We start from the raw sequence: 288,358 nt of genomic DNA on the forward strand, positions 1-288,358 counted from the left end.
CATGTTTTCTCATTGTATTTTACCAGGCCTTCATATACAGCCTCTCAAATCTATGCCTATTGAAATGGAGGCTACCTGCCAAGACCAATGCACATATATAGGTATAATTATGCAACACTTTTTACATAAAAACAGATCCAAATAATTGGAGAAATATTAATTGTTCATGAGTAGACAAAGTCAATATAATGAAAGTCACTATACTACCTAAATTTGTTTACTTATGTAGTATCATGCCAATCAAAGGATCACTTTGTTATAGATCAGGAAACAAATAATAACAAAATTTATCTGGAGAAACAAAGGGTCAAGAATCTCAAGACATTTAATGGGAACAAAGTAGAGAGTAAGGCAACCTAGCAATACCAGATCTCAAACTGCACTACAAACTGTAACAAATCAAAGGAGAACTCGATCGGGTACACGACATATCGAAGTAAATGAGCATAGAAACTTAGTGTTTGATCAACTCCAAAATCCCAGCCCAGGCAAGAACTCACTGTTCTGGAAAAACTATTGGGAAAACTGGAGAACAGTTTGGCAGAAACTAGATACAATTCAACATCATACACAATATACTAAGGTAAGCTCCAAATGGGTACGTGGCTTAGACAGTAAGGATGACATTATAAATAGACTAGAGAAGCAAGGAAGAAATTACCCATCAGATCTACGGATAGGGAAAGAGTGTTCTTGACCAATAAGAGACAGAAAATGTCATATAAGGCAAAATGGATAATTTTGATTAGGTAAAATTAAAAAAGATTTTTGCAAAGTAAAATCAATATAGCTAAAATTAGAAACAGGTAAATGGGGGAAAAATAATTGGAACAAGTTTCTCTGAAAAAAAGTCTTATTTCTAAAATATATGGGAAACTGATTCAAATATGTAAGAATAAGAGCTATTTACCAACTGATAAATGGTCAACGGCTATGCAGGGCAGCTACGTGGTACAGGTGATAGAGTACGGGGCCTGGGGTTGGGAAGAATCATCTTTCTGAGTTCAAATCTGGCCTTAGACATTTATTAGCTGTGTGACCCTGGGCAAGTCACTTAATCGTTTGCCTTAATTTCCTTATCTGTAAAATGAACTGGAGAAAGAAATAGCAAACCCACCAGGATCTTTGCTAAGAAAACTCCAAAAGGGGTCACATGACTGAACAGTAACAGCAAAGGATACAAACAGGCAGTTTTCAGAGGAAGAAATCTAAACTATAATAGCCATATATATTTTTTAATGCTCCAAATCACTAATAATTGCTGTTGTTCAGTCATGTCAGACTCTTTGTGATCCTATGGACCATAGCACACCAACACTGTCCATGAAGTTTTCTTGGCAAAGGTACTGTCATTTCCTTCTCCAGTGGATTAAGGCAAACAGAGGTTAAATGACTTGTCCAGGGTCACACAGGTAGTAAGAATTGGAGGCTGAATCTGAACTCAGGTCTTCCTGATAGCAGGCCTAGAACTCTATCTACTGAGCCATCTAGCTGCCTCCTACTAAAACTTAGAGAAATGCAAATTAAAGCAGCAACTCCGAAGTTCTATCACATACACTCCCATTGCACTGGCAAAAGTTACAAACAAAGGAAAATGATAAATGCTGTAGGGGCTATGGGAAAACAGGTACACTTTTGCATTGTTGGTGGAGCTGTGAATTAGTCTAGCCGTTCTGGGCAGCAGTTCGTTCCTACTATACTACTAGGTCTATGCCCCAAAGAGATCAAAGAAAGAGAGAAAGGATCCAAATGTAAAAAAATATTTATACAAAAAATATCTTTTTTTGTGCTGGAAAAGAACTGAAAACTCAGAGTGATGACCATCAATTGGAGAATTACTGGATAAGTTAAGGCATATAAATGTGATGGAACACTGTTGTACTGAAAGAAATGATGAAGGGGTGGTTTTAGAGAAACCTGGGAAGACTTGCATGGACTCATGCAAAGCAAAGGAAAACAATTTATAGAGAAACACCAATATGGTAAAGATAATCAATCTTGATAGTTCAATTCTTCAGATGTCATCTGATTGTCATCTATGCTGCCTAGTTCATTCAATCATCAAAGTACTTGGGAGAATTTGAGAGTTTAGAGAAACAGAGAAAGTGATAGAGATATTCTTGGCTGGCAGAATGAAGCTGGAAAGGTGAAGCAACTCTTCAAGTATTAGGCAGAGAGCAGGGACAGAGACAACCCAGAACCTTAATCAAGGGATTCTCAAGGGGGACAGAAAACCATCCAGTGCCCTGAGGAGGAGCAGCCAACAAAAGAGTTCTGACACCACTGAAACCTACCAGTGCTCTACACAGACAAGTGGAAGGTGAACAGAAGGAACCTGGGAAAACAGACCCAAACAAAGCCTGACCACCCCATCCATATGGGAGCTGGCAGGGGCTGACCCTGGCACTAAGTCCTAATTTAAGAAGTAACCTTGGAAAAATGAATAAATACTGGTGATGGAGAAATATAATGGAACCAATGATGCTCATGCAGAAACCCAGAAAATGAAAATAATTCCATATCATCTACATGTGAAAGTCTCAAAACAAATCACAAATATGCCACAAACTTTCTGGGAATTCCTGGAAGAAGTAAAGTAAGAGTTGAAATATAATCATATAAATTAAATGACAGCTGTAAAGGAAAGAAGGAGAAAGGAAATGAGAGCTTCAGAGGAATGAATTGGAATGAGAACAAACAGCTTAGTACAAGAGGCTTATAGTAAAAGATAAATGTACTTTTATCTACAGAACAAGAGTACTTACCTAAAGTAAAATACACTTTGAAAATTAGAAATACTTGAATTGAATCAAAAGATTATGAAAATATCAAAATATGTAAAGCATCTCATCAAATACAGCTGGTTTTCTAAACAAGTTAAGGAGAGAGAACGTAAGAATCACAGGACTACCTTAAAATCCCAAGCATTAGGTGGGTCTTAAAGGTCAGTTCCTGATCTTCCAACAGGTCTAGAATCCTGGGTATTATGCTCAACAGACATCTATGCAACAGTGGTTACTTCGGAATACAGGTAAATGACGATTCAACAAAAATTGTCAGATATTGGTTGTCACTTGCCAAAGTTCACACAAATGGTACATGGCAGAGCTCAGGATGTGAATCCTGGTCCTCAGACCTGGGATCCAACTCTTTTCCCTCTACTTTTATAACAACTGTGCATAGAATTTGGTCTTTTAATGGAGACATTTAACTAAATATATCTCTATTGAGGCAGCTAGGTAGAGTGGTGGCTACGATACTAGACTTGGAGTCGGGAAGTCCTGATTTCAAATCGTGGCCTGTACTAGCTGTATTACCATTATCAAGTCACTTAACTGCTCTTAGCTTTAGTTTCCTCATCTGTAATATTGTGCTAATAATAGTACTTACCTCACAGGTATATTGGGAGCATCAAATGATATATCATGTAAAAGATTTTGCAAACCTTAGAGGATACACAAATGCTGGCTATTATTATTATTAATTATCCATTGGTTTGAGAGTTAGGAAACAAGAAATTGCCATTGAATTCTATCATAGTCATATAAGTAGCATTTGGTTTGGATTTCATTTGTGCTCTCTACAGGCAGTCCCCAAGTTATAAATTATGTATATTGCAAAAGTTAATTTCTTATATTTATACATATTTCCCCTCCCCTAGTTTAGTGAGTATAGAAATGAGGCTTAGGGACTTGTGATTTCATTGATGTAGGGAACTCCTGAGTGGAGGAAACAGCCAGTATGTAGCAGAGGCATGGTGTTCCTGGCTTCTAGACTGGCTCTCTACCCACTACAAAAATTCAAAAATGTAAGATATATGTTGGACTAGATGACTCCTGTGGCTCTATAAAATGCAAAGGTAGGAGAGAGAACCAAGAGAAAACCATGTCAGGAAAACCCATTAAGTAGATAATATCTTGGAGGAGAGAGTGGCTGAGTGACAAATGCTGCAGAGACATCTAGGACAAGTGGCTCCTCTCCTGTTGGAGGATATCTAGGGGTGTACTGGAGCTAAAAAGGTTAGAGAGAGCTGATGGCTAAATTTTCAGTGTTAGCATTTACTCTTTGGAAGTTGGCAAAGGCTGCAAATCAGACTTGGCCTATTGTGTTGTTAATTCTCTCCTGGGGTTCCCCACCCCAGGTCTAGACTTAAGAAAAGGTTGGAGAAAATGTGAATAATGCAGATTAAACTTAAAATGTGCATACATTCTTTCCACCTGGAGAGCTAGTTGTTAAACATTTAGCAGGATACTCCTGGGAACATCTTTTCCCCCAGGTAGCCCATTCTACTTTTTTATAACAGTTGGTTTTTCTTATACAATTATATGAATATATATTGTTATATTATCTAAAATTAGATGAAAAGCTACATCTTCTCCTCAAGGTTCTAGTTTACTTTGAGGAGTTTGTAAGTGTTCCTTCCCCCCCCCCAATATCTTAAGGCCCCATTGGCTGTGCTTCCCCTGTTTTCAGGGGGCCAATAACGACCACCCCAGTTTCATTTAACTACTTAACACCAGGTAGCTTTTACAAAGGCATATTTGGTTCACAGATATAGTAAGAACAATGTGCAAACATTTTTCCTCAATACCCCAGGGGCATAGTCCTTAATTAGGGTCAATTTAGCTCAGTTCCTAGATAGCATTGGTCCCACCAAGTTCAAGTCCAAATGCAGCTTTTGCTGGGCTAGAATCTCAAAGATAACTCCAGATTATCACTCTGTGTTCCTTAAAATCTCAATGCTGTGCTGGCTGCAACACTCACCTTAGTTTCCTGGATTCCCAGGGCTCCTAGCCCTTGAAAGTCTCCCACTTCCTGCATCTATTATGGAAAAGAAAGAATGAAAAGGCCAAGGAGGTCCTGTTTATTGGGGAAAGGGATGAGGAATATGACTTCCTTAGGGAGGGAGAAGATACCTCATCTGTAAAATAAAAGTGTTCCTCCCTAAATCTTCTAAGATCCCTTCCAGTTCTAACGTGATGATTTTATGACTTGATGAACCTCCCGCATAAGAATTTTCCTCATCCCTACAGTTATCATTGCTCTCCCCATAGATCTGTATAGATTTTTGCATTGACATTTGCATATATATTATTCCACCCTCTCCCCATAGGATGTAAGTTTCTTGAAGAAAGGAACTGTTTCATTTTTGTCTTTGTATTGTTGAATTTTTTTTTAAAAAAACTGTCTTTTGAGTTAAGTTAAATATTAAGAAATGCTATTCCTGCAGCCCCAAACCCTTTTCAAGACTTTTCCCCTTTGGAAAGTAGGAAGAACAACAGCTAAGATCTTCCTTTGACACGGAGTAAAGGTGATAACCAAACTTAGCTCTGGTCTAGATAAGATCATTGCATCCTCACCTAGCAAGTGATAGAAGCCATGATCCACCTGGGAAAAAAAGTCTTCCCCTTTGAAAGTCAAGGTTAAGATACTGATAGCAGAAAGAAACTCTGAAGGGGAAGTGGCCTAGGAAGAAACTGAGTGATAACAGCTCTGGAATATTAACATATTATGATATTTTCCTTGAATCTTGTTCAAGATTTCCTATAAATGTTACCTTAAATTGTCTTGCCGCAGAGGATCATTCTAGAGGGCATGGGGAATGATGCCAGTTTGTACAGCTCTCTCTCCAAACTAGAAATGGCTTAGATATAGATTGATGGTATATTAAATGAAATTGTTTCAGGGAGCCTAAATCAGAGATACCCTTTTCTTGTTCAGCAGTATCCAGAGTGTCAGAAAGGCAGCATAGAATAGAGGGCGCAGTTGGTATTGGGGCTAGGAAGACCTGGATTCGAGTCCTGCCTTTGACTCAAACTGACTATGTAATTCTGGTAAGTGATTTTATAAATTACAGAGAAGGGGCTAACCTGCCTTGGGAGAGGATGCTTCCTTACCAGGAAGTTCCCTATTCCAGTGAAATCATGGGACTCTTCCCTTTTTCCTAGTGCCTAGCATATAGGTCCTGCTTAATAAAATGTTTATTGAATGTTTCAAAGACTATATGGAGACTGTGCAGTCTCTTCATCTTATTCTCTCCCTTACATTCGCCTCCCAGATTGCTATCTAGGACCAACCCCACTGCAAATGTATTGGCTCCTACCAGAAGCAAGCAGGTGGAGCACTAGTTCACATTTTCTTTAGAGTAGTTAGGTAATTCTTTGTTTTTTCAAAAGCCTTCTCTGGATCTGAATCTATATTTTAATCCCATTGTATAACGTAGTATTTTTCATACTATGAAGTCTTTAAGGGTGGGAGAGTTAGTGTACATGATGCAAAGTTTCATAATTTAAAAACATAATTGCTACGTAAAGGTGTGGAATACAGGCAATACACTGTTTAACATGTTATCTATTGTCTCAACTTTAGTATCTTTTCCTGGAGATCTCATCAGAGCAATAGAAAGTTCTATTTCAAATACAAACTTGCTGCTGAAAAACTTTGTTTCCATTATGGGTTACTCCAAAATCAAATTAAATTTTATGTCTGTGAAGCTAAATTATGTACCAATGTACCAGTGGAGTACAAGCTACTAGATATTAAATGACCAAATTTTAAAGTGTGAGGGAAGAAGGGGGAAACACAGTCATTAAAAATTTAGGGGAAAAAAGCATTAATTAAGCCAGTCTTGTGCCAGGCACTATTCTGAGACAACTAACTACAGTAAGAGAATTCAGTTTAATTGAAACATTTAGTATTTACTATGTGCAAAGTTTTGTGCAGTGAAGGAAGGAAAGAAGGAAGGAAAAAGGGAGCGAAGGAAGGATGATGTTTTGACTTACATGTGCATTAGGTTGAGGTGAGATAGAGTTGCACAAAGTCATTAGCCTCATTCTCTCTTCCGGAGTCATCAGAGCCCATTGGCAGGACAAACTTCAGCATGACTGTAAATGGCCTGGGATGCAAGGGATGACCTTGGATTCTGTAACAGAATTTACATTACAACTACATGTAATCATTACAATGTGGAGTCATTGTTTAAAGCATGGGTTCTTACCCTGGGGTCCGCAGATGTCCCATATTGTGAATAGATTTCAGGGGCTTAATGAAATTGGATGGGAAAAAATTACATCTTTTCACTAACCTCTAACTGAAATTTAGCATTTCCTTCAATTATGAATGTAGGCAACAGATATTATTCTGAGGAATCCATAGGCTTTCCTAGACTGCCAAAGTGGTTCATTACACATACAAAAAAAATTAAGATCCCCTTGTACAAATTGTGATTCTGTTGACTTTCCTTTATATCAGTTCACATAAGCCCTTCTAAAGTTTTTTTAAAAAGTTTGTCCCTTTCATAATTTATTTTTTTTCCTCTTATTTTTTTTTAATCAGCAAGCATTTGTTTTCTCTCTCCTCCCTTCCCCCACTGGAAAAAATAAGATTAAAAACTTATGACAAATATGCATACCTGAGTGAAAACAAATTCCCACATTGGCCACATCAAAAAAAAATGCATTTGCTTTGCATTTTAATTCTGTCACTTCTCTGTCAGGTTGTGAATAGTATTCTTCATCATCAATTCTCTAGAATCATGTTTTGTCATTAAATTGACAGAATTCTTAAGTCTTTCAAAGTTGCTTGTGTTTTTCAGTATTTTTGTACTATATAAATTGCTTTTCTATTTCTGCTCACTTCACTCTGCATTAATTCATAAATTTCCCCCCCATGTTTCTCTGAAATCATCCCTTGCAAAGTTTCCTCTGGTGTAATAATATTCCATTACATTCATATGCAATAATTTTTTCAACCATTCCTCAGATGATGTCATCCCTTTAGTTTCTAGCTCTTGGATACAAGAAGTGCCACTATAAATATTTTTTGTGTGTATAAATCCTTTCTTATTTAAATTTTATTTTCAAATGAACATCTACCTTTTCTCCTCCCCCAAAAACAAATTAACAAACCAAAACCTCTATACATGTATAGTCAAGCAAAAAATTTCTGCATTGACCATGTCCAAAAAATATGTCTCAATCTGTGCTCTGAGCCCATCACCTCTCTCTCGAGAGGTGGGCAGTGTGTTTCATCATGACTCCTCTGGAATTGTGGTTGGTCACTGTGTTGATCAGCGTTCTCAAGTCTTTCAAAGTTGTTTGTTTTTACAACATTGTTGTTAATATAGAAATTGTTCTCTGGATTCTGTTCACTTTGTATCAGTTCCCATCAATTGGATGATTAAACAACAAGTATGTTTTCCCAGGTTTCTCTGAAATCCTCCTCCTCATTATTTCATACAGCATGATAGCATTCCATCACACGTATCATAACTTGTTTAACCAATTTCCAGTTGATGGGTACTCCTTCAGTTTCCAGTTATTTGCCACCATTGAAAAGAGCTCTTCTGAATATTTTTGTACATATATGTCTTTTTCCTCTTTTTTGATCTCTTTGGAGTATAGACCACAAGTTAGTGGTATGGCTCCCTCCTTAGATCACTGCCTTGTGGCAGAGGGGCTTGTATAGCTCAATGAAACTATGAGCTATGCCATGCAGGGTTACCCAGGATGGACAGGTCATAGAACAGAATTTTGACAAAAGATGTCCACCAGAGAAGGAAATGGCAAATTACTCCAATATCTTTGCCAAGAAAACCCCATGGATGGTATTAAAATGCTAAAAGATATGACATCAGAAGAAGAGCCCCTCAGGTCTAAAGGACCTGAAGTTCTGTGGTCTGTAGAGTCAAGAAGAGTTGGATGTAATTGAACAACAAAAAGTGGTATGATGGGATCAAAGGTTATGTGCAGTTTAGCAACTCTCTGAATACAATTCTAAATTGTTTCCCAAGATCTGAACAATTTATGGCTCTACCAACCACTGTTGGTGTTCAGTGTACCTATCCTTCCACATTCCCTCCAACAATTTTTATTTTCCTTTTTTTTGGTTATCTTTGCCAATTTTATCAATGGGAGGTAGAACCTCAGAGTTGTTATTAAGCTTATTAAAGTTTAAAACTGCACCAAGACTTTTTTGAGGCACCCTGTATATACTTCATCACAACAAATAATTGATCCACCAATGAAGGTGCAAAAAGTTTAATTTTACATAATTATTCCTTGTAAAAGCATCTAGTATAATAGGGTTTTTGTTTATGTGTTTATTTTCAATCTGGCACAGATATCTTCATCTTGCTTAATCGGTCCAGTGAATTAGCTCCTAAAATAAGGGGATTGGACTATGATCTCTAAGAATCTCTTTCAACAAGAAAGTTCTTTATCTCTATTTATTCTATAAGAATTATTAATTTAAAGAATTGATAAGAAGGGGAACGAATTCATTTTTTTGAAACAGAAGAGTAAAATAATAGAGGGACATTTTCACACACACACACACACACACACACACACACACACACACGAATACATTATGTGTTAAATACTGACACCATCTGGTGAAGCATGGTACTGCAGCCTAGAGTCTTGCATAAGTAGAGTACAACTGCACAGTTAAAAGGAAGAGAAAGTCTGTGAAGTAGAAATGCAGTTAGTGTCTAAAGGAAATTGCTATGTATTAAGTAGAATCTGAAAGAGAAGAGAAAGCCTAGGGAAAATGAACTATTCAGTAGAACCCTTGCTATTGCTTGTAGATTACCAATGGACAACATGCCATCAGGTTGTTACTCTCTTCTTCTTTCCTTTATTATATTTTTGTCATTGCAGACTTATTATTTTTTTTTAGGCAATTGGGGTTAAGTGACTTGCCCAGGGTCACACAGCTAGTAAGTGTCAAGTGTTTGGTCCGAGGCTGGATTTGAAGTCAGGTCCTCCTGACTTCAGGGCCTGTGCTCTATCCACTGTGCCACCTAGCTGCCCCCAAGACTTATTTCTAATTAACATCCAGAGGAAAATAGGATTCATTTTATAGCCAATTCAGTGGAAATACATCTATTCTAGAAAGCAAGTAATAGTTGTATTTATGCCTGGATAGACCAAAGGCTGCTTTTTCTCTATCCCTGGTTAGAATACCAATGCTGAAAGATGTAGAAAGGAGCTGCTATAAGTACCTAGGTGGCTCAGTGGGTAGAGTGCTAAACCTTGAGTGAAGAAGCCTTGAGTTCAAATCTAATCTCAGATACTTATTAACTGTATGATCCTGGGCAAGTCTCTTAACATGTCTGCCTTAGCTTTTCCATCTACAAAATGGGATAATAACAGCACCTACACCTTAGTTGTTGTGAGGATAATATTGTAAACTGGTTTGAAAACCTTTAAAGCACTATATAAATGCTAATTATTATTAGCTACTTTCTTATTTCTAATGGAAATGAACCAATACAGAAAAGCATTAACTATGGACAGCCCTTGAGATGTAAAGAATAATGGCTAAACCTTTAGGACATTTTGCCCATCCCCTTCTCCTGTGCAAGTACTCACCTTAACAAGGCAGCATTGTGCAGCCTTTATTTTATCCCTCAGAGAATGTAGAAAATACACAAATAGCCCATAGCAGCCCGCTGATAAAATTATCCTTCTTCTCTAGCTGAGTTTCATCTATTTCTTAGCCTCAAAGCTCTGTATTTCTTAGCTTTGCATTTCTTGGTCTCTCTCTAGCATTTTTTACAATTAATTATCCCCCTCATCCTAGAAAACTTCTTTTCTCCGGGTTTTCAGGCACTACTCTTTCCTGGTTCTTCTCCTACCTCTATAGTCAAGCCTTCTCTCCTTAGCAAGAACATTACCCTTATGCTACCCACCATATGTATATATATACATATCTGAAGACTCTGGCCTGGGCCTTGTTCTCTTCTTTCTAGGTGATTTCATCATCTCCCTTGGGTTCAACTTTTAGCTCTAAGTAGATAACTGCCAGATCTATATTTCCAGTCCCTATAACTCTCCTGAATACCAGTCCTATCTCTCCAACTTTATGTACCTTATGCACCTCAAACTCAACATGTTTAAAATAGATACATTACCTTTCTTCTTCTGAACTTCCCTGTTTTTCTAAAGGATACCACCATCTTTCCGGTCATCAAGTTCACAATCTTAGTCATGTATCTTCACTCCATGGATCCTAGAAGATGCCAAGTTGATTCAATCACTACTACATCCCTTGAATCTGTCCCCTTCTCTTTACTTGTATAGCCCCATACTGTAAGTCACTCAGGCCCTCATCACCCCATCACTTATACTTTTGCAGTAGCCTTTAGTTGTTTTCCCTTTCTCATGCTGCTACCCCTTCCAGTCCATCCTCCATACAACTACCAAAGTGATATTCTTAAAACTAACCATATCATTCCCCTTCTCAAGAAATGCTAGTGGCTCTCTCTTGGCTCTAGGATAAAATGCAAAGATCTTTTGAGTTTTAAAACTTATCATGATCTGACGACAGTCTTCCTTTCCAGGCTTACTACATATCATTTTTCCTTCACTGCACTCTCTTAAAATACCAGATGATATCTATTCTCTTCCAAACCTGGAATATACTCCCAATCCTCACCTAGTTTCCTCCAAGGCTTAGCTCAAGTGCCAAATGCTACAGGAAGCCTGTCCTGATTTTCCCCACCCAGTAGTTAGTGTCTGTAATGCAAAGTTAACTGACATATAGTAAATGAATAGATAAATAATGATGATGGTGATGCTAATAATAACAATTAAGCAAAAGAGAAAGAACTCAACCATAGATAGATACTGTGGTGATGGGAAAGATCTGGGTTCAAACTCAGAAGAAGATAGTAAAGTTAAAATAGCTACTTCTATATCAAAGAAAAAAGCAAAATGGCCATAAGCCCCCAAAGAGTTTTTTGAATAGCTTAAAAATGACTCCAAAAATCAAACAAGAGGGGTTGAGGAAAAATTGGGGAAAAAATAAGAATGCAAGAAAATCAAGAAAATTATGAAAAGAAAATCAAACAATTGGAAAAAGAGATCCAAAAACTTTCAAAACAAAATTACTCTTTGGAAATTAGAATTGGGCAAGGGGAAGCTAATGACTTTATAAGATACCTAGAGATAATAAAACAAAATCAAGGGGCAGCAAGGTGGCGCTGTGAATAGAAGCACTGGCGCCTGGAGTCAGGAGGACCTGCGTTCAAATCTGGCCTCATACATATAACACTTACCAGCTATGTGACCCTGGGCAAGTCACTTAACCCCATTACCTAGGCCCCCCCCAAAAAGAATGAAAAAAATAGAAGAGAATGTGAAATATCTCATTAGAAAAACAACTGACCTAGAGAATGGATCGAGGAGAGGCAATATAAGAATTGTTGGAGTACCTGAAATTCATGATTAAAAAAAGAATCTAGATACTATACTTCATGAGATTATTAAGGAAAATTGTCCTGAAATTGTAGAACAAGAGGAGAAAATATAAATAGAAAAAAAATCCCCTAATCACCACCTGAAAGATTTTTTTTAAAAGGCAGTTGGGGTTAAGTGACTTGCCCAGGGTCACACAGCTAGTAAGTGTCAAGTGTTTGGTCCGAGGCCGGATTTGAAGTCAGGTCCTCCTGACTTCAGGGCCTGTGCTCTATCCACTATGCCACCTAGCTGCCCCTGAAAGACATCTTCAGATGAAAATTCACAGGAACATCATAGCTAAGTTTGGAAGTTCCCAGGTCAAAAAGAAAATAGTACAAGCAACTAGAAAAAAATTTAAATACTGTGGAACTACAGTTAGGATAACACAGGAACAATATATTCTGAAGAGCAAAGGATCTGGGCTTGCAACCAATAGTAACTTCCCCAGCAAAGCTATGTACGAATGGGGGAAAAATGTATATTTAATGAACTAAAGGACTTTCAGGCATTTGTGAAGAAAAGACCAGAACTAAATGGAAAATTTGACCTACTAGACTAAGGAGAAACATAAGAAAGTAAACATTAAAAACCAACTACAACCAGACTTAATAAGTTCAAAATTCTTACTTCTTATATGGGAAAATGTTATCTTCAACTCTTAAGAATTTATCATTACTTGGGCAGTTTGAAAGAGCATGTATAGATATAAGGCTTGGGGTTGAGTTGAGAATGATGGGATGATCCTTAAAAATAAAATTGGGTAGGTAAAGGTGAAATGGAGCAATTATCTCCTGCAGATGAGGTGTGAATGGAAGAACTACTACAGTGGAGGCAGGAGGGGGTGAAGTACAGGTAGTGGTAGGACCTTATTCTCATCAGAACTGGGTTAAAGAGGGAATAATATATACATCTAGAAAGGTATAAAAATTCTCTTCACTTACAGATAAATAGGAGGGTGAGGGAATAGATAAGATAAGGGAGGAACTCTTAGAAGGGTAAATTAAGGAATAGTATGGCAAGGGGAGAGGATAAGTGAGGAATTCTTAGAAGGGGTGCAGATTAAGGAAGCAGTGGTTAGAAGTCAATTAGACATTTGAGGGGGGATAGGGTAAAAAGAGGGAAAGAAGGATAAACAGGGATGAAAAATAGGAGAGAGGGAAATGCACAACTAATGATTATGACTTTGAATGTGAATGGGATGCACTCACCTATAAAATGGAAATAAAAGAATGGATTAAAAACCAGAAGCTGACAAATGTTGTTTATAAGAAACAACATATGAAAAAATGTTCTAAATCATTATTGATTAGAGAAATGTGAATTAAAACAATTTCGAGATATCATCTCACACCTATTAGATTGACTAAAATGATAAAAAGGGAAAATGACAAATGGAGAAAATATGGAAAAAATGGGACGTAAATACTCTGTTAGTGGAATTGTGAAGTGATCCAAACATTTTGGAGAGCAATCTGGAATTATGCCCAAAGAGTTCTAAAAATATGACCTAGCAATATCACTATTAGGTCTGTTTTCCAAGGTGATCACAGAAAAAAGAAAAGGACCTATATGTTCTAAAATATTTATAGCATCTCTCTTTGTGTTGGCAAAGAACTGGTAACTGAGATGTCAGTCAATCAGGGAATGGCTAAACAAATTGTGGTATATGATCATGATGGAATGCTACTGAGCTGTAAGAAATGATAAGCTGGTTGGTTTTAGAAAACCATGGGAAGACTTGCATGAAATAATGATAAGTGAAATGAGCAGAACAGAGAGTCGTAGCAACTATAAATATCCAAATCAACTATAAATAACCTGTGAAGGAAGATGCTATCCACCTCCAGAGAAAGAAAGGAAAAATAGATGTATTGTATGGTTTTACTTATATTTATCAATCTGTGTCAAATGGTGGCCTTCTCTAGTACAGGGTGAGGAGGGAGGGAAGAAGGGAGACAGTTCAGAACTTTAAATGTAACAAATAAAAAATTTTGAAGGTCAAAATTATTTAACTGATTTCTATTTAATACCAGAAAATGCCCTATTTTCAGTTTTTCTGTATTTTTCCTCCCATGTAGATTTTGTTTCCTTCTTACTCCTTTTTGTATCATAGGAATTGATATTTTTTTAATCAAGTAAGTGGGGCAGCTAGGTGGCACAGTGGATAGACTGCCTGGTCTGGAGTCAGGAAGACCTAAGTTGAAATCTGGCTTCAAACACGTAGTAGCTGTGTGACCCTAGGGAAGTTATTTAACCCTGTTTGCATCAGTTTCCTCATTTGTAAAATGAGCTGAAGAAGGAAATGGCAAAGTACTCCAGTATCTTTGCCAAGAAAACCAGAAATGGGGTCACAAGGAGGCAGACATAACTGAACAACATCAGATCAAATGAACTCTGGACATGATTATATTTGGATATTCTAACCTTTAGGCATTTTGAGAACAATTTTCCAAAGGTAAAAGGTAATTTTAATTCAATTCAACAGACATTTGTTGAAAATCTATTTTGTGCTGAGGCGTTGGAATAGGTGCTAGAGATACAAAGTCAAAAACAAAACAGTCCCTACTCTCAAGGAGTTTATATTGTCTTGGAGGAATACATGTAAACAGTTAGCAAATACAAAGTTTATTCAAAGCAATGTGTACCAGGGTTTAAGCATTCCCAGATCACATATATATATATATATCTATATCTATATATCTATATCTATATCTATATATATATATATATATATATATATCTATATATCTATATATCTATATCTATCTATCTATCTATATATATATATATATATATGGACAATTTCTCTAGGATCTCTGAAATTTAGAGTATCTAAAATAAAAACTCCCAGGTGGAGAATCTCTCTAAGGGTCCTTACAAATGTGAAAGCCCAATTTTATCCCAGACAAGGTCCCACATATCACAATGACTACCCTGACTCCTATTGCTTGAACCCCACCAATTATATTTCCTCAATTTTGGAGGGGCCTCTGTACCCCAGTTCCTTTTAGCCACTTAACAAATTAGCTTTTACAAAGGAGTATTTACTTCAAAGGTATGGCAAGTACAAATTTACAACTTTCCCCCTAACATGTGGCGGGCGTAATCCTTCCATTGCCCTCCTGCCTTATACCACCTCAGCCTTTGAGGAGGAGAAAGTGATTAGGTTCCCAACTTAACTCAGTTCCTCTGTAATACAGTCCTATCAAGTTCTAGATCCAAAGCTCCCTGGGCTTGCATCCCAGCGGACTGGTTTCTCAGGGCTTCCCTGCTGAGCTGACTGCAACACCCACCCTGATTCTCTGTTTCCAAGACCACCATGGCTTGAGTCTGGGTCCAGGGACTCTACTGCCTGAATCTAGCACTAAAAAGGACAAACAAAATGGATCAAAAGCCCAAGCCTGTTTCTTGGGGCCACATGTACTAAACCAATACAGGAATTGGAATCAGAAATTGAAGCTTTGCCCATGCCCTGTTCAAGCCACATTTAAAAAAACCAAATCTACATTTTGGTCTGATGCTTTTCAATTCAGCTAATAAAACATTAAGCTCCTGCTATCCATAAAGTACTCTGCCTAGGGATAATGAGTCAGGAAACATATGTATATTGAAGAGGACAGATATATCCCAGACGTTAGAATAATTGACTGAATTGGAAGGCACCATAGAGGTAGGATATGTAGGCCAACTTCTCATTTTTCATAGGAACCTCATTACAGTATTCCTGACAGATGGTAATCCTGAATCCAGTTTATGACCTATAGTGACAAAGTGTTTATTCCCATTTGAGCCAGGCTCTTCCACTGCTCTACTTAGAAAATTTTCCTATCTGGAGCAAAGATTGGGCCAGCAATCTCTTTAGAGGTTAGGGGTCACTGTCATTAACAACAATTTACATTTACAAATTTTTTTAAGGTTGAACAAATGTTTTTAAGCTTCTTGATGGCAAGGGAAGTTTTATTTTAGGAATTGTAGCTCCAGAATCAACACAGTGCCTTGCAGTCAATAACATTTATGAAGAGCCTACTATGTTTCAGACACCTTACTAAGAACTGGGAATACAAAGACAGACAGAAGAAAGACAATGTATGAAAAGACATGTGGGGCATGATGAAATCCAGAGGAGTGCTCCTTTGTAGATGTATGTGGGTCCATAGATATGAAACTTCATATAAGTCAGATTTTGTATACATACACACACACAAATACATACACACATATGTATACATATACAAATACACATACACATGTACACACATACACACATATGTATATGTGTATATATACACATATGTTGGTTTTGCTGATTTTTTTCCTCTTTAAAATTTTCTTTTTGATTATAAGAAATAGTTTCAAGAGAAGGATGCAGGGGGAAGTGTAGGTATTATAAAAATAAATACATCAAAATCAATTATTTTAAAAAGAGAAATAGTCCTTAAATCATCCCTAAGTCTTCTCAGGTACTCCAAACCAGGCCATCTTCGCTTGCCAGGCTGAATCAGAGGTCAAGCCCTAATGACTTAGTCCTTTCTGTTGAAGGAATCCTGCCCTGGGAAAGTTGCTTTTCTGATTGATGTGTGCTTCATTTGGGGTACTACTTCGCCCAAGTCCCAGTCATACTTCACTTTAACCATCTTCTCCCCATCTTCTTGCCAGCCGACTTGTTATTGCTTGGGTGTCAAATCCCTTCTTTTCTTTTCTCTCCCCGACTCCCTTTCTAATCTGGAGCTATTATTATTACTTTTTTTTTAACGACTTTTACTATTTATAATTTACTATGGCTATTACTAATAGTAACTAATACTATTACTATCTTACTACTTTGAAGGGTATGTCACTCTATTTTTCTGTGGCTCCACTGATCGTTCCTTTAACTTTCCAAATGAAAATATTCCTCTTTAGCTACCTTTCCCTTTATATATGTCATCTCCCTCTGTTAGATGCTAGATTCTGTAATGTAAACTGCTTGGGAGCTGGGCCTGTCTACATTTAGTATTTGTGTCTCCAGTGCTTGACCTAGAGTAAGAGCTTAATAACGTTTTCACATTCATGCATTAGTTGGTCCAGAATGAGAGAGTTTCCATATCTTTCACCATCCTGGTGATGACTTCTGGGCATTCTTCAGTATGTTCTCCTTTCTTCAGAGCATGGGCCATGATCTAATCCTTCCAACTGAAAATGAAAGGGGAAAAGAGATGAGCCCATTCCCATCATCTGGGGAGAAGGGTAAATAGAGGGGTCACTTTGCAGTTTGCTCTCGTTCCAGTGGTCGGTTCAGTGAGTGATTCCCAGTTTCCCCAAAGGCTGCCCCCTCATTAGCAGAACGGGGGTGAAATGTGAGGGAGGAAAGCAAAGGCTGAAAGCTCAGCTTTAGAGGCTGCCAAAGTGGTCTTCACAATGCCATCAGAGAGAGCTTTCTGGCTTCTCTGTCTGCTCATTGTATCATCCTCAGAAACCCCAGTGACAGAGAGAAAAGGTAAGAAGGGTGAAATGCAGAGAACTCTTGAGACAGAGGGAGAGAGAAGCAAGGAATTGGGAGGAGGTGAAGGAAGGGCAGGCTCACTTCAGGCTTGTGTTCCCCTGAGAATTAAGCCCAGCCTGTGTCCAGAGTGTGTTTTCCCCTGGCAGCCTCTTAGGAGAGAGATGCTCATTCTAGGCTTGCCACTACAATGATCTGAAGAGAGAGCAGTGGGGAGAGCTAGAGGAAAGGCTGCATGTTAAGTAGCTGCTCCATCAGCAGAGAGCCAGCAGCCTGATGTATCAAAAGGGATTGCTGAGTGCCTGCCTCTCGGGACCTTTGCACAGGCTAGGCGCACAGAATGCAAACCGCAGGACTGGCATTCCAGGCGGGTCTCGGTGGCCCTGTGGGAGCTGTTCGGAATTGTCTCTCCGCTAAGCTCCCAGGCTCTGACTTTGGTGGGGAGTGTTTTAATGTGCCTGGAGAAGGGGATTCTATGCCTGAACCTTCAAGGAAGCCTCCTGAGAAGTGTCTGCAGTTGCAGGCTGAAGCTGGTGCACCCTACCAAGGGAAAGTGGAGAGTAATCCCTCTAAAAGTCTGCAGAAGGCAGGAGCAGGGGTTAAGTAGGGTGGAAGGGGAGCAGAGTCAGGAGAGATCTGAAAACATCTTCACTCTTCCTGTTGGTCTCAGAGAAGACCCGAGGCACAAAGAGATGGGTCCATCTCTCCTTAAAATCACATTTCATGGATGAGATGAAAATATGGGATGGAGGCAATAAAGGCAGACAGAGGCAGTCTCTGGGGGGAAGGTGTTTTTGTTTTCCTTTGGATGTTTCCTTTGATTCGCTGTCTCCTGGAAAAATAGCTCCTGTAACTGCACAGAGTAATTTACTTTAGATTATTTTTCCACATGGAAATTGAATGAGTTCAGGGGCATTTAACCCAAATATCAATCTTTCTCATGACAACAGATGTTGATAGTTGATAGTAAGGAATTGGATACAGACCAAAGCTTTATTCAGCTGTGCCTGGCACAATATTTAACATACTGAGTCAAAATCGACACTTTTGGAAAACAGGAACTAGAACCAGCTGTTATTCCTGGGAAAGATTGTTTTAAGGAGATGATCAAGGTTGCAGAGGGGCCCTGTGGCACTGAATACTTAAAACTAAAGGGAAAAGAATGCAAAAGAAAAGCCCAAAATATTAGTTAAAAGGAAAGTTAAAGAGAAAAAAAGAAAGGAAAAAGACACGGCCTGTTAGGCCCACCTAGTCTTTCAGGTTAATGCGAAGACAAGATTGAGTAATCAAGAAGAAGGACAAGTTGACTAACTTCAGAGCTGGCCTATTGTCTGTTTGGCAACTCATCTACAAGATTTGGTGAAAATCATTACTTTTTGGTGTTTACTCCACACCATTGGAGGCCTTTATCTCAATCAATAAAGAAAGAGGAAAAAAATAAAGGGAGAGGATAACTCAGGATAGCCAAGACAAGATCTGCAGGTCTATGGTTTATTAATAAGAGAGAGGCAAAAATTCCACTAAAGGTTCTTTTGCTACTGCTCAAAGTGCATGGGACACTGTGGAGTCCCAGATGACCTTGTCATCAGGGACGGGAAAACCAAATAGCTCTGTTGTCAGGGGTGTTTAAACAATGTTTGCTGCTCCTCTAGGAGACTTCCCTATTCCCATTCCCATTCCATGGCATTTATTATTTGGACATTCTGGACAAACTGTCAATAAGTAAGGGCAGATGTTCTAGATGGATAAAAGAAGGGGCCCAAGGCAGTGAGATTTTTTTTCTTATCAAAAGGATCAGAAAAGCAGCTCTCAGAGATGGAGACTGGAATAGCCTGATGTTCCTTGTTAAGACAGGCTACAGGGTTGGAAAGGTTTATTCAGTGATTAAAAAATAAATTATGTTAGGCACTGAAGGAGATATGCCTTTTAGATAAGATGGGATCCCTGCCCTCACGGAACTTAAGTTATAGGAATAAGGAATGAAAATTAAAGACAGATAAAGGAATAATACACAAAGCAGACCACAGTACACAATATTGTATCTGATAACCACATCGGAAGGTTGAATCAATCAGTAGGCACTTATTAATTGCAATGAGGAATGAAACGATAAAAACCTCAGTGAAACAGATGTCAGGATGCCCATGCCAAGACCACCCCTCTCTTTTTACTCCTCTCTTTTTTACAATTAGGAGACATCCTGTTTTCCAGAGCTAAGGCCCAGCAAACAAGCTGTGCCTGTCACCCTCTGTATGAACTCAACCACGGCAAAATCCCAGAATGGTTTCACACCAGCACCAGGTGGTCTCTGAGCTTGGACAAGCACTTGGTCATGAAGTCCTGCTATGAATCAAACTGTTCTCATTGTTGCTTTTACCCCTCAGCGTCAAGGCTACAGCTCACCGAGTAGCCACTAGTATAAAAATATTTATACTAGAGATTTGTCCACACTAAAGGGGGTCTCCTACTGGCAGTGGGGTGGCACGTTTCCCTCCTCCAGTGGAACAAGGAGAGCTTCTTGCTTATAACCACTGTTAGCTCTTTGGTTTTCTTCTGTTCCATTTTATTTTTAGAGTTAACTGTGGTTTTGATAACCCGTGTGAACTCTCTGGCTTTTTTCAAGTTAGCAGCAGTTGCAGAGCTGCCGTGGCCCTTTGGTTATTTGGTCAGGGTTGACACAGTCTCTATTCTGACATTCTGTAGGAAGCTGGGGTGATGGAGGAGAAACAATACCATTTGAGGTCAGAGGGAGAAAATGTCATTTTTGACCTGTAGGCACTGAGGGAAGAGAGTTTCAGGGAAGGTTTCTTGGAGAATGTCCCTTTTACTTTGGCTTTTAATTGGAATGTACTATTTAACAGATTAAGAGGTGAAGGGAGAAAATTGCAGGCATTGATTCATAGGTCTAGAGCTACAAGGATCCTTAGAGATCATCTAGCGCAACCCCTCATTTTATAGGGGAGGAAAGTTAAGTGACTTATTCAAGGTCACACAGCAATTAAGCATCAGAGGTAGTTCTTGAACCAAGATCCTCTGACTAGAGCCAGTGCTCTATCTGCTGTACCATGCTGCTTCTTCACAGGGTACAGTATAAGCCATGGGGGGGGGAGGGCCAGCAGCCTCGAGGCCACGTGTGGCTCTCTAGGTTCTCAAGTGCTCAAGTCTTTTATTGACTGAATCCAAACCTCATAGAACAGATCCCTGGTTCCCCCACCCCTGCTATAAGCAAAGCTAAGGAAGTGGGAGAGCAAGTCTTTGTTTTGGGTTAGAGTGAAGCCTGGGTCAGATGGAGCAGTAATATACCATCAGGCTGGAAAGGTAGGGTGTTGTCAGTCTGTGGAAGGTTCTCAGTGCCCTTATTTCTTGACTAATAAGCTGGCTGGCCCTCTATTTGTCTCTTCACAGCTTGTTATGATTCCTATTTCTCTCCTTACCGACTCTTAGTGTTCTTATTTCTCTTGGCACAGTCTGGATTCTCTTCCCTCTCCCCTCTCAAAACCTTGGATCTCTCTTTTCTCTCCAACTAACCAGCGGTTCTCTTTTTCTTTGTATAGACACCCGGTCGTCATTCCTCTCCCTCAGACCTTCAATTGTCTCTTCTCCAGCCTCAGAATAATGGCTGTTTCTCCTCTCTGGCACCTTTCTCTGTTTCAGCAGATTCTCTGGTCTCTCTCTTCTCCCTGCAGAGACTTCATGTTTTCCTACTGCAGCCTATTCCACTTTTCTTGTTAGGCAGTTTAAAACAAATAGACAAACAAAAATCAAGCCTAAATTTGCCTCTCTGCAATTTTGTTCCCCCTTACTTCTAATTCTGCTCTCAGGAGCCACTGAGGACAACGGTAAACCCTCTTCCGTCTTAACCAGTCCTTTTTTTTTTTTTTTTGAGTGAAGCATTTGGGGCTAAGTGACTTGCCCGAGTCACACAGCTAGGAAGTATCTGAAGCCACATTTGAACTCAGGTCCTCCTGACTTCAGGGCTGGTGCTCTATCCACTGCACCACCTAGCTGCCCTTAACCAGTACTTCTTAAACTGTGATTTGTGACCCCATATGAGGTCACCAAAAAATTGGCAACAGTAAAAAGTTTCTGAACATACAATGACCAAAAATTAATTAAAAATCAAACATGTAATGAATCCAAAGTGTTTCTGGCAGTGCTTGTGCGTGTTGCATTGTGTGACTTCCCTGCAGCCTTGGTTCTGAACACACAGCATGCACACTTTGCACTGCACATGCCTTCAGGCCACTCAAAGCCAATGAATGCTACTCAAACAAAAGAGGGGTCATGAGTGGAAGGAAGGTTTGATCTAATAACCCTTCAAATATTGGAAGAAAGCTCTCTGAATCTTCCCTTCTCCAGCCTACACTTCTTCATTATCCTTTCATCCTTCAGACATCATTGCCACTTTGAAAGTTCCACCCAACTGTTTTTTGTCCCTGTCACTCAAGACAGTAAAAGTAATTAACTTGTTGGGACAGAGTCCATTAACAATGTTGTCTTTGTGTCCTCAGGGCCTATCACAGTGCCTGGTTCTTGGTAGGAGCTAACTAAATGCTTGTTGCTTAATTGATAGATTTATAGGTCATATTTGAACTGATTCCAGGGCCTGTGCTCTATCCTCTGCACCACCATGCATACTTTGTACCGTGCGTGCCCTCACACGCCACAGTGCCAACAAATGCTGCCAGAAACACCTCGGCTCAGATTCGAGACTCTTGTATATTACAAATTCTAGTGTTTTTAATGTACATACAGAGTTTTTTGCTCTTACAGAAACGTAGTAGTTTAATTATGAAAAATAAAGACTTTTAATACTTTCCTACCATCATTCCTCAGCATGTAAGTATCAAATTAGTGTATCTTTGGATTGTATTGTGTTAGAATGTTTGTTCAAATTGCTGTTATCTTCTTTTACAGAAACATAATTGCAGCAAGTAAAGACAAAAGCCCTTTAAAAATATTTCTCCACCATCACCACTGTATGTATATGTAAGTGTGAACATCAATTTTAAAAAATTAAACACAAACAAGTGTAAGTTCATAAATTAAAGCTAGTATTTATTTGAGAAATTATTAGCACTATTTATGTTTTAGGGCAAACATTTTTTGGTCAAAGTGGCTAAATTTAGACAGAAGAAGGTAAAAATACCGATAACAATGCGGCAGAGGCTTCGCTACCAGGTTGTAGTACACCTAAATTGACAAGAAAAAGAAAATATGTTGAATCATTTTTGCAATATGGATTTACTTCTAATAGTGATGATGGTGTGGAAAAACCTCTTTGCTTAATTCGTAATGAAGTTTTGGCTGTAGAGAGCAAGAAACTAGCCAAACTAAAATGACGTCTTAATACCAACCATGCAGTATACTACAATAAACCAAAGGAATATTTTGAATGACTTCTAAAATCTTCAAATAAAAAAAACCAATGTTTTGAGAAATTTGTTACTGTCAACAAAAAGTATTTACTTGAATCTTCAGAAACTTCTTATTTAATTGAAAAAACTAAAAATCCCTGTGTGATAGGAGAAGATCTGGTGTTACCTGCTACTATTAAAATCTCAGAAATAGTTCACGGGAAAAAGTATGGGGATGAAATTCACAAAATTGCTTTATCAAATGATATTGTTTCCAAAAGAATTTCCGAAATTAGTAATGACCAATTCCAGCAGCTTATTACCAGGCTTAAGGATAGCCCAAAGTTTGCAATTCAGTCAGATGAAACAACTGATGTTTCTAACATGGCACAGTTGTTACTTAATGTAAGACATATTTATGAAAGAAGCATACGTGAGGAATTATTCTTTTGTTGCCCTTTGGAAGGGCACACGTGAGGGGAAGATATATATCTTAAAGTTGATGAATTTTTCACAAATGAAGGTTTACAGTGGAAGAATTACATTGGACTCTGTATAGATGGAGCTGGAGCAACGATGGGTGAGAATGTTGGCTTTGTAGCAAAAGTTAGTTAAAAACGTATCACTTTTATCCTCTGCATGGTCCATCGGGAGGCATTCATACCCCCAAAAAACCCCCACAGTTAGGTGTATTTCGCCATTCTATCAAAATCATTCACTTCATTAAAAACCATGCCCTTAATAGTCATTTGTTTCCAAACCTTTGAAAAGACATGGACTCCAATTACAAAAGCTTATTATTACATGCAGAGGTAAGGTGGCTCTCAAGAGGGTGAAGTTTAAATAGATTATTGAAATTTAAAGATGAAGTTGTTATATTTTTACTGAGCAGAAATCCTATTTTGTTAATTTTTTTCATAACAACTTATGGCTTTCAAAATTGTGTTATTTGTTGGATGTTTTCAAACTCAATGATTGAAACATGTCACTTCAAGAAAAAAAGTAACATATTTATGTTAAAAGATAAAATTGAAAGTTTTACTAAAAAATTAACGTATGGAAGAATAGGGTGGAAAACGGTTCTTTAGAAATGTTTACAGTTACAGATGATTTTTATTGAAAATAACCTTTCCAAAGATTTAATTGTAAGAGTTATAGTTTATTATCTGAAGTGCTTGGAAACACAGTTCCCAGAAATACTTCCCTTCAAATTTTGATTCTAAAACACTAAGTTGGGTTTATAAACCATACTCAACTGAAATAAAAAAATGTCAATCATCTGCCATTAAAAGTTCAAGAAGAATTTGCCAAGTTATCAGGCGACACAGGTTTAAAACGTGAGTTTCTTAAAAAGTCATCAAATGAATTTTGGCTTGGGATTAGGACAGAATTTCCAACAATTTCTGAAATGGTCCTAAACACACTTTTGCTATTTTGTACTACACATTTATGTGAAGCAGTGTCCTCAGCATTGATGATTATAAAATCAAAGTACTGATCAACTCTGAAAAAAGTTGAAGATGGTCTACATCTTGCAGTATCAAATATTCTATCAAAATTTAATTCTTTATGTAAAAAGAAACATGCACATCCATCTCATTAGTATGCAAACTTGCTTTCATCTTTAATTAATGTTAAGGTTATATGTATACCAAAGAATTGTTTTAAAATAAATTTCTTTATGATTTATTTTCAGTTAATATTTGATTTGTACACCTAACTTGTATACTCATATACCCAGGGTCATGTAAAAATTTCTCAGGGAAGAAGGGCCACAAGTAGAAAAAGTTTAAGAAGCCCTGCAAAAAATCAGTAGATCTTCTAGTCTCCCCCATTAGATTGTAAGCTTCTTGAGCTCATGAATTGTCTTTTGCTTCTTTTTGTATCCCCCAGCACCTAGCACAGTGCCCGGCACATAGCAGGGGCTTAATAAATGTTTATTTATTGATTGATCAATTAGCTATGTGACCTTGGTTAAGTCACTTTCATCTCCAAGCTTCAGTTCAATAAGATGAGGGGAATGGACTAGATGGGCTTATGGGTCCCATCCAGCTTTTAGGTTAAGCTCAGGCCACATGGCTAGTAAATGGCAAAGTTCTGTCTCATTTCCAGTACCTAGTTGTTTTCTGTACCTTGCTGCCCTTCTTTGGTCTATAAGGATAATTTTTTCCCAGGCTTATCTACTGTCAAAGAACCAATCGATAAAATCTTCCCCCTTTTCTTCCAAACACAGATGCATTACCAGCATTTGTGATGATCTGTGAACCTAGAGATGCTTAAAAGCCCACGTTTTCACTACTGTAGTGACCCCCCAGCTCTCATCCCTCTATGGTGATCTAAATGCAGTTAAAACCATAGGAATCTGGCAGGATTTGCTTTTGAAGCATTCTCTTAAATCTAGTTGTGACTCAAATGGTCACTTTTCAGAATAAAACGCAAACAGAATGGCAGTTTTAAAAATAGAAGGATGATAATAATGAGTTTTGCATGGTGCTTTATATGTATTATCTTTACATCACAAGAACTTTGTGAGGTAGATGGTATTATTAGCAGTATTTGACAGATGAAGAAACCGAGGTTAAGGGACTTGCCCCAGGTCACAAAGCAAATGGAATGTCTGGGGTGAGATTCGAACTCAAGGCTTTCTGACTCTAGGTCTAACACTTCATATAATTCACTACCCAGCTGCCTAGAATTTCATCCACCTTTGTTTCTATAATCCTTCTCTTCTCTCCTTTTAGATATTGGCCACATGGAGAAAACCTGTGAGACTGGGTGCAAATGGAATATGTATGAAAAGGAATTCTATTGCATGAGTAAATTTGGTAACTTGGTTACTACCACTCAAATCCTGGTCACCCTTAAGGCTATTACAAACATCTAGAATTTCAGTGCAGAGCCCTACTAAATTGGCATTTGATAGAAGTCTATTATCTTGCTTTTAGGAATTACAGTAATTGGCATTTACATTGTGTGTGAAGTGTGGAGGCAGCATAGTTAAATGGAAAGAACATTGATGTGAGAGTCAGAGAACCTGGGTTCAAATATGGCTCTGATGTATAGCTACCTTTATGACCTTGGGCAAGTCACTTAAATTCCCTGGGCCTCAGTTTCCTCATTTGTAAAATGAGGGGGTTGAAGTAGAGGGCCTCAGAGATCCCTTCCAGCTCTATAGCTGGAGTATACATAATCTGTTTTGAGTCTTACACCAACCCTGTGATACTACTGGGCATTTACCTCTTGTGCAGAATAAGAAACTGGGGCATAGGGAAGTGAAATAGCTTGCCCAGGGTAACAGAGCTAATTAAACAGTGTTAGAGGAAGTATTCAAACCTGAGTCTTCTTGACTCCAAGTTCAGCCCCATGCTCCTCCAAGGATGGGAAAGTGCATGCTTAAGTGAAGATAGGCCAAGATAGGCCAGTCTTCCAGCAGAACCAAGGGGAGAAGAGAGGCAACTATCAGATAGCTCAGGTCAGCTGAGGCCATTGAAAAATCTGGGATTGCAGAAAGAAATCAGTTTTGTGCTTTTTCCCCCCTTCAAACCTTTTATTTTTTTAAATCTTGAAAATAGAAATGAATGGAATCGTCTGTGATTAAGAAGTGCTTGGTGAAGGCAATGAGCTGGTCTCTCTGCTGGTCAACAGTCACGGGCTGTACAAGACACACTGCCTCTATGTCACCCCAGATGACTTCTTCCGAGTTCACGAGCTGGTATTGGATTCTTCCAGCTGCAATAAGCCATATGCAGACTTAAAAATTGGTAATTAAGCTCCCCAAAGGTAACCTTGTATGTATGCATATCTTACTTCATACCAGATTTTAATATTCTGAAAGGGAGAAACTTCAGAATCTTCTTTCTGTCGTGTCCACTGAGAAAACATGGTTGATGCAGGAATTCCTTTCCCCTAAACCCACTTGTAGAACTTAGAGGGTCGCCACAGAGAGACTCAGTGACTTTCCAGGGATCACACAGCTTCTAAGTTGTCAAGAATTGGATTTGAACAGCCACATCCAAATACTACAGGCTATTGACAACTCCACGTTTTCTCCTCTACTTTTTGGTTACTAAAAAATGGCCAGGATCTTTATAAAATACAATATACTTGAGAGTACATTCCATTTAAAGCCCATCCACACAGATGTTTCTTTTTCACTTCAGGGATGGGCAATCTAGAAACAACCCCACCATTAAAAAAAACTTTTTATTTTTTTGAATAACATTTCCCCCAATTATATGTGTAACATTTTTTGTCATTCATTTTTTTTTTAAATTTTAAGTTCTAAATTCTCTCCTTTCCTCCCTTCCCTCACCCTTCCCTGAGATGGTAAGCAGTTCAATATAGGTTATATATCTACAATCAAGCAAAACATATTTCCATGTTAGTCATGTTGTGAAAGAAGACACAGACCAGAAGAAAAAAAAACATGAAAAAAAAAAAGTGGAAAATAGCATGTTTTGATGTGCATTGAGATTACATCCGTTTTTCCTTTGGAGGTGGATAGCATTTTTTCATCACAAGTCCTTTGGAATCATCTTGTATCAGAGTATTGCTGAGAATAGCTAAGTCATTCACAGTTGATCATTGCAAAATATTGTACATCTTACTGTGTACAATAGTCTCCTGGTTCTTCTCACTTCACTTTGCATCAGTTCATGTAAGTCTTTCCAGAAAAAAACAACATTGTTAGCAAAAGGAAAATATATTGGGATGGGTTCAGAAGAGAATCTGACTGACAGAGTAGAAATCAATCACGTCATCAGCTTCTTCTACAACATTCTCTTCTCTTTCCCACCATCTTTCACTCGGCTGACATCCGGCCTGACTCATTTATATTCTAGTTCTTTTTTAGGCAGCAGGTAATGGGTCACATCTACCACAAGAGAAGGCAGCTCTCCACAGCTCTGCTGCAGGTGTTACAAGGACGTCTAAGGCCTGGAGATGGATTGCTCAGGAGCAGTAGCAGTTACGTGAAAAGATTTAACCGCAAAAGAGATGAGAAAATCCAAAGGGCAGCTCATACCAAGTGCATCTGAATCCCCTTCCAGAGCTTTTTGGAGACCTTGGCTCTGCTGGGATTCAGTGACTTGAAGAGCATCTGCCTTCATTCAGCCTAGCCTTTCACTAGACTGGGCCCCCAGTGCTTCCTTGGGAACCCTTTGAGCTCAGCCCTCATAAGCCAATCAAGGATTCCTTCCAGCCCTGCTAATACTGAGGATGTTGTTGGTTCTGAATAAATGCTTCTAAATTTTTCTAAGTCCAATTGCAGGTATTCAAATATAGTACAAAGCTGTGATTCATAGATCTGTGATAATTGGCCTGTTTGATCCACAAGTTACTGTTTCATATTCACTTTATTTTTTTAGGGTTAATTATTTTTTACTCTGTGTTCTGCTGCTTTAAATTAAACATTATGATTTTCTAGGAAAGATAATTCACAGAAAACATTTTCTTTTTATTGAACTAAAAAAGCTCATCTATTTTATGGCATAATTTATCTACATCATTAACATCATTTAACAATATATTTTTTGGAGAGTGGGCATTCCCCAATATTTTCATCTGTATGGGAAGCTCCCAATGCAGGGAAACTTCTGCTAGTTTTGACTGATGGGCAGTTCTATTGTCTTAGAGAGTTTTCTGGGGTATTGAGAGGTTAAGTAATTTAGTCACGGTCACAAAGCAAATTTTTCAGAAGCAGGACTGGATTCTAGTTCTTTTTGACTCCAAGGGTGACCCTCTTCACCATCCTGCCTCTTTAGCATTAAATATACTAGGCAAAAAATTAAATGTGAAACTTCTTTTATATTTTGCAGGTCCCCAAATCAATCAGTCAAATATATGTTAATGGCCCACCATATGCCATGTACTGTGCTAGGCTCTGGGGAGATAAGTATACACAATTCATTGCTTAGGATAAGTATTTAAACTTTTTTTTTTCTTTTGCTACCTACAAACATGCCATCTCATCCCAAACTCCATCCTAAATTCTGTCATCTCTTACAAGCTAACATCCCATATCATGCTTCCCTTTCTCACTTTCATAGCAAAACACCTAGAAAAAGCCATCTACATTCATTACCTTCACTTCCTCTTCTCCTACTCACTTTTCAGACCTTAAAATTTGGCTTCTGATCCTGCCTGAAACAGCCTTCTTCAAGGTAACTAACACTCTAAATTGCTAAATCCAATTTTTTTTTCCTGAGTCCATATCCTTGACGAATCATCTGTAGCTTTTGACACTGTTGATCATTTCTTTTTCTCTTGCCTTTCGTAACACTGGTCTCTCCCAGTATTTTTCCTGTCTGAATAATCTTTCCTCAGTCTCCTTTGCGGAATTATTTGTAGGGTCCCTTAAAATATATGCTGCAATTTATTTCATAGCACCTATGCATATCTATTGGGATACATACATAACATACATATGTACTTACATAAAAATATATTGCTTCCCCCACAGAATGGAAGCTCCTTGAGGGCAGGGACTGGTTTCACTTTTGTCTTCATATCCTACCAGCTCCTAACGCAGTACTTGGTACATGGTAGGTACTTAGTAAAGGCTTATTGATGGATTGATTGTCTGGTTTGTGGCTTCTATGACCTTTCTTATGACGTGTATAAGGATATGTTTGGGTCTTAGGACCTGGTGACTGCATGTGCCATCTTTCCTATGGGGAATATAAATCAATTGATATTGCTGGCTAGGGTAAAAAAAAAATATATATATATATATATATATATATATATATATACACACACACACACACACATATATATATACACACACACACCAACACCCATCCCCATATGTATATGTATATATACACCAGTACCCACAATTACTCCCCCCCCACATTTATACATATCTTAGTCATCAATAAACATTTATTAAGCACCAAGTATATACGAGGCAATGTGCTAAGTACTGGGGATATAAAAAGAGGCTCCTCAAGGAGCTCACAGTCTGATGGGGAAGACAAAAAACAAACACATATGTAGGAAGACGCTATACATAAGACAAATAGGAAATAATGAACAGAGAGAAGGCACTAGAATTAAGAGGTATTGGGAACTGAGACTTTTCCTCTTGTGTTAGGATTTTGTGTTTTTGAAGGTTATTCCCCTCTGCCTTATAGAATCTGAGTTAGATTTCACATGTGGAACCTCAAACGGAAAAAGCCACTAGCCCCAACATCAGGGACACTTTGATTCTCACTTGAGCGGCTCAAGGCCACTCTCATAGCACTCCTACTGGACTTCCTAGAAAGGGGAAAGAAGGGAAGGCAATAAAGCATTTACATAACACCTGTGAGGGGCCAGGCACTGTGCAAAGCATTTTATAAATATTATCTCATTTTAACCTCACAACAACCCTGCAAGGCAGGGGAAACTGAAGGAAAACTTCTGAATTATTGAGGAAACTGAAGAAACAGAGGTTAAGTGACTTGCCTAGGGCCACACTGCTAGTAAGTGTTTGAGGCTGGATTTGAACTTAGGTCTTTCTGACTGAAGTCCCAGCCCTCTATGCCATTTAATTTCTTCCTTGATTATAACCCTAGACCCAGCAGAGGTTTCCCCCTGTTTTCCCTGTTATGTAACTTCATAGATGTGTCCATCTGGGCTCAAACACACCCATGACACCTGAGACCATAGATAAGAGCCTCCATATCCCTCTTGAAGTTGACCTAGAGCAGCATGGGAAACATTCCATTCTCATGCTCTCATCCTCCTCAACCAGTAACTGTGCTCAATGATCCCAAAACACAGATAGGAAACTAGAGGTAATAGATAATACTTTGCTTCCCATCAATCACCATCACAGGTTGGACTTTTTCCATCAAAAGCAGAAAGCTGGAAAACTGTCTTGGCAGCCACCATTCTACCATCTCAGTATGGGTAGAGATTTGGAAGACCTCCTGAGGCCTATAGTAGAGCTCGCCACACGGTACATTCTTTAATAAATCTCATTTGGACACAAAAGTATTGTGTGGAATCTTTTCCCTATTCCCTTCACTAGTGCTAATGCACTGCATAATCAGTCATCAAGATAGGTCTTTGGTGCCAAATATAGAAAATTAAATGAGGAAAGTCCCAGACTGCTTCAGTGAATGGTTCTAATTCAGATAGTCATCCATGTCTGCACCACAGTATGAATGAAACCAGGTCCAGGCCTCTCTTCTCTTTTGTCTTGGTGAGCTAAGCTTCTAGGCTTCATTCATACTGATGACTCCCAAATGTGTGTGTGTGTATATATATATATACACACACATACATATACATACATATATATAATGTACCCAAAATCTTAGCATAGCAGTACTCTTTAATAACTTTATGAGTATAAATACATATTTGTTTTTCAGTTGTATCTGACTCTTCATTATCCCATTTATGGCTTTCTTGGGCAAAAATACTGGAGTGGTTTGCCATTTTCTTCTCCAGCTCATTTTACAGATGAGGAAAATGAGGCCAAATTTGAACTCAGCAACAGGATTCATCCTGACTCCAGGCCCACCTAGGTGCCCTAACTATGATACAAACTTACAGAAAACATTTGAAAGGTTATTTTAAAATATCAATGTTTCTTGTCATGTTCAACTTGTGCTCCACAGCACTACTGTCAATTTTCGAATTTGGTAAAACTCTGATCACTTGCTCAGTGACTCAAAGGATTGCATTTGTTAACTTAGTCTTAAGGCCATTTAAAGAAAAAGGTTTTGTTGCATACGTGACAGTTTTGATGTGAATCCGCAAGAAAATGTCTACTGGAGACAGATGAGATAAACAAGTTGGCCAAGCAAAAAGACTTCCTCTAATGATCTACTGGTCTGAGAAAACATCATCCAGAAATTGTTCCATGTGCTCGACAATTCCACATAACGACAAGGTGCTCTGTCTTAAGAATTAAAAAAAAATTATTCAAAATTCGCAGAAGTATATAAATGTAAACAAATTTTAAATATTCTTTTGGAAAGTTTGTTGCATTTATGTTTCTGAAGTTTAAATATTAAAACTGCACTAGGACTTTTGGGACAACACACACACACACACACACACACACACACACACACACACACACACACACACACACACACACACACACAACACACAACACACACCCCACCCTGAGTCCCTGTTTCGCATCACTAATTACCTACAAGTCCCACTGAGATTTCAAACTCTACATTTCTAAACCAGAATTCATTACCTTTGCCCCATATCAGTGTCTTCCAAACTCTCTTATTTTTGTTGAAAAAGTGCCACCATCCTTCCAATTACCCAGATTCACCACTTAGGAGTCATCTTTGACAATTTCCTCTTCCTCACACTCCATGTCTAATTAGTTGACAAGTCTTATTTTACTTCTTCAACATCTCTTTCTTCTGTCTCCATAGTCAACACCCTAATTTAGGCCCTCTTCACCTTGTCTGGACCTTCCAACTTGCTTTCCAACTCCCAGTCTTTGCTAATCCATTCTCTGAACAGCTGCTAAAATTATCTCCCTAAAGCACAACTCTGACTACACTATTTCCTTCCTTACTCAAGAATCTTCAGTGGCTTATTACTACCTCTGGGATAAAATGCAAACTCCTCAGCCTGGGATTTTAAAGCCTCCATCATAGGTACTTTAAAACTTCCTTATCTCACATAACTCTCTATTGGAAACACCATGCTTCAGTCAAACTTGTGTAACTTGATGGACCCAGAACTTGGCATTCCATCTGCCATGGTTATAGCTTTGCACAGAGAATCTCCCTTACTGTGGGCCACAGCTGAGTGGAACAGACTCATCTAGAGGTCATCTAGTCCAACCCTTGGTAGTGCGGATGAAGAATTGAGAGGCCCAAGACGGTTGTGACTAGTCCAAGGTTGGGATTTGAACCCAGGTTCTCCAGCAGCAAATCTACTGCATCTCATTTGGAATATACTCCCTGTTCATCTTCTCTTAGAATTCTGATGTTCTTTTAAGGATAAACTTAGGAGCTTCTTCCTCCTGAGGGCCTTTCCTAATCCCCCTGGATGTTAGCTTGATCTGCCTCTATAAATGATCTTCCTTTTCCATGTCTGTATATTGAATCTCTCAGAAGAATGTAAACCCCTTGAAGGCAGGACCCATTTTCCTGCTTTTTTTTGTATCCGCAATGTTTCTCACCATGCCTTGCACATGTGCAGTGCTTCTTGAATTGGACTGAACCTCTCTCGGTCTGCTTTCTGTAAAATGATCTGTAAGGTCACTATGAGCTCTGAGCATTGAGTCAGGCATCGAGTCTAAACTGCCTGGATCCAAACATTGTTAAGGACTATGCCTTAAGAGTGAGAGGATCTCAAAATATGGAGGACAATAAATACTGACACCATGATTTGGTCTCATGTAAGATGGCAGAGGTTAATTGTACAACAACAGGGTTCTGCTAACCTTTTATTCTAAGTTGGTCTTAACTCATTTTAACCAGTGCTTAAGCCTTATAGTCTCTCAACCCTCCTTCAACCTAGCACACAAAGGATGTGGAAAAGGATGACTAAATTTATTGGGAAAAGGATTACTAAATTTATTCCTATTCTCAATCTTTTGTTTTTTATTTCCATATTCTTTGAAGGATGTGCTTATATTCCAAAAACTAAAAAGCACTTTATATCCGTCACCAATGAAACACTCAATAGCCTTCATGTTATATTCAATAGTACTGTCTCGATATATTGATTGAGGAAAATCTTTACAGGATCATGGATGTAGGAAAGAGCTCCAGAAGTCATCCAGTCTGACCCCTCACTTTAAGATGAGGAAGCTGAGGCCTAGGGGGGCTCTGACTTGCCCAAGATCTCACAGCCAATTTCAGGGGTGCAATTTGAACCCAAATCTTCTGACTTCAGAGCCAGGACTCTTTCCACTATAATTTCTTAACAGTTTCCTATCCTAACATAGCATTTTACTGGAATTAATGATTCATATTCACCTTGAAGTCACTTTCCAATGTGAAATAGAGCAATCAACTATGATGAAGCAACATAGGTAAAAAAGTGATTCCCATAGCTACATGTATATATGTGGTGTACATATACACACAAACTACAAATTGCATAAAAGTAATTTAGAATTTTCTCTTCACCTTTTTAATTTCAGAGACAGACAAAACGAGAGCTTATTCTTTTTGCATATTGCATTTTATTTCCCATTGGAATGATGACGAATGGTGTAAGGTTTTCTGTCAGAGGACCAGCCTAGTTGGGTTCAGAGAGTCTCATTTCCAGCCACAGAACCTGTCAAAAGATCATCCATCTATTAAATGATAGCTGCTGTCAGTATTAGCGGAAGGCATTGACAAAATTAAAGATGATCTAAGTATTTCCTCTTCAACAGAACACTCAAAATTTCATTCAAATGATATATATTTGGATATGGATTCAATTTCTGTTCATCTCTGGCAAAATTTAGACTCTCCTGTATTATCCTTCTAGCTTATTTACAAGATAAGAATGTCTTTTGTTTGGATTATGACATCAGATGGACAATCTGTAGAACTTATCCATTATAAGTAGGATGATGTTGGGCAGATACTACAAGTGACCAGAAAACTGGGCCCCAAAACTGAACTGCTTGGATTGCCTTTGGTAAACTGCAATGTTCTTCCACTGATTCTACACTTCTCCTTGAAATAAAGGTCAAAACAAACCAAAAAAATCCTTGCCAAGCCCCAAATGATATCAGTCCAGCATGTCTTCCAAATTATGGCCCCTCAAAGGTTCCACGATATTCAGACCACCGAAAACTCTCATATAGGATGCTTTTCATTAAAATACTTAAAATAGCCTTGCCTTTATATACTTGCCCTCCTATTTTAAAGATTGTAAACTCAATGTTCACAGACAATAGCTTTGCAAACATCTTAATGGGCACACAATGGACTCCAACTCCGGAGTACTAACTTTATTAATGCCCAGAAAAATTTAAATTATGGCTGTGTTGATTCTGGCACCACAAAACATATCAAGACCTTGGACTTACCAAATGGAAAAGGAGAGAAAGTCAGGGAAAGAAATTTTATTTTTATATTCTAGGAGGGCAATACAATGAAAAAACCCCACAAAACCCAGTGAGTCTCTAAGTATCAACCCCAGTCCATTTCAAATATAGGTAGTTTTTTTTATCTTTAGAAAAACATTTTTTGAAAACTCATAACCAACTCTTCTTCCCTTCCCCCTGCCCCACTTTTTGCCTGTAGGACAATCAACTAAATACAAATCTTGCAAATTTGGGCTTGCAGAAGAAACCTTATCAAAACTATGAAAACTGTATTTATGAAATGCTTTGAAGGATTTTGAACTTGAAAGCTGAGGAAGAAAAACATTTACCAGAAGTATTTAATTAAGGAATTGTAATCATACAAATTGAATATTCACAACTCCCAAAGTCATAAGTAGAAATAGGTCTCACAAGCGTGGATTTCTGAGTGTACATTACATTATACTACATCAAAGACTGAAAGCAAATTATCTACAGGACATCTTGCTGGATGGAAGGATACATCCCAAAGTACAATAAGAAAAGCAGTTTTTGAAAGAAGTTACTTGTGATTCTTTAGGTAAGCATGTTTTTCAAAAATTTGGAATGACTAAAATTCTATATATAGTTGATAAATTCCATATTCTACAAAATGCCCATGTATTCTATGATGATATAAAAAATAGAAAAAAGGCGTTTACACCATTAAATACAGATTTATCAGTAATATACTCCTAGTCCGAGGACTCCTATGAAAATTTGTTATGTACAATTTGGCATTATTGCCAACATCTACAGAAACTACATCAGCAATCAACCAACAGTGTTTCATTAGAAACTGCACCAAATCCAATGTCAAAAACATTACTTTATTTGTCTAGGATGAAATGTCCTATTAAGTACAAAAAATTACTCTTTAGAGTTTGCCACAATTGTTAAAAACATAGCAATCTATTGCCTACGGGTAGGAAAGTTCTTTCCGCAACAAGTTTTAAATGATTAAATCCATATATTTTTATATATATATATATATGTATATATATGAATAAATAGTACAGAAATACTGTGATGTGATGAGATGCAAAATAATTTCATAACATTAAAAACGTAGGGTTCTTGCATCAGCAAATGCATACAATATGTAGCATTAAAAAAGTCAGACAACATAACTTTAATGCAACTACTTTTATCTTAATTATTTTAAGAAGCATAAACGTTGTTTTCACATTGAACAGTTTTCTTTAAGTGACATCTGTTATAAACAAACAAAAAACTGGTCTAATAATTATTAGATAAAATGAACCCCAGAATAACCTGTACACCTGAGCCTGTAATAAGAAAGAGTTGTGATCCATAGCTATGTCTTACACTTAGTTTCAGGAAACTAAGAACTGGAAAGGGGCTTGCATAGCGGGGGTGATATTAAACCTGGGGAAAGGCTTTTAAAAAAATTCTCAGGCAAACTCCAGATCTTAGGAGGACAAAGCTAATGTGAATTAGTGCAAAACCTAGTAATATTTTTGCAAGGCTACATAAGCCAAGCAGCAGATTTCATAACAGCTGTTAATATAATGCAGAAAAATGCAGTGTAAGCACAGATCATTAAAAGCAAGAGAAACTTGCATGGAGAACTTCAGTTGATTTCACTTTCATACTACCTTTCCTTCTCTGAAGAACACAAACACAAGCTATTCTAGACTTAAGTAAGCAGTCTTTCATTCCTGTGGGATACTCTGCTTCCCACTATATGGACCTCAAGCATTCATTGATGCAGCAGGTGTGGCACCCCTGTTGACTATTTTGAAGTAATAAGGAATTGGGAATGACAAAAGACAGGGCCACCTTCTTGGGGAAAACAGTCATATTTAGTTTCTTCTGTTCTTTATTGCCCTTTTGGAGTCCCTTTCCACCCCACCAAAGCTTACAATCAGTACCACACATTCAAAGACACTTCCATCTGTGGGAGAAAAATTATCTCCATTTATTTTGTTTCATATACATCCATATTTTGAATTTTAATACAAAAAGAAAAAAATTAGAATCTGACAAATGTTTACAAACAAGATACCTTCAAATAGATTTTACTCATTTCAGTCTGGTGCAGAGTAAATGACATATTGTACTGTTTTATTCAAGGCAACAGAGTCTGTAGTCCATGACCACTTAGCCCAACCTTTATGCAAGCTTAATTTTTATCTAGCATGAACAATAAACTCATTGTTGATTCCCAGTTTTTTTGTGTGTATGTGTGTGTGTGTGTGTGTGTGTGTGTGTGTGTGTGTGCACATGTGTACATAGCAGCTCCTTTCATAGAAAGAAAAGACATCTAGAGGTCTCTTGTACTTTTACCTACAGGAATCATGATAAGATACAGAATGGATTACATGTAACCGGGGCTGGATTTTTTTTTTTAAGAAAAAATAATTAGCTGACAAATGAGGGCAGCAATAAAAAAAGCGTCTTTTTTGCAACAATAAATAAATACAGTCAAAGTTTTCTGTGTGACTTTAAACCAGCTTCTTCACTGAAGAGCAGACGTGGCATTTCCATGGAGTTAAAACTTGACCCCATTTATCCTTATTCTTGCTTTCTTTTTCTCTCTTTCAATAAACAAAGTTTTCTCGCTTCTGCCACAATAGTAAAACAATTTGATCTTGACAAGAATATGGTGTTGATTTTGTTTTCCTTTGTCCGCTGGACAAAACAGGCCAAGAATATAATTTGACTTTTGTGACCAATAAAAACGAAGTTTAGGTCAAGTCTTGTCAGGAGAACCTGACTAAAAACATCCTGGCTTCTTAATTTTAAACTTTTCAGATAACCAGATTCTTGCTGTGTTTTGCATTAGGTTAACACGCTGAACTCTAAGAAGCTGTAGACTGCAGTTTGTTGTTATGAGACCTGCAGAATACAGAAAAAAGGGAACAATTAAGCACCCTTCATTTTGGAGAACAATGAGGCTCTAAGCCTATGCCAACCAAGGTTAATCAGTCGGAGGGGAAGCAGCCAATACTATGGAGACAATTATTTTTGACATTCAGAAATTTTTTTTTTAGCCTACTGAATTAAAATTTTTTACTGTACACTAAACATGATTTTTTTTTCTGGAAAATTCCAAGACTTAAAAATATATTTTACTAATAAAGGTTACAAAATTTTTAGCCATAGGGAAAAAGACATTTACAAGAAGTATCATCATTGTGGTTAAAAAATATGTACAAACTAATTTACATTGATATGGGTTGTTGGGGGTAGGGGAAATCTGAGATGTAAAAAAAGAGCACATTTAACAGTAATTAAAATCACATTTTTCTAATAAAAATTCAGACAATCTCCTTTCTAAACTTCACAGTTTTATTCACAACTGTAGTTAGTATGATGAAAATACTGTACAGAGTTTCCAGGACTAACTAAGCCAACAGACTTTATGTTGCAAGACTTTTTTAATACAGTATTCCCAGAATTTACAATAATTTTTTTTAATACATTGTTCAACATGGCTGCTAGGAAATGATTGCTTACTGCGATACATCTTAAAACATTTAAAAACTCTGTTAACTAATCTGAACTTTCTGGAGGCAGGGTTTGAATTAAGTATATGACATGGTACAATGAAAGAATGAGTGACCCCCAACATCCAGCTCTGATTCCAGTTAAAAAGTTCAGACTAAAGATATCACAATCTGTAAGAAAAGAAAAAACACGGGTGGTGTAAATGAAGAAGCATAACAAATAAAATGCAGTAATGAAAATAATGTGCAAACACTTAATGCTGGATACCATAAATGAAAAGAGGGGAGGTTGAGGAATGGCAGCAGATGGCAGTTTGGTAAAATCACTGAAATCTACAATTAGAGCAAGAGTTTCAACAAAATGACCCCTAAGGTCCTGGTCTTTCCAATTCTAAAATCCTATAATTCTAAATATTGGTCATTCACTTCCAATTTAATTTTGCTCATTCTCATAGAAATTAGAATAGCTGTCTGTAAGATGAAATTAAGTAGTGCTTGCAACAGGCTTCCACATTTAGGTTTTTTATTTCTGTTACCAATTCAAAATTTCCCCAATTCTGCTACTAAAGGGTAGTTTTAGATACTAGAAAGCACAACTGCTTTCTAATAGAAATTACTAAAACTGAACTGTAAAAAATAGGAATTAAAAATAGTATGATTGAAGTAATATAATTTTATTTATTTAGTATATTGGACACGGTCAATACTAAATGTTGGATTATGCTCTTACCGAGGGTTTGGAAACTCTTTACAGTCTATTTTCCCATTCAGAAAAGAACTGCTAGAAAAATTTCCCCAAAATATTTACCAACTCCAAATTTCCCGTGAGGTTTTCAATTCTTAAAAGACAATGCAATGCTAAACAGAATCAAAATTATAAAGTAAAAAAGAAGGAACATTTAGGGGTGAATGCACCCCTGATTTAAAAATAGCTCAAACTGAAGCTTTGTAATTTCCTAGCACTAAACTTGTTGGTCTACTAAAATTTGGTAGTTACCTGCATATCTTTATAAAATTCTTTAAAATCCATATTCAATAAAAAGTGCCCTAGGAACCAATTCCTTTGGGAGGCTAGCTCCTGGTATTTAAAAGAGCTGATTAAATTCTGAGCACGAACAAATTAAAGAGTGCAAAAACTAGCTTTTTTTTTTTTAACTTACCTGCTTGCCTTGAATCCTTTTAATTTCTGTACAAAGAATGATTCAAGAACTTCTGCACACTGGTAAAATGGGGAGTCACTTGGATTGTAGTAACGACAGTTATCAAAAATTTTGGTCATATCTGCCACAAATTCTGTCAGCTTTTTGTAATACCGTTTCTGTATTCTTTCTTCCATAGTGGCAAGATCTTAAAAACATAAAAATATGAAATATTATTTTAAGAGAACTGAATATGAAAGCTTTTAATGTATTACCAAATATGGTCCTGAACATTCCTTCCAGGTTTAATGTGACACATTTATTGCCCAAGTAGCATGAGAAAATATAAAGGGAAAGGGGACTTCTTTTCTTCAAAAAATCAACTCCAATCATTTTCTTGTAGTCGTCTTTTGTAAAAGCGCCTTTGCAATATTGTTGAATTGTATTTTATCTCCCATTCCTAAAAACCACCACCTTGATGGCTACTTCCACATCTTCTTCCAACATTCTGAGCTGAAGATAAATTTTTGTATCAACACTAATTTCAGACACTTAGATTTTTTTCTCTTAAATCTGTGCTCTGGAACATGAACAGAGATGTTCAGGGGTTGCTCCAGCTGTGGTGGTGGGAGTAGAAGAACCTACTCCTCGCCATCACCAAACCTGCCTGTACTCCTAGGGGCTTCTTTTCTCAAGATAGCTTGTCTTTCAGAAATTTGTGTATTGGGGTCTAGAATTTAAATTTATTAGATTGCAGAGAAGGTTCCTCTAAAATCAATGAGCCACAGACATAGGCTTTCCTCCCCTTTCCACAAAGCTCAATGTTAATCACACTGACCTGAAAACTGTATTCTTGATTTCTATAGCCACAGAGAGAAAACAAAGTGTTCAAAATTCATGTTGTGGGACATGTGGGAGGAAAAGTAAAATTAGGGGGAGAAAAATCAGGTTGTTTGTTTCATGATCTTTATTCTGGTCTAACTACAAGATTATAAGAGAAAACAATTATTTATAACACAAAAACCCCAAACCAAAAGTATTTGGATGCTGAAGTATACATTCAAAAGATGTGAAGAAAGTCAGAAATCGGGAAAAGCAAGTGTCCTGCAATTAACCTCACTCTTCAGATATACTTCTACAAAGTCTGATTCCGACACCTCATCAAGGTGGGAACTTGGGGCTCTTGAAGGCTAAGCATGTAGAGGGCAAGCTCTAATCCATTTTATGATACAGGAAGGTTTATAATTCTTAGCAAAAGATGATGCCTGTTTTCCAGGGAGTAGCCTAGCTAAGCATGGAATGGCTCATCACCAGGAGGCAGGTGATTTGGTGAATGAATGAATTCTACGTCTGATGGGTTGCCACGGCCAAAGAAGAATACAGGGTTGTTTCCATGTTTGTCCATCTTCCTTCTACTTCTGCAATGAGGATGACAGAGTGGCAGAAAATGGGGGCAAAAAGTGCTAAAAATCACATTTGTTAGACTTAAGATTTCAACATTCATATGTTGGTGCTGTTCAGTTGTTTTAAGTTGAGTCCGACTCTTCGTGACCCCATCTGGGGTTTCCATGGAAGAGATACTAGAGTGGTTTGCCATTTCCTTCTCCAGCTGATTTTATAGATGAGGAACTGAGGCAAATAGGGCTAAATGGCTTGCCCAAGGTCACACAGCTGTCTGAGGCCAGATTTGAACTCAGGAAGATCAGTCTTCCTGATATCAGGCCCAGCACTCTATCCATTGTGCCATCTGGCTGCCACTGTCAATATTCATATATTGGTTTATATTCAGCTATTTTAAATACTAAGCAAGAGCCAGAGAATTTTAGTGTCCGAATTAGCTGAGAAGATTAAAATCATCTAAGGAAAAAGTCCATTTTTCCACTTCTCAGAACTTCTCTGTCAAACTTTTTTTAAAAAATGTGTCTATACATAGTCTTTCCTTAATCTCTTGCATCCTGGCTTCCACGCTCATCTTTTTATTGAAATAGGTCCCTAATGACCAAACTGACAAATACAACAGAATTCTGCCAGCATTTAACACTGTTTTCTCCTTACTTTCTGTGTTCTGTCTGTCCTTAAGCTTCATGAACACTTCGTTCTCTGGGTTTTATGATTACAGTGTTAAATTCCTTTCCTTCTCCTTTTGATGACTGCTTGTAATCTTTAACACTCCTTAAAGGGGTTCTGTCCTTGCCCCTCTTCTCTCCCACAGCTTGCTTGGCACTCTCATGCAATCAACCATCACATGTGCATGGAAGACTTTATAAAAATCTTCATCTGCAGCTAAACTGAACAAGTCTCCTTTATAAAATTAATGTTTAATTTTAACTGCCATTGACAAATATAAGCATTTAAAAATATTAAAAAGAAAGGTACCAAAAGCTCCGCAAACACAAGAATTATGAATCATTATACATGAAACCATACGCTTGTTTACTCATTTTTTAAAATCCAATTTTATTTTCAGTTCTGAATTCTCCCTTCCTCTTCCCTTCTCTTATCTACCAAGAAAATAAGAAAGACAAAGCCCATTACAAATATGTGAAGTGGAAAACAAACTCCCGCATTATTCATTGTTTAAAGAAATAAATGCCATACATATTAACTTTAATGATGCAGTAATAGAGTTATCCTATACATTCAATATGAAATTTATTGCTGTTTAATGCTATCTTTATGTTCATTTCAGTAAACATACTGTTGTTTTGAAGCTCTTTGGTTCACTCTCAATGACTTCATGTATCCCCCCATATTTCTCTGAATTCTTCAATTCATCATTTATTCATGTATGATAACATTCTATTTTTTTAATACGCTTTACTTTATTCAATTATTCCCTAAATGTTGGGCACATAAATTATTCCCAGGTTTGTTTTTTTGCCATTACAAATAAAAATATTTTTGTTCAGTTGAGTCTCCCCCTTGCCCTGTAAATAATGTGCTACAGGTATACATCTAATAGTGGGATCACAGGGTTGAAGGGCACAGACATTTTTGTAACTTTTATCATTTAGTTCCACGTTGTTTTCCAAAAAGATTAAACTAAGTCACTGCTAAATTAATAGTGTATTAGCCTGTCATTTTTTCCAGAGGTATGTCAGCATTTAATTTTGTTATATTTTATTACCTTTGCCAATTTGCTAGGTTCAAAGTGATATTTTTTTTCCTTAGAAATGTTCATCCAATCTTTATCTTTCCTCTTATATGCTGAATACACTTGAATTCATATTTTTTTTCTCTTATCGTTTCTCCTAAGTTAGAGCTGGTTAAGAACTTTTCCCCCTGCTCACAACTATCAAAGATATTCTATTCTCTTCTATTAAACAAACAAAAAAACCTCATCTTTCACCTTGCTTCTGCTGCATCTTCAAATATCTGCCAGAGAATTTCTCTTGGATTCTCCATTAGTACCTCAAATTTTACATAATCAAAACTGAGTTTAGCATCTTTCTTCTCCAACCTATTCCTCCTATGACTTTATTATTTTATTAGTGGTATCATCACCCACACAAGCTCTCACGTGAAAAATTGTAGTTATCACGTCCAAATGGTTACTAAATCCCATCCTATCTACCTTTGTAATATCTTTTGCATCTGCTCAGCATAAACCATTCTCCTCTTTCCCTCTTTTCCCAGGGGGTGCTGGCATATAAGCAGGGTGCTACTGATGCAAGTGCCTACATAGAAAAGATGGAAAAATTTCCTGATGATTTTTGATGGAAATGCCTTGGACAGACTTTGGAGCATGTGCAGACATTCTGTAATTGTTTGCAGTCTTCTAGCCAGGTGGTGGACATCAGTCTCTTTGCTTGGCTGCAGTGGTAGAACCAGAACTAGGGGTGCTTTCAAAAAGCCATTTGTTGACCTCAGCCTCTCTCTTGGCTTGACTCCTTTAGTGATGGTATCCCAGTGAGAGGTATTACTGTAATAGGAGAGACCTTGGGCACCATGTGGCCCTATACATATGGTCTTCTGTTCTTTGCCTGACTCAGTGTGTCTTCTTTCATTTTAGGGGAAGGGATGGTAGACTGGCCATGTGACCTTGAGAGTTCCAAATGGTCAGAAGAATGAGTGACTAGGAGTGAGGTCCAGCAGTCCTATTCCTTCCTCTCTGTTGCAACCCTGGCACTGTCTTTTAATACTATCCCCACAATTAATGCCATCTTAATTGGTCTTTTCACCTCCTCTCTCCCTTCTATCTATCCTTCACAGCGTGGCCAAATTCATCTTTTTTATATGAGTCACCCTTGTATTAAAACCAAAACAAAACACTTCAGCAGTTCCACACTGCTTGAATAAAGTCCAGCCTCTCTGTCTGGTATTCAGGGCACTCTGCAATCTGCCACCACCTCACCTTCCCAACCTTTTCTTAGACTCTTCTCCACATCTACTACAGGCCAGCAAAAGTGGAGTTCTCTCTTCCCCGCAAAATACCTTGGAATTTTTCTGCCTTCATGTTTTGGCTCATGCTGGTCCCTGTCTTTGGAACGTCTTCTGCCTCACCCTAATTTAGACTGCTAAATATTTACCCATCCTTTAAAGTTCAACTGAAATACCACTGCCTCCCTGAGGAGAGGAGAGGAATCTATTCAAGAGACTTTATGGAAGTTTTTATTTTATGACAGAGCCTGGCAACAGATTGTATATGAGGGATGAGAGAATGAGGAGCAGAGGAAGACACCTAGGTTGCCAGCCTGGGCAAACAGGAAAATGGTGGTGCCCTCAAAGAGTAAAAGGGAAAGGGGTATGAGGGAAAAGATAATGAATTCAGTTACAGACATGTTGAGTTTAAGATGTCTTTGGGACATCCAATTCAAGTCAGTTGGATGCAAACCTGCAGGTTAGCACAAAGGTGTTAGGGTTAGATAAATACATCTGAGAAATATTAGTACAGAGATGATAACGGAATCCATGGGAACTGGTAAGACAACCAAGTGAAGCACAACAGAGGGAAAAGAGAAGAGGGCTCCTGATAGAGCCCTGTGGGACACCCATCTATAGCAAAATATGACCTGGATGAAGATCCAGCGCAAGAGACTGAGAAATGCTCAGATAGGAGGATAATCAGAAGAGAGAGCTGTGACAAAAACCTAGAGAGAAGAAAGTATTTCAAAGAGAAGAGGGTGACTAATGTTGTCGAATGCTGAGGAATAACAAACAGAATAAGCACCGAGAAAAGGCCATTAAATCTGGCAATTAAGAGACTGTTAGTAGTAGCTTTGGAGAAAACGGTTTCAGTTGAACGGTGAGGGCAGAAGCCAAGAAGAAAATGGGAAGAAAAAAAGTGGAGGCACCTTCTCAAGGGAGTTTAACGACAAAAGCAAAGAGAAACATGGGATGCTATTTTGTGGGGACAGGGATCAAGTAAGGGTTTTCTGAGGATAGGGCAGACATATGCACATTTGTAGCCATTAGGGAGGGGAGTAGACAGGGAGAGATTGAAGATATGTGTCTAGGGTTGATGAGGTGGACAATCTGCTGGAGAATACAAGATGGACTGGGCATACTTGTGCACATAGAGAGGCTTGACTTGGCAAGGAGAAGGGCCACCTCATTATCTGAGACAGGTGAGGAGGAGATAGGGGCAGGAAACATCTAGGTAGCATGAGATGAGGAGAAAGGAAGAAAAGATATATTTCTTGTTGAATGACCTCAATTTTTTCATTGAAATATACGGCAAATTTCAGCTGAGAGAATGGGTGGGTGGGGAGAAGGAAGGCTCTGGGAGGTTTGATGAGGGATAAAAAAGTTTGGAAGGGCTGGAGAGCAGGATAGTGAGCTGATATGGGAGGTATAGTAGAGTCGTACTGCCTAACAGCAGGAAGGACCAAGTGAGGCTATGTAAGATAAATTTAGGGTGGACCCAGTCAGTCTTCATCTTAAAACACAAGCACCTTTGACAGGGTCTTGTAAATGCATTGACATATTGTGAACTTTTTTGTTTTACCTTGGCCAAGAAAATAAAGGCATCCTCACCAATAAGAATTCCTTCTGAATGTTTATTTTGTAATTCTATCAACTGTCATGATATCTGTAAACATTAAATGAAACTCTATTTTGCAGGGAAGTAATGTTTTGCTTTGGTAAAAGGAGTTTCCTCATTGGGAGTTCCTCACATACTGATGAAATCACAGATTTTGTCCAAAGAAATATTGTACTGTAATAACCAACTATCTATCTCTTCTTTTAAGGTGAGAAAATGTGAAAGCCGTCTCTTTCATTATACAGAAACTATTATAATGCTGATCATTATGAATATTATCTGCTGGTGAGAATAAGTCCCAGGACTTTTGTTGACTTAGAAATTCACTGTGCTCTTTACTTCATCGAATTTCCCAAATCTATCTGAAATGTCTAATTCAACTACAGATAATCCAATTCCATTATTTAAATTTAAGAGTGAATATCTCATCCATAATGCTAAATAAGACATATCTTCAGAAAGGTCTTATTTGAAGGAGTTCTGTACAATTATTTTACACAGCAAGTCTGAGGTCTTTTTTTTTTAATACCAATTTAAAAAAGACAGTGGGAAGAAACTGCCTTGGATTCCATTGGCATTATGCTGTTTTATCTGAAAACAGATATAGCTACAGAACCACTGCCATTTAAAAATAAGGAAAGCTACAATCTATTCTATGTAGACAGTATTGCATTTATTTAAGTACTTAAGTACAACTCAGGAGAAATGCTTCAGTTACAAGGAATGCATGTGACTGATCACTTTTTACAAATCTGAAAACCTCTCTCGCAGAGAGTAAGGAAAATGTTCACCATCTGACTGAAGCACTTACCCATTGGTTCCTTGATAACACCATAATAATCTGGTGCATCATTAGGATCCACTGGCTCTAGGAAAGGCCATGCCATCTTGTGAGCCTGGGAGGAAAAAGAGACAACATTATCAGATGTAAATACTGGCCCTCAGCTAAGCCAGAGCACTTAGTGACCCAGTGAACTTTCTAGATTGGATTTAAACTCTCATTTTGGCCAGAACAGAAATGGATTTGATCTGCCTAATTCTTATGATGAAGGATGCTTGTTTTCATCCTGACCTTGCTGCACCTCGCCCCTTTCTCAGTCCCCACATTACACAGTTACTACATAAACGGGATATGAAATATAAATAACCCACATTTTCAAAGTAAAGAGTTAAAATTAGATATAATGGTGAAAATGATCCCATAGCTTGAAATATGTTAATCCACACTCTGTAATATATTTACAAACATGCAGGTAAATCTTCATTTTATGATACTCAAATCAGAAAAAGTCAATAAAAATATTTCTCAAAAAACAAAAATGATAATTCTAATAAAGATGTATTAGGTAAAGAATTAGTACATGTTTGTTTTTGGGGAAAATGTTTTATTTTTGGTGTTATTTTCTGTTAATTTCTTGTGTTTGCTAAAGGATTTAGAAATGACATTCAATTACTTATTATTTGGTTGTCCTAATAAGAATGATCTTGCAAAGAAATTAAAAACTTTAATAAGTGTGTATAAAATCAGCTTTGTAGGTACCACCTAGCCATAGTGTGGAAATCTATTTTCTATTTCTAAATATCTAACTTACTTCTCACGACCATTCAAAGTCATGAAATGATTCCAACTGGTCATTTGAAGCAGGCCTCGAAAAGAAAAATACTTAACAAAGAGTCTAGTAGGCCCAGAGATGTAGGAAACAAGAGATCCTTAGGCCTTCTGGCCAGTGATCCTATCTAAAGAAGCACTGAATTAAAAGGTTTCCTTCCCTAGGGGGATTAATTTAGTTTTTGACCTCTCCCTTTGGGCTGAGCTGTCTTCAGCGGTTTGTAAGTATAAACTTACCTACCCTATTACAACTAGCCTGCTCCACAGTATGCTTCACCTATCACCCACCCTGGACAACTTTCCATTTTGGGGCACATAACTGCATTCCCCTCCCTGTATCTAGTCCCCTTAGAAGAGTAGTGGAATCAAATCAATACTGCCACTACCTCCAGGAAAGGCAAGGCAATCAACTGTTCTATTCATTGTCCTAGAGATTCTTCAGACTAAAACTTTTCCCTAACTACCATTCCCTATAATATGTATGGTCTACTCCCAATTAGGACGTGAGGTTGAAGGCAGAGAATTTTTCCTTTTGTATTTTTATCCCAAGTGCCTAGTAAGTCATAGCTGCTTGATAAATGCTTCCCTTAATTCACTTTCACTAATTCTATCACTGGTATCTGTCTTTAGCTGGATTTATTTATAGGGCAGTTTGCAAAAAAGCAGAGTTAAACAAACTAAGAGCTAAACAACAGCCTCCTTTCAAATTGTAATGTCTGTAGAATGGGAGACCTATTCTGAAGTAAATACTCCCTCTTTTTTACTGCGCTTTTGTTCCTCACCTGTAAGGAACGTAGCACTCGTTTTAGTCCTTCATAATCTTTATCTGTCAATGGACTGAGTACTGTCATGGCATCCTCAGTTGACTGGCATTGTGGACAGACATACTCATCAATGAGATCTGCTTCACTTTGCAAAATACCAACACAGCGCCCATGATACCAATTTTGACATCGGTCACAACCAATGTAAAATCTGTAAGATGCAAAACAGAAATGTAAGTTCTAAGATGAAAAGACAACTCTTTTCACAATTCACTTATATGAGTATTAAATATCTGGAGATATACTAAACATTAGGATATAACAGTTCTAATATGGTTTTCATATTACTTGAAGACTGACATTTATTTAAGAGCTTATCAATTTAGTATATCCCATAGTAAAATAAAATCAAGTATCCAAATTGTCAGAAAACAGTATTAGTAACATTGCCTTATGTTGCAGAATAGATTTAGAGAAACAAATTTGAATTTAATTGATTTTAAAGCTCAAAGTACAAAAGGAAGCTCAAATCTCTCAATGAATAAGATATTGAATGGGAAGCTATTGCTGGCCACCCAGCTGGCAGTCAGAAGCCTATAGTCTAATAACAGTCTCAAAGGCTATGCTCAAATTTTAATTTTTCTAATCTAAAATAAAACACCATTTCAAACACTAACAAAATCCAAACTAAATATTCTTTTTTAATCTAGTTAATTTATATTTAGAAAAATCAAATCTACCTTTTAAACCGCATATTCCCAATACATCTCAAACATTCACTATAAAGCAACATCAATTTTGAAAGGGGAAGGGGAAGGGAAGAGAAAAAAAAATTGGGAAGGAACTTGTAATAGGTGTATAATATATGCAAAAATACCCCTCTTTTACATTGAAAAATAAACAAATAACCAGTCAGAGCAGTTTGTCTTCCTAAATTATTAAATAAGATGCTCTTATCAGAACTCACTGTGACTCATCATAAGGTGTTCTGCAGATACAGTACAATTCCTCACTGCTGCCCTCTTGTGCCCGTTTACAATCATTACAGATGTACACATCCATTTTCTTAGCCTCCTTTTCTGTGATGCCAACACATTCTCCATGATACCAGTTAGTACAAAGATCACAGCCAATATAGAACCTAAAAGTATTCACAATGAAAATGACAATGTAATTGTCATTTTGAACTGCATGGCACTTTTATCCCTGTCTTCCCTGTTACTGATGCACTTTCTGCTTGATGGCTTTCTATAATAGGTCAGAGTGAACTTCCTGAATCCAACCATTCTACCCATGGAGAGAAAGCTACAGCATCTTACCCTGTATCTAATGTGAAAGTATTCACTCACAACAATTTCAACAAATGCATGCTTTTCAGTAAAATGTAGGTCTTAAAAAATGTACTGGAATTTTGGAGAAAACAAAAACAAAAACACAACAACACACTGATGGTAACGTCTCCACTAATGAATGTGCATGAAACTGTAAATAGGCACAAAACCCAAAGCCAAAGAATCAAACTTACATCTATCAAACCTATGCCACAGAAGCCATCACAATGTCAGGGCTATTTTTTAGATAGGTTTGAAAATGTATCTCAAAGTTAAGTTTAAAAAACAGCAAAGCGCAAACACCACGTAGAAGTTATGCTACTATAGAGAACATGCAGGGCAGCCAGCCAGCTGTGTGTATGACACATATAGACAAAACATGATAGGATGGAGAAAAGTGGTAAAGAGAGACAGCAGGTAAATTTCTGCCAAATATTCTAAATATGCAAAAGGAGTTTCATCTAGATAAAATCACAGGCTCCTTAAAATAAACTAAGAAAAGGACCATTCTTTGGAGAATATTTTTAGATAATATGTGGCAATAAATGTAGGCAATGTGCAACAAATGTGCAATGAAAATGAAGATAACATAACAAAGTAACAGACTCAATTTAAAAAACAGATGTCGCATTTGCATGGAATGGTGTGAAAACAGTTAATCTATTATTATAAGACGTTTAATATTTGTTATAGGTGTAGAATATATTTATGACTAACAGATGGTTACTATCCATAACTTTTTAATACCCCGATCTTAATAAACTAATGTATTGATTAACACTGGTGACTGGCAGGGTGTAGAAAATAATCACAGCCAAAGAGGTAATCATAATTACGGTGAGAAAGAGCACTGCACACACTGGCTGAGACACTGGATGGGAAAGGGGAAAACCTTGGTTAAAACCAGTTACTGAGTTTCCTCAGCTGTAAAACAGGGCTAATAATCTCCATTGCTAACCACCTCACAGGGCTGTTGCAAGAACTGAATAAGAGACTACATGGAAAAGTGCTTTGCAAATCTTCAAGAGCTACATACACATTAGCCAGGATGAGGTAACTAGTATCCTTGGGCACCCTGTACCACATGCCTTGGACAATGTAACTAGAGGAAAGGAATTAGGCGTCAAACTCCCAAATATGCTGCTTTTATGAACTGAAGACAAAAATAAAGGTTAATTCTCATCTCTCCTTTTTCGCACTGCTCTTTTCTTTCATTTGTAAAAAGACTAACACAGAATCTTTTGGGAATTACTGCACAGGCTCTCCAGGAGCTAAATGTGTTGCTTCTATGGCACTTTGAGAAAATTATGTTGGAAGCCAAGTTTACTGCTCAAACTTTTAATATAATTTTGCATTAAAATCCTCAATAAGCCTTTTGTCAAAGCAATAACAAAAAACGCAAAACTTAACAGATAATTTTAGCCTTACTGAATAAACAGATTAACTCAGTCTAACTAAAAAATGGCATGAGTAAACTTGGCATAATTCAATGATCTTAATGTCAAAGAAAAATGTGAAGTATCCACACAAAATAAATGCAAAATGCCCTTAAGGAAAAGTCATCATTCAGGTGTACCTCATTTTATGCATCGCATTTCTGAAATTTTAAATTTAAATTGAGTGTTAAATAAAATATTTAAAATGTAAAAATTACTTTTCATTTACTTTTCTAAAGGTACAAAAAGCTCTTCATTTTATATTTTGGAAATCTTTATTCATGGACTCCACGGGAATTTTTACAGAAGACACAGACAAGAGCCACATAGGATGAAAAGGCATGAAGGGGTTCCATGTGCATGAGTATAGAAAGTATTGACAGAGGCAAATCATAAATGTATCAAAAAAAAATCAAAACTTCATAGTTAATTTTAATAGACTGGATTTGCTTAAAATGAAGCACACCCGTACTAGACCAAAGGGATAAATTCAAACTTTTTACATTGTATACCATATGTCTAACGAATGAAGATAATAAACAATGAAGATGCCCACCTAGTCTTGTCTAAACAGAAAGGGTTTAAAATCCAAACATGCCTAGCCCATTCTTGTGGGCTGTTCTACTGGGAAGAATGGCAGAGGGAAAGAAAAGTGATATAAAAAAAAGTATTTGCAATACAGAATTTGTACCTACTGGAGTAAAATCATTAGAAAGCATTACAAAAGCAGTTTTTGTTTGCCATTTAAACATAACATGGACAAACAAGTTTAGAAATTATTTAGATACAGAAAGTCTACTAGTGTAGAGACTATCAATGTTAACTTGATTCTTAAAACCTAAAATGATAAAATTTCTCAGCATAACCAGATGGATTTGGAATGAGTATGTTAATAAATGTTTGCTTAATCAGATTTGCTTGACATAATAAATTATTGCAAACTTAAAAAAAATCTGGTCTACACACTTGCAATTCAAGAAGAAAATTAAGATACTCTCCTAAATGATGACAATTCATCATATCACTACAACTGTGCAGGACCTCTTTTAAACTCATTCTACATACCTCAAATTATAAGTTATACCTGTCCCTCTCCCCTCCACCAAAAAACCCCCAAACACCTCATTGACATCTTCCCAGTTAGAAATGAGAAATATTCTGGAGTCTTTCATATTTTTGGGAATATAAAAAGGAATAATTTTAGACTACACTTGATAAACAGAAATTTTATAACAATAAAATAAAATTAAGCTACTAATATTAATAAATGGTACCACTCCCCCACAGAACAGTATCATCTTTCAACAAGTATAGTCTGATAGTAAATAAAATGCACTTTAATCTTAAATGTAAGAAAAGATTATAGACACAGTGCTCTCTATTTTGGATTGCTCTCTAGAAGGACCTATTGATTAATTCTGGAATTAAAAATTTACTTCAAAGGCAGAGACTTAATTGTTCTCTAAAGGAGAAAAACTGATAAGGAGAGAAAAGCAAGAGAATAACAGAAAGTCTGGTTTTGGTGGGTTTTTTTTTTTGGACAATGGAATATGATGAAAAGGCAAACAGGCTAAAAATAATCACAACATAAAATTATGAATTTGCTTTTTCTTGTATGAGGTTTTGATTACCAGGTTAAAAAAAAACCACACTGAGAATTTCACTCTTGTAAACTGCTTTCAAATATACACTAATATTACTACCCCCAGTCTTTAATTAACAAGTTAAACAGATATTGAAAAAAGAGAATTCAAAGAACTGGATCTACTCACTTAGACTCATCATAAGGCGTTTTACAGATACAGTAAAGCTTTGTGTCCTTCTTAGTTTCCTTTGAGGTAGTGGAAATCATTTTCTTTTTCTTGGATTTGGAAGCTGAAGACTCCTTCTCCTCCTCTCTTTTTCTTTTCTGGGAAGATATAGGTATGGGCAATATCGGAGTTGATGTGACATTGACTGAATGCTGTGGTGGTGGTGGTGGCGGTGGAGGTGGTGGGGTTGGTGGGGTTGGTGGTGGTGGCGGTGGTGGTGGGGTTGCTACTGCAGTTGCAGCAGCTGCAGCCTGTGCTTTCTCCTTTTCTTTCCTAATTTTATTGAGGTCTTTCTTTAGCTCTTCCTGTAGAAAATGAAATAGAACAAAAACGGTTATTAGAATCATTTAAATAGGATCAGAGAAGACTCTATCCGTAATCTCCTTTGATTCTAATGTTCAAATGTTTTAGTCCAGGAGGAAGAGAAGTCCTTTTACAGCCTCCCGCTTGCTGCAACTCAAACCCCTTTAAAACTATCATACGATTGTGAAATCATTAGAAAGAGAAAAATAATATTAAAGAACAAAAATTTATAAAGGCAACTGGCAACATCTAAGACCACATGCTCATAAACTGCATTCACAGTTTTGGCTTCCCAAAGACTTGACACAGAAATTTCTGTGAGAAAAATTTTGTGTAAACTTAAAGCTCCATGCAGCTAGGTCCTGATTATGATTAGTGAGAATAATGAATCTCCTGAAACAGTCACATTATTCTGATTCAAACAGCATATTTTCATTGAGTTGGAACCAATGACCATATTTTACATAATTACAGCTTCAAAAAGTGTAAATTATAATACAAGTAACTACTTCAGGGGATTCATTATTTGTGTCAATTGGGCCCTAGCTTTCTTTACAAACATGAGTTACTTATTTATGGCTTAGGAAAAAGGACAATGTATCTTGGCAGTATTTTTTCCACTGACATGGTCTTTAGGCAAATATGGGCAGGATGTGCTTTCTGTTTGGATGCAATTCTGAAAATTACCTTGTAAAGTAGATAGTGCCTCCTTCCCAAAATTACTTTGTATTTATTTGGTATACCCTTCTATGTATACATGTTGTCTCTTCCGACAGAATGTAAGCTCCTTAAGGAGAGGGACTGTTTAATTTTTGTCTTACTATCTAACAGGGTCCCATGTGGTAACTGGCAAAGGGTAAGCACTTAATAAATGCTTGATCGGTTGCAAACCAGGATTCATTAATGGATTCCAGAGGAACAAGATTATAAATGAAGGTTGCATTCTTGACTAGGACTTAGTATCAAATACAGGGATATGACCAGCCATGTCATAAAAGCCAAGATATAACTTTAAAATTTTATAATTAAATGTGTAATTACTCCAAATCCTAATAAAATAGACATAAAATACTACACTCATTGATTACATAAGTGGCTTCAAGGTATAATAAAGCACATCAATAGTATGAGACCAAAACAAGTCAAATGTATCATAAATTTGACCCGTTCAAAATAAATATGCATCCTCAAACCACTATTATCCTTTGGTCGGGACCTGTGATTTCCTCAGGGTGGTTGTTCCCTCTACCTCTGTAGATTAGTAACTTGTTGGTAATTTAAGAGTCTTCGCAAGCTGCTTTAGAGCACTGAAAAGGTCAAATCACCAGTTCATGGTTTCCTTGAAACTAGGTCTCTATAATTCTAAAGCTGGTTCTCTATCCATTACCTCATGCTGCCTCTCACTTAGTTAACTAAGATATTTAAACAAAAATTTTGCTAGTCTTCTCTGAATTTAGGGAAATTATCTGGATACCACTTATCTTTTATAAAATAACCACATAGCAAAGTTTGAACTGATCCTTTATTTTTCTCTAAGTAAATGTGAAAGGTAGAAGGAGAAAACTGAGACAGTAAAGGAGACTGAGGACTAGTCAGATAGGTAGAAGGAGATCCAGGAAAAACAGTGCCAGGGAGTGCTAAGGGAGAGGACATTATCCAGAAGAGAGAGTTAAATAACACCAAGTGCTGCTGAAAGGTCAAGAAGGAATATAATTCAGAAAAAGCCACCTGCTTTGCAAATAAAAAATTAAAATTCTGGAGAGAGGGATTCCCTTAGAGAGACAGGGATGGAATCCACAGTGGAGGAGGCTGAATAAGTGGGTAGCAAGCAACTGTACACTCTTTCTAGACATTTAGCAATGAAAGTGATGAAAGATATAGGATAAATGATAGCTTGAGGGGATGGTAACATCAAGAAAAAAAACCTGTTTTTAGGATAGTTGAAAATGTTTGTAGGTTAATTTTCCCTCTAATCTAGCTTGGTAAGATGAAAATGCCCCTTACATAAGTGTTATTTTTAGTATATTCTATGTATCCTCCACGAAAATCTTACTCTGTACCTTATTGTTTTGGGGAGATGACTCAGGGATAGCAAAGTTTATGCCAGTAAAACACAAGTTTTGTAGGTTCTACCAAAGCTGTAAGGCCTTTAAAAGTTTGGGCCTGGTGAGTGTGTGAATGAATGAGGACCAGCCTACATGAACTAGATTGGCTATAGAGTGAAGACTTTTTTTTTTTTGCCACAGTAATTCTCAAAGACCTACCTAAGTTATAGAAAAGTTGTAATCTGTATTGGTGGATGGAAGATCCACAGTGATAAAATTACAGAACCTTCAAGTAATGATATAAGTATGCCAATAAATATAAATTTTTACTTTTAAATATCTCATAATAGGGATGTGATTTAATTTGTAGGAGGTCAAAATTTGAACTGATATGGTAGCTACTTACAGCACCAGATGGCAGAGTGAATAGAATGCTGGACCTGGAGCCAGGAATATCTGAATTCAAGTCTGCCTTCAGCTTTTCATTAGCTTTGCGCTCCTGAGCAAATCAATTAATCTTCATTATCATCCTGGATTTTCCAATCCATTAAATGGGGATAATAGCACCTACCTTTCATCAACTGTTATGAGATTAAAATTAGATACTTGCAAAGTGCTTTGCAAACCTTAAAAAAGCACTACATAATGCTAGCTTATTATTAATATTATGCCTAAGTATAGAAGGTTGACAGAATAGCCATCTCTTTAATCTACCCATTATGTTCCTCTCCTCTTTGCTGTCTCCTTACCTAGATTAAGAATTCCTGATAGATGTATGTTGAAAGCAAGAGGGACATTCTTTTGCCTTGGTGACTGCGAGGGTACTTATGGGCCAACTGTATTGTGTCAAGTGGCATCCATAACTCCTCTCTCATAGTCCCCTCTCCCCATCACTATCCAATCTGTTGCTAAGGACTGTTACCTTTACCTTTATAACATCTCTCATATTACACCCCTTTCTCTCCTCTGACACTGCCCTGGTGCAGGCCCTCATCACTTCATACTTGGGCTACTGTAATAGCCTGGTGATGGGTTCTGCCTGCCTCAAATCTTTCCTCACTATAGTCTATCCTCTACTCAGCTGTCAAAGTAGGGCATGTCTGACAATAAAAGATGGATATCTTGCTCAAAAAACTCCAATGACTCACTATTACTTCTAACATCAAATGTAAAATCCTCAGGTTGGTATTCATAAACCACATCTTACACCTTATTCACCCCTTTGACACTGGTCTCCTGGCTGTTCCTTGCACTATACTGTGCATTTCCCAATTCTGGGCACTGTCTCCTAGGTCTGGAATTCTCTCTCTCCCTCATCTCTACTTCCTGGCTTCTTCAAGTCCCAGCTAAAGTCTTACTTTCTCCAAGAAGCCTTTCCTGATCTCTTTTAATGCTGATGCCTTCCCTCTGTTGATCAGCTCCCATTTATCCTTTCTATAGCTTGTTTGTATATAGAGGTTTTCATGTTATTTTCCCCATTAGACTTTGAGGTCCTGGAGAGCAGAGACTGACTTCTGCCTTTCTTTGCATCCCCCAGCCAGTGTGCCTAGCACATACGAGGCATTTAATAAATGTTTGTTGACTGACACTTCAACTTTCTCTTTCTACCTACTAAGTGTGGGTGTCCCTAAGGTTCTGGCCTTCTGCCCTTTTTTCCTTCCCTATCCCTGGGTGATCTTTTTAGTTCCCATGAGTTCAGTTATAATCTCTGAGTCTCATATTTCTATTTCCAGCATTATTCTTTCCCCTGAGTTTTGTAAACTATCTGTTAGAAATCCCTACCTACATGTTCCATCCACAGTTCAAATTCAAAACGATCAAAAGAGAATTCGTTATCTTACCCTCTAAACCTTCTCTTCTTCCTAAATTCCCTATTTCTATTGCTGGCCTCACTATCACAATCCTCTAGATCTGAAACCACAGAGTCATCTTTTGAGTTTTCTTTCTCCCTCACTCCCCACATTCAATGCATTACAAAGTCCTATGATTCTATCTCCACAGTATCTCATATCAATTCTCTTTCTCTACCATTCTAGTTCATCACCTCTTGTATGGACTACTGTAGTAGCCATCTAACTGGTCTCTCTGCTTTTAGTCTTTTAATGCTTTATGTGATCTGTCATACAACTGCCAAAATAATCTTCCTCATGTACCAGTTTGATTATGTCAGTTCTTTGTTCAAAGTCCTTAAATATCCACAAGATAAAATATACACACTCCTTATCTAAGTACTTAAGGTCTCTGCAGTTTGGTTTCAATCTACCTTTCCAGCTTCTTTTTAATGTATTTTAATTTCCAGTATGTATTACTAACTGATCCCTGAATTTCTTTTTACACTGTGCATATTTATGCATACAACGCATTTTTTCCTTATCTTTACCTTTACCTTTTCTTCCTTGAAGGCCCTGCTTAAGTAACACCTCTTCCATGAAGCCTGTGCTCATCCTCACAGATAAAATTGATCTTTCTTCCCTAATTTCTTACAGTACTTTGTTTATACTTCTGTTGTTATCATGTTCTATCTTGTATCATATCTGTGTACATGTCACCCCTCCCATTAGACTGTAAGGTTCTTAAAGGCAAGGATCAAGAGGTTGTTCATTTTACAACAGGCTCTTAATATCTGCTGACTTAGTAAGAGGAAAGATTCATTCAAGTTCAAAGTAGCAGGGTCAATTTACTTTATTCTAAATTGTCTCTAGACCTGCAGAAGCCAAGAATATTTTGGAGGTCACAGCACACAGACCTGATGAATATGAGGCAAAGCTCTTCGAAAAGAAAGAAAAATGAATTTCAAAGATTTGTCAAAAATTAAGGAAGATACTTGGCTGGTAGATCTGAGTAATGACCAAAGACAAAGTGGCAAGTTCTGTCCTAGATATTTTCACCTGGACCTTTTAAGACGAAAAATTCACTGATGGATGAGCTCTTAGAATTATCATGACAAAGATAAAATCTCAGAAACTGCAGATGTGTAATCATTTAAGATGCAAGGCAAACAATCCTATTTCTTTTCTTTCCTAAGGCTAGGAAGCATAAAGATGAATGATTAACAGTAACCTATAATGTAACTAGGCCATTTAGGAGTTTTTATAAGTTTAGAAGATAGTCTGATTTTTCCCCACAGACCAAAGGAAAAAAAAAAGTCATATGTACTTGGAAGGTATAAGGTTTAAATGATAGTTAAGGTAAAAGATTATTCTTCACGTTTGTGGCTACAACAGGCCAAGACATCCCTAAGACAGGAAAAGAAAGTTTTATTAGAATCAGTTCAATTTTCACGATGTATAAGCTGTTGATATACTGTATTTTGAACACATCGCCACTTACACATTTAAGTGAATGTTGCCCCTCAAATTAGTTACCTTGACAGGATATATACTTATTCCAATAACACTGCCACTGGTTAAAACATTTTGGGAATGCTTTCAACGTTGATACAGTAATGATGTAAGAAGAGCCAACTTGTTACTTTATAGTCATGGATTTTCTTCTTTTGACATTTAATGCTGTTACTTAATTTGACAGCCAATCTAATTTTGATTTCTCTTGGAACTGCTTTTGTCTATATTAAAAAAATCAAATCCATCACCAAAGAGCAAAGATTTGCCACCAAAAAGGATACTCAAAAGAATGTGTCAAAGGCTCTCAAAGGAATTCAGAATGTCTTGACCACTTCAAATAGAATAAACTAGATAATTTTGAAGTGAGTGGCTGAAAATCAATGGAATGTACAAATTCTGGTATGTTGGCTAAAAACATAAAATTATTTTATAATTATACTATTTACAGACTTAAAAAGTTAATTTAAGGAAACAAGTGTTAACTAAAAATTCAAGGTAATAGTTTACAAGATGGATGGATATCTGACATAAAAGGAAAATGAAAGAAATCTCTTCCTACCTGCACTTCTATTTGAAGATCTTTGTCTAGTAGTGCTCTCTTTTTCAATATTTCAGCTTTGAGTTGTTCTTTATGTTTGAAGAGCAGAGCTGATAGCTTGGTAGCGTTTTGCTTGCTACGCTTCTGTTCCACACTCTCTTCCCGTTTTCGTTTCTTAGCTGCCTGTTTTTCTTCTTTATCTATCTTATCCAAAATAAACTTCATCACCTGGTTACAGACTATCATTCTAAGAAAAAACATACAAGGTACATAATGCTGAACTGATGGGCTATTATAGCAAAAATGTCTAAACTATTTTAGGCACCAATGACTTTTCTAGGTGCTTACAGACAATACTATCTAACAGAAACTATGTCTGGAAATATTTTAACATGTCTAGAACAGTACTTTAAAAGAGCAAAGTTTATATGAACTCCAATTATGTAGTCATCTATTTTTATTATCTCAACATTCAATATCTTCTGCCCAGTAGCAGGGGCAATAATAAATAGTTCATTAGTTTATTGTAAAATAAAAAAATTCACAGAATATACCAAGAAGAACAGAATGAATTTTAGTCCAAACACAGAAAATATATGAAAGCTATGTAATAATTAGAATTCGTTTCTTGGTGTGCTAGTCAAAGGGGAAGAAAGATGAACACTTTGACAGAGTAACCTTTTCTAACATTTAAAAACATTTTTCCTACCTCTGATTTTCTTCTCTTTCAGCGGGAGTCATAGTCTTTTTTTGTTTTAAGTGTTCTATCACAGCATTATGTTTCATCACCACCTTGAAGACAGCAAAATTCAAAGAAATATTACATAATTAAGCACACAGAAGGGGTTCTTTTAAAAAGCACAAATTTTTATATAGGTATATTTTATTTAAACATTAATTTTTAAAATTTCAGCTTCTTCTTACATAAAGATTAAGGGTTAAAATTTTCCTGCTGAATAAAACTAAAAAAGTAAACTGCAGAAAATTTGATATTGATACTACTCCTTTTGAAGATCCAGTCTCCATTTTTATAAAAAATAGTTAACAATAAATTATAGATTTGACATGTGCCTTTGCAATAAGAAAAAATGTTTTTCATATTAAAAAGATCTAACTACATCGAATTAAATTAAGCAAATAAATACTATCCTTCTTCCCCCTCAAATGCCTGAAAAATTTAAGAAAAAGTTTCAAAAATACAATGGAAAATGATGTATTTGATTTGTCCAGGCACAGGCTGTACTTTGTACTCAAAGATTCAAAGTGAGAGGCAATGTGGCATTGTAGTTTAGGCACTGAACTTGCAGTAAAGAAGACCTGGGTTCCAATCTTCCTTCAGACACTTAGTAGCTCTGTGACTCTGGGAAAATCACGTGCCTTCTTAGTGTCTCTGTAAAATGAGGACTGGACTCAATGGTTTATCCTCAAGATCTCTCTCAACTCTAAATCTATGATCTCCAATCTAGTATGAATAAATCTTAGTACCAGACCCTGCTTCGTCTTAATGATCTACCTCCCATGGAGCTTCTTCGAAGGCTGGAGGAGCCTTAGTTATTACATCTGCCTTTGGGGCTGGAAAGCAAGGAGGCCAATCCTTCCAGACTGAAGCTCCAGCAAATGCCCAAAGGTGTTCCCTTGCCTGTCTAATCACTCAGAAAGAGGGATCTCATTGCAAAACCCATCATTTCTCTCTTCTTCCCCTTAGATGTCTAGGACCCACTGGTTGTTGCCAAGAGGAAATTCCTGGGGAGCTCCCTCCCCAAGAGTCTGTGTTGTGCTTCTTAGGTTCTGATTATGCCTGAAGAGAGAAGACTTTGGGGTTGGTGTGGGCAGTTAGGGTTCCCAAGAGTTCAACGGAAGAGAGGGAGTATTAGAAAGGAGGCACATGGTGGTGGTGGTGAATCTTTCTAAATAGCAGGGTTTTTCAAATTTTACTAATCATGTGGCTGCCTTAAGTGAGGAATGAGAAAACAGGTGTGTGATAGGGTTTGTGGTGAGAGAAAGAGGACAACTGAGAATGACCCATACATGTTTAGCCTGCTCAGTCACAAAATACTCAACTTCTCTATGTCTGCTATTCTACATCTCCCCACATCCCCAAGATTCCCATTAACTTCTGATGCTTTGCATTTTTGTAGGGCAGAAACCTTCTTCACAACAACCCTGTGAAGAAGGTAGTATAAGCATTATTATCCCTATTTTACAGATGAGACAGTGTACTTTAGTGGACAGAATGCTGGTCTTGGAGTCAGGGAGATCTTTGCTCATATCTGACTTCTAACACTAGCTGTGTGGTTGTGGGCAAAAGCAAATCATGGAACTTCCTCCAAGACTCAGGTAGCTCTAAAACTTGTCTACTAAGACAACCTAAGAGTGATGAGGAAACTAAGCGCCTCACCTTTAGCCACACAGTCCTCAGGTGGTAGAGGCAGGATGTGAGTCCGGCTTTCATAGCTACAAGTCCAGGTCTCTTCCCAGTGAACCATGCTGCCTATTTCTCCCGAACAGGTCAATAGGGATTTTAAAATGCTAATTTGATTAATTATTTTGCAGAATATAGCTGTAATTGTATTTCTTCTTTTTAAAGAGGTCTCATTTTTGGAGTACGTAATTTTTTAGCAGCACTCTTGGCTTGATTCATACTATAAACTGCCTGTTTATAGGAGATGATAGTGTTTATATCTTACTAAGTTTTAAAAGATTCAGAAATTCTTCTGTGCCACTTTTATAAGTGGTATGTCATTGAAAAAAATGGGCTTATTTATTCTTACTTCAACTAATCTTTTTTTTTTGGGGGGGCGAGGCAACTGGGGTTAAGTGACTTGCTGAGGGTCACAAAGCTAGTTAAGTGTCAAGTGTCTGGTCTGAGACCATATTTGAACTCGGGTACTCTTGACTCCAGGGCCGGTGCCCTATCCATTGGGCCACCTAGCTGCCCCTTCAACTAATCTTTTAAAGATTCATTTAATGTTACTGTTCAAAAGCAAAAAACAAAGAAAAAAACCATAAAATTTTTAACCTTAGACATCTCTTAAAGGTAACTGGTATAAATGGATAGATACCTAATGTAACAAAAGAATGATATAACTTCCACCTCAGCCCAAGGTCTTCATCCTGAATCTGCTTACCTCCTTCCATTATAACCTCCAGAGGCTAAATTTTATCCTCTGGAATCCTTGTTAACCAACTTCATCTTAGACCTCTCTTCCTTATGTGATTCTTCAATCTTCTGGCACTCATACAGACCTGGCTTCTCTCAGAAGAATCTGCCTCTCTGTCCACCCCTTCCAGTAGTGATTTCACATTCTCTCCTGTTATACTCTCTCAGGTACTTCATCTGCTCCCATGGGTTCAATTTATCATATCTAAACAGACAACTCCCAGATCTATATATCCTGTCTCCTCCTTTCTCTTTAGCGCCAGTTCTGTATCATCAATTTCCTGCAGAGAGCACGGAGTGTTTCATTCTAGCACTGTGCTTGTCACAGAGTTGGTATTTAATAAATCCTTGTTGATTGACTGGATATTTCTCAAACTCAACCAGTCTAAAAAAAGAGAGCTCATTAATTATCTTTCTTTTTAAAAAAAAAGTTAAGCAAAAACATTATAGCCCCTCACCTATCTGTTTTTAGAGAGGAGGTATATTTCATTATTTCTTTTCCTGTCTTCATTGGTTTTTCCATTACTCGGAGAACTCGTTATCTTTTCCCCAAACCCATTCTCTTACAAACTTCTCTATAGCTGTTGAGAACACTTTCCACCTTCTAGTCAGGTCTGCAAGGTCAATTTTGATCAGTCAGCCAAAATATCCAAGCAGTTGTCAAGTTTTGTTGATTCTACCTCCACTAAATCTCTCATCTCTGTCTCCTTCCTTCCAATAACAGCCACCACTCTAGTTCAGGTACTCACTATTTCTTGCTTAGACTATTGCAATAGCTTCCTAACTGCTGTTTCTGCCTCAAGTCTCTTCCCCTCTCTAAACTACTCTCCACATGGCTGCTAAAGGGATATTCCTCAAGCAGAGGACTGATACATCACTTCCCTCCAATGGCTTCCTATTACTTCTAGGATTAAATACAAACTCCTTCATAGCCTGGCTCCTCTCTCTCTCTCGACACAAATGTCCCCTCCAGTCATACTAGCCTGCCTGCCACATCTCCTCTGTTTCTTTGCACAAACTATTCTCTTGCTCTATCTACTTCTTAGAATTCCTGGCTTTCTTCACTCAATTTAAGTGTCACCTGCTTTCCACATGAGGCATTTTCCTGATCATCCAGCTGATGATGTCTTGTCCCCAAACTTACCTTGTATGTATTTTGAATGTACTTTTATGTATACATATTTCCCCAACAGAATGTAAGCTCCTTGAGGGCAGGAAACATTTCCTTTCTGCATCTGTATCCCCAGCACGGAGATAAGAGGTATTTAATAAATGCTTATCAATTAATTGAAAATTAGGCCAAGGAAGAAAAAGAAAAACTGGAGTACACGCTCCAGAACTACTGATGTGTCATGAACAAAATGCACAAAATAATGTATGCAATGAATGTACAAAAGGAATGAATTATCTAGAAATATGTTTAAGTGAAGGTTATTTATAAAGGTTTATTTACCTATCATTTTATATTTAGAATATTATTTATAAAGGAAGGGGGTTGGACTTGGAGAGTTCTAAGTCTCTTTTAGGGCTAAATCCTATGACATGATTATTCAGTGATCAAAAGCAGGCAACAAAGATCTATACGGCTAAACAGAAACCTCATGCATTGAACAGAATGTTGTATAAGATGGGGAAAAATTCCCTTGTTTTCTGTGACAATGTATATTTGTTAGAAGGGCTCTGTTATCCCCTCTCCACCCTCTACCCCAGAGAAAATAAATGCCTGTTAATTTTTTTTTAAATCCCTGTATTCCTAAAAAGTAAAAAAAAAAAAAGAACCCACGAGACTGACTGTTCAATGACACAAATCAGGGCTTTCCAATAATTGATGCTATGCAAAAAGCAAATACGCCTAAGGATGAACATGGCAAGGGATTAAGATTAACAAAATTCTTCTGATTAGGGAAGATCTTTGATCTTGTGGGTAAGTCTCCCTAGTAGATGTGTAGTATATGGAGAGCAGGCCCTGAAGCCAGGAAGACCTGAGTTCTAGCCCTACCTCTGTCATATAATTGTTCTATGACCCTGGGTAAGTCACTCAACCTTCCAGTCTAATACTAAAAGTTGCACAGGACGTGCTGATCTTTGTTGGCAGAGGAAATTTCTTTCCTTGGAAGTTCTCTATATGATGAAATCACAGATCCAGTACCTGTCTCCATCCATTACTCTAAGTGAAACATTTAAAAACTTATGATTAAACCTTTGGCATTATAAACATTATTCCAAACACTCTCATGTAACCAGGATAAGCTGTATGAGCCAAAATAGCAATAATCTGTCAAATAAAATAGCTTAAGAAATAAGGACAGATAATCTCAATTTTTTTTAAAGTAGTCATACGTATAGCTATGATATTACTAGGTAAAAGAATAACAGGCAACATACATTTCCAAGTTTATGTAAAGGAAAACTCAACAGAAATTCTTGCCTAAGAAACGCAGGACTTATAATCAAGAAAACTATGAAACTCATCCATTTATTCCCCTATGTAAAGTGGTCTATTCACAAAGAAAACTCTCACCCCTTCCCCTCCCATGCCCCACTCTAGTTCTGCAGAGACTTGGCTTCTTAAAGATGACACTGAATGTCAGGCTACCTTCTACAGTACCGGGTGCACCTTCTTTCATATCTCTCAACTCCCCTCCCCCAAACACACGCGCGCGCGCGCGCACGCGCGCACGCGCACACACACACACACACACACACACACACACACACACCCCTAGAAGGAGAGTAGGGACCCTTGTACTCCATTGCTACTTCCAGAATTGCCCTTTGTACTGTCACTCAGCCACCTCTCTTCCTTTGACATTGGCTTACTCAATACAGATTCTCTCTCTCTCTGTCTCTCTCTCTCTCCTTTTTTAAAGTATTTACTACCTCTCCCACCTTTCTTAAGGAATTCAATACCCTTCTTTTCCACCTCAACTCCTGTCCTTTTAATTATGGGACTTCAACATACTTGTTTGTTTTTTTCAAACACCTTAATCTTCCAATTCTTCAGTTTCCTCAACTCCCACAACCTACTCCTCCCACCTTTGCTAGTAGACATAGTAGGGGTAGTCACACCCCGATCTTATTATTATCCACAAGGGATCCACTTCTAGGAACAAAGCCTCCCAAATTCCTTTATACACCATAATATTATAATCCCATCTCTATATCTTATCATTGTTCTAAACCTAGTCTTCTCCCTCATTTCTATATCTCAGTACTTTCCTAGATCACCACACCTCTGCTTTAATTTCATTTTACTCCATTCCCTATGTTGCTTGGAGAATTAACCAATTTTGATTGACATTGTCCTCTACTCTCAAATTCCCTGCCCCTTTATCCTTGCTCAAGCCTTGCTAAAGCTTAATTTTGAATTACACCCACCATCAATGTCTTTCCTTTGTTTCTACAGATGTATTATGAATGAAGCTGGAGGAAATGATGCAACTAAGACGATTTGGTCTACTATAAATTTATGTTATCTATTCTCAACTAGATCTTCATTATAAAAAAGCAATTTTAAAAAGCCTCCCCAACTGATTCCCTCTATTGCAGTCCCCACAGAAGCTGCTACAAATCTGCTCTCCTCACAATCCTCCCATGCAATGCCTCCACCTATCCTCTAAGCTGAGGACTTCACTAAAAGAATCCATTTGTCTTGTTTCCTCTTTTCCCTACATCTCAAAACCTTTTAACATCAACCTCTATTCTCTCCTCCTTTCTACCTGGGGCCTTCACCTTAATCATCACACTCTGATAAAGAGGTGAACTGTTTCTTTACTAACACCAACCTTGATCTCATCCCATCTTCTCTGGTAGATTGCCTCCCCCAATCACCACTCCTCTTTCCTCCTAACTCCTTCCTGTCTTCAAACTCTGCTGATTCCTTCCTTGCTGTCTACAAACAGGCTCAAGTCTCCCCCATCCTAAAACAAAAAGACACCATTATTTTATCCTATCATTTCCCCAAACTATTGTTTTATGACTTTCCTCCCTTTCACAGCCAAATTCCTAGAAAAAGTCACGTCCGCTTTCTTCTCTCTTCATTTCTCAATCCTCTGACCTCATCACTCAACTCAAATTTCTGTCTCCCAAGTATGAAGTCTTAAAGGTTAAGCCAGATGATCTTTTCTCAATTCGTATCCTCAACATCTAGATTATGAACACTCTCCTCTGGGATACTCTTTGCTTTTTCTTGGTTCTTTTAGCTGTTAAGCTTGCTCCTTCTCTTTTTGCTGATTTATCATCCATATCCTACTTGCTCACTATGGGTATACCCCAAGGCTTTATCTTGGGCCCTATTCTCTTTTCCCCTCTCTACACTCACTTGGTGACTTCATCAACTCTCAAGGTTTTAATTATCAACACTATGCAGATGACTATTAGATCTATATATCCAGTCCTAGTCTCTCTCCTGAGCTTGTCCCACATCTCCAAATGTCTACTACACAGAATTCACCATCTTTTCTCCTAAACCCACTCCTTTAATGGGTTTACTTACTTCTGTCAAGGGCACCTTCATCCTTCCAGTCACCTAAACTCTGAATCTCAACATTATCCTCAACTCCTTGCCCTCCCTCACTCCACCAATCTGATCATAACTGCCCTTTTTACTGATCCTCAAACACAATGCTCCAACAATCTCCATCTCTATGTTAGCGATTCCCCATGCCCCCTTCCCACCCTCCCACCTTCATTTCTTGAAACTCCTTATTTCCCTTAAAACTGAACTCAAGCATCACCTTCCATATATCAAGCCTTTCCTGCTTCTCCCCAGCTGCTGGTTTAATCTCCCCTGACCCCAGTTACCCTATTTGTTTTGTATGAAAAGGTATAGAGACTGGATTCCAGGTGAAGAAATCCTTCTATTAATGAAAGTTGGCAACTTCTCTGCAACTTAGTTTCAGAGAATTGTCCAGAGTAAATCATCCACGGCACCATGTGCTAGAGGTGGGATTTGAATGCAGGTTTTTTTTAGGCTTCTGTTCTGGGTCTCTATCCACTATGCCACATTTCCTCTTAGTTACTTAGTATACTTTTTTTTACCTACTTCTATACATACATATTATGTCCTTTAATAGAATATAAGTTTCTTGAGGGCAGGGACTATCTCATTTTTGTCTCTGTCTTCCCATGATGGGAATACAAACAGTAAGTCTAAATTTCCATTTTACTTTTGCCTCCAATCTTTGGAACTTTGCCCTCACTTCTGAGGTCAGGAAAACTCCATTAAAGTTTGGTTAGTTTTAAGTTAATTGAACTGAGTTAAATTTTATAAGTACTTATAACATGCCTACTAGGTTTCTGAGTATTGTGAGAACAGAAAAACACTGAGCAGTATTGCAATTCAGTTTGCATTTAGGCAAAGCTACTACTAACTAATCCCCTGAAGAAGGAAATGGCAGGGGCAGCTAGGTGGCAGAGTGTCAGGAGGACCTGAGTTCAAATCCAGCCTCAGACACTTGACACTTACTAGCTGTGTGACTCTGGGCAAGTCACTTAACTCCATTGCCTCAACAAAAAAAGAAAAAAAGAAGGAATTGGCAAATGACTCTGGTATCTTTGCCAAGAAAACCCCATAGACAGTATGGTCCATAGGATAATGAACCATAAAAGTGATTTGGGGGAGGGGAGGGAGAAGGGAAGATGGGTCTCCTTAATTCACTCAGTCTGGAAGTACAGTGGCCACTCATGGGCTCAATCCCACTGCTGACTGGTATGGAAACTGTGATTTGCTGTTTCTTATGAATTTATCCCTCTCTCTTTTGGCAGCCTGGTGGCCCCCACTCCTCACTCTTGGGGGATTCACCATATTGGTGCTGGACTAAGTGCAGACTCCTGATTGACTCTAGAACTATTTTAGCTCAGAACTCCCAAGCTCATGTAATCCTCAAGCTTCTGCTTCCCTTAACAGCAAAATGATATACATGTGCCACTGTGTCTGGCAATGAATTTTGGGTTCTTAGGAGCAGATTTCTCAGAGAACAAAATATTTCTAGAGTATGTAGAATTACTTCTCAGTTCTCTAGGTTTTAATGATCACAAGATTAACAAGATAAGCCAAGCAGAGGAATGAACTTGAAAATGCTCTAGTAATTTGAGAAGTCATAAATAGATTGTAAAGTGTACCACTGCATCAATCCTATTGAGATCCATTAAAGAAATGAAGTAATGGGGGTTTACAGGTAAAATGATATTCTCCTGTGTTTCCCAAAAATTCTGTTGGATCCCACCCATCTTTTTTCTTTCCTAATTTTAGCCTTTTTAAAAAAAGCTTAGTTTAATTCTTTGCATCTTTCTACTTATTATCTTCTTAGGGTAAACGGTACAGAGATGAAAATCACATGGTAAAAAAAAATCTGGTCTTGTGAAATGGACAGTTTCAGTAAATTATATGCGGTTTTACATGTAAACAAAAAAATTCTCTCTATAAGTGCTTTAGGATCAGTTAGCTAAGTTATTAAGATGATTTCATGGCATTTAAATGGACTAACCTTATTCAGAAGACATTCCAGTGAGATTTCTTTGTATTTGCAAAAATTCTATTCCAATGTTTCACTGAAGTATATAGGTGATCTCTGATTCTTGAAAGCTAAATTAATGGAGCACAAGTTCTGGTAGTCCCTGATAATCTAGAAAGCGTTTTTGTTTTGTTTTGATTTTTTGCATATGGGCTTAGCAATAAACTATGCAGCTGGTAGCCAATCAACTAAATTTATTAAGACTCAGAAGTTTGGCTGCTAGGTGATGAGTGATTTTGGGCCACAACAACTCATGAAGACCAAACAAAACACAACGAAGAGAACTTCCATATATATGTTTATATCTCGCTATGCACACATACACATCACAATAATGTATGAAAACAACTGTAAAAGACCTTAGAACTCAGACTGAATGCAAAGCCTATTTAGGCTCCAGAAGACAATGTTATACCCTCAGTAGGGAGGAAGTAGACTAGAGGTCTACTACTAATGGAATAATGCAAACATTTATCGTCTATGGTTGGTAGAACTGTTTTATTTTTGTTACAAGGGAGAGTTCTATGATGGTGGTGGAGTTTTTGGGAAATAAGAGTGATATAAAAACAAGTATCAATAAAATATTTTTTAAGAATATGACTAAAAAAAAAAGAATATGACTAAAAATCTAAGTAACATTAACTTCCTTATGGTTGGGATACACGCTTCAGTAAGACAAATTCAAACTATCTCAAAATGAAATGAGATTGGATGTGGACTTGTTTCTAGGTACCTAAGTAGCTAGGTGGTACACTAGATAAGAGTGTTGCACCTGGAGTCAGAAAGACCTGAGTTGAAATCCTACTTCGGATACTAACTAGCTGTATGGCATCAAGCAAGTCACTTAACCTCTGTCTACCTCAGTTTCCTTGTCTGTAAAATGGGTTAATAATAGCATCTACTTCTTAGGGTTGTTGTGAGAATAAAATATTTGTAAAGAACTTTAAAAACCGTAAAGTGCTACCTAAATGCTATTATTATCATACTTCTATCTCTTAAAACCAAAATTCAACCTTAAAGTTCTTTATTAATACTAATCAACTAAAAGTTACAAATATTGTGCAAGTCTCTTCTTTATAATCATCCATCTTCTTGATCTCTTAAAAACGAAGCAATCACTTCCCAATTACACTGAATGCATGTGTCTGGGCACGGTTGCAAATAGTAACAGGCATTTGTTCACTATTTTTAGGCACCTCAGGAGCTCACCCAAGGTTAAAGCATTTTGTTATTCAAAGTGTTATAGGAAAAGTTGACACCAATAAATTTCACACGTTTAATCTCATGAATAAAATATTACAGAATTATAATTCATGTTACTGTTTCTTTTTAAAATAAAAAACAAGCAAACACTTGTGACTCTACCTGTTTTTGGATGATTTCACTTTGATTAGAAGCTTGGAGGGTGTGTTCACGTTTAATTTCTATCTGCTGCTGTTTCTTCTTTTGCTGTTGTTCCCTGAGTTGTTGAACCCTTTGTAATTGTTCTTGTACGCTGGCTGCTTGCACAGTGACCACATTCTGGATCTGGTGAGCCTGTACAGGGCTGGTTTGCTGAATCTGAATAGGTAACTGAAGTTTGATTTGCCCAGGAACAACACCCTGCTGAGCCTGTATCTGAGCCACGACGTGTGACTGAATCTGAGAGAGAACCTGAACTTGCTGTTGTAGCTGAGGCACAGTAATGACTTGTGTCTGCGGCTGCTGGATCTGGAGCTGAGGACGGGACGGGGAGGTTACAGTAACTTGATTCAAAGTTTGTGTTGTTGGGAGAGTTTGTATGGAAGATTGGAGCTGGGGCTGCGATGGCTGTTGTACTTGGGACTGAATCTGAATCGACGTATGTGGCTGAATTTGAACTGGTTGTGAAGCTGTTGTCTGCACCAAGGCTTGACACACAGTGGGTCCGTTGGATGAAGCTGGTGGAAGCACTCGAGCCTGCGGTGGGCTCTGGACTCGAACCGGAGACTGTCCTTGGACCTGGCTTTGAGACTGACATTGTATTGTGACTGCAGTCTTGTCTGAATGTGTTGGGACGGGCTGTGCTTCAGAAGTGACGGGGGACAAAGCCGATGCTTGGGTTTGGACTTGAGCGTGAGTCTGGGCCTCGGGCTGGGCTTGTGGCTGGGGCTGAGCTTGGCTCGGGGACTGGGGCTGGGGCTGAGCTGGAGGCTGAACAGTAGGAGGTGGGGCTTGTGGCTGACTCTGACCTGATTGCTGAGCTGATGGCAGGGTTTGGATGGGCTGAGCCTGAGTCTGTGTGGTTTGTTTCTGCTCACTTGTAGCTGTGAAAAATAAACCAAGCATTCTCATTATTCTAGACCATAAACCGACAGACATTAACTTTAAAAAGATATTTCCAAGGTAGAGAACTCTCTCTTTTGGTTTCTAACAGCTATCTTAGAAACTTTTTTTTTTTTTACTTAGCTTGATAACGTGCAAGTAGAAATTTTAAACATTTTGGATAAGCCTAAATCCTACCTGACGTTGAGGTGGAAACTGTTGTTGTAGTGCTGGCCGCTGCAGCTGTCGTAGGTAAAGGGGTGAAAAGAAATCGCTGAATGGTACCATTTGGCATTGCAGCTTGCATTAATTGTTGGCCTGGCCCTGGAATCACTGTTACCCCTTGAGGAATCAGCTGCAGTTGTCCAGTAGTTTGCCCCTGTCCTTGAATTACAACAGTCAAACCCTGACTGCCACCCTATGGAAAAAAAAGCCACCATATAAATGCACATTGCTCAAAGAACAGGCTTACATACACATTGCTCACTTAGATTAACGATATTTTTGGTTAGCAGAAATACAAATTGAGGGTACAGGGGTAGTTGCTGTGGGTACTGGTTAGGAACTTTAAGAGGAAAGCAGGATGAACACAAAATGCTTAAAACTACCCCTCACACCTCTACATATATTTAAAAAAAGTGTTCATACTGGAAGAGCTCAAACTAAGATATGTTATCATATGGTTCAGATTATAGACACAGAATTCAAAAACCCAAATCCACAAAGAAGGTAAATGTACTATCTCCAGGAAGTATTTAATAATGACTATATATCAAGGAGCATGGACTAAATAACTTCATATCATAACCATCTATTTATCCTAAAATTTAGTAATTCTACAACTGCACCTCATTTTACATAGCAGAAAAATTGAAAAAGAAGCAAAAAGGGCTACACACAATATAGATAATTAAATCTATAGATCTTACTTGTAGGAGAGCCAACCAAGCTCTCATTCGGAATCAATTTAGAGGAATTTCACATACAGTTTTTATTAAATTTTCTTAGGTTTTCAAGACCATGATAAATTATAACCTACAAAAGCATCGTGAAAAGTAGATATTCTGATAGCAACAGAAAGTGGCAGCTGACAACAAGAGAAGCAAAAAAACTACAAAAAGTAGACATAAGAAACTAAAAATCACAGAAGCTTTGGGGACATTTAATGTAGGGACAAACAGCCCAGCCCTATGCACCTCACTAGCACATCACTATTTCAGCAGAGCACAACACTAATAATGACCCAGTATCACTAAGAAAGTGTTCATGTTTAAGCAGATGGCAAAGTGTGCAATGCATTTCAGAAAATTTTATCCCAGAGACATCATGAGACATTACTGCTTCAACTCAACCATCTTCTGTCACAGTATATGGCTACTACTACCAAAACTTCTACCCTGGGGCTTTATCTTCTTTACTGAAGAGAGCTTACTTTATCCACCCAGCCTTGGGGAGTAGAGAGCCAATATTCTTCCCTTTGAGAAGTCCTGGACAAGCCATCACTCCTTTCTAGGTGTTGTTTTCCCCTCCATAAGAATGTAAAATCATTGAAGGCAGGGACCAACTCTCTTTTGTTTTATCATACCTAGCAGCACTTAGCATTGTTAATAAATATCTCTTCAATCATTATATAAAGTGATGAAAGATCACTAAAATTTAGCTAAAATGTATACATTTTGGAATGTTTAGAACACATGCAGAAAAGTCTATTCTGATGACAAAATTTTGGTGTACCTTTCAAATTAATTATCTGAAGAAACAAACAACTCTATTATTTCTATTCTAGAACTAAAAGAATCAAGAAGTTGTGGGGGGAGGGAATGACTTTTTTGAGGGATGTTCCACAAACATTTATTTAGCTTCTACATACAAAATTCCTTGGTCTTAAGGGATATACTGTTGCTGTTATCTTCATCAGCATTTTAACTGTTATACTGTGTTATGCTACTACTGCTGCTGCAGTTACTACTACTATTACTACTACTACTACTACTACTACTACTACTACTACTACTACTACTACTATAACATGTAGTGCAATTCTGTCTATACCACTCTGAGGTCCACAAAGTCCACACACACCTCTCCCCCTCAGACCTGTGTGGCAGACAAGGCAAACCCTATTTATTTTTTGCTACTCTACAAATGAGTAGAGAAGGGTGTGGTGGTGCAATAAGCACACAACCTGAAGCCAAGAGCCACTGGGCCCTAATGGTATTCTCTAGAGCAGTAACATACAAGGTTACATTTAAAGATTTCAAAAAGTAGTTGACATTATTTACCTGGCCTTGTGTTAACTGGGTGAGCTGAGCCATTGTAAGTTTCACTTGTCCTTGCTGTGGCCGAGGAGGCTGTGGGGTGGAGGATGGAGGCTGTATATGTGGTACAGGTGCTCCTGATGTTACTACCTTTTGTCCAGAGCTTGAAGATGCTGCACTAGGACTAGACACTGCAGTGGAAACAGGCTGCCCCCTGATGATCTGAGTTACTACCTGTTGAGTCTGACCTGTAAAAACAACACAACATTAAGGTTGCTAGAAATACACTCTGAGCATTTTGTTGTTGTTGTTGAGAGACAGTACGACAAAGATTATTATATAGTCATTTCAATCTTCAAGTAAGACTAATATATATTATTCACTACGTAATGCAAATAGTGACTCAACTGGATTCCACCATGCCAACTTCCCACTTAACTACCTAATCTATTTATAGTCTCTCTCCCCAGCAATTACTGTGTCCAACCAGTGTCTAAATATCTAGGAGTGAGGAGACGTTCTCCATGGGTACTATTAAGCCAATCTGGACACATTTTCCATCTAACTTTCTTATGGTATCCGAGGCTCCCAATTCTTATTTTTCTTAAAAAACAAACAAAACAACAAAAAAACCCAAACCTTTTTACTGACCTTGTTTGTTTTATATTCTACCTTCACATTCCTCCTTTCCCAGTTAACCATCCTTTCTAACAAAGAGTAAGACAAAAAAGCAGTTCCACAAAACTAATCAATATATCAAATGTACCTGAAATTCCATCTGCCATTAGGTCATCCACTTAGGCCCTTTTGCCATGTACCCTGCCATTAACACTGCCGTGATGCTTCAGAACCAGCAATGGTACTGGGGAGTGGACCTCCAGAATTCCTACTCTATGGTTCAAATCTCTCCAGTGGGTGTAAACTTGCATGACTTCAGACCAGAGTAGATTATGCTTCCTCTCCCATTCAGATGTCCAGTCATTTCCCCTACCTCTCTTTCTACCATTTACTCTGGAAACAGTCATCAACCAGTAACAACACTTTTGGAAAGTGAGCATGAGCTAACTGATAGATCAGATCACCATCTGTAACACTCCAGACCAAGACTCTATATACACTGTCTTCTCACATAAGAATGCCTCTGCTTCTCAAGGGCAGATCGCCTCACTTTTTGTATTAATCTTTTCAGTGGCTGACACCCAGGCAGTGCTTAAACGCTTTCATATATGATGTTCCTCTAACATTCCACATCCACAAACCCAAATTTCTGTGAAGGGGGCTGACTTTCCCAACTTTTTTCTGAAGCGGTTGTTCATTATTAAGGCACACAGTTTCTATTTTTTTGTTCTTTTCTTTTACATTGTTACAGTAATTGTGTACATGGTTTTACTGGTTCTGCTCATGAGTCTTCCTGTGCTTCTCTGAATCCTTCATATATTATTTCTTGTGGTGCAGCTACTTTGCTGCATTCATGTGCCACAATTTGTTTCCTATTCCTCAATCAATGGGCAATTAATTTATTTCTAGTTCTTCACTATCACAAAAAGGGACACTATCAATATGTGGGTGTATATGGGACTTTCATTTCTATCACTGACCTTCTTGGGATTTAGGCTTAATAATGAGATCTCTAGATAAAAGTATTGGGCCATTTTAACAACTCTTCTTTTAAAGCAAAATTTCAAATTGCTTTCTAGACTGGATGGACCAATTCACAAGTATACCAATAGTAATACCAGTGTGCCTGTCTTTCCACAGCCTTTCCAACTTTAATTATTTTCATCTTTGGTCTTTTCTGTCACATCCCCATTTCTATCTCTATATCCACTTCTAGAATAGAAGCAAGAGATCAAATAGAAGCATGCCATTCAAAAAGTCTGGATTTAAAACACTTCATCTGTACTTTGTTGCTATTATTTAGTCATTTTCAATTATATCTGACTCTTGTTGACCCCATTTGGAGTTTTCTTGGCAAAGATACTGGAGTGGTTTGCCATTTCCTTCTCCAGCTCATTTTATAGATAAGGAAACTGAAGTGAACAGGGTTAAGTAACTTGCCCAGGGTCACATAACTAGTGTCTGAGGCCAAATTTGAACTCAGTTCTTCCTGAGTCTAGGTCTGCCATTCTGTCCACTGTGCCACCTAGCTGCCTGTTCAGTTGTATTTAATACAGAACAAATCTGTGACTTCAAACCACAAGCATTTATTAACTACCCAGAGTGTGCCAGTGCATCAGGGATACAAAGGCTAAAGTGAAAGTGACCTCAAGGAACTTACATTCTCCTGGCGGAGACAATACCTATATAAATAAGTATATACTACACACACACACTCTCTCTCTCTCATACACACGGTAATTTTTTTGGAGGGGCAAGGACACTAGCTACTTGTAAGAATCTGGAAAAGTTTCACACAGCAAGTTCTTAATAAATGATTATTGATTGATTGATGTTAGAAAATGGTGCTTGATTAGAGTTTTGAAGGGAATAACTTGAGATGAAGTGGGGAACTCATTTCAGGCATAGGGCAGAATCAGGTGAAGGCATGAACATGGGAGATGGAAGGTCCTATGTGGAAAATGGCAAGAAGGTCAGTTTGGCTAGACTACTGAATACAAGAGAGGGAATAATATTTAAGTCTGAAAAAGTAAGTTGTGGCCACATTATGAAAGGTTTTAAAAACTGAAAAGAGAAACTTATCTTAGTGTCACTGGAATTTACTGAATAACATGGTCAGACTTACATACTTTAGGAAAAGCATTTTGGCAACAGAATAGTAATGGGAGATATCATATGGGTACTTCCTTCAATGGTAAAGACTACAAAGTCTTCTAATAACAACTATAATTAACATTCATAATCTTTGTAGTTTGTAAAGTGATTATCTCAAGTCAACCCAGTAAATAGTACATTGGAAGCTAAAACTTTTTAAGGTTAACTGACTTACTTATGATGACAGAGCTACTAAGTAGTTTGTTTTTATTTATGAATTTGACAAAAATCAACATTTTCCTAAAGCATTCTACTTCCTCCTCCCCAAGAAAAACAACTCAGAAGAGAAATGCCTATGAAATCATGACCCTTCTCCAAATATACAAGTTGGTTTTATTCATTGCGTAGATTTCAAATTTAACACATAGTATTTCCAAGACTGCTACGCTTACCTTTGTTCCCTTCTGAACTTCCTTGTGCTAGCTTATTTTTTCTAACGATGCACTGGTGGTCTTTTCCTTTTTGGGATCATCGATACTAACCTAACAACCCTGACTCCTACCATTGATGAAAAAAAAAGCCCTCTCTTGTCAAATAAGTAGCCACCATGCAAAACAAATTCACACATTGGCCTTGTACCGTTCTGCATCTATCAGTCCATTATCTCTTGGCTGAGAGATGAGAAGTCAAGACTGATCATCAGTTTTTCATGTTTCTTTCCCTTTACAATGTTGTACCCATTATATAAATTGTTCTCCTGGCTTTGTTCAATTCACTCTTCATCTGTTCAGACAAATACTCCTAGGCTTCTCTATATCTGTCCTCTTTGTCATTTCTTATGGAGCAAGAATATTCAATTATATTCATACACTATAATTTGTCCACCCATTCCCCAAAAGATAGGCACTCACTTGGTTTCTAATTCTTTGCTAAAACAAAAATGCTGTAATATTTTTGTACATATAAATACTTTTCCTTTCTTTGATATCTTTATGTTTAGTAATGATATTGGCAGGTCAAGTGGTATAAACAGTTTAATGATTTGAGTACTGCTTTTCAGAATGGCTGAATTAATTCAAAGTTCTACCAACAGTGCATTAGTGTGCCTGTTCTTTCACATGTCCCCTACACTTGTCACTTTTCTTTTTTATCACCTTTGCCAATCAGACAGATGTGAGGCAGACACTCAGATTTGTTTGAATTTGCATTGTGTTTACTATTAGTAATATGGAACATTTTTTCATGATTACTGAAAGCTTGCCCTTCATCTTTGGAGAATTACCAGTTCATATTCTCTCATCTTTTTATCTACAGGGGACTAACACTCTGGTTCTTTCTTATTAGTATCAATTTCTTCCATATCTTGGGTATAAGACCTTTTTTAGGGAAAGTTAACCAAAAATTCTTTAATTAACTCCTCTCCTTTTTAAAATTTATTTTATTTTTAATCTATGGAATAAAATAAGCACTTTCATAACATAGTATAATAAAAAAAAGATTGCACATAACACTTCAAATTTATCATATACAACTTGCTATTCCTTTTAAATATATAACTTTGTTATATAAATTTCTTTTATTTTCTTTTTTTTCCCCCTCCCCATCCCTCCTCCCAGCCTGGCCCTACAGATTACTACCACTAGTCACAAATATATATCTATCTATATCTATATCTATCTATAGATAGATAGATATAGATATAGATATATGCATACATATATAAACAAAGTTATTCTATACCTACTTCTATTTATCAGTTCTTTCTCTGGCTACAGATAGCATCTTTCTTCATATGTCTTTTAATGACTCAGTCACTCAAAGTCATTCTTAAAACAATATTGCTCTAACTGTATGCAATGTTCTCTTGGCTCTGCTCACTTTGCTCTTCAAGGCCTGATTTCATCTCTGCAACATCTCTCAAATATTCCCCCTTCTCTCCTCTGACACCGTCACCATTCTAGTGCAGACCTTCATTACCACATCTTGATTACCAAATAGCCTGTTGGTAGGTCTGCCTACCGCAAGTCTCTCCCCCTTCCAATTCATCTTCCACTAAAGTGATTTTCTTAAAGTGCAGGTCTGATCATGTTTACTTGGCCCCTCCCCCGCAATAAACTCCAGTGGCTGCTCTGTTTGGCATTCAAAGCCCTTCATAACCTACATTTCCAGTCTTCTTACACCTAACTCCCTAATACACAGTGTTTGATGCAGTGACACTTGTCTCTTGGCTGTTCCACAAACAAGACACTCCATCTCCTGGCACTAGGTATTTTCACTGGCTGTCTCCCATGACCTCTCCTTCCACTTTAAGAACTCCTAGGCTTCCTTTAAATCCCAAGTAAAAATCCTATCTTCTACAGGAAGCCTTCTCTCAACCCTTTTAATTTCAGTGGCCTCCCTCAGCTAATTATTGCCTTGTATAAAAATCCTGCATAAAATCCCTAGCCTTGTACAGCATTTGTTTGCATCTTGTCTCCCCCATTAAATTGTAAGCTTCTTGCTGGCAAGGACTGTCTTTTGTCTCTCTGTGTATTCCCAGCACTTAACAAAATGCCTAGTACATAGCAGGTGATTAGTGTTTACCGACTGACTGAAATAGTGGGGAATTCTCGAGTTTCTCAAACATTATCCTAGTGTGTTCAACGGCTTCCGGAGCGTGTGTATCTAATCTCTTCTACTGAACTGCTTTTCTATTATTTTTTTCTGTTGTTGCTGTGCAGTCGTCTCTGACTCTTTGTGACCCCATATGGGGTTTTCTTGGCAAAAATACTAGAGTAGTTTGCCATTTCCTTCTCCAGTTCATTTGACAAATGAGGAAACTGAGACAAACAGAGTTAAGTGACTTACCCAGGAGCACACTACTATTAAGTGTCTGAAGCCCCATTTGAACTCAGTCTTCCTGACTCCTAGCTGTCACCTAGCTGCTCCTTTCCTATTTTTAAACTAATATTTTGAAGTAATAATTTAAACTAGCACTTTTTGTTCTCATGATTACTGCTTTGTAATATAGTTTGAGATATAGTAGTACTGTTAAGTCCCCTTAATTCCCAAATTTTAAAGTGGGACTCTACCCTTGAGAGAGGAGAAACCTCTTAGTCTTCTATATGAACATCATAATTTTTCTAGTCCTATATAGTAACCTCCTTGGCAGTTTGAATGGCATGGCACTGAATGTGTAAATTAATTTGGGTATTATTTTCATTTTTATTGTATTAGCACGGTCCAACCAAGAGCAAACACCATATCTCTAATTACTTATGTCATTTTAACAGTGTTTTGCAGTTGTATTCATACAGTTCCTGTGTGTGTCTTGGAAGCTTGATTCCCAAATACTGTATACATTTTACAGATAAAGTGAATGAAATTTCTTTTTCTCTTCCTGTTGGTTTTGCTGGTAATATACGGAAAAGCTGATTTTTTTTTTGGGAGGGGGGAACGAGTATTATATATCCTGCTGTTTTACTCAATTGCTGTTTCAGTTAATTTTTTATTATTTTCTCTAGGGTTCCCTAAGTAAACATTCGCATCATCCGCAAACATTGGAAATTCTGTTAACTCTCTGCCTTTGCATAGTTCCTAAATTTCTTTTTGTTTTCTTAAGGCTATAGCTAGCATTTCTAGAGTCATGTTAAGTAACTTGCTTTACCCATACGCTTACTGCAAAGGTCTCTAGTATTTTTCCATTACAAATAATGCTAACTTGTGGTTTTAGCGAAATCTATTCACCATATTAATGGACAATCTATATAATCTTCTGATTTAAAAAATTTTATTTTCAACACATACAGGTATTGTACTTTGTCAAAATGTTTTTTTCTCTATATATTCACATGATTTTTATGGTTTTTATTTGTCTTAGAACAACATTTCCTTGTTGTGCAAAAATATTTATCTACTACTAGAATTAGTTCTGTAAATTTTGATAGAACTGACTTGCAAATCTACTTGGTCCTGGTTTCTTTTCACTTTTAGAGGTCTTTTATGGTTTGTTTGATTTCTTTTCCAAGACTGGGTTAAGTTCTCTCTTTCTCTGTTATCCTAAATATTTTATACATTGATAAACATTTATTTTCATTTCTTATCAGCATGTGCATATAATTTTATAAAATTTTGGAATAATTTCCATTATTTGTTCTTTATTATGAACTTTTTTCATTTTAAATAATAGCAATTTGGATTTCCTTGCTTAAAAAACAGATTAATGGGGCAGCTAGGTGGTGCCAGCCTTGGAATCAGGAGGACCCAAGTTCTAATTCAGCCTTAGACACTTGACACCAGCTGTGTGACCCTGGGAAAAAATATATTAACTAACAATTTATAAATTTCATTAACTAAGAAAATCCCAGGCCCTAGTATTTTAAAATCAATTTGGCTTTTATTTTTTCTTTGATTTTTTAAAGAATGTCTATTTTGTGGGAATAGACATTTAGAGTTATAAATTCCTTTGCCTTTTCCCTACTCCTGGACTACTCTGGTTGGATCCCAAGGGTTTTGTTATGTGGTCGCACTGATGTTATTTAATGACATTACGTTGTTTCTATGATTTGTTCTTTAACTCATCGTGTTTTAGGATTACTCAGTTTCCATTCAAATTTCAAAGGCCCTTTGCTGGTTCAAATTTTTATTGTTCAGTGGTCAGGAAAAATATTTTTAATATTTCTCCCTTTCTGTGTTTATGAGGTTTTTATGCCCTACTACATGGTCAGATTTTGTAGATGTACTGTGAACAACTGAGAAATATGTATATTTCATTTAGCAATTACCAAAGAGTGTCATTTCTAACTTTTCTAAAATTCTATCAGGTCTCTAATTTGCTTCTGATTAGATCAAAGTCTAAAAAAGGCAAATCAAGGTCACCTTATTATAGCTTTGCTGTCTATTTCTTCCTGTTACTTGATTATTTCTCCCTTTCAGTACTTAAGTATTATAGCACTTTGGTACATATATGTATTTGTAATATTTCATAATCTATGATGCCTTTAAGCATAATGCAATTTCCCTATTTATGTCTCTTAAGGAAATCTGTTTTTACTCTTTGCTTCTCTGAGATAATGGCTTCCTTTGCTTTTTAAATTTTGCCTGAGGCATAATAAATTCTGCTCCAGCCTCTTATTTTAATAGTGAATCTTTATGTTTCAAGTTTATTTCTTGTAAACAAAACATTATCAGATTCTCCTTTCTAATACACTGCTCTCTTCCTCTGCTTTTTAGGTGAGTTTATCACCTTCATGATTAATTATGACTGCTAGTTGTGTGTTCCCTTCCCCTCCCCCATCATAAAACTCTTACATGTTTTCCACTTTTCCTCCTACCTTTTACATGGTCTGTTTTTAATCCTCCTCTTTTATCAAAGCTAAACCCTGATCTGATCATTTACTTTCTGTTTTAATCTCCCTGTTTATGACCAACCCTAAATCGAAGGTTGATTTGCTTGTAACTATCGCCCCCAATATACTTTCTCTCTTATACCACCCCCTTCTCTTTCTGCTGACTGTTTCCTTCTAGTTTAAGGTATTTCTAAACCAACGTGTGTGTGTGTGTGTGTGTGTGTGTGTGTGTGTGTGTAATTCTCCTTACCTGATTCAGCAAAGAGTGAGATTATAAGACGCCTGCTCCCCTGCCCATTCTTCCATGTTTGTCTACTTTTTCTCAGGCACCCCATTTATTATTATTAATTTTTTTTTTTTTGGCGAGGCAACTGGGGTTAAGTGACTTGCCTAGGGTCACACAGCTAGTGTCAAGTATCTGAGGTCACATTTGAACTCAAGTCCTTCTGACTCCAGGGCTGGTTCTCCATTCACTGCACCACCTAGCTGGCCCCTAGGAACCCCATTTATATTAAATGGAAAATTTCTCCCCCTCCTTTCTCATTTTTTCCTTTTTCTTTCCTTTCTTAAAACCACAAAATAGAACAAAACCACACACAAGCCCTCTGATGATGTTATTTAACTTCTGTGACCCTTGAAAATAATAGGACTTCAAAGAGACACTTTTTCTGTTTTCTCTCATTAGAATGGAAGCATTTCCTCATTTAACCCCTTGTAATTGCCAAATGTATTTACTACCTAAGTTTCTTTTGAACTTTATGTTTACAGTTCAGAATTGTACTTTTCATCAAGAATGCTTTAAAGACCTGTTTCACTAAAGGTCTATCTCCACCCCCACCCCCCAACAGAATTATATTGAATTTTGCAAGTAAGTGATTCTTGGCTGTAAAACTTTCATCTTTGTGGAATGTTGTATTTCAAGATGTTTTTCTCCTTTATTATGCTTGCTACAAAGTGCTGGACAATACAATCTGTGATTCTTTTGCACTTGGAACTGCAAGTTCCATGGGGCAGCTAGGTGGTGCAGTGTATACAGCATCGGCCCTGAAGTCAGGAGGACCTCAGTTCAAATCTGGCCTCAGACCAAACACTTGACACTTAATAGCTGTGTGACCCTGGGCAAGTCATTTAGCCCCAGTTGCCTTAAAAACAAAACAAAACAAAACAAAAAAAAAACCACCACCACCACCACCCAACGGCAAGTTCTGGATTTTGGCTATGAAACTCCTGGGTGTTTTCAGTTTGATTCTTTTTTTTTTCAAGAGGTAATTCGTAGATTCTATTTTCGATTTTTCCTCTACTTCTTATAAATTGGAGAAGTTTTCTTTTGTGATTTCTTGAAATATCACATCCAAGTTTTATTTTTTTTTGTCACGGTTTCAAATAATACAATGGTTCTTAAATGCTCTCTTCTTGATGTGGTGGATTTCTAGGTCACTTGCTTTTGATGGTAGATATCTGACATTTTCTATTATTTTTTGAATGTTTTGACTTTGTTCTAAGATTGCTTTCTGTCCCACAGTCACTGAGTTCTGTTTTCTCCATTCTATTTTTCAGTATATACTTCTTGAGTAAAGTTTTTCTACCTCCTAAGTTATTTACTCTTTCAGTTCTCTCCCAGCCCCAAACTCTAATCTCATGCTTTATCTCTTGATTCATTTCTCCAAGCTGCTTTTATACTTTTATAGTCCTTGTGGCCAAGTCATTTGTTTCTATCTGAGATTCTGCTTTTAATTGCTGAATTATTTTCTTTTCTAGGTATACCTCTTGGGCTCATCTTAACTCAAAGTTTCCTTCACTGTATTTAGTGTTTAATCATTTTTAGCCTCAGATCTTGGATAAGGATTTTTGTTTTGGGGACCGTTACTTCTGGTAACCCACCATCAGATGGGTTGAGAAGCCCTTATTTGATCCTTTCCCCTCTGCAGTCTGGATGCTGCTGCTTATCTGCATGGGCTAGTAATTAGGCCCCAACCTATGCTCCAATTCCTGGATTGTCTCAAATCTCCTAGTGACCATTTAGAGATAATGGCCTTGGACAGTCTGTCTTCTTGTTGTATGATCCCTAATCAAGTTGATTTTATCCCTTTCTGTGGTTCTCAGAGGGGCAAGTAGAATGCTGGAGATCACAATGATTATTGGTCTCTTGCACAACTTTCCTGGCATTGGTTCTTAGTTGCTGAGTTAGCCTTGCCTCCTATTGTGGTTCTCAACACTCTGACAGGTGGATAGTTGGGCTCTGTCTTCCTGTGTGGTGACCCAGGGGTACATTTTGGCTGCTTGTCACCCATTACTGGGTCTTGCTGGCTTTCGACTTTCCTTTAGAGCACAAACTAAGTTCAGGTCCATATATGAAAGCTTGTTCCAGATGCTCTGGTGCAATCACCCTATTTCAGGCTCGATGTTTGCTTTGCCTGAGCTTGTGATGCCTTTCCTGGCACCACTCCTCTACTGCCAGCGTCAACTTATGGCTGCCTTTTGGGGCACTTCAGGACAGGAGAGAGGACCTTATTTTAACTTGTTTCTTTTCTGTGGTTACCAATGTAACACTCAGACTCTCTATCCATTATCCCATACATTATCAATCAATAAACATTTATTCAGTGCCTACTATGTGCCTGGCCCTAGGCTAAGTGCTGGGGATACAAATATAAATGAAAACAAACAGTCCTTGCCCTGGAAGAGTTTACAATCTAATGGGGAATTACAATACACAAAAGGAAGCTGAAAGATGAGGGGAAGAGACACCAATGCAGGGAGGATGGAGAGTTTGGAAGAAGTCCAAAAACAGCACAAGTAACACAAAAGGGGAAGAAAAACTATGCTGAGCCCCCTCTCAAAACTGAGGCTCTGAAGCTCATGTTCCTGCCCTCCAGTCAAAGAAGCAGAGAGTATTGATGAGCTGGTCACAGTATCACTGGCCCATCTACTCTTCCCACCTCTACTTCCCAGCTAACATCTTTTATACCACTTCACTGTAAAAGTAGTATATGCATGTCATCAATGGTACTTAGCTCTCTTCTGTTTTCTTTGGCTGTCTCCATTCCTGGAATGCTCTCCCTCTTCAACTCCACCCACTGACCTCCCTGAATTCCTTTTTAAGTACCAACTAAAATCCCACCTTCTACAGGAAGCCTTCCCTTTCCAGTGCTTTCCTTCTGTTAATTATTTCCTACTGATCCTGTATCCTTTGATATATGTATCTGTTTGTATGTTGTTTTCTCCATTAGATCGCATGTTCCTTGAGGTCATGGACTGCCTTCTGCTTCTTTTTAGCACAGTGTCTGGCAAGTTAAAGGCATTTTATAAATGTTTATTGATTGATTTTCTGTAGCATGCTTACGTCCATGCACTGCCTTTTTGGTCACTGACAATTTTAATTTCTAGATTACGCGATTCTCAGCCTATTAAGAATTACCAGGAGAATACTGGAGTTACATTTCTAAAATATATAGAGAACTGAGTCAAATTTATAAGAATACAAGTCATCCCCCAATTGATAAATGGTCAAAGGTTATGAATAGGCAGTTTTCAGAGGAAGAAATTAAAGCTATCTACAGTCATATGAAAAAATGCTCTAAATCACTATTGATTAGAGAAATGCAAATCAAAATGATCACACCTAGATTGGCTAACATGACAAAATAGGAAAGTGATAAATGTTGGAGAACATGTGGGAAAATTGGAACACTAATGCATTGTTGGTGGAATCATGAACTGATCCAGCCATTCTGGAGAGCAATTTAGAACTCGGCCCAAAGGACTATAAAAATTTGCATACCCTTTGACCCCAGCAATAGTACTTCTAGGTCTGTATCCCAAAGAGATCATAAAAATGGAAAAATGACACACATGTACAAAAATATTTATAGCAGCTCTTTTTGTGGTGGCAAAGAAATGAAATTGAGGGGATGCCCATCAACTGGGGAATGGCTGAACAAATTGTGATAAAAGAATATAATGGAATACTATTATGTTATAAGAAATGATGAGCAAGGGGCAGCTAAGTGGCGCAGTGGATAGGGCACCGGTGCTGGAGTCAGGAGGACCTGAGTTCAAATCCGGCCTCAGACACTTGATACTTAACTAGCTGTGTGACCCTGGGGAAGTCACTTAACCCCAATTGCCTCACCAAAAAAACAAAACAAAACAAAAAAAAGAAATGATGAGCAAGAGGACTTCAGAAAAATCTGGAAAAGACTTATATGAACTGATGTTGAGTGAAATGAGCAGAACCAGGAGAATATTGTACACATAGCCACACTGTGCAATGACTGACTTTGATAGACCTAGCCCTTCTCAGCAATGCAAGGATCTAAGACCTCCCAAAGTCTCATGATAGAAAATGCTATCCACATCCAGAAAAAGAGCCATGGAGTCTGAATGTAGATGGAAGCATACTATTTGCTCTCCTTTTCTTTTGTTGTTTTGTTTTTTTTTCTTCTTTCTCATGGTTCCTCCCTTTAGTTCTAATGCTTCTGTACATCATGACTAATGTGAAAATATGCTTAATATGAATGTATAAGTACAGCCTATATCAGATTACATGCTGTCTTGGGGAGGGGGGAGGAGAGTGAGGGAGAGAAAATTTAAAACTCAAAATCTTATGGAAGTGAATGTTGAAAACTAAAAATAAATAAATAACTTATTGGGGAAAAAAGAAAGAATACTGGAGTTAAAAGGATGGGGCTCTGAATCAGGAAGCAGCTTGGTATCTTTGAAAGAGCAGTGAAATTTCCCAAACAATCCAGACACTATCATCGTCTTTTAAATTCTGAGCCTAAAGTTACCCTACAACTGCCTGTCACCATCTGGACAATAGGCATTCTCCATCCAATTGGTCCTGTGTGTGTTAGGTTCTACCTTTCAAGTGGTGAAGGATTTCACTGAGGAAGCCTTTTAACATTCTTGGGCTTGATGCAATCATGACTATGTCATTTGCAAATGGGAACATTTGAAAGACCTTACCAGCTAAAGGAAATCCACTTTCCATGTGGAATCTGTTCAGAACATGACAATGGTGAACATCTTTGGTGAATATTTGTCTTCCTGTTTTATGTTTTGCTTGACATGGAGTAGCAGGGGATCAATGAACAAAACTTTGGGCTTGCACCTATCAAGGCATCTTATATTAATATATGCATGGGGGATATTTCTTGCTGGAAGAGACCCTTTAAGGTTGAATTTTGCTGTAATGAGTCAAACAGTACAAAAAGAAACCAACAGATACAGCAGGATATTGTATTTTCTATTCCTTTCAAGTCAATTGTATGGTTGTAAAAAAGACCTGCTCTAGAAAAACTGTGAATATTTCTTCTCATGTTTTTATCAAAATCAGGAAGATCTAAGCTTTGAATGTAACTTTGTACACTTACAAGCTACATGACCTTACAAGCTATGTCATTTGAACTCCTGTCAGCTTTAATATCCTCATTTATAAAACAGAAATAATAATAGCACCTACCTCACACAAGTTATGAGCATCAAATGAAGTAATATATGTTAAGTGATTTGCAAACCTTAATGAGTGTTATGTAAATGTTAGTCATTACTATGGTTTTTTTTTTCATTTTGGCCTGATACTCTCAAAATCTTTTAGGTATGAGCAAGTTGCTACAAAGGTCCTTTTCATCATTTCTGGGGTAAATGACAAAGTATGTGATTTTTCCCCATTCTCTCTCCTCATCTGGGTATCCTTCTCCTTCATAAGGTAGTTTGAAAATCAGTCTGGATCTCAATGAGGTCCTAAGGGTCCAGAAGGAACAGGCTATAGGCAGCCCTTCCCTTTCCATGCCCCAACCGCTTCCCAGTTCTTACTAGGTGCTGAATTATCCTTCCCTGGTAGATGCTGTCACAACCTGACTCTACCCCACACCCAAGCCTTTGCCAACATCCCACTCCCGCTTGAGGTAACCCAGAACTCTGCTTCACTGCAACTCCTGGGCCTACCTCACACTTCTTAATAATCACTGGTTGTTCACAATACTTTGATGATATAAAATTAGAATCCTTTCAGTAATATGTTGAACAGTGGGCCTTACCATTTGTCCCACTGCTGTGCCTTCTAAGCCACCGGGCACTGCCATATGCCCTGCAGCTGAATCTTTCTACATCTCCTCCAATTAGTATATAAAGGCAGAAACTGCCTTATTTTTTTATTTATATTTTCAGCTTTTTGAACACTGCTTGGCACAATAGCAAATGTGCTTACATGCCATCCCCTCTTTTAGATATCCTGAAAATCAGTCTCTCAATGCTTTAAGAACTATGTTTCCCTCAGGATGAACTTCTTTTATGTGTACCTGGTCTAGTCCACCTACAATTTCTGATTCCATTTCAGATGCTCTCTCCTCACTGTTAGAATGTAAGCTACCTAAGAGGTCAGATTGTATCTTTCTTTATATTTATATAACTAGCAGTTAACAGTACCTACAATAGTGCATGTTTAATAAATACTTGTTGAAAGATAAGATCACATAGTAATAGGGTACTGAGGTAATAATAATCTACTAAACAGGGTAATTCTGCTACCATAAAGATGAAAAGTGTTCATGATACAGAACTAATCCATTTTTCATTTATTTCAACTCCTCCTTACAGTTTTATCTACATTCTTACAATGATCTCATTTAATTGGGTCTCATACCAGGCTTTTTATAGATTTATTTTCCCTTGCATCATCCTTTGCTGATCTGCCAGATGATACTGCTTATACTCTTCCATCTATTATAATCTATTCCTCAGATATACTAATATATAGTATATACTAATATTTTGCAAGTAATTTTATATTCTAAACCCATGTTTCCTTTTAATTTCCAAGTCTTGCTTGTTCGATGATTTTGCAAGTCAAGTTGTGTGCTCTTTTGGTCTCTTTGTAGTAGTGATTATTTTATGTCAGTAAACTTTTATAGGAAATGGTTATAACTGGTTTCAATGGCTTTTCTTTTTAATTCAGTACCCATGTTTTCATCATCAATGTCAGGTTGCAGTTGTAATTACATGTATCATCTTTTCATCTTTACTCTTTCTTTTATCTGGGTGATGATAACTTGCAATATAACAAGCGTATGATATGAGCACATACAGACACTTGATTCAGAAATGAAGTGTTAACCAACTGTTTCCTGTTTATTATTATTATATAGCCAATTTCATCATTATGTGATGTTTGGTGTTGAAACTTCATGTGTGTAAAGCCTCAAACCTTTGACTTCTTTCCTAATTCCAAACCATCTTTTTCAACATATTTCTCACGGTCCTCTCTTGTGACCTTTGCTTTAAAGTTACCAACTATCACTGTATATGTATATCTGGTTTGGAGCATCCTGTCAAGTTAACAGAATTTCTCTACCTCTTTATCCTCTTCACCAGATCACAGAATCATATTTCTAACATTGGAAGGGACTGGCCAGAAGAACCTAGGAGTTACCCTTCTACCTAGTGGCAACTTCCTTATGTTTTCTGGTTTTAGATACAGCAAAAATGTCATATTGTTATGTTTCAGTTCCTTCAGTTATATATCAGTTTGCTGGCCAATGGCTCTCATTTAAAGTACCAACAGTTAAATTAATACATATAGATGATTTAAGAACCATGAACCCCTCCTGGCCTTTTTCCTGCCACTTACTCTGCCAACATCACTTTGAAAAGGCTACACAGCTTTTTTGCATCATTTTGCCTTTTTCTGTATTTCATGAGTTTCCATGACTTATTTACTTATTACCCAGTGGTCAATGAACTGATAACAAAACTCTCTGTACTGCCCTAATCTGACCCTCATATCACAGATACAGTTATAGAGGGCTTTAGAGACCAAAGATTGGAGGTGATGCAATCTGAACCACCCCCACCCCACCCATTTTATAGATGAGGGAATGGAGGCCCAGACACTCAGGTTAAATGACTTGCCCAAGGTGATATAAGGCAGTGAAAGACAATCTGTCACTGAGAATGTACATGAATTGAAGTCTTTCTAGTTTAGTAAAACCTGCCACAGCATGACCTTTGCTAGCACAGCTTTCAAGAATCAAGGGTGGCCAATGACAACTACAGAGTAAAGAATGCTAGAGAGGTGGTGAACCAGTGCTAGAGAACAGGGTATACATTTGTAGACATGGCCAATAGTGTTGCTTTGTTTTGTTTGACTGTACTTATTTGTTACAAGGGAGGGCCCTATCCCAGGAGATGGGAAGGGGAAGCACTGGGAAATGAGAAATGATAATATAAAAACGGAAAAGAGCAAATATACAACATTTAAAAAGAAAAAAAAGAGAGGACAGCAAAAATAAAACAACAATAAAAATAATCTAGATTCAGTGCCCATGCTTCCATAACAAAATAAAGCACTGGAACAGGACTGTTGTAGAGGCCTCAGGAATAGCTGACTAAACAGATGATTTGACTTTTACAATCAGTTCACACAAACTTTAAGGTTTAGACAGAATTAAATTTAGCCAGGGTGAGATATACTAGATTAACTAAATTTAACTGGAGATTTCTTCTAGTTCTCTTGCTATTTTAGCAAACATGAGTTCAATAGGAATAGCTGCTCAGTATCCTTTCACATACCACTGTTGCCCCGTTCTTTCACTTTAGCTAGAAGAGATGGCAAGCAGGTAATTTTTTTCCAGCATTATAGTAAATTCTGAAACTATTTTATATTTGTAGATAGTTTATAAATCTTTTAATTCATTACAATTTACAAATTACTAATTATCATTTAACAGTACTTCACTCAATATCAAAATTTTGAAATTTAATAATCCAGCTTTTTTTTGAAGATCACAGTAGAAGCACTTAATAGAGAAATATTAATTCTAACTTGTAATTTTCTATTATGGAGAATGATCAGTAGTACAGAATATGACGGACTTCATATACTTAAAAATAAAAATGAACCTACTGGCTGGAAGAATACCTTGCTGTACCATCAGAGGTGTTCGAATAATTGTCTTTCCTAGGGTTGATTGTTGGAGTGGTGTTCTAATCACTGTCATACCAGGACGGATCTGAGTCCCTGTGATTACCTATCAATGACACAAAGGGGACATGAATTCAAATGTTTTTCAAGACTCAGGTATGTTGATTTTTGAACTCAAGATCTTCTAAGTATACTATGCTTGGTAAAATGTGAGAAACCTCTGGAGAAATGTCAGATGTCCCCAGATATTACATTAATTCTTATTGAATGCATTTGAATAATGTTTATATTTTTGAAACACACAAAAAAAGAACCCCCACAAATTTTTTTACTCTTCTTCTTGATAATGTGTTTGATTCTGTTGAGGATAATCACAAATTTCCCAATTAAAACTATTTCATCTAAAGTTCTTTTGCCACCAAGACACACAATAGTCTAAAAGAAAGTTACAAGACCCAATGAAGGCCCTGCTCAAAACTATCCTTAGCTTCGGTACTCTGGAAAAGCAGTATGTGGCTCCCGTTTTTCCTCTGAGCAAATTACAGCTACTACTTGAAGGAGTAAGAGACTAAATTAAGAAATCAGATGTTCCTTTACAGTATGAAAGAAGAAACTACAGAACGAATTAATTCAGTTTTGTAGTTAGGTTGAGAGAATGTTCAGACAAATCTCCTTGATTAGCCTTCCTGATAGTTATTAGTGTCACAAAACATGATGCATCTGATATATATGTGTGTATATATATATATATGTGTGTGTGTGTGTGTGTGTGTGTGTATATATGCACACACACATCTATATGTATACATCAACTGCTTAATGAAATGTAGACATAATGTTGTGGGTTTTAATTTAAATGTTTATTTTTCAAATTCTTACTTGCCCACAGTATATTTTAAGCACAGATGATCCAGTGCAAATTTGTGAGGCTAAAATAAAAGGAAAATTTTCTTTTAAAAATTCCTTATTTAACACTTACTATTCAGAGGAACATACTTACTGATACTAAATGAAAGTCCATCTGGTCAATGGCTAGTGTTTAACTGTTTAATGATTAATGTCTCACATTTTAGAAATCTAACAAATAGAAGAACAGATTTTTCAGAACAAGGATTTTTCATAGATTAAGTAGTAATAGGTAAGGGAAAATGAGAGCCTGGGTTAGGCTACTCTGAAAAACCCAACCCACTGTGCTTGACCACATTTCACAATGAGGTAACCTCAGAAAAGAAGTCTTACCTGTGAGTTACTTGTGGTACCTACAGTGCCTGGGGTGTTTGGTCTAATAGTGACTGTAGCTGTTCTTGGTTGGAATGAAGTAAAGGTTTGCTGACTTGCACCTGTACTTGATGGAATGATACCCAGGACTTTCTGTTGAACCTGAACAACACCTTGAAAAAAATTAAGAATCCATTAACAATGCACTGGTGCTGCTAGGTTTCTCTGGAATAATTACAAATTGGGAAGGTTACAGTGGGATACACAGACTATGAGACCCAACGACACAGAACAGAGGGAAGAAAATAAAGGCAAAACTATTTTACAAACACGAATTAAAGGTCTTCATGACTCTTCTTCCTTACCTCCTTGTGTTGTTGGCACATTTACAGCAACAATCTTGCTATTTGCAGGAAGCGGTAGTTTGGTAATTACTTTTCCTGCCATAGTAACTGGACTGCCTGTAATTTGGAACGTCTGACCTGTGCTGGCAATGGTTGTAGCAGATGTAGCAGCTGTGCTGGTGGCTATTAGGGTATAAGACATTCAATAAGTTTTAGATTTAAGACAACCAGCAATATAGTCACTTCTAGGAAGAAGTTCCAAGGCATAAAATGATGTATTTATATACTTACAAGAAACTCCTACCCTTTCATTTTTTAAAATATACCTTCTATTTCAATTTTAAATTTCATCTATTTAAATATTCCTTCTACTAAAGTAAGTCTAGGATTTCAAAGGTTATGCCAGTCAAGCATAAACTTTAGTAGATCCCACCAAGAGAGAAAAGCCCAATTATGAATGTCCCTGCCTTTAAGTACCAGGTCTACTAAATCTGGAGAAGCTCATCCCTAGTGATAATTAAAAAAGCAAACTAATGAAACTGATAAAATATGGTATGGGTTTTGAAAATATCCTTTTATCATTCAGGACTCAGGGCCATTTTTCTTACAGATTTTGGTTAACTAAAAGTCTGTCTCCTAATTAATATTAACCTTTCCTGACCAAAATCTAACTCATGAAATAAGGGAAGATGGTTTGACATTCCTCAGATAGAAGCCAAAGTAATTTATTTATTTCTTAGCCCTGCTAGTTAACTGCTGAAAGAACAATTTCCCTGACACCAAGTCTTCTTGGTTATCTTAGTGACATGTAAATATTCTCCCTTTATCAGCCTATTTGTGAAACCTCTAAATGTAGTTTAATCTGTAACCTTAGTTTATCTACAAAGTTTGTTTGATGAGGTTTGCTTCCTTAGGGGACACATGAGATTATAACTCCATTTCACAAAGTTTATCCAACTTTTATGACATTGAAGGAAGTATGGAATTACAGATCTATCTTCTCTTTAACTTTTAGGGCCTAAAAGGCGTACGAGATTGCAATATGTAAAAGAATTATTTCTCTATCCCTCTGACATGATTTTGCCTATAAGAGGGCTTGTGAAACTCCTAATAAGGGTTTAGGTTATCTCTGAGGCCTGAACCTATGCTAGAACATTATAATAAAATGTAGGTTTTTACCTCTATAATTTCTGTGTTGTGGTAAATACATTTGACAGCAGTTACTGACCACATGAACTTAAAGAGGAAATATTTCTCCCATAACAAATACAAGGCTCCAAATCCCACCCGGCTTCTTTTATTATTGCAATGGGGGTAACAGGAAAAGCTTGCTAAAGATCATACTTTTTAGACAGTTTACAAACATTAATTCAGTTGGTGGTATTCTCAATTTGTAATATTGTCTAACAATGAAAAAACTCACATTCTACTAGAGAAACCAAATCACATTAGTAACAACATTCTCACCATATATAATATGATTAGAAGCTACAAAAAGTTGCAATTAAATGAAAAGATCTTCTCCTAAGAGAAGAGATTAAAATAAATCATATAGGTGTTTTCATCATATGACCAAAGAAACAAAAAACATTATTTCTTAAGAAACTCAGTCATCTCACTCTGCATCTACAATGTTCATGACTGCAAATGACCAGTCACTATGAAGATTACTGCAACTTACATACCAACATCTGTGCTGAGGATAAAATGTCAGAGAAGTTCTAAGAAGAACCTGACAAGCTCCTTCCAATTAAGTCAACACAAAATTCAATACTCAGCAACCACACTTTGAAAAAGGGTAAAGAGGATGCTGGTGAAAATATGTTGGAAAATATGGTTCAGACTAAGAAATGTGAATGGCCAAAACCTTGCATACTTCTTGGAAGTGTGCTCTCACACTCTCTCTACACACACACACACACACACACACGCTTTCTGAATATTCTTTTAAAAAGTATTGAAATGTATTGCATGAAGAGAATACATCCCTCATGAAAATGTGAGAAGGGAAGGAGCGAGCTTTCACAGGAAATTTTCTACAAAGGAACACATTTTTACAATCACACTAATAATGACTGAGGTATAGAAAACATCCCAGTGCTATTTACTGATTTTAAGAAAGCTTCTAATTAGGTAGAACAAGGTATTTCATATATAAGAAACCATAAAAGATGTGATAACAGAGACTGCTTTTTTCCAACAGCACAACAGTATCAACACCAAATCAGTTCTGCTTGATAGAGACCTGAATGTTCAATAGCCAGAAAACCGTTCTCTAAAAAAGTCCAACAAAAGGTTCTCTTATTGATGTGTTCTAATATTCTTATTTGTATGAATTAGACTGAATCTAGAACACTACAGCTCCTCCCCCCAATGAAATCCACAGTGATATGAAAGACTATGGTCAAACCAAAGGCAAGCCCTGCTGAGTAAATGGACAGAAGGCTGACTGGATTGCTAGGATGTGAATTCACATCTCAATTCTGCCATTTACTACCTGTGTAACCTTGGGCAAGTCACTTAACCTCTGTGGGCTTCAGTATCCTTGTTTGTAAAATGACAAGTTCAGACAGGATGACCTCTTGTGTTTCTTCTAATTCTAGATCCATGATATTATGAATCATCCCAATAAAAAAAAGAAAGTGGTTAAAAACAAAAACACCTTTTTATCCAGACTTTATATGTAACTGGATGGGCAGAGAATTAATGTATACCTTGGAAAAGTACTACAGCAATGATGAGCTGGAAGTGACTGGACTAGTTCTCATCTGGGAAATAAGTATAGCTTAATGCTGCAAAAGCCAATCCCCTTCCTCACTGATATTGATATAATTTCAATGATTCCAGATGATTGTGAACCATGGAATGGCACAATCTCAGAAGCATCAAGGCTTCAAATTTTAAAACGCAATGTACAATGTCACAGTGTATGCAGGCAGACTACATTTTGCCAACGAGGCCCTGCATGACAAAACTGGCTTAAAACACAGTATCAAGAATATGTATGGGAAGAAAAAGCAGCGAGCTGATGCACAGAGAATGAGAAACAGCTGGTAGAGAGCTTGAGTGGTATGTTAACCCTGATATATCAAAAGAATAAGAGCAAGGCTTCCAGAATACTGGCAGATTCTCATGGAAGGTTACAGGCAAGCATGAGCAGAAAAGACAGGGATAGATTGGGCAAAAGATATAGTGCTGCAGACAGGACCCAGACTTTTGAAATCTAAGCTCCTTCAAAGTATCAAAGTGAAAACTATGTTGGTAACATAGTCAAGAAGAAAGACCAATGAGCTGAAAGTCTGCAGACCAGGGGCAGGGGTGATGTCTTATCTCAGTTCTGTCATTAATTAGCAGTACAATCTCAGGTATTACCACTTATCCTGAATTCTGATCATGCTCTATTTGAAATTGTGTATATATAGACATGGACTCAGTCTGAGCTAGCTGAAAGAGGACAATTAAGACAGAGCTCTGGATTAGAAGATTAAAAAAATTGCTTCTCACTTAGGTTTTTTGACTACACGCACAGAGAGGTGATCCTGAGTAAGTTAATTCTCTTTCACTTTCAGAATTCCTCCCAGATCTAACATTAAATGATTCATTGTATTATAAATGAAATAGTTAAAGGGCAAGAGAAGGCATTAGCTAATATTTGGGGGATTACTTATAATGGTAGGATATAAGCTTTAGTTGAGATGAGAAGTTTAGATGAGAAGACACTGAATATAGGCCAGGCACAGAATGTGTCTGACATTAGGTACCAGCTTACCTAAATTTAAAGAGGCTCATCTATTCAAACAGTGCCTAGAGAAATGCTAACTTCCAAACAATCTTTGATTTCAGTAGATGGAGGTGGAACATGTTTTTCTGAACTAAAATCAATCCCTCATTTAATGACTATTGTTTACCTGAACTTGACTGGCCTTGTTTAACCCAGGTAGCAAATGTCTGATGGAAGTTCTTGTTCTGCTGGAATGTCACTGTGGCTGGAGATCCAACCTTAGTTGTGAGTACCACTTTGGTTCCAGTAGTAACTGGGCCACTTATAGGGGCTACCACAACTTTCTGCGGGGTGGAGACTGTGCTGGTGGTACTGTTTGTTGTAGTAGTGGTAGAGGCTGCAATTACTGCTGGTAGCTGTTTCTGCTGCTCCAATCGTTTCTACAAAGTAAGTTAGCAAAGGAAATAAAAATTAATAAGTCAAAGATGGGCTCACAGGTCCCCAAACTAGTTTCCTTCTTAAGTTAAGAAACTCAGTCCAAATACTCCTTTTGTAAAGCATCAAACACCTGAAAATGCGACCCATTTCCTATTTGATTCTGGCTAAATAGGTTATTTTTCAAAAGCCAAGGTCTACTTCAAATAACAGGAAACTCAAATGGTAGAAATTTTCTCCACATGAATAAACTCTTCAAATTCTCAGTCTGAAAATAAACATTTAAAATTACAACAGGCGTTAGTAATCTTATAGTTGACTGGGACACTCTGCTATTCACTGATGGAATTTACAGCAGGTGCCAGATGAAACTGCAAATCATATTCATTTAATTTCCATACTAATTTATCCAATCAAAAAATGCCTGTCAATATCTACAGCTGTTATTGTAGGGAGTAAATCTGCATTCAACCAAGCTGAAACATAAAGAATTTTTCTAGACTTCTTACACTACTGTGTTCAAAAATCACTTTTAGAAACAAATAAATGTCAATTTGCACTTAGTCAGGTTCTTCTTACATTCTGCTCTTTCAGACTGTTGGATCAACCAAAACAGATACTTATCAGATCTTAGTCACAATAAAATGCTCAAAGTTTCCAATAGCTTATTGTTACTAGTTTGTGAATTCTTTCCTTGTACTATGTTAAATACAAATGTGTCCATTTTTCAAGGTAACGATTGTACATACAGCTATTTATATCAAGGTAATTACTTTCCAAGGAGATGCTAAAGATATACAAAACCAAAAAGAAATAAAGTAATGCAAGTTGGAAGAATACTGTTTTTACTTTGAAAGACAAATTTCCAAGAGGCCAACACATCCTACTGGGATGGGAATTTATATCATTCCTGCTAGCAAACTATTTGAACTATGACAGCCTCATAGTATTACAATCTGAATAACTAAGTGTTGGCCAAACAGTGGTGTTGTAGTGAGAAATAACTGATTTAGTGAGATTTTTATAAGCCATTTGGCTTATTTATTTAGATCTTCAACAGACTACAGAATTTTTCTGGTATGATAGTTTTTTGTATGTTTTTCTTAACAGTTAGAGAAACTGCATCTTAGAAAGGTACTCAAATAACCTTTATAAAACTAGCAAGTTAAAAAAGAAAAAAAATTCTACTTTTGTACATTATTCAAATAGATGTACATTAGTAAACCAAGGACTGTTTTCAGACAGTGAATTTGAGTGTTTCATTTATATAAACAAATGGGATAATATGTATGCTGCTTCAAACCAAACACCACAGTCCCAGTACTCAATGCTGTAGTTTGTATGCATGCATTTTAGGTAATGATGCAAATTTGTTGACAGGTGGGACTAGTAACAGCTCCCCCACCTGCTGGGCAGCCAATCGTTGCTGTTTTAGTTGAGCCTCCATTTGGGCCTTGAACTCCTCGGCCTTCTTCTGTTCACTAACCTTAGCCTGCTGCTCAACTGCCTGCGCCTTTTCCTTCTCCACTCTGAAAAAAAAAAAAGGAAAAATATATCAGATCATTATACTTGTAGGCTTTTAACATTAAGTGCTATTTGGATGATCATGGAACAAAACTGCCAAACATTAAGGATTTTAAAAATGCTACACAAATTGAAAATAAGATTATAATCAAAATAGAAAATTTAAGACAAGTGGATAACTTGAAAGTACAAGCTCTTAAAGAACTAAATATGAGTAAATATTCACCATTTTTTAAACAAATGGAATAAATTAACAACTGCATGCTTAATAAGTTAAAATTATATTTTTTATTGCAAAGTGATAGATTCTTTACATTTTATACATTTTGTGATCAACAATTAGTTGTATAGTTACCTTTCCGCAAATGCCCGGATCTCCCATAACTCCAATTCCTCTTCTGCTACCCAGGTTTCAATTATAACAGGGCCTGTTTGCTTAGGTGTTTCTGGCCTCTTTGGCCTCAATGCACTTGATCGAAGCCCTTTCCTCTGAGGTGTAGGCGTTTCTTTGGATGGAAAAGGAATCAAGACAAGTCAAACCATATAACTTTAAACATTGTTAGTGGATCTTTTTTTTTGTTAATACCTTACATTCCCACTCTAGCACCTTTGGTCATTTTATTTTAGGTTTTCTCCTGGAATGCCCTCCCAAAATATTTTCAGCTACTGAAATCATCTCCATACTTCAAGGGCTGCCATTTCTGAAGCCTTCACTAATTACCTCCAAACAGATGTAATTTTGCCCTAGCATTCTATATCACTTTTATGTTATTTTAGTAAGTATTTCTGTAATGTGACTCTCACCTCTTCTGTCATCCCTAAATATATTCCTGTTTCTTACAGGTCTTAACATCTGATAAAATTTGCCAACGACACATATCAATGTGATATCTCTTCTTTGTTGACTTATTACTATAGTATAATTCTGTAAGTATTTGTACACAAGTGCTCAAAAATTTTGTTGTCTGGTGATATTCTTCTGCCCTGTTAGGCTATAGATAACAATGGGAATTCACTGTAAGAATTAAAGCATTTATGTGCACATAAAACCATTTCTCTTTGTGTAAAGTCCTCGTAAGAGTCACTTCTAAATGAACAAATTATACAGAAATATTCACATGAGAGCCAATGGAGAAAGTAAAAAAGTTGAGGGAAGTTAGGCCAATTAAATATTTATGTACATTTGTTTTAAAAAATTCCTTACCCTTTGGAGCCTCTGGAACACCAATGGGACAGATGATTTTCCTGATGCAATATTCTGATCGAATGCCATATGGACCAACATCTCTTCGCTTAATTATTTCAGTTGTTGTAATTTCTGTGTCTGATGTTTCTATGGAGATTGAATGAAGATTAATTACAATTTAAAATATAAAGAAAATATTGCTTACTAAAAAGTCACCTCTGTGGTGTCTAGGGGTGTGGAATATTGCATTAACTGTCAGGGCTTTTGTGTTAAGTTATTTTTGCTGAGCTCTCTCAGTCTTTGTTACAAGGGAAAGTTCACTAGAGAGAGAAGGAATACATACGGAAATAAATATGATGTAAAAACAAAAGGTCTACATTTTCAAAAGGAGGAAAACCACTGCAAAGTCCAAAGAAAAGCCAGCTAGAGTGGAAGGGAAGAACTGAAGATCAGTGAGAAATGGGGTATGCTAAATTTGTATAAAATACCTGACAGACTCTATAGACGTTGGCCGATGCCAGTATAGGGGACTTCACGGGCCCAGATGAAATACATTATTTCTGTGAAACGGAACTATCACGTATCAGGGGACCCACCAGGTATTCAAGTTTTCCTATATATTGAATTCACACTCAGTACCCTGTCAACTCTACTATACCAATCAATAAAAAGCATTTATTAAGTGCTTACTTGGAGAGAAAAGTGACAAAAACTGTCTCTGACTTCCAAGAGATCAATATCTAATAGTGGAGACAACATGTAAATAACTAGGTCTACACAAACGATATACAGAATACATGGGAGCTCATTTTAGAGGGGAAGGTACTAGCAGGTGGGAGAATGGGAGAGCTTGAGGGAATGGAGTGTTGTGTTTGAAGGAGAGCATTAGATAAAGTTCCTCAGGATATGGAACGGTCAGGGGAAGCCCCTTGTGGAGTAGTCATATAGGACATTATTGTTCAAAAGCATGTGCATCATGAGCTACGTGATCACTGATGAAATGCTACATGCAGCCAGCTTCCATCTCCTCTTTAACTGTGGACTTGTTTCTAAATTGAGGGATGTTACCAGAAGGTAACTGGTAGCACTGAGGGAAGGAACAGAAGACTTTTGGCAAAGTGAGGCAGAAGGTGAGGTATGAGTATCCTAGTTACAAACAAGTCTGATTCCTAGTAACAAGCAACTTTTCTATCCACATTGTTTTGTACATCATAAACGACTCACACAACACTTAGGATTAGATGACACAATGCAAACTTCAGTTTATAAAACTCAAATATTTTTAAAACGAATAAGCATTTTAATTTTTAAAGCAAACATAAGACATGCTTAAAATCAAATCCCACTGTCATTTAACTCTGATACTAATGTTTAAACAAACAAAAATGTATAAATATACTACCTGTTCGAGTAGTCCCTCCCCCAGGAGGAGTTTTGGCTGCCATATCATCCCACCTTAAACTCGCCCAGAGCAACCGCAACATAAGACTTACTCCAGCCAATGACTTTACTGTCTGAAGTCTATATCTGAAATAAATGCCAAAGAAACCACAACATGTAAATTTCATGAAACTAAAGAGTCTTCCACTTCTTCCTCATCCTATTTAAGTAACTATTTAAGTAAGCTTCTCAAACATTTTGGGCAGTAAGCTACCCTAGAAAACCAGGGGACTGACTTCTCTTTCCTTTGAACTCTAAGATTTAGTACACTGTGAAACATTTTCATATTCTACTTGGCATTATATCTGTGTTCTTGTCAAATTCTTTCCTATTACAAAGATTGTAAGTCCTTAAGGGCTGGGACTGTTTTATCTAAAAAAATAATCCATCTCAGTGACTCATATAAATTAGATGATCAATAAATGTTATTGGATGAATCATAGTGATTGGGAATAGGCAAAAGGGTTCATAAGTATACCTTTACACAGACAATTCAAAATGTTTAACATCCAATGCCAGAGGGACTTATGGCCCACATGAATTGATAAATCTGTTGCACAGCTGGCACAACAACACAATTCTATGTTAAGATTTTACATATTTAAAATGGATTACAAAATACCAAAACTATGAAACAGGAAGACAGAAAAATTTAGAAGAGCAAACCCAGGAGAAATAAATGAGTTTAGATCAGACCAAAGGTAACTAGAGTGGTAGTGACAGGAGAATAAAATTGTCTGAAATACTACTTTTGAGTGAAAAAAGTTGTCCTATACAAATTTTCTGAACCCAATGAACTTCAAAGATCTACAGACATAATTTGTAGCCCTCTAAAACCTATGAACTATTAGATACCAGATAATCCTAATGTAGAAACATCCATGAAACATTAATGTCTTGGAAGTCCTCAAAGAGAGTCATTAGAGAAATATTAAATTAGTTACTAATGGTGATACAAATAATTACTTGCGTGCAAAATTGCTAAACATTTAAGGAAATTTTAATACAAATGTGAATTAAAGTATGTCCTAAAACATTTATTTCAAAACAAATTACATTACTACAATGAGCTTCATGACATTAAGATAAGAGAGTTTAAAAGCTCTAAAAATTGAACTTATAATGTCAACTCCTGTTCACTTCCTCCTTTTAATTAAGAAAACACTGGAGGGAAAAAAACCCACATTGTTTCTATTCCCACTAGGAAAAGGGTAAATCAGTAAAACTTAGAATGAGAACAGCTCTGCAGTAGCCTGGCTTGTTGGGAACAGGAAAAAGTTAGGCAGTAGTAATCAATCAACCAACCAACATTTATTATGTGTCTTCTATCCTGTAGGTATTGAGGACACCAAGAAAAAACGAAACAGTCGCTGACCTAAAGGAACTTACTTTCTATTAAAGGAAACAATAAGTACTTCTATAAGTGTATGTAAAATAAATAAAAGGCATGGGGGGGGGAAGGAGGGAGGGAGATTAGTAAAGGCCTTATGTAGGATGCGGCATTTGTGAGCTGAGCGTTGAAGAAGACCAGAAGTTCTAAGAGGCAGATCACTTAGCAGAGTGTCTGGCAGATAGTCTGCACTAAAATGCTTATTCACTAAGATGCTGAGGAAGTGCATTTCAGGCATGGGAGACAGCCTGTGCAAAGGCACAGAGAAGAGAATAAACTGGAAAAACTGCAAGCTTCTCCAGCTTAATTAAAGTCAGGTCTGCCTGCTCTAGCTCCCTTTTTTAATAGGAAGAACTAGACTAGAAGAATTAATAGCCTTTCAGAGATGGCATATCAGCTTCATTTATTCTCTCTTTATGAAGGTGAAGATGTGGCTGGGAAATTTCTTTATATGGTGTTAAAGGGTGGAACTGACCACCTGTAAGTGACACTTTCTTTTCTTCCCCATTAAGAAGCTGTTTCCATGTAAAGCTAACAAAGCTGATTAGTAAAAATGGCTGTTGATGATTACGGGGGAAAAAAGGGGTGGGGGAGTTATTCTTCCTATGTACTTTCTACAACCTCAGTATTACCTCCTCTAAATAGGCCCTTTTAAAATAGAAATACTCCTGCAACCTTAACATCCAGCACTTTAGTGAGTGGGAGATCAGTTGTTGACAGAAAAAAAGGGACACTGGAAAGGGAGGCAAAGGATTGAACCTGATGAAGGAAAAGGGCATTGATAGGAAGCTGACAAGGCACTGAAGTTTCATCTGCTGTACCGTTGTGTACAGGCCAATCTTGATTATGCCAATCAGGATTACTTTATGTGCCAGTACAGATGCTAGAGGCTGGTGATTCTTGACCTAGAACTTCAGACATACATATATTTATATATCAACATAAGAATGAATTCCAAAACCATCTCTAACTTCTAGATTACACTAGATTCTGTTTCACCTCTTCAGTACAGATAAATAAGAACTGACATCTCTTTTAACTTTGATAAATGAAGTAGTATTCACAGATTTCATTTATCACAGAACTTGGGGTAGAAAGAGACCTCATGGCCACTCAATACACTCCATTCTCCAAAGGAATCCTCACTAAAACCTATCATACAGCCTCTGCTGCAAGATCTCCAAGGAAGGTCATTATCTCTTCAAGTAGCCCATTCTACTTTTGGACAGCTTTAATCACTAGCAAGTTTCTTCTTGACATCAAATCCAAATGTGCCTTTTTACAACTTCTTTGCAACCCACTGCTTCTAATTCTGCCCTATGGTGCCCAAACCAGCATGTCCAATTCCCCTTCAACATGATAAACCTTCAAATATTTGAAGATAGCTATCATGCTCTCCCGGTAAGTCTTCTCTTCACCAAGCTAAATAACTGTTATTCCTTCTACCACGCTTGATATGAAATGGACATTAATCCCTTCACTATACCAAATGCTCTTCTGAAAAGTCTCCAGTTTATTTATATCCTTTTCAAATCTTTGACAATATTCCAGAGGCAGTCCAACTGGGATAGAACACAGTCATCCTTATTCATGAAAGTTATGTCTTTACTACTATAGTATAAGATCTCATTAGCTTTCTTGGCTGCCACATCTCAGGGCCACTTACTGATAACTGAACCTTCACACTACTGAAATGCAGAGATGTTTTTCAGACAAATTGCTATCTCTATCACCTTGTACTGGTGAAGTTGATTTTTTGAATCCAGGTGTACCTTACACCTAATGGATTTCATATTATTAGATTTATCCCAATATTCTAGCCTGTTAAGATTTTTTTGGATCCTGATGTTGTCATCCAGTGTTTTAGTTATCCCTCCCAACTTTGTGACATTTACATATCTGAAAGCATAAGAATTACCCCCTTATCCAAGTAACTTGATGAAAATGTTAAGTGGCACGAGGCCAAGCACAAATCTCACAGTACATCACTGGAGTCCTTCTGCTAAGATGACACCAACCCATAAGGATACTATTTGAGTCCTGACCATTCAGCTGGCTCTGAATCCATCTAATTCAATAGACTGGACCAAAAGCTCTACTATTTTTCTACAAGAATAGCACAAAAAACCTTAATCAAATACTTTCCATTAAAATCTAAGTAAACTTTACTATAGATTCCCCTGATCTACTAAGCTGATCAAATAAGGAAAAATTAGTCTTGTGTGACCTATTCTGAATTTAGGATGTATTTAAAGATCTACATGCCACCTAATCAGTTGGACAGAGAATGTGGAAAACAGTTTTAAAAAGTGACAGAAATTACATAAACAAATACCAATTATCCCCACAATTTGTATTTTAACACAATATAAAATAAGGCTCTCAAAATCTGGCACCTAACAGTACTAAATTTGGGCAACTAGGAGAAATAGCATTCCAGCAGATCTTAATATTCACCTACGAGATTAGTAAGAACAAAGTTTTGCCTCAACAATTGCCAGGTGGTCATTAAAAAAAATTAAAATATTTGTACATTGTAACTTTTCCAGTGGGAAAGAGGTTACCTGCTGGACAGTCAAGGATACATTTTTGAGACCGTTCTCAATGAAGACAGCTGAAAAGTGCAGAGTAATCCTACAAATCCATGAATTGTAATGAAGCTTTCCTTGATTCCCTGCAGGATTCTGCAAATCCTTCACTGCAGGCCCTGCAGAGAAATTGTACTTTTCAGCTGTCTCTATTGAATGTGTAATGGAGTGATGATATTTTAATCCAAATCAAAAGGCAAGCTATAAAAAATTTGGTTAATTATTATCAATTAATAAAAGATGACATTATTAACTGAAATAAATTATAATTGCATTACATAGAGCTCTGATATGCACTTGTTTTATGGTATCGCATTTCAAGGACTAGTCAAGTTCCAATGGGAAAGGAAAGAATTAAAACTTAATTTATGAAGGAGTTTTTTACAGATAGGAGGCCTATCTAATAACTTACTCAAGTGACATTTGTGATTAATGGAAGCACAGAGAATTATGTACAAAAGCTTCCTAATGGCAACTAATATGTACCCTGGCACCCCAGCATGTCTAACTGAATAGTCAAAACTACATGAGAGTTCCCATTATTTAGACTCTTTACCCTTCCGAGTTTTAAAGATAAGGGAAAGAAAGAGCTCAAGGGCACAGCATTTGACAAAGGGAAAAAGCACAGCAGCCAAGTGAGAGGGAAGAGCAGATGAAAAGTGTAACAGAGAGCCCTGGACTGGGAGTTGGAAGAAAGGGTAGTTCCAGCTCTGACACTTAGTACACATCTAACTTTGGGTAAATCACCCAAACTGGCCTTAGTTTTCTCATCTTCAAAATGAGAGTATTGAGCTAACTGAGGTCATTTAAGATCCCTTCCAGCTTTAACATATGATGAGTTTATAAACTTAAAAATGATGTGTGACAATTTGTCCCTAGAAACAATGTCTAGCGTAAGAAATTCCTAAATAAGGAGTACTTCTGGAAATAAACTCCAAAGGAATCTAAAAGGGTAAGGAAAATCTTAAGAGTTGTTTTTGAAATATATATATATATATTGCAGAACCTGAAGGAGTGTTTACTGTGCACAAATCTGGATGTTACCATCTCAGCAGTGATTTCCTTTTAATGATTCAAAAACATTTCAACTTACTTTTATCATTGTTTATGCATTACTTAATGGAAATAAAGTAGCAATATTTCAGAAACATACAATAATTTGATTCCATAAGAATAATCTCATCACTGTACAAAATAAATGGCAGCAACTTGGGAAATTAAACTATGGAAGCAACCTAGCTTGACATTTCTCTTTTGTTCTCTTAAAAGCAAAGCTGAGATTAATCTCCAAAGTTCCAAATATCCTGACCCTTCAGCAATTCTTTTCTGTTTGTGAATGCTAGCTTTTTGGGTCTGAATTCTTTTAGATTACATTACATTAATATTTCTGTGTTTGTCAATTAAAATGTAGTTCTGTAGTCTAATTTTAGTAACTCATTTATTCAAATGCATTTTTAAAATTCCCATAATTACCCATTTCTCCAAATGGTCTTTAAAACACCTACCTCCATGTGATACCAAAAGTAGGTCTTGGAGATGGATATGGCCATATATCCAAGGCAGGTTTCGCATTGTAATTAAAACAAGGTACCTCTCGGATGCCACCTTTTCTGGCCAACTTTTTCAAGTCATCATTAGGCAAAACAAATATGCTCTTTTTGCTGCTCTTTGTAACAAATTTCCTATAGGATGGCAGAGCTGTGCCAGAACGAGTCTTCTTAGGTCTGGAAAATTTCATTAGTTTTACTTTGTCTTTTGTAGAATACTCTTTGCTCACAGTCATTGATGTTACTAATGTGCCCCCTGGAGTGGTCAGTGAATCAGTGACTGTTGTTGTAACAACAGTTTTACTGTGCTCCTTCACAGAGATGACATCTACATTACTGCCAGTAGTGGGTGTGCTCAGTTTTGTAACAGTAGTAGTGGTGGTGGTTACAGTGGACATGGCACAATTTTCAGTAGAGGAGACCACCGATTGCTGATCACCTTGGGAGGCCACTACTTCTGCAACTTTAAACACAGTTTTTGATTCTGTGGCCACAGTTGATGTTGTTGTGGTGACTTCTGTGATCACTGTTTTTCTTGTAGCATTTCCATTGCCATTTTCCATTTTGTTAGCAGGCACACCATTCTGATCATTAAAATCACTACTTAGGTTAGACTCTTCACCAGAAGTAACAGGTGACGGAGGAACTTTTTTAATTTCTGAGGTTTCAACCTCCATATTTTCTACTTGATTAACTGAGCTGCTCTCTTTACACGATGGTGAAGATGCTATGGAAGGACCATCAACAGAAGCAGCTTTTTCATTAGAATGGTGTTTTTCAACCAAATGTTGCATACTCTTGGGCCCTTTGATTGAGGTTAGATTTTCCACGTTACCTTGGTATTTACCATCAATATCTGAAGAACTAAGTAAACATGATTTTGTGTTCAAGTTACTTTTTTCGTTGAAATCTTCCATGATGACATCTCCATTCATGAATGGCTTTACAGGAGCTTCCTTAACAATTAATGGCTTGATCTCATGTTCAGGAATTGTTTTAATACTATTAACCTTTGGTTCAACATTACCGGTTCCTACCTTACTATCAGAGATCTCTTTCACGTATTCATCTTTTGAAAATACCTTAAATTCGTTATCTTTCCCATTAATTTGAAATGTAGTTGCTATTTCTTTCTCTCCCTTTTTCTCAGTATCTCCATTTTCGCTATTCTTTTTGTCTATTATGTTCTTTAGATTTATTTGATGATGACATTTATTCACTGAGCTCTCTAATTTCTGCTCTTGACTTGGTTTTTCACCATTAGCTTCAGTTATTTTACAGTGCAACATATCACCACTGGCTTTTTCTCTGGGTTCAAGAGTCTGCTTTTCAGAAGACATGTCTGAAACTAATTTTAGACCTTCAAGAACTTGTTCCTGGTTCCCTATGGAGCATTTTAAATTACTTTTATGGCTGTTCTGTGCAAGCACATCCTCTTCGTTACTGTCCTGAGTGAATAAAGATTCAGAGCTCTTTTCCAAAGTGCTATTATTTTCAGAGTCACATGCCTGTTTTCCATATTTTTCTCCCAAAGCTGCTGCTTCAGAGGTAGCTGGAACATCTGTGTCACAGGTACTTTCATGAACCACTGGTTCTGAAACACTTTCAGAAAGAGAAACAGTGGTATTTACCGGCAGGAAATCATTTTCCTTTTTAGTGGCCAACATACTTTTTTCATCTTGACTGACTGGTTGGTCATCCACATTGAGGGCATCATGTTCTTTTGCTTTAAGCCTGTCTTGTTTCTGACATTTATCAGCAATTGCAGGTTCTGATACATCACTGATGACAGAATTTTGTTTCTGGAAGTCTGGTTCTGGGCTCTGAATGGAGACTTTTTCTAGTGCCTGACCTTTTGTGGAATGTTTACCTGTATAAGTTACATCAGAGCCACTGATCCTAATAGTAGAGTTTTCATTATTTTGTGAACATTCTTGAATTAGATCTTCTGTTCTGTTACTATCTGAACCCTGTGTTTTCTCCTGATCAGTAATGTTGGCTTGACCCCCCTCTTTTGCTTTCACTAATACACATGATTCAGCCATGCTTTTCAGGGGACCTACAGAAGTCTTTCCTTCCAGCTTCATTTTTTCAAGGCGCTGTTTTTCTTCCAATGTAAACTGCTTCACTCTCCTTTCAAGTAGTCCATCTAATTTGGATGATTTTACTTTCTTTTTGTAACTAGTCCTTAGATGAAAACCCTCACTGACATTAATTACATCTGCTTTAAAAGAATTTTCCTCACATCTTGTGGATGAATCTGTTTTTACTTCATCTATCTCCATAGGTTCTTCCTTGATAGGCTTATTACTTTCAGAATTAAGCATTCCTTTCTCATCTGTGAACCAAAAACATTTCTATTAATACAATTTCAGTATTAAAATGTATAAATAATAGTGTTATTTCATGGATATAGTTTTATTTTTATATTGCCTTGTTTTCTTTATTTTCATTCTAGTGTGAAATAGGTAATATAAAAAATAAAACTATACATTTTCAAAATATATATTTCCAGTCTCTGGCATATGAATACAATATAGAATTTGGAAAAGCAAATTTTTCAGAAACTTTACTGATAAATTACTACATACAAAGAAATATTTTCACATAAGATTTACAAACCTATAAAGATTTATAAGCTTTTATTAATAATCTACAATGCAGGGGCAGCTAGATGGTACAGTGGATAGAGCACCAGCCCTGAAGTCAGGAGGACCTGAGTTCAAATCCAGCCTCAGACCAAACACTTGCCACTTACTAGCTGTGTGACCCTGGGCAAGTCACTTAACCCCAATGTATTAGGCATTGTGTCAGGAGATCTTGTTAAAAAGAAGATTTTTTTTATCTTAAATTATCTTCAAGTTCACATATATTTTAAGAAAAACAATACTTTATATATACATATCTATTGATGTATATATGTGCTTGTGTGTATATTTTCGTGTAATCACAGACACAAACATGATACGGAGACAGTCATGCGGATATTGCTACAAGGCTGGCTTCAGGATAATAAACATTTGGCCAAAGCTACTGAAGACCACCTACTAAATAACAGAGAAGATGGAATCTGCAGTGGTGCAGGGAGCACTTGAGAAGTGAAATAATAGATCCTTGAAATGTATTTATGTATGCATATATACACACACATACACATATTCACACATCTGTATTAAAAATACAAATCATCATTGCCGTACCTTTTTCTTTTGTAGCAACTACATCTGAAGAGGTCATATCAACTTCAGGTTTTTCTTTAAGCACTGTACTTTCTTCCTTAGTTTGGTCTTTCTTCTCAGAAATTTTTGTAGTTTCCATTTCAGTTTGGTCTATTTCTTGTAGCATTTCTGAATCACTTGCTTTACTTTTCTGAGAACTGGTCTCCAATTTTACTTTTGTTGGACTTCGCGTTAGACTTCTTCTTTTATCAAGTTCACACTCATTTTCACCAGCGTCAAGATTTTTGGCTAGAAAGAACCAAATATTAAAATAATCAGATACTACCAGTATTCTAATAATTCTACACATTTTTTTTGTATATCTGGTATAGTGGAATGTTTCTTATTCGCTGTGAATCAAAACCATTTACATACTAGGATCTCTGTATTCAATAACATTAAAATATAATTTAATCTTAGTATTAAATACTCATGGACATAATGAATTTACCTTTATTTTTTTAATTTTGAAAATTTATAGCATTTTATACTGATTAACTTATTTTGCTCAAAAAAGCACATGGTTTTTTATCATTTCCTCCCCAAAATCTATAACACAAGCCTAGCCTTACCACAAGCAGAAGAGTAGTGACTGACTACTTGGTATGATTTTAGAGATGACAAAAAATCTTCTCTGTGTACTAAGGGCTGAAACTATAAATATTTTCTAGATTTCAATCCCCTATTTAAACGCAAACACACAGTGGAAGAGGTACTCTATCATATATTCCACAGTATAAGAATGCTACGATGCTGTTCAAAGAATAGCATCTTTAGGGTTGGCTTTTTTTTGGTGGGTGGGCAGGGTGGAAGGCACTAGAAACAGAAGGGAAAGGAGATACCATAAGGACACTTAGGAGAGAGGGCTAGGCACCAGTGAAGGGAAGAAGGGGGAAAGGGAGATGGGGTAACAATCTTCAGGTAACCTACTGTGTAGGCCCTGTTTAACTACTGAATGCAAGGCAAATACAACAGACCTGCACCAATAAGTCACACTAAAGTTGACATGTTCCTCACTTTAAACATTTTCATTTAAAAAATAACGTGGTCCCACTAAATAATCTTAAATTACTGAAAAACCCAAGAATTTTGTTATGTTGTTGGCCACTTTTGTATTGATGATGAATCAGACTATTAAAAAAATGTTTATTCTGTCAAATGAAATGGTTGGTTGATCAGAATATATAAACTTTTTAAAAAAGTCTTTTCCTAAAGTCTAAAAATGAAAGCATATCCTCTTTTTTCCTTGTGTACTATACACTTAAAAATTATTGATACATTTGCTTTGGCCATAAGAGGTAACTTCCCAAATACAGAATACAATAAATACTAAGTGCTGTATCATCCTTAGTAAATCTCTTAATATTTACATCATATAATAAGTGACTATCCACCGTGATAGAAGTTTACTAACACATGACAGAAAAAGTGTATTCCACCATTGCCACCACTACAGCAGCTCAGCCTAGCTTGTCCCTCTGAAAAGCTTCCATATGATTGCTTCATCCACTGCTGCCACCATGGAGAAGTGGTGCTGGCTCAAGGCATGAGTGAAAAGCATGCCAAAATCCAACTAGGTAGCACTACCCTACTACTGGGAATTAGGTTATGGGAAGTGAAGGGCAGGGGGAGGTGGGATATCCTGGACAACCTTGAATACATAATCAGTTTATTATATAAAACAAATACATTCATAATAAACATCTCTTCATGACAAAAAAGAACATTTCCATGTGCTGAGTGATTTACTGGAATAGCTCATATAACAAATTCCTATATAATAAAAGAATTTGGATTGTCCCTTAGATTGTAATGGATCATGAATAACAAATACTGCACACTCACTACTTATAAGAGTCTGTGCCATAAAGTAAATTATAGCTCTATTAAAAGACAAACAGATTATGATGTTTTCAGCACTGCTGTATACAAAAATCAAACTGTCTCCACAATTCCACCAAGGCAATCCCTCTTGGGGCCAATTTAGTAACTAGAGAACACAACACTGAACTGACACCAATCCACCTGCTAACACAAGCCAAAAAGAGGTGAACATCTTATAAAATACTCTTTATACAAAAACGTTAGCTAATTACATTACAAAGCTAATGGTTTACTATAAAATCACATTATATTGTTTACCAGGCTGCCATAAAATATAGTAACACTTCATTTATTCAGGATCTTTAGGGGAAGAACAGTGATATATGTCAGCTAGGTGTCAGAGGGCTAGATTTTAATCAGGGGGATTTGAACTCAAATTCTGTTCAGACATTTAGCTGTGTGACGCTGAGTAAGCCATTTACAATCTCTCAGATCCTCAGTTTCTTTATCTGTATAATGCATACAATAACAGTACCTACCACAGAGTGTTATTTTGAGAATCAAATAAATTAACATATATAAAGTACTTTGCAATCCTTAAAGCTTTAGTTTTAGGTTAAATGTTTAATGCTTAATCCTTAAATGCTAGCTATTATTATTAGCCACATATAATTCTTATTCCTCTATATTCTACAACTTCACAATTAACTACTTAGATGGAAATTTTCCTAAAACGTTTTATATACTTACCTCTCACATAAACATCACTTAATTTTTTCTTGATAGCGTCATTACAAATATTTATTATTGTACCATGCTAGTAACATTGGACTAATGAGGTATATAGGCATGCTGGCTCCTGTCTACTTAAATGAATCTCAGGCTACTTCACTGTCTGAGTTGTCTCTTCTATTTCATTGTCAGATGTCACTTCTTGCCCATTTCAAGCATTCTTCTGTAAATATGTTACAGGTCCACAAACTAAGTAGCTTTTGTTTTGTTCAGAAACTAACAAGCTTGTTTGAAGTAAATGGGGTCAGTGTCTCTGAGGGGCTCTGCTATGAGTGAAATAAATAAATGAACTCATCATTCTGCCTGTTCTTAATTCTTATTGGGCCACTTGCTGATTCTCGACTGTTGAGAGAAACAGCATCAGAATAAATGAAGTGTCACTGGTATTTATAAAACCAAACAAATTTTGTTTAGGTGACCTGATCTTTAGGACACCTACTTATTTATGAAGCTCTACTATTCTCTGACTTTCCTTATTTCTCACTTACTAATTTTTTATACTATATGAATAAAATAAAACACATCATTTAAAACATGTTCTATTTATAAAGTAGAAGAAAAACAATTTTACCCAGGACATGGCTAATGTGGTTTCAATAAACAAGAAATTAAAAGTATAGAAAAAATAATCTGAGGTACTTACTGTCTAATATTTTTCTGTAATTCACATTAGTATTTCCAGGCAATTTAGGGACAAACCTATGAACATGTGTTTTACTAATCCAACTCCAACCACCGTAGCCCGTTACTCTATACTCTTCTCCTTTTTGTTTCCAAACCTGTTAAAAAGGGAATTATTTTGATCAAGCAACACAAATGACACATTTTATAAGGTATTTGTATGTTTTATCTAAATAATATCATATTCAGTTAGGCATTTCAATAGAGATCAGAAAGGAAGAATATCACTTAAAAGCCACAGGGAGATGAAAAGGAAAGGATTGGCTCCTTCTCAAAGACAGAAAAATAAATATAGATACAAGGAAAACAAATAGAAAGTAATCTGCTTTGGTCTTTGCCATAGATAACTAAGTAACTATCTCTATCTATATATTAAATGCTATACTTACAGTTATCCCAACAAGTTAAACAAAGAATTAACTTATAATGTAGTTTATATTTTGTTAGGATGAAAATTTTTTTAAATTATCAAATATAGCTATTTATAAGATAAATAAAAATGACTACAAACGACTTAAATTATAAACCAGAAGACTCCAAAACAACTAAAAATACTTTTAAGAAATTAAACTTTAATAATTCAACTGATTCTCTTTCATACTCCAAAGAGACTATTCCAAACCTTTTTTTCTTAAGTATTCTTCCCATTTCAACAAAAGACCTCATTCGTGACTGAGAAAATGAAGGCAATTTTGCCATGAGCTCTTCGACCCTACTCTACATCTCAAAACCTTTTTGCATACTATCCCTTATTCTATTTCACCTGTCTGATGAACTGTGTTTGCACTTTCTTTTTACCTCTGCCTCTTAGAATTCCTAGTTTCTTTGAAAGTTCAGCTCAAGTGACGACTCTCACACAGAGCTATTTCATTCCTGATCTCTCTTCATTGCTAATGCAACCTCTCACCCTTGGTCTACCTTGTATTTATTTTGTATAGATTTAAAGGTGTACATGTTATTCCCCTGGATATAATGTAAGGTTCTTGAAGGTAGCGTCTGGTTTTGTTTTTTCTTCTTTGTATCCCTGGTGCTTAACTTGGGGCCTTACACATAGTAGGCATTTAATAAATGTTTGCTGATGACTGTTAAAAGATTTTAGTGACGATTACCTGATGTTTGATTGGAAATGTATATTTCACCCATGTGGCTTGTTGCATTGTTTCTTCCTCCTCCTGTTTTCTCTCTTTTTTTTTCACTTTCTCCTTTTCTTCTCTTTCAATGGATGTCATTCTGTGTAATCTAAAAAGCAGCATTTTATTACAAAATACCTTTTGAAAGACTTTGGTAGTTTATATATTTGAATAATAAGAGCTTAAAATTAATAATTTATCAGGAATATTATCCCATTACAAGGGATTCTTGAAGTATTAGAAATGTTCAATTAAAATGTTTTTGTAGGTTAGAAATTGTAGATAGGCACAATTATTATTACAGCCATTTTAGAGATGAGGAAATTGAGGCTGAGTGGTTAAGTTACTTGCTCAGGGACACACAGCCAGAAGGTGATGAAGGTAATATTTGAACCTAGGTCTCTCCCAACTCCAAGTCATTCTACACTTTTCCAGACCATTATGATCTCTACATTTCACGCTGTGGGCAGGCTTAGTGGTGACTTTGGGGGCCTGACACTGAATGAAGAGGAGATGGCATCTAGCTGATGCTTACATATATGCACATATTTAATCCTTCACATACCACCTTACAGTGAGCAAAGTACATCATTATTACATATTCTCCTTTCTAATCTCTGAGGAAAAGTCATCCCTAATTCCTTGCTAATGCTAATTCTTCTACCTGTGCCCTTGATCCCATCCTTTCCCAAGATGTTACTGTAGCAATCACCCTTTCTTTTACTCTCTGCTACCTCACTAGTTCCTTCCCATCTCTCTACAAACACACTCAGGTTTTCCTTATTCTAAAAAGTTCTTTCCTAGATGCTACTACTTTATTTAGCTATATCTCATTAACCAATTCCCGTTCTTTCTTTTTTTTAAGGAAATCAGGGCTTAAGTGACTTGCCCAGAGTCACACAGCTAGTGTTAAGTGTTTGGTCGGAGGCCAGATTTGAACTCAGGTCCTCCTGACTTCAGGGCCAACGCTCTATCCACTGCACCACCTAGCTGCCACTCATCCATTCCCTTTAAAAGACAAACTTCTTAGTTGCCTTTAATGAACTCATTTTCCTACTGAACATTTCACTGACTCCTCGAAATCTGGTTTCCATCCCTACCATATAATCTCAAAGACTACCAATGACTGCATTTGCCACCTTTTCCAGGCTTTATTTCCTTGATCTTTCTGCAGTATTTGACACACTGATTATCCTCTTGTTCTGGATATGCTGAACCATCTCTGTAGCCATTCCTTTAATGTTTCTTCTGTTGTCCTCTTCCCAACTCCTCATGATAGGTGTTCCACATGGTTTTGTCCTTGAATCTCTGAAATTTCTTTTGTTACCCTACTCTTTTCCCTTAATAATCTCATTCACTCCCAAGGCTTCAACTATCACTGCTTACATCTAATGACTCACTAATTTAAATCACCACTCCTTATTTTTCTTTTCTTGTTTTTAAAATAATTGTCTTTATTATGAATCTAATAACCATTAGATTCTAATCTAATATGAATCTAATAACCAAACATGGACATTTTGATGTACAAACAAAATAATCATCAATGAAATCATAAAGTTCTTTTAAATAGTTTGTTTTTAAAGGAATATATTAAATTTAATGGGGCAGCTGAGTGGTGCAGTGGATAGAGTGCTAGGCCTTGAGTCAAGAAGACCTGAGGTTCAAATGCTGCCTCAGAAACTTATTTGCTGTGTGACTTAACCCATTTACCTCATTTTCCTCATCTGTAAAATAAGCTGGAGAAGGAAATGGCAAACCACTTCAGTATCTCTGCCAAGAAAATCCCAAATGGGATCATTAAGAGTAGTACATAACTAAAAAACAACAAAATTAAATTTAACACAATGGTAACAAAACTGCACTGTTTGTGTTTTCTTCTAAACTTTTTGTTTTCCTCTATATTTGCATCTCTATCATTACTGACTAACTCATGCTTTTTTCTCTCCACCCTCACCCTCCACTCCCCAAAACAGAAGATTTTCCTTGTAACAAATAAGCATATTCAAGTAAAACCTTTACCTGTCTTCTAAGTTCCAAACCTGCATGCCCAACTGCTATAGGAAATCTCCATCTGGACAGACCACAGTACCTCAAACTCAGTGTGTCCAAATTTAAGCACAACTTTTCCCCTAAATAACTGTCTTCTTCTGATTTTACTCTTCTACCAGGGGAATCTCCATTTGTCCAATCCACATCTGAAAATTTAGTAGTAATTTTGATTCCTTTCTCTCATAGCCAACCAATAATGAAATCCTAAAGATTCTATCTCTGCAGTATTTCTTGGATTCATCCCCTCCTTTTCCTTTTTTAGCACCATCATCCTAGCAGTGAAACATTCCCTAGGCTACTGCAATCTTGTCTTAGTAAGTCTTCTCCTTTTTACTTTCTCCTCACCTTCTGCTACAATTCTTTACAAGGCTATGTGTATTTGGTCATATTATTCCTCTGCTCAACATCTCTCAATGAGTTTTGTACTCACCAGGCACTAAACTTTATACTTCTTAGTCTGATATTAAAAGCTCCCCAAAAGCTGGCACCACTCTACTTTTCTAGTCTAATAATAATGACTTCGTATTTAATAACTAGTAATACTTTAAAATGCATTAAATGCTTACAAAGTGTCTTCTTCACCTTTCCTTGAGAAAGGTAATGTAATCTCCTTTATCTTCATTTCACAGTTGAGAAGATTGAGGCTAAAAGGATGGGGGAACTGCCTAAGGCGACCTAGCTAATAAATAATGAATGGACAAACTCAAATTTGTGAATCCAAGTTCAGTGATCTTTTCATTATACTACTCTACTCCTTCTTTCATTTTTCTCAAGCCAAACTGGCTCTTTACAGATCTGTCTTTGGCCCATTTCTCTCCATCTTTATGTCCTTTCACTAATTTCATCCATCTCAAAAGATGTAACTATAATTTCTATGTACATGACTCTTAATTCTATATTAAACAATTCATTATATCGTCATATACTCTAGGATTTTCTGCCTTGTTTAAGCTATGCTTATAATATCTTGCCCTGACTGTTAAATTCTTAACCATCCTTTAAATTTATGGACATACTGTTAAGGAAGTTTGTTTGATCTCATTTGGTAAAAGACCTTTCCTCACTTCAGATTAAAAAAAAACCACACAAATTCTTTTAGGGGGAGGGGAGAGTTTGAGGAGGGAACAATTAATAAATGCATGTTAAAGTATAATGTGACCCTCACCAGTCTTAAGCTCCACCAGGACAGATACCATATTTTAAAAAAACTTTTAACCATCCCCAGGGCCTAGTGCAGTGTCTCTAGACACAAGATATTTAATAACTGTTGAATAAGGTTTCCAGAACCACAAATTAAGTGGAAAGGTTTTTAACAAAAATAAGGTTCAAGTGAGTCTAGATGATACAAATTGAAATTCAGTTCTTAAAATACAGATAAATATCTCAAGAAATAATATACATGATAATCTTTGTTATTTCCCCACAAGTCTGTAGAAGTTTCCTAAGCTCCTCCAAAAGAATATAAGTTCCTTCAGGGAAAGAGCTCTTTTTCATTTTCTCCTTATATACCCAAAACATAGCAAACAACAGGCATTAAGTAACTGCTTACTGGATTAGATTAGTGGAGAGGAAAAAATGCAAAATTTGGGGTCACAGGACTTGAGTTTGGATTCTAGCTCTGTCACTTTCTATCTGAGTAAGTCAATTAACTTCTATGAACCTCAGTTTCATCATTTGTAAAATGAAGAGCTTAGACTAGAGACTCTAAAGTCCCTTCTAGCACTATCTCAATCCATGATCCTATGAGACAGAATGCATTAGGCATACAAATCACCTCTACAAGTAAAGTTTCAATAAGGCAAATGAGACACAGAATGTTGGTGATAGAGTAATATGGGCAGGAAGTCTAGTAAATATATATATATATATATATATATATATATATATATATATATATAAATAGAGAAAAATAATAGGATCACAGGATAATTTTTTTTAGAAGAAACTTTTTTGCTCAGATTTTCCCACCCCTCCCTCCATGTACATTAGTAACTATTCTATAAATTTGTGGTCTTGTAAAGTTCCTGGGACACTGAGAAAGTAAGTGACTTGCTCAGGCAGAGTCACAGAGCTGGCATGTCAAACTTGAACCCAAATCTCCTGACTCCAACGTCAACTACCTAATAGAACATGCTGCCCCCTCTCAAGAATAAATCATATTTATTCCCAAGTTGTTCTGTTTTTCACCAACACTTTCATTCTAAAATAAGTGAGGGTAGAGTCTATACCTTTGTCTAAAAAATGAGATGGAAAAACTGAGGAAATCATAGGAAAACAGAGAACACTGTCTAACTCTTTAATTCTCCAACCGCATCAGGCCATTAGACCCTTTAACATAAATCTGTCTTCTTTTCCAAAACCAAAGCCCATTTTCATTTAGGGAAGTGTCTGGTGGCCACAGTCCCTGCTATTTCAAAACAGAAAAGAGGATGTCCATATGTAGGATTTTTGTGGGGGGGAAAAAATCCCAAAATATGGAAGGAGAAATATGTTACATGTTATGTCACAGATCTCAGTTAGACTGGGGGTGGGGGAGAGTGTGTCAGAGACGATCTGATTTAATCTGTATGTCAGCAAGATTACCTTCTACACAATGTCTAAATAAGTGGTGACCCAGTCAGTGAAGGCCTCCAGTGGCAGGATACCTCCTAAGGCAACTCCATTCCACTTTTGGAAAATTCTAACTTTCAGTAAGTTTTTCCTAACATCAAGTTTAAATTTGCTTCTCACCAACTTCTACCCATCACTCCTATTCCTGTCCTCTGGTACCAAGAAAAATAAGTGTAATTCCTCTTTCATACGATACAATGCTTCAAATGTAATATTGTATCTCCTCTTCCCTACCAGCCTTTCCAATGAAAGTTAAGCATGCTGATTTGGCAACCAAATTGTACATATGTTTTTGTATTATTTTTAGTCTTTAAATTTAAAAAAAAAATAATAAATTTGGTTCATATAATATACCCAATTATAACAATCACACAAATAACACATTTAAAATCCCATATACATTTAAAATATATAAAAATATCTGAATATTTCATACCACAATAATTTAAACATTTAAAGAGTGCAAAATGTTCTGGCTGCTACTGCTACTTCCTAAGTAAATTTAGATTAACAAACAATTTCCATGGAGAGAGGGGGTGAGTAGGTAGGGGAATGCAAATCTGCTAATAATTTGTTGGTCTTAGGTAACTAGCATGATTTAAGAAACAACATAAAAAAGAATGTATTTTACTTTATTTTTTTCTCCTGTCACTCACGTTAATTTCCATAACTGACTAATTAGGATTACAACAGAGAATAAATTACAATTCACGTATCAAACAGGATTCCTTTCCCTTACCTGGTATGTCCTAAAGATTCTCGCCAGATTGGCAGCATGACAACTGGCTTAATGGCACATTCCAAAATGGCCAAAGCCAAAGCAAATTCTCTAGGTTTGCTACACATCTGAACCGCTTTGATCCAATTTGACCTACATTTTATAAAGAAGACAAACAGCTGCAATCAGTTGAAATTTTAAATACTGTATTCATAATTTTATATAATAAGTATACCTCCATTTAAACATTTCTATTAAGCAGTGTAAAAACAACCTTAATGGAATTTTCTGCTATGACACATTATCTAAAAATTACACTCTGTTGGCAAACAGACACAATTAAAACTTGGGTAACATTTCTAAGTTCATTCACTAACTCAACAATCATTAAAGATGGGGCTTCATAAACTTTTTGCGTGCCATGGACCCCTTTGGAAGGCCATGGAATGTCTGTTGTCTACATTTCATAACTGATGGAAATGTTAAATTTTAATCAGAGGTTAGCAAAAATACAGATGTGACCTTTTTCTTTCCAGTCCAAGTTTAAAAGATCCCCTGAAATCTATTTAAATCCCAGGCTCAGTATGGCAGCCATCAGTTGACTTGAGTCTCTGTTACCTGTGAGAGGCCCAATTGGGATGCAGGAATGGTGCAGGGATGTTGTTTTCCAGCTGGATGATGGTTAACCTCAGGGTGGATATTGTAAGTACTTTGGACCCATGTACAGAACCATTCCATTTGAACTCCCCCGCTGGAGTCAAGCAAAATTTATGTGAAAGATGCCTTCTCTTATCATGGTCCTCTCTGTGCTGGTGTTTGTTCAGTGCAAAAGAATTGGTGGTGTACTGATTGTGGTAGACACGATATTTCCCTTCTTGACCTAGCTTGAAAAAGTTGTTGATATTTCCTTTCATAATGATTTCCTTCTTGGTGCTCAATCGTGAAATTTCTCCTTGAGAGTTAACTACCAGGACCTACTCGAGGAAACAGATATATAAAAAGATTTTATTAAAGCATACAAAATATGCAAATTGATTTGACAAACTTTTTTCCCTTCAATAACCTGTAGTCATCAAGTCCAAGCAAACATTAGGTAATAACCTATATTAAACTAAATAAATTTAAATTAAGCAAATTAAATAAATACATGTAAAACATGAATAACCACATGGCAAATTATGACTACATAAGGATAGCACTTCAAGCTATTACTGTGTACTTAAAGCTACCTAAAGAGATTTCTATTCAGTAAATACTACCTGTAATACTTTCTTGGTCTGCTACTTTACTATATCTACACCTGAGAATTACAAAATCTTAAGAGCTAGAAAGAACCGTGGAGGTCATTTAATACAAATTTTTCATTTTATAATAAAGAAACAAAGGCCCAGAGGACTAGGCTACTAACTTTAGCTTGTTAGCAGCATGGCTGGATCTAGAATACAAGCCTCTTAACTCTTTAATCTGTGTACCTTCCAAGAGTTCACAGGTTTTAAGAATACTTTAGAGCAATCCCATAAAACTGTCACCTAGGAAGGATTTTTTAAAATGTGCTAGATCAAATATAATGTTGGCCAGGTAGGGTGGGCCTAGCTTGAGCGGCTGAGGCAGGTGGATCACTTAATTTCAAGAATTGTAAGCCACAAAATGATCCAACCATTTTGGAGAACAATTTGGAACTATGCCCAAAGGGCTACAAAAATGTGCATACCCTTTGATACAGCAATAGCACTTCTAGGGCTATATCCCAAAGAGATCAAACAAATGGGAAAAGGACCCACATGTACAAAAATATACACAGCAGTTCTTTTTGTGGTGGCAAAGAATTGGAAATTGAGAGGATGCCCATCAATTGGGGAATGGCTGAGCAAGTTGTGGTATATGAATGTAATGGAATACTATTGTGCTATAAGAAATGATGAACAGGCTGACTTCAGAAAAACCTGGAAAGACTTACACGGTCTGATGCTGAGTGAAGTGAGCAGAACCAAGAGGACTTTGTACACAATAACAGCCACGTTATGCAATGAATAAGATTGTTAAACTGAACCTTTCTCAGCATTATGAGGATCTAAGACATTTCCAGAGGCCTCGGGATGGATAATGCTGTCCACATCCAAAGAAAGAACTATGGAAGTCGAATCGCTATCACTTATTTTAATCTTCTGTTGAGTTTTGTTTCATCTTTCTGATGGTTCCTCCTATTGGTTTTAATTTTTACTTAGAACTTCACTAATGTGAAAATATGTTTAATGGGTATGTAAATGTAAAGCCTATATCAGATTGTGTGCCGTCTTGGGGAGGATGGGGGGGAGGAAAAGGGAGAAAAATTTTCAACTCAAAAGCATATGGAAAAAATAAAAAAATTTAAATTAAATAAAAAGAATTGTAAGCTACAGTAGGGCTAAAGCTAATCAGATGTCTGCACTAATTCCACCACCAATATGGTGAGCCCCAGGAACAGGGGGCCACTAGGCTGCTTAAGGATGAGTAAACCCACTAAAGTCAGAAATGGAGCAGATTAATGCTTCTGTGCTCATCAGCACTTAGGTCGGGCTGTGAGCGAGTGCTGCACTTCTTGCCTGGATGAGATACAGAAATGAATCTCAAAAAAGAAAACAACTACACACACCTCTATACGTGTGTGTGTGTGTGTGTGTGTGTGTGTGTGTGTGTGTGTGTGTGTGTGTGACTACAAAATTTGGCTGCGATGACTTCTAGGAGTCACAAGTTTTTATCAAAATAGATCTTACTGCACCCTCTAAGTAGAGAATGCTTGCTCTTAATGCTATGCTGACATCATAGAATGTCATAGCATACACTACTCGAGTGGCATGCTGGTAAATATCTCAAAAAAAAAATTGTGTGACACACTTTTAAGTTTAACCTGCATTACTAACATTTTCTCCATCATTTTAAGTCTAGACAATGAACAAAGCAAAATACCCAAGCCCTGATTTATAGCATTTGCTGATTTTTGAGGTGTAAATACTCACACTCAAAATTTAACAATTGGCTTTAATTCCAGTTAAAGCTGGATCAAGCATACCCCTGCCCTATTCTCCAACCATATCTAAGCTACTATTCTGTCAATTCCCACAACTGCTTCTGAAAGACTAGCATTTCCCATCCTCTACCCATGTGGATCAGAATCCTTAATGGTTCAGCCATAATTCATCTCCTGTGAAACCAGCACATTATTTCAGTTTTTCAGGTGCCACACTTAATGGCCTTATTGTATGAAAAACCTAGGGCTGATTATGTTTAACATATGAAGGTTCTGAACACCATTACCATCCCAACCTGTTACATCGATGTTTTGTGGCAACTTAAGTCATGAGAAAACCAAAGTAAATTCAAACCATAAACATTTGAAAAGTGGGAGTTCTTATGCTGAATGAGGTTATGAAAAATTGAACCGATTTGTAAGTGGGATGGAATAAGGATATGTAATAGGGACAGGGACCAGAACCGTATTTTCATTGAACTATGGAAGTTGGAAGCAAGGAAATCCTTCTTTACATCTTTCTGTCACATGGGCAGGATGTGCCAGAAGAAGGACTTGAACCCAGGTCTTCCTGGTTTCAAAGTTAGCTCTTTATCCATCTTGCCACTCTGCCTCTTGCGTACAACAAGACTTCCTGTAAATAGCACTTTTAATTTCATAGAAACCGAATCTATTTAAAGGTGGAAAAAGCAATTCAACAGCAAATCCCCACAATCTACAGAGAATTTTATTATCCTTCCACTTTTAAAAAATGATAGCATAAATGAGAATTACTTTAAACCATAAAAATAATATTTTAAAAAGATACACACCTCTCTGCCTTCCTTAAATAATTTATTTGCTTCATGTGCTGCTGCAGCAACCTGTTGGCTCTTTAGCTGACTCAGCTTGCTGTCTGGATTTCGTAATCTTGTGACCATTCGTGTTGAGCCAGGTGTACCTTTCCCTGTTCCAGGGGAATCACTTCTTTCTCCATTAGACTTCTCCGATTTGAAATCTGATAACAAAAAGTTGGTAAAAAGCTAAAGGTGGTTGATATATCATAATTAATATAGTAAAACCTCACCTGTCTGGCATACAACTAAGAACAAGAAAGCAAGTAAAAAAGAAAAGTAGCCAAGAGAGGGCACCAAGTACATGCACAAAAGTTCAGGCAATTTACTCATAGGCAAGACCCTTAATCAAAGGCTCTTTTTTTTGGGGGGGGTGCTAAGCAGTGGGGTTAAGTGACTTACCCAGGGTCACACAGCTAGCAAGTGTTATGTGTCTGAGGCCATTTGAATTCAGGTCCTCCTGATTCCAGGGCCTGTGTTCTATCCACTTCGCCACCTAGCTGCCCTGAAGATTCTTATTTTACATACAATACTAAGAAGCCTGAAGACCTGGTTTCCAACCTGAACGCAGACTAGAAATACCAATTAGAAAAGGGGGCAGGGGAAGATATATTCTGAGCAAGCACAACTACAGAAGTAAGAAGTGGCAGCTCCAATCAAGGAATACATAGGAAAATCTATAAAGAGATAAGAGATGGCAGAGTAGGAGAGAGCAGCACACTGCCAGCATTCCTCACAATTTTTCCAAAAAGATGTAGAAAAATGCACCAGACCAAGTCCTGACTGAGAAATCCAAGAAAAAAAATTAAATAAGTCATTTTCACAGGGCAGGTCTGCATTGGGAGACAGGCAGGTCAGTGGAGACTGCCAAAGAATGGGCAGGTAAAACAAACAAACCAAAAAATCAAGCAATCAACAGGTAACTTCATTAAAGATAACCACAACAATGAGACAATGATGACAACATACTAAAAGTTTTGGGATGCTGCCCAAGTAGGGGAAATTTTATATCTCTAACCCTTTTATCATCAAAGAGAGAAAAAAAAAATCAATGAATTGCGGGGAAAATCTTTAGAAAACCAATAAATTAAAAAACCACTGTTAAATACCAAAATAGAAGTCCTTAAAAATCAGAAATTTTTAAAAATGGAAGGAAAAAGTATTGAATTAAATAATTTGATTTTTAAAAAGGTAAACCCAATTACTAGTATCAAAAAATGCAAAAGGTAAATTCACAACATATGAAGAAATAAAGGAAATTAATAAACTATTTTGCCCAATTATATGCCAATAGAATCAACGATACAAATTAAATGGATAAATTCTTACAAAGATGTAAAATGCCTAGAATTATAGAACGAGAAACTGAAGAGAACACAAATAACCCAATGTTAGGGGGGAAAAAATTGAACAAGCCATTAATGACCTCCCAAAGAAAAAAAACTTTAGAACTAGACGGAGTTATAAAAAATATTATACAAAAAAATTTAAAGAAAAATTCATTCCAATATTACACAAGCTGTTTGAAAAAACAGGAAAAGAAAAAACCAACCAAATTTCTTCTATGATACAAATAATGGTCTTGATACCTAATCTAGAGAGAGTCAAAACAGAAAGAAAACTACAAATCAGTACTGCTAATGAATACTGATGCAAAAATTTTAAATAAAATATTAGCAAAACAGCTAATGTAACGATATCACAAAGATTATATATATGTATATATATATGTGTGTGTGTGTGTGTGTGTATACACACACACACACACACACATATATACTACAAGCAGGATGTTTTTATACCAGGAATACAGGATTGATTCAATATTAGGAATGCTATAAACATAATAGTATATAGCAATAACAAGAACAACAAAGACACATGATTATTTCAAAAGATGCAGGAAAAAAGTTTTGGTAAAATGAAACACCCACTCCTGTTAAAAACACTGGTAAGCATAAGAATAAGAATTTTTCATTAACATGATAAGTAGTATTTATCTAAACCCAAGAACCAGCATTATATATAATAGGGACCTTTCCAATTAAGATCAAGGGTAAATAAGGAATATTCATTATCACTACTAAATCTGATAGTGCTAGAAACGTTAGATATAGAGATAAGGCAAGAAAAATTAACTCATGGTCAAAGAGGAAACAAAATTATTGCTTTTCATAGATGATGAAATGATTTAATTCAGAGAACTCTAGAAAGTGAATTAAAAATTAACTGAAACAATTAACTTCAGCAAGGTTGCAGTATACATGCTGAAACCCATATAAAACATCAGCATTTGTGTGCATTATCAACAAAACCCAGTAGAAAGAAAGAGAAATTCTATTTAAAATGACTACAGGATGTATAAAGCATCTCTACCACATACAGAAACTATATGAATAAATACAACTACAAAACACTCTCTATAAAAATAAAGTCAGATCTAAATAATTCTAAATCTAAGGAAACAAATCTAAATAACAGATAAGATATGCAATATATAGCAACAAATGAGAACAGTAGTTTAACGTTTGAAAAACTCAGCTACTGGGCTTTGTAAAAACTCACTATTCAAAAAAACTGCTGAGGAAAGCAGTCTGGAACAAATTAGACAAAGATTAGCATCTCACAATGCAGCCCAAAATAAGCTCCAAATGGGCATATGACTTGGCCATAAAGGGTTAACATCCTAAACAATTTTAGAGGAGCAAAGAAGAAATTATTTTTCAGAGCTATGGATAGGGGAAAAGAGTCTGTGGCTAAACAATGGATAGAGAAGCTCATAAAATGTAAAATGGCAAATTTTGATTACATGAAATTAAAAATGTTTTACATAAAGAAAGCTAGTGCAGCTAAAATTAGAAAAGCAGGTAAATCAGAAAAATCTATGCAGTGAGTTTCTCTGACAAAGGTCTCTTTTCTAAGAAACTAACTCAAGTTGATGAGAATAACCATTCCTCAATGGATAATTGGTCAAAGGACATGAACCAGCAGTTTTCGAAGAAAGTAATCCAAGCTATTAGCAATCTTGTGAAAAAAAATATCCTAAGCTGCTAATAATTAGACAAAACCAAAATGAAGCAATTCTAAAATTCTACCACATACTCATCATTTTGTTAAAATCAACAAAAAAGGAAAATCAGAAATGCTGGAGGGGCTGTGGGAAAATAGGGCATTTTGATGGTGAAATTGTGAATTGCTAAAGTCATGCTGGAAAGCAATCTGGAACTACATGCAAAAATTTAAACTGTGCATAATTTGACCCAGTAATTTCACTACCAGGTCTATACCTCAAAGAGATCAAAGAAAGATGAAAAGGACCCATTTGTAGAAAAGTATTTATAGCAACTCTATTTGTGCTGGCAAAGAACTGGAAATTAAGGGAGTACTTGTTAATTGGGAAATGGCTGAACAAATTAAGGCATATGAATGTGCTGAAATTGTCCTGAGTGAAATGATGAAGGGAATGGTTTCAGAAAAATCTGGGAATAGCTGAATTAACTAATGTAGTGAAGTATGCAGAACCAGAACAATCTATATAACAAAAATACTGTAAAGACAAACAGATTTGAAAGATGTAAGAACTCTGATGAATGCAATAACCAATCATAATTTAAAGGATTTATAATGAAACATGGTGTACATTTGCTGGCAGAAAGGTGACAGATTCAGGGTACATAACAAAACATAATTTTTGGATATGGCCAATGTAGGAATTTGTTTTGCTAAGCTATGTATGTTTGCTATAAAGTTTTTGTTTTTCCTCTCTAATGTTGGAGAGAAGAGGGAGGTTTTCATTAACTTTAAAAAAAATCTCAGTTTTTAAAAAGAACAGATAAGAGAACTAAAAACAGGACAATCAACTGCATAGAAGGACAAATAGCCCTATAAACCTCAATAGGTCCTGAAGGAATCTTGATATCAAAGTACAGTGTAATAATAAATGATGTTAAAAACTATGAGCTTGAGTCATGAACAGAAAAATTAAAGTTATACTCTATAGGCACTAACATGATTAAAAAAAAACATGGGGCAGCTAGGTGGTACAGTGGATAGAACACTGGCCCTGAATTCAGGAGGACCCGAGTTCAAATTCAGCCCCAGACACATAACACTAGCTGTGTGACCCTGAGCAAGTCACTTAACCCCATTGCCTAGCCAAAAAAAAAAAAAAAGGATAAAAAAATATATAATATATTTCAGAATAATTTCCACCCCTAAATACTTATTTTTTAAATTGTGTTTAATGGAAGAAAGCCTTTGAATTATTTAGTAACCTTAGCCAATTATTCTTTTCTTTTAAATCCTTATTTCCATATGTCAATTCTTTAGATAGTTTTCAAATCTCTATAGCTGCCTCCAATTAACCCATCAATTAATTATTCCCCACATTTGAAGAAGGGAGAGCAATGCTATTAATGAGTATTTTGGAGATAAATTAGGGTATATTGTTTTGTTTAATATAAAGGTTTAGAATAAGTTTGTTAATATACTCTTACCTATTTCCTCTTGAACAGAGAAAGGTGTATGAGATTCCCTTTCTCCATTTTCAGGATCGTCAGATGTTTTAGTGAAAGATTCATTCTGTGAAGAATTTAGTTCACTGCTGCTGTTGCTGTTTTCGGTGTAAGGCAGGCTGGGGACGGTAGCAGTACTACTGCCATCATTCAACTTGGTAGATTCTTCTAAAAATAGAATAAATAATTTTCAGATTGTGGAATATAGCAATAGGAACACTCAGAAGATTCCCTTAAATTTCTTTTAGCGTTCCCACTATAAAAAGATTAAGAAAAGATGATTAAATATGACATAACTGCAGTATATGAAGAGAAACTCTAAAATGAATGATTAACTTAAAATGTTTGCCTAGAACTTTTAATTGCATACAAGGTTAGTTCACTGTAAAATTTTCTTCATAAATGAACAGGTACATGCAATATGAATGTAAAACATAAAAACATTCATTTGTAAATAATTCTTATTTACAAAAACATGACCAACATTCAGAGAAGCAAGAGTGAATAAATGCCTAGAGAATTAATTTTGAGCCAATATAACCATAATTACATGCTGGTTTCTTTGTGAAAGATTATACTAACACTTCCAGGATATTATGAGTCACTCTATTTGTTAGTTTGCAGCTTGTTAGTAATATTCTAAAAGTAAAATGATATTTTAAATCAGCATCACTGATTTAAATTCAATGATTAAAAAATACATATTATTTTTATTCTGCTTGTTCTGCAGTATATGACAAAACATCCAACAAAATATTTTGAGATTTTAAAAAAAGTGACATTTATGCCACACAATATATAAAACACACTGGGTTCCTCAAAAATGATTTAATTTAAATGCCAATATAACCCATTAAGTGCTAAAGAATTATTCTGACTTTACAAAATTTTACTAATCTGCTATTATAGGACATACAAGGGCAAAGGTGGTTTCTGGACCACACTGATAATTCCACTGTTGAGGTAGTGAAGATCAGTCCCTTGCTCTTCAGCATTCTACAATCTCAGAAAGTTGTTTGGGGCACTGAAGGATTAAGTGACTTATCCCAGTTCACACAGTCACTATGTAGTCAGAGGCAAAATTTTAATTTAGATCTTGAGTTCTGAGGCTAGCTCTCTCTAGCATGGGAAATTACCTTTCAAGTTTTTCTGTCTGCATTTAATTCAATGCAGGACTATATGCATCTTTTTATGTCAAAGTATAGTTTCTCACCTACTAAAACTAATTAACACCTTGTTAAAATCATGCATACATTACTGGGATATGTATTACCAGTAGAGGAAGTGTGGCATAGTAGACAGAGAGAAGAGTTTGGGGTTAAGAAGAATTGGGTTCAAGGTTAAATCCTGCCTCTAACACATACTGGCTACATGACTAGTCAAATCATTTTGACCTCTCAGTGCTTTAGATGACTTCCTAAGACTGACTCTAAGTTGTAAGGAAGATACTAACCTGCATCAATCAATCAATAAGCATTAAATAAGTGCTTAATTACCATATGCTAGTCACCATGCTAAGTACTGGGAATACAAGTACTAAGAATGAAATAATCCCTACTCACAATGAGCCTACATTCTAATGGGACAGACAAGAGTGTGTGTGTGTGTGTGTGTGTGTGTGTACACACAGACATGCATACACACATACATGTATATATAAATGCACATATATAAATGTATAGACACAGAATAAATATAAAATCAACACATGCAAATATATACAGGTTAAAACAAGGGTAGTTAGGGAGGGAAATCACTAGCACTTGGAGGAATGGTGCAGAGTCAGGAAAGGCTCCATGCAGTAGATAGCACTTGAATTGTCTCTTTAAAAAAGAGGAGGACTCTCAATTTATGGTAAGAAGAGCACACATCCTAGCTATGCGGAACAACCACTGCAAAGGTCCAGAGACAGCAGATGGAGTATCATGTGAAGGACACAGAGAAGCCTGTTTGGCTGTGTGCAAGGGGTAGTCCTGGTCTCTGAGGCTGAAGAGATAGGTTGGGGCCAGTATGCATAGAGTTTTAGAAGATAAATCACAGTTTATATTAATGACAAGAGTTATCAACTGACTGGATATGTGAAGAGAGTGAGCATTCTATTCCAGTTACAAACCTGAGACACTGGAAGGATGGTGGTGACTTTTGACTGAGATAGGGAAGTCTGGAAGAGGGGAGAGTTTAGGGTGAAAGATCATGAGTTCAGTTTTAGCCATGCTGAGCTTAAGATGTCTTTGGGACATCCAGTTTGAAACATCCAATCTGCCTATTGGTGATGTGGGATTTAATAAAGATCAAGGGAGAGATTGGGGCTTGACATATATAGATCTGAGAGTCACTGCCATAGAGATGACAGTTAAAACCATAGGAGATGATGAGGTTTATCAAGAGAGTGCAGAGGGAGAAGAGAGGGCCTAGGACAGAACTTTGGGAAACATTCAAAGTCAGGGATGATGAGCCAGCAAAGAGAGGTGAGGAATGATCAGAAAAGCAAAAGGAGAACCAGTAGAGAGTCAAGTTATAAACACATAACATTACTGTTAAATGCACTGTCACTGAAGTTCTTATATGTCTCCTTGGGAGAGGCAATCTGGTGAACAATAAGTGTGAGGTTATAAAGAGTGCTATGTTGGGAATCAGAGAACTTAAGTTCGAATCTTTGTATTATATATTACTACATATAATACACACACACATACACATACACACACACACAATATACTATATTACTTAAAGCAGATCACATAAACTCTCTGGGCATCAGATTTCTCATCTGCAAAATAATCCGGAGAAAACTAGATGACCTCCTTCCAACATGAAAACTATAACTTTATGATCCTAAGACCTTGAGAACCAGGTCCAAATCCCATCCCCGACATTTAGGAGCTATCTGATCATAACATAACAGTCGCTTAATATCTGAGTCTGTTTTTTTGTCTGAAAAGTAGGACAATAACACCTGTGGTACTCAACTCACATGGCTGTTACAGGATTCAAACAAAGTTAAGATATGTAAAGTGTTTTGCAAATCTTAAAGCCCTCATGATGTGCTCAACTTAATCTAAGCTTTTTTAAAAATCCCATTTCCCTTGCTATTTAAAGAATGAAAGGCTGAGCATTTTTATCTATATGTTCTTTTATATCACTTTTACAGATGCAGAAATTTTGTAAATGTCCAGAGGGCATTTCATGAACATCTAAGAATACTCGGGAAATTAGGTTAGTTTTATTATATTTTATCAGTACTCTCAAATCTCAACTGTATTTGGAAAATCTATATGCTACAGTGTAACTAAAACCTGAAAAACTGCATTAATTTTCATACTTTCTGGGAAATTAAACAAAACAAAGCTTTTGTTACTATGATTAAATATACATCCACAAAAAAAGTTTTTTGTCTAAAATCTAAAATCTAGCATCAATAGAACAATAGAGACTGAGGTTTGAGTTTTTCATCATTACAAAATAGAAGAAGCAGCCATAGCATAGTGGGAAGGCTTCAGTTCCACTCTTGCTTCTTATCTATACTGGCTATGTGATTTTGGGTAAGTCAATTAAACTCTCTGTGCTCTAGGCAACTCTATGAATAGACATGACAGAGAACATACCAACATGTATTGATGGAAGAAGGCTCCCCATACTTATGAAATCACAGGTCCAGTCCCTGGCCTTATAAAACTGATGTCACATAGTTTAGTTCTATGTGGAGTTTGTTCACCTCTTTGTACCTTAAGCCAAAAAATATTTTGAGCTTGAATGTAAGAAATACAAAACCCAAGTATTGGGAAATAGGGAATTAACCATCAAAATTTTCTATGCCAACTTTCCCCTAGAACATCACCCTAGTATTCATTTTAAACTGCTATCTTTCAAGAAATGTATTGGTGCAGCTAGGTGGTACTGTGGATAGAGCACTGTCCCTGGAGTCAGGAGGACCTGAGTTCAAATGCGGGCTCAGACCAGACACTTGACACTTATTAACTGTGTGACTCTGGGCAAGTCACTGAATCCTAACTGCTTTGCCAAAAAAAAAAAAAAACCAAACCAAAAACCTACTCATCATTTGGTAGTCTGAAATCTGCTTTTCTTTCCAAAAGAGTTTTGGGGGCATGATTTCCCAATTCTTCCTTCAGGACAATAACTTGCAATAAATTATTAAATCCTAACAAATTAAGATTTTAAATGGTAAGAAAAAATCCTACTTCAAGAAATTTATTTAAAGTTTCAATTTTTTTCTGAATTAATTGTTCCATTAAACGGTATATCAGAAAATGTGCATACATGTATAACCTTTATCAAATTACTTGCCTTCTCAATGATGGGGGAGGAAGGGCTGGAGAGGATTTGGAACTCAAAATTGTAAAAAAATTAAAAAAAGGTAAAACTTGTTTTTACATGTAACTTTTTTACATGTAAATAAAATGTTAAAATTTTAAAAACTGTATATAACAAGCATAGGGTTTTGGGAAGTGTCTAAATGATCTAAATATCAAATTTTAGAACCACTTCTTACTAGGAAATTTGGTATTTCCATCAACAGGAAACATCAACAACAACATTCTACACAAAAAATATCTAAGATCCTTGATGCTTTAAAAACACTTCTAAGATCCTTGGTCTATAAAATTAGGTTCTGATATTTCTATTCTTAGAAAGAAACTTGTGTACCTTACAATGGGTCTTCTTGGGCCCATTTTACCTAAAGATGATTAAAAAATACTACCCCGTTCAAATTTGGTAAAAGGTCATTTACAATACAGAAGACTTCTTAAAGATAGAAGAGGAAAAGAACCATTATCTAGATAATAATTTTTAATGGTATTAGAAGTTGTCTACTAGTGCTTAAGGGTAACTCAACTTTTCCTCTTTCTAATCCCAGATTCTTCTAACGGCCAAAGAAAGAAGACATACAGTATATTAAGTACCAAGATGTACATAGAGAGTAGGCTTAGCACAAGAAATGCAATAGTGGAGAAATTTTGGAGTACAGGAGAATAATTAAGATAGATCATGTAGACATATTATGCATTCCTTAAAAAACAACAGTGACAACAACTCATTTCCAATAGATACTATACCCAAGGACTTAACAAAAAGTCAACAGAAACACCAATGGGAACAGGAAGGTAGCAGTAATTTGTCATGACCAGAACCAACTCTGCCCTATGCTTGCTATTACTGTCGAAACTAAAACAAAATCTCACCCCCTTGGAATAACAGAGTCGCCAGGTATGTGGCAGCAACCACTGACATCCTGGTTTCCACCCTACACTATTAATGGATCCAGTATGGGGCAATATTGGGCTCCAACACTGGCACCTTTCAGGGACCGCATATGAAGGGCTCATCCCCCTAGAATCTGGTGCTGTATGGAAGCACAACTCTATTTCACTAGGGTAAAAAAAATAAACATTTTTAAAACCACTGACACAGACACAAGGCTTCATGTGACCAGGGCCAAATCTAGGACCAGGACCTCAGACACCAGGCTAAGTACATGTAAAGACCCAAGGACACGCACTTCTATGCTCTGAGTATGTAAATCGCCAAAAATCTTGGCACGAGGCTAAGGAATTGGCTTCAAGTCTGAGTTTGCTAATGTTTCTGATAGCTTGATCAAATCTTCAGTATCCTATACACTTAAATCAATGTCCCTAGCTGGCTACACTCCTCCCATATCCTGTCACTCTCACTGGTGTTTAGAAGAGAATAAGTATGCCATCATCACAGGACTCTGAAGGTTGGAGGGCCCCTGTTACCTGGTATTCCCTCTGATTCATGGCTAAGAAACGCCAGTTTTTATCTCTCTCTTCAATCTCCCCGTGGTTCAGTGCTAAGGCAAAGATCCTCTTCCTCTACTACCATTATCCACTCTCTCATCACCATCCAGTATTGACCAACCCTTCCCTAGCCCCTCTCTTCCTTTGCATTCTTTTTATTTTGCTCACTGAATCATCCATTCAGTTATTAACAAACTCTCCCTTCATCCTAGATCTGAAGACCCTACCCTACCCTACCCAACCATTCTAGGACTGAGTTGATATTCTTTTTTTTCTCTCTCTCCTCTTACCTCTTGTCCCTCCCTCCCCCTCCCCTTTTCTCTTCTCTTCAGAGCAGGTATTCTTAACTTGAGGTGAACTTTTTTGGGGAGAGGAGACATGATAACTATTTCAATATAATTGGCTTTCATTTTTAATGCCATGCATTTTATTTTACACATTTAAAAACATTATTCTAAGAAAAGGTCCACTGGCTTTGCCAGAATGCCAAACAGGTCCACGATATGAAAAAGACTTAAAAATGCCTGCTTTGAAATCTCTCTTTTGGTGACTTTATTGATAAGCTTCTGTGTGTTTAATTATCCAGCCTAGTTTCTCTCCTGAACTCTAATTCTACAACATCAATTCTACCTTTCTAAGTTGAACTGGAAATCCTGGAGACATCACAAACTCAACCACGTACAAAAAACCCCTCTTATTTCTTACCATGCACTTATTTTACAAACCCCCCTATTTGTGTAGAGGGCATTATCATCCTTCTAGTTACCCAGGTTTAAAATCTTATAGTTATCCTCAACTCCCGAAACTTCCATTTTAAGGAAAGGACCAGGTCAGCCATGCTCATTCACTCTTTCTTCTCAGGGCTCTCCTGATTTTTTGGACTACTTTCTCCATCATAACCCAATAGCCCTCTCAACCTGAAGGATCCCTGAGCCTCTATGGCCCCTTCCTCTGATTGGTCAGTTCCTCCTGGACTTTCCATTTTATGGAGGTCCAGAGCACTCTGGTCTCTGCTTCTTTCTCTACCTTGCCACTCCCCATCTGCTTGTTTTTCAGTTTCCTTTTATGTGTACTCTTTCCCCATTAAAACAAAAAGCCCTGGAGTGGAACCAAGATGGTGGAATAGCCAGAAGAAGCACAGTAAGCTCTCTCCCAAACTTCTTAAAAACAGATCTACAAAATGCACTAGACCAAATCCTGATTGAGAATCCAAGAAAATGTCACGAGTTATTTTTCAAGTCCAGTTCAGTTTAGGGAGAAAAACAGAAGTCTGTGAATACTGGGGACAAGGACTAGCCAAGAGTTTGCCATGTGGAGCACTCCAGCACAGGGAGAGGCTGTGTACCAGGACAAGAGGAAATCCCAAACCCACATGAATTCACCGTAAAGTTTTAAGAACAGGTGTCAACTGGCAGCTTTGTTGCCTATTATACAGTTTTAGGTCATAGATCCAGGATACACTAAGGAGAAGACTCGTGTCTAGGTGTGGAGTTTTGGGGTAAAGGCTGGTCACAGGTTCTAGGCAGTACACTGAGAGATGGGCAAGTTCAGAAACCAGCAGCAGCTAGCTGAGAGATAATTTTATCTAATCTTCTTTTCCCTTCCCTCCTAAGTATTTTCCTCTTCCTCTCTCTTATTATTTTTCTTTTAAGATGATCAAGACATAATAGAATCACTCTCAGGACTTTTGTCTAATTAGACTACTCTACAACTCTTAATGATAGGGTTCAGAAGAGACACTTGTATCATCTCTCCATGTTAAAGTTTAAGCAGTTTATCTTTACTTAGTCCCTTATGGTTGTTTGTGTTTACCTTTTTGTGTTTCTCTTAACTCTTGTGTTTGGACTTCAAAATTTCTACAGAGATCTGATCTTTTCATTAGCAATGCTTGAAGTTCTTGATTATTTTAAAGATTCCTTTTTTCTGCTGTAGGATTACACTCAGTTTTGCTAGTCAGTTATTTTGGCTGAAGGCCTACATCTTTTACCTTCTGGAATATTATATGCTAAACTCTCTTTCCTTAAACATTATGATTGTTAAATTTAGTATGATCCTGATTCACTCCTCAACACTTGAATTCTTTCTTTACAGTTGCTTGTAAGTTCTTTTTGGTCTTTGTACATCCAGAACCTAGCATAAAGTAACTAGCACACAGTAAGTGTTTAACTAATTGCTTACAAACAAGTCCAGGCGTCTCCTATTTGTAAATCTTCACTTGACCTTGCTATCCTCTCAAGCTACATATCCCTATATCTCTTATATATATATATCTTATATCTCTTTTCCTTTTAATAGCCAAACTCTGAGAAAAAGCTGTTTATACCCATTTCCTACACTTTTCTTCCCCATTCACTCATCTCTCAACCCCTTGCTATTTGACTTCTGATCTCAATGAATTGGATTTGAATTTCTACTAGCTGAGTGACTACAGGCTTATCTTTTTAAGCCTCAGTTTCTTATCTGCAAAATGCAGCTAACAGCACCTAAAAGTACCTCACAGGGTTGCTGAGTGGAGCTACTTTACAGCATGATATTAGCTATTACCATTATCATTTTCCATATGGACCCTGTGACAACTGCACTTTGCTTCTAGTCTCCCTTCTCTCCAATCCATATTTTTAAATCTTCCTAAGGCACAAGTGTTACCATGTTAATCTTGCTAAAAAATTTTCAGTTGAGGCAGCTAGGTGGTGCAGTGGATAGGGCACTGGCGCTGGAGTCAGGAGAACCTGAGTTCAAATCCGGCCTCAGACACTTGACACTTACTAGCTGTGTGACCCTGGGCAAGTCGCTTAACCCCATTACCTAACCCCCTCCCCCCAAAAAAGGATAAAAAAAAAATTTTCAGTGGCTCACTACTGCCTCTAAGGTAAAAAATAAAAAAGATTTCTCAACCTGGAATTCAAAGACTTCTATGTATCCATTCAGACATCTTTGCTATTATTGCTCTTCACACATTCTACATTACAGTCAAAATGACCCACAACTGTTCCCTAGTTAATAGGGAATTTCACCTCTTGTCACTATGCATCTATAAAGGCTGTCCTCTTCATGCCTGGAATTACTGAGTCATCTTAAAACTCTAAGCTTTTTTCATATCAACAGTTTTCTAAATATATTTTCCTCATTCTGCATCTATACAGCTGATTTTTTTCCACTTGAATGTGAGACTTTATATTTATGTCCTAATTAAATTTACCTTTCTTAGATTTAGCACATCACTCTATAATCTGTCAGGATCATTTTGGCTCCTGATTCTGCTGTCCAGTGTATTAGCTCTTTCCCATCTTTGACTCATCCACATATAGGATAAGCACAAACATGATGTTATTGCCTTCATTCCAGTGCTGATGAAAATATCAAATAGGGCCAGGGACAGAATCCTGAGGCACATCAACAGAAATGACCATCTAGGTGATTTCATCTTTCCAACAGGAACATTAGGGAAGAAGTCAAATGACTTACTGATATTTATATGCACTTTGTCTACTACAATTTTTTGATAGTTAACATTAACAAAACATGAAACAAGGTTAGCCTGGCATGACTTATTCATGATGGGAAGCCAAAATGACTCCAAGAGATTGATGCTTCCTTAAGTGTTCATAAGATAATATGAAAATATTTCAATAACTTCTTACAAAATTTTTCTAAGGATCAAGCTAACTAGTCTATATTTTTCAGAATCTATCTTTTCAGCTTTTTGGAAAACTCAATTATTTGCTCTTCTCTAGTCTTCTGGCATCTCTCCAGTTTCCTCAAAGACCATGAAAATGGTTCAGTGACTACAATGTCAAATTCTTTTGAAACCCTGTAATGTAATTCATTAAAGTCAAGTGACAAACTCAGAATACTTAAGATGCTCTCACTGTCTCTTCATTTATCTTGGGTTCAACTTCCTTTTAAACATTTTTTCTCTCATTTTTTAATCTAAAGTTAATTTTCTTTGATGAAAGAAATGGAAGCAAAGAAGAGGCTGATTAAGTCTGCTCCTTTAGTTACGCTTTTAAGATACTGGCCCATCTATCCCCATGCATGGGTTTATCCATTCTTCATTGTGCTCACCACAAATACAACTTAAGAAGTCCTTTCAGAGGTAAACATGAAAGAGTAATTATAAGGATCTCAATGATGTTAAACTATTTCCATTCCTACATGGGAAGATCATACATGTAACTCCTAAGAACTTTACCATTATTAGAACTGTTAAAAGGAGTTTCCATAGAATAAGAGCATGGATATGAGTCGACAATGTTGGAATAATCTCCAAACAAAATGAATGGATGAAAAAGACAGATGCACAGGGAGAAGGGACAGTAGAATGGGGAAAATTTTCTCACATATAAGAAGCACAATAGAAAGCTTTTACAGTGGAGAGGAAAATGGAGGCAAAGTGGTGGGCAATGCTTGAAACCTCACTCTCATCAGAACTGATTCAAAGAGGGAAAAATAAACATACACATTCAGTTGTGTATAGAAAGGTAACTTAACCCAATAGGGAAATAAGAGCAGAAGGGGATAAAAAAAAAAGGGGAAGGTATGATAAAAGGGAGGACAGATTAAGGGAGGCAGTGGTTAGAAGCAAAATAGACTTTTGAGGAGGGACAGGATAAAAAGAAAGAGAAAAGAAGAAACAGAAGAAAAGAGATTGAGGGAAATATGTAGTTAGTAATTATACTGTGAATGTGAATGGGATGAGCTCACCCATAAAACAGAAACAGAAGCATAAATTAGAAATCAGAATCTAACAATATGTTGCTTATACACACAAAACAGAAAGACACAGACAGAGTTATAATAAAGGGCTGGAGCAGAATGTGATATGCTTCAGCTGAACTAAAAGAAAAAAAAAGGCAAGACTAGCAGACAAAGGAAAAGCAAAAATAGACCTAATTAAAAGGGATAATCAGGGAAATTATATTTTGTTAAAGGGTACAACAGAAGTAATAAAAATTTCTAAAGCAAATTTCTCAGATATTCTCAAATATATGTTGTGTACAGAAATGAATCAAATTTATAAAAATAAGCGCCATTCTCCGATTTATAAATGGTCAGAGGATATAAACAGGCAGTTTTCAGAAGAAGAAGAAATCAAAGCTATTTATAGTCTTATGAAAAAAATGCTCTAAAGGCAAATTAAAACAACTCTGAAGTACCACCTCACACCTAAAAGAAATGGAAAATGCAGCAAGGGATGAGGGAAAAATAGGTACACTATTGAACAGCGGGTGCAGGTCCAACCATTCTGGAGAATAATTTGGAAGTAGGCCCAAAGGGCTATAAAACTGTGTACTCTCTCACCCAGCAATACCACTACTAAGTCTATATCCCAAAGAGATAAAAGGAAAAGGACACATATGCACAAAAATATTTATAGCAGCTGTTTTTTTCTGGTGGCAAAGAACTGGAAATTGAGAGGAAATTGGGGAGTGGCTGAACAAGCTGTGGCATATGATTGTGAGGGAGTACTATTGTGCTATGGGGAATGATGAGTGGAGTGGTTTCAGAAAAACATGCAAAATGAAATGAGAAAACCGGGAGATCACTGTGCACAGTAACAGCAATGTTGTAATAATGATCAGTTGTGAAAGACTTGGCTACTCTGATCAGTACAATAATCAAAGAGAGTTCCAAAGGACTCACAATGAAAAAATGCTATATACTTCTAGAGAGAGAAAAGTAATTGAACTGAGAGCAAACTGAGGTATAATTTTCCCCCTTTCCTTATTTTTCTTGACTTTTTAAAAAAATATGTATAATACGGAAATGTTTCGCATGATTTCACATGTATAATTGATATCATTTTGCTTGCCATCTCAGTGGGTGGGGAAGGGAAAGAAGGGAGAAAGAGAATTTGGAACTCAAAATTTAAAAAGAAAATACTAAAAACAAGTAAATAAATAATTGAAGGTATGGTTTTTGAAAAAAAGAAGCCCTTTTAGAACATTTTGTGTGAGTACTTGCTTATTCTTTGTGTATTTTTTCTTGGCTATATGCTTCCTGCTTGCATCTTGTGAACATACACTTCTAGAATATTTAGCTCATATAAATTGGGAAGCTCCTTGTGAAGCTTCTCCTCTTTCACTAAGATGATTCTCAACTGTATTTTTAGAATAATTTTGAGGGCTTCTTTGTCATCTTCCCTTTCATAAACCTAAAATACCTGTCTCTTTTCTGAAGTTTTAAAAGTCCTCCTTCCTAAGTCTAATACATACAGAGTGTCCCAAAGTCTTAAATAGCTTAAAACTGCACTAAGACTTTGGAACACCTTGTATGTCTGATCATACATAAGCTTTCCCTCCTTTATTATCGAGAACTTTAAGACGACATAGTCACTTTCTCCCAAGGATCCCATCATTTTGATTTTACTAACCAGTTCTTCCTTGTTAATTGGAATTAAGTTTGGAGTAGGAGTTTCTTTTAGCATTTCATTTAAATTCTGAGAGGGGAAAATTTCAGAGGGAAAAAACTCTTTTCATAGATATATAAGTAGCTGATGACCTCAATAACAGCATCATGGATTTAAATCTGCAATGTACCTTCGTTATCTGATCCAACTCCTTCATTTTACAGAAGAGAAAACTGAGTCACAGAGAGTGGCAACTTATTCAAGCTATACTGATAGAAAGCAGAAGAGTCTTCTGACTCCAAATTCAGCATATTCTCCATACCATGCTGCCTACTCAGTTTGCCTCTACACACACATTTTGTTGTCTGTATCAGAAATTCAATTCAACTTATTTCTTCCATATGACCACAGGGTCTACAGCGTACAAGTTATATCAATGTAACTTCTGTTTCTCTCTCACTTCTTCCTTGCCTTCCACTGTTTTCCTCCCTCTGTGTCTCTATGTATATATGCAAAGATAGTTTGCTAAAGGGTATGTCCCTTCCTCCAGAAAATTAAAGACATTATCCAAACCTATTCTGAATATTTCCAAGAACAAGGAAAGGATTTACGACTTCAAAAATAATTTAAACAAATATTTATGTATCTATTACATAAGCAATGGATACAGCAGAGAAGACTTGGGTTCAAGATGTGCTTCTGATACATTTACTAATTAATTCTAATTCTATGACTCTAGGCAAATCACTTTTAAGTTCCCTAGACAATAATGTTAGTTGGTGAGCAGCTGCCAATCTGCATCACTGAAGAGCAACTCCTCACTGAGTTCCTTTCTTAGATGAAATCACAGTTTCCAGTTTTAAAAACTGTATATAACACCACACTAGTAGATGCAAAAGGAAACAAAGGCACTGGAGGAGAAAACAATTTATAAATAAAATGACCTCTGTCTTCCTGCAATCCACCATCCAATAGCCTACTCATTATCATGCTGGAGTAGCTTTGTTAGAAAGTTCTGATTTCTCTATCACTTACACACATTGGTCCAAGTTCTGCCTTCTAGATCCAAATGGAAAAATATCCAAATGACACAATACTACCTAGGTATACTGGATACATTGCAGCAAAGCAAGTATCCTTTTATACCTTCCTAATCAACTGATTACCCCACTCACCACAGAGGCTCACCCAAATTTCTTCATCTCTCCTTAAATATCCCATAGCTCCCTCTCCCCTCACTGTCTCTGTTAAGAAATTTGCCTCAGATTGCGATGAAAAAGTTATGGTCATCTGCTGAGAGCTACCATCTTCTCTTCACTTCATCTTGTATCAACCAGATGCCTTCCACCATTCTCCTTTATTCTGCTTTGATATAAGGTGGCCCATCTCCTTACAAAGGCAAACTCCTCTTCATGCACAAGTTATCCCGTTCCATCCTATCTTCTCCAACAGGTCCACTGCACATTCAAGAATCCCTAACTTGGTGCATCCATCCCATGATCTTTCATCCAATATCTCTCCTTAAGAAGGCCATCTCTACTTCCTTTCCTCACTCCCTCATTAATTCCCTAATTTGGCTTCCATTTCACCATTAAACTGCTCTTTCCAAAGTTACTTAATTGCCAGCTCTACTGACCTTGTCTCTCTCATTACAATGTAATTTCATTGTACTTGGATTCTCAGCACCTAGCATGGTGACTGGCAAATTGCAAGCACTTAATAAATGCCTATTGTCTGATTTTAGATAACTCTGAGTGTTACAAAGGTATTTCTTATATCAAGTCAAATTTGCCTCTGCACATTTCTGTTCATTGCTCCTAATGCTGTCTTTATAGGCTAAGGCAATGTTTACAACCCACTAAAATTCATAAATCTCTTACTAACAAATTGTTATTCAGCCACATATATTCCACCTTGCACTTGTGAAGTTAATTTTTTGAATCTGAGTATACAACATCTATCCCTAATTAAATTTCAACATATTAGACTTGGTCCAATGTTCTAGCCTATCAAGATATTTTTGAATTCTGATTCTGTCATCAATTGTGTTAGCTATCTTAATTCAATTTTGTGTCACTTGCAAATTTGATGACCATATCATACATGCTTTTATCCAAGTAACTGATAAATATGCTAACCAGCGTAGGATAAAACACAGTTCTCTGGTGTGCTTTAGTAGAGTTCCCTGGGGTACTTTCTAAGGTGATGTCAAACCATTAACAAATTTGTTAAATGCTTTGCTAAAATCTCAACTAAATCCTCAAATTCTGCCTACTTACTTCTCTGGATCCCTTTAAGTTCTAACTAAAATCCTATCTTTTACAGGAAGCCTTTCCCAATCCCTCTTGATTCTAGTGCTTTCCCTCAGTTATTTCCTATTTATCCTGTATATACCTTGCTTTGTATGTATTTGTTTGCTTGTTGTCTCCCCCATCAGACTGTAACCTCCCTGAGGGCAGGGACTATCTTTCACCTCTTCTTCTATCTCCAGTGCTTTGCCTTGTGCCTGGCACAATGTAGGCACTTAATAAATGTCAACTGATTGACTCTAGGTAAAGCACATCTATAATATTTCACTTATTTGCCAATTTAGTAACCTTGTCCAAAAAGGATTTGTGTTTAGTCCAGCATAACAAATTCTTCATACACTAGCTCTTTGTGATCACTTCTTTTTACATACGTCTATTAACTATCCCTTTATTAATATTCTAGACTTTTGCCAGGAAAAAAAATGTCAAGCTTATAATCCTATGGTTTATAGAAAGCTGTTTAATTTTTAGAAAATTGAGTCATTTGTCCTTTTCAAGTCCTGTGCTTCTCTCCCATACTACATTGTCTTTGCCAGATCACTGAGAAAAAGGCTTAGCAATCTCCCTGGCCAGGTCTTTCAGTACCTTGAGATGTAGACTCTCTGGACCTAGTGACTAGAGCTCAATGAAGTCAACTTTTACCAGCTCCTTACTTATCTCACATTTTAACTTTCCATTAGCCATTTTTGTGCTATCCTTTCTAGTTCAAAAATATTCTCCTTGACAAAGAATTCAGAAGCAAAATGAAAGACTGTGGATAAGTGAGGTCCCCTATAAGTGCTCTATCATATTTCCATATCAGGGTTGTGATATGACTCGAACTCCTCATCTAATTTCTATTTCTCTCTACTCCAATGACAATAAGGCTTCCATTACTGCCTCTGTTAATCTTTAACCTAACAATTTCCACCATAATCTTCTTTTCCAGGTAATGGATCCCCTTATACAAATAAGGCTTACTATACAATGCTATCACACTCTCTCCTTTTACCCTACTCTGTTTCTTTTGAATAAGGTATACTCTTACAGAACTTTATTCAAGTCATGGGTTTCCCATCCTGCAACTTTCAGTGATACCTGAGGATTCCGATTTATCTTCTTGAGTTATAGTCTCTTTTTGCTTGTCATTTCCTTGTTATTCACACTTTGTGTATTTACATTTTGATATCTGAGGCCATGTCAGGCGCCACCATTGGCTCCTCTTACACAATCCAAATTCATCCTACGAAGGTATGGGCATCTCTGTTGCTATTCTTCTTCCCACACTATAGGTATTCTCTATGATATCTATCCTGATAGATATATTTGACAATGAATTTGTGAAAATAAGTATTTTAAGTGTGTTAATTATACAATGGCATAATTTCAATAAGAGCTTAAAGTTGTGGAAAGTCTTACATTTTTTCCTAGACAGTTAAGGCCTCTTTGTAAAAATTTAAGATATTAAAAAAAAGGGCTGTGATATCTTAGGATTTTTATACTAGTATCCTGGTTTGAAGGCCTAAAAAGAAACACCTAAGCACGTGCAGACACAAAATTTATTAGTATATAAAGAACTAATAAGGTTAAGTCATTTAACACAGAGCTATTAGTATGCCAATGACTACTTTGATGATGAAAGAATATGTAAATGATTATAAAATTAAAAAATAAAATAATAATTACAGTAAACTCTTAAAAGCATGAATGGCCATAATAAATTTCAAGCACTAATTACAAAAACATTATTAAACTCTAAATGTTAGGTGACAACATAGCAGTCCAGGATGGCACTATAAACAAGGAGCATGAATAAACAAGTCCTGTAGGTGTTTTTTAGATGACATTCAATATTTTTACTGACCAACACCCCTCTCCCCTCCCCATTACAGAGGCACTGATACACTGCCCTCTGTACCTGGTACATCCTGGGGTAGCTCAGGAGCCACCTTCTTCTCTGCCATGTTGTTGCTATCATGAGTTTCTGAGGGGCACCCCACTGTGCTCTTCCCTTCAGAGGGACTAGTCTCTCCTGAAGAAGTATTTGTTGTGTTGTCGCCAGTATTTGTTGACACAGAGTTACCTTTATCCCCAACATCTTTTGGCTCTACAGTAAAATGCACAACAAAACTTTAAAGATATTCTTTAAAATTCCTTTGGTGGGACTGGCCACACCTAAAGAAAATCAACTGCTGAAAAATGGAATATCAATGATCCACACAATTCACCATAGACCATTTTGTGGCAATTCTGTTCTACATTATTTTAACAATACATTATTCACATAAAGTCAACAACATTCAAGAAGTTAACACAAAAAAAATAACATATATAAGCAAATCATTAATTCTTTTAGCATCATGTATGTAATTTCTTAGAAAAATATTTTATTTTCTGCATCATATCTCATGAAAAGGAAATGCTGGCCTGAAAAACAGAAGGAATTTTGAGCAGATGCATTATTATATTTCTACATTACTGACTACTAATTATTATATATGAAATACTTAAAATGTATCAATACCAACAATATAATTTTAAGTGGTTATATGCTATAAAAACCCCCAGTATATGCTTTATAAATTCTTCAGGTTAAAAAACCCCATACTTTATATATAACACCTCCGACACAAAGCTTTTTAAAACCAAGTAGTTTATTTACCCTCTGGTTTTCCTTTCTCAGAATCACCACCAGTTGTTTTTTCTTCTTTGCTTTTCTCCTGGGGTTGATCTGAAAGCTCTTGTTTGCTTTTCTCAGAATCTTTTTGGCTATTATTTTCAGATTCATTTTTGTCCTTGTCTGCTTCTTCTGGAACTGGACTCTTAGCATCTTCAATGTCACCTCCTTTTTTGGATTTGGTAGCTTCCAAAATTTCATCTATATAGTAAAGAGTTCAAAATTTTAAACCAGATACAATAAGCATACATACAAATCACTGAAGGCTTTTTTGTTGTTTTTAAGAAAATGTTAAGAAATCAACATAAAAAAAGCAACTGCTAAAAGCTGAAAATCACTGATACAAATCTACTATGCAATAAGTTAGTTTGTGGAAATTCTCAATAAAGTTAGAGAAGGGGTAAAATAAATATAAAGTATATTAGTGTTAGAAAATGTCAGTAGTTTTCAGGAAACAAATTATTAAATGTCCATATACAGAGCCTCAGAAAGTCTTAGTGCAGTTTTAAGTTTTTAAAACTTTAAAAGCCAAAAACTGCACTAAGATTTTTGGGAGTCCCTGTATAAATGTTTTTATATACATATACAAACAGTGTCAGTTTTTAAATGCACAACTTAACAGTCACCTCCTTTCTGCCAAGATCAAAGTATTAACTATAAGTCCTATTTTCACTGGGAATAAAATTGTCTGAGTAGAAAATATTCGTAATTCTTGAAATGTGGTAAAATTGTTTGCTTTAAGGCAGATGTTCAAAGTGTCTTCTGACAAGGAATAAAGCTTTGGAACAGCAGTAAATAAACATTGGTTCCAATTCTTCTGTGATCTTATATAATCTATAATCCCTATGAGCCTTGGTTTTTGTTGTTTTTTTTTTTAATCTGTAAAATCAGAAGGTTGGACTAGAAAAGCTCTAAGGCTCCTAAAAAGTTTTAACATTCTTTTTTTTAAAATTAATTTATTTTGATTTATCAACAATCACTTCCATATGCTTTTGAATTGAAAGTTTTTCTCCCCCTTCCTCCCCCCACCCTCCCAAGATGGCACACAATTTGATATAGGCTTTACATTTACATACCCATTAAACATATTTTCACATTAGTGAAGTTGTAAGTAAAAATTAAAACCAATAGGAGGAACCATCAGAAAGATGAAACAAAACTCAACAGAAGGTAAAAATAAGTGATAGCAATTCGACTTCCATAGTTCTTTCTTTGGATGTGGACAGCATTTTCCATCCTGAGGCCTCTGGAGATGTCTTAGATCCTTGTAAAGCTGAGAAGGGTTCAGTTTAACAATCTTATTCATTGCATAAAGTGGCTGCTATTGTGTACAAAGTCCTCTTGGTTCTGCTCACTTCACTCAGCATCAGACCGTGTAAGTCTTTCCAGGTTTTTCTGAAGTCAGCCTGTTCATCATTTCTTATAGCACAATAGTATTCCATTACATTCATATACCACAACTTGCTCAGCCATTCCCCAATTGATGGGCATCCTCTCAATTTCCAATTCTTTGCCACCACAAAAAGAGCTGCTATGAATATTTTTGTACATGTGGGTCCTTTTCCCATTTGTTTGATCTCTTTGGGATATAGCCCTAGAAGTGCTATTGCTGTATCAAAGGGTATGCACATTTTTGTAGCCCTTTGGGCATAGTTCCAAATTGTTGTCCAAAATGGTTGGATCATTTCACAACTCCACCAACAATATATTAGTGTTCCAATTTTCCCACATGTTCTCCAACATTTATCATTTTCCTGTTTTGTCATGTTGGCCAATCTGATAGGTGTGATGTGGTACCTCAGAGTTGTTTTGATTTGCATTTCTCTAATCAAATGATTTAAGCATTTTTTCATATGACTATAGATGGCTTTAATTTCTTCATCTGAGAACTGTCTGTTCATATCCTTTGACCATTTATCAATTGGGGAATGGCTTGTGCTCTTATAAATTTGTCTTAATTCTCTATATATTTTAGAAATGAGGCCTTTATCAGAGAGACTGTAAAAATTCTTTCCCAATTTTCTACCTTCCTTCTAATCTTAGTTGCATTGGCTTTGTTTGTGCAAAAACTTTTCAATTTAATGTAATCAAAATGATCCATTTTGCTTTTCATAATGTTCTCTATCTCCTGTTTGGTCATGAATTCTTCTGTTCTCCATAGATCTGATAGGTAAACTATTCCTTGTTCTCCCAGTTTACTTATGGTATCAGCCTTTATATCTAAGTCCTGAACCCATTTTGACTTTATTTTGGTATATGGTGTGAGATTTGGGTCTATGCCTAGTTTCTGCCATACTCTTTTCCAGTTTTCCCAGCAGTTTTTTTCAAAGAGTGGGTTCTTATCCCAGAAGCTGGGGTCTTTGGGTTTATCAAATAATAGATTACTATAGTCATTGACTACTGTGTCTTGCATATTTAACCTATTCCACTGATCCACCTCCCTATTTCTTAGCCAGTACCAAGCAGTTTTGATGATTGCTGCTTTATAATACAATTTAAGATCTGGAATTGCTAGGCCACCTTCCCCTGCATTTCTTTTCATTAGTTCCTTTGATATTCTGGACCTTTTGTTTTCCAAATGAATCTTGTTTTATTTTTTCTAACTCTATAAAATAACTTTTTTGGTACTTTGATTGGTATGGCACTGAATAAGTAAATTAGCTTAGGTAGGATTGTCATTTTTATTATATTAGCTCGGCCTACCCATGAGCAACTGATGTTTTTCCAATTATTTAGATCTGATTTTATTTGTGTGAAAAGTGTTTTGTAATTGTGTTCATAGAGTTCCTGGGTTTGTTTTGGGAGGTAGACTCCTAAATATTTTATAATGTCTACAGTAAGTTTAAATGGGATTTCTCTTTCTATCTCTTGCTGTTGGGCTTTGTTGGTAATATAGAGAAATGCTGATGATTTATGTGGGTTTATTTTATAGCCTGCAACTTTGCTAAAGTTGTTTATTATTTCAAGTAGTTTTTTACTTGATTCTCTAAGTATATCATCATGTCACCTGCAAAGAGTGATAGCTTTGTCTTTTTTTTGCCTATTCTAATGCCTTCAATTTCTTTTTCTTCTCTTATTGCTAAAGCTAATGTTTCCAGTACAATATTGAATAACAGTGGTGATAATGGACATCCTTGTTTCACCCCTGATCTTATTGGAAATGCTTCTAGCCTGTCCCCATTACATATAATGCTTGCTGAAGGTTTTAGATAGATGCTATTTATTATTTTAAGGAAAGACTCCATTTATACCTATGCTTTCTAGTGTTTTTAATAGGAATGGGTGTTGTATTTTATCAAAAGCTTTTTCTGCATCTATTGAGATGATCATGTGGTTTCTGTTGGTTTTGGTGTTGATATGCTCAATGATGCTGACAGTTTTCCTAATATTGAACCAACCCTGCATTCCTGGTATAAATCCTACCTGGTCATAGTATTATTCTTGTGATAAGTTGCTGTAATCTATTTGCTATATTTTGTTTAAAATTTTTGCATCTATATTCATTAGAGAAATTGGTCTATAATTTTCTTTCTATTTTGACTCTTCCTGGTTTAGGTATCAACACCATATTTGTATCATAAAAAGAATTTGGTAAGACTCCTTCTTCACCTATTTTCCCAAATTCTATAGTATTGGAATTAATTGTTCTTTAAATGTTTGATAGAATTCGCATGTAAATCCATCTGGCCCTGGAGATTTTTTCCTAGGGAGTTCATCAATGGCTTGTTCAATTTCTTTTTCTGAGATGGGTTATTTAAGTATTTTACTTCCTCTTCGTTAATCTGGGCAATTTATATTTTTGTAATATGTATCCATTTCACTAAGATTGTAAATTTGTTGGCATATAGTTGGGCAAAATAATTCCTAATTATTGTTTTAATTTCCTCTTCCTTGGTGGTAGCTTCGCCCTTTTCATTCTTGATACTAGTAATTTGGTTTTCTTCTTTCTTTTTTTAATTAAATTAACCAAAGGCTTATCTATTTTATTGGTTTTTTCATAAAACCAGCTCTTAGTTTTATTTATTAGTTCAATAGTTTTCTTAATTTCAATTTTCTTAATTTTTTCCTTTGGTTTTCAATATTTCTAAGTGTTTAGTTGAGGATTTTTAATTTGTTCTTTTTCTAGTTTTTTAGTTGTATGCCCAATTCATTAATCTCCTCTTTTTCTATTTTATTTATGTAAGCATTTAGAGATATAAACTTCCCCTAAGAACTGCTTTGCTGCCATAAGGTTTTGGTATGTTGTCTCATTATTGTCATTCTCTTGAATGAAATTATTGATTGTTTCTATGATTTGTTGTTTGACCCAATCATTTTTTAGGATTAGATTATTTAGTTTCCAATTATTTTTTAGTCTATCTTTCCATGGCCCTTTATTACATATAATTTTTATTGCATCATGATCTGAAAAGGATGCATTTAATATTTCTGCCTTTCTGCATTGGATTGTGAGGTTTTTATGCCCTAGTACATGGTCAATTTTTGTGTATGTGCCATGTACTGCAGAAAAAAGTATATTCCTTTCTATCCCCATTCAGTTTTCTCCAGAGGTCTATCATACCTAACTTTTCTAATGTTCTATTCACCTCCTTAACTTCTTTCTTGTTTATTTTGTGGTTAGACTTATCTAGTGCGAGAGGGGAGGTTCAGGTCCCCCACTAGTATAGTTTTGCTGTCTATTTCTTCCTGTAACTCCCTGAACTTCTCCTCTAAGAATTTGGATGCTATACCATTTGGTGCATATATGTTTAGTAATGATATTACTTCATTGTCTATGGTGCCTTTTAGCAGGATGTAATTTCCTTCCTTATCTCCTTTGATTAGATCTATTTTTGCTTTTGCTTTGTCTGAGATCAGGATTGCTACCCCTGCTTTTTTTTTTACTTCAGCTGACGCATAATATATTCTGCTCCAGCCTTTTACCTTTACCCTGTATGTGTCACTCTTTTTCAAATGTGTTTCCTGTAAACAACATATTGTAGGATTATGGTTTTTAATCCATTCTGCAATCCATTTCCATTTTATGGGAGAGTTCATCCCATTCACATTCACAGTTATGATTACTATCTGTGTCTTTTTCTCCATCCTTTCCCCCCATTTATGCTTTTCTTTCTCCTTTTCCCCTTCACTAGTGTTTTGCTTTTGACCACCGCCTCCTTCAGTCCCTTCCCCTTTTATTATCCCTTTCCCTTTTCTTCCCCTTTAGTCTTACTGCTGCTTCCTCCTTCTTCTCCCCTCCCTTTCTTTCCCCCTCCCTTTTCTTTCCCCTTTTCCCTCCTACTGCCTATAGGGCAAGTTAGATTTCTATACCTAACTGATTATGTTATGCCCTTCTTGAGCCAAATCTGATGAGAGTAAGGTTCAAACAATGCTCCCCCCCTTCTTTCCCTCTGCTGTAATAGGATTTTGTGTCTTTTCCTGTAATGTAATTTACCCTTGTCTGCCTCCTCCTTTCTCAGTACATTTTCTAAGATCAGATTGATCCACTTATTTGGATCCATTTAACCCACTTGATTAGATTTTTTTTTATCATTACATCAAAGTCAACTAATATCCACCCTCTTTATGTATACTCCTTTAACAAGGTGTAATAACAATACAGTTCTCAAGGTTGCAAGTCTCATATTCCCTTGTAGGGGTTTAAACAGCCCCCCCCTTATTAACAACATATTGTATCCTTCTGTCCCATTTACCTTTTTAAGTCCTTCTTGAGTCCTGTACTTGAAGATCAAATTTTTTGTTGAGCTCTGGTCTTTTTATCAGGAAAGTTTGGAAGTCTCCTATTTCGTTGAATATCCACCTCCTCCCTTGAAAAATGATGCTCATTTTTGCTGGGTAATTGATCCTTGGCTGCATTCCAAGCTTCTTTGCCTTACAGAATATCATGTTCCATGCCCTGGGTCTTTTAATGTAGAAGCTGCAAGGTCCTGTGTAATCCTGACTGTGGTTCCATGATATTTAAATTGTTTCTTTCTGGCTGCTTGCAGCACCTTCTCTTTCATCTGGTAATTTTGGAATTTTGCTATTATATTCCTTGGCATTGTCAATTTGGGATCTCTTTCAGGTGGTGATCGGTGGATTCTTTCTATGGTTATTTTCCCTTCTGGTTCTAGGACTTCTGGGCAGTTTTCCTTTATGATTTCCTGAAAGATACTGTCCAGGCTCTTTTTTCATCATGATTTTCAGGTAGTCCAATAATTTTTAAATTGTCTCTCCTGAGTCGATTTTCCAGGTCGGTTGTTTTACTGATGAGGTATTTTACATTTTCATCTATTTTTTCATTTTTTTGTTTCTGTTTGACTGATTCTTGCTCTCTCATAGAGACATTAGTTTCCATTTGTCCAATTCTAGTTTTTAACAGATTGTTTTCTTCTGTTAGTTTTTGTACTTCCTTCTTCAATTGGCCAATTGTGTTTTTTAGGGACTTGTTTTCTTCAGTGTATTTTTTTTTCCAATTGGCCAATTGTATTTTTGAAGGACTCTTTACCTCTCTCATTTGACTATTAAAATCCTTCTTGAGCTCTTCTAAGAAGGCTTTTTGGGCTTCAGACCAGTTCATATTCCCTTTTGTTGTTGCAGATGTGGGTTTGTTGACAATGTTGTCCTCTTCAGAATTTCTGTCTTGATCTTCACTCTTCTCATAATATGAATCTATGGTACGTTTCTTTTTACTCATGGTGTTTCTTTATTCCCTGGCCTTTAAAGAGATTGAGCTCTCCTGCTGGGGAACACAGGGTACTGACCCAAGCTTCTTGTGTTGGGAGCCTAGGTCTTGGTCACTGGCTTTGTGCTGGGGCCTCTTATGCTGGCAGTTGGAGGCTGTAGGTTTCTGGCAGCTTACCTTGTGTTGGGCTGGAATCAGCAAGGCTGGAACTTTCAGGCAATTCTAGGTTGCCTGCTTTTCCTTTCCTTTAGCTTTCTTCAGCTCCTTTTAGATGGGTGCTGCAGGGTGTTTATCTGCCTGGGGCCCCCTGCAGTGTTGTCTCCCTCGTTTCTGCTAATGCACTGGGAGATTCCTTTGTGGAGTGCCGAGGCTCCTGGTGGTTTTCTGAGCTGGTTTCCACCGGTCCCACCCTCACTGAGGCACTCGGAGGTCCAGGTGTTGGTGTTTGCCTGCTCTACCACCTGGGCTTCAGGATTTCTTCACAATTGAAGGCTTCAGGGCTCCTACAGCTCACCTGGTGTTGGGTTGGAATCAGCAAGGCTGGGGCTTTACGAAGCCTTTAGGTTGTTTTCTTCACCTCCTTTCAGATGAATGCAGCAGGGTACTTGTCCGCCTGGGGCCCCTTGTAGTTCTACCTCTCTTGTTTTTGCTGAGGCACTAGGAGACCCATTTGCTGAGCTGCTGCACTGCTGCTCCCTCGTCTTTTCTTCTAGTTCAGGTGTTCCAGGGTTTTTTTTCTGGGTTTTCAGAGGTTGATAGGGGAGAGTGAGAGCGACTACCTTTTCACACCGCCATCTTGGCTTCCCAGAAGTGGAAGTCCAGAACTTCACGCACAAAGCCAAGTAGAAAAGGGATTAGTAAGAAAATAGCTAATTACGGTTAAAAAAATCAAGATGAAACAGAGCAGAACATCATCTAATGGCATTAGATTGTAAGCTCTGTGAGGGCATGCACTTTTATTAACCGTATCCCCAATATTTAGCAATATTTAGTGCCTATCACAGAGAAGGTGCTTAACAATAAATATTTATTAGATTGGACTAGACTTGATGGAGATATAGATCTTTATACACAGAAATTCATATTTCAGCTTTTAAAGCACAATCACAGGTTGCAATGATTCATTAAAAATTATTAATGTCCTTTCTGCTTCAGCTATCAGAGAAAGTGAAATAAATTGTAAATTATATTCACTTGTTTTTAAGACTATCCTGGATGCCTTTTAAGTAATGAATATTAATTTTAATAAAAAAGGCTAGACTAATATTTCTATAGAAAATCTGCTAAGGCAGACAATCTATTTGCTGACTGATCTAGTCACAGTATGTTTTCACTTCAGCTTTTCCTACAATCTACAGAAATAAAAAGTTCAATGCTATGATAACTAAAGTTTATTGCATATATCTATTACCATTTCTGAATCACTGTAATCTAGGAAAATGCCTACTCGATCCATTCTTTTTTTAGGGGATGGGGTGGAATAGGCAGGAAAGGAGGGGGTTAAGTGACTTGCCCAGGGTCACACAGATAGTAAGTGTCTGAGGCCATATCTGAATTCAGGTCCCCCTAACTCCGGGCCTGCTGCTCCACAAACTGTACCACCTAGCTGCTCCTCCCCCCAATTCTTTTCTTCATAAGCCTCTGTATCTCCCAAACTGTAGTTATTCTTTTTTCAAATTCTCTCCTCCTAACATATCACTATTCCTTCCCCTACTTCTAACTCTACCATAATCAGATAAAAGACTTTGCAGTCTATGAGTAATCACAACAGATTGTTTCAAGCATTACCTACACATTGCTAATAGATATGAAATTTTAAAAGTACTGAGTCTCTGCAGACAAACTCAGTGGAAACCTACCTTAATGAAAATGCTCAGCATTACTTAAATTAATTCTAACTATAAATATCTCAATCAGGCCAGGGTCTCCTCAAGACATGTTGCCAGTCTTTACTTTCCCCTATAAGTTTCAGCGAGCATGAAAACTGGTAAAGGTACAATTTTTTTTTCAAAGAACAAGAGTGCACGATTTCTTATTTTAGGTTTTTTCCTCTTTGATCAATCATTTTCATCTAATGCTGTTACCTTCATTTATACCAATGATTCTGAAACTTAGAATATACAGAAAGTTTCAGAAGGTCTTTAAAATTACCACCTAAACACTGATTTTCATGGCACAGTATCAGTCTCAGAATGTAGATACTCTTTCCTTTCTCTTACTTTCTCCTATCTTCTGACCTCCTATTTATTATGTTAAGTTAGGTTACTGGGATATTAAAGAAGGGACAAAGCCAAAGGCCAAATGAGGATCTGAGGGAGCTTCGTGAATAGACAGGTTATGGTTTCAAACTCAAGAAAACTCCAAAGAACACTAGGACTCAAACTTAGGAGACTTCAATTTTAGTCCCAGGTCAGCCTGTCACCATGACCTGGCTAGACATCTATAAACTTTCTGAGCTCTCAGGGCCATTGGAAAACCTGTTTGCTATGCTTTATTATTCCGCCCTACATCTCCCTGCTGCTTCTCTTTTTTTGTCTTGTCTCTTTATTTTCCTTAACCCTGAAACCAGTGTGATCTAGTCACAGTATGTCTCACTTTGGGTTTTCCTACAATCTACAGAAATAAAAAAAGTTCAACACTACAATGATCAAATTTTACTGTATTATCTATTACCATTTCCCAATCACTATAATCTAGAAAAATGCTTATTTAATTCATTCTTTTTCTCATAAACCTTTATGTCTTCCCCCAAACTCTATTCTTTTTTCACTTTTTCTTCTGATAACAATCATCATTCCTTTCCCTAATTCTACATCTACTTTACCATATTCAAACAAAAACTGCAAAATCTATAGAATTTTAAATATGCAAGACATGGGACACAGTGCAAAGGGGTCAAAAAGAAGTCTTGGGAGAGTTATGAGATTAAACTACAAATTTCAAGTGTATGTAAACTGAGGCAATTAATGAGGACAAAAATAAATCCCTAATTCAAACAAAATAAACTATTGTAAAATCCAAATGCCAAAAGTAGGGTTAAAACTTCTTTATTTAGAGGCATATTTATGTATTGTGGTTAGAGATTTCCTAATGACCACAATATTTTCTGGATTAAGAGATGTCAAATTAAAAACATCAGGTGATCTAAAATCCCTGGCTTCTTCCAAAGCTCAGTCAGCTATAGCCTACCTTCCCCCAGGAAGACTTTGTTGAAATGTTTCCCTCCATCTCTCTCCTAAAAAAATTTTTTACTTTGCATTTATTTTATATATATTATGTATTTACTTGAATATGTGCAAGCTATTTTTGCCAACAGACTATTAGTTCCTTGAAAGCAGGATTCCCTAGTGTCTAACACAGTGAAAGCACACAGTAGGCACTTAATAAATGCTTACTGGTTAATAATAAAAAGAATACGAGGTGAAGCATTTTCTGAAATTATTCTGTAGCATCTCAATTACTAAAAATTTCAAGAAATTTAGTAGTTTTTAAGGTAGCACATGAATCTGAGGAAGAACTTCAGTTCTTTAGGGATCCCTAAGTAAAAGAAATATTATTTGCTAAACAAACTAGAACCTAAATGAACAAAATGTTAATAGCCAGTAGCAAAAGTGTTATTGGCTAGGTGCATCTTAGAAGTCTCATTTTTTATTGGGGGTACACTAAAAGAAAGGGTGGGAGTAAGGAAATAATAAATGTTTATTTTACCATAAGGCAGACTTGCAGTCTGGTTAAATACTAAAGAATACAGACTGTTGGTGAAAGCTGCTGCTTTAGTTAATGCTTTTAAGAAATGATGCAAAATATAGTTACCAAAGAGCCTGCCTTGGAGACAAGAAGACCTGGCTTCACACTCTGCCAGACTGACACTAGAAACACTGATGGGTCAATCACTTAGCAAGACGATGCCCCAGGCAACTCTCTTAACACCACAAACTGCAAAGAAGTTTCTGATTTTTATCAGTGAAAGGAGTCAGATCTTTATTTGATTACAGGTCCAATTAAAAAAAAATTTTAATCAATAACAATTTCATGTCGCCATTTTCCAGTGCTTCAAATTTTGTTCTTTCAATGGTTCCTAAAAAGAACTTATGTTTTTCCCAAGTCAAAGGGCTAATTGCCCATATCAAGCTGACTTGCTTACTGGGACTGCCACCCCATAAAAGATGGTAGTAACTTCAAGCTACACAGGAGGAGAAAAAACTAACAGTTTGCATTTTGGCTTCAATGTGGTTTCTAGGAACACATTTGGTGGAATCTAGAACTAATTTTTTTTAATTGCTCCTGAATCTATTTACATGGGTATTTTGAGTAATCTATTCTACTCTCAAAATTGATCATTGCAATTGATAAGGCAGGATTTTACTTTTTCTGATTTTTAAGTACTTGATTCCACTAATGTTGTTCTGTTTGCTCTGTGAAACCAAACCCATGAGCTGTGAACTCTCAGTTAAATCAATATTGAGAAATATTCCTCAACAGTAAGCAAAATATCTTTTAAGCTGCCAAAACAAAATTTTCAAATACTCTGGTTTGGATTTAAAAATTGATTACACCAATTAAAAGTATTTTTTAAATCTTCAACTGATTTAGGGAGATCATTGTTGGAACCAGGTCTTAAAACACATGGTATCAAATTGGTGATTAAAAAAAAAATTCTATTAGTAGAGCACCAGTCCTGGAGTCAGGAGGACCTGAGTTTAAATCTGACCTCAGACACTTACTAGTTGTGTAAACCTGGGCAAGTCACTTAACCTTGATTGCCTTAAAAAAAAAATTCTATCAGCAGAGGACCGAAATAAGAACAGACTCAGTATTTGTGAAAAAGCATGTGTATTTGCAATTCAATAAAAATAATACTCTCTGGTTTTTTGTCCAAATTATCAGAATTATCCAAATTTAGTTGTAAATATGTTTCCCAATGCTAAATCCGTTTCTACTTGCTCCTGTGAAGTGAAATTAATGAAACAGAGAAAGCATTAGTCAAAATATGGAGGCCCAGAAAAAGAAAGTGAGGTAAAACATTTGTTTCTCAATGCCTTAATTCTGAAGACAGTGATAAAATTTTCATCCTAAAAGCAATGATTGCTATCCTCGTTCCGCAAAAGTAAATTCAGAGGCTAACCTAGCTGGCTAATGATAAAGAAGTTCTAATTCTCAAAATGATATTATGGAGATGAGAGAAATTATATCTTTACTATGAATTTTCTGTTGACTCTAAAACTAAACCACTGTGGGAGACTATATGATGTGTACAGTATAACACAGCGATGATTCTGAAGTTGGAGGACCTGGTTCCAACACCACTTCAGACATCTAGTCGCTGTTGGACTTTGAGTAAGTCACTAAACCCCCACGGACCCCACAGCTTCTGCATGAAATGAAAGAACTGGACAAGCTGACCTCTGAGGTTCCCTCCCACTTCTGGGTCATCTGTGACCTATGAGAAAAGCATTTACAAAAGAAACATTTGAAATGTTTCAAAACAAAGCCAGTTTCTATTTGACAATTTTCTAACAAAAGCAGGGTACTACTAGGTCTATTTTTCATTAAGCAGAGAAATGCTATCTGGTAATTTTGATCAATGCTCATACTGAAGGACAAAAGGGAGTAGAGACAGTGCAAGAGAAGAAAGTCTCAAGTCCTAAGCTTCACCCGCCAGCTGAGACAATGACCGATGGGCACAGTCAAGGGAAAGCCACATTCTCCTGAAATCCAGGAATAACTCCTTGCACTACATACTTCAATCGGTCATGAGCAACGTATGTTTATACATGTAAATTATTAGTGTTATTAAACAAATATAAACAATGTTTTTCTTCTTTCCATCAAGGTATGAAACCTTATGCACGTGACCACCACAACGAACATTCTTTCAAAGTGACACAAGCTACACAAAATTCTTTTCAGTTAAAAAGTACTTTTCATACATTACCTCATATATCACAATAGTCTTGTAAGGCAGACAGTAAGAATCTGAAAATAAGCTTCACTCTTCCCTAAATCTGGCTTACAGAAACACACATAAGCTTCATATTATCACTTCGAAAGAATGACAAAAGTGAGAAATTCAAAGGTAATAAAATAATAATAGAGCTTTATTGAATAAAAAAAATTTAAAAACTCAGAGTAAATCTTTAATATGATAATTCTGTGAAATAATTTTTCAGAGTATGTCTTCTTTTTTTTTCCATTCAAAGAGATTTCATTTTACAGATGCAGTATAAATTCTGGGGGAGCCTATATTTGGAACAATAGAGTTGTAAATTATATTTTATAGATTGAGGCTCTTAGAGGTTGAGTTGTCACAGGTCACACAGCTATTGAGTGGAAAAACTGCAACTTTAATGTAGATCTTCTGACTCCAAGTCTAGTACCCCAAAGGAAATACAGAGAGCAGCTATTTGATTCTGGTGATGGTATTAAATGTATTACATTTTTTTTAAAAGTAGGCATCAAATAACTTTAGATAGTTCAAAGTCTACTGAATATAGGTAACTATCCTAAGAAATAAAAGATCAAACTCCGAGTTTTTATCCAAACATTCCCTATCATAAAAGTTTAATTGTAAATATATTATTTAATTTTACAGCAATTTCTACTTGTCCCCACTCCAATAATGTTAGATGCTGAGCTTACACATTATGTACAGCCGAACAGGTTAAAAAAAGAAACTCAAATGTTCACATAGCCTTCGCATATGCTTTAAAATAATAATTACAATTAGAAACCATTTACAGAGCATCACTAATTACCCAGGCATAATACAAGACATAATTTTATATAATGTCTTTAACAAAGGAGAAATACAAAGTTATGTGGTGAAACAAAGGAAAAAATTTGATGTTTCTTATACACTTTCAAGCTTTATAATGAAATTACATCATCAGTAGGTTTCAAGTTTAACAGACAAATTCTCTTACCATTTGCAGCAGCAAGGAACGATTTGTTACTTCCACGTGCTTTATTAGTCAGGTCTTCAGTTATATCCATATGTCGATGAATTTCTTCACGCATTTCTTCTAGAGTTTTACAAAGCTCAGCTTCCCAGTAATCTTTATCTAGGCAATCAATTAATTCTGCCAACTGGACCTTTGTGCTATAGTACCAAAGTTTCTTATCCTTTTCATTTTCTGAATCTTCCTCTCTGTAAGAAAAAATGTAAAATACTCTCAACACATACATTAACAACATACTCATGTGGTAGTTTACTCATCTAGCAAATCTCATCTATCTTTGGAAAAAGCAGAAAGGAAGCAAAAACAGCAACAAAAAAGGTGGGAGAAGGTCCTTGAGAGGCATGAATAGTTGACATAAAGTCCATGAACTTTATTTATAGCTGACCCAATCCCTCTCAGAACCTATTACTTCTTACTTTATACACAAATCTAAAAAGCTTAACAAATGCTTTTCAAACCTATAGAAAATTAGAAGTCAAAAGTAAGCAAAAAAAGAAAAGACAGAAGAAAGCAAACTGATAAAAGAATGTCAGTTTCTGACAGCTTGACAAAATCCTAAATAGAAGACAATCATGCTTTCAAAAAAAAAACTAAGCAAAAACTTCTCAGCAAATCTCCTATGTACAAATGACCCTACACACCTCAAAAACCTCAAATGTTTCTAATAACCCTAAGCCATCAAAAACAGTTAAACGATGATTTCCATCAAAATGGTTAAAAATTTTAAAACTTTAGTACCTTAATGGAGGGTAGAAAAAGAGATACGCTCCAGTTATTTGAAAAAAAAAAAGAAATATAAGTGAAACTCTTCATTCACCCATAATGCTGTGTAAATATATACACACACACAGTTAACATAAACGGACGGGTGGCTCTCACCTTGGGACAGTAGTATCCATCCCTATAAGCACAGACAGACTTTCTTTAACAAAGTAAATTACAGTCTTGTGCCAGATTCACAGAAGCATTTGCAAAATATTTTCTTCTTTTTTGTGGTAAGAAGGTAGTGAATAAAAGATTATTTAGAAGGTCCTCTAGGTTTATATCACTCATTATTTTTTGGAAAGGAAAAATGAATTAAGTCAAACATTCAATAAAGCGGTGTTAAAACTCCAAAAATGTTAAGATTCACTAGCTTAACATAACTAAATCAGTCACATTCGTTTTTGGCTAGATCAATACCCTCTGAAATTGACTCCTACTTTCCATATTAATTCAATTTTTTTCTGCTAAAATTTTTTTTTTCCCAATTGAAAAGATCAAATTTGGCCCCAAGGAAGAGTTGAGAAAATGTGCTTCCCTCACTTCACTGCAGAGGTGGAGACCAAGGATGTATAACTCTACATCTGCTGTTAAACCTAAATAAACATATAGTGGTCAGTTTTGCCAAGCTATTTTTCCTCCTTTTAGAATCTTTGTTTATATAAGAGAAGGCTTGATGGGTATGGGACAGGAGAGATAGATATCTGGAAATGATCATGATAAAAAATAAGAGCCATTAATGACTAAAAAAATTATTACACTAACTTTTTGCTATCTGTTTTCCTTCTTCACTATCCTACATTTCATTTCCTGACAGCTATTCCCAACAATCTCTTTATGACTAGGTGGAACTGATAATGGGATTAATGTGGTGACTAATCATACTTGTATTACCATTAGTATTAAATTACACAAGAATTATTTTGTTCCTGTCTTATCAGTTCTTGACCAGCCCTTTTAATCATTTAGGTATACTGCAGGATTTTAAAAAGGAGAATCTGCCAATTTACCAAGCTGTCTTTATCAATTTTAATATTATTTATTATGCTTTGCAAAAAGTTCCAAAAACTAGTTTTTTTAATAAATAAGAATGCCAAAGATCAAGAAATAGATTCTATACTTAAAGCCCTGCTCACAAAACCAAAAATATTGAAGAAATAATTACAGAGTCAGTGCATCATAGTGGGAAAAGTACTGCATTTGAAGAGAGAGGGCCAGGGTGTGAAGAACTGCTGTGCCACTTACCATCTACCAGGGTGACCCTGGACAACTTATTTAACCTTTCTGAGCCTCAGTTCACTCATCTGTAATATAAGATGGTTGGAACTAGATCATTTCTAAGGTCCCATCCAGCTCTAAATCTAGACTACCATGAGTCTAGAGAAGAGTAGGGTTAAGTGACCAATAATTTCAACAAATAATTATTTGTTGAAAACCTAATATATTTACAACACTGCATTAAAAAACAACAAAAATACAGAACTAGGGAAATAGTATTCAGAGACAAGGTACAGTCTAATTTTTTTTAAACATCCAAAAACAGAACTGTGCCAAATACTATATGCATAGTTCCATTGAATTAAGGATTAGAAGGTCTAGGCTGTAGTCCCTACAAGGCCACTTAACAGCTATGTGCCTTTGAGTAAGTAACTTAATCTAAGACCTACTTTCCTTATTTATAAAACTGAGATAATGTCACTTACCTGCCCTACCAAACTCATAAGTTTGTAACAATCAAATGAGAAACATGTGAAAAAACCATGAAAATTTAAAATTGCCATGAAAATTATGACATTATTAAGCACCTAGAACAGTACTATGAACACTATATGCATTTAATAATGCTTACTCATTTGAATTTAACTAAATGACATACACTTATTTCTCAAATTTCAATATTTTTCCATCATTAAAAGGGGGGGGTTACAAATATTTCAAAAGGGCAAGCCAAAAAAACTCTAAAAATGAAGAAAAAATTCTGATAAGGAATGACAATGATCATGGTTTTATTTTTTGAAAGAAACTTTTCAAAAAACTTTTAATTTTCCTCAGACTAGACATTCAGTATAATCCTATCATTAAAATTTTAAAGGTCCAAATATAGATATAAGGTTTTAAAAATACCTTTGGTGGTAGAAAAGAGAAAAATATTTAACAGTAAGTACCAAGGATGCTTTTGACTTTAAGAATTCTTTAAGTTGTGAATTCATCCTATAGCATGAGTTGATTCATCAGTTTTTTACTTCCATAGTTTATAAAAACCAACTGAATAGAATATGACTATAAATAATGGAATGGTCTAAAGATCAGGATCACAGAGAAAAAAGTATTCAATAAAAGTATTAAATAAACACTTACCCGATGCTTTCTAGAGAAAGATAAGTAGGAATAGTCTCTGCCCTTAAGATTACTAACTGTATGTGGTCGTCAAGAGAAAGTGAGGTATGAGAGATGACATTAAAAGTTGCAAGCACAAGTGCCTGGAAAAATGATAATATCAGCAACAGAAATAGGGAAGTGGGGGAGGAAAGCAGGGTTGGAAGAAAAAGTTCCATACTAGACATGCTGACCTTAAGAAGAAAGCAGGACATCCAGGTGGAAATACCTAGTAGGCAACTGGAAATACAAATTCAGTCCTTCAGGAGAAAGGTCAGAGTTTTAGATAATAGACTTGGGAAAAGCTTATACAGCATCCAGGACAGATGAGTTGCAAACACCTAAGACACCACATTGTCCAGCCCTCTCATTTTAATGATAAGCAAAATATGGACCATGGTTGCAAAGACTAATTAGTCGCAGAACCCTGTTGTCGTAACTGCCATTCTGGTGCTTTTTAATTAATACCAGAAAAAAAGGATGAACTTCCTTATGGGAAGGAAGACCATCCTACAAGTTAAGGTCTTGGGAAACACCAGTGTTAAAGGGACAAGAAGAGGAATCAGTAAAGGAAATAGAAAAAACAAATAGCTAAGGAGGATAACAAGTAAAATGCAATGTCATAAAAAGACTACTAAGTAGTGGGTGGCTCATAGTGTTAGATAATGTGGAGAAGTTAAGGAGGATAACAATTATAGGTAGGCTGCTATGCTTAAAAACTAAGAAGTTAATGGTGAAGTAGTTAGACTTGAAGACAGAATTCAAAGGGCTAAGCAAGCGACTAGTGAGGAGTGGCACGAATGCAGACCATACCTTCCATAAGTTTTATAGTGAAGGACAGAAGAAAAGAAGAACATGAAATGTCAAGGTGACTGGAATATTCTGGGTTTAAAGATTTTTTTTAAAAAAGAAGATCTAAGTATATTTATAGGCAAGAGGGAAGGGACAACATAGCAAACTAGAAATCAGACTTGGATTTGGAATCAGAAGATATGGCTCTGATGCTTATTAGTTATGTGACATTGAGTGAATCACTTCACCTTGGTTTTCTTGGTTTCCTAATCTATAAAGAAGGGATAATCACTAAAGTCCCTTTTAGCTCTAACAGCTCTATTTTATTTTCCATATTACAGATGAATGCCAGCAAAGGGAAATGGAAGATGAAACAAAGATAAGAGATAACTGATAGGAGTGCCCAAGAAAGGGAAAGGGAAAGCATCAGAGGCACAAGTACTAAAAGAAAACAAAAACAGAGCAAAAATATTAATAAAGGTTACCTGAAACACTTATCTCAAAGTTCATTTGATTGTTTAAAAGAAAAACTACCTCATATGCCTTTAACCAAATATTTCTAACAAAAAGGTTAAACTTTTGTAACTTCACTATAAACTCTTCAAGGGTCAGGACTATATCTACTTTTGTAGATTACTATTACTTTACTTTTACTATTACTTTAAAAAAAGAGAGAATAGCAAGAAACAAAGTTGTTGACATCTATCATACCAGATAAACAGAATTATTCTTCAGTTGTTCCTTGTATATATCATATTAATATTATGGTATGGTATGTTATGTCACATTATCAAAGGCAGGGATGATAGAATTTTATTTCATGCCTACCACAATTCTACATAAAAAGTAGATGCTTAATCAATGTGCATTTTAACAAAGTTGTGAAATAGTATAAAGAATAAACCTGACAATGTTAAGAGCAGTAAGGAAGCTTAAAGATCCACTCTTTAATTTTACAGATGAAAGACCAAAAGTTCAGAGTTTAAGCAGCTTGCCAAAGGCTATAAAACTTAGGTTAGTGGTTGGTTAGGTTAGGTTAGGCCTATCTTCCAGGCCAATGTCTTTTTCACTGTATCGTACAGCAGCAACTTTACTGGTTTTAAACTATCAGCACTTAATCTCAAATTGTCAATTCTTCATGCACCCCTATGTTACATGCCTTGTAGCCATGGCTTGTATAATACCACTATTAAAAAGTTCTGGGATCCTATTGATTTGAATATTTCCTCCAATAATAAAAATCACAATTTATCCCTCTCTGCCCATCCTGTGTAACTACTGCCTCTGTCCTTGAATAAGTTCAACGACAGGATCCAGCTCATATGGCAGGGGCCTTCTTGCTTTCTCCTAATATCAAAACGATACCAGCAATTAGGATATCTACCCCTCACTCTTATCATGTGACCATCCATCTTTTTTTGCAAATGCATTTCTCTGAAGACATCCTTTATTCTATTTTTCTTTTAAGTTCTTCATTTCTGATATAGTTTACTCAAATCTACTAAGTGTCTCCTCAATATTTCACTCCTTCAGAGACTGCTATATTTCATGCCTTGTAGCAAAAAGTAGGATGCTGGTGCTAAAAAGACAGTCTTTTATTCCTGGGAGAAATTTGAAGTTACAAAGGGAGTTCTGCACTTTCTTTTAAGACAATCCAGCTGCTCTCCTCCTCCTACTTAGTTTTGGGCTCAACTCATCTATCGGTACTAGTCCTAGACATGTATACCGATTGACAAGCTCTACAGGTTATACATCTAAATGTCTATCATAACCTGGGCAATAAACCTTCTTCACCCACTCGGTTTTTCTTGTGTGGACAGTAACCCTTTTGAGTGGTTATGGATCTCTTCCAGGAGGCAGCAGCTATATCTGACCAAGCATAGATAGATCAAGGAAATCCATGGTGGAGGCAAAACAATTGCGGCGGCATTGAGACATTGATTCACAAAGATAATCTGAGCAGGAATGGGGAAAAAAAATAACAAAGTTATGAAAAAAATCTCAGGCTTTATTAATACATAAAGTTGTCCAAGAAAATACCAACAACTAGCAAAATACATACTTACTTTCCCATCTACAGAAAATTATTAAGAAAATAAGCTACAACACACATAAAGGGCACCTTCAAGAAGGATCTTAATAGGGAACAGATAGGCTTTCACAAAAGATATTTCACAGGTGATCACATCACTACCAACACACAATTCCCTGAAAGATCATTAAAGGATACGTGATTCTACTGTTTTTTGGTTATTTAAAAACAAAATAAAAATGACCAAAACATTTGATCTTGTTGAACAAAACACTGACTTTAAGGTCTTCTTCCAACAGGATGGTTCTCATTCATGCATCAAAATTATTCAAGATCGTTTAAAAGCTCTAACAAAGATAAGCTTCAACAGGTTTCTGACCCTAAAAATCAGGTGAGGCAAGAGGAGTTTGAAAAATAATGGAGAAATTCATGTTGAAGAGAGATTTTCAGGGCAGCTAGGAGGCACAGTAGAAAAAGCATGGGTCCTGGATTCAGGAGGATATGAGTTTCAACTCCAACCTCAGACACTTACCAGATGTATGATCCAGACACTTACTAGCCTGACCTACTTAATCACTAAACCACAAGTACCTCCAAAAAGAAAAATAGAGATTTTCTATGAAAAGTGGGATCCTCCAACCAATCAACAAAGGCCTACTACATGCCAACCATGATACAGCAATGAAATGAAATGCTTGTTTGCAGAGGACACTGTGCTCCAGAACACTGGAATTAAGAATGATTAATTCAGTCAGATTTTGTTTTTACTTTATTTTAGACAGACTGCACTCATACCTATATCATAGATTCTTACCTTTTGCTTTGGGGTTTGTAGAGCTTTTAGAATGCAATAATAATTTGTCTTTACACAGATACAGAAGAAGAAAAGCATCCAATGTGCTTCCACATAGCAATGGCAAATATTCTAAATAATTCACACAGTTTTAAAAACATTTACCAAAAAGTTACAACCATACCATAAAAGGGCATTTAGGGTGCAATTTTGAGTTTTAATTTTATTTTGTAAAATACATAAAATCCTTCAAATTTTCTATGGCCATCAAGGACCATTAACGACTACAGAATTAAAACTGTGTTATTTGATGCTACAACAAAAACTGACTATCCAACACAGTACCCACACAAATATAAACAGCAACCTAACTAAAAATTATAGTTTTGTACGGTGCTATTAGAACACATTTTTAAAAAATTAATATCTACATTTTAGGAACAAATTTTTTTTTCTAAAAACAGGAGACAAGGTCTTTATGAAAATGAATTTAAATTTAAAATATTAGCTAGCATATACATGAATTCTTTAACTAGTTTTTCTTTTACAATCCAACAGCCTATACCAGATTTTTTATTTCATAAATGGTTATCATAAATTAATTTACAGCTGTTTAACTTCCTTAAGCCTATATGAATTATACAATCCCAAAAGGTCTAAATTTACCTATGCAGTTGAAATATTTCAATATTTCTTTTCTCTTGCTTTGTGTAAAGGTTGGTTGTTTTTCAGTTTTATAAGGAAGTATCATTTTCCTGAAATGCCCTTTAGTTTATTTTTACTTTCAAAATACATCCTTATTTGAAAATCTGAAAATATTTTAGTATAACATAATGCTAGTATGACAAAAGAATTAGAATATAAACCTTACTTTAAAGTAATTCATAGCAAATGTTCCCTCTAGTTTTGAACAACCAATCTACTACATAATCAATAAATCACACAAAGAATGGAAGGTGAAAAACACTGGGCTGAATCCCTAAACAGTTAAGTTACTAGGGCTCCATGTGTTCTCCATTTTAATTGCCCCTCCCAGCCTCTTCCATTTCCCTTTGTGGTTTCAAACAGACTACAGTGATCATGTGTGGAGTACTACTATTTCAGACATTAATTCTCCCTTTGCCCTCTGCCCCTTGAGGTGCCTTTGAGGAGAATGTCTAGTAGTCTGCAAATCCAAGTAGAATCACGGAATTTTAAAACTAAAAGAAACCTTAGATACTCTTTGGTCTAACCCTCTCATTTTATAAACTAAGGGCAACCCAAGGCAATGAGACTTTGTGGAAAGTAACAAAGAGGAGCAGCTTACTAAATAAAGGACTTTATTTACCCTTAATCACCCTCCATGGTAATGGAGAAGAAAGAACCTAGAAATGGGAGGTTTGGGACAAGACACAAAAAAACTACTTAAAAAATTTTTAATCATACTTTTCCTGCCATTTGCAATGACATGGTTATACACCTGAAATGAAAAGTTTATTTCTATCTTTCCCTATGCTTTCATTCTTGGCCAATACTGGTTTCTGCTACTGCTTTAGCTAAATAAATGTGGAGACTGAGCTAGGAACACCTTTTTGTCACTAAACTTTTTCCCTCTCCAAAAGAAGAAATGGAATATTTTATTGTTAAGAGAAAATCAAATACATCTTTAAAAAAACCCAAACAAAATAAATATGCAAAACTATTAACTATAAAACCACCATTAAAAATCTGCATATCCCTTGTAAATCAGAAAACATTTAACTTTACAATAATACTAATGATAATTATACATTATACCACAACTTTGAGTCAAGAAGGAAAAAGGAACTTTACCCCAAAGCCTCTTACACAAAAACAAAACTATTGTTATTCAGACTACACCTACATTGGAATATACTTACATAATGAGTCTTCTATTTAGAAACCAGTATTTCCTCCGACTTCTGTCATATCCAATAGGTTCGTGTCGAATATATGGTTTATTTTTTTGGATTTCAGCAACACAGTCAGTTACACCAGGTACCTTGTGTGCCACACAGACCTCACACTGCCATTCATCCTCTGGTACCTCCTCAAGAGGTGGTTTCACACACTCTAAATGGTATACCGCTGAGCAAGTTTCACAGCAAAGCAAATCCCCAAGTTTGTGACAAACCCTACAGTGGTCATCATATTGTATCACCCCTTCAGACATCAATTCTTCACGAGCAATGTTCGTTGTAAGAAACTGATCCACTAAAAACTGCAGAACTTTGATTTTATTTTGTACTGGTCCGTAAGGATAGTCCTCTGCTTCTTGATAAGGAAGAACATGATGGTACTCCTTGTCACTCTCACAATATACCCGCAGAACCTCTGGCCATGTCATTCCATCTATGAAATATAGTGTGGAATTAACACTATCTTTCAGGTCAGCAGGTCCAAAGGTAGTATTTGAAGTGTCTTCTTCACGTAAAACTGCTTTCAAAAGCACTACATGCATCTCTGCCATAAGTGTGCACTGCTCTTGACTAACGAGGGCAGCACAGAAGTCCTCAAAACGAAAAGGAGATAAGCGTAAAACGGTGCCAAAGTTCCTCAGGACTTCATAGATGGCTATAACATTCATTATATGCTCATTGGGCACCATTAAGTCCTCAGAGGATTTAGGGAATTCAAGAGGTGGGATATCTTTTTCTTCCAATATTGGAGAACGAGGGCGATGTACTCTCTGTCTTCTTCTACCTGTAAAAAAACAATTGGTACAGTTACAAATCAATGTATTATATATTCCCTACTACCTAGGGATCTTTCATCTTCTTAAGTCATAACACTTTGAAAACAAAACAGCTTTCTATTTTCTAGTAACTTCAACATTATAAATAAGAAGGAATTTTTTACCCCAATTTTTAAAAAATAATTATCAAAAATCCAAATTCAGAATTAACAGATTCCAAAATTGAAAGAAAAATTTTTGTTAACAGGTAAATGCTGCTAAACAGGCAGGTCTTTCACAGTCCACCTTTATATCCCCCCACTTCTAGTGCCTTCCCTCTGATATTACTTCTCATTTTTACATTGTATATATCTTATATGAACATAGTTTGCATTTGTCTCCCCCATTAAACAGTGGGACAGCTTTTTGCTTTCCTTTGTATCCCCAGTCCTGAGCATGGTGTCTGGCACATAGTAAGTCCTTAATGAATGTTTAATAACTCAGTGAATATGAAAAAAAAACATGGCGTACAAAGCTAAGGTCATAATCATTTTTAAATGAGAAAATATAAATTATTTCCTGCACCAAAAAAAATGGCTCAAGAGATAGTCTTCTATGGAAGGATAGATGTTCAATAAGTGAGACTACTACTCCACCAATCACAAAGTATTGAAGGAAAAGCTCCCTCATCTGATAATAACTGGTGGGAAAATTGAAAAGCCATCTGGTAGAAACTGGGCTTAAACCAACACCATACACCATTTTCTGCAATACATTCTAAATGGATATGGGACCTTATATTAAAGATCATACCACAAAAAAATCAAAAGTAAAGCAGATCATATGTATACCTCTCAACTCTATGGGTGAGAGAAGTATTCTTAACCAAACAAGACAGGCAATTACAAAAGATAAAACAGATAACTTTACATGAAACCAAAAAGCTTCCGTACAGATAAAATTAATGTACCTCAGATAAGGAGGAAAATGGTTGAATGAGAAAAAAATCTTTCCGTAATATTTCTCTGACAACAGTTTGGTATCATAGTTTGGTATTTTGTGTGTGTGTGTGTGTGTGTGTGTGTGTGTGTGTGTGTGTGTGTTATAACATATATCTATATATGTTACATATATATCTATATATGACTAATAGCCATTTTCCAGTACACAGGATATGAACAAACAGTTCTCAAAAGAAAAATTTCAAATTATTTACAACTACATGAAAGAATGCTCCAAGGCACTATTAATAGAAGAAATACAAATCAAAACATTTCTGAGGTTTTACTGCATATCCTGCAAATTGGCAAAAATAACAAAAAATGGCAATGGTCAATGTTGGAGAGGTTACGGGATGACAGGTACACTAATACATTGTTGGTGGAGCTGTGAAATACTCCAACCATTTTGGAAAACAATTTTTAATTATGCAAATAAAGTGTCTAAAATGTATATAACCTTTGAACTACAGATTCCATTACTGGGCTTATATATCAAGGAGGCTATTAATAAGAAGAAAGTCCCCATATATACCAAAATATTTATAGTAGCACTTTTTGTGATAGCGAAGAATTGGAATCAAAATAGATATCTGGAAACAAAGACTAGAAAATTGCTGAACAAATTGTGGTACATGAATGAAATGAAATACTACTCTGTGGTAAGAAATTAAGTATATGATGAATACAGAGAAGCATAGAAAGACATATATAAACTGACGCAGAATGAAGTAAACAGAATCCCGCCCCAAAATCAATACATACAATAACTGCAGCAATACAAATGGAAAGAACCACACATCAAAAAATAAAAAGCAGGGGCAGCTAGGTGGCGTAGTGAATAGAGCACTGGCCCTGAAGTAAGGAGGACCTGAGTTCAAATCTGGTCTCAGACCAAACATCTGACACTAGCTGTGTGACCCTGGGCAAGTCACTTAACCCCAATTGCCTAAAAATAAATATTAAATTAAAATAAAATAAAATAAAAAATAAAAATATAAAGACTAAGCAGGACTCTAATGAAGAGAGATGAGAAGACATTCCCATCCTACTCCTCTGTGGGGGTAGGAGATCCACAAGTATTGTACATTTTAAATGTTTTCAAATTTTTTCAATTTATTGATCAGTCATGCTGGTTTCTTCCTCTTCTTTTTCTTTTCTTTAAAAAACACTATTTGTTATATTGTTATATTGGGCGGCTCTCTGAGAGGGTTAAAGGGAGGGATAATGGGGAAATTTTCAAGAATTTATAATTTTTACATATGTTATATACAACTACAGTTATCTATAAGGTTATCTATATTACTGCAGAGATTTACTTTCCTTTTGATAAAGGTTGGACCGATGTACATAATTATAATTCTAGAAGACATGTGGATGAGATGTTCAAGAGATAAAATTTAGGTAAAGAGCAGGTTAAAAAAAAACCTGCAACTAAATCTTGGGTCAGAAAAAACAAACAGTCCACACAGAGAAAATAAATCCTTAATGGTACTATTTTAAACACATTCTTCCTCAACAGAGGTAAATGTTCTATCTTCTGAAAAGTAAAACCTCTAGAAGCTTGAAAATCCTTAAATCATACCAAAGCTTTCTCTTCTCTGGAGCAAATATTCCTACTAGCTTCAATTTTTCCTTATAGAGATATTGTTTTCAAAACCTTTAATCATTTCTGTGGCTCTCTTCTAAATAAACTATTCCTAAAGTTAAAATTATAACATTTTACACATAATAATGCAACACATGAAGAAATGAACAAATTAACATAGGAACATAACAGCAATTCTGTAAAGTATTTTTTCTTCTAACAACTAAAAAATTTTCCCCTCCCCCAAATGACAAATATAAACACAAATGTTTTCCAAGGAAATCGCCTCTCTTTATAAAGGGTAGACTAACAACCTGATATTTCTATTATAACAAGAAAGCCAGATTTAAAGGACCTAAGTTGGAATCCTGACTCTGCCACTGTGTGACCTTGACCAATTGAGACAATTTTCCTTATCTGTAAAATGAGAGGGTTGGGACAGATGGATCCCTTCCCTCTCTAAATAATGATTGTAAATCAATGCAGAACAGGGCAGCTAGGTGGTACAGTGGATAGAGCACCGGCCCTGAAGTCAGGAGGACCTGAGCTCAAATCCAGCCTCAGACCAAACACTTGACATATACTAGCTGTGTGGCCCTGGGCAAGTCACTTAACCTCAACTGCCTAAAAAAAAAAAAAGAGCCATTCAGTTCAACCCCTTCATTTTAACAGATGAAAAACTGAGGCCCAGAAAGATAAAATGACTTACCCCAGGTCACATAGCCAGTTGCTGACATAGAGTTTAAACCCAGGCCCTCTGACTCTACATCTAGCATTTTTTTTCACTGTACCATACTGCCCCACCCCATAAATTATTAATTATATTTTATGCCCAATCACAAGAAATCACTCAACTCCACTATCCTCCTAGACCACTCCCCTGTTAATAAATAAACAAAACCTTTTTTTCCCCTTTTGTCTGCTGGTATACTACACTGCAGGTTCTCCTCCCACCTTTACTTAAGATTATTCTTCCCTGCTCTTCAACTGGTCTTACCCCAAGACTCAATCCTCAATGCTCTGTTATTTCAGCATTCCTACATTTAGTGGCTTCAATGCCTAGTATAAGAGAAAGAATGCTGGATTTCTAGTCAGAAGATCTGTGTTCAAGTTCTGACTCTCGTTGTGAGCTTTGGGTAAGTCACTTAATTTTCCTGGAGTTTCCTAAGCTATAAAATAAAAGGGTTGTACTGGATAATCTCCAAGATATATGACAGCTTTAATTCAACTCTATGCAGAATACTCCCAAATTTTCATCTCTAGTCTCTTTCCTAAGCACCAGTCCATCATCTCCAACTGTCTACTGGGCATGTGGATATCCTGCCATCATATTTTTTCCCAAATTAGTTTCTTCCATTTCTGTAAATGATTTTGTCATTTTCCCAATCATACAAATCGATAATCACATACTTAAATGAGTACTTTTTAATGTGTCAGACATAATACAAAGCACTACAGATACAAATAGAAAATAAGGCAGATTCTGCCTTAAAGAACATTTATTCTATGGGAATTTAATTTCAGCCTCAAATCCTAACAAATCATCCTCATATCTAGTTATATGCCCAGTCCTACAAACTCACAAAGTGATACAGTGCTTTTATAAACCAAAAGACTCCAGCTACTAGAGTAAGAACTCATTATTTTTAAAAAATCTGGTAAAGGGGAGACTGGCAAAGATGGCACAGTGAGAGGAAGCAATACAATTCAGCTCTCCTCTACAACTGTTCCAACAAAGCAATAACACCAAAGTAGCAAATGAGAAATCCAAGAACAAAACTAGTCAGTGATTTCTGCAGGACAGGTCAGCCTAGAGAAGTAGCTACAGCCTTCCCACAGTCCAGGGGCTGCATTCCTTCTGCAACTGTGTTTGACAGAAAGATAGGGAGGAGAGGCTGCACATCAAGGTACCAATTCTGTATACTCTTCAGGGAGCTGGAACAGGTGCCATCCAGCAGCTGTGCTGGTCAGCTCCCAGGGCTGAGTGTCACAATCCAGCAAGGAATGAGAAGGGAAACTATGGCTACAAGTAATGATTAGGAGCTCAGACCTGGACTGAGGCAGAGTACTAGAAAAGGAGCAAGAACAGAAACTAGCAGCAGCTACATGGCACTGATTTCAAAATAGGTCCCCAGTCCAGCCCACAGCTCTTGAATTGAGGCAATCAACTGAGTTGCCATGGAAGGGAGATCAGACTAAGGAATAGTCTACAGACATGTTGCTCTTAACCTATACGGAGCCTTCCTGTTAGCTTTCAGGGTCTATAGGAGCTCCAAAAAGCACAAATTATGTCCCCAAGATCCAAACCAGGATGAAAGGTCAGTCTAGGACAGACACCACTTAAGGTGCATTGAAGGTTTGAGTTCCCCAGTCTAAGATGTCCCTGAGATGCTTGAAGAACAGGAATACTCCAAGAAATTATCAGAACTCCAGAGAAGACAAATTAGGCCCAACCAAAGCCCCTGACATCCCTTCCAGGCAACTGAGTACACTAAGCTTAGACCAAGTCTGGAAAGTAAGGCCGGAAGAATAAGTGAAGAAAAAAAAAAGAATACCATACCGGAGTATTATGGTGACAGAGTCACTCAATATACAAATGCAGATGAAGAGAACGGCTCTAGAATATGTACAAGCAAAATCTCAAAGAAAAAAATATGTTGGATAAAAAGTTCAACTAGAATTCCTGAAGAGATAATGCAACAGTTGGGGGGGAGGGGGCCGGTGTTTAAGTTAAAAATTACTTTAAAAATTACCCGACAGCACTACAGGAAAGAACCTGGAAAAGGAGAGCACCAAAAGGAAGGAAAAAAATCAAAAAAGAAATGAAAGCTATAGGAAAAAATTGGAAAGAGAATTAACAGTTTGGCATAAGAGGCATAAAATCTTTCCCAAGCAACAGATTTCTTGAAAATTAGAATGAACCAACTAGAAGTTAATGATTCCAAGAGAGACAATAAATATGAGGTATCTCATGAGAAAAAATTACCAATTTGGAAAAACATCAAAGAGAGATTATTTAACAATCTGTGGATTGTTAACCTGATTTTTTAATTGTTAACCTGAAAGCCAAGCCTAAACAGTCTAAATATCTTATTTAAAGAAGTCAGAAAGAAAACAATCAATATCTTAAGAACCAGAGCACAAAATAGAAACAGAAAGAATCTACCAAATACCTCATGAAAGAAATAAAATTAAAAACTCCCAGAAACATTACAGCCAAAATCCAGGGCTTTCAAGATCAAAGAAAAAATATTACAAGCAACCAGAAAAAAGAATCCAAGTACCAAAGGGTCAGGATCATACATGATTTAGAAAATTGCACAGATCTATTACAAGAAGAAAGCAAAGTGAAAATAGAAGAATTCACCAATCACCTCTTAAAAGAAACTCCAAAATTAAAACGTATTAAATTATTAAATTAAAATGTCATAACTTAAATCCAGAGCTTCCATGTCAAAGTAAAAATACTCTAAAAAGCCAGAAAGAAAGAATTCAAGTACTGAGAAGCCACAGTTAAGATCACACGAAACTTGGCAGTTACCATAATAAAAGAGTGAAGACTCTGAACCATGATCTTCCAAAAAGCAATGTATATAAGCCTACAGTCAAGAATAACTTAACATATGAAAACTGAGTACAATCCTTCAATGGGAAAAAAATGGATTTTTAATAAAATAGAGGACTTCCTGGTAAGAAGATCAGTGCTGCATAGAAACTTTGAAATATGATCAAGCAGAAAAGACTGTATACAAAGATGAAATGTTTACTTTCCAAGAAGTGGAAATGATATGTGTTCCCTTAGAACCTTAATGTCATAATAAGAGAGGGCCTGAACTTTGCTGTTTTAATGATCTTAAGAAAGGAAAGGAAAGGAAAAAAGGAAAGGGTAGTGAAAAGAAATTCACTAGGAAAGTAAGGATGAGGGAATTTATTATCTCATATAACCCCAGTTTCAAAACTAGAAGACCATACTATAAAAAAGGAAAAGGTAAATGGAGTAGGCATCACTTGAACGTCACTTTCATTTGTATTGGTCAAAAAAAGGCAGAACAGAAAAAACATTTACTGGAAAAATACATTCAACTGAGCAGGGTAACAAGAGAAGGGGGAAAGGGAGGATTAAAAAAAAGAGAGAGAGAATTGATTCAAGGAGGGATTAATTATAAGCAAGACAAACTCCTATGGACTGTGGATCAGAATGAAGAGTTTAAAGGAAAAGAAAAGATAAGAATTTGGAATGGCAAGGTGGGGGAGCAGAGGAAGAGGAGGAGTGTAAGAGCTAAGGAGAGCTGGGAAGACGAAGTGGATTGCTTCAAGAATACAGCACACTTTTCTCATCACCTTCATTGGAAAAAGTGGGGGAAAGCAAAGAAAGGGCTGTAAGTGTGAATGAGATGAACTCACCCATAAAATGGTAGAAAATAAGAGAATGTTTTAAATATATTATTTATAAGAAACATACTTGAAATATAAAGATACACACAGAGATAAAATAAGGGGCTGGAATAAAATCTATTATGCTTCAGCTGAACAAAAAAGCAGAGCTAATAACCATGATTTCAGACAAGGCAACAACAAAAAAGACGATTAAAAGAAATAAGCATGGAAACTACATTATGCTGAAAAGTATCATAAACCATTAATTAATAGAAATATTTAATATATTTATGTGTATATACATATTAACTGAATGCCATATCATCTAAATGCTAAAAATGAGTTACAGGGAGAATTAGGAAGGAAAACTATACTGGTGGAGGACTTCAATGTATCCCCTTTCAGAACGAGACAAATAAAAAAACAAACAAACAAGTTAAAGACACGTAAGGAATTTCTGAAAAGTCAGATATGATGGATTTCTGGTAATGGCTGAGTAGAAACAGAAAGGAACACACACACACACACACACACACACACACACACACACACACTTTTTTTTTTCAGCTGTGCATGGCACTTTCACCAAAAAATGACCATGTATTCTTACAAGCATATACAAAAACATTAAATACATCCTTTGTTGTCCTCAACACAATAAAAATTATACTCAAGAGCCACTGAGGAAAGGATTAAAAATTATGTGGAAACTAAATAACTTATCCTAAAGAATGTTTGGGTCAAAGAACAAATCATAGAAACAATAAATAGTTTCATCAAAGATAATGACAACAATGAGAAAACATACCAAAATTTTTGGGATGCAGCCAAAGCAGTCCTTAGCGGAAAATTCATATCTCTAAAACACTTTCATCAATAAAAGAGAGAAAGAACAGATCAATGAATTGGGCATCCAACTAAAATATCAACAATTTTTTAAAAAACCTAATCAACGCTAAAATAGAAATTCTGAAAATCAAAGGAGATATTAATAAAATTGACAGTTAAAACAACTAGGAGCTATTTTTTCAGAGGGAAAAAGAATAAAATAGATATGATATGAACTAATTTGATTAAATAAAGGAAAGTGTAAGATCAAATTACCGGTATAAAAACTAAAAAAATTATATAAGAAATGAAGAAACAAAGGAAATTAATAGAAATTATTCACTCAAAGCATATGCCAACAAAATTGTTAACAAATTAAATGGATATTTAGAAAAACATTATATGCCTAGATTAACAGAATAAGAAATAAGAGAACTGAAATAACTCAATCTTGGAAAAAGAAATTGAATGACCCATAAATTAACTATCAAAGGAAAACAATCTCAGGACCAGATGAATATATAAGCAAATTCTATCAAATATTCAAAGAATGATTAATTCCAATTTACATTAACTTCACAATAACAGGAAAAGGGATCCAAACAAATTCCTTCTATGTTATAAACACCGAAACCAACAAGTCAAAACAGAGAAAGAAAACTAAAGACCAATATCCCTAATGAACATTGATTCAAGTTTTTAAATAAAATATTAGCAAATAAATGACAGTAACATATCACAAAGATCATACACTATCACCAGGTTGGAGTTATACCAGAAATGCAGGGTTGGTCCAATATATAAACACAGTAAACCATATCAATAACAATAATAAAAAATAATTGTATCTATAGATGCAGATAAAGATCTTGACAAATTATATTATTGGTTTCTATTTAAAAACACTAGAAAACATAGGAATACATGGACTTTTCCTCCATAAGGTAAATAGTATCTATCTGAAACCAAGAATCAGCATTATATGCAAGAGAGATAAAGCAGAGGCTTTCCAGTAAGATCAAGGGTAAAGCAAAGATGTCCATTATCACCACTAGTATGTGATAGTACTATAAATACCAACTACAGCAATAAGAAAAAATACATATACAGATGCAGAAAGGAAACAAAATTGCATTGCTTTCTAGAGACAATATTATTTGGAGAATCAAATAAAATGACTGAAAAAATAACTTCAGCAAAATTGCAGGACACAAAATATATCCACATACATCTTTAGCATTTTTTTATATTACCAACAAGTCCTAGGAGGAAAAAAACAAAAAGAGAAATGGCACTTAAAACAAACACAGAATGTATAAAATACTTGGGAATCTACCAACCTACTAACAAGCCCCTCTTCCCCTCTACCAGCCATCCTGAAGGAAAAAAGCAGGAGCACATGCATCTGGCACCCCAAACAGATCTCAGATTTAAGCCCACCCTCTTCAGATTACACTCTCCAACACTACATCCTCTCCTTTCCACCAGCCCTTGGGTAAAAGAACACTAAGAACACCCTGAATCAAGCAGACTCAAGGATGAACACAGATCCAGAACCAGGCAAGACCACCAACTAGTGCTGCCAGCCAGAGATCAACTTCCCAAGGAAGGAATAAACCCAGATCCAGTCTAGCACCCTTTGCAACATGCCTTGAAGACTGTGAGCTTATGTCCCAATCTGCCACCTTTAACGATTCTTTCTGCCTCTTCTGCTAATGTCTCTATCCCCTGTAAGAATTTCTCAGAGGCTATTTAGGAGAAAATTTTCCTCTGCTCCCTTCCTCATAATCTCTCATTCCAACCTCACTCATGTCCCAGTACAACTCTGCCCAAACTTTCCATTGTGCCCTCTGGAATTCCCATTCAAAAGAAAACAAACTGTCCTTCATCCTGTATCTCTTTCATATTTCTTTAATCTACTGGTCCTCTACAAGATGCAGCTCTCCACTGTTGACACCACATCCCTTTCTATTGTCTCCAACATAGGCTGTACCTTCTCTCACACTCCCTACACAATGGTCCTGAAAGGGGAACTGGAATACTTCATGTTCCCAACTGTCATTTCCAGATTTTCTCTGCCTTCTTCACTTGATAATCTTTCCTCTTTTGAAGTCCACACAATTGAAATATTCCACCCAATCCAAAATTAAGCTAGTAGTATAACAATTCCCAGGTCATTCTCACTGCTTTCTCAATTAATTCAGCACTTGGTTCAACATCTTCTTCTCCCCAGCTCCTACTCCTACATTAAGAAAATTTAATATTTATTTAGATGCTCCCTTAAATGCCCTAATCTTTCATTTCATCAACTTTCTCAAGTTCTATGAATTACTTCTTCATTCTATCTCAGTCACACATAGGGACAGTCACACCTTACTATTCCACTTTCCTGATACCCTAAGGGATCAGCTAAGTGACCCAGTGGATAAAGCACTGGGCCTGGAGTCAGGAAGACCTGAATTCAAATGCAGCCTCAGACATCTTCTAGCTGTGCGTCCCCGGACAAGTCACTTAACCTATCCGCCTTAGTTTCCTCATCTGTAAAATGGGGATAATAATAGTACCTACTTCCCAGCATTGTTGTGAGGATCAAAAGAGATAATTGTAAAGTGTAAGAATTATATAAATGTTAGCTATTATTTTATTTGTTAGAAACTGAAATTCCCCCATCTGACCATATTCTCTCCTTTCACTACATCTCTCCCCATTATTCATCTCTCTTAAATCTCTATGTGCCATCAATGCTGCCAATCTCTCTACCCCTCAGTACTTTAATAGGCCATTACACCTCTCTGGCTTCACTCTACTCCAGCCTCAGCCCAACAGTTACTACAATTTCAACTCAACACCTTCCTCTACTCTTGAACCTCCACCCTAATTCCATTCTTCTCTTTGTCAAACCTCAGATTACTCATCAAATTTAGATTACTCCCTTCATGAACTTCATCCACAAGGCATTGAACAAAGCTAGAACAAATTCCACAACCACATAACTTCTTCATGTTATCCAATCTCACCCAGTTCCTCCTCACTGCTGCAAAGCACTCCTTTTAATCCTCCCTCATTGAATGCCTACCTTACTCCCCAAAAAAGCTACTCCAAACCATACTATTGTGCTATAAAAATTGACAAGGGGGATGGTTGCAGGAAAACCTGGAAAGACTTATATGAACTGATGCAAAGTGAAGTGAGCAAAACCAGGAAAACAGCATACACAGTAATAGCAATATTGTAACAATGATCAACTGTGAAAGACTTAGCTACTTATCCAATGCAATGATTTGCAATTTCAAAGAAAGAAAGAACTGACGAAGTCCAAGTACAGCACGAAGCACATTATTTTTCACTTTTTTTTTTTTTGCAATATGCCTAATATAGAAATGTTTTGCATGACTTCACATGCATAATGGTAGCACATTGTTTATCCTCTCAATGGGTGGGAAAGGGGCTGGGAGGGAATTTGGAACTCAAAATTTTAAAAATGAATGTTAAAAAAAATTTTTTTAAGCTACTCCAAACCCTCTCTTCCCTCCTCAAGCCTCCCACATGTACTCTTCTACCCTCTCCGCTAGGGATCTTGGTTTGTTTTCTTCTGTTTAATATATAGGGAAAAGTAAGCCCATTCAACATATTCTCTCTCTTCTCCCATTCTCTCCATCTCAAAACCTCTTGAGAACATCTCCTACTTTCTTCTTTCCTTCAGTTGGAATCTTCTACATGTGCATACGATCTCATCTTCTCCAGTAAACTGCATCTTCATTAACCCCTCCTATTATCCTTTCCCTATCAACTGATTGCTTCCCTACAGCCTTTCAACATGCCCCCAGGGTTCTCTCATCCTTTAAAACAAAACAAAACAAAGAAAAAACCTTTACTAGACCCTACAATTCTGTGTTCACCTTATAAAATCTCTTCTCCCTTTCTCAAACTGCTTTTATAAACTTTTTAAGCCTCTACTTTCTCTTCTTTCACTCATTCCTCAACACTTTACAGTAGAGCTTTCCACCTCGTCATTCAACTGAAACTATTCTCTCCAAAGTTACCAATCACTTCTTAGATTCCAAATCTGAAGGTTTTTTCTCATTCCTATTCCTTCTCAACTTATCTGCATTAACACCCTCCCTTCCAAGATAATCATTCTTCACTGAGTTTTCATGACACCACTCTACTGGTTCTTCTACCTGAGCATTCCTTTTCAGTCTATTTTGATGGCTATTATTATGCCCCATAACTTTGGGTATCCCCCAAGGTTCTGTCCTGAGCTCTGTATTCTTTGCCCTCTCTACAATCATAATAACCTCATCAACTCCCATAGATTTCTTTATTACTTCCAAGCTAATGACCCCATGATCTATATTTTTGGCCCCATTCTCACTCCTAAAGCTTCAGTCCTGTATAACCAAATGCCTATTAGACATTTCAAACTAGATGATCCCTGAGACCTATTAAACTAAACATGTTTAAAACTGAACTCATTACCTTTCCTCCTAAAACCTCCCCTCTTCCCAATTTCCCTATTTCTGTCTAAGGCATCACCATCCTTCCAGTGACTTCCAGATCTGAAACAAACTTGGCATGATTCTGGACTATTCACTTTTCCACAGCCCATATATTCAAACAATGCCAAATCCTACTATCTACCTTCACAATATCTCAAATCTTTTTTTTTAATCAAGGAAATGTTTGTTGCTAGCTTTCTAATTCTTTTTTTTCTTAATAGTATTTTATTTTTTTCCAATTACATGTAAAGCTAGTTTTCAAAATTCACTTTTGTAAAATTTTGAGTTCAAATTTTTCTTCCTCCCTCCATCCCTTCCCCTCCCCAAGACAGCAAGCAATCTGATACAGGTTCTACATGTACAATCATGTTAAGCATATTTCCACATTACTCATGTTGTGAAAGAATCAGAACAAAAGGGGAAAACCATGAGAAAGAAAGAACAAAAAAAAGTAAAAATAGTATGCTTCAATCTGCATTCAGACTCTACAACTCTTTCTCTGGATGTGGTTAGCATTTGCTATCACTGGGTCTTTTGGAACTGTCTTGGATCATTGTATTGCTGAGAAGTTAATCACTATACAATGTTGCTGTTGTTGTGTTCTTCTGGTTCTGCTCACTTCACTCAGCATCAGTTCATGTAAATCTTTCCACGGTTTTCTGAAATTCACCTGCTCATCATTTCATATAGCACAATAGTATTCCATTACATTCACATACCATGACTTGTTCAGCCATTCCCCAATTGATGGGCATCCCCTCAATTTCCAATTCTTTGCCAGCACAAAAAGAGCTGCTATAAATATTTTTTACATGTGGGTCCTTTTCCCTTTTTTAAGCTCTCTTTGGGATACAGACCTAGGGTGGTATTGCTGGATCAGAGAGTATGTTTTTATAACTCTTTGGGCACAGTTCCAAACTGCTCTCCAGAATGGTTGGATCATTTCACAACTTCACCAACAATGCATTAATGTTCCAATTCTGCCACATCTTCTCCAACATTTATAATTTTCCTTTTCTGTCACATTATCAAATCTAATAGGCATGATACCTCAGAATTTTTTTAATTTGCATTTCTCTAATCAATAGTGATTTAGAGCATTTTTTCATATATTATAGATAGTTTTAATTTCTTCCTCTGAAAACTGTCTGTTCATATCCTTTGACCATTTATCAACAATATCTCAAATCTACTCCCCTCTCTCCATTCAGCTACAACCTTAGTTCAGGCCCTCATCATCTTTCATCTAGGTTATTTCAACAGCCTCCTAACTGGCCACTCTACCTCAAATCTTTTCCCACGTCAGCCAGTTCTACACACTGCTATCAAACTGATTTTCCTTAAATACAAATAATGACCATGTAACTCAACCACACCTCAATTCACAGGGTTTCCATTGCCTCTCAGATGAAAAATAAACTCATGTCTAGTTTTAAAGTCCTATGCAACTGGCTCCAACTTACCTTTCTAAACTCACTGGACATTACTATTCTTCCCACACTAAGATACAACCAAACTGGCCTTTTCTTTGTTCCTCACTCAAGACACTCCATCTTCTATCTCCTTGTCTTTGCATTGGCAGTTTCCCCCAGTCTAAACTGCACTCCCTCTGTACTCTCCACCTCATAAGACTCCTTCTCTTCCTTTAACACTCAGCTATAAGAAGTTTTTCCTGATCGTTAACTGCTATAGTTGTGCTATATGCATTTTATATGTATTTACTCTCTACCCCATTAGAATGTTAGTTTATGACTAGTGGAGACTGTTTCATTCTTTGAACTTGTATCCCCAGAGTCAAATACAGTGCCTGGCACATAGTAGGTGTTTAATAAATACATGATGGGACAGCTAGGTGGCGCAGCGGATAGACCACCAACCCTGAAGTCAGGAGGACCTGAGTTCAAATTCAGCCTCAGACACATAATACTCACTAGCTGTGTGACTCTGGGCAAGTCACTAAATCCCAATCGCCTCACACCACTCCCCCCAAATAAAATAAAATAAAAATAAATACATGCTGTTTGAAATTGAGACATGCACTAGAACCACATGAATACAACTATAAAACATTATTTTTACAGGAAAAAGACCCAAATAATTGGAGAAATAGTAGATGCTCATAGGTGGGACAAGTATATGTAATAAAAATGCCAATATTACACTAATTAATTTACTCATTGAGGGTCATACCAATAAAATGACCAAAGGACTGCTTTATATAACTAGGAAAAACAGGAACAAAGTTTATTTGGAGGAACAAAAGGTCAAGAATCTCAAGGGGCTATAAAACAAAGTGGGCAAGAAGGAGACCTAGTAGTGCTAGATGTCAAACTTTATTACAAATTAGTCATTATTGAAACAATTTGGTATTGCTTAAAAATAGATAAGTTGATCAGAAAACAAACTGGATTTTCTACACAACAAAGAGACTCAAATGAACCTAGTAGAGTAATAGTTAGATAAACCCAAAGACTTCAGAAACTGAGGAAAGTACTCACTATTCAACAAAAACTGGATAGCAGTCTGGGAGAAATTATGTATAATCCAACATCTTATACAACATAACCAAGATAAGCCTCAAATAGATACATGATATAAACCTTAAATGGTTATGTAATAAACAAATAAGAGAAGCAAAGACATTACCTTTCAGATCTATGAAAAGAGCTAGAATTCATGACCAAATGAAGGATAGAGAGCATTACAGAAAATAAAATGGGCAACTTTGCTTACATAAAATTTGTAAGTTTTTGTACAACCCAAGCAGCTAAACTTAGAAAGTAAACAATTAACTAGGGAAGAAAATCTAAGGCAAATTTCTCTGATACAAGATACATAAAGAACTGATTCAAATTTATCTAAACAAAAACCATTCTCTAACAGACAAAGAATATTAACAACTAGTTTTCAAAGGAAGAAATTCATACTATTAACCATGAGAAGAAAAAATGTTCCAGAATACTATTAGAAAAATACAAATGAAAGCAACTGTGAGGTTCTACCTCCCACCTATGACAAAAGACAAGATAAGAAAATGACAACTGTTAAAAGAGCTGTGAGGAAAACTGACACACTAATACAAGGTTGCTGATGATGTGAATTGGTGCACGTGTTCTGAAAAACAATTTAGAGCCATGCCCAAAAAGTCACTAAATTGTGCATATACCATTTGACACAACAAAACCACTATAGATTTACACCCAAAAAGATCAAGGAGAGAAGAAAGGGACCTATATGTACAAAAATATTTATAGTAGCTTTTTTTTTGGTGGCAAAGGTCTAGAAACTAAGGCAGTATCCATCAATTGGATTTACCCATACAATCTACCCATCATTGGCGAAATAAATTATGTATATTATATGAGTATAATGGAATATTATTGTGCTATAAGATTGCCATGAACTGAAGCAAAATTAGAACAATAATTTACAAAACAACATTATAAAGGAAAACAATTTTGAAAGACTTGTGAATTTTGACCAACCATAATCACCAAGTAGTGATCATGTTACCACCTATAGACCTATGAGGCAGAATATGACAATTTCTGGACATGGACAATGTAGAAATTTGTTTTGCCTGACAATGCACATTCTTTAAAAAGGCTTGGGATTTTTCTCTTTCTTTTCCCCCCCAGATGAAGGGTAAGGAGAGAGGGGATAAGGACAGGATGGCAAAAACAAAAACAAAAACACAAAAAGGAGCACTAAGGCAAAAAAAAAAAAGCACAGAAAGGCTACTGAGCGAGAGAGAAAACTAAGGCAGCATTTACATATTTAATTTAGAATCTGGAGTTTCATATACAATCTTCTGCTATAATGTAAAAAAAATGAAATGCTCATTTTGTTTAATGTTTCTTAAATTTGGAGTCTTTTTCCATACTTCTTACATCCACCATTTTCCACTCTACCATTGCAGTCATTCTAATTCAGGCCCTTATCATCTCATGTTCATACTATTAACAGTCTCATTGTTTTCCCTATCTCCAGTAAATTCTAAACATTGGTGACATGTCAGTCTTCTTCAGTATCATCCTCTCCCCCATCCTTTCACCCATGGTCATTTTCAATGGGTTTCTTAATGTCAAGTGGACAAATTTCAAACTTTTAATATCCAAGGCCCCTCTATGATCTAGCCCCTGTTTCACTCTGGCTGTTTCTCTGCCCACTTGGCAAAAACAAACCTGGCCACCACTTTCACAACCCCCTGACTTGATTGGTCCATACCCACTAGATATCACCCTATATTTCTCCTCCCTTTCATAGCAACAATATGACACAGAGGACAGAGTGCTGGGCCCAGAGTCGGAAAGATGAGTTCAACTCCAGCCTTAGACATTCACAAAATGTGTTTGGGCAAGTCACTTAAACTCTTGTCAAGTTTCCTCAACTATAAAGTGGGGATAATAATAGTACCCACCTCCCAGGGTCGTTGTGAGGATGAAATGAGATGATATCTGTAAAGCACTTAGCACAGTGCCTGGCTAGGCACTTTCCTCCTTCCTTTCATTTCTTCTTTTCTGCCTGGTTAAATTCCAAGAGAAGGCCATTTACAATAGGTGCCACCATTTCCTTTCCCTTGCTCTCTTAATTCTCTTCAGTATGGCTTCCAACTTCTTCATTCCACCAAAACTACTCTCTCCAAAGTTAGCAATGATCTCTGAATTGCCAAATCTAATGGCTTTTTCTCAATCCACATCTTTCTTGACCACTCAGTAGCCTTTCATACTGCTAATACCTTTTTCTCCTTAAGCCTATCTTGTGTTATTTCAAGACACTGCTGCATCTTGGTTCTCTTCCTATCTGACTATTCCTTAGGTTTTTTGTTTTGGGTTATTTGTCTATTTATTTGTTCGCTCATTCATTCATTCATTGCTAGGTTTGCATCTACTTCTCACTCACTAACTCTGGGTGTCCTCCCAAGGTTCTGTACTGGATCCTCTTCTCTTGGTAATCTTACCAGCCCCCCACAGATTAAAATATCATTTTTCCCCAACCTCCCCCTCTTCTTTACTTCCCTATTACTGCTATCAACTTAATCTTCCTAAAGCTGTTAACTGAAAACCACAAGTCCGTGAGACATTATGTTGCAATTAGATTTATTACAAGAGAAATAAACATGCATATGGAATCCAAACAGAAACTTGAATATTTATGAAACTGTGACAGAAGGAGAAAAAAAATCTCCACTTAAATGGGAGTGATGAGGCAGGACAAACCATGAATAAGTAAGACAGCAAAAGCAGCATTCTTTTCCCTTGGGAAATGCTAGAGTATGAAGATATGATGATCTGCTTATCTATAAAGGTCCCAGCTGCACAAGGAGTTTCCCATCCTAGTTAAGACTGACTGGTGCCTGTCTTGACCCCAAAGGACACACAGGGAATTCAAAGACAAGTCCTGGGGACCTTAACAAAGTACAGGCCTGACCATGTCAATCCCCATACTCTTTTTGGTTTTTTAAAGTTATTTCATAACCTGGCTCATCCCAACCTTTTTGTCAGTCTTCTTACACCTTACCTTACAACCTCAATTTCAGAAGAGTGATGATAAAGTATGCTAACCATCTACTGACCTAGAGAGGTGATGGAGAAGGAACAGAATGAGACATACATTTTTAGATGTGGCCAATGCAGAATTTTGTTTTTTCTTGACTATGCAAATTTGTTACAACTGTTTGGTTTTTCTTTTTTTCCTTCAATTGCAGATGGGTGAGAGAGGGAGGGATAAAACAGTAAACAAATAAAAAGAATGAAGGAAAGAAAAGATCATTGACACATTTCTTAAAGGTAAAGAAGAAAACAGATGGAAGACCAGAAAGAATCAAAGACAAGTAAGATAGCTTTGAAAGTTATATGCTGAATTTATTATATACTTAAAATAAAAGAAAGTTGCACATAACAGAGGTCTGCAGGTTTATAGGCAATTCTCCTCTTACACAATCTATCTATCCATACACACACACACACACACACACACACACACACACACACACACACAATCTATCTATAAATAATGAAATGCCCATTTTATTTGGTGCTTGCTAAGTTCAGGAGGAAAAAAAAAGAAGCAATTAAAAAAGCAACTCCCATTCCCAAGGGGGTAAAAAAGAGGAAATGAAGATCAATAGCCAAAATTTCTGGATATTTTCTTATACAACTAACTCCCACAATAAAAAGTTCTGATTTTCAGTGATGTTTTAAATCAGTCAAGAAAATAAGTTTTACAGCAATTCATCCAAGTGGCCAAGATTTCAGCAGCAAGAGTATATAATATGATATGTTCAAACAAGATCAGATTTGAGTTAGCACATGCTGATTCTCAACGTAGGTGAGATTTGCCACCATAACTGTGATTTGGAATAGATTCATAACACAAATGAGCTGTTATTGTTCTGCTTACTGTATTTGAACATGAAGGTTTAATTTAAAATTAAAAATCTCCCTTTGGAAGTTCAAAGTACCACAATACATATTTCTCAATGTCATTTATTTTGGTAAAAACAATTTAACAAAGCCAAAACCAGCAACTTTAAAAGAAGAAATTAAAATAATTCAAAAACAGTTATCACAGCCTGAAATTTTCACCATTTAAATTTTCTTAATTTCTTCAATTTCTAAGTAAAATAATATCCCTTTGTGATTCATAAATACACAAATAGTTTAAAGAAAAAATATAGGGGCAGCTAGGAAGTCAGGAGGACCTGAGACCTCAGACCAAACACTTGACATTTACTACCTGTGTGACCCTGGGCAAGTCACTTAACCTCAACTGCTTTAAAGAAAAAAAAAAAAGAAAGAAAAACTACACTTCTGGAGCAGCTGAAACTAGTACAAGAGACATTTTGAGAAGAAGAAATACAGAAACAAAGCAAAAAACAAAACAAAACAAAAAATGATACACTATGTCAGTGGGACTTACAAGCACTGTTACTGATGTTAAGATCTCTGTTTACTTTGTATGGATGTTTTAGCATAAATCCTGATACAATAAAATGACATTATGCAAAGTGTACATGAAGAACACAAAGTTAAGATTTTTTCTAGAGGAAATTATATGCTTTAAATAAGCAAAAAAGCAACTTTTAAAAAAATATATCTGTGACATAAAAAGGACTGGTTGTTTGCAATAAAAGGTCACTTACAGAAATTCTAAGTATAAATACGCAAATTAGACACAAAAAATATTGGTGCTACCTGCAGCCATCAATATTACTGAGATAATGCTGTGAATCATATGCAAAGCAAATTTCAGTGGTTTCACTTTTAATAATATCAGGAAGACTGGCTATATGTCTAAAGATCTCTATGATCAATTACATGAGATAGTAAATCTTCCTATTTTGCACAGCAAGTAGTTGAAGAAACAGATGTAGTCAAGATGTTCATTTGATTTACTGTGTTACATATTGCTGAAGCTGATATTAGGGAAGATTTTTATATTGCAATTACTAATGGCAATGCCATATCAAAAGAAACTGTCAATACAACCGATAATTTTTTAACAAAGTACAATAATATGAAATAACATAATATGGGAAAACTGAACTTATTGTATTATACTTGGCAGTGACAAAGCTTGACTGATGTCACAACAAAATGAAAGTCCACAAGTACTAATCAAAGATATAACGGGGGGGGGGGGCGCGGAGCCAAGATGGCAGAGTGAAAGCAGTGACTTGCTCAAGCTCTCCCCCAAACCCCTCCAAATACTCATAAAAAATGGCTCTAAACAAATTCTGAAGCAGCAGAACCCACAAAACACAGAGTGAAACAAATTCCCAGCCCAAGACAACCTGGATGATTGATCAGAAACGTGCATCGGGATGGGCTGGGAGCGCAGCACAGCAAACCTGGAGCAGGCCTCAAAGGACTGAATCTTGGGCAGCTGTGGAGGTTTCCAGACTCCTCAACCCACTAATGCCAAAGACAACTTAGAAGGTCAGTGGGAAAAGTCTGTTTCTGTCGGTGATGAGAAAGGAAGGCAGGGTCTCAGCTTCATTCCCCAAGAGTGTGTGTGGGGGGGCTGCTTCCCAAGCTTCCGGCCCACAGACTGAGGGGAAATCCAGTGGCTGATCAGAGAGGGATTGCAGGGATCTCTTTGCCAGTGCTGAGGCTGGAATCTCTTGCTTTGCCCGTGTTTGGACCTGGGCCACAGTTCTGGGTTAGCGGTGCTGGGGTGAGGAGAAATGCTGGCGTGGTGGAGCTTGGAGTGGCTGTGGAAAGGAACCCCTCCTCACAGTTACAGGACAGAAAGGAATACTTGTGGTCACAGGCCAGGAAAGGAGTAAACACCTTGTCCCTTATCATACCACCTTGCAAGAACTGAAAATTTACAGGTCCCTACAAGTATCTCTGAAAACAGCTACACAAACCCCTGAAGCTTGGGACAGTACATTCTCCACATTGGAAGCAGACTCTTACCTTAACAAAGAGTTTAAAACTCAAGTAATTGTCTGGGATCATGAGCAAGCAGCGCAAAAAGAGTCACACTATATTATCTTACTTTGGTGAAAGAAGATCAAAATATACAACCAGAAGAAGACAACAAAGTCAAAGCTCCTACATCCAAAGCCTCCAAGAAAAATATGAATCAGTCCCAGGCCTTGGAAGAGCTCAAAAGGGATTTTGAGAAACAAGTAAGGGAAGTAGAGGAAAAACTGGAAGAGAAATGAGAGTGATGCAAGAAAAACATGAAAAACAAGTCAACAGCTTGCTAAAGGAGACCCAAAAAAATACTGAAGAAAATGACACCTTAAAAAATAGCCTAACCCAAATGGCAAAAGAGGTCCAAAAAGCCAATGAGGAGAAAAATGCCCTAAAAAGAAAAATTGGCCAAATGGAAAAGGAAGTCCAAAAGATTACTGAAGAAAATACTTCCTTAAAAATTAGAATAGAGCAATTGGAAGATAGTGACTTTATGAGAAATCAAGACACTGTAAAACAAATCCAAAAGAATGAAAAATTAGAAAACAATGTGAAATATCTCATTGGAAAAACAACTGACCTGGAAAATAGATCCAGGAGAGAGAATTTAAAAATTATTGGACTATCTGAAAGCCATGATCAAAAAAAGAGCCTAGACATCATCTTTCAAGAAATTATCAAGGAAAACTGCCCTGATATATTAGAACCAGAGGGCAAAATAGAAATTGAAAGAATCCACAGATCTCCTCCTGAAAGAGATCCCCAAAGGAAAACTCCTAGAAATATTGTAGCCAAATTCCAGAGTTCCCAGGTCAAGGAGAAAATATTACAAGCTGCCAGAAGGAAACAATTCAAGTACTGTGGAAACACAATCAGGATAACACAAGATTTAGCAGCTTCTACATTAAAGGACCACAGGGCATGGAATATAATATTCCAGAGGGCAAAGGAGATAGGATTACAACCAAGAATCACCTACCCAGCAAAACTGAGTATAATCCTTCAGGGGAAAAAATGGTCATCAGTGAAATAGAGGACTTTCAAGCATTCCTGATGAAAAGACCAGAGCTAAACAGAAAATTTGACTTTCAAATACAGGACTCCAGTGGAACATGAAGAGGTAAACAGGAAAGAGAAATCATAAGAGACTTATTAAGATTGAACTGTTTACATTCCTGCATGGAAAGATGATATTTGTAACTCATGAGACTTTGTCAGTATTAGGGTAGTTGAGGAAAAAAATGTATGTATGTATAGATAGATAGATAGATAGATAGAGGGCACAGGGTGAGTTGAAGATTAAGGGGTCATATCTGGAGAATAAAATTAAGGGATGAGAAGGATATACTCGGAGAAGAAAGGAAGAGGTAAAATGGGGTAAATTATCTCACACAAAAAAAAACAACAGAAAAGTCTCTCACAGTGGAGGGGAAACAGGGGAAGGTGAGAGGGAATGAGGGAATCTTATTCTCACAGGATCTGGCTTAAGGAGGGAATAACATACACATTCAATTGGGTATGGAAATTGTCTTACCCTACAGGAAAATAGGGGGAGAAGGGGACAAGAGAGCAGGGATGATAGAGAGGAGGGCAGATTGGGAAAAGGGTAATCAGAAGTAAATACTTCTGAGGAGACAGGGTCAAAAGAAAGAATAGAATAAATGGGAGGGCAGAATAGGATTAAGGGAAATAAAGTTAAGTTTTTTTATGACATGTCTACTATGGAAGGGTTCTGCATAACTGCACATGTACAACCTCTATTGAGTTGCTTGCCTTTTCAATGAGGGTGGGTGGGGAGGGAGGAAGAGAGAAAATTTGAAACCTAAAGTTTTAAAAACATAAGTTTAAAAAAAAGTTTTCACATGCTATCAAGAAATAAGAAATACAGGAAATGGGGTACAGAAGTCTATCCTGCCCTACTGGAAAATAGAAGGGGAAGGGGATAAGAGAAGGAGGGAGAGAAAGAAAAGAGGGCAGACTAGGGGAAGGGATATTCAGAATGCATGCCATCTTGGGGTGGTGGGAGGGTGAGACGGGGTGAAAATTTGAAACTCAAAAACTTGTGGAAATGAATGTTGAAAACTACAAATAAATTTATATTTTTTAAAAAAGAAAATAAAGTATTGAATTTATTGCATACTTTTTAAGAGTAAAAGTAAGCAGTATGAAATAAAGATTCATAGTTTCATAAAGAAAAAAAAACATATATACAGTAAAAGTTTTCTTAACCAGGTACTCTAAACAAATTAATGCAAAGTCCTCAAATTCATCTAGGATACCAAAAAGAGTTACTGAATTTATTTCAAAAAGAAAGTTGGCTCTATAGGTAATAAATTTATAAAATAATATTTAGTATCTTTCTTAATTTTAAAAATACCTTCCTTATAAATGAATAGAAGAAAGTAAAGACCTAATCACCTCACTGGTCTACAGAAGCAATGTATGTTTTGCTTTCAAGACCTAAACAATTCTAAATATGATAAATAAGGAGATTATTTGCCAAGGATAAATATGATATATCTGGTCTTAATTCATTTCAGAAAAAATCGGTTATTATCTTGGGATAGTATATTGAAAAAATATTTAAACATGAAAACTTTATTATAATTTAGCTATATAAGAGCTCTCTGGTTTGTCAAACAAAACATTAGAAAATTTTAAAATTTTTTTCTGTGAAATGGGTTTTTACTGTTCCTAATTAGTAGTTTAAAAAAGAATCCTAAGTATCACTATCATCAATGACACCATTCTTTGAGAAACTGCACTCATCAGCCCACCCATAGCCTTAATAATATTACGGCTATTTTTATAAGTTAGAAATATCAAAGTCTGCTTGTTTCCTACATTTATCAGCTATCAACAGCGTCCTTGATTAGTATACAGATGACTCAGGCAGTCAATAAACAATTGCTGGTGATACCAAAAAAGGGGGGGAGGGTCAAAAAAAAGGCCACAAGGAGCTCACGGTCTAAAGGGGGTGACAACAAGCAAATAAATATGTACAAACAAGCTATATACAGAAGAAATAGGAAATAATTAAGAAAGGGAAAGCACTAAAATTAACAAAGACTGTGGAGAAAGAAGATGAGATTTTAGTTGGGACTTAAAAGAAATCTCTCTCATATTTTGAACAGATGAGAGATTAGGCATACAGGTTGGTAGTAATTGGTGGTTTTTAGAACACTTTTCCTAGTATTAATAAAACTTAAGATTCCCTCTCTTCCCTTGCTTTTGGCAGTTGCCCCGCACTCAGATACCCTTGAAGAAGAATAGATGTAAAATATAATTCATTAAAGAGATAAGTTGGTAATGTGGACAGGCAATGAATGACAAGTGGACAGGCAGAGTGTGTTCTTCCGGTATCTAGATGTCAGAGAAAGCAAGGAAGGCCTCCAACTCAACATGCTGGGTAGACCTCCTGTGGGGAATTTAAGAAAGAACATGGATGGACAAGATCCACACAAAACAAGTAGACATGGATAAGTTGTAACCAACATCACTGCAGGGAATTTCCAATGTGATGAGACCACAAATACATCTGAACATAAATATAAAAACTCTAAAGTATTTTATGAATACTTTTTGAATCAGTGCAAATCAGGTTATTTTTATTGTATCCTCAAGATTTGTTACAAAAAGTTGTTAAAAAAAATCACAGCTAGAAGGAGCAGTGGAGAGTTTTCTGGACTTGGGAGTTAGGAAGACCTCAATTTATATCCTGCCTCCAACATAGGTGGGCAAGTCACTGAACCTCTCTCAGCCTAGGTTTCCTCATCTGTAAAATGGGGATATCGATAGCACCTACCTCACAGGGCTGTCGTGAGGATCAAATGAGATAACATACATAAAATACTTCGCAAACCTGAACGCATTATATAAATGTTAGCTATTAGTATTATTATAAAATCTTTATTTTATGTGAAAAAAATACGACAAATTATTTGGGTAGATTGTCTTAAGATAAGCACAAGGGTAGGAGGTAAAAACTTTTTTGTAAAAAATGCAGGGCCATCACTACATAAAGTTTGGAAACCATTGCACTAGACTCCAGCCAATAATTTATTCTGCATACTCAGCTGCTCCCTCCTACTGACTGACCATCCTGTACCATCTCAGCTCGTTATAGCTTTATCAGCTGCCTATCTAATTTGAGTTAGTGACACTAGCTGAGCCTATTCCACAACTGAATCTATTTCTCTGTCTCCTAGGTTTGATTATAACACTAATCCTACCTCTTTCTAACCATTAAAAGCATTTATTAATCAATTACTACAAACTCCATACATACGTGTTTGGGATATTAGCTAAACCAGTTATACTTACTAAAACTATGCTTTAATGTAAGATGTACTATGACCATCTGGAAGTGCGGGTTTGGGATGCAAGAATTCTGTCAAGTACCTTGCCTTCCCTACATATACATATCAGTTTCACTACAAGCCTACACAAACATTGTAAAATGAAGTGAATCTAGGTGGTGGCCAAGGTTTGAATACAGTGTTTCTATTTCTTATGAATTAATTTAAAACTACTACCACAACCCTTAGTAACTAAATCTAAAGCACAGAATCATAGCAAAGTTATTCATAAGTATGGTACAGTGGAAAGGGCAGTGGTTCTGGAATCAGAAAACTTTCATTCAAGTCCCACCTCTTCTTGTATGACTCTGGGTTAAGTCACAACTACTCTAGGTCTAGTTTCCTAATCTATAAAATGAGGTCATTGATCTAGGAGGCCTCTGAGGTCCTTTCCAGCACCAGATCTACATAAATGATTAAATTCTATTCCCCAAATTTATAAGCATGAAGAGAAAAACCTTCTAAATCTGTTAAAATATTTTAGAATATAAAAGTTCACATAATTCTTAATTCATGAAGATCCTGACACTGGTACTTAAAAATAACTTAAAGGTACTACAAAAATTTTCTTATATACAGTAAAATAAAATACATTATCATTAGTTAGAAACAAAAGGTATCTCTAAACACTGAGAATGGGATTTTTTTCTTTCTGAGACTACAGGAATCTACTTAAAAATGATCTTACCCCTTCCCTTACAAACTAAACAACGTGTACATATGTATCTTTTCAGGATAAAACCGCCTTATCACTGAGCAGGAACACAGCAATAAACAAATTTAAGCCCTTAGTGTAGAAGCACCCTGCCCTCTCCTTTCTTCAGAAGATGCATATTGCAAAAAGACCTTTCTACTTTGAAAAGACATGTTACCAGAGAACATGCAATGTTCACTGTTAATACTGGGTTTGTCTTTCCTAGAATAAGGATTCTAGTACAACTGCAAAATAAAATACTAGCTATCATTCCAAGCAAGCAAAAGTGCTAATTACCACTTAATAACCAGAGCAAAAGCTCTCCCTTCCCAGCCCTACCAAGCTGTACTGTTCTGACGAGAAGGAATTACTAGAGGCTAACCAGAGAGGGCAGGTTACTGGATGGATGCCACCTCTATGGTGTGGCTCTAAATCTAATTGCTCAACTGTCAAACCTCTAAAGGCAAGACAATGAGTTCCTTTTACCTGAGCAAGTCTGAAACTTGGTAATGAATATTACTGGAGAAAATAAAATCTCTCACTTCAGAGACAGTGGTGGGACCACAAGGCTCTGCATATTGGAACACAACTTCTGGATCCGAGATTGTTGGTTTGACTTTACAAGCATTTGAGAGAACACAGATACTTAAGCATATGAAATTTAACATGAAAAGGATTGGTATTTAGGTACCTTTCCACAATGTCTTCTTTTTTAAAAAATTAGTAGTTAAAATTATTTATGCGCCTTTGTTAAATTCTCTTCCTCATATACAATGACCTTCCTAAAACACTTGTCAGCTTCTCTCTATCCTCACTGCCAGTACCCTTAGAAGAAGCCCTTTACCACCACTAATTAAAAAAGCCTAATATCTTCTCCCACCTTCACCTGGGATTTTCTAATATCTGCTTCAAATATTCATATATATGCCAGATATGCATCAATATAGTTATATACCCCTTCTCTGCTGAAAAGTCTTCAATGGCTAATTGTCTAACAAATCAATATTCCAGGACTCCCTGGGACAAGTGGGAAGGGAGGTACCACTATTATTACTCTGGGGCTTATTCTGACCATCAGTGACAGCTGGGGAGTGGCTGCTGCTAGTGGTGGCAGAAAGGGCTGGGCCCTTCCCCTCAGTGATGACTGTGAAGGTGAGGCTGGAAGGAGAGCTACTGCTCTTCCTATTCCCAAGGCTCTTAGGCTTAGGGACCTGGACTATCTCCACCAAGATTGAAGGGGAAAGTGGAACTCAAAGTGACGATGGTGGTTTTGAACAGGCTGTACATAATTTGCCTTCTGGTTCTATCTCTAAGAGACTTACTGTTTCAACCGGGCTAGCTGTATATATAGTGTATTTACTTAGTACACGTGAATTCTTAGCCCTCTCCTGAACCATAAAGGACTAAATTTTACCTAAAGTTTTGTCCCCAGCATATAGCACAACCCAAAATGTTTACCGAAAGAATGTAACTTTCATTCACTGTTTAAGGAAAAACAATAAAATAGTTATTCGGGATTACATTTTGACTGAACCAAGAGGTTTCTGAGACAGATCTATGAAAAAAAAAACAGTATGTTATCTACATGTGAGAGTGTATGTCCCCAGGTACATGAGATATACATACATATATATTTATTTAAATTTATGTACAATACATTACATTGTAATCCCACTGTCCTTCATTTTCCTTATTCTTTTCTTCCTTAGTGTTTTACCTTTTTGCATATCTGCTCTTGATTAAGTCATGGCAACAACAAACAAAACAAAATTAGAAAGTCAGTCTAAAACCACACTCACAATTATAAAAGATATTCTGTGATCTTGTGAATACAAATTATTTTCCTATTCTCAAGCAGTGGTGAGATTCGTACACATGTAGATATGGCAATACCCACTAATTTTGGATGCTGTGAGAGTCATAATATAAATACCTTTCCAAACTGCAAATCAAGATGGGATTTTGCATAGTTAAACTTCTGATGTTCATAACAATTAGCAAACCTTTCACCACCTCCTCAGCAAAGACTTGCTGCTGCTATGCTGAAAGCTCCTTAAAGAGAGATAGACTTAAATCCATTTTGGGTTCCATATCTCCAGAACTAGACAGAGTACCATTTAGTTAAGCCCTTACTGACAGAATCAGAGATCTCACTGATGTAGGTAGTACCTTCCAGCAGTGCACCCAGCCACCTGGGTCTACTCCTGATACTGAGGGACTCTCCTGAATTCTGCACATGGGAGCTACTAGCCAGTCTGCCAAAGCCCTACCTCCACATGGCAGAGATTATCCTGGGATCCACAAACTGGTTTTTAAAAACATTTTTGTAACCTTATTTCAATATAATTGGTTTTCTTTCCAACCTATGTATTTTATTTTATGCATCTAAAAACATTGTTCTGAGAAGATGTTCTCAAGTTTACCTGGAGTGCCAAAGAGCTCCGTGATGCACATTTCTAGGGTTGTTTTTTCATTTTAAATTTGTTATATCTTTTGTTTTTACATCAGTTTCATTTCCAAATATCTTTAGGTGTTTTAACATTTCATGGATATTAGGTACTATTATTCATTTGTTATTCAATACTCTTGCTACAGGACCAGGCTATCTCCTTTTCAGATTATGTATGTATTTACTGGATGATACCCTTTCTTTCATGTAAATCACCATTGGTAATGTGCTACAACAAAATTACAGCCACCAGGCATTTCTCAAGTGTCCTCTTGGTCATATGCAGTCTCGAACTTTTGGAGATTGTGCTATTACATCATTCACAGTCACATGTTACCCAAAAAGTATTGTTAGAGAAGATTGTTGGGTCTTTTTTCCTTTTACAATGATTTTTAAATCTTTTTAAAATAATGGAATAAAAAAGAACATAAAATGAAAATAATCTTAGCAATGAAATACTCAGAAGGAAAATACATATTAAATGACTTTAAAAGGGAGAATGAATAACCTTTAAAATAGTATTCCTTGGACTTGAAAGACCTAGAACCTTAAAAAAAAAAAAACGGAATAAGACAGAGGAAATGTTTCCAATGTTCTCACTTCCTTTTTTTTGGAGAACTGTGGATAGTACATTGGATACTTGGTATTGCTTATAGGCACATGATCGGCGCAATGATCTAATGCCTACCAAAGAAAATAAACATGGCTACAGATCTGTGCCTACCCCACAGCCATCTCCTAACTAGAGACATATCTATCTTTTTTTGAAGGGTCAAAGATCTCACTGAGGCTCTTTAGTGTTGCATACAATCAACACAATATCACTTGCCAAAGGGAGCAACTAGAGAAGACCTCTTTTCTTTTTTGTAGGGAATTCCTCTTCCTTCTGTATTCTGCATAGGGTATCCTCCATGGCAATGGTTTCAAATTCTACCTCAAGCCACAGGTTGGCAAGGTGGCCCTGGGCAAGTTATTAGGCATTTGGAGCCTCAGGCAACTCTCTAAGTCAGGGCCTGGTTTTATACTGCCAGCTAGCTAGCTGAGAATGCTTTTTACATTTCACCAACCCTGTTCTAAGTTACAAATTGTTGAATATAATGATCTAGGTAGGTAAAGAGAACTTCCTCACTGGGGATTCCCTACACCAATGAAATTACAGGTTCACTTCAAAAAAAATTATCATGATATTTTTCCTTGCTTATTACATTTCTGAACTTTTGCAAAAGGTCTTATTGCAAATCCTTAGAGATAGGTCTAAGTATAAGAAGGATAAAGAGTTCAGAGAAGCCTATACAATTGCATTCCCCGTATGTGTGCTGTCATGATAATCTAGGAGGCTAACCACATGGCAAGCCAGCCCCTTTTTTTACCCCACAACAGTGATGCTTCAAAACCCCAAAATGAAACTCTTAAAGTGGGAGAAATGAAGTTAACACTCCAGAAGCAAAGCTTCCTCAAGTATAAAGGTCTAGAGACTGAAATCAGTCCTTGAGTTGCATTGACTACAGCTTCATGCTTTTCATCTTCATCAACATGGTCAAGAGACAATGCCCTCTGGGGAACTTAAAGAATAAATTTCAAGGCCAAAGGCAACTACATTTTATCCTCAACAGGATCAGGTGAATGTGAAATGTGCAAACTTTTAGGTACAGCTGAATACATTTTTTTTAAAAGAAAAGTGTATATGGTGTTATTTCTGTGCAAAAGGAAGCATAATTTTTCCTTGATACATAGATCCCAAGAAGTAGTGAGGACTAAATATCCTGCTCATCAAATTGAGCACAGCGGCTGCTGTCAAAGTATCTTGAGACCTCGAAAGAAGGAGTTAGGTATTAAGAGTCTAAGTGTGGTAGTTCCACCATCATCAATGAGTTAGTTGTAAAAATATTAACATATGTCATCTTATTTGTTATCCTCCTCCTAATTTCATCTATAATTGTTCTCAGAGTAATTAGGTCTCAAAACCATGATTTTGTTGACTTATTTTCCATTTCATTACTTTCTACTTTTTGTGAAGTGATATTGCTTGCAATCATAGATATAATGCTCACAGAGACCTCTACAGTCATTTAATCCAAAACTAGCATTTAGAGATGGGAAAACTGAGGCCTTGAAAGCTTAAGAGATTTGTTCAAGATTTCACAGGTAAGGAGGAGAACCAGTATCTAAGTAGCCTGGGTTGTCTGACTCCAATTCTTGTGTGCACTGTGTACTGCACCATGCTACATTTCTATTCTTCTCTGTAACGTCTGACAAATTAGTTTATATCCTAAACTGGATCTCCCTTGGCTGTTAAGTCTTTCCATTTGTCAGGAAGAGATCAAGTGTTTTTGCTGATTGAGGGGGTTTCTGGGTTATTTTGGCCTCCTTGTTGTGGTAATTATATCAATTAAATTTCAGTAGGAAATAGTAATTATATGTTTCAATGTTTTTTGTTTTTTCTATCTGAAAACATCAATAACCTGCCTGAACATATCAGGTTAAAGTTGTTGTCACTGTATGCAATATCTTCTCCTTTTTATCTTTTCTTCCCATTTGGTGCTGATTTTGACCTCTCCTTTAACGAGCTGATTGGCTAATTGCACACAGACAACTGGTATGAAAAGGACTCCCTCACTAGTACCCAATAATTTCCTTTCTCTTAGGATATAGATGATTTCTTTTTTGTTATGGTATTGGTCCTTCCTTTGATCAGCACCTTCCCAACTTTCTCGTTGAAACAAAATATTTATGAAACATGAGCTAGAGACTTCTAAATGGTCTTGGCACCTTTCATATGTTGATATAAGATCACAGATTTAGAGCTGGAATGGACATTCAAGAGCTTCTAGTCCAACCTCTTCATTTTACAGAGGAGGCACAGTTAAGTGCCTTGGTCAAAAATCACAGGTATGTAGTTTCCAATGAGGTATTTTACGTTTTCTTCTATTTTTTCATTCTTTGGTTTTATTTGACTGATTCTTGATGTCTCAAAGTCATTAGCTTCCACTTGCCCAGTTATAATTTTTAATGAATTGTTTTCTTCAATTAGCTTTTGTATTTCCTTTTCCATTTGGCCAATTCTACTTTTTAAGGAATTGTTTTTTTCATCGCACTTTTTTCCATTTGGCCAATTGCATTTTTTAAGGACTTGTTTTCTACAGTCAATTTTTGTCCTTCCTTTTCCAAGCTATTGACTCTCTTTTGCATTCCTCTCATTTCTTCTCCCAATTTTTCTTCTTCCTCTCTTATTTGACTTAAAATCCCTCTTGAGCTCTTTCAAGAAGGCTTTTTGGGCTTGAGACAAGTTCATATTCTCCTCTGAGGTTTCGTATGTGGGTATATTGACAATGCTGTCTCCTTTTGAATTTGTGTTTTCATCTTCCCTGTCCCCATTGTAAGAATCTATGGTCACTGTCTATTTCTGCTTTTTGTTCATGATATTTGCCTGTTTCCCGGCTTTTTAAGTTGAGCTCTCCTGCAGGAGCACAGGTGGCACTGACCCAAACTTCTTGTGCTGAGGGCCAGTGACCTGGTCATTGGCTTTGTGTGCTGGAGACTCCTGCACTGGCAGCTGGAGGCTGTAGGGGTCTGGCAACTTACCTGGTGTTGAGCTGGGGTCAGTAATCCTGAAGCTCTGCGGTGGGGGTGGCTCTGGAGACCAATAAATTCTTAAATTATCTCTCTTGGATCTCTTTTCAGTTGTTTTTCCAATGAGGTTCTCTGACTCCATATTCAATTATTTCTAATGTAAAAAGCTGCCTCCCAAAATATATTTGCCAATGTATTTTGCTGTGGTTATTTTTGTATTTAGGTCCTTGAATGTCATTGTTTATGCATTTTGTTGTTCAGTCATTTCTGTCATGTCCGACTTTTTGTGACCCCATTTGGGGTTTTCTTGGAAAAGATGGTACAGTAGTTTGCCATTTCCTTCTCCAGCTCCTTTTACAGATGAAGAAACTAAAGCAAACAGAGTTAAATAACTTGTCCATGGTCACACAACTTGTAAGTGACTATAGCAGAATTGAAATCAGGTTTTCCTAACTCTAGGCCTGGCACTCTATCCATTGCTCCACACAAATAGCTTGGAAGATCCTTTCATGTTTCACAGAACTACCTCATTCTCTTCAAGATATTTTAGCCAACAAACTGCAATTATCTAATCTTGAAAATGTTTAATAACTATCTTTCTGGAGAAAGGAGATCAGCAAAATATCTGACACCTTTAGAGATGCAAAGATTGCCTTCCAACACAGGTCCCTCTAAAATGGGTTAATTGTACCTTTTCAGAAATTACCACTCCAATGTGTCATTGTGACATGGAGGTAACCCTAAATGCTCTGAAGCTATTGTAGTGGAGCTTAAGCTCTAACAATAGCTCCACCATGCTAAAAAAGGGTTAAAATAAAATCATGCTAAGAGACTGCTTTCAATTAGGTTGGCCACTTCATGATGAAGTCATTGGTCATGGAAATGCATGAAACAGAAAAAAAAAATGCAAAATGGCTCTCAGTTTTGTGTGGCAAGATTTCTTCTGCTTTTGTAGGAAAGGTAACAGCACACTAGAAAAGGGAACAGATTATAAGAATCAATTTTTAGATTATCTGCAAATTTTAACCTGGTTATTTATATTATAAGTGTGAGATCCTGGGCCAATGTTCTACTACTACTACTGTACTGTATGTCTACTGACATACTACTGTGCCAAAAGAATCCCACCACTTGGAATCTAGTAGAACTTTCAGTTTTCCACACTGGCAAGCAAGATTTAACTTCAATAGATGTTTTTAATATTTTGTTTTATTTATTTTCTATTTTTGTTTGTCCATATTTATAGGTAGATGAGATGGGCATTTTATGTACATATATTCAAGTCTTGGGAATTGAAGATTTGCAAAGTTTGTTATCTCATTGAAAGGTGAACAAGAATCCATATCTGAGGGGAAATGCTGTCACTTTCTAGCCACATAGTTTTAGAAATACCTTCTCTAGCACTTCTCCTTTTATGAGCTTAAGGTGTATTGAGATAACAAAGTAGCCCTTTCCAATTCTAAGGTTAAATTTCTGACATACTTGGCTATTTCGTTGTTTTCTGGCACCTCCAGGAAATATTGAACGGAAAGGAAAGAAGCTGAAGTTCAAATGAGTCAATGTTGGTTGTTGCTTGGGATGAGGAAAAAGACTGAACTTACAACTGATGTCATTGGCATAGGGAACTCAATCAGGTGGGCACACTTGGCAACTTACAAACAGTCTGAAAGAGTTACCTAGAGCACTGAGAGCAAAAGAGACTTACCTAGGGTCACAAAACCAGTATGTGTAAGAGGCAGGACTAGAACACACTCAGGTCAGCTCTCTTTGCCCACAGTGACACACTGCCTCTCATTTCTGCTGTGACTCTTGTAAAGCATTTGAGGGAGGGAGAGGGTTGAACACTTAAAATTGATTTTTTGATAGGCCCTTTAAATACAATTCAAAGTGATAATGTAAATTCCTTCCCTCTCCTGTATCATTACCAGTTATTTCCATATTTTTATATTTCAAGGGAGGCAGTGTATAGCATGCTGGCTCTGGTGTTGGCAAGCTGGGTTCAAATCTAGCCTCTGCCACTTATACCTGTGTGACTTTGGGCAAGTTACGTAACCTCCTTCCCAGGCTTCAGTGGTCAGCTATTCAGCTCCTCCTCTGAGGAGCACTAGCATTTACAACCACAGGAAATCAGGAGACCTGGTCACAATTCCAGTGTCAAGGGGAATGCTAGCTCATGCAGCTGCAAGGGAATAAGGTCCCTGCCTGGGCGCAACAGGCCAAGAGAGTTGTGACCAAAAGAAGCAAAAAATTCACTGAAGAGAAGAACTACTTAAAAACAGAATTGGCCAGACAGACAAGGGGTAAAAAAAAAAAATCACCAAAGAAAAGAACTCCTTAAAAAGCAGAACTGACCAAATGGAAAAAGAGGTATAAAAGCTCACTGAAGAAAATAATGTCTTAAATATGAGAATTGGGCAAGTAAAGGCTAATGATTCCACGAGACATCAAGGAACAATCAAAGTCAAAAGAATAAAAAAAAAATAGAAAACGTGAAATGTCTCATTAGAAAAACAACTGACCTTGAAAATAGATAGAGGAGAGATAATTTAAGAATAATGGACTACTTAAAAGCCATGACAAAAAAAAAAGCTAAATATCATCTTTCAAGAATTTATCAAGGAAAACTGCCCTGATACCCTGAACCAGAGAGTGAAATAGAAATGGAAAAAAATCCACCAATTACCCCCTGAAAGAGATTGCAAGAGGAAAACTTCCAGAAATATTATAGCCAAATTCCAGAGCTACCAATTCAAGGAGAAAATATAGCAAGCACCCAGAAAGAAACAATTCAAACATTGTGGAGCCACAAACTAGGATCCACAAAAGATTCACCAGTTTCCATATTAAAGGAGTGGAAATCTTGAAATATGATATTCCAGAAGGCAAAGAACCTAGGACTACGACCAAGAATAACTTACCCAGCAAAATCAAGTATAATCCCTCAAGAGGAAAAAATACACATTTAATGAAATGAAGGACTTTCAAATATTCCTGATGAAAACACCAGAGCCAAACAGAAAATCTGACATTCAAACACAAAACTCAAGAGAAGCACAAATACATGAAGACACCAGTAACTACTAAGAACTTTATTATTATTGTGGCAGTTAGAAGGAGTATATACATAGACAGAGAGCACAAGTGTGAGTTGAATATGATGGAATAATCTTAAAAAAAATTTAAGGGGTGAGAAAGAGGGATCCACTTGGGAGAAGGGGGAAGGGAAAATAAGAATTGGGAAAATTATCTCACATAAGAGATTCACACAAGGGAGATCTTTTACAATGGAGGGGAAAAGGAGATAGGGATAGTGTTGGGCAACACTTGAATTTCACACTCATTTGAATTGATTCAAAGTGAGAGTAATATACACATTCAGTTGGGATATAGAAATCTATCTTACCAAACCAGGAGGTAGGAGGGGAAGGGGATAAGAGAAAGGATGAGGGATAGTGGGGAAGATGAATTAAGGTAGCCAGTGATCAGAAGCAAAACAGACTTTTGAGGAGGGAAAGGGCAAAAATAGAGACAAAAATCTACATGGGAAAAAATACAATGGAGGAACATACACAGCTAGTAATCCTAACTGAATGTAAATGATATGAACTCACCCATAAAATGAAAGCAGAGAGAAGAATGAATTAGAAACCAGAATTAATAATATGCTATTTACAAGAAACACACTTGAAAAAGAAAGACACACAAAGTTAAAATAAGGGAACGGAGCAGAATCTATTATGCTTCAGCTAAAGTTTAAAAAAAAAAAAAGCAGCAATAGCAATCTTCATATCAGATAAAGCAAAGACAAAAATAGACCTAATTTAAAAAGATAAGCAGGGAAACTATATTGTGCTAAAAAAAAAAGTACCACAAACAATGAAGTAATATCAATATGAAACATATACATATATATGTATATGTATATGTATATATATATATATATATATATATATATACACACACACACAGACACACATATGTACCAAATAGCATAGCATCCAAATTTTTAAAGTAAACATTAAATGAGTTACAGGAGGAAACAGGCAGTTAAACTATCTGGGGGGGAACCTCAACTTTCCCCTATCAGAACTGGATAAATCAAACTATAGAATAAATAAGAAAGAGGTTAAGTAGATAAATAAAATTTTAGAAAAGATAGATATAGGGCAGCTAGGTGGCGCAGCCCTGGAATCTGGAGGACCCAAGTTCAAATCCAGCACCAGACACATACATGCACTTACTAGCTATGTGACTCTGGGTAAGTCACTTAACCCCATCTGCCTCGGAAAAAAAAAACCCAACAAAATATTAAAAAAAAAAAAAAGAAAGAAAAGCTAGATATAATAGACCTCTGGAGAAAACTGAAAGGGAATAGAAAGGAGTATACCATTTTCTTATCTTCCTCATGACTCTTTCACAAAAAAGGACGATATATTAGGATATAAAAACCTCACAAATACAATAAAGTAGATATATTAAATGCATCCTTTTTAAACCATAATGCAATAAAAATTATATTCAATAAAGGGCCATGGAAACACAGATTAAAAATTGATTGGAAACTAAAACTAATCCTATAGAATGAGTGGGTTAAAGAAAAAATCATAAAAACAATTAACAATTTCATTAAAGAGAATAATAACAATGAGACAACATACCAAAATTTGTGAGATGCAGCTAATGCAGTATTTAGAAGAAAAGTTAAGTCTAAATGCTTCCATAAATAAAATGGAGAAAAAGCAAATCAATGAATTAGTCATGCAATTAAAAAACTAGAAAAAGAACAATTTAAAAATCTTTAATGAAACAACAAAATGTAAATCCTGAAAAAGCTAAGGAGAGATTAATACAACTGAAAGTTAAAAAAAAAAAAAGCAAACAACAAACCACTGAACTAATAAATAAAAGTAGGAGCTCTTTTTTTTTTGAAAACAACAACAATAAAACAGATAAACCATTGGGGATAATCTGATTTTAAAAAAGAAGAAAACCAAATTATCAGTATCAAATATAAAAAAAGGTGAATGCACCACCAATGAAGATGAAATTAAAGTAATTATTACAGCTATTTTGCCCAATTATATGCCAATAAATCTGACAACTTAAATGAAACAGATGAATATTTACAAAATATAAGTTGCCCAGATTAACATAAGAGGAAACAGAATACTTTAAAAATCCTATCTTAGAAAAAGAAATTGAACAAGCCATCAATGAGCTCCCTAAGAAAGAATTCCCAGGACCAGATGGATTCACAAGTGAATTCTAACAAACATTTAAAGAACCATTAATTCCAATACTATACAAAATATTTGGGAAAATAGGGAAAGAAAAAATTCTATCAAATTCCTATTATGACACAAATATGGTTTTGAAAACTAAGCCAGGAAGAGCAAAAACAGAATAAGAAAACTATAGACCAATTTCCCTAATGAATATTGATACAAAAATTTTAAATAAAATACTAGCAAAGAGATTACAGCAATATATCACCAGGATCATACACTATGACCAGTTGGGATTTATTTTGACCACATGGATAACAAAATCAAGAGAAATCAAAGATTATCTCAATAGATGCAGAAAAGGCTTTTGCCAAAATACAACACTCATTCCTATTTTTTTTAAATAAAAGTATACAAATAAATAGAACTTTTCTTAAAATGTTAAGTTTTATCTATCTAAAACCATCAGCAAGCAGTGTCTATAAAAGGGATAAGCTAGAAGCCTTCCCAATAAGATCGGGGGTTAAACAAAGATGTGCATGATCATCACTATTATTCAATATTGTACTAGAACTGCTAGCTATAGCAATGAGACAAGAAAAAGAAATTGAAAAAATTAAATACGCAATGAGGAAACTAAACTATCACTCTGTAGATGATATGATGGTATACTTAAGAGAATTCCACAGAATCAACTAAAAAAACTAGTTGAAACAATTAACTTCAGCAAAGTTGCAGGATATAAGGTAAGCTCACATAAATCATCATCATTTCTATATACTACCAATAAAGTCTGGTAGGAAGAGATAAAAAGAGAAATGCCATTTAAAATAATTGCAGACAATATAAAATACATGAGTCTACCTGACAAGACAAACAAAAGAACTCTATGAACACAATTATAAAACACTTTTCACACAAATAAAGACGGATCTAAACAACTGGAGAAATACTAATTGCTTTTGAGTAAGCCAAGCCAATATAATAAAAATGACAATTCTACCAAAATTTATTTATCTATTCAGTATCATACCAATCAAACTACCAAAAATTATTTTACAGGGGCAGCTAGGTGGCACAGTGTATAGAGCACTGGTCCTGGATTCAGAAGGACCTGAGTTCAAATATGGACTGACGCTCTCTCCATCTCATCATCTGCCTTCCCCTTCTCCTTTCGCCTCCAATCTTTCCCAACATCATGGTCTTTTCAAATGACTCCTATTTACTCATTATGTAGCCAAAGTACTTAAACTTTAGCTTCAGTATTTATCCTTCCAATGAATAGTCTGAATTTATTTAAGTAATGACTAATTTGATCTCCCTGCTGTCCAAGGGACTCTCAAAAGTCTTCATCAATACCATAATTTGGAAGTGTAAATCCTGTGCTACTCAGTTTTCCACATACTCCAAATCTCACAGCCATACATTACCATGGAAAAACCATAGCTTTGACAACACAGACCTTTATCAGCAAGATGATGTCTCTGCTTTTTAGCATGCTGTCTGGATTTGACAAAGCTTTCCTTCTATGGAACAGATATCTTTTAATTTCATGGCTACAGCTGCCATCTGCAGTGACCTTTGAGACCAAGAATATAAAATCTGATACTACTTCCATTTCTTCTCCCTCTCTAATTGCCAGGAAATGATGAGATCAGTTGCCATGATCTTAGGGGGGTTTTTTTAATGTTAAGCTTCAAGCCAGATTTTGCACTCTCCTCTTTCACTCTCATTCAAGACACTTAATTCTTTTTCACTTTCTGCCAACAGAGTGGTATTGTCTGTCTATCTGGGATTGTGGATATTTCTCCTGGGAACCTTTATTCTGGCTTTTGATTTGTCCAGACAGGAATTTCACATGATGTACTCTGCATGTAAGTTAAAGAAAATGATGATATGTGGCCTTACAATCCTCCTTTTCAAATTTTAAACCAATCAGTTGTTCCATGTTCGGTTCTAACTGTTGCTTCTTGACCCACATATTGGTTCCTCAGGAGAAAAGGAAGATGATCTGGCACTCCCATCTCTTTCAGGACCTGTCACATTTTGCTGTGATACACATAAAGGTTTTAGTGTAGTCAATGAAGCAGAAATAAGATGTTTTTTTCTAGAACTCCCTGGCTTTCTCCCAAATCCAATGAATGTTGGCAATTTGGTCTCTAGCTCCTCTGCATCTTCAAAATCCAGCCTATACTTCCAATAATTCTCAGTTCACATATTGCTGAATCCTAGCTTACAAAATCTTAAGCATAACCTTGCTGGAGCATGAAATGAGTACAACTGTTTGGTAATTTAAACATCCTCTGGCATTATCCTTCTTTAGGAGTGGGACATAAACTGATCTTTTCCAATCCAGTGGCCACTGCTGGTTTTCCCAAATTTGCTGGCATATTGAGTATGGCACTTTAACCACATAATCTTCTAGGATTTTAAATATCTCAGTTACAATTCTATCATTTCCACTAGGTTTATTGTTAGGAATGCTTCCTAAGGCCCACTTGACTTTATTCTCCAGGATGTCTGGCTTTAGATCAGTAACTACACCATTGTGGTCCTAAGTGATGTTAAGATCTTTTTTGTATAGTATATAGTATGTTCTGTATATTACTGACACCTCTTCTTAACCTCTTCTACTTCTGTTAAGTCTCTACCATTTTTTCTTTTATCATATCCACTTTTGCCTGAAATAGTCCCTTGATATATCTGATTTTCTTGAAGAGATTTGTCTTTCCCATTCTATTAGTTTCTCCTATTTCTTTGCATTGCTCATTTAAAAAAACATTCTTACTTCTCCTTGCTATTCTCTATGATTCTGCATTCAGCTGAGTATATTTTTCCCTTTCCCCTTTGCCTTTTATTTTCCTTCTTTCCTCAGCTATTTGTAAAGTCTCATCAGACAGCCAATTTGCTTTCTTGCTCTTCTTTTTCTTTGGGATGTTTTTGTTGCTTTCTCCTACGCAATACTGATCTCCAATGGATCACCTTTTGTCTGAACTCTCCACTATGACCTGTCTGTCCTGGGTAACCTTGCACGGCATAGCTCATAGTTTCATAGAGCTACGCAAGCCCCTCCGCCACGACAAGGCAGTGATCTAGGAGGGGAGCTTTTAGGACAAGAACTCACTACTTGACAAAAATTGCTGGGAAAACTGGAAAGCAGTTAAGCAGACATTAGGTACAGACCAACATCTCCTACCATATACCAAGATAAAGTTAAAATGAGTACATGATTTAGACATAAAGGGTGATAGCATAAGCAAATTATGGAAACATGGGAAATTTTACTTGTCAGAGAAAGAAGAATTTATGACCAAACAAGAGATAGAAATAAAGGAAGCAAAATGGATGATTTGGATTACATTAAATTAAAAAAGTTTTTTACACAAATAAAATCAATGCAACCAAGATTAGAAGGAAAGGAGGAAACTGTGAAAAAAAAATTTTCCAGAAAGTTTCTCTGATAAAGGCCTCATTTCTCAAATATATAGACATAAGAGTCATTCCCCAGTTGATAAATCAAAAGATATGAGCAGGCAGTTTTCAGAAAAAGAAATCAAAACATGAAAAAATGCTCTAAATCACTATTAATTAGTTTTTTGCAAATCCAAAAAACTCTGAGGTACCACTTTATACACTATCAGACTGGCTAACATAAATGAAAAGGAAAATGAAAAATGTTGGAGGGGATGTGGAAAAATTGGGATACTGAGGCAATACTGGCATTGTGAACTGATCCAACTATTCTGAAGAACAATTTGCAACTATGCCTAAAGGGCTGTAAAAAAGGGTACAAACCCTTTGACCCAGCAATACCACTACTAGTTCTGTACACCAAAGAGATCAAAGAGAAAGGGAGTGTATGTACAAAAATATTTATAGCAGATCTTTTTGTGGTGGCAAAGAACTGGAAATCAAGGGGATGCCCATCAACTAGGGAATGTCTAAACAAGTTGTGGCATATGATTATGATAGAACACCACTGTACTGTAAGAAATGATGAGCAGGATGGTTTCAGAAAAAGCTGGTTACAATTTATATGATCTGATGCAAGGTAAGTTGAGTTGAACCAGGAGAACATCATACATGGCAACAGCAATTTTGTACAATGATGAACTGTAAATGACTTGGCTATTCTAAGCAATGAAATGATCCAAGACAGTGTCAAAGGACTTATGACAAAAAAAAATACCATCTACCTCCAGAGAGAGAGAACTGATCAAGTCTAAGGGCAGACTGAAATATAATCTTTTCACTTTCTTTATTTTTCTTACTTTTTTTTTTTTGCAACATGGCTAATATGGAAATGTTTTGCATGACTTCACATACATAACTGATATATAACATTTCTTGCTTTCTCAGAGGGTGTGGTAGAAAGAGGGGGAAGGGAAAGAATTCAGAATTCTTTTTTAAATGAAATGTTAAAAATAGTTGGGTTTTTTTTTAAAGAAAGCAAGAGTTGGTTTTATCATATGTCCGAAGGCAATAAAAACCAATTTCCTGAGATTTGATTATCTCATATTATGATGCTAGTGACAAGTATTTGCAAAAAGACCATCATGAAAGTAATTGCAGCTTATGTACCAACATTAGCAGCAAGGTGAATGGAAAAATTCCTATCAAAAACATGACAAGATCCTCCAAATTAAATCATTATACATTTTCACACATCATGAGTTCAATTTAAAGGTAGGTATAGGTAAGGATAGTGAGAAATGGATTAAACATGGTGGAAGATATAAATTAGGAATAAGGAATGAGAAGGGTTAAAAAGCTGAATGTAGAGTATAGAGTAGCTTTGTCTCTTAAAATTATGAACACTTTGAGGAAAGAGTTAATAGTCACAGCATAGGGCAAATAACCCCACAAAAAAGTGAAAATGAGGGTCAGCTAAGTAGTGGAGTGGATAGAGCACTGGCCCTGGAGTCAGGAGGACCTGAGTTCAAATCCAGCCTCAGACACATGATATTCACTAGCTGTGTGACCCTGGGCAAGTCACTTAACCCACTGCCTCACAAAAAAAAAGTGAAAATGATTATAACAGACAAGAAAAAACACATTCTGAATGAGGGAGGTGTCCCTGAATCAACTGCGTACAGTCAAATGAATGTCAAAATTGCCATAAAGTTAGAAAAAAAAGATGACATACAATTGAAACAACTAAAGTTTTATCTATTTAAATGTTACTAATAACAAAAAATGGATAGCTGACAACAGAAATGACATTGCACTATTATTTTCTATAAAAGTTTTTCTTATAATATAAAGCATTTGCCATAACAAGAAAAACAAATTAGCCTATAAAGCATCTTAGCAAATTCTTGACTTGGTCGTCAAGAAGAGATAACAAAGACAACACTAATTTGGAATATAAACTAATTTGCAAAATCTTACAAAGAAGGCTGATGGAAGTTATTAAGAAACATCATTTTATAAAGGAGACAGAAACAGCACAGCAGTTTAAAAAAAAGGCTGGCAAGAGATCCAACCAAGTAAAATCATCTCATGGAAATCTAAGGATGAAAACAGATCAACAAACAGAAAAAAAATGAAGAGCTATAAAGACTTTTATAATAAATTGTTTTTACTATCATGGACAAAAAAAGCCAACACAGTTAAACTCTAACATTACAGTCCCAATTGTGTTTAGAAGAGAAAGAAACTGGCCCTAATGAGAACACAAGAAGGCAGGTGGATTAAACCAAGTATATGCTGAGAAATTCCATGCTAGAAGCAACACAATTGTGAAGGCACTGAACAATCAATTCATGATGTATGTAAAAAAGTACAAAAAAATGTGGAGGGAAAAATCTCAGGCCTTACCACTTATTAATACCAAAAAAAAAAGTGACAGAAAAACAACAACCAAAGACTTATTTAATTATGTTTCCATTTTCTAAAATCTTTTGTAAGCCTCATCTACACATACATCAAGGACATGCTCAAAGAGGATATATATTGAGAATAGGTAGGATTTTGCACCACATCTTTACCATACTACTGGGGAAGCTGGTATAGAAGACAGAATGATGAACTTAATGTCAGAACACCTGGATCTCACTCAACACCTCCTTGGTTATACAAGCCTGATGAAGTCACTTAACTTCCCTGAACTCAATTTCTACCTATAAAATGAGAAAGTTAGACTAGGCTGACTTTAAAGTCCTTAAAATCTAAATCTATGATCCTGATTATAAAAAGGCTTTTGCTTCACTAGGACAAAACACCGCTTAAGGGCTCCTTTCCAACAAGTTGTCTCCTATCCTCACATTAAAATCATTAAAAATTCCTTAATAGTTATAACAACAAAGATAACTAACATCAGATGAGGCATAAAACAGGGAAGAATACACTTGTCAAAGGTCCTGGCCACTGTCATGGAGGAGATACAGCCCAGAGTCCAAGGTTAAGAGGGGATTCCCCATAAGGTTCTACAGATGACATCACTTATTAAGTGCAGAACATTTTAAAGCCAAAGAGACTTGTAAACACTTAAAAAAAAAGTTTCCCCTCACCACCCATACAGAAAAAATTAAGTAGAGGAAGAATGTCGAGATTTTATAACATGCAACGAGATAAACAACCCATAGAGCCTGTTCATCAGTGCGTGCGTGTGTTTATGTGTACACACACACACATCTAGGATAGAATGTTGGGCCAAGAATTAAAGAAGAGAGTAGGCTGAACTGCAAAGTTTCTTTAATCAATCCAAATTTCACCCAGAAATATACTTTTTTAATACTAATATTCTACCAATGTAATAAAATGGCTGCAAAAGATGGAACACGATCTCTTAGACACCTGAAAATAAGGATCACATAGTGAGGAATGGAGAGGTGCCCTGTAGGTGCAAGTAAGCCACAAGATATAACAAATGAAGAATTTAAAAAAACAGCACTAAAAGATGTCATCATCAAAAATAAATAAATAAACAAAATAATAATTTAAAAGATGTCTTCAAGGGAATCTGTAACAGAAAAATAAGATGGGATGGTCATGTACCAAGGATAAGAGATGACAAGACAACCCAACTGCTCCATGGTATTCTTGTAACATCAGAAGAAAGAAAAAATCAACAAAGAACTCTAGTACTCCTCATTCCAGGAAAGCAGACTTCCTGTGGTAAATTTATGGGAGAACATGAGAAGTAGTACAGTTGAGAGAACAGTGAATAACAGTCTCAGGGGCTGAGTTCACATCCTCCATCTACCACTTACTCTCTGGGTGATGTTGCATTCATCACTCCATCTCTCTAAGCCTCAGTTTCCTAATATATAAAAATAAGGAAGAGTTTGGACTAGATGTTCTATAAGGTCTATGATCCTATCATGCTAAGGATAAGCCTGAGATGGGCTGCAACCTACATCTTTGGAGAGAACACCAAATGGCTCTGAGATCAGATAATCATTGAGTTAAGAAGTATGATCCATTTGTCTTCAGAAGACAGTTGGGTTAATGGGAAAATTGGTTATTGGTGTTTTTAAGTTGCTTCATTGTTGTTATTAAAGTGAAAAAGTGTTTTAAGTTGATGTAGTACTTCCCTGAATTTACTCTGATCCCCTATTTGCAATACCTCTCTCAATTTTTGAGAGTAGTTGAAGAGTCCTTTAATTGTATTCTCCAATTACTCATATTCCTGTTTCCTCCAGTGAAAAGGATAAGCAAGGATCGCTATCACTAGCTCACCAACATAACACATAGGAATTTCCAAGTCTTAGCAGAACTGAAGTTTCTGATATTGCAAATTCTTACCTTCATTTGACAAAAAGAGAAGACCTGTGAGTTAAAATCAACTTCGCCTCACAATGTCAGGTGGATACTGATACAGCACAGTAACTCTAAAAGCATTGCATTGCAAGGGAAGTGTATACTCTTCTTTAAAAGTCATTCATGGGTAATCACCATATTGGGTAATGTGTCAGTGATTATCCTGATAGAATCAGGCTTTCTGGTACTTTCATATAAAAACAATATATTCGATATCTAAACTCTGCTTATTTTTTGTAAATACTTAGTGGATATTCAAAACCCCTTTTGAAGTTTCACAAACTTAAAAAATGTGATCAAATAAACAAAAGCTGGGGGGGGAGAATCAAGTAAAACTATAAAATCTAAATTGTACTCTTATATAAGAAAAAAAACTTATTTGCTATGTAAATCTTTTCAGTCTTCAAAACCTCAATATTTCTTCCTTTGCTTTGAAAATTTAAGTGTTCCAGAAGTCATATCTAAAAAACATTTCTGAAACTTAACCTGAAATTTTACTACATTAATGAAGAAAAATCTGTTCTTTTTGAAATTGCATAATTTACATATCAGATGCCTAAAAATGGAAAATAATTTCTTTAAAAATACGAAAAGTTAAAATTAACTAAGCACTGGCTACTACCATTTTTTCTTGTCCTTTTTAATCTATGGCAAGGTTCTTAACCTGGAGGTCTGGTAACTTATATTTTAAAAATATTTTTGATAACTATTTCAGTATGCCTGGTTTCCTCTGTAATCGTATGTTTTATTTTATGCATTTAAAAACATCATTCTGAGAAGGGGTCCACAGTCTTTACCAGACTGCCAAAGTAGTCCCTGACACAAAGTTTTTGAATCCCTGGATCCAAAATTTTTCATTTAAGTAGGAGTAAAAGGGTTTCAAACGAGAAAGAGGAAGTCAAAGGTAACTGGAATTAATCACAGTAATTGTTTAGACGCTTTTTTTCTTGGCTAAAAGCTACCTGCTGCCAAACTAGTTTGGGAAAGGCTGATCTGACCCAATCTCCTTATTTTATAGAAGGGGAAAAAAAAATGAGACCTAGAGAGATCAAGTTTCTTGCCCAAGGTCATAAAATCAATTCAATTCAACAAGCATTTATTTAAGTGCTTACTATGTGCAAGATACTGCTAAGCTTGGGGATACAAAAACAAAAAGGAAACAGTACTGGCTACAAGGGACTTATAGTCTTCCCAAGGAGAGGGAGGAAAGAATACAAGTATACATGTAAATACAAAGTAATTTCAAAGAGAAAGTGCTAATCGGGGGGGGGGGGGGTGAAGCATCGGAAAACAAAGAAAGTAGCTCACTAAGCAGTGCTCAGAAAGAAAGCAGGGTTTCTCTAAGGCCATAAAGAGGTAGTACAAACTAAACACAAGGGACCACTTGTGAAATGGCATGGAGGTGGTCTATGGAATGTCATGTACAGGAAATAACTAAGCAGCTAGTAGGACTGGAATAGAGTGTATTTAAAAGGAAGTCATATGAAGTAGGTAGGTAGGAACCAGATTGTGGAAGGTTTTAATTGCTAGACTGAGGATTCTGAATTTTATCCTAAAGGCAAGAGGAATCCACTCACTGTTTTTAAGTAAAGGGACAGTGACAGATCTGTATTTTAGGAATATCAATTTTTGTGGAGGATGGCAATCCTCCCATTGAAAGGTAGTTAAAGGCAAGAAAAGAACAGAGATAGAGATTGTGTAAATAAAGAGAAAGGAACAGATGTGAGCTGTTGTGGAAGTAGAAATGAAAAGATCTGACAATTAATTGGTTGGGGTTGGATAGGAGAGGGAAGAGTCAAGGATAACACCAAGGTTACAAAACTTAGTGACTAAAAGCATGGTGATGCCATCAACTAGAATAATGAAATTTGGAGTGGTATATGAAAACGGAATGTGAGTATGGAAAATGATACAAATCTAGCTAATACATCTAAAACCAAAATATAAATCTGGGTTCAGAAAATTCTATATAAGGATTTCAGTATGTTTATCTTGAGTGTAAACAACTGTTGCATAAGTCTAATCCAAAGCTAGGTGGCACAGTGGACAGAGTGTCAGGCCTAAAGTCATACTCATTTTCTTTTTTTTTTTCTTTTGCAATTATATAAAACATTTCCATATAACTCATTCTGTACAACAAGACTCAAAAAGAAAAAATGAAAGAAAGTGGAAGATAGCACGCTTCAGTCTGTATTCTATCAGTTCTTTCTCAGAAGGTAGATTTCATCATTAGTCCTTTGGGATTGTCTTGGATCATTATATTGATGAGTCATTTACAATTCTTCATTGAACAATATTGATGTTAACTGTGCACAAAATTCTCCTGGTTCTGTTCACTTCACTATGCATCAGTTCATGCAAGTCTTCCCAGGTTTTTCTGAAATCATCCAGCTTGTCATTTCTTACAGTACAATAATATTCCATCACAATCATATACCTCAGCCATTCCCCAACTGATGGGTATCCCTTTGATCTCTAATTCTTAGTTACCACAAAAGCAGCAGTCCTTTCCCCTTTTTTTGGATGTCTTTGGAATATACACCTAGCAATCATATTGATGAATCAAAGAGTATGCACAGTTTTATAGGTCTTCGGATATAATTCCAAATTGCTCTCCAGAATGGCTTGATCATAAAGGAGACCCCAAAAATACTGAAGAAAATAACACCTTAGAAAATAGCCTAACCCAAATAACAAAAGAGGTCCAAAAAGTCAAAGAGGAGAAGAATGCCCTAAAAAGGAAAATTGGCCAAATGGAAAAGGAAGTCCAAAAGATTACTGAAGAAAATTCTTAAAAATTAGAATGGAGCAATTGGAAGCTAATGACTTTATGAGAAATCAAGACACTGTAAAACAAATCCAAAAGAACAAAAAAATAGAAAACAATGTGAAATATCTCACTGGAAAAACAACTGACCTGGAAAACAGATCCAAGAGAGATATTTTAAAATTACTGGACTATATGAATGCCATGATCAAAAAAAGAGCCTAGACATCATCTTTCAAGAAACTATCAAGGAAAATTGCCCCGATATTTTAGGGTAAAACAGAAATTGAAAGAATCCACTGATCACCTCCTGAAAAAGATCCCCAAAGGAAAACTCCTAAGAATATTGTAGCCAAATTCCAGAGTTCCCAGGTCAAGGAGAAAATAGTGCAAGCAGCCAGAAAGAAACAATTCAGGTATTGTGGAAACATAATCAGGATAACACAAGATTTAGCAGCTTCTACATTAAGGGACCACAGGGCTTGGAATATAATATTCTGGAGGACAAAGGAGATAGGATTACAACCAAGAATCATCCACCCAGCAAAACTAAGTATAATCCTTCAGGGGAAAAAAATGGATATTCAGTGAAATAGAAGACTTTCAAAAGCATTCTTGATGAAAAGACCAGAGCTGAATAGAAAATCTGACTTTCAAATACAAGACTCAAGTGAAACATAAAGAGGTAAACAGGAAAGAGAAATCATAACAGACTTATTAAGGTTGAACTGTTTATACTCCTGCATGGAAAGATGATACTTGTAACTCATGAGACCTCTGTCAGTATTAGGGTAGTTGGAGGGAAAAAAATTATATGTACATATATGCATACATAGATAGATAGATAGATAGATAGATAGATAGATAGATAGAGGGCATAGGGTGAGTTGAAGATGAAGGGGTTATATCTAGGGAATAAAATTAAGGGGTGAGAAAGGATTATACTGGGAGGAGAAAGGGAAATGTAGAATGGGGTAAATTATCTCACATAAAACAGACAAAAAAAGGCTTTTACAGTGGAGGGGATATGGGGAGAGGTGAAAAGGAATGAATGAATCTTACTCTATCAGATTTGGCTCAAGGAGGGAATAACATACACACTCAATTGGGTATACCCTACAGAATGGTTAGATCAGTTCACAACTCCACCAACAATGCATTAGTGTCCCAGTTTCCCCACATCCCCTCCAACATCCAACATTTTCCTTTTTTGTCATATTACAGGCTCATTTTCAAGACATTTTTGTGAGTTCAAATCTGGCCTCAGATACTAACTAGCTATGTGACTCTGAGCAAGTCACTTAACCCTATTTGCCTCAGTTTCTTTGTCTATGAAATGAGCTAGAAAAGGAAATAGCAAACTATTCCAGTATCTTTCCCAAGAAAACAACAAATGGGGTCACAAAGAGTCGGACTCAACTGAAACAATTAAACACTACAATAAAATCTGTAAGTTACTAATGTGAAAGGTATATGCTGCAAAGAACATTAGACAATTCCTTCTTTTCTGAAATTTATATCTAAAACCAAGGTGACAAGAGCAATTCTTTAGAGTGTGGTCACAGATCTCTAGGGGTCCCTAATATGAAAACTTTTCATAATACTAATGTTATTTGCCGATTAAAATACTCCTTCCTTTTCCAAGTACTGGTTCTATGAAGCCAGATTTTCTTCACACATTTCAACCAAAAAAAACCATATCACAACAGACTGAATAAAGAAGCAGTTCTGAGAAGCAAACTGTCTCTTATTAAGCCAGATATTAAAGAGTCTTGAAAAAATATGTAAAATGGTCCCTTTTCTCACTAAATTTTTGTTTGAAAAGAATTATTTTTCACAAAAGAGTTATATTAACAAATAATGGGTTATTGTTTTCAATGAATTAATAAATATTTTTAAATTTATCCATTTTAATTTCTAATATGGTAAATATCAACATATATATTATACACATGTATATGTGTATACACACACTATAAAAAAAAGTTCTTTGGGGTCCTCAATAATTTTAAGAGTGTAAAGGGATCCTGAGACCAAAACATTTGAGACCCATTGCTAAATTGGTACAGAGCTGGCATCCCACACACTCAGGTTGGAATCCTACCTTTATCAATTACTAACTCTGTTACCCTAGGCAAGTCACTTAACTGCTTAGTTCTGACAGTTACAAAACAGGAATAATAACAGCACCTATCTCACAGGGTTATTGTGAGAATCAAATTAAATGCTTTATTTTTAAGCACTTTGCAAACCTTAAAATGCTATATAAAAATGCCATCTACATATCTATATACATTGCTAGTTTATTTTTCAAAGTAGAGAAGAGTTATAATTTTGCTCAAGTAATTTAGGATAATATTCCTAAAAGGAGGTAAGTTTGCAGGTTTCCAACAGAGGAGAAAGGACCTACAGCAATCACCTGAATAATTTAAGCCAAAATGTGTGTGCACCTCAGATGTATAAATACAGAGATTAAGAAGTAGCATATGATGGAAACAGCACTGGCCTCACAATCAGGACATCTAGGTTCAAATCTTGCCTCTTAATACCTTCTAGCTGTGTAACTTTGGTCAAATTGTTTCTCCTTTGAGCCCCAATTCCCCCACCTGAAAATGAGGTTAATAATATCTGTAATATCCACCTTAAAAGGTTGTTTGTTGTGGGATCAAATGAGATTATGAATGTAAAGTACTTGACAAACTTTAAAATGCTATGTAAATGTCAGCTTTCAGAAATATGCAGGGAATTAGGAGTTTTTATTATATTTAATTAATTCTGTACATTGGTAATACTGTACGCTGGTCCTTAGACAGGAAAGGAAGCATTTTATTGATTGAGAAACCAAAATACTTGAAAAACTGCTTGGTGTATGAATTGGCAAGAATTTAGAAAAAATACCTTTTTAAAGTTAAACCTTACTTTAGCACTACTAGGGTAGGGCATGAGGATATAAAAGAGAAATTCCACATATATTATTACTATTTGAATTCTAAAGATAACTGTTTCATCTGAAGAATAAAGTATAAGAATATTCTCATAAGTACTTTCACATCAATTTTATAAAAATTCAGAACTGATAGAAATCAGAACCACGATCTCATTATACTCATCTCTATTGTACCAGCTCATATTTCCTCCCAGGTGTAATACTTCGAAAATTCAAACACACAAATGTAGAAACGGAATAAATACATGATTTCTTAGTAAATCTATAGGGAATTTAACATATTAACAATGATAATTCTATAGAATATATATTATTGGCCATCAGACAGATACATCTTTTTTCTCTGAATGTTATATATCTAACAATTTAACCAGAAAGGCTGAAGAAAGATTTTGTAATTGAAAAATAGAAATACTTGACTAATTTCATCAATTTGAGGTATACTGGTACCTTAAAAATCAATTTAAAAATTTGGCCTCAAAATCTTTCAACCTAAGATTCTCCTCTGGCATCTTATTCAATTTCACCAACCTCCTAATTTAAATGTCACATGTTTTCTCTCCTTGGGCCAACAGTTGAAACTAGTCCAGCTTAATGTCATGTAAACAGTGGCAAATTTTTAAAAATTAAGTATACGTTGGCTGCCCCTATCTCAGGCCATTAAGATAAACAAATACAACTTGTGAATATCTGAATGAGTTCTCATGAGTAAGACAAAGTCTCTTTTTATTTTGATAATTCGGTCAGGTAAGTGCACAATTCACTAAGCTGGGAACTTCTGAGAAGAGGAGACCACAGACCGTCAGGTAAACTCCCAGAAGGTCCAGGCCCCCTAGCCAGATGAAGGCAGATAAGAGCTAAAGGTTTTGGTATCCTTGTGGCTAATTAGGCTCTGAGCCAACACAGAGATTTAAACTAGTTAGAGGGAGGAATGGGACTGGAGAGTGGACTGAGGTCTTTGAAAGGAAGAGATAAGGGAGGCAGGAAATGTTGGTCTTGTTTCCTCTTATTCCTCCGATGGCTCCTTACTCTTCACCCTACTTTTTTCTCTAGATTTTGCTTTTTGTTGATTTCTGCCTAAAATTTTAAAAATATTTTATCTCTTTATTATTGGTTATATTTGCTGCACAAGGTTTATTCTCCCCATTCTTAATTTTAACTGTAGGAGAATTCAAAGTTTGGCAAGAGAAAAGGCTACAATAGTAGAGAATGAAATTCATTTTACACATCAAGCCCTTTAATAGACTTTTTTCTTTGTTTTCAATAGCATAGCCTTTGTCTGTTTCTGTCTCTCACTCATATACACACACAATATCCCATCCTCTCCTACTTTAGTTCCTTTCACCTATGCCTCACCAGATCTGTGTTCATGTCTTACAAAGTATAATAATACCATTCTAAACCATAGTCTTCTCAGACACTATTTTATATGGCTATTCCCTATACCTATCTCCTCTTTCTTTCCTGCTTCATTTATAACATAAAAAAACTCCGTTCCAAAGAAACCTGTCCAAATCAAAATGTACCCAAACAAGATAAATCACAGGATCATAGATCTACAGCTGGAAGAGACCTCAGAGGCCAGCCAGTACAAGCCTCATCTTTCAAAAGAGGAAACTGAGGCCTGGGAAAGAGGTTAAGTAACTTGCCCAAAGTCACACAGGTACAAGCGGCAGAGGCTAGATTTGAACCCAGCTTGCCAACACCAGAGCCAATAAGCTATACATTGCCTCCCTTGAAATATAAAAATATGGAAATAACTGGTAATAATACAGGAGAGGGAAGGAATATTTACGTTATCACTTTGAATTGTATTTAAAGGGCCTATCAAAAAATCAATTTTAAGTGTTCAACCCTCTCCCTCCCTCAAATGCTTTACAAGAGTCACAGCAGAAATGAGAGGCAGTGCGGCACCACGGGCAAAGAGAGCTGACCTGAGTGCGTTCTAGTCCTGCCTCTTACACATACTGGTTTTGTGACCCTGGGCAAGTCTCTTTTGCTCTCAGTGCTCTAGGTAACTCTTTCAGACTGTTTATAAGTATCTCAGCACACCTTAAGCTCATAAAAGGAGAAGTGCTTAGAGAAGGTATTTCTAAAACTATATGGCTAGAAAGTTAACAACATTTCCCCTCAGATATGGATTCTTGTTCACCTTTCAATGAAATAACAAACTTTGCAAATCTTCAATTCCCAAGACTTGAATATATGTGCGTAAAATGCCCATCTCATCTACCTATAAATATGGACAAACAAAAATAGAAAATAAATAAAACAAAATTTTAAAAACATCTGTTGAAGTTAAATCTTGTGTTAGTCATGGAGCTAGCTGTTGGTGCCTTCCATACCACCTGCTTGCTTGCTTGCCAATATGGAAACCAAAAAGCTGTACTTGACTCCAGGTGCAGGGATAAGAGTAGAAATTCTTACACAGAAAATATCTGTGGCAGCTGCAGGGCTGGAGGAAATTCTTCAAGATCCCCTGGGGCAATCAAAAATCAAAACAGATTTCTTGACAGTGTGGTGGCCCAAACAGTTCTACTCTAGTTTAGGTTAAATCTCAATACTTATCAGATTTTTGCAGTAAGAGAATCTTGGGTCAAATATTGATTGAAATAAATAATAATAATCTTAAATGTGGATAGTCTTTTGAAAACACTTCCACTTACATACATACTTCAGTACACATTTTCTTCACAATCTGGTGAAGTGTCCCACACAATCCTTTCTGTTCTACTATGTATATAAAAATACCCCTTCTATTTGGTTTTGAATTCTGAACAAAATTTTAAAAATTTTAAAAACTCAAGTCACATATTAACGATATCTTCCTTGATATTCTTTCTTCCTGGGTTTTCCTGACATTCTCTCCTGGCTGGCCTCCTACCTGTCCTCCTCAGTCTCCCCATACACATGATACCTCTAATTGTGAATGTTCCCTAAAATTCTGTCCAAGGACCTCTCCTCCCTCTCTACCAGGAGTTCTTAACCTTTCTTATGACATGGATTCTTTTGGCAGTTTCATGAATTCTAGGGATCCCTTCTCCTTATCCATTATTACAAACTAATGTTTTCAAAAGCAGATAACACATAGGATTATAAATGAAATCAATTATATTTAAATAAAGGAATATCAGAGCAGCTAGATGGCACTATGGAGAGAGCACTGGCCCTGAAGTCAGGAGGACCTGAGTTCAAATCCGACCTCAGACACTTGACACTTAACTAGCTGTGTGACCCTGGGCAAGTCACTTAACTCCAACTGCCTCACCAAAAAGCAAAAACAACATAAATGAATGAATGAATGAATGAATAAACAAAGGTATGTCTTTTTTCCCATTCCAAGATCATGGACTCCCTGAAATCTCTCCATGGAATCCTGGTTAAGAACCCCTGTTCTGTGTTCTCACTCAAGTAACAGCATCAGTTCCTACAGATTGATTTCCTTATCTATAGATTCAACCTTATCTCTCTCCCAGCTTCACCTAGTAGACATTTCAAACTAGATGATCCTTGAAACTCAACATGTCCAAAAGTGAACTCATTATCTTTCCTCCTAAATCCTCCTCACTTCCAAACTTCCCTATTTCTATCTAAGGCACCACCATCCTTCCAGTGACTTCCACATTTGCCACAAACTTGGTGTGATTCTGGACTATTCATTCTTCCACAGCCCACATATTCAAACACTGCCAAATCTTCCTATATACCTTCCCAACATCTCTCAAATTCACTCCTTTCTCTCCACTCACACAGCTACAGCTTTAGTTTAGGCCTTCATCATCTTTCACTTGCGTTACTGCAACAGCCTCCTCACTGGTCACCCTACCTCAAAGTCTCTCCCCACTCTAGTCCAACATACACAATGCTACCAAACTAATTTTCTTTAAGTAGAAATCCAACCTTGTGACTCAACCAACCAGCCTCAACTCACAGGTTTCCCACTGCCTCTAGAACAAAATATAAATCCCTATATTTAGCTTATAAAGCCCTACACCTGTGGTATCAAACTCAAATAGAAATAGGACCACTAAATTATATATAAGGATTCCTGCAGGCAGCATACTGACTTATAAAACTACGTACTAATATTATATTTTACTTCATTTTTATTTTGTTAACTATTTCCCAATTACATTTTCATCTGGTTTGGGCAGGCAGTAGTCAAGAATGCTATGGGCCACCCCTGCCACATGTATGTTTGACGCCTCTGCTCTACACAACCTGGCTCCAACCTATCTTTATAGATACATTCCAACACATATGACTCTCCCACACTCTGAGATCCAACCAAACTGGCTTTTTCTCTGCTCCTCACTCAAGATAACTACACCTTCTGTCTCTCTGTCTTTGCAATGACCGTCTCCCATAACTAAAATGTATTCTCCTTACCTTTCCCTCATAGTCTCTCTCTTCCTTTAAGATGCTGCTCAGGCACCAACTTTTTTTTTTTAGTTTTCAACATTCACTTTTATAAAATTTTGAGTTCCAAAATTTTTTTCTCCTTCCCTCCTGCCCCATCCCCCTCCCCAAGACAGCAAGCAATCTCACATAGGGTATACTGTACAATCATATTAAACATATTCCCACATTAGTCATGTTGTGAAAGAAGAATCAGAACAAAAGGGAAAAACCATGAGAAAGAAAAAACCAAAAAAGAAAAAAAGAAAATAATACGCTTTGATTGGCATTCAGACTCCACATTTCTTTCTCTGGATGTGGATAGCATTTTCTATCATGAGTCTTTTGGAACTGTCTTAGATTGCTGTATTGTTGAGAAGAGCTAAGTCTATAATAGTTGATTCTCACACAATGTTGCTGTATACTGTGTGTCCAATATTGTGTACAATGTTCTTCTGCTTCTGCTCACTTCACTCAGCATCAGTTCGTGTAAGCCTTTCCAAGTTTTTCTGAAGTCCACCTGATCATCATTTCTTATAGCACTACAGCATTCCATTACATTCGTACACCACAACTTTGTTCAGCCATTCCCCAACTGATGGGCATCCTCTCAATTTCCAATTCTTGGCCACTACAAACAGAGCTGCTATACATATTTTTGCACAAATAGATCCTTTCCCTTTTTTTTTGGATATCTTTGGGATATAGACCTAGTAGTGATACTGTTGGATCAAAGGGTATGCATAGTTTTATAGCCCTTAGGGGTATAGTTCCAAATCGCTCTCCAAAATGATTGCATCAGTTCACAACTCCACCAACAGTGCATCTCCAACATTCATCATTTTCCTTTTCTGTCATGTTAGCCAATTAGACAGATGTAAGCTGGTACCTCAGAGTTACTTTAATTTGCATTTCTCTAATCAATAGTGATTTAGAGCATTTTTTCATATGACTACAGTTAGCTTTAATTTCTTCATCTGAAAACTGCCTGTTCATATCCTGTTACCATTTATCAACTGGGGAATGATTTGTATTCTTATAAATTTGACTCAGTTCTCTATATATCAGGCACAACTTTTAAAAGATTCCTTTCAAGATTCTCAAACTGCTACTGCTCTACTTCCCAACTACTTTGTATTAACTATTTTTGTGTTTGTACGTCGCACATATTTACATGTGTATACATATGTGTGTTTGTACTTGACTGTCTCCCCCATTAGGCTGTGAGTCCTTTAAAGGCAGGGGCTATTTTATGCCTTTATTTGTATTCACAGTTTGACACAAACTTCTGACACACAGTAAGCATTTAATAAATGCTTATTCATTTGTTTACTGGCTACTGCAGATACAAAAACAAAAGGGAGATTTTCTCTTGTACTCAAGGAGTTTGTATTCTGTTGGCATTGTATCTTTGAAATATCTGATCTTTTCACTTTAAAATTTTATGACAGCTCCAAAAATTGAAATGATGTTAAATATGATAAGTTCTAAAACCGATATTTTCTATTTACTCCTAACAGGATCACAGATATAGACCTGGAAGATCATCTAATCCATTTAGTCCTCAAAGATTATCCAATTCACTCCAATTAGGCCGAAAAGAATTAAATGATTTGCCCAAAATCACACAGATATTAAGTAGCAGGGCTGAGGACGGAGGTTTGAATACAAATACTCTTTTTTGTTTGTTTGTTTTGGCTAGGCAATGGGGTTAAGTGACTTGCCCAGGGTCACACAGCTAGTAAGTGTTATGTGTCTGAGGTCACATTTGAACTCAGGTCCTCCTGAATCCAGGGCCGGTGTTCTATCCACTGTACCACTTAGCTGTCCCTACAAATACTCTTGACACCAAATCCCAAGATCTTTCCACTATATAAATGCTGTCTCAATTCAACAAATTATATGTGCCTACTATGTACAAGATACCGTGCTGGGTGCTAAAGGAGAGATACAGTTTAAATGACACAGTACCTGCCTTCACTGAATAAGGTGACAAAACCCAAACAAAAGACTATAGTAAGTGCCAAAGCAACGTGTAAACCAGCAACATCTGAAGTCACTGGGCCTGGGGGCACGGATGAGGAGAAGAGAGACAGATAAGCAAGCGGTCCAGTTTGGCTATGGGACTAATGGGGAGTCACACAAGCCTAGAAAGGTGGACACCAAGTTATAAAGACCCTTGAATGTCAGAGTAGGGAATCTGAATTTTATTTCGTAGGCAACTGGAAGCCCCTAATGGGTTCTGAATAGAGAAGTGGAGTGATTAAATGAAAGATTAATATATGACAATGGTGTTTCACTTGGATGGAAGAGAGGTAGAGACCGAAGGCCTGGCAACTGCTTAAGAGGCTATTTTGCAATATTCAGGAGAGTTAAGGATCTGTATGACAGCGATGGCAGTAGAATAAAAAGGAAAAAAGTACCTGTTACAAGATCTGTCATGGAGGCTGAAAAAAATGGCCAGTAGGACACAGATAGGAAGGACTTTAAAACAACATGCTTAAAATATCCATGGTAAATTTAGCTGCAAATTTTGTAACAGATAACACAGAAAAGTAATGTTTTTCATTACATCAAAATGAGCCCCTGCTTTATGTTAGTGCTCTTATCAGTAAGCAATATACGGCTGAATGCTTATAAAAAGTTACAAAGTTATCTTTAAGTCCTGTATGTTTTAATTATTTTTTCTTATTTTACTTTAATCATCTCTGAAGAACTGTACACATGTAAAACAGTCCAAAAGTATTTCATTGAGTCACAAAGCCACAAGAGTACTTAAAATGTAGTCTATGTAGTCCAAGTCCCTCATTTTATAAATGAGAAAACTTGAGGTTTGGAGAAACTGACTTGCCTAATGTCACACTGGTATTAAGCAGGAAATCAAAATGGAGGCCTACTTATTTCAAATTCAAAGTTTCACCAGCGTTTATATGTGTCCATGTGCCTAGAACTGTACTGAGAAGGGTGGAATAGAAAAGGAAGTAGGAGTCATACCACATAGCTTCCAGTAGTTTACAATCCACATGAGAAAAGACCACTAAACACCCAACGATTAAATCCCACAAAACAGTATATAATCTAGGACTGAACCATGCACTTCCGAATGTAATTGTGAATGAAATTTGAATTTACTGAAGGAAGTGATCAAACTGGGCTGTATCATGATTACAAAGGACCAATGAGAAGAGTGCTACCCACCTTCTGACAAAGAGGTGACGACTCAAATGGCCGCCTGAAACACATCTTTTCGGACATGACCAATATGGGGACTGGTTTTGCTTGATTATGCACACTTGTTACAAAGACTGTTTTCTTTTTCTCTTTTTTCAACTTGGGTAGGGGGAGTTAAGAGGAAGAAGGTGAGTAGAGAAAACACTGCAAAAAACATTAAAAACAAAGTGAGCTGATGCAGTCAGGGAAGCATCATTAAAGAAAATGGGGACTTGACTAGAGCTCTAAAGGATTTGGTTAAGTGGAGAGCCCATTCCAGGTGAGAAATTTTACATCTTTTACTAGGATTTGTTTTCTAGGGCAAGTCACTTAACCCCTGAATGCTAAGCAAAAGAAAAAAGAAGAAAAGAGCTACAAATCTAGGGTTCATAAAAACATGACAATGGCCAATACATACATACTAGATGTTCATTAGAGCATAGATTTGGAATTGTAAGAAATGTTAGAGTTATCTAATCCAATTCAACCACCTCATTTTACAAATGCGCCTCATTTTACAAATGCAGAAACTGGGGCCCAGAGAGGTCAAGTGGTTTGCCTACAGTCATACAAGTAGTTAAGTAGCAAAGCAGGGATTTGAGCACAACTTCTCAGACTCTACTCTTTCCACTACATCGTGTTGCTTCTGAACTTATTACAACTGTTGCAGCCCTGTAGCAATGTGGTTCTTCAAACACTTTTCCACCACAAGAAGACTTCTTCTTGTGCCTCCTCAGGACTACTTCTTCAAAGTCATAAAATAAGTACATGTTGGGGGAGGGGGGGGAAGATCACCAAGAGTACACCAAAAAAATCCATCCTATATTAATGTCTGGAGACATTAAATCTCAAGAGGACAAATACTTATCTTAGTATAATTCAAAATATGCAAATTATTAATTTAGTAGTATCCCGTAACTTCAGGGCTTAGACAGGATCTATCATTGAATAAATTTGGAAAAGCAATTGGTTAAAACTGTAAATAAGGATGTTTCCAAATTAGAACTCAATCCAGATAAAGCTGACTCTGAGTAAAAGCAAGAAGACCCATTGCTTGCAAACAAGCTCCACTACCTAATTATTTAAAGAAAGTTTCTAACAGCTCTTTCAAATATTATGACCTTTGGTTCCTCTTTTCTAAATATTCTGATACTCTGAATTTTGAAATTCACTGTATGAATTTTCAACAACTCCAAACATAATGGATACAAGAAACATTTCATTTCAACTTGACTTTAATAAAAACCAGCTAGAGATTAATTTCAGAGTGTATATTATAACTTTGCCAAATGCCTATGCAAAGTAGTTTTTATATAGCCCTACTGTAAAAGGATGTCAAGTTTATTTTGAAAGTTTCTATGACACAGGCTGAGGAAAGTAGGTGGAGTACACACAAAATACAGAATCACAGGATCTGGGTTCAATTCCCAGCTCTGCTATACTTAGTACATAGATAACCGTGGACCTCAGTCTTCCACATGCACAAAATGAGGGAATTGGATTAGATGATATCTGAGATCCTTTTTAATCTCTAGCTCTATGATCCTAGGGTCAAAAAGAACCACAAATGTCCCCTCATTTCTCCTGGCCAATGTTCCCAGGCTAAATCATTTCTGTTTCTAGGTCTCAACAATTCCTCATGGAGGCTAAATCTACATCAACACTAATAACTGTGGTATGGGTATATAGGAACTTGCTCTTTTCTGTCTATAAAAGAAAAACTCTCAATTGCTCTTACTGAGTTTTGAATTGGTGATTGAGAAAGCAAAGTCAGCAACCTCATGCAATTCTTTGCACAGCCTCACTACAAAACCAATTCTACCTGTGGATGACTGTCAGTTGATTTCCTGTACTAACAATTTCTTCAAATAAAAGTTTTGCCCCTAATTCTATTCTGCATAAATGCTGCCTTTGTTCTTAATTACCAAAAAAGTCTATTTCTCTTTTAGAAATACAAAATAGATCCAAATCTCTTACCTATATTTCTACAAGTAGTATTAAGCCAGCTTTTCCAATAATCATTAAAGAATGCAAAAACCTGACTACCTTCCTCTCAGGATGTAATATATGTAAAACTAGCCATTCAGCATAAACTTCACATGCAATTACTCCTGTTTTGTATGTGAGATCACTCTGAAAGGTCAAAACACAAAATACATCGTTTTAGAACACTATTTAGAAATAATCTGCTTCAAATCCAATACACTAAAAACCAGATACCATATCCAAAAAACTAAGAGAAAAACCTTTAGGAAGTAATATAGCAATTGTGCTATTTCAAACCATTTACTTGTCAAACTTTATATTAAAAACTAAAATGATATTAGTATTTTTAAACAAGTTTTCAAATTCAAAACAAATACATTACAAGGTTATGGTACCCACTGCAAAATGATCGCAACTTCTACGTTAAATAAACTGAACTACCAGTCTGTACCAAGTACAGACTTTAACTACTACCATATGAAAAGGCACATAATATACCCATGAGTTTAAGACGAAGTTAAAGTGGATAATGACATTTTAAATTAATTAAAGGGAATAGATATAACCCCTCTTTACTTAACCTTCAAAAATAGGAGTTCAAGCAAGCGAAAACTGCCTTGCCAAAATGTCTCAAGTCTAACTTTAAAAAACTTTCTCCAAAGGAGTGTTATTCAGTCTGCATGGCTCATTCATTTGTGTGGTCCTTAACAGAAAAAGGCTAAATACAGAAAAGAGAGGAGAGGGAGAGGAAAAGAAGGGAGAGGGAAGGGGGGAAAGAAAAGAGAGAGGGAGGAGAGAGAGAGAGAAAGAGACTGATTTCTTAAGGTGAATGCTGTTAGTCTAGGAGTTGCATACCAACTGACAAAACTGAAATCTGTACATCACTAACATCTTCAAGAGATAAATGCTTAATATTACTTCTTCCTCTCAGTACAAGAAAAGAAAAAAGAAAAAAACAACATTTTCTTGCTTCCGGGCAAGAAATGGCATTAACCCAATCAATGAGTTTCTTTAGAGGTAATACAAATGTGTGGATTAGCTAGATGAATAGCCATATTCATAATTATCCAAGAATCACAAGCTGAGAAATAAAAATTTAAGTATTTCATACTACTTGAACATTTTGTCATAAACACTGATAAAAAAAATAAAAGGCACCTTATTCTTGTAAATTAGAAATATGTTCTCATGAAATTTACTTGGGGGGTGGGGAGGAAGTCTTTAAAAAAGATACTAATTGATTCCAATTGCTAAAGTTACTGAAAAAAAACAAGGCAGGCTGACACTAAAAGCTTTAAATACATTCTTCCACAACTGAATAAACTGAATCTATATATTTAGCACAAAGCTACAATTGTGATTTTTAACTACATCCATTTCAGCACCGGTCTGAAGAAACTTCCTTGAGAAAACAAGAGAGAATGAGTTACCATGGAGAAGAAGCCTATTACAGAGCCAAGGTGAACTTTCAAACTCAATAATATAAGAAGAAAAAAAAATCTACATTCTAATAAACTTCCAATTATTCTTTGAAATTGATCCAAAAGTTGATCTTCAATATTTACTTTAAATGATCAACTCCATCTTCTGCAACAAGTGACATGAAACTCTACTCCCCAAGGAACATGGGGGTGCTAGAAATAAACTGCTTATGTGATATTGAGAGAGACTACTGTCATTTGGGATGTTACAAAACTGAAATTTAACTAAGTGTACTCTTTTAGTATGATTTTTATTTTTTTAAAGCAGCCACCTAAGGGCAACTGTTGCATCTGCCCATTAACACACAAAGAATGAAAACAAACACACGTACGGCTAATTAAGGTTTCCCCCAACAACACAAGTGGACCAGCTAATTCCTTGAGACAACTGCAAAACCACACAAAGCAAGAAATGTGAAAGGAAAAGAAGCACGAGTAGAAACATTATTTACATGTTTACACCCTAAACAACTCCCTACCTAAGATCCCTTCCAAGAGATGACACTCAAACACTAAAGATAATTCACATTAAACCACGCAAAGTGTCTTGCTACACAAGAGGCTTCTTTACCTTAAAAAAAAAAAAGACCAAACAAATCTACTTAAAAAAAAAAGGCAATGGCTACGTGTATGCCTAAGTCTCAATCCTGCCTTGAGGAAAGATTGCACAGGCTCAATTTTTTTTTGGGGGGGGGGAGTGGGAGAGAGAGAGAGAGACAGTGTGGCCTGCAAACTGCAACAATGCAATCTCCATTTTGAACAATGCACCTCTTTCCTCTTGTAAATCTAGTTTTTTGCCACTTGATGTGCAATTGCATTTCCCCTCTCTTTGGGGGTGAGGTTGGGGGGGGTGACGCTAGAGCAGGATGCACAGTGCAAGAGAGAGACAGAGTGAGAGTGAGAGAGAGAGAGAGAGAGAGAGAGAGAGAGAGAGAGAGAGAGAGAGATGTGTGTGTGTGTGTGTGTGTGTGTGTGTGTGTGTGTGTGTGTGTGTGTGTGTGTGTGTGTGTCTCTTCGGTGTGGAGGGGGTGAGGGGTGGAGGGAGTGGAGGAGGGGGGAGAAGGTGGAGAGTGGGAAAGGCAAGCCCCTGATGCAGCTGGGCTGGGTGGATACCTGGGGTACTGCTGTAGGTGCTGTGGCTCCTGAAGCTGCTCTCGGTGCAATAGCTGGCATCGTCGTCGTCTTCCATTTCCTCGGGATAATCGGAGTCATCGTCGTCGTCGTCCTCCTCCATAATATCCTCCTCCTCCTCCTCCTCCTCGGAGTCCTGCGTCTCCTCGGGGTCCCCCTCTTCCTCCTCCTCTTCCTCGGAGACCATGTCCTCGTCCTCGTCCTCCTCCTCGCTCTCGTGGTCATCGTACACCACTTTGCTGATGCTCCTCCTGGACGGGGTGGCCCGGGCCAGGTGGCCGCCGCCACTACTGCCGCCGCCGCCGCCGCCGCCGCCCCCGCCTCCAGCTCTGCCGCCCCCGCCTCCTCTCCCCCCCCGGCCCGGGGCGCCGGCGCTGGGGCTGCTGTTGGGGGGGCGGCCGGCGCGGCGGCGGCGGCGGCGGCGGCGGCGGCGGCGGCTTCCTCCGGCTACCGCCGCCCCCCCTGGGGGAGCTCAGCCGCGCCTTGGGCGCCACCTCTGCCTGGGCGGCGGCCCACCTGCCCCGGCTGCTGCCTCGGTGCCGGGAGCGGAGCCCCCCGATGGGCCCGGCCGGAGGCGGCGGTGGCGGCGGCGGCGGCGGCGGCGGGGGAGCCGGGGCGCCGCGCTCCGCAGCGCCTGCCGCGGGCTGCTTGGGCGGCCTGCCCCGCCTGCCCCTCATGTCGGAGCCGAGGAGGGAGGGAGGGAGGGAGAAGGGAAAGCCGAGGGGGGGAGGGGGACCGGCCGAGGGGCGGCGGTGGGGAGCCGCTGGGGGCGGGGTGGGGAGCCCCGCGGGGTCGGGGCGGGGGGGGCCCGGCCGGCGGAAGCGGGTGGAGGGAGAAGGCTCAATCCGAATTGCCGGCGCCCCGCTCCCGATCGCCTCCAGCCGCCATCTTGTTTCTTCCCTCTCGCTCGGTGACTGGGGGAACCGACAGAGGCAGCAGGCCTGGAGCGCGGTCACGTGAACGCCCCCGCCGACGAGGCCGACGCCGCGCAGCCGCCTCTAGGGGGAGCGCGGGAGCCTGCAGCCTGGGCCCGGCCAGCTGGCGGGGGCGCGCGGGGGGGGGGGAGCCCGGGAAGCTTGGGGCCCGTGGAGTCTGGAGCGCTGGGGGCCCTAAAGGACGGGAACGGGAGGCTGGGGTGGGGGACGACAAGGTATTAAAAATGAACCCTACTCCTGGCTGGGAGACCAGCCAGGGAGAGATCATCGGGACTATTACAATCCTAACCTCTCCTCCCATTCCCCCCCCCAGTAGCTGAAAAACACGAGAAAAAGGAAAACCCCCAAATTAAAGTGGTGGGGAGACCCCTCCCAACAAAACTGGAGCCAAACTAGGTTCGCAGTCGGGATGCTGGGAAGGGCTGGAAAAGGAAAGGAGGAGGAAGTAGGAGGGGGGGAGGAGCTGAATTTCAGCCTGAGTGAGACACTGAGGCTGGGCACTGGGCAGCACCAGAGACAGAGACCCTGGAAGGGAGTGCCTGAGAGCTGGAGAGAAGGCTTGCGTGCACCTCGGGGAGCGCTAGGTCCTGGAAAATCCTGTCATTGAACCCCAATAACAGCGACACCACGTTATCTTCAGGAACCCCGCCCCAGCTTGACCCAGAGGGCTTGCTCCAAAGTAGCATTAAAGGCAACTCCAGAGATGAGGATTGTATTTGGGAGACACCAGCCCCGCTGCCCCAGCTCTAGAGTTTGACAGCTTCAGTCCGAAAGTGCCTTCCCGCTGCAGCCAGCACGCACCGTAGCAATAACCCATATTGATTCTCCTCCACTTCCCCATGCACCGAGACACACAGAAGTGATTTCTGAAGTGCTCTTAAACTTCAAACAAACCTCTATGCCACCCTTGCACTGCTGTTTACTCCTAACGTTTGAAGTTTTCATTTTTAAAGACCGCACCTATTAATTTTATTTTTAATTGGGCACATTTGGGATTTAATGTAATATTGTATCTTAATTACAGTACAATAGTATTCTATGCCACTAGCACATGAGCTGAATCAATAATTTGTAGGCCACTGAGGTTCACAAGAAGGACTGGACCCTATCTAAGGTAGTGGCACAAATATATTTACACCACCACCGCCGCCACCCCCATGAATCTGTGGCAAGGATGCGCAAGATACCCACATAAACATACCCACACTATTCTGTGAGTTGGCCCAAATAGAGATACTAAGGAAACACCCTAACCTCTATGAGCAGTGGAGCACAGGATGATTGGGAGGAGGGAAAAGTTCGAAGTTCCCTATAGGTTTCTCCCAGCCTCCTGGCCTCCCTACAATTCTAATTGCCCTTTTAGTTGCAAGTACCCCTGGTTGCATTCCTATGTTAAAGTTTCTTAGCTAACATCTGAATTATCTGCTAACGATTAGCTGACATTCAGCTGAGAAGGCAAGAATGGGATGTAGAAGGTGTACTTAGAAGCAAAAAAGTGCTGATTTTTAAAGTGCAAACTTTACTGCTTTCACAATTAATTTTTTTAAACTATTAAGGCTCTGATTCTTACTCAAAAGTTATCTGCATGTTACCTTGCACAAGTGCTGGAACCACTATCAAAACCATTGATAATATATCAACCAACTCACACTCACCATGTCCCTGTCACTGTGCTAGGTGCTGGGAATTGTTTTAAGAGTTGAAATAATACCTACTCTCAAGGAGGCTGTATACTAATAGAGGAGACAGTATATGTTGTACCTCCTCTGGGGCCTCAAGCTTGCAGCTGGATCATCAAAGTGGTGACTGCTGCCTCCGGTTTTTGGTATAAACCTATGGGTGGCTATTCCTACTGTTATTGCTCACAAAACCTTGACCAGTGTGTTTTATCAGCCATAGAGAAAAACAGTTGGTGCAAAATATTCCTCCAACAAAACCTGGGAACACTTTCTCCAACGAATACACAGACTCATGAGTGATAGTAAGGAACAAATTTAAAGAACAATAGTAGTGAGGTACTCAAATAGGGAGTACACATGACTAAGGCAACTTACAACTCTGGAACTGCAGGAAATTGGTGTCTTTTCTCTGTCAAGTCCTCACAAAGTTCATTGTGGGTTGATGGATGAATGGCTCGGTTGGTCTTACTTCTGAGAGAACAGTATCTAAAAAACTAAAAATGAAAGTTTATGGGCTTTGAAAAGTATTAGCAAAAAAAAATTTTAAATAATAAAAATAGATAAATAAACAAATAAATAAACAAGCAAACAAACAAACAAATAACTAAGTGTGTTAGCTCCTCCTGTCGCTCCTAATGGATATGTGGAAAAAATTAATGTTTGGTTAAAAGTCTGAATGGACCTGTAACTACCCCAAATCCAGATTATCAGCCTCTTAGCAGTCCCTGATATCATTCCTTCTTAGGCAGCTATGTAGTCTTCACCACCTCTAGCCTCACGCTTGTCTGGAATGCTACACTATACTCTTTCAGAAAGGACAAAGGCCTTTACCCTTGCACTGGCAGAAACCTCCAATTCTGCTCCTTCAGGACATTGGCTCTGAGGTTTTCACCTCTCAGGCAGGAGATAGAAGAGTTATAGTCAGCGGTAATTGATAGCCAGCTCATACTAGAGCTGATTATCAAATTTTCAATGTGAGCATTTCTGCCTCAAAAATCAGCACTTGATTTATTGATTATCTAGACTTGAGAAAGTGATTAAAAAAATTAATAATGCAGATTAAACTTATACATTCACTGACCCCTCTTGTCAAGAGCTAGTTGTTAAATATTTACTAGCACAATGCTGAGTACAGCCTTTCCTTTTGTCCACTTTTCCCAATTCAAGGCTGGGCTCTTTCATTGAGGGACCTCACCCTAACCTTATAGTGACCAATCGGTTGTTGTTAGTCATGTTTGACTCTGCATGTCCATGGAGTTTTCTTGGCAAAGATACTGGAGTGGTTTACCATTTCCTTCCCCAGTGTGCCCCCACTTGACAGATGAGGAACTGAGGCAAACAGGGCTAAGTGACTTGCCCAGGGTCACACAACTAGTTAGTGTGTCAAGCCAGATTTGAACTCAGGAAGATGAGTTTTCCAGTCTCCAAGCCCAGCACTCTATCCAATTCACCACCTAGCTGCCCTGACAACCAGTACATTTCCCAAAACTCCATCTGTGTAGGTTAGGCCATAATCAGTCTACAAAAATGTAGCAAATAATCACCACACAGTTCTGGGGTTTGGGGCTTCCCAATTTGAGGATTCCCCTTTTTTATGTCTAGTTTCCTCCTATTAGTCTTTGGAACGAATAGCTAAAGAAAAGGTACTGAATTAGATAATTTATGCCCTGGAGGCAAGTTCATTGTCTCTGCTTGTAGCCTTTAAGATACATTTTCTGTTGTGTCAGACTCTTTGTGACCCTATTTGGGGTTTTCTTGGCAATGATTTTCTTCTCCAGCTCATTTTACAGATAAGGAAACTGAGATAATCAGGATTAAGTAACTTGCCTATGTGACAGGGTCACAGAGCTAGTAAGTGTCTGAGCACGGATTTGAACTCAGGAAGATGAGTCTTCCTGACTCCAGGCTCAAGCACTCTATCCACTGCACCACCTAGCTGCCCACTGAGACATGTAGAATACATTTGAAAGACACTTACTCATATCTAATGTCAATCAATCAATATTTATTAAGTGGCTGCTTAATAACAGGCACTGTGCTAAGCACTGGGGATCTAAGAAAGAGCAAAAGACAGTTCCTGCCCTCAAGGAGCTTACAGTCTAATGGAGGATTCAACATGTGAACAAATATATACTTAAGCTATATACAGGGGCAGCTAGGTGGCAGGGTGGATAGAGCATTGGCCCTGAAGTCAGGAGGACCTGAGGTCAAATCCAGCCTCAGACCAAACACTTGACACTTACTAACTGTGACCCTGGGCAAGTCACTTAACCCCAATTGCCTAAAAAAAAAAAAGAAAAGAAAAAAACTATATACAGGACAAATAGGAAATAATTAACAGAGGGAAGGCACTAGAATTAAGAGGGTTAGGAAAGGTGGGATTTTAATTGGGATTTAAATGAAGCCAGGGAAATCAGAGCATTCCAAACATAGGGGGACAGCCAGAGGAAATGCCCAAAGCTAAGAGTGTCTTATTCACATTTCATATCTCTGCTCTGGCCACTTACAGCCTTCATTTTTGCTGTTGTCTAAAAGGTTTACACCCTTCTGTTGAGGTTTAAAGGTTTGGGAAAGTCTAGGGTTTTTCCTTTTTGGGGTCCAGATCCCAAAGACATGGTCTTTTCCTTTTAGAGGTTCAGATCCCATCCCCATCACTTCCATAAATACATAAGTAAGCCTATACAGAATAAACATAAAGATATAAATAAATATAAACTAGTTACATAAAGACAGTGTGGGAGGCAACTAGCAATTGAGGGGAATAACTATAACTCATGGTGAATGTTGGGTTCTTTGCTTCTTTGGTCTTCATTTGCACAATATGTTCCAATACCTCAGTGATGTGTAGTAAGGACTAGCTCTTTCTAATTTTTTTTTACTTTTAATAGTGTCTAAAGATGAAGTAATTTACTTTGTACTTTATTTAACTTTCTTGTATTTCTGTTATTAAGGGTATTTGCAAGTTGAATGATCTCTTCACATCTATTACATGTGGTTTTTTCTTTGCAGAAATGATTCAAATGTCTCTCTTTTATCGAATATCCATTTTTTTCATTGATGATTAGGCTCAGATTTTTAGGGTATGTCATTTTGGGTTGCATATTGAGCTCCTTTGCTTTTCTCAGTATGTTCTCCCATTCCCTTCTATGGTTTCTGGGGTGAAAATATCCGTATGTTGTTCTAATCTCCTTTTCTTTACATCTTAAGGTTTTTATTCTGGTTACTTCTTTGTCATTGAAATTGTTAAATTTAACCACTGTGTGTCTTGGAGTATGAAGCGTAGGTTATTTTTTTCCCCCCATGGAATTCATCTATGAATTCTTTCAATTAACTGTTTGTTTTCCCTATTCAAAAATTCTAGGAAGTTTTCTTATATTATTCTTAGCATTATGATGTTCAGGCTTTTTGACTTGTCATATTATTTGGAGGTTTATGATCCTTACATAGTCTCTATGGATCCTGTCTTTGAGAACCATATGTTTTGCTTGTATAGATAACTAGTTATTTCTGCTGTGTAGGCCATACATTTTGCTATTTGTTCCTGCCTAACTTCTCTCAAGATTCTGATTTCTCTCTTGCCGTTAGGAACCAACATCCTGCTATGGTTCCATGCTCCTGGGAATCCACAGAATTTTGTGTTTCATCAGGCATTGTTTTAGTTTCCTTTTCTAGCAATATTATTTAGGGATAGTTGCAATCTTTTAGATGTCTTGTTACTCATATTCCCCTTCTAATCCAATTAAAAATCTTTTAATTTAATTAAATCAAATATTTAATATTAAATTTTAATGAAATAAGTTTAATTATTTGACATGAAATTTTAATTTAATTAATTAAATCAGGAAGGAAAGATCTACAAACAATTTATAGGAGCTCCAAGTTAAAAAAAAACAACCTCAGAATGGGCTATTAAACTAAAATTAATTAAAATTAACTAATTTAAGATTAAATTAAAATCAATACGTTTGCTATTGATTTATCTTCTTGGGCTCTTAACTTTTAACTGAATTCTTCCTAAGATCTTTTTAATATCTTTTCCTGTCCTTTCCTATTTTTCCTGTGTTTTATGACTGTTTCCCTTAGATTCAGTGTTTATTCCCAGGGCTGGATCTCAAATCTATTTCATCTTTCTCCCACTTTAAAGAATTCACTTTTCATTGTCTTTCCTCCCTGTCCTGAGAAGCTTCTGTGAGCACAGACTTTGCCTCAGACAGATTCTAGTCTACTTTCTTCCTCAGCCTAACATTCTGGGTCCCTGCATCAGTTCCCTCTATTCTTTAGTTTTCTGGCTGACCTGAGTCAGTGTCTACAGCATTTTTCAATCTTGGAGGAGGCCAGAATGGGAGTTCTATGCTTTTTGCCACACTGGGGTTTTTAATCTAGGAGGTTAGCTTATACAGAACATAAATACTCCATATCTCCAATCCTTTGTAGATGGCTAGGCAGAGTCAAGATCATATTGTAACAAGCTAATGGAAGGTCAGGAGTGATGTTTGTCAGCAAAGAGGGAAATCCTTAAGTGAGTCTCAAAGCACAAGGTTGTGGAAGCTGGTGGGGAAAGGGTATTAAGCAAATTAATATAAAGATATTACCATGTCGGGCTTCCTGCTTTATTTTTTTTTTTTTACAGTTAGTGGGGACTGGAGAAAATGTTTAGTCTTCCACCTTGTTAGACATTACCCCAGTGCTAGCTAAAGTGACCTAACAGCCTCTGAAGAGCTAGAGTACAGCCCCCTGGAGAAGACCTCAGTTTTCCCAGCAATGTTAAAAGGTAGGAGATCCTAATTGAGTTTCATGTCAGAACCTGAGCCTTTTGCCCCCTATTAACCAGTAAGATTGAGGGAGGCAAGTTCTAGAAGGAGAACTTTTATGAGAGGCTTAAAGAAGGAGATGACCTCTAAGAAGGGAAACTCAAAGGAAGATGTAACTGTGGAATAATACAAAGATCATGTTTCCAGTTGAATTCCTGTGTGGGTGTAGAAAGTCTTGCTCCCTGTGGACCCACTGTGTTCTAAGTGTAGTAACCAGATAGGAGCACCAGAAGTAGTTAATAACAAGAAAATTAAAAGATGACCTAAAGGGGACCCTCTCACCTCTATAAAGGACTGCAGAATGAGAAACACAGAGGATTTCCTAGCAGAAAATGTTGTGAAGGCTCTCAGTGCTGAAACTATAAATCCTCTTGGAAAAAAACCATTCTAAGATTTTATTTTTCTTTTTTGGACTTGGAGATCCAATAAGTTGTTTGTAGATCTTTTCTTCTGAAGGAAAATCTGACCTTGATACACTGTGGCCAGATTTAAGGGAGTTGGTGCCCTTAAAACTTTGTATTTGAAAATTGCTCCCTCTGTGCAAAGTTTGAAAATTGCACCCACACCCCACTCCATTCAATATTTGAAAACTGTATCCCTTGTGCATTACAGCCCACTGGATGACAGAAGCCTTTACTGTACCACATTCATTTTTACTTACACAAAATAAAATATGCATAAAGAATGAAACTTTCTGGCATTAAAAATGTATATAGTTAGAAAACAGCACAAAATATTCTTTATTGTACCCTCCTCCTTGCTGTACCTTAGGACTAGTTTGCCTACCAGGGATGGGGAATCTGCAGCCTCAAGACCATATGTGGCCTTCGAGGTCCTTGGGTGCAGTCTTTTGACTGAGTCCACATTTTATAGAACAAATCCTTTTATTAAGGGGATTTGTTCTGTGAAGTTTGGATTCAGTCAAAGGATGGCCCTTGAGGACCTAGAAGGCCATATGTGGCCTTGAGGCTACAGGTCCCCCACCCCTGGCCCTAACCATAGTCCCAGGACAAGGCTGTCACTGAGTGAAGTGGAATTTCTTTTCACTTTACCACTATACATTCATACTAGCAAACAAACACTAACTATAACATAAGTTCTTCCATAGGCATTTTAGCACATGGCATAATAAATACATCACTATGGTAAAAATGCAGAAATACCTTTTGGAAAGGTGTCACAGGCCGAAAGTTCAGCAAAACTGAACATCATAAGGGGCAAAGACAGAAACATTGAATAAAATGTAAAGGGAAAGGCTGTTCAAGTATAAAGGAAGCATTCTACACCTTGGGAAGGGGTATGAGGCTTGAATGTGTCCACTGCATGTGAAAGAGCCAGCAAAGACAATAAACTTGGTCCAAAGCACAAACTACCTCCAAACCTTTCTCCTCCCTCTTCTGTGTAAGAATCAAGCAGGAATCTGGGAATGTAACTGGCTGGTCACCGTAAGTATGGGTGCTATCTCTCAATGACGGAATCTGTATTTCAATCAAGAAAGATTGTCAAACAGGAGAAGCTAGCCCTCTCTCATCAGGTCCAGCCTGGAGATGACAAACTTCAGAGTCAAGACCCTGAGAGAGGTGGATAGCTTGGACTTCCACGAATCCTATGGTAAGGGTCGCTGCCCTTGCTGAAGAAGCACAAGTAGCATTCCTACTGAAAAGAGTACTGCAACATTGAAGTTTTACATAGCACGATAATATCTAGCTACATTAGAGGAAGCTCATGAATCCATCAGGGAATCCATCTAGGAGTGATGCCACACCCTATAAGGAGCAAACTCAGTTGATCCACTCATCCAGCAGAAATACCATTCTCTGGAAGGAGCGAGTCAACCCTAGAAGCAGAAAGACTCTTTTATCGTTGGCGCTGAAGCCCTCCCCACAGTGAGGACTCTCTGGAGAAAGAAAGAATGTTGAGGCTCTGCTGTTCTAGAGTTAGGAGTTGCCTTCACTACATATGTTCCCTACATGTGTGCTTTGTTATTACTGTTCTTTAAGTTCATCTCCACTCGTCCTCACTACTAGGCTCTGTGTGTCTTTATGGTAGCATGTGTCCCAAGTTCTTGGGAGAAGTGCTTTGTTCTTACTTTGGAGTAAATTCTTTTTCTAAAAGTTATTTAATTCTACTGGCTATCTGTTAAGGGTAAGACATTGGTGAGGGTTCACGAGCTGCAGAGAATCGGAAGTAGTCAAATAAGCCACAAGATTACTCCTAGAACCCAAGGCAGCAGAGAAACTGGAGATTCAATTTACAAGCAAAAATTCATAAGGAAAGGAGGGGAGTGATGTCAGAAAAAGACATTTTAATCCTTCTGATTAAATAAAATTATAGCTGTATACAAGGGTGAACACATCATTGAACTCATAGGTGTTTCATGTCCAGCATCAAAAACTCTGAAATTCCATTATCCGATCATTATCTCCCATTCTATCTCTCCCTATGTCTTATCCTAAATCTATTCATAGTCCACATCGGGACCTCTAATTCTTCCATCCTTCAGTACTTTCCCAGGCCACTACCTCTGCTCTAAATTCATTTGATTTCCTTCCCAGTCTTTCCTCCACTCTTGAATTCCCTGCCTCTTGGTCTTATCCTTTTCAGATCAAGTCAAGATCAGATCAAGCCTTTTCAGACCCCTTTTGCCTCCTCTGCTCCCACTTATGTGCTCCTAAATGGAACTGGAAGAGCTCATGGAAGAGCCAAGTGTATCCACTATATAGTCATACTAGCAAATCTCCATTAGGACCTCAACCCAGCAGGACAATCCTTTTACAATTCCTTAAATGATTTTCTATTTCAATTCCCACTAAAGCTGTTCCAAACCTCCTCTCTTCAAATGTCCAATGCCACACTCTCCCTGAGTCCTTTTCAGATAATGATCTGACTAAATTTTATTTTAAAAATAATTTAAAAAAGAAAAGTTATTTTATTTTAAAAAAACTTAAATTTAAAATTTTATTTAAAATTTATTTTATTTAAAAAATAAAGTTATTTTTCCATGAATTTCATCTTCTTCCTTTCTCTTCATCTCAAGATCTTTTCTCTCCTCTCCAACCAACCTTCTCCTCATATTCTTCAGTAATCACCTTCCTACCTACACCAGAGACCATGCATGCCCTGGAGAAACTTCTATTAATTCCTTTCCTACAGACCTGCTCAAGTTTTCTCCATCCTGAAAAACCCTCACCGGATATTACCATCACCTCTCATTTTTGTTCTACATCTCTCCTCACCCACATAGCCAAACCCCTAGGAAAAATATAGCAAATTTGTTCTCACACCCTCTCCTCTCACTTGGTGATTCTCAGCCGTTCGTAGTTTGGCTTCTAACCTCATTACTCAACTGAAATTGCTCTTTAAGAAGCTTCCAATGGTCTCTTAATTGCCATATCTAAAGACATTTTCTCAAACTTGACCTCCTTGCAGGAGAGACTGCACTGTCTTGACTACTCTCTCCTCCTGGATACTCTCTCCTCTGGGTTTGTGACTATTCTTTCTTGCTTCTCCTTCTGCCTGTCTAATCAGTCCTCAGTATCCTTTGCTAGCTTATTATCCATATCACACCCTCTCGCTTTGGGTGTTGCCCAAGGCCCTGTCCTAGGTACTCTTTTTTTCTCTGTACTTTCTCACTTGGTGACTTCATCAGCTCCCACGTGCTTATCATCTCTAAGCAGCTGACTCGTGGATCTATACATCCAGCTCAGTTTCTGTCATGAGTTCCTCTTGTGAATTTTAAAAAATATATATTATTTATTTATTTGTAACATTCTTTTCTTTTTAAATTTTGAGTTCCAAATTTGCTCACTCCTTCCCACATACTCTCCTCACACTGAGAAGGCAACCAAAATTATTTCAATTAATTATATATGTTAAATCATGCAAAATATATTTCCACATTAGCCATATTGAAAGGAAGAAAGAAAAAGAAAGAAAAAGAAAGAAAGAAAGAAAGAAAGAAAGAAAGAAAGAAAGAAAGAAAGAAAGGAAGGAAGGAAGGAAGGAAGGAAGGAAGGAAGGAAGAAGGAAGAAAAAGAAAAGAAAGAAAGAAAGAAGAAAGAAAGAAAGAAAGAAAGAAAGAAAGAAAGAAAAAAGAAAGAAAGAAAGAAAGAAAGAGAAAGCAGAAGGAAGGAAGGAAGGAAGGAAGGAAGGAAGGAAGGAAGGAAGGAAGGAAGGAAGGAAGGAAGAAGTAGAGAAAGAGAAAAAAGGAAATTATACTTCAATTTGCACTCACAGAGTTCCTCAGTTCTCCCTCTGGAGGTGGATAGCATTTTTCATCATGAGTCACTTGGAATTGTCTTGGATCATTGTATTGATCAGAGTAGCCAAGTCTTTCATGTTTGATCATCATTACAATATTGCTGTTATTGTGAAAATGATCTCTTGGTTCTTCTCATTTCACTTGCATCATTTGTATATGTCTTGCCATGTTTTTTCTGAAACCATTCCTCTCATCATTTCTCACAGAGCAATATCACAATTCTATGCTGCAACTTGTTTAGCCATTCCCCAGTTGATGAGAATCTTCTAATTTCTAATTCTTTGTTGTTTTTGGTTTTGATTTGTCTGAGATCATGATTACTACCCCTGCCTTTTTTACTTCAGCTGAAACATAATAGATTCTGCTTCAGCCACCTATTTTAACCCTGTTTGTCTTTCCATTTCAAGTGTGACCCTTGTATACAATATATTTTTGAATTCTAGTTTCTAGTCTGTTCCTCTATCCACTTCTGTTTTATGAGTGAGCTTATCTCATTCACATTCACAGTTATGATTACTAATTGTGTATTTCTCTCCATCTTATTTTCTTATTTAACCTTCCCTCTCTCTTTTTATCCTGTTCCTCCTCAAAAGTCTGTTTTGCTTCTGACTACTGCCTCCATTAATCTACCCTCTCTTTTATCATTTTCCCTCCCCCTCCTCATATCTCTTCCCCCTCTTATTCCCCTATTGGGTAAGATACATTTCTATACCCAAGTGAGTGTGTATATATATTCTTCCCTCTTTGAACCAATGGGAGTGAAATTCAAGAATTGTCCACTACCACCACACCCATTTCCCCTCCAATATAAAAGCTCTACCTTGCAAGCTTCTTTTATGTGAGAAAAATTTCCCCATTCTACCTCTCCCTTCTGCCTTCTCCCACTGCATCCTCCTTCTCACCCTTTCAACTTTTTTTGACACCATCCCAGCATAATTGATTCACACTGATGCCCTCTGTTTATGTAGTCTCTTTCAAACTGCCCTAAAAATGATAAAGTTCTTAGGAGTTACATGCATCATCTTCCCATGCAGGGACATAAACAATTCAACTTTCTTGAGTCTCTTATGATTACTCTTCCATGTTTACTGTACCTTTTTATGCTTCTCTTGAGTCTTGTGTTTGTCAAATTTTCTATTCAGCTCTGGTCTTTTAGTCAAGAATACTTAAAAGTCCTCTATTTCATTAAACATCCATTTTTTCCTCTGAAGGATTATACTCAGTTCTTCTGGGTGGGTGATTCTTGGTTGCAATACTAGCTCTTTTGCCTTCTGGAATGTCATCTGCCAAGCCCTCTGTTCCTTTAATGTGGAAGCTGCTAAATCTTGTGTGATCCTGACTGTGGCTCCACATTATTTTAATTGTTTCTTTCTGGCTTGCTATATTTTCTGCTTGACCTGGAAGCTCTGAAATTTGGCTATAATATTCCTGGGAGTTTTCATTTTGGGATCTCTTTCATAAATGATCAGTGGATTCTTTTGATTTCTATTTTATCTTCTGAATTAAGATATTGGGGCAGTTTTCCTTGATAATTTCTTGAAAGAAGATGTCTAGGCTCTTTTTTTTGATCATGGCTTTCAAGTAGTCCAATAATTCTTAAATTATCTCTCCTCAATTTTTTTTCCAGGTCACTTGTTTTCCTAATGAGGTATTTAACATTTTCTTCTCTTTTTTTTCATTTGTTTAATTGTTTCTTGATGTCTCATGAAATCATTATCTTTTACTTACCCAATTCTAATTTTTAAGGAATCATTCGTGAAGTTTCATACCTTTTTTCCATTTGGCCAATTCAGTTCTAGTTATTTTCTTCATTGAATTATTGTGGCTTTTTTGCCATTAGGCTAAATTTGTTTTATAAGGTGTGATTTTCATCATTTGCATGTGTATGCCTGTTTTACCAAGATTTTAATTTTCTTTTCATATTTTTCTTGCATCACATTTCTTTTCCCATTTTTTCCTTCTATCACACTTATCTCTTTCTTTTTCTCTTCCAGAATTCTTGTTGGGCTTGACTCTAATTGGCATTTTTCTTTGAGACTTTGTTCATAGCTGTTTTCATATTGTTATCTTCTTCTGAGTTTGTGTCTTGGTCTTTCTGGCTGTTGTAGTAGCTTTTTTTGTGATCAAATTATTTTTTGTTGGTAGTTTTTGCTCATTTTCCAGCCTAATTTTGAATTGATACTAACATTGGGCTCTGCTCACCTTGGGGGGGGCACTATGCCAAGCTTCAGGCTTTTTTCTGTTTTCAGAGCTAGTTCTGGAGGTCTGCACATTTTCAGTGCTTCCAGGGTCATGTGATCCAGAGAGCAATGTGGCCACCTGTCTCCTGGTCTGCAGTCTGGTCTTTACCCAGGAATGATCCCTTCCTCTCTACAACTCCAAGTGCCATCACTCTTCTTGGCTCTGGAACTGTGACCAGGTCCCCTGCTTTCCTGTGGCCACAAGCCCTAGTGCTTCTCTCCACCTTGGAACTGTGACCATGGCTCTTGCTCCCTTGTGACAGAAGCTCCACCCTAGAACTGTGACCAAGAAATGCATATGGGCAACAGAATTGCCAATCAGTGCTAGCTGTACCCAGTGCCAACAAAGGATCCCTTCTAATCTCTTTCTAACCACTTTTCTAACCCCCTTACTGTCTCTTGGATGAGAGCTCCTGAAGCTTCTGCTGCAGCTATTACAGCCTTCTGGTGGTGCTGCCACACTGCACTCTGGGCTGGCCCTCTACCCTCGTGTCACTGACCACTCCTGTTGACCTCCTAAGCTGTATTGGGCTGGAAAAATGTCTCACCCTGACCTTTTGCTGACTGTGCCACTCCAGAATTTGATTTGAGGCTTTGTTTAAAATTGTTCATAGAGAAATATTGGGAGAATTCAGCTGGGTTGCTGCCTGTGTTCTGCCATCTTGGTTCTTGCCTCCAATTGTGCATTTTCAACTGCTTATTGGACATGTAAAACTGGATGTCCTAATATATTTTTAAAAAGCCCACAAACCTCATTATCTTTCCCCAAAAAGCTTACTCCCTTCTTAAACCTACCTATTTCTATCAAGGTCCCTATTATCTTTCACCTAGGTTTACAACTTCAGCATTATCTTCAACCTCTTACTCTCCTTCAGCCCACAGATCCAATCAGTCACCAAATATTGTGATTGTCATTTCTACCTTTACAATATGTTTTGCATCTGACATCTTTCTACTCCAATGGCTACCATTTTAGTTTAAGCCCTCATCACCTCTCACCTCGATTATAGCAACTGCTTCCTACTTGGTCTCTCTATGTCAAGTCTCTTCCCACTCTAGTTTCTTTTCCACACAGTTGCCAAAGTGATTGTCCTTAAGGTGGGATTTGACCATGACACTCCCTTACTCAATAAATTCCAATGTCTACCTATTGTCTCTAGGGTAAAATATAATCACACTGCCCTCTTAGGTTTAAAGTCCCATAACTTGATCCTTACTTATCTTTCCAGCCTCATTCATATTATTCTCCCTCACACACTCAACAACACAGCCCAGCTCTCAGTCTCTCTATTTGTCACATATGATACTCCCTATTCCAATCCTATACCTTTGAACTGGCTCTTCCCAGTACCTGAAATATAATCCCTCCTCACATCTGCCTCATAGAATTTCTCTTTTCCCTTAAGTTACAGCTCATGCACCACCTTCTGCATTGTTGTTGTTCATTTTCCCAGAGGACCAATGACATCGCTAGGTGATGAACTGGATTTAAGTGAGACAGAGCTGTGCAAAGTGATCAGCCTCACTCTCTTAAAGAGTCATAGGCAAAAATCAAGATAAGTAACCCAGGATGCAGTGGGTGGATAATCTTGACAATTTTGATGACTGACCAAGCCCTAAGCACTCCACAACACCTGCTTCAGCTGCCTTCGTGGTCGTGGTCATTGGAACAAATTATTCTCACTCACTCATGCCACTGGGAGAAGTCTTCACATGCTTGGGGTAGACATCCCCCTAACTCACTAACAGGTTTGAGACCTGTCAGTTACCCTCAACCTGGTTTAGCCCATCTGCTGAGACAGTTTTACCAGGGTGCGGCCACCATGCATGCTACAGCTCCTTGGAGCCATAGATTAGAGTTGAGTGACAGGTGGACACAAAAGGTGGATGATCAGTCCTGAAAAGGACTGCCAAGCCTCGCACCAGAGGTGCTAGTCCTCCTTGGACACCCCATACACCATTGCACAAAACTCCCTAGTGCTTGCCTGAAGCAAATTAAAATGTATTAGGAATGTTTAACAAAAATAAATAAAAATACAACAAAACATATATAATGTTAATTTGTGGTTTTCTAATTCATTATGCATCCCTCAGGATCTGCTTCTATTTGAGTTTGACACCATTAGTAAAGATATCGGAAGGTATGCATAAGACCAAAAGCTATTCCCCAATAGATATTTATATCTATATCCTTTGTGTACAGAGGATATGAACAGTTTTCAAGAAAAGAATTATGAGCTATTAACAACCATGTGAAAGAATGTTCCAAATCACTAATAGTAAGAGAAATGAGATCAAAACAATGCTAAGGTTTCACTTCACACTCAAAAAATTGGCAAAGATGACAAAAGATGGGACTAATCAATGTTGGAGTGTCTTGTGTGGCAAAATCCTGGCATAAGGTATTCCCTCCAAGAACATGCAGGGTTCCCCTGTTGATCCTTACTTTACAATTAACCTCTCAGCACCACACTCCTCCAATGTAGAAGCAACTGCCAATAGGTTAAGTCCATGTCTGAGTACCTGGTTTATGTCTAAAGTAAAGGAAAGCCAATGGACCAGCTAGAGACGTCAAGGAAAAAAACCCTTAATGAGTTCAGATGCTGAGAATAACACATAAAAAAACAGAAGTCAGTTCACTGCAGAGCTTTATTGGAAAGCAATGGGGAAGAGGGGTAAGGGGAAAGAGAGAAGGGAACCTGATATAAACTGAGACACACACACTAACATAATGAATAATTCACATAATAGCAGCATTGTATTGGGGAGCACAGAGACAAGGTCCATTCATCTGAAAAGATCTGCTTCAAGGTGCCCTTCTGAGAGTGGGATACTTATACCTTGACTTTGATGGCCACCTGGAGCTGGCCATTTTGCATGTCAGGGTTCAGGACACAGAGGGTATTTTGAGGGTACACAGGTGCAGAGAAAAACAAGCCAATTGTTGGAAAGATACTATTTTTGGATACGCAGCTACACAAACCTTAAAAAAATTATTGCCAGTATTTTTCCATACTTAGACTTTATAAGCTACAGCTTCCTTTAAGGGGAGACTATCATGGTGGTCTCAACACCATTAGACCTAATCTTATAACAGAGTGGCTATGAGATGATAAATACACATGACAGTGCATTGCTGGTAAAGCTGTGAATCAGTATGACCATTTTGGAGATAAAAAATTTGAAATTATGCAAATAAGGTGACTAAAATGTCCATACCCTTTGATCCAGAGATTGTTTGTACTCCAAGGAGGTCGCTGGAAAGAAGAAAGCCCTCATATATACCAATACATTTATAGCAGCACTTTTTGGAGTAGTAAAGATTTGAAAACAAAGCAGATAAAGATTCACGAAGACAAATTACAAAGCATTCAAAAGTGAAAACTGCAAAAATACAAAGAACAAGCATAGCCTCAAAGAAGATAAATGAGAAGATATTCCCACCCTACTCCTTTGCAGAAGTGGAAGGTCCAAAGGTGTGCTACGTTGCAGATATTTTCAGACTTTTATATACTTATTAATTTCACTGATTTTCTCTCTTTTTCCTTTTTTATCTAAAAATAATATATAGAATGGCTCTCTAGGAGGGGAGAGAGCATCCTAGGAGAAACAAAAGCTGTCAATTTTTTAAAAATGTAAGCTCTGCATGAGTGGGGATTGGCTTTTTAAAATTTAATTTTTTTTCAATCAATGAAAATTCCTACACACACACCCCAACTGAGAAAGAAAGAAAAACAAAACACCTAGCGTGGACATATATAGCCAAGCAAAACAAAGTCCTCATTGGCCAAATAAAAAAAAATACATCTTAATCAGTACTCTGAATCTATCCGCTCTCTGTAAGGAGATGGGTGGCATTTCTCATCATGAATCCTTTGGAATCATGGTTGGTCATTCTGCTTATCAGAGATTCTAAGTCTTTAAAAGTTGTTTATCATAATATTTTTGCCATATTTATAATATTTTTATAATTTGCCATGTGTATAATACTTTTGCCAACTGTATAAATTATCCTCCCAGTTCTACTAACTTCATTTTAAATTAGTTCTTCCAAAACCCTGCCCTTCATTATTTCTTTTAGTACAATACTAACTATATCATCACATTCATCCACCATAACTTGTTTAGCTGTTTCCCAATTGATGGGCATAGTCTCATTTTCCATTTTTTTTGCCACCACAAAAAAAACCCTTGCTATTAATATTTTCATACACATGGGTCCTTTTCCTATTTCTTTGATCTTCTTGGGGTATGGCCCCAATAGCAGGGTATGGATAAGCTATCTGTTCTATACCATGTTTATACATGGGGTACCTTTTTGACTGATTAAACTCTTGGGGTAACCATAGACTAGAGCCAAAAGTAACATTACTGTAATTAGAAATTTTGCTTAGGAAGACAGGATGGTGGTAGTGATGAGCCAATGGATGCGAGAATTGAGAAAATTATTTCCCAGCAATCTGAAGATAGGTTGGCCTTGTCTGTCTTCTGAAAGCTGAAAGCCAGAAGCACCTGAAGCAATCTGAAGCTTGAAGAAAGTCTGAAGACTATCACAAGAAGAGCTAAAGAGACTTGAATTCTGCTCTTATCAACTCTACCCCACCCCTCACCAGGGCAGGACATTCTTCTCCACCAAGGAGAGAGTCCCATACCAATGGGCTTTGGGACTAGGGTTATTTATCTAATTCTCTTCTACCACAAAGAAAACTGTTATGAATATTCTGATACATATTGAACCTTTATTTCTGTCTTTTGTTGCCTTATAGCATATGTCTAATAGTGAGATCTTTGAGTAAGAGGATATGGATGGTTTAATTATTTTTCTCTTTTTAAATAATTTGTTATTTTTATTTTTCAAGTAACAAATAAAATGATTCTATCTCACTACCCCAGTGAACAAATTAAAAACAAACAAACCTGAATAACAAATTCTTTAATATATATATCTATGTAATCCAGCAAAACAATTTCTCACATTAGCCACGACTGAAAATGTTATGTCTCTTTCTGCATTTTAAGTTCATTACTTCCCATTGGGTGTTTTTCACCTTTATTCTTTTAGACATTGGCTCATCATCAAAATTGTTTATCTCTATAATGTTGTCATTGCATAAATTGTATGTAAATGGATTGTTCTCACTTCAGCGTATCAATTCATAATGATTTCCCTTATTTCTCCTGAAATTGTCTATTTCATCATTTCTTATACCACAATATTCTGTTTGTATAATTTCTTATACCACAATATCACATTTGTATAAAACAATTTTTTAGCCATTCCTCAAAAGGAGTACATCATTTTGGAATTTTTTGCTATTACAAAAAGAGTGCTATAAATATTTTGGCATATATAGATCCTTTTCTTTTTCTTTGATTTCTTTGTGGTATAGGACTAATAGTGATATAGCTGGGTCAAAGGGTATGCAGAACTTGATAACTTTCTGGCATAGTTCCAAATTGTTTTCCAGAATGGCTGCACCAATTTACAGCTACACCGACAGTGCATTAGTGCACCTATTTTTCCAAATTTCTTCCAGCATTTGTCATTTTCCTTTTCTGTCATATTAACCAATCTAAATGAAGACTAGAGAAGTTAGAGTAGAAAATAGAGAAACCCTCTATAGCAGTAGGTTCTGGGGGGGGGGAAGTCAGAATTGGAATGCAACAATGCAGAGATTGAAAAAGTAATGAAACAAAGTTGTTTCAAAAAGCTGTAATAACAACAGTAACTAGCATTTATATGGCACTTGAAGGTTTGCAACACACTATAGAAATAGATCTTTTTTTGTCCTCACAACACCCTGAAGGGAGTATTATCATCCCTATTTCACAGTTGAGAAAACTGTAGCTGATAAAGGCTAAGAACTTTCCTGGTATCACACAGCTAGAAAGTATCTGATACCAGAGTTGAACTCATGTCTTTCTGATTCCAGGTCTAGTGCTCTATGTACTGCAGCGTCTAGCTGCATGAGAGCTTCCAGGACAAGAGATGCTAAATGACATACTCTTACGTAAACAGTGATAAACAAGCAAGTTATGTATTCCTCAAAGGGGCCATAACAATACCAATACTTAATATATATTTACCTAATAATATAGCATCTAAATATTTATAGGAAAAGTTAATCAAATAGGAGAGGTAATTAGGCATTCACATGGGAAAAACAGAGGGTCCAGGAGTACCTTGTGTTTCCTGGTCTAATGGTCTTTTTCTCCTTTTATGAAGCTCCAGAAAATTTTCAAAAGGCCAACTCATCAGTAATGGATGAAGCACAGCTAGAAGCAGGCTTACCAAGCCTCTGTTTTTTGTATTGGAATGAGGCAGGGAATATTGAGCATGTTCTTTATGATCCACTAGGAAGGGCAAATCCAAGCATGTTCTAAGGACTGGGTCCTCATTGGCTAGTCCTCCACATGTGCCGGCCAGCTGTGTGACATAGAGGATAAAGTGCCATCCTTGGAGTCAGGAGGACCTGAGCTGGACATGACTAATCAATGATTTGGGCAGCTAGGTGTCACAGTGGATAGAGTGCCAGGCCTAGAGCCAGGAATACTCATCTTACCGAGTTCAAATCTGGCCTCAGTCACTTACTAGACGTGTGACCCTGGGCAAGTCACTCAACCCTGTTTGTCTCAGTTCCTCATCTGTAAAATGAGCTGGAGAAGGAAATGGCAAATCACTACAGTATCTCTACCAAGAAAACCCCAAATAAGGTCACAAAGAGTCAGACTGAAACAATTGAATAACTACACGAACACAATCTATTCCACAGACTGACTGCTATTTTGTTAACTAGCACCAAATAATTTTGATTATTACTGCTTTGTAACATAGTTTCAGATCTTCTAGGCCTCTTTCCCAAGAGCTCAACTACCACCTTTTATATGAAGCCTCTTCTGATTCTATCAGTTGCTAGTGCCATTCCTCTCCAATGTCTGTATAATTACTTTGTATGTATTCTGATTATACTTAGGTAATAGTTCTTCTAGCAAGGCCTGCATTGGCTGGTCTGTGAGGGGGTGGAGGGCCTAAGTAGGTAAAGTTCATGGCAGTTGAGTTTTTTCCAGCTTGGGAAGAGAAGACTATCTCAGTGTTAGAATTGGAGAGTGAAGTTTTCCACTACAATGATAGTTTTTTAAAATCTCTCCAGAGAGAAATAAAGGAAAAGTGTGGGAGCAAGAATTGGAAAGAGGCAGTAAGTAAGCAGGAAAGTGAGAAGCAGGGGCAGCACGAGCAGCAGCAGATGGAGGACACTTCCCAAGAGACTGACTGAGCCTTGTAGCAATGAGAATTTTTCCTTTCCTGCCTTGAAACATCTCTTATGAAGAGAATCCAACAAAGGGTGACTGAATTCTGATTTCTTAGAGAAACTACTGAAAACAATTATGAATCTACACCATTCTCTTGTTCTCCCTTTTGTTTTATCACCTGGCACAACAGAAGGGTTCATTACTTAAAGATTTTTTTTTGTCATTTAAAAGTTTTGCTTCTTGGTTATTTATATTATTAAAACAATGGTTTGCTGGATAAGATAATAGCAATTGCATCTTGAAGTTGTTATTATTGTTGTCTCAGACAAACTGGGCCCTGGGAAATGACCTAAATTTAGAAAGGCCAACATTATCCACTGCATGTTTTTGTTAAAGAAAGTGTGATGAGAGAGAGGGAAAGCCTGTGTGGATAACTGATTACTCTCAATTCAAGTAGCTGGGACATAACCCTCCCAGCCTAACAATCAATACATTGCATGGAAGCATGGAGCATTTTATGACTTTTATTTGCAATTCATATTTTTAAGGGTTTTATTTTGTTTCATTTTCTTGCAGAGATAGGAAGCCAAGTGGAACTGGAATCAGGGGTGGAGAACCTCCCATGGCCCTCTAAGTCCTCAAGTGTGGCCCTTTGACTGGGGCCACACTTGAGGACCTAGAGGACCATAGGTGGCCTTGAGGCCATAGGCTCCCCACCCCTGAACTGGATCCTTCACCCTAGATTTCTTTATCTCTAAACAGACAGGGAGCTTCACACCAGGGGCCTTTAGGTTTTCCTTCACTCTCTGAAAAGAAAAAAAGGGAGGAGGAATAGAGACCCCAAGACAAGGTCATGCCCTGAACCATTTGCAGTAAATGGAGATAGGCATGGTAAATTTTCACCCATTTTCACAATGTATAGCATATTTCTCCTCGTCATACGCTCCCCATCTCAGTGATTCTGAACTCCTAACTATCATCGTACAATCCCATTCCCCACTGCTGCTCCCTTACTTCCATCCCCCACCACCTTACTCCCAAAATGTCTCATTCCAGATTTACCTGCCCCTTATACTGTGCTTTCTGGAATGTCTGCTCCATAGCTTAAAAACTTATTCATCTTAAACTTTTCCCTTTAGGTGGCACAGTAGATAGAGAACTAGGCCTGGAGTCAGGAAGATCTGAGTTCAAATGTGGCTTCAGACATTTACTAGCAGAATGACCCTGAGCAAATCACTTAACCTCTATTTGCCTTGGTTTCATCATCTGTAAAATGAGAATAATAACAACACCCAGGGTTTTTATAAGGATAAAATTAGATACTCGGGCTTAGCTCAATGCCTGGCACACAGTAGGTGCTGTATAAAGGTTAGCTATTATTATCCATCTTTTGTCTCTTACTGAGACCTGACCCCTTCCTCATGACATAGTGAAGCTGGCTGGCTACCCTTTTCGGTACTGGTTGTATTTTAACTCATATACTCTGACTCCCTGGTCATGTTTGGAGAATTGGAATACTCCTTGCTCACCATTACCACTTCCAGACTCTCCTATTACCATTATTCTCCTCCTTTGAAATTCATTTAATCCAAATTAATTATCTGGTAGCTGTTATCTACCATACCCCAAGACACTCTCTTTTTCTTCCTCAATGAGTTCAAAACTTAGCTCATAGTCATTCTTTCCTCTCCAACTCCTGCCCTCCGAACTTAAATATACACATTTATATTCTATCAAACACTCTAAATTTCCAGTTCCTCAATCTACTGAATTCCCACAGCCTGCTACTCCACTCCATCTCATTTATACAAAATGATGGTCAAACTTTTGATCATGCCATCATCAGTGAGTGCTCATGAATTCTGAAATTCTTTTATCTGGTGATAATCTTTTATCATTTCATTTTTCTCTCTGCCTTACCATCCTTAGCCCTGTTCTTCATCCTCATGCTGATGCAATCCCATCATCCCTCAGTTCTTCCCTGCGTCAACACCTCTGTACTAGCTACATTCTCCTCCCCTTTCTTGACTCCTTGATGAACTAGTTTAATTCTACACTATCCTCTACACTCAAATTCCTGGTTCCCTCATTTTATTGCTTATCATGGCTTGTCAAGTCCCAACCTCCCACTATCAACTGCCTTCATTACTATTCATGGCTGTTTGATAAAACTGGGAAAAATAATGAAACCATGCTAACAAGATCAACTACATATGTATGTGTTATAATCTTATCTGGGCCCTTATTTCAGTAAGGGAATCCTTTTGTAACTTCCTATTCATTATCCCACACACTACAATAGCTATTCCAAACTTTTTTTCATCTCTCCTCAAGTCTCTCATAGCACCCTCTCACCCCCTCCATTTCATCTGAGTATCTTGTCTCATACTTCATGGAAAATTTGAGGCCATTTTCTGAGATCCCTCCTCCTCCTCATCTCACACCACTCAGATGCCTCATCCCACTATCTCGTCCTTCAAGCTTATCTCACACAAAGAGGTGGCCCTTCTCCTTTCCAAGGTTAACCCCTTTACATGTAGCTTTCATCCCACTCCATCCCATCTTCTCTAGCAGACTGCCTTTTCTATTATCCCTACTCTCTCACTAATTTTCAATCACTCCCTGGCTACTTCCCTGCTGTCCACAAACACATCCATGTCTCTCTTATCTTTAAAAAACCCTCACTTGATCCATCCCTATTAACCATTGTCCTATAACCATCTTCCCCTTCATGTCTAACCTCCTTGAGAATCCATCTACAATCAGTGCCTTCACTTCCTGTCTCATTTTTTTTCCTAAACACCCTTCAGACTGACTTCTAAATTCATCATTCAGTTGAAATGGTTCTCTCCAAAGGTACCAGTAATCTAAGCGGCAACTAAAAGTTGCCAAATCTCAGTTTTCTCAATCTTCTCAATTTTCTCAATCTTCATACTTCTAGATATCTCTGCAACTTTTTATACAATCATTCTCCTCTCCTTGATACCCTCTTCTATCTAGGTTTTAGTAACACTTCTCTGTCCTGGTTCTCCTCCTACCTGTTTGACCATTGCATTTCCTTGGCTGGATCTTCTTCAAGTTCACACCCCCTAACCATGGGTGTCTGCCAATACTCTGTCCTGGGCTTTCTTCTGTTCCCCCCTATACAATTTCACATCTGCTTCCCTTCAATTATCATCTCTATGCTGATGATTCTCATATCCGCTTATCCAGCCCTAATTTCTCTCCTAATCTCCAGACTCATATCACCAACTGCTTATCTTGATCACCATCTTGATCCGGATGTCCAAAGCATAGACATTTTAAATTCAACATATCCAAAACTGAACTCATCATCTTTTCCCTCAGATCATCTCTTCTGAACCTCTCTAACAAGGGAATGTTATTACAGTCCTCCCAGTCATTCAGGCTATCAACCTATATGTGTCATCTTTAACCACTCAGCCCATACATCCCATCTTTTGCCAAGTCTTGTCTTTTCTACAACATTTTCACAACATTTCTCTTGTAAGTTTCCTTCTCTCCACTCATACAATCACCACCCTGGTGCAGGCCATCATGCCTAGACAATAGCAATAGCCTTATAGTTTTCCTGCTTCAAGGTTCTCCTCACTCTTGTTCATCCTCCTTTCATCTGCCAAAATGATCTTCCTAAAGCACAGGTCTAATCATGTTACCTTCCTACTCATTAAACTCCAGTGGCTCTGTATTACTTCCAGGATCAAACATAAATTCTTCCCTTTGGTTTTAAAATCCTTCATAACCATTCCTACCTTTCCAATTTACTTATACGTTATTCCCCTCTATGTACAATCAGATGAAAATGGCCTTCTCGCTATACCTTCCACAGAACACTCAATCTCCCAACTTTGGGCCTTTACACTGGCTGTCTGCCATGACTGAAATGCTCTCCTTCCTCATCTATGCCTCCTGGCTTCCTTCAAGACTCAGCTCAAATCCCACCTTCTGCAAGAGACCTTCCCCAGTTGGTCTCCTCACCTCTCTCAATCCTCCCCGCCCCCAACTGCTAGTGTCTTCTCTCTGAGATTACCTCCTATTTTCAACATATAATATAATAATACAATAGTTGTTTACATGTCTCTCCTATTATAACGTGAGCTTTTTGAAGACAAGGACTATGTTTTGCCTTTCTGTGTATACCCAGTGCCTATCACAGTGCCTAGAACATAGCAAGGGCTCATGAATAAACATATTGAATATAGTCCTTGTGGCCAAGCCATTTTCTTCCCTGAAAATCGGTTTGTAGTTGTTGTGGAATTACTGTCTTCTTCTAGACTTTTCTCTTTGTTTGCCTCTTTAGAGGAAGCTAGGTGGTACAGTAGAGCGCCGCCTGGAATCAGAAGGATCTGACTTCAAATCCAGCCTCATTCCTATTCCTCAAGCCTGGTTTAGAAATCAAGATCTTCTCAGTCTTCCAACCAGCTGCTTATTTCCAAAATCTACCTTTCATTCTATTTGACAAATACTTTGCCTTTTGTTGGAAACAGGGATGAAAATGCCATCTGTCTTCAGTTTCTTCAAGGTCTTCAGTTTCTTGCCCAAGACTTTGTAATCTTCCACAATGCTTTCTTGCTTTCTTGCTTTTTTTTTTTTTTTGGCTAGGCAATGGGGTTAAGTGACTTGCTCAGGGTCACACAGCTAGTAAGTGTTATGTGTCTGAGGCAGAATTTGAACTCAGGTCCTCCTGACTCCAGGCCCGGTGCTCTATCCACTGCACCGCCTACCTGCCCCCCGCTATGCTTTCCAGGTCACATCTAGCAGTATCATTTGTACCCATGGGACTCACCAGAAATAGAAAAGTCATCCTCTTTGACAAGCCTTGGAAGGTTGTCTATCCCAATTTGGATACCTGACTAGGGGAGATCGAAGACTTCTCCACTGTTGCTGTAAGGTCAACAAATAGAAGTTACCTTATCAGTAGGGAATCTCTAACTACCACTACTTATCTGTTCTTCTTCTTACCCTTGGCAATCATCTCTCACCTGCCCACACCTCTGGAGCTACACCATTCCTTATAGGAAATGCAGCCACTTCTCCAGAGCGTAGTCACCTCCTTTTTAGTAACAGATATGGTCCTTTATCTCAGAGGCCCCCTCCTGATTTGAAGAGTCCTTTTTACTTTGGGGACCTCTCAGATCTCCAGTTCTTTGTTCTCGCTGTGGTGGAACCTGGGAGCTTCATTACCTTGCAGTCCCACAAGGGTAGCTACCAGCTCTCTTTACAAGCACAGAGGTGAATAAGGCTCATAATAGTTTTATTTACAAAATAAAAGATTCACATCCAAGCCTTTAAGAGCCCTGAATGGGCCCCCCTATACCAAGCTATCTGAATAGCCTGCCTTTGGGGCAGAGAGACGTCAGAGAAGGAACTCTCAGGCTCACCATCTCCTTCGCTTTGAAAAGGAGTTTGTTTTTTGTTTTTTTAGGGGTGAGGCAATTGGGGTTAAGTGACTTGCCCACAGTTACTCAGATAGTGAGAGTTATGTGCCTGAGGTCGTATTTGAACTGAGGTCCAGTCCTGGCTCCTGGGCTGGTGTGCTATCCACTGCGCCACCTAGCTGCCCCTGAAACACTGAACAACTTGAGAACTTCGATCAATGTCATGACAAACCATGATTTCAGAAGATGGATGATGAAGCATACTACTTACCTCCCGACAAAAAGATAATGGACTCAGGATATAGAATGAAACTTATCTTGGATATGGCCAGTGTAAGAATTTATTTTGCATGACTATGAATATTTGTTATAACGCTTCTGTTTTTCTTTTTCAATGAAGGGGAGATAGGAGGGAGAGAAAATAGATTTTTGTTCATTAAAACAAGTAAAAGTAAACTAAATATTTTTAATGCTAAGAAAAGGAAAACAAGAAAGGAAAGAGAAGAAAAGAAAAAGGAAATGAAAAGATAGAAAAGAAAAAAAGAAAATATTCTTGACCTTTTGCTCCTACAGATGAATTTTGTCACTTTTTTCCAGTTATATAAAATAATTTATAGGAATAGAAATACATAGTTCTATAAAATAATTCTTTGGTGGTTTTTTTTTGGGTATGCCAGTTTTAGGATGGGAAGAGAAGATTCAAGAGCTAGAAAATCAAGAAGTGAGAATTGGCAAACTGAGCATGAAAATAGATAGCATGCTCAGAGATAAGTCAGGATAGTTTTGATCTGATCCTTTGATTGTATCTTAGCAGATACACGCTTGGGCCAATTCTCTAGTGTCCTTTTCCTACAACTCTTTTCAAAGAGAAGGGTAAGGGGAGGCTGGGTTCCCAATTCTCAAATCTCTGTCCCAAAGGCCCCTACACCTGTGGGATGTCTCTGTGCCCAAGATGGGATCCTTGCAAGAGGGAAAACCAGGGTTTGCCCCTCCCCTCCAAGGCCCTATAATGTTTATAGCTCATTGTTTCCCCTTTTGTAAGCTTTTAAATTTATTTATTTTTGCAATTATGTAAAATAATTCCATGCTAGTCATTTTGTAAAAGAAGATTTGAATAAAAGAAAAAAATGAAAGTAAGTGAAAAATAGCATGCTTCAGTCTGTATTCAAACATTATTAGTTCTTTCTCTGGAGGTGGATAGTATGTATCATCATTAGTCCTTTGGGATTGTCTTGGATCACTGTATTGCAGAGAACAGCTAAGTCTTAATTTATTTTTAATATCAATTTTATTTTCAGTTCCACCTTTTCCACCTCCCGTAACCCCTTCCCCACCAACTGAGAAGGCAAGAAATACAAAATCCATTACAAATATGAAGTCATACAAAACAAATTTCTGCATTTGCCATATTTTCTGATTCTTCCCCCCTCCAAAAAAAAAAAAAGAGAAAAAATGCTTCAATTTGTACTCTCAGTCCATCAGTCCTCTATCTGGAGATGGATAGAATTTTTCACTAGAAGTCCTCTGGAATTGTGATAAGTCATTGTGCTAACCAGAATTACTAAATCGTTCATAATTGATTATCTTTACAATATTGCTGTTACTGAATAAAACTGAGCTCTTGGTTCTACTCACTTCATTTTCTATCAGTCCAGATAAGTTTTACTAGGTTTTTCTGAAACCATACCCTTCATCATTTCTTACAACATAATAGTATTTCTCCACATTCATATATTATAACTTGTTCAGCCATTTCCCAATTGATGGGCATTCCCTCAGTTTCCAATTCTTTGACATCACAAAAAGAGTTGCTATAAATATTTTTGTACAGATGGGTCTTTTTTGTCTTTCTCTGATCTACTGGGGGCATAGCCCCAATAGCAATATTTCTCATTCAAAAGATATACATAAATTAATAGCTTTTGAGGCATAGTTTCAAATTGCTTGACAGAATGATTGAACTAGTTCACAACTCCACTAACAATGCATTATTTCCCTACATCCCCTCCAGCATTGTTCATTTTCCTTTTTTTTTTTGTCATCTCAGCCAATTTGATGGGTATGAGGGGTACTTCAGCATTGATTTAGTTTGCATTTCTCTATTAATGATTTAGAGCATTTTTTTCATACAACTATAGATAGCTTGGATTTCTTACTGTGAAAGCCACTTATTCATATCTTTTGACTATCAGTTGGGAGATGGATTTTTTCCTTATAAATTTGGCTTAGTTCCTCACATGTTTTAGAAATAGAAGGAAGCAAGGAACTTTGCTATGAAATTATCCCCCATTTTCCTTTTTTCTTATTTTATTTGCCTTGGTTTTATCTGTACAAAATTTTTTTACTTTTAAGGAATCAAAATTACCTATTTTACCTCCTGTGAAATGTTTTATCTCTTATTTGGTTATGAACTCTTCCCCTACCCATTTCTTCCATACGCCAATAATTTGCTTATTGATATCTCCTGTTATGTCTAACTCATGTTCCCATTTTGAGCTTATCTTGGTATACTGTGTCAGATGTTGGTTTATGCCTAGTTCTGCTGGACAACTTTCTAGTTTTCCCAACAGTTTTTCTCAGAGATCTTGTCTGAATAGCTGAGATCTTTGTGTTAATCAATGCTAAATTTCTGTGCCCATTTGTGTTAATCAAATGCTAAATTCCTGTACCTAATCTGTTTCACTGAACAGTCATTCTATGTCTTATGCAGTGCCAAATTGTTTTGATGATTACAGGTTTGTAGTATAGTCTGAGACCTAGTGCCACTGGGTTCCCTTCCTTCCCATTTTTTTCATTGATTCCATTAATATCCTTGGCATTTTATTCCTCTAGATTAGTTTTATCATTTTTTCTAGCTCTATAAAGTAATGGCTTGATAGTTTAATTGGTATCACACTGAATAAATTAATTTAGATAGTACTGTCATTTTTACTATATTATATTTATTATATATTATATTAGCTTGGCCTATCTATGAGCAACTAATATCTCTCAAATTACTTAGATCTGTCTTTTTTGCATAAAGAGAGTTTTGTAATTGTGTTCATATAGTTCTTGTGTGTGTCTTGGAAGGTGGACTTCCAAGTATTTTATACGGTCTGTAGTTATTTCAAATGAAATTTCTCTATCTCTTCCTACTTGTTAGTAATATACTGAAACATTGATGAATTGAGGGGCTTTATTTTATATCCTGCAACTTTGTTAAAGTTGTTAATTGTTTTGATTAGTTTTTTAGTTGACTCTAGGATGCTCTAAGTAAATCATCATATCATCTGCTAAAAGTGATATTTTGTTTCCTCATTACCTATGCTTTTTCCTTCAATTTCTTTTTCTTCTTGTATTGCTATAGCTAGCATTTCTCAAACATAACTGAAAAATAATGGTGATAATGAATTTTTTTCACCCTGATCTTCTGGGAAAGGTTTCAAATTTATGCTCAATACAAATAGTGCTTGTTCTTGGTTTTAGATAGGTAGTACTTATCATTTTAAGGAATGTATCATTCATTCCTATATTTTCTAGTGTTCTTTTTTAAAAAAGGAATGTATTTTGTCAAAAAGCCTTTTCTGCATCTGTTGAAATAATCACATGCTTTTTATTGTTTTTCTTGCTGGTGTGGTCAATTTTGCTCATAATTTTCCTAATATTGAACTAGTTCTGCATTCCTGGTACGAATTCAGACTGGTCATAGCGTATGACATTTTGATAGATTGTTGCAATCTCCTTGTTAGTATTTTACTTGAAAATTTTGTGCCAGTATTCATTAGGGGAAATGGTCTGTAGCTTCCTTTATCTATAGAGTTTAGTTATCAAGACCATATTTGCATTATAGAATGAATTTCATAGAATTTTTTTCTGTATTATATTTTCAAAGAGTTTATGCAGTATTAGACTTAATTGTTCTTTAAATGTTTGTTTACAAATAAATCTGGTCCTGGTTTTTATTTTCACCCTTCAGAGAGACTATTTACAGATTGTTCAATTTCTTTTTCTAAGATAGGGTTACTTGATATTTTATGTCCTGTTCTGTTCATCTGGACGATTGATTTTTTAAAATAAATATTCATCCTACTTTAATTCTATGTGTATCTTTCTATTTAAAGTCTGTTTCTTGTAAACACCATATTATTGGATTCTGGGTTCTATTGTAAACAACATGTTGTTGGATTCTGGTTTTAATTTTTTAATTCTGCTATTCTCTTCCATCTTATGGGTAAGTTCATCCCATTCACATTCACAATTATGATTGTAACTATGTATTTCCCTCCATTCTATTCTCTTATACTTATCTTTTATACCCTGTCCCCTTCTTAATAATCTGTTTTACTTCTGACCACTGTTTGCCTTAATCTAACCTCCCTCTTATCCACTTTCCCATTCTCTTAACCCCTTTCTCTCCTACTCCCCCTGTTAGTTAACATAAATATCTGTACCCAGCTGTGTGTATGTGTATTATTCTCTTCTTGAACCAGTTCAGAGGAGTGAGGTTCATGTTGTTTGTTCCTCCTCCTCCCCCAAACTCCCCTTCATTATATAAACTCTTCCTTGCATTCCTCATTTGTGCGAAAATTTTACCCATTTTGCTCTCCCTTACCCTTTTTCCTACTGCACCCTTTTCCTCACTCTTCCCTTCTAATGAGATCATCATAACGAAATAGAATCATACTCAAGTCCTCTATTTCAGTAGACTCCCTCCAAGACTCCTGTTTATAAAGTTCTGAGGGATTACATGTATCATCTTCTTATATGAGAATGTTAAAAGTTTATCTTTGTTTAATCCTTTATGATTTCTCACTCATATTTACATTTTTATGTTTTACATTTGAATATCAAAAATTTCCATTCAGCCCTGGTCTTCTCATCAGGAATACTTGATAGTTCTCCATTTCATTAAATTATCCACTCCCCCCCCAAAAAAAAAAACAGCTCACCCCCTATAGATTATACTCAGCTTTGCTGGATTGGTTATTCTTGGTTATAACCCTAGCTCCTTTGCCTTCTGGAATAGCATCTCTCAAGTCCTTCATTCCTTTATAGTGGTAGCTGCTAAATCTTATGTGATCCTCATTGTGGCTCCATAATACTTTAATTCTTTCTTTCTGGATGCTTGCAGTATTTTTAACTTCATATAGGAATTCTGGGTTTTGGCTAAAATGTTCCTAGGAGTTTTCATTTGGGGATTTCTTTTAGGAGGTGACAAGTGGATCCTTTCAATTTCTATTTTGCCCTCTGCTCCTAGTATATTTGGACAGTTTTCCTTTATAATTTCTTGAAATGTGACATGTAGGCTTTTTTTGTTTGTAATTTTCAGTAGTCCAATGATTCTTTTTTTCCCTTTTTCTTGTGAAGCAATCGAGATTAAGTGACTTGCCCACAGCACATAGTTAGTAAGTATCAAGTGTGTGAGGCCAGATTTGAACTCAGGTCCTCCTGATTCCAAGGCCAGAGCTATATCCACTGCACCACCTAGCTGCCTCTTCCAATGATTCTTAAATTATCTCTCCTCAATCTATTTTCAAGATCAGTTGTTTTTCCCATGAGACATTTCATATTTTAAAATTTTTTTCAATCTTTTGACTTTTTATTGCTTTTTGATATCTCATGGAGTCACTAGCTTCCATTTGGCTAATTCTAATTTTTATTTTTATTTTTTTGCTTTTTGGTGAGGCAATCAGGGTTAAGTGACTTGCCCAGGGTCACACAGCTAGTAAGTGTTAAGCATCTGAATCTGGATTTGAACTCAGGTCCTCCTGACTCCAGGGCTGGTTCTCTATCCACTGTACCACCTAGCTACCCCAAGGAGTTATTTTCTTCAGTATTATTTTGTACTTCTTTTACTAAGCTGCCAATTCTCTTTTCATAATTTTCTTGCATAGTTCTCATTTATTTTCTCAGTTTTTTCTTTACCACTTTTATTTGCTTTCAAAATAATTTTTCTGCTCTTTTTAAGTTCTTCTGGGAATTCTTGTTGGATTTGAGTCCAATCTGCATTTTTCTTTGAGGCTTTGCTTATAGATGTTTTCTACATTGTCTTCTTCAGTGTTTGTGTCTTGAACTTCCTTGTCACTTAATGCTCAGATTATTTTTTTGCTGTTTGCTCATTTTTCCACCCTATTTCTTACCTTTGGAGTTCCATTCACCTCCAGAGGGTGAAGCAACATCTAGCCTGAGCATCTGTTCTTTTATGTCCTGCTGTTTCCACAGCTAAGTCTGGGATCTTGCAAGTTTTCAGTTCTCCCAAAGTGGTGTAATATGGGGAGAAGTCTGTTCTCTGTCCTCCTTGTCTGAGCTCTGCAAGTTCCTGACCCAGGTTTGGGTCACTTATGTTGTGAGCAGTTGTAGATTGCTGCTGGACTCAAGTCATTGTTATCCCACTGGAAATTTCTGTAGGTTCAGAGCAACTGAACTTCTGGTTCCCCTTTGGTTTAGTTCTGCTGACCTGGTTTACTGTAGGCTTATGTGTGAAGCTGAAAGTTAGAACTGACGCCCTACTCTGTTCTTACCCTCAGAGCCAAAAAGCTACATTTTAAGGGGCAGCTAGGTGGCACAGTGGATAGAACACTGGCCCTGAACTCAGAAAGACCTGAGTTCAAATCCAGCCTCAGACCAAACACTTGACATGTACTAGCTGTGTGACCCTGGGCAAGTTACTTAACCCCAATTGCCTAAAAAAAAAAATATATATATATATAAAAAAAGACTACATTTCTGGATCTTGATCTTTGCTCTTTACACAGATAGGAACCCCGCTCCCTTGCAACCACTCCTCTCCACCTTGGAACTATGACCCAGGACTGAGTAATGGGTGACAGAGCTACCAAACGGTACTGTTCCTGTTCTCAGTGTTGGCATAAGGTCCTAGGATCATTTTCTGCCCTGGTATTCAGTCCCCTTACTGTCTCTGGGCACTGGAATGCTCCCCACTGCTAACACCACTGAGCTTCTTGCCAGCCCTGGCCCCAGCATCTGCAGATCGCTTTATCTTCCTAAGCTGCCCTGGGCTGAAAATTACTCACTGTGACTTTTTTGGCTTTTCTGATCAGAGTTCAGTCGGGTGTGCTTCCTAGATTGTGGTGGAGGAGCTACAACAAAAATGCTCTCACTCTGCCGTCTGGACTCCACCTTCCCATCCCCATTGCCCTTTCCTGGGCAGCCCTCGCTTTGGAGAAATCATGCAAGATCACTTCTTCTCATCCTAGTCTGTTCTCTGATGCCTGTGCTTCCCTTCAGCCACTAGTGACTTAGGACAGTTCTTTGTAGGTCTTGCTTATATCTGATGCTCCCCAGAGCTTCTCCTCTATCCCCTCAGCTTTTGACACTGCTGTGGCTTAGCTCTCTTGCTGGCTTCTGCAGTTCTGCCACTCTACAGCAGATGGCGTTTGTCACCTTTTTTTCCAGATGCTTAGCAAGTGGGCCTGAGAAACTACTCTGCCTCCCTGAAAGTGTCTATAATTCATAAACACCTCAGATCAGAATGCCCTCTTTCTTTTGAACTGTGTGTTGAAGGATGTGGCTAATAGTAGCCTGGTCATCTTAATAATGTTAAAGAATGGGACTTTTGTTCTGGTCTTAAAGACGTCTTCTAATGGAAGGGATGGGCACCATGCTGAGAATATTAACAATACCTTCTTAATGTAACTCATTATGCACTTGTAGACTCCCCGCCACTTCATTAAGAATGGTCAGCTGAGTTCTGCCTCCTCTAAAGCTAAGCCGGGCCCTTCAGTTTGGATCTATAAAACAGAGCAGGAAGAACTGGAAGACAGAGCTGAGATCCAGAAAGGAACGATGGACAGAGACTGGTGATCAGAGAATAAGCGGGAAGCCAGTCTATCTGAATAACCCTTCTTCTGGGAAGTGTTTGGCCCCCGGGATGGCAGCAGATAGAGGCAGCAATGGAGCAGTGATGAGTCCTAAACCCAGCCTGCTAGACGGTGGGAAGGGAAGTAAAGGACAACACTGAGTTCCTAGGGCCAGCTTCCTGGAAAGAAAAGAAGTTGTTGAATTAAGCCTCTTGGGGAGGAGAGGAAGAAACAGGCATACCTTCAGTTGTAAGAACAACAAGATAAGGGGGAAGCTAGGTGGTGCAGCGGGTAGAGCACCAGCCCCGAAGTCAGGAGTACCTGAGTTCAAATCTCGGCCTCAGACCAAACACTTGACACTTAACTAGCTGTGTGACCCTGGGCAAGGCTCTTAACCCTAATTGCCTCAAAAAACACCCAGTAAGATACTGTGCCAACATATGATAGAGCGAATATAGATCTTGTCTTTAACTGTCACTGTGGGTTACTTGCATTGTATAGTTTAGTTTTGTTTCTTCAGGCAATTGGGGTTAAGTGACTTGCCCAGGGTCACACAGCTAGTAAGTGTCAAGTATCTGGTCTGAGACTGGATTTGAACTCAGGTCCCACTGACTCCAGGGCAGGTGCTCAATCCACTGTACCACCTTGCTGACCCTGGATTGTGCAGATCTTATTGAAAGGGGATTATCCCTAAAGCAATCCCCAAGTGAAATATTTCCTTTCAGGGAAGCCCCAATATTAGAATAGCACTCTAAGTCTAAAGGACTGAAAATGTCTTTAGGGGAAATTGAGGCCTGCCCTAGATGGGATCATCTCTCAACCGTTCTCTTTTGCTAGGCAAATAGGGTTAAGTGACCTGCCCAGGGTCACACAGCTAGTGTCAAGTGTCTGAGGCCAGATTTCAACTCAGTCCTCCTGACTCCAGGCCAGGTGCTCTATTCACTTCGCCACCTAGGTGCCCCAACTGTTCTCTTTTTAAAGCAGAGATTCTTTACCTGGGATCTACCTAAAGACTTCCAAGGGGTCCTCAGATGGATTTACAGGGAATCTATGACCTTCAATGGAAAAAATGTACATTTTTTTTTTGCTAACCTCTAACTGAATTTGACTTTTCCTTTAATTATTTTAAAACATTATTCTGAGAAGGCCTTCACCAGACTTCCAAAGGGGTCCATGAAACAACAAAGTTAAGAAACTCTAGCCTAGAGCAATCTTGAATCAGGCTGATACTATAGGTTTGCTATGCCATACCTTTTCCTAGGGGAATTGGGACATACAAAGGAAAGGCAAATTGTCTCATTTTTTGCATTCTTTCTTGGGTGAAATAATAGCTGTGCTGTCTCTAGTATGCATTGTTAGTTTGAGTGTTTGCACAGGAGATGGGGGATCCTGAAACATGGAGTTGATAAGAAAGTAATTGATGAAACTACTTGGTACTGGCTAAGAAATAGAGTGGTGGATCAGTGGAATAGGTCAGGTACACAAAACACAGTAGTCAATGACTATAGTAATCTACTGCTTGGTAAACCCAAAGACTCCAGCTTCTGGGATAAGAACTCACTATCTGACAAAAACTGGTAGGAAGAGGCAGCTAGGTGGCACAGTGGATAGAGCACTGGCCCTTGAGTCAGGAGTACTTGCATTCAAATCCAGTCTCAGACCAGATACTTGACACTTACTAGCTGTGTGACCCTGGGAAAGTCACTTAACCCCAATTGCCTCGACCAAAAAAACCCCCCACAAACCCTACTGGGAAAACTGGAAAATAGTATGGCAGAAGCTAGGCATAGACCAACATCTTACACTGTATACCAAGATAAAGTCAAAATGGGTACATGATTTAGATATAAAGGCTGATACTACAAGCAAACTGGGAGAGCAAGGAATAGTTTACCTGTTAAATTTATGGAGAATAGAAGAATTTATGACCAAACAAGAGATAGAGAACATGAAATGCAAAATGGATAATTTTGATTACACTAAATTGAAAAGGTTGAAACAAAGCCAATGCAACCAAGATTAGGAGGGAAGCAGAAAACTGAGAAGGAATTTTTACAAACAGTGTCTCTGATAAGGGCACCATTCTAAAATATATAGAGAACTAAGTCAAATACATAAGAATCAAGTCATTCCCCAATTGATAAATGGTCAAAGGATATGAACAAGCAGTTTTCAGATGAAGAAATTAAAGCTATCTATAGTCATATGAAAAAATGCTCTAAATCACTATTGATTAGAGAAATGCAAATTAAAACAACTCTGAGATACCACATTACACCTGTCAGATTGACCAACATGACAAAACAGGAAAATGATAAATGCTGGAGAAGATGTGGGAAAATTGGATGCATTATTGGTGGAGTTATGAACTGATGCAACCATTCTGGAGAGCAATTTGGAACTATGCCCAAAGGGCTATAAAAATGTGCATATCCTTTGACCCAGCAATAGCACTTCTAGGGCTGTATCCCAAAGAGATCATACAAATGAGAAAAGGACCCACATGTACTAAAATCTTTATAGCAGCTCTTTTTGTGGTGGCAAAGAATTGGAAATTGAGGGATGCCCATCAATTGGGGAATGGCTGAACAAGTTGCGGTATTTGAGTGTAATGGAATATTTATTGTACTATAAGAAATGATGAGCAGGTGAACTTCAGAAAAACCTGGAAAGACTTGTATGGACTGATGCTGAGTGAAGTGAACAGAACCAGGAGAATGTTGTACACAGTAACAGCCACATTGTGCAATGACTAACTTTGATAGACCTAGCCCTTCTCAGCAATGCAAGGATCTAAGACCTCCCAAAGTCTCATGATAGAAAATGCTATCCACAACCAGAGAAAGAACTATGGAGTCTGAATGCAGATGGAAGCATACTATTTGCTCTCTCTCTCTCTCTCTCTCTCTCTCTCTCTCTCTCTCTCTCTCTCTCTCTCTCTCTTTTTGTTTCTTCTTTCTCGTGGTTTCTCCCATTGGTTCTAATTCTTCTTTACAACAAGACTAATGTGAAAATAGGTTTAATATCAATGTATATGTAGAGCCTATATAAAATTGTAAGCTGTCTTTGGGTGTGGGGAGGGGAGGGATGGGGAGAAAATTTGGAACTCAAAATCTTATGGAAGTGAATGTTGAAAGCTAAAAATAAATAAAATAATTTTTAACATAACAACAACATAAATTTAAAAAAAGGAAGTGATTGATGGACAGCAGGAGAATTTGCTTTGCTTGTAAAACCATATTGGGAAATTAAGCACCAAGGCATTGGGACCCTTTGAGCCCCTTCTGAGCTAGAAGTATCATCCAAAGCCCTGTTCCATTTGGACCATTTAGGCTACAGAGGCTACAGAGGGCAGACTGGAGTGAAGGGGTCCTATGGGCTTAGTATTTGTACACACCTATTCAGTAACCTCTAGGCATGTAACTGTGGGTAGGGTAGTATGAAAACTCTTAGAGTTACCTGAGCCATTCTATGTAGTTAATACCATACACTGTTTCGAGGGAGCATGAAAGATACTCCTGTAGTCATGGAGATAAAGGAGACTGGAGTACTTTGTTATACCAGATCCCTTTACAGCAACTCTATTACTGTGAGGAAGGCAGGTGATACAAAATATGTTGAACCACAGGGAGTTGAATGAAGTCACCATACCTATCTTTACAGATGTTCTTGATTTCTTCAATGTTGTAAACCAGGTAGTCCAGGCCTAGGTGGAGTGATATGGGGCTATCAACCTTGCCAATGCTTTTTTTCTGTATCTCTATGCTGAAACTAGTCACGGACAATTTGCTTTCACAGGAGAAGTCTGATATACCTTTATCACTCTTTTCCAGGACTACCTGCACTCTCCTTCATCGTTCAGTCATTTCAATCATGTCCAACTTTTTGTGACCCCATTTGGGTTTTTCTTGGAGTGATTTGCCGTTTCCTTTTCCAGCTCATCTTACAGATGAAGAAACTGAGGAAAATATGGTTAAGTGACTTGCCCAGGGTCACACAGCTAGTGAGTGTCTGAGGCCAGATTTGAACTCATGATGATAAATCTTCTTCAAAATTTTTTATTTTATTCTGAACTTAAGAAATAAAACAAGCATGTCCATATCATAATAGAATAGAAAAAAAGATGATTGTACATGAAACAGCAAATCTATTTTTTCCTTTTTTTCTTTCCTCCCCCTCATTGCCCTAGAGTTGGCTACCATTATGCACAAATATGTGTGTGTGTGTGTGTGTGTAAAACCATTCTATACATACTTCTATCTATCAATTCTTTCTCTGGATGCAGAAAGTGTCTGCCTTCATATGTCTTTTGTAGTTAATTTAGGTATTTATAATAGTTAAAGTGACTTATTCACTCAAAGTTGTTCTTAAAATAATGTTGATGTTACTGTACATAATGTTCTCTTAGTTCTGCTCATTTTGCTCTTCGTTATTTTGTGCAAGTCTATCCATGTTTTCTAAGATCAACAAAGTCATCATTTCCTGTACCACAGTAGTCTTCCATCATAATCATATACCACAACTCGTACAGTCATTCTCCAATTGATGGGCATCCCTGTAATTCCCAGTTCTTTGCCACCCCAAAGAGAGCTGCTATAAATAACATATTTATTTAGCATATTTAGAACATATAGATTCTTTTCCTCTTTCCCTAATCATCTTGGGAAACAGACCTAGTAGTGGTATTGCTGGGTCAAAAGGTATTTATCGATTTAATAACTCATTGGGCATAATTCCAAATTGCTCTAAAAAATGATTGGAATAATTCACAGTTCCAGCAACAGGAAATTAGTGTCCCAATTTTTTCATATCTCCTCCAACATTTGTTGCTTTCCCCTGCAGTCATTTTAGCTAATTTGATAGGTATAAAATGACATCTCGTTTGTTTTAATTTGCATTTCCCTAATCAATAATGATTCAGAGCATTTTTTCATAAGGCTATAAACTGTTTTTGTTTCTTCATTAGAAAATTGCCTATTCATATCTTTTAACCATTTGTCAATTAGGGAATGACTTATATTCTTTTAGATTTGACTACATTTGTTATTTATTTGAAATTTGAGACCTTTACCTGATAATCTGTCTACAAAATTTCCCTTCCTCTGAAATTTTTGCTTTTCTTTTCATCTTCATTACATTTGTTTTATTTGTACAAAGACTTTTTAATTTAATGTAATCAAAATCATCCATTTTATACTTCACACTATTCTCTATCTCTTGTTTATTCATAAAATGTTCACCTATCCTTAAGTCTGATAGATAATATATTCCATGTTCTTCAAATTGTCTTGTAATATCTCTCTTTATATCTAAGTAATGTATCCATTTTGATCTTATCTTGGCAAATGGTATAAGATATTGATCTATGTCCAATTTCTGTCAGACTGCTTTCCAGCTTTCCCAATAATTTTTACCAAAAAATGAATTCTTATCCCCCAGACTTGTCTTTATGCTTGTCAAATACAAGGTTACTATATTTATTTGCTGCTGTAAATTATATGCCTACTCTATTCCACTGATCTACATTTTTATTTCTTAGTCAGTACCAGATAGTTTTGATAATTATAGCCTTATGATATAATTTGAGATCTGGTACTGCTAAACGTCTTTCCTTTCCATTTTTTCACATTAGTTCCTTTGATATTTGTGACTTTTTTGTTCTAAGATAATTCTTGCTGACTCTAGGCCTGTCACTCTATCCATTGTGCCACCTAGTTGCCCCTTCATACTGCCACATAAAGTGGACAGAGACCTGATAGAGGTCTCCCTTTCTGAGGAAATTGGTGTATGTCACAATATTGATGACATAATATTAACCAGACCAGATGAGGCCATTGTAGCAGAGGTCCTAAATCAGATGGCGACCCATATGAGAGATAAGGGGTGGGAAAACAAGCCTAAGAAAATCCAGAGTCTAGCCTGCTCAGTCAAGTTTTAGGGAATACTGTTGATTCCCCCCCAAAAAAACAGAGGATTCTAGGTACAGTCTGGAATAAGCTACTGACATTTGTTTCCATGATTTTAAGAAGGAAGTCTAGAGACTTTTTGGACTCTAGATTTTTGAAAACTTACATTCCCCACCTGGATATCCTAATGGATCCTGTTTACCAAATCACCCACAAATCAATGTATTTCAAGTGGGGCCCAGAACAGGTTAAAACCCTGGAAGATGTAAAGCAGACCGTCCAGCAGTCTCTCCTCTTGGGCCCTCGCAACCCTTCAAGGCTCATGTTTCTGGAGGTTCATGTTCTCTGCTCATTAAGACCAGGTTGGGTGGAGTTTTTGGAAGGCATGAAGGGATGGTCAGAATAGGCCACCAATAGGCTTCTGGATCTCTAAGTTCCCCAGGGCAGTCACTCATAATACTGTTTTTGAAATACGCTTCCTTGCCTCATACTGGGCCGTAGTTGCTACTGAGCAGATGACACAGTGTCATACAATCACCCTTTGTCCAGAGTTTCTTATTGTGTGTAGGATGATACAAGATGGAGCCTTTAGCAAGATGGCAAGAGCACAGGAGGCTTCTATTGCTAAATGGAAATTGCGCATTAGAAATGATGCTGACCTGGGTCCCTCTGGTGCTAGTGATCTTCACAAACAAGAGGTGACTATGCCAAGGACAGCCCTCCAGTCCAGACCCTAGAACCCTGCCTCCTCCACTGGCCCAGTGGGCTTCAACCTATAAGGACCTGGCTCCTGAAAAATGCCTTTTTGCCTGATATCTAATGATTCTGTCCACTATAAGAGAGTCTGGACTTCAGCAATCACAAATTGGTCAAGTCTTTCCAGCTGGCTGAGTTCCATCTATACAAGTTCCTGGGCAGTGGTCATGGGTCTGGACAAGAGATCTAGGACCTGAAGACACAGAACTAGACAATCAAAGGCTTTTCCCTTTGGGATCAGGACCAATGGAGGAATTTAGCTGATGCCTCTCACTATATACAGTTGTTTGTGGGGCATATCAGTACCCATCAGAGACATGCTAAAAAAAACCCAAAATTGGTTGGAGTTGTTATAACAGAGGCTAGGAGTAGGTCCAGTGTCAGTTTGGACATTTGGGTGGTGATACCATGCTGTGCTGGGCACAGACCATATGATCCCTCTCACTAAGGTAAAAACAGCTATTCCTGACCCAAGTAGCCTTCAACCTGTCCCCCCAACTGGCAAAATGGACTCTTCCAACTCAGGGTAAGAGGGTTGCCCCTACTAATGAAGTTGCATCATTATTATTTGACCACCCACATTATATGTCCAAGCTTCTCGAAGCTGAGTTTATGAAAAATCAAGTGATTTCTTGGATCCAGTCTCCAGGAAGGCTTACCTGATGAGCGTGATTTGTTTTGGACATAGTTCTGTGTGATCTTCTCCAGCCCTTCCTTAAGCTTCAAGATTCTTGCTGTCTTAGAGGTTTCACACACCATAGAGATCAGGTCCTTCTCAATTAGCAGACCTCTTTTCCTTTGGGACGGTTCAAGGAACTCCTTCTCAAAAAAGGCTTGGAAGACCAAAGGGTATTCAGGAGGTATCTAACTTTCTGATAGAATGAGAGAAGTGAAATTGTTGTTATATAATCATATTTTATATAATTATGATGGGTGTGTGATCCCTTAGCTGACTTGGTGGTAATTCTGAGTCACTGGATGAGGATGAAGGAGAGTCCTTATTTAGCCGTTGTGGAAGAAGGGGGCAGCCCTTCAGAGGCTCCTAAGGGAACAAAGTTTTATTTTTATCATTCCCCTGATGGCACTCTCAGAGAGGGGAAGGTTTTGGTAGGTGGGCCAAGGAATACTGAATTAGTGGTGGTACAGAGAGAGTCTTGGTGTCAACTTAGATCCTGAGATAGTATGTATGCAAGAGGCTTATGACCTCTTATTCACTTTACCACTGATGAACCTGATGCGGGATGAAGAATTGGTGACTCTGTCACAGGAGCATCCATGCAGAGGCCCTGATCTTTCTGGAGACACTCCTGCTTATCATCTCCATCTCACATCAGGAGAAGAAATCTACAACTACACTGGAGGTGACATCATCTGTGGCTGGAGCTCTGATGGTTTCTCAGAGGTTTCTTGGTTCACCATAACCACTGTGCTTTAGGAGAACCATCGTGGACCTCATATATGCAGCATCACCCATTACATGAACCAGACTGTGAGACTTTGAGACCTTACATATAGTAGGCACTTAACAAATGAGAGTTGAATTGACCATTGCACCTACACCAGACCACCGTATAATGTCACAGAAGAAAGAGAGAGAATACATTCTGTCCTTCAACCCTGTACTACAAGAAAACATTTTCCATAATCCAGCAGAAGTCATAGTGCCTCCTCTGATGCCATGGTTTGGGGAAGGAGAGAAGATAGGGGTGTTTGTATTAGGGAGCTGCAATGCATAACCTTGGGTTCTAATAACTTGAAACAACATTCACCTTCAAAGAACCCAAAAGACGGGGGTTCTAATTCTGGCTCTGTTTATACCAGTTGTGTGATAGTGGGCCAATCATTTAGCTCTCTAGGCCTCAGATTCCTTATCTGTATAATCTGGGTTTCCAGCCAAGCCTGGGGTATTTTGCAGGAGACTCTCCTAATTGGAAGAGAAAATGCTTTGAATGGGCAATTGGTCTGAGAGCTTAGGAGAGAAGAGGCATTTTTTATGCTTTCTTTAATAGTGCCAGACTCTCTTGGGAACCAGCTCCACACACACACACACACACACACACACACACACACAGGCACACACACACACATTGCAGAAACAGTACATATATATATAGCACAAACCAGAGCCTCAACATGTTCCTTATTTCCAGCTTGCCTTCCTAGAGCCTTGGAGAAACTGCCCCATGGGTAAGACGAGAGCCTTTCACTTGGTTTGAAATGAGATATCTCACAGTAATAATAATAATAATAACAATAATAATAATAATAATAACTAAGGTTTGTATGATGTTTGAAGAGAAAGGGAGGCTGGTGACCTTGCACAGCCCTCAAATCAAAGTCAATTGCAAGTTGTATCATCATCTCCCCAAAGTCATGGTCCTCTTTGAGAATGAATAACAAACACGCAATGTGCCAGGGACTGAACTAAGTGCTTCATACTTATTATCTGGCTTGATCCTCACAGCAACCCTAGGAGGTAGGTGCTATTATTGTCCCCATTTTACAGATGTGGAAACTGAGGGAAACAGGTTAAGTGACTTGCTGGAGGACAGCATTTGAACTCAAGTCCTCCTGACGCCAGGCCTGGGGCTCTCCCACTGCATTACCTAGCCATACTTGTGGTAATAAAATAGTACTTTCAAGGTTTACAAAGTGCTTTACAAGTTATCTTTCATTTGATCTTCACAACAACTGTGGGAAGTAGATACTACTATTATTCCCTCTTATCCAGATGAGGAAATTGAGGCAGAGGTTAAGTGACTTGCCCAGGATCACACAGCTAGTAAGTATCTGAAGCCATGTTCGATCTCAGTTCTTAATTCTAGGTCCAGTGCTCTATTCTCTGTACCACCTAGCTGCCTATTCTCACAGCAGAATTCATTCATTCTGTGTATTTTCTAGTTTATTCTAATCTGCATAATTGCTCTTATTTCTACTATTTGCATATGGCTGTTCACCATTTGTGATAGTCTTTTGTGTAACTAGTATTTGGTGGGAAGGATTCAAACTAGTGAATATAAGCTAAAGGCTTCTGTGCCCCTTTAAGAGATAGCAACCTGAGAAGCTCAAGGCTTTTCTTTTGAATGGAAAATCATGTCCTTAATCCAACAATGCTTAGAAGGGCAGATACATATAATTTTACTCTAGTACTTCTCTCAGAGACTGGAAAAATAGTACTGAAGGCCTAGTCTCCAGGTGCTGCGGGGCTTACCTGACTCTCACCATCCCTTCCCCTTTGCTGTCATACTGGCTTTCCTCCTCTTCTCAGAGTTGACCCCAGCCTCAGATCATGTCTGTCCATGCTTCCCCATAAGACATGTGTCTATATGTTACATGTTATATGCCTATATAAGCCATGTGGATCTATGACTGGTGGAAACTGGCTTAGAAAACCACCATGTGCCACAACAACCAAGTCTCCCTGTGCCTCAGCAAAACTCTGGGAAGCACAACTCCAAGAGAGAAAGCTCTAGGTGGGCAAATATCCTGCAGCAGCAAAACATCCCTCTGCAAGGCCTTGGTGAGCAGAAGCCAAAGAAAGGAGTGCAAGATCTTGGGGAGCAGGAGCCAAAGAAAGGAGCAAAAGACCAGGGTGAGCAGGCATCCTCCAGGGGCCAGACTCCCCGCCCCTACCCCTAGAGCTCCAGTGTTGCTGATTCCAGCCCAACACCAGGTAAGCTGTCAGAACCCTGCAGCCTCCAACTGCCAGCATCTGAGGCCCCAGCACACAAAGCCAGTGACCAGACCCCAGGCTCCCAACACAAGAAGTGTGGATCAGTGCCCCCTATTCCCCAGCAGGAGAGCTCAATTTTTTTAAAGGTCAAGAAATAAGCAAACACTATGAGCAAAAAGAAACATACAGTGACCATAGATTTTTATTATAGGAACAGCGAAGATCAAGGCAGAAAGTCAGAAGACAACATTGTCAACATACCCACATCCGAACCTTAAAAGGGAATATGAACTGGTTTGAAGGCCAAAAAGCCTTCTTGGAAGATCTCAAGAAGGATTTTTAAAAGTCAAATAGCAGAGGTAGAAGAAAAATTGGGGGGAAAAAATGAGAGGTATGCAAGAGAGAATCAATAGCTTGGAAAAGGAAGGACAAAAATTAACTGTAGGAAACAAGTCCTGGGGCAGCTAGGTGGCACAGTGGCTAGAGCACCAGCCCTGGGTTCAGAAGCACCTGAGTTCAAATCTGGCCTCAGGCACATAACACTTACTAGCTATGTGACCCTGGGCAAGTCACTTAACCCCATTGCCTAGTCAAAAAAAAAAAAAGAAAGAAAGAAAGAAAGAAAAAGAAAACAAGTCCTTAAAATATTTTTTAATTGGCCAAATGGAAAAAAAGTACACTGAAGAAAACAAGTCTCTAAAAAATACAATCTTGGACAGTTAGGTGGCGCAGTCGATAGAGCACCAGCCTTGGAGTCAGGAGGATCTGAGTTCAAATCTGGCCTCAGACACATAGCACTCACTAGCTGTGTAACTCTGGGCAAGTCATTTAACCCCAATTGCTTCACCAAAAAAAAAAATTACAATTGGCCAACTGGAAAAAAAGTACACTGAAGAAAACAACTCCTTAAAAAGCAGCATTGGACAAATGGAAAATGAGGCGCAGAAATTCACTGAAGAGAAGAACTGAAAAAGTTCTTAAAAATGTAAAATGGGCCAAATGGAAAAGGAGGACAAAATCTAGTAGAAGAAAACAATTCATTAAAAATTAGAATTGGGCAAGTAGAAGCTAATGACTCTATGAGAGAGTGAGAATCAGTCAAACAGGAACAAAAGAATGAAAAAATAGATGAAAATGTAAAATGCCTCATTGATAAAACAACTGACCTGGAAAATAGATCCAGGAGTGACAATTTAAAAATTATTGGTCTACCTGAAAACCACAATGGAAAAAAGAGCCTGGATACCATCTTTCAGGAAATCATCAAGGAAAACTGCCCTGAGGTCCTAGAACCAGAGGGTAAAATAGCCATAGAAAGAATCCTTCGATCACCTCCTAAAAGAGACCCCAAATTGAAAATGCCAAAGAATATAATAGCCAAATTCCAAAATTAGCAGGTCAAAGATAAAATACTGCAAGCATCCAGAAAGAAACAATTTAAATATCATGGATCCACAGTCCGGATTATGCAGGACCTTGCAGCTTTTACATTAAAAGATTGGAGGGCATGGAATATGATATTCTATAAGGCAAAGGAGCTTGGAATACAATGAAAGATCAACTAGAAAATAAGCATAATCTTTCAGGGGAAGAGATGGACATTCAATGAAACAGGGGACTTCCAAACCTTCCTGATAAAAAGACTAGAGCTCAACAGAAAATTTGATCTTCAAATACAAGACTCAAGAGGGAAATAAAAAGGTGAACAGGACAGAAAAAACCCAACAACATGCTATTAATGAGGGCAAACTATTTACATCCCTACAAGGGAAGATGACACTTGTAACTCTTGAGAACTGTATTGTTATTACACCATTTCAAAGGGGTATACATAGACAGAGGGAGTGGGTATAAATTGACTTTGATGTAATAATTTTAAAAATCTAATTAAATGGGTTGAATGGATCTAAGTAAGTGTATTAAGCTGATCTAATTAAGGTATTACTGAGAGAAAAGGAAAGGTGGAGAATATTAAAGTCAAATTACATTACAGGAAAAGGCACAAAAGCCTATTACAGTAGGGGGAAAGAAGGGAGAGAGATAAGCATTGTTTGAACCTTACTCTCATGGATTTGGCTCATGGAGGGAATAACATAAGCAGTTAGGTATAGAAATCTAACTTGCCCTATAGGCAGTAGGAGGGAAATGGGGAAAGAAAAGGGAAGGAGAATAGAAGAGAGGGAAGAAGTAGTAAGGGTAAAGGGGAAGAAAAGGGAGGGGCTAATAGCAGACTGAGGGAGGTGGGGGTCAAAAGCAAAATACTAGTGAGGAGAGAAAGGGAGAAAGTAGAAAGAAAAGTATAAATAGGTGATATAGGATGGAGAGAAAGACACAGATAGTAATCATAACTGTGAATGTAAATGGGATGAACTCTCCCATAAAACAGAAGTGGATAGCAGAATGGATTAAAAACCATGTACTAGTGCATGAAAACCTCACAATCCAATGCAGAAAGGCAGAAATATTGAATGCATCCTTTTCAGATCATGATACAATAAAAATGATATGTAATAAAGGGTCATGGGAAGATAGACTAAAAATTAATTGGAAACTAAATAGTCTAATCATAAAGAATGAATGGGCCAAATAACAAATCATAGAAACAATCAATAACTTCATTCAAGAGAATGACAATAATGAGACAACATACAAAACTTATAGGATGCAGCAAAAGCAGTTCTTAGGGGAAGTTTTATATCTCTAAATGTTTATATGAATAAAATAGAGAAAGAGGAGATCAATGAACTGGGCATGCAACTAAAAAAAACTAGAAAAAGAACAAATTAAAAATCCTCAATTAAATACCAAATTAGAAATACTGAAAACCAAAGGAGAGATTAATAAAATAGAAATTAAGAAAACTATTGAACTAATAAATAAAACTAAGAGCTGGTTTTATGAAAAAAATCAATAAAATAGATAAACCTTGGTTAATTTAATTTTAAAAAAAGAAAGAAAACCAAATTACCAGTATCAAAAATGAAAAGTGTGAATCCATCACCAATGAAGAGGAAATTAAAACAATAATTAGGAACTATTTTGCCCAACTGTATGCCAATAAATTTGACAATCTTAGTGAAATGGATGAATGTTTACAAAAATATAAATTGCCCAGATTAACAAAAGAGGAAGTAAAATACTTAAATAACTCCGTCTCAGAAAAAGAAATTGGGGGGGGGGGGAAAAAAGAAATTGAACAAGCCATCAATAAACTCCCTAGGAAAAAGTCTCCAGGGCTGGATGGATTTACAAATGAATTTATCAGACGTTTAAAGAATGATTAATTCCAATACTATACAGACTATTTGGGAAAATAGGTAAAGAAGGAAGTTTACAAATTCTTTTTACAGTACAAATATAGTGCTGATACCTAAACTGGGAAGGGCCAAAACAGAGTAAAAAAATTATAGACCAAATTCCCTAATGAATAAAGATGCAAACATTTAAAATAAAATATTAGCAAATAGATTATAGCAACCTATCATAAGAACAATACACTATGACCAGGTAGGATTTATACCAGGAATGCAGGGCTGGGTCATTGGGAAATAGGCAAAGAAGAAGCAAAGCTATCTCTCTTTGCAAATGATATGATGATATACTTAGAGAATACTAGAGAATCAAGTAAAAAACTACTTGAAATAATAAACAACTTTAGCAAAATTGCAGGCTATAAAATAAACCCACATAAATCATTGGCATTTCTATGTATTACTAACAAAGCCCAACAGCAAGAGATAGAGAAATTCCATTTAAATTTACTGTAGACATTATAAAATATTTAGGAGTCTTTTTTTTTTTTTACTTTTAGGCAATTGGGGTTAAGTGACTTGCCCAAGGTCACACAGCTAGTGTCAAGTGTTTGGTCCGAGGCCAGACCTGAACTCAGGTCCTCCTGACTTCAGGGCTGGTGCTCTATCCACTGTGCCACCTAGCTGCCCCTATTAGGAGTCTTAACTGCTGAAACAAACCTAGGAACTATATGAACACAATTATAAAGCACTTTTCACACAAATAAAGCCAAATCTAAATAACTGGAAAAACATCAGTTACTCACTAGTAGGCTGAGCTAATATAATAAAAATGACAATTCTACCCAAGCTGATTTACTTATTCAGTGCCATATCAATCAAGCTATCAAAAAATTATTTTCTAGAGCTAGAAAAAATAATAACAAGATTCATTTGGAAGAACAAAAGATCCAGAATATCAAGGGAATTAATGAAAAGAAATGCTAGGGAAGGTGGCCTAGCTGTTCCAGATCTTAAATTGTATTATAAAGCAGCAATCATCAAAACTATTTGTTACTGCTAAGAAACAGAGTAGTGGATCAGTGGAATAGGTTAGGTATGCAAGACACAGTAGTCAATGATTATAGCAATCCACTATTTGATAAACTCCAAGACCCTAGCTTCTGGGATAAGAACTCACTATTTGACAAAAATTGCTGGGAAAACTGGAAAAGAGTATGGCAGAAACTGGACATACACCAAAATCTCACACGATATACCAAAATAAAGTCAAAATGGGTTCATGATTTAGATATAAAGGATGATACTACAAGTAAACTGGGAGAGCAAGGAATAGTGCACCTGTCGGATTTATAGAGAACAGAAGAATTTATGACCAAACAAGAGATAGAGAACATTATGAAATTCAAAGTGGATAATTTTGATTACATTAAATTGAAAAGTTTTTGCGCAAATAAATCAATGCAACCAAGATTAGGAGGGAAGCAGAAAACTGAAAAAGAATTTTTACAACCAGTGTCTCTGATCAGGGCCTCACTTCTAAAAATATATAGAGAACTAAGTCAAATATATAAGAACACAAGTAATTCCCCAATTGATAAATGGTCAAAGGATATGAACAAGCAGTTTTCAGATGAAGAAATTAAAGCTATCTATAGTCACATGAAAAAATGCTCTAAATCACTATTGATTAGAGAAATGCAAATCAAAACAACTCTGAGATACCACATCACACCTATCAGTTGGGCAACATGACAAAACAGGAAAATGATCAATGTTGGAGAAGATGTGGGAAAATTGGAACACTAATGCATTGTTGGTGGAGTTGTGAAATGATCCAACCATTTTGGAGAGCAATTTGGAGCTATGCCCAAAAGGCTATAAAAATGTGCATGCCCTTTGACCCAGCAATAGCATTTCTAGGGCTGTATCCCAAAGATATCATACAAATGGGAAAAGGATCCACATGTACAAAAATCTTTATAGCAGCTCTTTTTGTGGTGGCAAAGAATTGGAAATTGAGGGGATGCCCATCAGTTGGGGAATGGATGAACAAGTTGTAGTATGTAGAATGTAATGGAATATTTATTGTGCTATATGATGAGCAGGTGAACTTCAGAAAAACTTGGAAAGACTTGTATGGGCTGATGCTGAGTGAAGTGAACAGAACCAGGAGAATGTTGTACACAGTAACAGCCACATTGTGCAATGACTAACTTTGATAGACCCTGCCCTTCTCAGCAACGCAAGGATCTAAGACATCTCCAAAAGTCTCATGACAGAAAATGCTATCTACAACCAGAGAAAGAACTATGGAGTCTGAATGCAGATAGAAGCATACTATTTGCTCTTTTTTTTCTTCTGTTTTGTTTTGTTTCCTCTTTCTTGTGGCTCCTCCTGTTGGTTTTAATTCTTCCTTACAGCATGACTAATGTGAAAATATGTTTAATAAGAATGTATATATCCAATTGCACACCATCTTAGGGTGGGGAGTGAAGAAGTGGGAGGGAGAGAAAAATTTAAAACTCAAAAGTGCATGGAAGTGTTTGTTGATAACTAAAAATAAATTAATTTTAAAAAAAAGCTCAGAGTAGTCGCACCAATTCACGGCTCTATCAACCATGCTTCAGTATTCCTCCCCTTTCATACTCCTTCCCAACAATTGCTATTTTTCTTTTCTTGTCATCTGTGCTCGTCTGAGTGGAATCTCCTAAATTGCATTTTTTTCACCATAAGTAATCTGGAGAATTTTTGTTTTTGTTTTTAGGACTGCCTGTTCATATCCTTCTACCACTTACCTACTGGGGATTGACTCTTCTTTTTATATGTTGGAATCATTTCCCTACGTATCTTGGATCTCAGACTTTGGATATGCAGAGAAACTTTCCATAAACGTTTTTCCCACTTAACTGTTAAACTCATAGTTTTTAGTGCCTTGATATGGTTTATCTAAAAGCTTTAACATTTTTATGTAATCAAAAGTTTCCATTTTATCTCCTGTCAACCTCCTTTGTTTGGTCAAGAACTCTCTTCCTATCCATAGCTACATACTCCTCTAATTTGTTTGCAGTGAGACCTTTTAAATCAAGATAATATATCCTATTTGAGTCTACTGTGGTATATTATATTCAATGTTGATCTAACAACTAATAAGTGACTTCTGCTAGATTACTTTCCAGTTTTCCCAGCAGATTTTGTCAAAGAATCTTTCCTCAATAGCTGAGGTCTTTGGGTCTGTCAAACACTATTCTATGTTTATTTGCTTCTGGATCTTGTGTTCCTAATCCATCCCCCTGATTAACTTTTTTATTTTTTTCAGTAACCATGTAGTTTTGATTATTATTACTCTTTGCTATGATTTGAGATCTGGTACTACTCTTTCTTTTCCTTCCTATCTTTTTTCATTGTTTCCTTTTGAGAGAAATTATTATTAATAACCCAAGATTTGGGGAGATCCAGAGTTCCCCCATTCTTCCATAGTTCTGATTTCAAAAGTTCAGTCTCTTGAAGGACATTACTGATAATGAAATTGGACTAACTTTCTTGACAGTTTTGTTCAGACCTTATCCAGGTGGGGAAGCCATTGTGCTTTACTCAGGTTTAGGTGAGGATAAATTCTTTGAATAGATTGCCCAAGGTTGGGAGTAACTTAGAAGTAAATGACTTAATCAAAGTTCATTTGAATAGGTTCAGCACCTCATCATAATGTACATCCTCTCATTAATTGTTAACCAATCAGAGTTGATTGCCACCCTAGGCAACACCTCTCTTCCAATGGGCATATAAACTATGAGCCCACCACAATGATTGTCTTTGGTCTAAGAGAGAGATGACCAAATGACCATCCCTTTATTAATAAACATCTTGGCATTATTAATAAGATGGTTAAATTACTTAGAAATTATGTCTCTCAAACCTTTTAAAGTGCCATACTTTGAAATTCTTGACCTTTTGTTCCTCCAGATGAATTAATTTTTTTCTTCCTCTACAACATAAACTTTTGGTAGTTTGGTATGGCACAGAATTAATTAAAGTAATATTGTCATTTTTATTATATTGGCACTGTCTAATTGAATCAGTTAATATCTCTCTAATTATTTAAGCCTGTCTTTATTGCCGCAAAGGGTGTTTTGTAGTTATAGTAATATGATTGCTCTCTCTTGGTAGGTGTAATCCGAAATATTTTGTGCATTCAGTAGTGATTTTGAATGAAATTTCACAAATGTAAGCACTTCATAATTACGTGCTCATATGCTCAAAAACCTTTCTAGGTCTCTCTTGACACTTGTGTTTAAATTTCAAAGTTTATACTCAGCTATGTATGGTCTTTGCAGTAGGAATATTAGAAAGTCTTTTATTCCATTAATGTCCATTTTCCCCTCATGTCAAATTATACTCAGTTTTGACAAATAAGTTATTCTTGGTTGTAAACCTTTATATTTTACTTTTTGGAATATTGTGATATAAAATTTTTCTCTCCTTTGTGTTATTGCTGCCAAGTCTTATGTGATCTTTCTGCCTGCTTATGGCATTGTTTTCTTTGATCTCAAAGCTCTGAACTTTGGCTATAACAAACATTCAAGGATTTCTTCTAAGAAGTGATTGGTAGATTCTTTCAATTTTCACTTTGCTCTCTGATTCTGATGAAACTGGACAGTTTTCATAATTTTATATAATTATATAAATAATATAGTTATATTATTTATATAATTTTAAAAGTTTTTATAACTTCTTAAAATATGACATACAGGCTTTAGGAGGGTGTCATGGTTTTCAGGAAGTACGATTCTTAGTTATCTTTCACCCCCCTCTTTTTTGGGTCAGTTGTTTTTGGTAGTAGATACCTTATATTTTCCTTCATCTTCAATCTCAATTTTTGTTTTGTAGTATTTCTTGTCTCATAAAGTAACTTAAATTCTGTTTTGTCTATTCTAATTTTTCAGGAAGTCTGCTACTTGGATAAGATTTTCCACCATCTGTTCTAAAGTATTTATTCATCCAATTTTTTCCTCTGGGTACTTATTTCATTTTTTATCTCTTTCTTCATGTCTTCCTGATACTCTCATAGTCCTTATAGCTAAGTCATTATTTCCTCTTATGCTCTGCTTATACTTTTTGCACAGTTACTCTTCATCTGGGTTTTCCTTTTAAGTGATTTTTGACATTTTTTTAAATAGTGTTAAATTTTTACTTTTGTTTCCTCATTATCTCAAGGCTCAGGGACTTTGTGACAGGATCAGGCTCTTTCCTTCTGGTATCTCTTAAATGGGATGGTCATATCCTATTTGTGCTGATCTCATTTTCCTGGGTTCCTTCTGCTACTTTTCACTTCCCTTGGAGTATCTGCACTCAGAGCCCTTACAGTCTTCAGCATTCTGGTCAGAGCTCTACATCCCTGATGAGGGTACTGTTACAGCACAATGGATAAAGTGCTGGGGCTACAGACAGGAAGATCTGAGTTCAAGTCTGGTCTCAAACACTTATCAGTTATGTGAACCTGGCTAAATCACTGAACTTCAGCTTCCTCAACTGTAGAATGGGGATAATAATCAAATCTGTTTCACTGAATTGTTGTAAAGATCAAATGGCACATAGTAGACTCTTAATAAATGTTTGTTTCTTTCCTTTTTTTCCTGCTTCCTTCCCTTCCCTTTGCATTTTCCTGATCAGAGAGCTAGGTAATTTTCTGTTGTCTCTGGAGTTTCTCCATTCAGGATGCTGCTGTGGAGTTCCAGTCCATTTACCTCTCTTCCAGTGTCTGCAGCTTCTGATTTTGGGCAGTCCTGAGCTGATTGAAGGAAGTTAGTGATGTTCATCTCTAGTTTTCTTGGTCATTGTTCAATCCAATGCACTTTCTATGTCATGGAATGGCCTACCTTGAGAGGTGGTGGTAGGTTCCTGCTCCTCATACGGTTCCAAACAGAAACTGGATGCTAATTCATTGGGTATTTTATGTGGTTCTGTGATTGGAGCAGGGGAAAGATTTATGGCATGAAGACCAGTTAGAACAAAATTGTAACAGGCCAGTTAAAAGGAGAAAGGCTAGTTAAAAGGAGATATTATAGCAAGTGCCCTGAATGAGGGCAGCAGTCTCATAAATTAAGAGAAAGGGACAGATGCAAGAGACATTGTGGGAGGAGAAATATTTTGACTACTGATTAGCTATTTGAAGTGACTGAGAGTAAAGAGCTGAGGATAACACTAAGGTTTTGAATCTGGGTGGCTAAAATGACAGTGGTGCCCTCAACAGAAAAAAGGAAGTTTGGGAAAGGGGTGGATTTGTGAAATAAAGATGAACGCTGATTGAAGGTGTTAAATTTGAGACACCTTTGTTGTTCAATTGCTTCTGTCAGTCATGCATGACTCTTTGTTGGGGTTTTCTTGGCAAAGATGTGAGAGATTTGCTATTACCTTCTCCAGTTCATTTTACAAATGAGGAAACTGAGGCAAATTGGGTTAAGTGACTTGCCCAGGATCACACAGCTAGTAAGTGTCTGAGTTCAGATTTGAACTCAGGTCTTCCTGAGTCTCCCAGCACTTTATCCACTGCACCACCTAGCTGCCCTTTAGATGCCTAAGGGACATCTAGTTTAAAATGTCCAATAGTTGTGGGAGATGCACAACAGAAGCTTTAAAGAAGGTTGGATACTATAGAAATTGATCTGGGAGTCATCTACATAGAGATGATAATTAAACCCAATGGAGCGGACTTGCCCTTAGTCACACTGCTACTTAATGGCAAAGGGAAGATTTGCCTCCAGAGCTCCCTTACTCCAAGCCTAGCTTGCTATCCACTCTACCCCTCACCTTTTATAAGCATGTCACAGTTATATATGAAAATAATCGGGCAGAATCCTTACAAATGGAATTTTACTTTCATAAATGTTTCTACTGCTCAAATCTACTACTTCCCTCAGTAATGAGAATAATCACTCATACCTACATAGCATTTTATAGTTTACAAAATGGTTTTCTCACAATAACAGCATCATTATTCCCATTTTATGGTACAGAATCTTCATAGGGGATTAACTGTGGAGAAAAAGAGAAAGCACAGATAGCCTGTTCTGCACAGATCTTATTACGAAAATGCATAGAGGTTAGTTGGTATTTATTGAGGAGTACAAGGCTAGAGGAAGAAAAATTCCTCGGATTTTTTTAATAAGTAAAATACTTTACAGTAATGACTATGTGTGTACATGGAAAGCAAAATGGAGAGGTGAGGTAATTGTCTTGAGAAATCTGTCCAGAATAAATCACTTTTCTCTGAAGTGCAACGATGAATTGCCAAAATGTGTTTGGGTCTGACATTTAGATAATGTTACTTTTCCATTTTCCTTCAGAGAGGCAAGCAGAGCTTCTATCTCCAACAAAAACAAAAACCCATCATAGAAGCATCTTAAGAGGCAGTGTGGTACAGTGGGACAAGTGATGAACTTGGAGCCAAAGGACCTGAGTTTGAATTCTGACTGTCACCTATTCTAAGTTAGATGAACAAATCACTTAAACCTCTCTGGGCCTCAGTTTCCTCATCTGTAAAATGAGATGGTTGGACTAGATGATACCTGAGATTCCTCTCAGCTCTAAAACTGGGATTCTAGGCCTTAAGCCAGAAAATGAATATAACAAAGAGAGAAAGCTATCTATATTCTCTCATCTTTTTTCTCTTTGTTCTGAACTTCCTTCCCATCCCCCACCATTGCCTTTTTGATGTTGGATTTTTTAATGTTGCTTAGAAATGGAGTGTGACTGAATGGGGGAGAGGCTGGCTTACATGGGTGTGGAAAGGAGAATCACTCCATTCAAGCCTAGTGCTGGGCACCAGTCCAGGACTGGGTGTCACTGGAGTTCTGGAATTCTATTCCATCATTCACTGCACATTCCTTTCAATAGCCCTAGCTGGGAATTCCATCAAATGAGATAATGGCTGTCAAGGAATCTGTCATGTGTGTGATTCACTATAAGCATGTTAGCAAGTTATTAATACAATTATTTTGGCTACTTAACTGAAGTATGAGTATGCAGAACATGTATGTGTAGAGAAGTGCTTCTGGTTATCACTATTTTGCTCTTTGGGACCAAGCCCAAGATATTTTTTTTTTAGTAAAGCTTTCCCAAACCAGTGTAGCCCACAATAACTTCGTCATCTTAATTCATTGAGTTACAGAACCTTAGAACTTGAAGGGATTTTTTAAAAAATTATTTAGTACAACTCTTCCATTTTGCAGATGAGGAGATTGAGGCCCCCACACAAAAGGAAATGCCTTTCCCCTCTGAGTTGTTAGTGTTCCCCTCCCACTCCCCATGGGATTATCTCATATTTACTTTGAATATACTTTTTATTTATTTATCTGTGGCACGTTGTATTCACCTAGTGATGTAGTCACCTACTCATTAGATTGTAAGCTCCTTGAGAGCAAGGACTGTCTTCTGCCTCTTTCTGTATCCCCAGTGCTTAGTACAGTACCTGGCACATAGGCTTAATTAATGTTGATTGATTGACCTAGTAGAAGGTAAGCTCCTGAAGAGCAGGTCCTCCTTCTCTTTTGTCTTTGTAGTCCCAGAGCCTTACAAAATCCCTTGCTTATTACTGCAAGTAATAAACTAATCCCTTGCAAGTACTTATAAATGCTTATTGAATGACTATTTTGAATGAACGACCTCTTGCCCAAGGTCACAGAGCAAGTTAGTAGTTCAGTCAATCAATCAATCAATTAGCATTTCGTAAGTATTTACTACAGGCCAGGCACTGTGCTAAGAGGTTAGGGATACAAAGAAAACAAAAGACAGTTCCTGACTTCAGTGAGTTCCAATCTAACAGTGGAAGACAACACTTAAAAAGCAGGGGAGGAGTGAGGGAAGGGCACCTGGTTCTTTCTGGGCATGATGAGGCAACTGGAAAGAGCTCTCTGCTCTACAGTCTCCACCCTCTCCAATCAGAGGGAGGAAGGGTCTCCAGGGCCACGGAATACAGAGGTATGAGTTCCAGGAATACAGAGGTATGAGTTTCAGGGTTGACGTGATCTTTCAGGGCAATGAAGTTCTGAGGGGCAGGATGAATTCCAGAGAAGTGTGCATAGGTGGGAAACGAAGCTGAGCTGGGATTAGAACTCAGGTCTCCTGACCCAGTCCTATAGCAACTATCGTCTGTAGTTCTCATTTGGCACAGAGTTATGTTATTTTTAGACATTTCTTATACTGTTGTCTTGTATCTTATATTGTCTTATAGCCACTTACCTGTATCCCACGTTCACCCCAAGTAGACTTATTGTGGGCAGGGACCAAATCCAATCAATCTTTCTATTCAAAAAATTGTTCAGTTGTGTCTGACCCGTTCATGACACCGAGGACCATACTGTTCTTGAAGTTTTCTTGACAAAGATACTGGAGTGATTTGCATTTCCTTCTCCAGTGGATTAAGGCAAACAGAGGCCAAGTGACTTGCCCAGGGTCACACAGCTAGTAAGTTTCTGAGGCTCAATTTGAATTCAGGTCTTCTTGATTCTGTTGTATAGAGAAATCAGTGAGGGAGACCCAGACATGATTTAAGATGTGGATTTTATTAGCGCGCGGCTGCCAGGGGTATGCACATCCAAATCAAGCAGCCCCCATCAGGGGTCGAGCTAGGGTTTGTATAGAAAAGAGCATGGGAAAGAAATGTGAGGAACACTGATGAGGTAATCCAAAGATGCAGGTGTCTTTGGGGGCTATGGATGGGAAAGTACAGGGAGTATACAGGACAGGGAGGGGGATGGATCTTTGAAGTCTGGCAAGAGGAAGAGTTCTTGGGCTGGTCAAGGACACCCCTCTCCCTCTGTCTTGACATGAGAATGCTCTGCAACAAAGGAAAGCTTTCTCACAACTAAGGAATTGGGAGGCTTCCAGAGACGTGATCTGAGGGCTGCAGCCTGAGCAGCCCAGCTCTGTGTAGCTGTATCAGGGAGAGAGATGAGGGTCATGCTGAGGCCCATGCATGAATAACTGCTAGGCACAGTGTCCTTGGGCTGGGGAATGGTTGTTAGAGACAGTGTTTCTGAGGCTAGGGAGAAATTGGGGCACAAGTACAAGCACAAGCACCTGAGCACCCCATCATTACGGGTTAGAGACCACACAAACCAGACCAGGTGTCCTGGTCTCTGGTATAAACATAATTATCTAAAGCAATTATATTGCAAGCTTTCTTATCCATTTGCACTGGAGGTATGGGCTGTGCTTAAGCTATGCAAGAGCACATTTCACTATTGTTTAGATTTAGGAGGAAAGAGGTCTGGGGCAAGATTAAGCAGCAACTCCTGCTTTCCATGGCCTAAAGGGCCCTACTACCTAAATGGTAAAATACCATTCTGCATTACAATTCCAGGCCCACTGCTCTATTTACTGAGCCACCTAGCTGCCTCCTATCCAAATAATACTTTGCATATAATAAATGTGCAATAAATGTTTGATTAACTTCATGTCCTGCCTTCCCTAATTTTATAAAAATTAATGCAACATAGTTCCAGAATAGATACTTTTGAAAGAATATTCAGAAAGGGATATTCAGGTTAAATGTAACTGAGCTTGTAGTGTGATTTCTGAAATGTAAACTTTCCTTTTTATTTTAGGAATTAAGGCAGTTTGGGACCTTTGGAATAGTTCAGTATACTAATGTAACATAGCTGTAGCTATGTTCCTCCCATCGCTTCTGACTCACCATACAACCTTAGAA

The 288,358-nt window shown here is 37.0% G+C and overlaps 1 protein-coding gene and 1 long non-coding RNA gene across 11 annotated transcripts; one reads left to right on the forward strand and one right to left on the reverse strand.

Annotated features, from left to right (window-relative positions):
- The first annotated feature begins 25,088 nt into the window (after positions 1 to 25,088).
- Positions 25,089 to 28,333, forward strand: LOC110218185 (uncharacterized). Its single transcript, XR_013487176.1, has 2 exons — positions 25,089 to 25,906; positions 26,654 to 28,333. It is a non-coding gene; the product is annotated as an uncharacterized LOC110218185 (long non-coding RNA).
- An 8,707-nt stretch (positions 28,334 to 37,040) lies between these two features.
- Positions 37,041 to 230,378, reverse strand: BPTF (bromodomain PHD finger transcription factor). 10 transcript variants are annotated; one of them, XM_021000980.2, is made up of 32 exons: positions 230,101 to 230,378; positions 229,669 to 230,066; positions 166,197 to 167,019; positions 157,526 to 157,749; positions 143,924 to 144,139; positions 143,180 to 143,368; positions 126,830 to 127,015; positions 122,313 to 122,497; positions 119,112 to 119,467; positions 118,515 to 118,646; positions 113,093 to 113,222; positions 111,946 to 112,081; positions 108,669 to 108,935; positions 105,427 to 107,806; positions 99,906 to 100,030; positions 98,522 to 98,650; positions 97,673 to 97,823; positions 97,280 to 97,322; positions 95,546 to 95,798; positions 91,659 to 91,820; positions 91,315 to 91,466; positions 90,073 to 90,181; positions 73,138 to 73,361; positions 71,054 to 71,273; positions 69,938 to 70,857; positions 59,607 to 59,689; positions 58,919 to 59,144; positions 52,629 to 52,972; positions 48,108 to 48,300; positions 46,528 to 46,612; positions 39,755 to 39,941; positions 37,041 to 37,983 (listed from the first exon to the last, which is right to left on the reverse strand). In XM_021000980.2, the coding sequence occupies exons 1-32, from the start codon at positions 230,361 to 230,363 to the stop codon at positions 37,947 to 37,949; spliced, it is 9,528 nt and encodes a 3,175-aa protein (XP_020856639.1). In that variant the 5' UTR covers positions 230,364 to 230,378; the 3' UTR covers positions 37,041 to 37,946. The 10 variants fall into 10 exon arrangements, with proteins under 10 accessions (XP_020856639.1, XP_078012006.1, XP_020856632.1 ...); XM_078155880.1 differs by lacking the exon at positions 230,101 to 230,378 and adding an exon at positions 49,057 to 49,230 and having other exon boundaries at positions 229,669 to 229,971; XM_021000973.2 differs by lacking the exon at positions 230,101 to 230,378 and adding an exon at positions 49,057 to 49,230 and having other exon boundaries at positions 97,199 to 97,322; positions 229,669 to 229,971.
- Positions 230,379 to 288,358: the final 57,980 nt, after the last annotated feature.

Source organism: Phascolarctos cinereus, unplaced genomic scaffold, assembly GCF_003287225.1.
Source record: "Phascolarctos cinereus isolate Bilbo 61053 unplaced genomic scaffold, phaCin_HiC Scaffold_5;HRSCAF=322, whole genome shotgun sequence".
Taxonomy (NCBI): domain Eukaryota; kingdom Metazoa; phylum Chordata; class Mammalia; order Diprotodontia; family Phascolarctidae; genus Phascolarctos; species Phascolarctos cinereus.

What these genes read in the sequence shown, in the direction of transcription:
- BPTF (XM_021000980.2), bottom strand. Translation starts at nt 230,363, where the DNA reads ATGAGGGGCAGGCGGGGCAGGCCGCCCAAGCAGCCCGCGGCAGGCGCT. An exon ending in CACCTACAGCAGTACCCCAG is followed by an intron (nt 167,020 to 229,668) that starts GTATCCACCCAG and finishes GTTTTTTTACAG; the next exon opens with GTAGAAGAAGACAGAGAGTA. An exon ending in TTACAGAAAAATATTAGACA is followed by an intron (nt 108,936 to 111,945) that starts GTAAGTACCTCA and finishes GGTTCTTTCTAG; the next exon opens with CCAAAAATCTTGACGCTGGT.